We start from the raw sequence: 251,267 nt of genomic DNA, 5'->3' as shown, positions 1-251,267 counted from the left end.
AAAACACGCAGTTGCCTTATGTTTCATTTAGGTTTGCGATGCGCGTCACTTGGCCACTGCGAATCTCATTCCTGAATTTCCCCTCGATGTTCATGCACAAGTCTTAAAAGTGTCCTTTGTGTGTGTGTGTGTGTTTTTATCGTGTAGTCACCAAACTATGTCAACGCATGTGTGACTGGTATGGAAGCACGGCTACAAAAACAAATACTGCGGATATTGGAAATTTGCAATGGAAAATAGCGAAAAGCTCAACAGCTTTGAATAGTGGGGTTCTGTGTTCATGTTTCGGGTTAATTGACTTTCGGCAGAACTGGAAAAAGTTAAAGGCGCAACACGTTTTAAGCAAGGGCACACGCAAAGAGCGGGAGAGGAACAAGGAATAAAAGGAAAAGGTCTGCGACAGGATGCAAGACAAGAAAAAAAAATGAGGCTAATGCTGAAAGGCAAAAGTGGGCGATAATGGAAGGAGAGTGATAAAAGATGGTCCAAAAAAGCTATAAATGACAACAACAGAACCAACGTCAGCTTTGACAAAGAGTCATCAGACTCGAAACGTTAGCTCTTTTCTCTCCCTACAGATGCTGCCAGACTTGCTGAGATTTTCCCTTTCGTTTCAGATTCCAGCATCCGCAGTAATTTGCTTTTATCCAACGTCAGCTGTTACTGTCTGAAAAAACAGAAGTGGTTGGAAGAGAGTCATGCGGGTCGGAAGAAGCCCATCGAGTCTGCACCGACAAAACTACACTAAATCCACACTAATCACACTTTTTGGCACATAGCCTTGAATGTTATGTATGACATTTCAAGTGCTCATCCACATACTTCTTTAAAATTGTGAGGTTTCCCGTCTCTGCTATCCTCCCAAGCTGTGCATACCAAACTACCACCACCCTCTGGGTAACAATATTTTTCCTCAAATCCCCTCTAAATGACTGCCTCTCCCTCACCTTAAAATTATGCCCCCTCGTTTTTGACCCTTCATCTAAGGGGACCAGCTGCTTCCTATCCACCCTGCCCATACCCCTCATAATATTATACATCTCAATCAAGGTCCTCAGCCTCTCTGCTCCAAAGAAAACAACCCGAGCTTTGATGAACTCAATTTGGAGACCTGATGTGAATTTTTTTTGTATTTGTCCATGGATGCTAGACCAGCGTTTAATGCCTATCCCTGATTGCCCTTGAGAAGGTGAGTTGCCTTCTTGAACTGCTGCAGTCCTTGTCATGTTGGAACACCCACAGTGCTGTTTGGAAGTTCCAGTATTCTGACCTAATGACACTGAAGGAACAGTGATATAGTTCGAAGTCAGGATTGTGTGTGGCATGGAGGGGAACTTGGTTGTTTTCCCATGTATCTGCTGCCTTTCTCCTAGGTTGTAGAGCTTATGGGTTTGGAAGATGCTGCCAAAGGAGTCTTGGTGAGTTTCTGCAGTGCATTTGCCACTGTACTTCAGTGATGGCGGATGGGTGTAAAGTACCTAATTGAAAGACAAGGTGCTGTTTCTTGAGCTTCTGGAGAACTTTATTAGAAAAGTGTAAGAGTTGGTTTTGAATGTTGTTATAATTTCAGTTGAGAAATGCAAAGCATAAACTTGCATTTGTATGTTTTTTTCTAAATTTAGAATACCCAATTATTTATTTCCAATTAAGGGCAATTTAGTGTGGCCAATCCACCTAATCGGCACAACTTTGGGTTGTGAGGCTGAAACCCACGCAGACAAGAGGAGAATGTGCAAACTCCACACAGACAGTGACCCAGAGAGATCAAACACCCTTGTATTTGTATGTATTTAGAGTATGTTACAGAGTCATATTCAAGCAAAATAGCACTTGGGTGAACTGAAACAATTGTCCATTATGTCTGGTGCAACAATAAATGGGAAAGGTGGCCAAACCATAGCTTATAAGGGAAATCAGAGATGGTATTAGATCCACGGAAGAGGCACAGGCCAGAAAAAAAAGCAGACCCGAGGATTGGTCAGGTGTGGTCTCACCAATGCCCGGCACAACTGCTTCAAACCTTCCCTACTTTTATGTTACATTTTCCTGCAATGAAATACAGCATTCAATATCCCTTCCTAATCACTTGCTGTAACTGCATATTAACATTTTGTGATTCATGTACCAAGACACCCAGACCTCTCTGCACCTCAGAGTTCTGCAACCTTTCTCCATTTAAATAATATGTTGCTTCTCTATTCCCCCTGCCAAAGTGGACAAGTTCACATTTTCCCACATTATTCTCCATCTGCCAATTTTTGCCCACTCACTTAACCTATCTATATCATTTATCTTTCCACTTTGAAACTTTCTTTCCTAATTGTTGTCATCAGCAAACTTAACTCTAGTTTGGTCCCATCATCTAAGTCATGAATACAGATTGTAAATAGTCGTCGACCCAGCACTGATCCCTGTGACATTCCACTAATTACATCAATGATTAATTTAAAAAAAATATTTGTTCTTGGGATATGGGTGTTGCAGAGGGGCAATCTGTGAGGGTATTTAAAAGTCATTGCTGTGGGTGTGGAGTCACATGTAGGCCAGACCAGATAAGGACAGCAGATTTCATTCCCTAAAGAACCAGATGGGTTCTTACGACAAATCGACAATGGTTTCATGGTCATCATTAGACTTTAATTCCAGATTTTTTTATTGAATTCAAATTCCCTGGTGGTATTCCAACCCAGGTTCCCAGAGCATGACTCTGGGTCTCTGGACTACTAGTCCAGTCCCTTTATGCCTACTTTGTTTCCTGGTAGCCAACCACTCCTCTATCCATGGTAATATGTTACCCCCTACATCATGAGCTCTTATTTTGTGTTGTAACCTTTGATGTGGCACCTTATCAAATACCTTCTGGAAATCTAAGTACACTACATCCACAGGCTCCCCTTTATCCAGGTTGTTACTTTCTCAAGGTACTCTAAGAAATTAGTCGATCACAATTTCCCTTTAGAAAACCATGTTGACCAGGTGATTGTACTGAGGTTTTCTAAGTACCTGCAATCACTTCCTTAATATACACTTCAGCATTTCTTAATGACAGATGTTAGGCTTGTTTCTTGATTTTTGTGTCTCTCCTTTCATGAACAGAGAAGTTCAAACAAAATGTAGTGTTAGCATTCATCATGAGTCAGACAATGCACAGTAGTAGCACTCATAGAATCATTACAGTGCAGAAGGAAGCCATTCAGCCCATCGAGTCTGCACCAATCCTCTGAAAGAGTATCCTACCTAGGCTCGCAACCCCATCTAACGTTTGGACACTAAACGGCAATTTAGCATGGCCAAGCCACCTAACCTGTGCATCTTTGGACTGCAGGAGGAAACCAGAGGAAACACAGGTAGACACGGGGAGGAAGTGCAAACTCCACACACACTCACCCGAGGCTGGAAGTGTATTGAATCTCAAACTTTTTCTGCTTTAACAAAATGTTATTGGTCACTATCAACAACTTGGCTGAGGATCATAACAGTGAAACCAACCATGTATTTTCTTAACCAATGACATTTCAGGATTGAGAAAGAGAGAAATGACTGAGGAGGGTGAATTAGGTTTGCTGAATGAGTCATTTCAGGTATAAAAATAAATAATGGGGGAGCAAAAAAAATGGGTTAAGAGAAAAAAAAGAGATAAGGGAACCTAAAGAACATTTACAATTTGCCATTTTTTTAAATCTCCAAGAAAAAATTTCAAACTGAAGGAACAAGATTTCAGAGTTTAAAATGTTAATTTTCCAGGCCAGGGAGAATGATTAACATTGCATCAACAATTATAGTGTCATTAAAAAAAGCACTTGAGCAGCACGGTGGTACAGTGGATAGCACTGTAGCCTCACAGCGCAAAGGTCTCAGGTCCGATCCTGGCCTTGGGTCACTGTCCTTGTGGAGTTTACACATTCTCCCTGTGTTTGGGTGTGTTTTGCCCCCACAGCCCAAAGATGTGCAGGGTTGGTGGATTGGCCATGCTAAATTGCCCCTTAATTGGAAAAATTAATTGGGTACTCAATTTATTTTTATAAAAGCACTTGCACTCTTAATTACCAGACTGAATTTAATTGGCAATTAATGTGCAAACCAATGAGTACTTAAAAGTAACTGGAAGGCTAAGTGCAAGATGCCATTTGTGCAGAAACAATTAGTGAAGTGAAGCAATCCTAGGGATTCACAGGTCATGATGTAATTCTTAACCCACACATTTGTTGTATTTGCACACTAATAATGGTGGCATGGTAAGACAGTGGTTAGCACTGTTGCTTCACAGCGCCAGGAACCCGGATTCGATCCCCCGCTTGGATCACTGTCTGTGTGGAGGCTGCACGTTCTCCCTGTGTCTGCGTGGGTTTCCTCCGGCTGCTCCAGTTTACTCCCACAAGTTCCGAAAGACTTGCTTGTCAGGTAAATTGGACATTCTGAATTCTCCCTCAGTGTACCCAAACAGGAGCTGGAGTGGGCGACTCGGGGATTTTCACAGTAACTCCATTGCAGTGTTAATGTAAACCTACTTGTGACACTAATAAAGATTGTTATTAATGGTATTTATCAGTAGTGCGCTGTCCTATCAAAATGAACATATTGCCAAGATTCCTCTTCCTGTTCAGAACCATACCGATCTTCATCCCCAAGGCCTTCTTCCACAGCATAGATAAAATGATCATGCCGTTTGTGTGTGTGTGAGGAGGGGGGGCGGTTAAGAATCCAAGAATCCCCAAATCAACACTGCAAAGGAGGGATGTAATGGGCGGTCTGGCACTGCTGAATCTACATACTACCACTGGCAGAGAGAGTGAGGTGATAGATACATGAATCCACCATTGAATGGGTGAGGGTGGAGGAGTCTTCCTGCAAGGGACCGATGCTCCTGGCCCTTGCCATGGCAGCTTTCCTATCCCCCCTACAAAATATTCATCCTGCCCAGTGTTGGTAGCCACACTAAAGACATGGAACAGATGAGGCAACATTTCGGTCTAACTGAGATGGCCCCCATCTGCGGAAACAACAAATTTCTACCAGCCATGCTCAACACCGCTTTTTTAAAATGGAGACAGGATGGGGGGATGCTAACAGTTAGGATTTTTACATGGGGACAGACTAGCAATACTGAACAAACTTATGGAAGACCTGGAACTACTGACAGGAAAGGAACTTATGCAGCTACAGGTCAAGCTCTTTCTCGGCATGGAGACAGGAGGATATCCCAGGGCCCCTAGAAACAGTAAGGAAGGGAGAACAGTTACTGGATAGGGCGAGACTACCACTGGACAAAGCCAGATGAAAATGGGAGGATGAACTGAGGACGGAAGTGGGTTGGCGACTGGAGTGAAGAACTGAGCAGAGCCAACTCCATCTCCTCCTGTGCAAGGCTCAGCCTCATGCAGTTTAAAGGTGCTCAGAGCACACCTAACCAGAACCCGAATGAACAGGTTCTTTCTGGAGGTGAAAGATAAATGTGAACGGTGCGAGGAAGGCCCGGCCAACCATGCCCACATGTTCTGGATTTGCCCCAGACCTGTTGGGTTCTGGACAGCCTTTGAGGCAATGTCCAAGGTGAGGAAGGAGCTGTGCCCGAAAGTGGCAGTCTTCGGACCAGCCAGATCTACACAGGGGGAAGGGGGACAACGCCCCTGCTTTCGCTTCCCTAATTGCACGCCAGAGAATCCTGCTCGGCTGGCAACCAGCAATACCACCCAGAGCTGCAAACTGGCTGGCAGAATTTCTCCATCTGGAGAAGATCAAGTACATTATCTTAGGGTTGGAAGAGGGCTTCCACAAAGTGTGGGCACAATTTGCCTGTTCCAAGACCTGTTCGAGGCCAACAGCAACTAGGGAAAGAGGAGAGCAGACAAGAGCACACAAAACTAAGAGGTACAAAGGCGGGAGGGGGGGGGGGGGGGAGGACATGAGGAGGAAACCACAGGGAGAAGAAGCATTGTGGGGGAAGGGGCAGGAAGTCCCCCCCACCGAACCCACAAGGCCTGAAACAAAAAGTACAGAAGGAAGAGAAAAAGGGTAGGTGGGGTAGGGGGGAAGGAGAACAGGAGTTCAGTGATAGAACACCCAGGGCGGAATAGGGGGATACCAAGGGGGGGGGGGGGGGGGGAAGAGAGATATATCAAGAAAGATGTATGTACATAAGAAACTGTATAAATTGTAAATATCAGACACTCCGTAAAATTGAAAATGCCAATAAAAACATTTAAAAAAAAAAAAATTCACTGTCCTGAATCCAGTGAGCTACATTGCGATGCTCATTGGGCACATGCAGCTCATAACTTTGATTTAATTGAGGTTATGCCTTGAAATGACACTGACGTTCTCGTCCTCAAGCATGGATGGATTGTGACATACTCTAACAATCTGCCACTCCTAAATTAAAATTGATTCCCTTGCATCCTGACTGATTTCCAGATCAGTCAAACAACTCTTACCCTGCAGGCATAAACAGCAGAGAACTGCTGGGAATATCCCACAGGCCAGGTGGCATCTGTGGAGAGAAACCGAGTTTATGTTTCAGGTTGACATGATCTCTCATCAGAATTGAAGACAGAAAGTAAGAGTTTAAGCCAGTAGAAGTGGGGAGAGGTCTGTGATAGCCTGGAGGGCAGGGAGATTGAAATGACAAAAGATTTCATACTGCAACAGCTAAAGAGATGTAATGGGTATAGTAAAGAAAAATGTTATGTTCAAATGAGGTGCACATGGTGATATAACAACCATCTGAATGCCACATGAAGGGCAAAAGAGCAAACAAGACAAACCCAACAAAGCTTTGAAGATAATGAAAAATGGGCAATTTGTTTGATTGCCATAGCTGGTTGAAAAGGAAAATTACCAGAATATTTCTCCTGCAAAGATCAGTTTGTCTCTCCTCAACTAGCTCTCAAAACGCTTGGACGTGGTAAGAATTTTAAACTTGCCAAATCATTACCCAGTATAAGATCTATCCCTTTATAGGTAAACTAGGAACAATTCCATTTACTCAGTTCCTTGGTAAATTTACTTCACACGCGGAATTGTCCATAGGTTCTGCAAAGATTCCCTGTTCATATGTTCTATTTCATCAAACCATCTGGAACACAATTGTATCATTAGCCACCATCAATGACGGATTTGTCTCAGTAATTTTCAAGATACTGATTTGTTTTCTTGTTTTTTTGAAGGAAGAAATTAATAGTTCTCCCTGTGAGACAAAACCAGAATAAACTTCAACAAACTGCTTCACTTTAGCAGTATTCAAGATATAATCCCCTTGACTATCTTAAGCTGCATTCCCTGTTCTATGTTCTACTGCTTTTCAAACAGTATAGTAATATTCACCATTATGAATCTTAACTGATAAGTACCAATGCTCATAATGGTCTGTAGATTCAAAATCGTGCAAATGCCCTGAATATATGTTCTGATCCTTGACCAGACCCCTAAGCATTTGGTAAGATTCAGTCAGGGACAAATAACATTATTTTTAAACGTTGACAAAGTTTGAAATTTAAGAGTTTAAACTTTTTAAATCAGAAAGATAATTTACAATATCAGTTGTAAGGATCCTCCTATTTAAACTCGGTTTGATTCCTGTTTTCCCCTTTTTATGTTTTGCTGTTACAATTTGGACCTATGCTTGATTTATGGACGTGTGTCTTGAAGACAACCTGTATTTTTAACCCAAGCAGAAGCAGTAACCTGTCACTTTAAGAAAGCAGTCTGCATGAAGCAGCCTTATTTCAAACAAGCAGATTCCAGAACCATTTGATTGACATCAGTGATTACTCAGATTGATGGACTTGGCTGGCAGCCAATGAACTGGCACGAGATGCTAGGCTTTGTCGATAGCCTGTGGTGATTGGTTTTGATTTCTCTGAAATGTCTCTCTCCCCAGTAAGGCTGGGTTATAGTTTCACTTTCAGTTTAGAAGATGGAAGAAGCTTCTCTGATTTTCTCACTCTGATATAATGAAATATCTCTGCGAAATCCAACGTAAGAACTCTTCTTTCCCTGGTAAGGCTAGAGGCAATTTTAGTGAAACTGCAAAGGATTGAGATTAAAAACTCAGGCTGGAAGCTGGGTTTAATGTGAGACAAAGAGTCCTATGAGAGTAGTCTCAAAGGTGGACCTTTGAATTAAAGGCCCAATTTAATAAAGGCTCTCCAGCTGAAATCTTACTGCCTGTGAGTACTGAATGAGTGTTACTGCCAGAAGACCATCACCAACTCCACACCGGTGGCCTCCCCATGCTGGGGGGACAGCCTACTTCAAAGAATTAAACATCGAAAGATGTTGAAAATCTCATCCATTTTTACTTGAATCCCTCTTATTTTCACCCTTTCCATTCCTCTATGTTGTTTGTCAAATGTTGGTAGAGGGTGGACATTAAAGGGGTGGTATAAGGTTAGTTTGCTGTTTTTCATTGTAACTACTGCATATTTCATGTTTACTTATGTGATAAATAAACAACTATTGGGTCACAACCTACAAACCTGGTGACTATAAATTATTGGGCAGCCAAGGGCCAAAGGTTTCGGGAATTTTATACAAATTATCGGTTAATACACCGGGGCCGGGACCTGAGGTGCTGGAATTGGCTGCGCACAAGCACAGGGTGTTGTAAATATTATCTTGTGCTTGAACATTCAGCGTAAGTATGAGAGTCATGTGAATCATCAGGCCAACTGTGGTTGAACACACCACACTGCACAATGAATGACAGCTGTGACCAAGATAAAGTCCACAGATTACTTAACAGCCCACAGTCATCAGTAAACACGGTGAGTCAACTAATCCCACTGACATCCTGTCTCTCTCGAGTGATTCCAGTCTTTCAAGGATCTAACTTGGAAATACTCTCCTAAAGTTGCTCCAGCTCTTCTGAGCCGTCTTTGGTTAACGGGTTCCTTGAGCCCACTTCATTTAAAGTGTGCTAACTGCAGCCCTTTTCCTGTTTGGAGTCCATTTTTCTGCATCTTTCTTTGTTACCTTAATTCAACCGAGACCTGCCTCTGCCCCAGTCTCTGTTCTCTGCTTGGGAACTTATTTTGGGCCCTGTCCCTTCTCCCTATTGGGACCTGAAGTGCACTAATTTAAATAATTTAACTTCAAATATTAAAAGCTTTGAAATAGGCAATTGTAGTAATGAGCATTTACAGCTTTGAAATAAATTATTAGAGCCCTTTCTCAGCATGCTAGTGCTGGAAAGTAACAATCACAAACTTAATGACCTTCACGGGATGGGCAAACAAATGTATGACAAGAAGCACAGACTTCAACCTTCAATTAGGTGAAGACTGCTGCATCCTGTATAATTCTTTTTTTTAAACTATTTTAATTCATATTTTTCAAACGTTATACATGAACAACACAATAAAACAATTATCAAACCGCAGAAACTCTACCTCCCCCCACAATGCGGCACAACACTCAACAGAAACACCAACCCCAAGTTCCCCCCTCCCTCCCCCAATGACTAATGGTGACCAGTTCTTTAAAGTACAGAATAAACTGCTACCATCTCCAGTAGAACCTCTCAGTTGCCTTCCCCACAGTGTACTTAACTTTCTCGAGATATAAAAATTCCACATGATCCCCCAGCCATACTGAGGCACTGGGTGGAGAAGCTGACCTCCACCCCAGCAACACCCGCTTCAAGCAATCAGCGAAGCAAAGGCCATGACATCTGCCCCCGCCCCAGTCTGCAGCTCTGTCAGGTCCGATACCCCAAATATGACCCCTAAGGGACAGGGCTTTAGTTCAATTTGTAGATTTGCCAACATGGTGCGAAAGGAGACCCAGAACAGCATGAGTTTAGGATATGACCAGATATCCATTGTGCTAACTGACTATCCCTCACCATGTCAATGGAAGACATTTAAAGACGATGGCTGCAGGGGCTGCTACAGCTGCTGGCGCCATGAAGATGTGATGTCAAATAAAGTAATTCAGTGAGGGAGATCATAGCTGTAATGGTTGTTGGGTTATTAAACATTTCAGCATTGTCTGTCAATTATATCCACTTCAACTCATTGTGTGGACAATGGAACACATCGATACTGCCATCACATGACTAACTGGCTGGAGATGCCTCAAGCCCATCCCAGCAAGGGAGTTTAGGACCAACATGTCAGGGCACGATATCACCCAACAAATGGATGATACCTTGAAAAGACAGTCATCTCAGGGAATGAAAATAGGCCAATTCATTTCACCTGCAAAGATTATTTTTCTTCACCACAGAGGTTTGACCGGAATTTTGACTGAAAAGTCAGTAATTTCCAACCTCCACTTGTCCTCAAGGAATCAGGAGAGAATCCTTCAGGCCTGCGAAGTTTTCAACTGCTATGATTAAGAACTGTGTACATAAGTGAACAGTTCATTTTTATTTTCAGTAATCGAAGTGCTCAATACATCTCTAGATATCATCTTTTCTTTTGTCTGTGTGTTTGTTGCATTTACATATTGGGTGTGATGGAAATAAATGTTTATCCTTTCTTTTGATTAAAATTACAGGGACTGCTGTTTGTTCTTTAAACTCAGGGAGTTATAATACTCCTCCTTAAAAATACATCATGATGCGGTCAGCTGAGAAATGTGGCAAGGGGAAAAATATCCCACACCTCTCCCCATCTATAACATACTGTTATACTGAAGAGTCGGCTAAGTTTAGCTCACTTGGCTAGACAGCTGTTTCATGATGCAGAGCAAGGGCAGTAGTACAGGTTCAATTCCTGTACCGGCTAAGGTCACTCCCTACCTTCTCAACGTTGCCTTTGCCTGAGGCGTGGTGACCCGTAGGTTAAATCACCAGTCAGCGCTCCCCTCAAAGGGGAAAGTAGCCCATGGTCATCTGGGACTATGACAACTTTAACTGTTAGTCCTAGTTTACATTCTATGATTTTTTTACTTTCTTGATCAGTTTTCTCCCAGATGTCACCACGTTATTTACTTCTTAATTTGACTTCTTCTGAACATTATCTGTACTCATGTAAAATGATCTGATCACCAAAACTAAATTAGCAAATCAACTTTTATTTCAAAATATGAATTCACATCAACATGAATCTGCAGATTCATAATATTCAAATATTGTTTTTAACACATTGCGTGCAAGCCATCCTTTGGACTCAGTAACAAACAATATACTGTTGTACTGAATTAATTAATTGCATTCCCACTCACTACCGTTGTTATTAATGTATGTTTTCTTCACCAATTAGTTTGCTGGAATTTTGTGTATCCTTTTATGGTAGTTCTTCTTATGCCGTTCCCTGTGCTGCTATTGCAAGTGTCACTTTACGAAGTACTCCCTGATACTGTGGCCACTCCTCCTGGACACGAGCAATGATAGTGCTAATGGTGTGGATTCGACACTGTTGCTTCTGTGTTTCATTCCTCAGTGTCTGTTCAGATTTGCATAGTTGTATGTACTTTCCTTCTTTCACTGCCTGAAGATATTTGAGCCGTGTCTGGACAGTCACTATTTTGGCAAGATTCTGAAATAACAAGAAATAATAAATCTTTCATTTCTATATATGGTCTCATTTAACTTACTGTTTCATTATCTCTAGCCATTAATGCATCTTCACAACCTGCTGGTGCATTCCTTGGGCAGAGTGAGCCCAAGTGCATCATTTGATGCATGGATAGGAGACTATGTCAGAGTGCGATGTAGTGTGCGGGTGAGAATTTAGTTCAGTGGCAAGTTCTAGTAAGATTTTTCTCTAGTTTAAATTCATATCAAGGGTCAGGCTCTGACATAGAACAGGCTCTGACAGAACTTTCAACCTTCAAGTGAGTAGTGGCAGTCATATGTCATGCATCTGAAATCAGTTGGTTTAATTGGTATTAATTACTGTAGCAGGAATCTAAGCTTGATAGTGACTCAGAGACTCTACATAAGCAGATATTGGGCGAGATTTTCCGACCCACGCCGGTTGGGAGAATAGCAGGCCGCGCCGTTTTTTCCTGCGACGCCGGTCCGACGTGCTCCCGCTATGCTCCCAACCGGCCAAATTGTTGTAATCGTGTATCGCGTGCAAAACCACGGCGAATCACCCAACGCAGGCAAAAGGTCGCTTCCCCGGCACCCCCCGCTGTTCTCCGGGCCGGATGGGCCGAAGTCCCGACGTCGTGACGCATGGTCAGTACGTCGCCGTTCGCACCTTCTTTTTAAAGTCGGCAGCCAGTCGTGCTGGCTGACGAGGAGTGAGGAGGTGAGCGGACCGTCCCGGAGTCTCGGCAAGCTGGGGAAGGTATCCCCGAGAATGCAGCAGCCAGTGGTTGGGGGGGGGGGGGGGGGGGGGTGGCGGGGAAGAGGGAGAAGTGGGGTGGAGAGGGAGAAGGGAGAAGTTGGGGGGGGGGGGAGGGAGAAGGGGGGGAGAGGGAGAAGTGGGGGGGAGAGGGAGAAGTTGGGGGGGGGAGAGGGAGAAGTGGGGGGGGAGAGGGAGAAGTGGGGGGGAGAGGGAGAAGTGGGGGGGAGGGAGAAGTGGGGGGAGAGGGAGAAGTGGGGGGAGAGGGAGAAGTGGGGGGGGAGAGGGGAGGGTGGGAGAGGGAGTGAGTGGAGTGGAGTGGGTCGTCCACCCCCCGGATGCAACATGTCAGCCGCCCTGCCATGGCAGGACGGTCACGAGGACACGGCCACTGGTTCCCCTGTGGCTGATGGCCACAGCCCACTGACGCACCGGTGAGGAGGACGTGCTGTTAACTGCCCGTAGAAAGGACGCAGAAAGTGACCAGGGGTTAGGATGGCCGCGTGTCAGCAGCGCGACCAGGCCACCGGGACACACAGGTATCCCGTGGCAGGCAGCTGCCGAGGTGTCGAATAACCTCCGTCTAACATGTTGTTTCTCTGCCCCCCTCCACCCTTCTGTAGGTGAGCAAAATGTATTCAAACCGAACGGCTATGTTCAGCGCAGTGGTTGGGGCTGCTGCAGTGCAGCTGGAGATCGAGCAGCGTCCACAGCCACATCCCATAGTTGATGCAGGGCCAGCTGCAGCAGCAGAGGAAATGGCCGCGGAGTTGCCCGTCGTCAAGCAGCATGGAGGGGAGGAGCAGGAGGAGGAGGCAGTGATGGTGCAGCCAAGACGCCAACCGAGGCCTAGGGTGTACCGTGGCCGGATCTCTTTCGAGACAATGCTGAACATCACCTGCAGTAGGAGACTCCGGTTGAGCAGAGAGACGGTGACACATATCTATCACCTCTAGGCGCACCTTGCCCCACGTGGAACGGGAGGAGGACACGCGATCCCGGTTGCCGTCAAGGTGACGGTGGCATTTAACTTTTATGCGACCGGCTCCTTCCAGTCTCCGAGCGGGGACCTATCCGGGATCTCGCAGTCATCGGTGCACAGGTGCATCCGGGATGAGACCGACGCCCTCTATGCCATCGCCGATCGCTACATCACCTTTCCCGAGGACCGAGCAAGTCAAGACGCACGAGCACGTGCATTTGTCAACGTGGCCGGGATACCGATGGTCCAGGGGCTCGTTGATTGTGTTCACATCCCCATGCGCCCGCCTGCAGGCAACAGGGAGGTGTTCATAAACAGGAGGGGGACATACTCCATGAATATCCAGGTGATATGCGACCCCCACGTGAGGATCATGCACATGTGCACAAGGTTCCCTGGGAGTGTGCCTGATGCATACATTCTTGCGCAATCATTCAACCCTGATATGTTTGAGGGACGCCCCCCCTCGGGCTGAGGGGCTGGTTGCTGGGCGACAGGGGTTATCCACTGAGGTCTTGGCTGATGATGCCCATATGGAGGCCTCAGACCAACGCGGAGATCCTTTACAATGAGGCCCATGCAGCATCCAGGGATGTGGTGGAGCGCTGCTTCGGTATGCTGAAAATGCGATTCAGGTGCCTGGATCGCTCCGGAGGGGCCCTGCAGTACCAGCCCGACAGGGTCGCTCGCATTGTAGTGGTCTGCTGTGCGCTGCACAACATCGCGATGCAGAGGGGAGATGCCCTGGTGGAGGAGTCGGACGGAGAAGCCACTGGCAGTGGTGCCAACACGGAGACGGTGGAGGAGGTTGGTGGTGCGTTGGGCGCAGCACGCAGACACGACCCGGGTGCTGGTAATGCACAGGAGGCTGCACGACGGCTCCGGCGAGGACAGCGGGCACGCGACGCGTTGGTGGCAGCAAGATTCTCGCGCCGCGTGCGACGGCCCCGCTGATCACCAACACTACCATCTGGATCGCCAGTCGTGCAGATGGTCAGCACACAACTGCCACCACCACCACCCCCCGCACCTCCGCTCTGTGTACACTGCTCCAGTTCTAAATCACCCTTACCACTTCGACACAACGGTATGGCACGACATTCATGGCTGTGTCAGCGGGTGTGATCAGTGCCGTGTTGAATGATGACAACCCGCTCTGCGATGAGCTGTGAGTTCAGAATCGTTAGACAAAGTCTGACTCATGGTAGTAGCTGAACCATCCATCTCAGTGGTCGCTGAGTTAGTAAGGGACAATCCATCACGTGCCCGCGTGGGGTAGCTGTGGGAGGGGGTGGGGGGGAAGAGACTGCACACCCGGCACCGAAGTTTCACCACTCGCCAACCCCAGCAACACTCGGTCACCATCACGATCCCTGTGTCAACGGAAAAATCACACTTGCACGTTAGGTGCAACAGTGCGTTTAATGGTGAATATTACGTACAGATGCCCTAGCCCCTACAACTAAACTGTGCCCTTCACCCGTGCCAACTTACTATGTGTCCCTCTTCATTGCCTTACGGACCCTACTACTACGTCTAAGTGAATCCCCAGATGATACAGCAGGAGTGGAGGCGGACTGCTGAGAATCACCCCCTGCGACTTGTCTCCCCGTCGGCACTCGTTTCCTGGGGCGACCCGGCCTTGATGGGCCAGGCTGCTCCGCGGGCGTTTCAGATGACATGGTGCCACCCTGCTCAGCCCGCTGCCCACCCAATGCACCAGGGATGGGACCGGGGGAGGCCGAGCGTTCAGGGACGTCCCGTGATGGAGTTAATGGGACGGGCCCCAGAACCTCCTCCTCCCTCGGGGAGCCCGGTGGCCCCCGGGCCTCACTGTGGGACGGAGGTGCGAGCGGGGAGGTGCCCCGTCACCCCACCGACACCTGGAGCTGCCAATCCTGGAGGCCTGCAACGATATCGACCAGGGTCCGAAGATTCGCTGAGACGGAGTCCAGGGAGTGAGACATTCCCGCCGGGGACTGTGCGACCTCAACCTGTGAGTGCACGACGCCATCCAGCACGTGTGCCAGGCGGTTGATGCTCTCCGCGACTGACTGCTGGGACTGTGCCATGGCGTGCTGGGACTGTGCCATGGCGTGCTGGGACTGGGCCATGACCTGGTGAGACTCGACCATGACCTGGTGAGATTCGGCCAGGGCCCGTAGCGCGCCAGCAATGTCATGTTGGCTGTGGCGCATTGTTGCCTGTGAGAGGGCAGCCCTCTCCAGGGCCGTGGATGACACGTGCACGTGAAGCCCAACGTCTTGCAGAACCTGACCCATGGCCGAAACCGTGTCACCTATTGCCTCGACTGCGGACGCCACCCTTGCGGTGTCGGCCTCGGTGGCTGCCATGAGCGGCACCACTCCCTGCTCCTGGACGCGGTTTGACTCCTCTAACTGCATCTGCAGCTGCTGGAAGACAGCCCTCATCCCATCATTCTGTCCCTGGGTTTCGAAATGCATCGGCTGTCCACATGGGTCGAGTAAATCCAGGAACCCGGGAAACGTCTGGGAGCCAGCTGAATGCTGGACCAGGGCTGCCCTCCGACCGTCCAGCCCCTCGGCTGCTCCGACCTCCACCTGCTGTACCGGCTCAGCTGTGTGGTGCACACCAGACCATGATCCAGGAGACTCATCACTTAATTGCCCAACCGAAGTGAGTGTCTCTGGGATGGTGGATAGTCTGGGAGATAGCAGTGCCGCAAGCTCTAGGTCCTCGTCCATCATAAAATCAGCTGTGTCCTCGTTCCAGTCATATTCGAGCGCAGGCTGCACGCGGCCCACGTCTGGTTCTCCCTCAGGTGACTCTGTTGAGTGTGTCGCCGTCCTTTGTGCGTCCTGCACGCGAGTCCGGGGTTGGGAGGATGGCACTCCTGGCTGACCTGCCACGCTCCGGCGTGCGGCCCTGGTGGCAGATGGGCATATGTGTGTGGCATCAGACGGCCCTGGACGTTCGTGAGCACGCCCTAGGGAACAGAGTAATACGGGGTTAGTTAGACACACTCGGCCGGGCGTAGAATGGTCCAGTGGGTAGAGTGTGAGGGGACAGAGGATGGAGGGTCCAGTGGGTAGAGTGTGAGGGGACAGAGGATGGGGGGTCCAGTGGGTAGAGTGTGAGGGGACAGAGGATGGGGGGTCTAGTGGGTAGAATGTGAGGGGACAGAGGATGGGGGGGGTCCAGTGGGTAGAGTGTGAGGGGACAGAGGATGGGGGGTCTAGTGGGTAGAGTGTGAGGGGACAGAGGATGGGGGGTCAAGTGGGTGGAGTGTGAGGGGACAGAGGATGGGCTGGGGGGGGTGTTGTCATGCACTTGGTTCTGCACCTCCAACCTCGCATTGCACGACCTCCCAGGTGCCAGGTCCCCCAGCAAGGTCCAGTGCCCTCTCTTCAAAGACTGTCAGGGGGTGCATGATGGGTGAACACCCTCCGGTCCTGTTCCGCTCCCGGTTGTTGTGAGCAGTCTTGTCCTGTTTTTGGGGGGGGGGGGGGGGGGGGGGCATGGATAGATCATCACAATTCGGCAGGGAACATCAGGGCATTCAGATATTGGCACAGGTTGAGGGGACAGTCGCAGCTACACCATGGCATCTCTCCAGAGGGTCGCAGCGCTCATGTGACAACTTGGTTAACCACCCTCCACTCACTCTCGCCCCCCCTCCCCCTCCCCCTCGTGCCCGTGGGGGAGGTAGGTAATGAGGGACATGGGGGGGGGGGGGGTGGATTGTTGTGACCCGGGGCCACCCTCTTGGCACTTACCCTGGCAGCCCTGGTGAGGTCGTGGAGCTTCTTCCGGCACTGCTCCCCAGACCGAGGGGTCTGCCCCACAGCACTCACTGCCGTACCCACCTCACGCCAGTCCGGTCGCACAATGCTGGCAGGGTGGCGATGCCCTCTTCTAGGGCAGATGATGCCCCTCCTTTGCTCCACCTCATCGAGGAGGGTCTCGAGGTCAGTCTCCCCGAACCTCGGCGCGGCCCTCCGTGGCTCCGCCATTGTCAGGCCCTCACTGGTTTTGGTCGCTCGCGCCCTTTTACCATGTGGAGCGGCGTCACTCGGGGGCCGTGGGCTTTTGCCGTTATTCCCCACGTGGTTCCCGCGGCCCCGCTCCTAGCCCATTTCCAGGGCCAGAATCGTTCGGGAAACAGGCCGTGTAGAGCCGTCGTGAAACTCGGCCGAGTTCATGACGGCCTTCCCAATTTTTTGCGGGAGCGGAGAATTCCGCCCTTTTTTTTCAAACTGCACAGAGTAATGGGACACATTGATAGGAGGCCATGCCAGATTAAGACGGAGATAGACTGTATACTTGGGAATTTGGTTCAGGTGGGAATTCAGAGGGGCAAAGAGATGCTCCTTTTTCCAATTAATTTCAGTTTCCAGTGGTTGGTGAGTTTCTTCCTTCACATCCAAGCTAGGTGAGCAACATACTATTACTTTAACTGGGTAAATTATGAACTAATTGATAAATAAATATGGTTAGACATAAATGGCAGGGCTGGTGGTGTGCCATGATTACAACATATGGGAATCTGGAATGCACGGCGAACCTGGACAACCAGATCTGCAGCATAAGTAACTTCAGCTCAAAGTTGCTGAACTGGAATCTGAGTTGTAGACACTACAGGGCATCAGGGAGGGGGGAAAAGTTGCCCACAAACTTTATTGCAGGAGGCAGTCCCATCCCCTAGGTGGTGCAGAACCGTAAGTGTTGGTGGTGGTTCAGGTGGAGGGGGATAAAGAGAAGGGTCCAGTCATCAGAACAGTATAGCAAAGGGGGAAAAACAAGCAGAACGGGGAGGGATGAGACAGAAAGTTTAATTAAAATGGTAGATCAGTGAATTAAGTCATTGCAGGGAATACTTTTGTGACAGCACCTCTTCCCTTTCAGTTATAGGTACTTTCTTTTTTATTGTTTGGGGAAGAAATTGAGATCTGTTAATTTCCCAGCCTTTTGTTTCCCTAGCTAGATTATAATTGGCCAATTTGTTCCCGTCATTGTCTTTAATCACTCTCACCTTGGAGATCGGCCTGTACTTGAAGAAAACCTCTTCTAGGAATTTATTCTTATTAAATGAAAAGGTGCTCCTTAAAAGCCCACTCTCTCTGCTTTCCTCCTTATTAAACAGGGAGGTGTGTGTTCAAGTGATTTCACGTGGCTGAGGGGAGCAGCCAGCAGCAAATGTCAGTTTATAAACCAATCATTTTCATTCCGTAAAGCTGGCATTTATGGTAAAATGGCACTACGTATAAACAGGATTTGCCTGTATATGAATTCGAGGCGGTACAATAAAGATTCACTAAATTGGTCCCAGGAATGAGGGAATTGTCTTGTGGTGCAAGGCTAAGTAAATTGGGTGTATATTCTCTGGCGTTTAGACAAATGAGAGCTTATCACATTGAAATCTACAAAATTCGAAAGGGGCTGATCAGTTGGAAGCTGATAGCTTGGTTCTGCTGGTTGGGGAATGTAAAACGCGGGCACAATCTCAAGATCAGAAGCTGATCATTTAGGATTAAGATAAGGAGAAAATTCTTCACTCAAAGGCTTGTGAATCTTTCAAATTTTCTAACACAGAGGGTTGTGGATGTTCCATCGTTGATTATATTTAAAGCTGGGATAGACAGATTTTTTGTGTCTCAGCAAATTAAATTATAAGAGGAACTAGCAGAAAATGTTGAAACCCAAGATATACCATGATTGTACTGAATTGCAGAACAGACTTGATGGGCCATTTAGTCTATTCCTGCTCTTATTTCTTGTGATACTATACTGTACTACAGTATCACAGCCCAGTCCATCACACGAACCCGCCTCCCATCCAATGACTGTCTACACCTCTCGCTGCCTTGGAAAAGCGGGCAGCATAATCAAAGACCGCTCTCATCCGGGTTAGTCTTTCTTCCATCGGGAAGAAGATATAAAAGTCTGAGAACACGCACTAACAGATTCAAAAACATCTTTTTCCCCACGGTTACCAGACTCCTGAATGATCCTCTTATAGACTGAACTTATCTCTCCCTGCATCTTCTTTTCTGTATAGCACTACACTCCGTATGCTTCACCTGATGTCCATGTCTTTACATTGTGTATTTACCGTATGTCCTATATTTTTCATGTATGGAATGATCTGCCGGAACTGTACACAGAACAATAATTTTCACTGTACTTCAGTACACGTGACAATAAATCTTAATCTAATCTAAAATTTATGTATCAGAGTGATAGAATGCAATTGGTTGTATGTGATCCCTTCACAAGATGAGTTGCAGATCTTGAGTAGAGCATCAGAGGAACAAAGAAAGTGATAGATTTCCCAGGAAGACAGTAAGAAGTCTTACAACACCAGGTTAAAACCCAACAGGTTTGTTTCAAACACTAGCTTTCAGAGCACTGCTCCTTCCTCAGGCGAGGAAGTACATACATATATCAAAAGGTGGTAAGGGGCAAAATGGAAAGTTGCATTCATACACAGTGCTTGAAGGCAAATGTGGTTGGTTGGCAGCATTTGGAAAATGAATTGCTGGTCATAGAAGATCTGCTTAAATTGTCAGAGCTATTATTCAATATGCTATTTCACATCACACATTGCAATCTGAAAATATATGTACTATATGTACTTCACCTGAGGAAGGAGCAGTGCTCCGAAAGCTAGAGTTTGAAACAAACCTGTTGGACTTTAACCTGGTGTTGTAAGACTTCTTACTGTGCTCACCCCAGTCCAATGTCAGCATCTCCACATCATAGTTCCCAGGAAGAGGTTGAGATTGAAAAATCAAAGCAAAAAATGTTCTACTCTTCTTTACATTTGAATGGCTGAATTATATCGCAGCATTGAGAGGTCACAAAAGCAGAATGCCATTAAGGAGAAAGAGGGACTCTTCCCTCTTATACCATAGAGTTCTTATTCAGTCCATGATGCTTGCTAAGTTGTGAAATAGGGAATATCTTTCTGATTGCTTTTGTGATAGAAGCTAGTTGAAGATGTTGTCCAGAAGCCAGTTTAGAGTCTCTAACATGCAGACTGTTGAGCAGATTTGCTGCTTGACTGCCGATGCACCATCATATCTTTATGCATTTTGTTTAATAACCTACATATGAAGTGTGCAATAATGCTCCATTATTTCAACCATAACATTTTGTTGACATAAAATAAGAAGCCCAAATGTATTAAATGGAAAGAGGGAACATAATGCAGACAGCATACTCATTTGCTTTCTTCATAAATTGCAAATAATTTACTGAATATACTATTTTCATAGTCTAATGGATAAGTGCCTCAAAACTGAGCCATATTGACTAGAAACTTGGGTTGAAATTTAGCCAGAACTAGATAAGAGCCATCTATGATTTAACATATCTAACAAGCAGCCCACTAACATCTGATCTTGTGAAGTCTCACCATCGGTAAAGTAATGAAAGAATGCAAGTGTTTGTACAACAACAATCCAATCACGAGTGACTGCTTTCAAAAGGTGGTAAGGTTAGAAATGGAAAGTTGCATTCATACATAGTGCTTGAAGGCAAATGTGGTTGGTTGGCAGCATTTGGAAAATGAATATTTTCATATGTCATAGAAAATGTCATAGAAGATCTGCTTAAATTGTCAGAGCTATTATTCAATATGATATTTTATATCACAAATTGCAATCTGAAAATATATGTACTATTTTGCTGCATTTTATTAATCAGTGGATTCTTTACTTTTATAAATTTGCCTCTACATTGTTGGATATTTGTCCAGGATTGGAACGTGGTCGTAAGGCCTGTAGTTACTGACCGTTCCTAGTTGCCTAAAAACGTGGTGCTGGTCCTATTTGACCTACTGCAGTCTGTGGGGTAATGGTTCACCTTCAATGTTGTTAGATAGCAAGTTCTAGCATTTTGATATAGCAATGATGAAGGAACAATTGATACATGTCCAAGTCAGGATAGTGTGTGTCTTGGAAGTGATTATTTTCCTGTGCTCTTGTTGCCCCTCCTTGTGGTGAAGGATGTAGGTTTGGGAGGTGTTGCTGCTGACTTGTTGGTAATTTTCTACAGTACATTTAGTAAATATCTCCAAGATGGCATGCCAGTGATGGAAGGAGTGGATGTTTAGGCTAGTGATGAATGTTTGATTAACTCAATAAATATGTTCAATGTCAAGAGATATCTACGCAGATTGAATAACTGCTGTTTTGCTGCACATTACGTGGTCACTAAATTGTATAACAAATTCTATTTCCTGTTCTGGTTGTTCAGGACGAGCATGGATTCCTTCATCCATGCAACACCTTTTTCTTTACATTACATCTATGATTGCATCCTTTAAATTTGATGTTAGAGCAAGTGTCACTCCAGATGTCATCAGTCTTACTGGTGTGTGTGATGACCAAGAAGATGTTCCCATAATTTGACTCTTTGTATAATTGGATACAAACACAAATACAAGCACTCTGCCACTCTAAATCCCTGGAATTGTGTATATATTTGTGTCTCTGGTTTTGATCCTTCTGTGAGCAGGGCAGTAAGGTGTGTGTGCATGCTTGCGTGTTTCTTGATGGATTTTTCAGGATCACTTTTCTTCTCTTTTTGCAAATGGCTACTTCAGTACACAATTCCACCATGAAGAATCCCTTTTTGTTGCCTCTTCTGATCCTGCTGTGTTGCTTCATCTTGCTTTCTGTGTGAAACAGACTTCACTGCAGGCAATGGATGTCTCATTTTAAGGGAACTGGGCTTGAGAAATGTACTTAGATTTTGAAAATGCCGAACAAGTATTCTCTTCCATGTATTGCTAAAATCAAGCCAATGCCGTTTGATTAGCCTAATTAATTACACCCAATTATCATGTAAAACAGGCTAAAAGTTTCCAAATCAATTATCTGAATATCTGCCTGCCCACATACTTCAAACTTAAATACCCCCGTTCTCAAACCATTTTTACCGCTTGTTTCTTTTCCTGTTCAGATTCTATTCTTGCATCAAGTTCATCGATCATAGACTGCTGTTTCTGAATCTGACACTGCTTTTCTCCCAGCTCTTCACACACAATTTGCTGTGATTCCCTCATCTCTTCGATAGTTTTGTCACATTCTTCAATTTTCTAAGAAAAAAATGACGTGATCAGATTAAGTAACATCAACAACATCAATTAGCATTATGGAGAATGGAAGACGTCCGGTGTCAGTCATGGAGTGAGTTGTTGTAACACAGGGTGATTCCTGCTTGAAGGTGTTGTTTTTACCCCTATTACCAGAACTTTGGGGAATTTCGGCAGAAACTTTGTGTGGAGAGGGATTAGTTCTCCCCCAGGATGGGCATGATTGCAGGTTACCAAATTCGACAGAAGACAGTGAGAGCCCTGGCTAGGGAGTTGGTGAAGAGTTGTGGTGCAGCATCAATTGTGAAAGCTGCAAATTGAGCAGTTGATGAGCTTCATTAAGGACAGATTTCGGCAGTAGCGTAAAGAAATGCAGAGTGACCGGTCAAAAGCAATTGAGGGGTCAGTAGTGTTAAGCAATGGGTTAAGAGACATTCCAATTAGTTGTCTCATTTATGTTAAGTATCCAATAATTGACACTGATTATGTAAAGGGGCTTCAGGCGGCCTTTGTGTCAGTTGATGTAATGTTAGAGTTTTGTGCAGAGTCTGTTGAAGTAAATTAATGGTGCATGTGGAAAAAGAGCAGAACCTTTGACTCTTTATACAACAACAGCTAAACGTATAACAAATGGTAGCAGAGGATGGTTGCTGTGCAAATGTGAAGGGTTGAAAAATACAACTTTTCGAGACGAAACCAAGGAGTGAGTTAGAAGAAAAAAAACCAAAGATATATGGCTGAACCTAGGATAAAGATGGCTGGATATGACTAACCCCCTTATTTTCTGAAAGGGGATTCTACGACCAATGGAGAAGTGCAGTAGTTATGTGAAGTAAGGTAACTGCCTTTGGAAAGAGAAAACAAGGTATGGCATTGGCTCTTACTCGACCGTAAAATCTGGAGCAAAGTGTTTTCTGAGCTGGAAGTGGAAGAGTTAGACTCAGAAGAAGGTCTGCAGACTCTATTACGTTATATGGATAAGATTTATAAGAAGGATGACTTGTTAAGTGCGTATAAAGCATTGTCAGATTTTGAAAGGTTCCAGAAAATAGAGGATTTATCAAATGAAGACTATGTAATGGAATTTGGCAGACTATATAAAAGGCTGAAAAAACACAACTTGGAATTTCCACAGTCTGTGTTGGCCTTTAAATTACTTGACTGTGCTAGAGTGAGCAACATGGAAAGGCTCCTGGTTTTGACAGGAGTTCTGTTTGCGGATAAAGATACCTTATTCGATCAGATGACAGGAGCTTTAAAAAAGTTTCTGGGGAAACATTTGATTCTGATGGCTGTGATGACCAAATAGGTCAGCCTGCAATCAAACAGAATATGGGAGATACACTACTAACAGGAGGGCGAAATCGTACAGCTACAAACAGGTTCCACGACTATAGAAGGAGATCGTGACCCATAAATTATGAAGACAGAAACCCAGTTAGAACCTACAATAGGAAAATGAACCCCAGAAATGCACGGGACATGATAAATCGATGTTTTTGATGTGACTCTCAATATCATTATGCTTTCAACTGTCCAACACGTTATAATAGTGGTTGAAGCGACACATGACATGGAAAATGATATGAAAAATGAAATGAAAATCACTTATTGTCACAAGTAGGCTTCAAACGAAGTTACTGTGAAAAGCCCCGAGTCGCCACATTCCGGCGCCTGTTCGGGGAGGCTAGTTCAGAAATTGAACCATGCTGCTGGCCTGCCTAGGTCTGCTTTCAAAGCCAGCGATTTAGCCTTGTGCTAAACCAGCCCCAAGAGTCAGCAGAGGAAAAAGATAGTGACCAGAAAGAAGGCATTGTCCTATTAACAAGCAGTTTTACGCTGGTAATGAGGGTGTTGGTTGCAATTGTATTGGACAGTGGCTGCACATGTACTGTGTGTGGAATTGACTGGTTAAAATGTTACCTGGACTCCTTCAATGCTGAAAATCGTAACAAGGTTAAGGAATTTGCAAGTTCCACAAGTTTCAGGTTTGGGGATGATAATACTCTGATGTCGTTGAAAAGAGTGGTGATCCCTTGCAATATTGCCAGAGTGAATCATTTCATTAGCATGGATGTTGTATCAAATGAGATACCTTTGCTTTTGAGCAGACCGCTGATGAAGAAAGCACACATGAAACTGGATATGGAACAGGATAAGGCAACAGTTTTTGGAAAGACGGTGGACTTACAATTTATGCAATTGGGACACTATTGTATTCCATTACTGACAAATAATATTTCAATTACAGTTGTTAAGGATGTGTTAATGGCAGTTAAAAATGGGACTTTAGCTGATAAAAAGCTTGTTGCATTAAAACTGCATAGGCAATTTGCGCATCCGTCTCTTCGGAGGCTGAAAAATTTATTAAAGGATGCAGGGGTAAGGAAGACTATACCAAGTTAATAGAACAGGTTAGTGATCGCTGTGAAGTTTGTAGGAAGTACAGAAGGACACCAACACGACCAATAGTAACCCTACCTGTGGCCAGGGGTTTTAACGACATAGTGGCCATGGACCTTAAGATCTAGGTTAAAGCCAATAATATATTTATTTTGCATTTTGTAGATTTATCAACCAGATTTAGTCGATCAACGATTGTACAAAGAAAAGAGAATAATTCTGGATCAAATCGTGAAAAAATAGATAGGGACAGGAATGGGCCCACCGGCAAAATTCCTTACGGACAATGGGGGAGAATTTGCTAATGATGAGTTTTGGGATATGTGTGAAAACATGAATATCACAGTTCTGAATACGGCTGCAGAAAGCCCATTAAGTAATGTTGTGTGTGAAAGAAACAATGTGGTAATAGATGACATGCTCTGGAAAATTTTGGCAGATAGATCAAACTGCAAGCTAAATTCAGCTTTAGCATGGGCGGTACATGAAAAGAATTCATTGCAGATGGTTGGGGGCTGTAGTCCCTATCATTTAGTGTTTAGTAGAAATCCTAAAATTCCGTCCATTTTGGATGACCAGGCTTCAGCTTGGGAAGAGACTACAATTAGCTCTGCCTTTGCTGAGCATTTAAATGCATTACATAGCAGTCGAAAAGCTTTTTTGGAAGCAGAAGTCTCTGAAAGAATTCGCAGAGCTTTGAGGCATAATGTACGGTCATCAAATACCCAGGGAAGATCATAGGCATAGATGGCAAAACAATTATTTTGCAACATGGCAATCAAACTGTTAGGATACATTCAGCAAGGATAATGGGTACAGATTACAAATTTTCAAATTTAGAAAGAGCAGACACACATGAGGAGGAACCAGTTAACTGAAATAGACAGGGTTTCTGTAGAGGAACACAAAACTGATTTGGAACAGGCCATTTTTCCGAAAGGACAACTGCCAAAAGTTGGTACAAAAGTGACATACTTGCCTGAAGGGTCTAGTCAATGACAGGATGCAACTGTTATTAAAGCCACTGGAAAGTATAAACATTGGTTGAATGTACAGCATTCGGGGGGGGGGGGGGGGGGGGGGGTAGTCAAGACAATGGATTGGGAACACGAAGTTCAAAAATGGAGGGCACAGATACGCAGTGCCAGTTCAGATAGTAGATCGGACATTGAACAAGTCCGCAGGAAGAGGTCGGGAACTATTGAAAGGACATCCCACAGCAAAAGGGAAAGATCAAGCAATAGCAATGCAGAGCGAGATGCCAGGCAGGACAGAACACTTAGTTTATCAAGGACTCGGAACATGAGTAAGACTACAAATACTAATAGGAGTAGAAGCCCACATACACGTAAGATTTTGGTGGCTTCCAATAAGTTAGATGAAAAAGTTATCAAAGATGCCAAACAGCAAGAACTGCATAGTTGGAATGAATTTGGGGTATACACAGAAGTACCGGATAGGGGACAAAGAGCTCTATCCTACAGATGGATTGCACGGAAAAGGTTCTTCCGGGTGGAACTTATAAGGCAAAGGCCAGGCTTGTGGCGAAGGGATTTGAGGAAAACTTAGAAGATCAGGATTTAAGGGTAGATTCACCTACGGCAGGAAAGGTTATTTTAAAGATCTTCTTGGCTCTATTAGCCATAAAGTCATGGGAATAAAAATCTATAGATATAAAAGCTGCTTTCTTGCAGGATCAGCTCCAGAGAGGCATTTTTCTCCGTCCTCCTAAAGAGGCAGCTAACACAGATGGTGTACTCTGGAAGTTGAACAAATGTGTATATGGATTAAATGATGTGTCTACAGTCTGGTATTTTTCGGTAAGTCAGTTTTGTTAAAGTTAGGCTGTCGCCAGTTGAAAGCAGATCTGGCAATGTTTTACTGGCACTATAAAGGAAATCTTTCTGGCATCTTTATGATGCATGTCTATGATCTGTTGTGGGGTGGGACTAGTAATTTTGAAGCTATTGCAATCTCTGGTTTGAGGAAAGAATTCAGGGTTGGAAGTCAGGCTTCCGGTGCATTTAAATATATTGGACTGGAAATCGGACAGACTAAGTTAGGGGCAACCTTACATCAGCAATCTTATTTGGAAAGCATCAACCCAATAGCAATTAGCCGTGGCTGGGTTTCACAAAAAGACGCAATGGTTTCAAAGATGGAAAAAGAGCAACTGCAAAGTTTAATTGGGCAACTGAATTGGTTAGGTAGACAGACTAGACTGGACGTGAGTTTTGATATCTTAGAGTTGAGTACAAAAATGAATGATTCCAAAGTGGAGGACATAATAAGAGCAAATAAAGCGTTGGTCAAACTAAAAATGCAGGAGTGTGTTTTGAGGTTCCCGGTTATAGGTGACCTTAGGCACTTGAAACTCATAGTTTATAGTGATGTGTCCTATGCAAATTTATGTGATGATGGGGTTTCAAGCGCAGGAGGTTTTATAATTTTCCTTTTGGGGAACAATGGTATTTGTTGCACTCTTGTGCGGGAAACAAAGAAAATAAGGAGAGTGGTTAAAAGCACTTTGGCTGCTGAGGCGTTAAGCCTTGTCGAGGCGGTGGATATGGCCTTTATTTATCTCAGATATTGACAGAAATTTTGGGATCAGGGGATTTGGGCAATATACCTATTGCATGTCACATTGACAATAAATCCCTGTGGGAAAATGTGCACCCTACAAAAAAGTGTCAATGAAAAAAGGTTAAGAATAGACATCGCAAGTTTGAAGCAGATGTTGGACAGAGGGGAAATAGCAAAAATTAAATGGGTTGACAGTGGCTATCAATTGCCAGACTGTTTTACAAAAAGAGGGGCTAGCTCACAGAAACTTTTGGATATTGTTAATGAAGGGCGGCTGTTTCTGTGACTTTTTTTAATGAAAAATAAGGGGGGGGAAATTGCGTGCATGTTTTTGAGTTTCTTGTAATTTTGTTTTCACCTAGTTATTTTTTTCTCCAAGGAAGAGGAGACTGTTAAGTAATGGGATAAGAGACATTCCAATTAGTTGTCTCATTTATGTTAGTATCCAATAATTGACACTGATATGTAAAGAGGCTTCAGGTGGCCTTTGTATCAGGTGATGTGATGGTAGAGTTTTGTGCAGAGTCTGTTGAAGTAAATTAAAGGTGTTTGTAGAAAAGTAGCAGAACCTTTGACTCTTTATACAATAGCAGCTAAATGTATAACAAATGGCACCTCTTCACAGGACTTTAGAAGAGGTGGAGAAGAATGGGTGCAGGGGCGACGATTCAAGAGGTGGAGAAGGTGGTGTCTGACTAGAGTGACCAGATTGTGATGCTGGAATTGTGATGCTGGAAGCGGACATGGCGATCCTGGGGAACATGTGTAAGACCTGCAAGAAAAGGTGGAGGTCAGGCGGCTAAATTTGAGGATCGTGGGCTTACTGGAGGGAACGAGTGCAACGGGCTATGTTGTGAGGATGCTGACCAGGTTGGTAGATGAGAAGGTGCCTGACATGGCCCCGGAGGTGAATCGCACCGATAGGCAGAGGCCAAGAGCAGGGGAGCTGCCACGGGCGGTGATTGTGTGTATGCACAAGTTCCAGGTCAAGGAAAATATTCTGAGGTTGGCCGGGGCTCTGGCGGATTGTCATTGGGAAGGAAACCGAATCTGGAATAATCAGGACATTGGTGCATAGCTGGCCAAGGGATGTCGGCAGTGTTGTACCGGCACCAGATTCAGTTTGGGGTGCTAAACTCAACCAAACTTGAGGGCCGGGAATATTACTTTGGAACACCGGTGGAGGCGAATGACTTTATTAAGGAACATAGAGCTGGATTCTTCAGCCCACCCGCCGTAAGACCGCCACAGGTAGGACACAGACCACGTAAAGGTCCATTGACCTCGGGCAGGAATTTTGAGTCGCCAGGCAGCCGCGGCCGGAGATACCCGCCCACAAAGTGGCTTAAGGGGGAACATGAGTGGAAGTTCCGTTTCTGTTGAATTTTGTTATCCGTTTCTGTTTGCAGATTTGGAAAGGTTGTTATGGGGTGATTGCATCCCCCTTTTTTTGTATTTTAGTATCTTTGTATTGAAGTTAAATTGCTGCTTTTTTTGGAGGGGGGCCTTTCGGTATTGGGGGTATAGTGTTTAATTGTATTGCAATCTGTTGGTTATGTTCTGTGCAGCGTTTGAAGGGTTTGTTTTTTTTGGGCTGCACAGGGATATGAGGCAGGTGTGTCGCTGACCCCGCTATTGTTTGCGTTGGCGATTGAGCCCTTGGCGATGGCGCTTTGGGCCTCAGCTGAGAGACGGGGGTTTGAGAGGGAGTGCTAGGAGCACCGGGTGTCGTTGTACGTCGTGACCTGTTGCTGTTCGTGACAGACCCGTTGGAAAGCATGGGCAGAATCATGGTCTTATGTTAGAGATTTGGAGCTATAAATTGAATGTATGGAAAAGAGGTGTTCCCAGTGAATGCAGCAGAGCGTTGGGGAGGGGGAGAAAGAGGGTGTAGGGGCACTGCCATTTAAGGTGGCAAGGGAGCTGTTCCGGTACCTGGAGATTCATGTAATGCACGAGTGGGCCACGATGCATAGGTGGAATTTGACGGAGTTGGTGGAGGAGGTTAAGGGGGACCTTAAAAGGTGGGATGCGCTGCACCTGACATTGGCAGGGAGGGTGCAGGAGGTGAAGATGAACATATTACCAAGATTTCTGTTTGCGTTACAGTTCCTCCCAATTTTCCTCCCCGAGGCCTTATTTCAGAAGGTAGATGCGTTAATATCGGAATTTGTGTGAGTGGGTAAGGTGCCAAGGGTGAAGAGGGCTCCATTGCAAAGGCAGATGCGGGAATGCGGGCTGGTCCTCCCAAATTTGTTGTATTACTATTGGGCAGTGAATATGGAGACGGTGAGGCAATGACGGGAGGGGGAAGATTGGGTCAGGTTAATGGAGGAGTCTTGCAATGGTACGGGCACACTGTCGTTCACCCCGAGGGAGTATAGAAGAGGTCTGGTGTTGGAGTCGTCTATTTGGAACCAGCTGAGGAGGCACTTTAAATTGGGTAACATGTCGATGATGACTTTGTTGTGTGGGAATCATAGGTTTACGTCGGCGAGGGGATGGGATGTATAGGAGATGGAGGGAGGAGGGGTTAATGCCAGTCAGGGACATGTTTGCGACAGGGAGTTTGCTGGGGTTAGAGGAGCTGCGACTGAGGTTCGAGCTATCAAGGGGGAGTGAGTTTAGATATTGGCAGATGCGGTCTTTGCGCACAAGGAGCTGCATTCGTTCCCTCAGATGCCGGAGTATACGCTTTTGGAGAAAATGGTGCTCCCGGATGAGGAGATGGTAGGATTGGTGATATAGAACATAGAACAGTACAGCACAGAACAGGCCCTTCAGCCCTCGATGTTGTGCCGAGCAATGATCACCCTACTCAAACCCACGTATCCACCCTATACCCGTAACCCAACAAACCCCCCCCCCCCCAACCTTACTTTTATTAGGACACTACGGGCAATTTAGCATGGCCAATCCACCTAACCCGCACATCTTTGGACTGTGGGAGGAAACCGGAGCACCCGGAGGAAACCCACGCACACACGGGGAGGACGTGCAGACTCCGCACAGACAGTGACCCAGGAATCGAACCTGGGACCCTGGAGCTGTGAAGCATTTATGCTAACCACCATGCTACCGTGCTGCCCCAATATATATATGGGTGGTTGGGGAATCAGCCTTGGTGAAAAGGATCAAGCAGAAGAGAGATGGGATGGGGACTTTGATGCGAATAAGGCGCCGAGTGAACTCAACCTCCTCCTGCACAAGGATGAGTCTTATACAATTTAAGATGATGCACAGAGTCTACATGACTCAGGCCTGGTTGAGTGTTTTTTTTTGCAGAGGTAGTGGACGGGTGCGAGAGGGGGCCGGCGAACCATGCCTATATGTTCTGGGGATGTGAGGAGTTAGAGAACATTTGGGAGGCAGTGTTTGGGAGCTTATCGAGGATTAGAGGTTGAGATGAAGCCGGACCCTATGGTGGGGATCTTTGGGGTGTCGGAGGTGTCTGAGCTGCTGGAGGGGAAAAGGGCCGATGTCGTGGCCGTCGCCTCTCTGATTGCCCGGCGACGGATACTTTGGAATTGGAGGTTGGCTAAGCTGTTGGGGGTTGCGGCATGGTGGAGACTTGAATGAGTTTCTCAGGTTGGAGAAAATCAAATTTGCCTTAAGGGGGATCAGAGGTGGGCTTTGAGGTCGTTCATGAGTAGCTGTTTGTTGCCCCGGGGGAGGGGGGGTAAATAGGGAAAAAATGTACAAATTGTATACACTATTGGATGTTAATGTTGTGTTATTATGTTGAACATGTTTGAATTAAAATATCTATCATAAAAACATTACGGAGGATGGCATAGCTAGCTAAACAACATTTTTGCCGATCATTTAAGGTCTGAAGAACTGAATTTAACAGAAAATCCCACTCGCGGGCTAAATTTAACAATGGGTTTTAGCTTTGGTCTTTTAGCTCTGGGATTGAGTCAAACAGGTAGAAAACTATTGTGTGCATCTACAAGTATAACAAAATATGTTGAATAACCAGTACAGTAACAAGATGGAAAAAATGTTTTTCCTGCTGTTTAACAATAAAAATCATGGCAATTATGGGGACAAGCATTCTTTCTTAGAGACGAGGGGCTTTTCACAGTAACTTCATTGAAGCCTACTTGTGACAATAAGCAATTATTATTACCTTTGGGGCATTCTGCAGTATTACAAAAATAAACAAAGTGAATGTCTTACCACTTCAATTCTGCCACAACAAATGGCCAGACATTGCATGGGAAACCACCATTCATCATTACCAACAACTCTGGATCTCCCATTGCACGTGGACACAACCATGGTCAAGCTAGCCCCGGAATTTCCACTATAGTCCCGGAATTTCCACTAATGAGCAGTCACTGACACGTCATGCAATCTCTCCATTATAGATGTGGTGATAGGAGCTGTGCCATAGGATTGCTCTGGATACCACATACAGCAGACTACTGTTGAAAAACTGCTGGTCACAGACTGTTTGCTCAGTAAGGAGCGTGACCTTGTAAATAGCTGTTAAAAAGGATCAAAGCACTTAATTCTTATGCCACCACATCATTGCAAACGGCTTCAGGGAAATTCAATGATACAGAATAGTCAATGATGTACTATTGCATCAAGGAGGTCAGTGATTTATTCAGAAACTTCACAATTTAGTTCTTTCTTATTGGACCCAGACCCAGTCGAGCAGCAGAGAGTTTTTGATGAGGAGCTCAATTCCACAGGAACAGGGTGCAATCAATGGATTTCACAATACATTGAAGGGGTTGGATTTACTGAGCAATCCGCTCTGTGTTTTTCAGTGGCGGAGGCAGCCCGCCAGTGGGATTTTCTGGTCCTGCCGTTATAAGCAGGTTTTCCTGTTGAATGCACCCTACTGTCAGCATGAACAGCCGATAATTCTGCCCAAAGTCAACAGAAAGGGGTATTGTAGGTTAATGTGCAGTTAGTGAGCAATGACAATTGCAGGTGAAAGGCCATCACCCAATAAGCTGCAATTATGCATTTGTATTTGTACATGAACAGTCACAAAAATGCATGGTTGCAGGTCAAGACTGGGGTCAGTTTATTGAAAACCACACCCTGCTGCCCTGGTGGATAGCACTTCTGCAATCATCCTCCACAGCAGGGGACTAGTATAATGAGACCTTAGAATCTAGTCAAATAAATATAGAACTAGCAAATTGCATATTGAAATCCTGTTTCAGGTATCTTAATAATTCTGAAAGTCTGTAGGGAAGCCCAGTTAGGATTTCAAAAATAATCACACAGTTCTGAAACATCATCTCGTCCCTGCACACGTTGCCAGATCAGCTCAATAGTTCCCAAAGTTTCTATTGGAACAAGGAATGCTCTATCTCAATCTTTTGAGACAGATGCCATTGTTAATGTCTTAACAATTGTATCCTTTGACAATTACTTTGCTAAGCCAATTGAATTGCTAAAGATTGGTAATGAACATTGGATCAAGAGTATAAATAGAGACAGCTGCAACAGTGGAGGTGAGGTTGTAGCTTTACTGGACTGATTTAAGAATACACTTGCTTATGGTAAAATACAAGCTTCTGTATTATTCCTCCACCATATGCTATTCTTGAACTCAACAACCATAAGAATATTTAAAATATTAAAATTTAAAATAGGGGCTGGTTTAGCACAGGGCTAAATCGCTGGCTTTGAAAGCAGACCAAGGAAGGCCAGCAGCACGGTTCAATTCCCGTACCAGCCTCCCCGAACAGGCGCCGGAACGTGGCGACTAGGGGCTTTTCACAGTAATTTAATTTGAAGCCTACTTGTGACAATAAGCGATTTCCAAATGTAAAGAAAGAAATATTTGACAAGAAAGACAAATAGCAAAGAATTGGGATAAGACTTGATAGCTTCAGTTGAAGAAATAGGTAGGATTATCAAAGGCAAAATGGACCAAATGGCTTCCTACTGTGTTGTAATTTTACGTAATACTCAACAACGGCAATTTGAAAAATCAGTGCTAATCTTCTAAAAGTTATAATGTTAAAATGCATTACTAGCTGCGAGGACTCTCTATGAGTTGATCTGTGTAAACCTCCGTGTAAAGCTTTCACAAAATTGTTCCAGGGATCAATTTGCTAGTTTTAGCCAGATCACATAAAGGGGAGGAGAAATGATTGGGAGTGGCCCATTATTGTGCTGCCAAATGATTCTTCTCCAGGTGAATCATCAACTAATATCTGTCTGAATGAACTGGAGCTGTTTATCAGCTCCATTATTCAAGCCTTTTGATAAAAGCTAAAATGGGTGCAAGAGCTTTACTTGAGCTGGGAAAAAGGTATAGTACATATTAATTTAATTGCATAGATTATTAGGAACACAGGTACTCATCTCCTATATCTCACCTTTTGTGTATCTGCAATTTTCTTGCACAGGTCTTGTATCTTTTTATGACAATCTTGTTTAGTTATGTGGTTCCTGCTTACTTTGGCCTGTGCTTCCCCACGTGTCACAATTGTATCCCTGCGCGACACAACAGCCTCCATTTCACGAATCATTTGCTCCTGCTGTCTCATAAGCTGGTTGTGGCGTATCTTTGGATCAAAATACAGATCTTGCATAGTAATTTTACAACAAAATTATAGAACCTTTCAATGCAAGCAACTTTGTTTGAATTTGTACAATATAAATGGAATGCCTATTTTTGGATGACTAATGAGGATTAAGTGAAACAAATCTAGCTAATTTCCGTGACCAAAGGACAGGACACCAATTGCCGTGATCGCAAATACAATAGAGATAAAACTGTTGCAGGATTACTTAAAGAATAATCAACAGGGAGTATTTCACAATTACTGTCATGTCTTTTGAATAAAGTTATAGTTATGAATATTTCTCTATGCTGTCAATAAAAAAATAAAAGAAGTGTAATACTTAAAAATAATATTCAGAACTAAGCAGTGATTAGCCTTGAGATGAATATTATTTATAGCATTCATGTGATCTTCCATCACACTGCTGGTGTTAACTCATAGATGCACTGAAGAGAACGCAACTATACCATTTTAAATGCACAATTAATTATTGTGCTGTTGAGGCAGATTTATGTTGAATGGGGCCTGTCCCCTTCTGGTCACAGAGATACACAGGCACAACCTGGAGTCTATTAGAAGCAACCTGCTCCCCCTGATAGAAATTTCATAGTAGATTGGCAGCTAGTTTCTCCATCTCCTCTGCCAGAAGAAAACATATATATGTGAATGTAAAAGTTGCCACTTTTCATCTGTGCAACTGAGTTTATTCTGCTTTATGAATGCCATATTTGAATTGAATTATTACAGCACAGAATGAGGCCATTTGGTCCATCGTGGCTGTTCTGATTCTCTGCAAGGGCAATTCACATAATGCCACAACCCCGCCTTTTCCCTGTAACCCTGCAAATATTTCCTCTTCAAATAATGATATAATTCAAGCCACAATTGAATCGGCTAACATCACTTTCTCAGACACTGCATTCCAGATCCTAACCACTTGCTGCATTAAAAGCATTTCCTCGTATTGCCTTTGCTTCTTTTGTTAATCACATTAAACCAGTGTCCTCTGGTTCTCAACATTTCCACCAATGGGAAAAGACTCTCTCTCATTCTACTCAGTCCAGCCTCTCCATATGAAGTTCTTCATCCCTGGAAATATTACTGTGAATTATGAAGGCACAGTCTAATGCCTTCACATCCTTCCTAAAATGTAGTGCGCAGCACTCTAGTTGAGGCTGAATTACTGTTTTATACAGATTTATCACAACCTCCTTGCTTGTGTACTCCATGGCCTTATTTATAAATCACAGAATTCCATATGCTTTATTAATTGCTCCCTAAACTTGTCCTGTCACCTTCAATGAATTAGGTACATTATGACACAAACTTCTGATTATGTGACACTTTCAAGTATGGCATTTTCAAATATGATAGATATGCTAGACAAACAACATATATAATGTTCACGTACTGTAGGTGTGGGCCCGGAGCAGAGGCACCTGCAATGTATGTATGTGTATTGAATGCACAGCAATGCGAATATATAGATACACACTAATATGGATACAAATTAACAATGCACACAAACCAACTATATATATATATATAATCATCATACACACGTACTAAATATGTAGATATATAATCATAGACACACACTGATATATAATCCTAAATCCTGCTCCAAAGCGAAACATAGCAGTTTGAGGCAAAGGAAGAAATATTATTCTTTTGAAAATGCAGTATAGCACAATAAAGATATCAAATCTAGGTTAAAAGATTAAGTATGTTAAGGGGCACAATGGTTAGCACTGCTTCTCATGGTGCCAAGGCCACTGTCCGTGTGGAGTTTGCACATTCTCCGTGTGTCTCCCTGTGCCTGCGTGGGTCTCACCTCCAAAGATGTGCAGGGTAGGTGGACTGATCATGCTAAATTGCCCCTTAATTGGAAAAGTTAAAATTTGAAAGATGTTGGACTGTTTTCATTTGAAAATGTGATTTTGAATAATTTCTGTAACATTTTTACTATGATGAAGCAGATTCACAAACAAATTAATCACATCAATTCGGGATTTATAACTCGAGGATATAGTTTAAAAATAAGGGAAGGAACAGATAGAGCATTGAACTACAACTACTTTTACATATTTCTCCAGATTTATAAACAAATGCTAATATAACAGTAGTACTAAATTAGAACTATATTAGAATGGGTAAAGCCAGGCGTTTATTCTTCACTCACTGTTTTGCACCATCTTTGCAAATTAACTCACTTGCATCCTGTGTATCTCAGCTTTCATGGCTCGTATCTCAGTCTGTCCCACATCTGAGTCAACAGCTGATCGTGCCTCTTTTGCTAACTGTATCTTCTTCTCCCACAGCATAATCTGACGCCTATAAGTACAAGTACAAACAAGCACATTGGTAAATAATAAAGTTTTCAGATCAACTGTGGAACTACAGATGTGCAAAAATATAAAGAGGAAGCTTCGCCAACAGGATTCCTGTTTCAAAGTGAAAATATTGTTTAAAAATCCTTATTTATACGAGATAGCCACCTGGACCACACAAATGACCATTGCCATTTATGCCTCAATTACAAACATGCTGTTGAAACTATTAAACAGACTGCTATTTCAGATAGTTAAGCAGATGTTTGTGCTTTGTTAATGTGATTGCCTGTCATTAAATCTTTTAGGAAAACCCATCATGCTCAGCCCATCCCCCATCTCTGGCATGCAATTATTGTTTACAAAGTTAAAAGACCAGAAGCAAAACTGATCAGATCACAAAATACTTCAGACCCACTCAGCGATCAAACAATACGTATATTGTTCATCTTAGATAACCTTGTCTTTTGTAAGCCATGTACTAATTAAAAGCGACCACAATACAAACAGAATTAACACATAGAATCTACTGGATTCATTGTAGTTCATTCTGTCGTGTACAGGGATAGAAGGTCATAAAAAAACAGAATCAAATTTATCCAATGAAACAACCAGATTCATGGGGCGCGATCGAACGGAATATTTTTTAAGTGTGGTAGCGATGGGAATTGCTGGGTATTCCCCGACAGTGGACCCGGTGAGGCCATCAACTGTATTTAATGTTAATTAGGGCACTTAATGATTCCCCATGGGCTTCATGCCGGATGTGACAATCCCGTCAGCTGATTCACCTGAACTGCGCTCGGCAGCTCCCCACTAACGAGGGGGAGCAGCACTTAAAACCGATCCCGCAGAACAAGCCCCAGACAGCCATGCCACCGTGCAGACCAACGCCACATTTCAGTGATGCCTGACTTGGCTCGATTGTTCATTGTGGTGAATACCAGACAGGATATGCTGTTCCCCCGAGGGGTTTGGAGGGTCAGCCACAGGGCAGCCAGTGCCGCCTGGGAGGCAATGACAGCAGCCGTCAGTGCTGGGAATGTTAACAGGATTTCAGCCAGTGCTGCAAGAAGCACAATGACCTCCACCGGGCCACACAGGTGAGTTGGCATCGGCCCCCTGGCACTGTTCCCACCTACCAGTGCCAGCCCCCCCCCCCCCCCAATGGCCTTGTGGTTGGCACCACAACACCCGGTGGGCGAAAGTAGTGGACAGGCTTCTATGGCACAATCTGGTGAGCACCACACAATAGCTGATGCACATCAGGTGGAGGCAGGAACATCCAAGGGAGTCACAAGTCGGCAGTCTGCTGGATGCCAAGACCCAGCTTTGGGGAAACTCAGTCAGATGCTGTGCCCCTGAACCAGGTTATCCGGAGCTGATGCAGATGCTAGGGTGCGGCCGTGAGATTCAGAGGGGGATGTCAGCAACACTCTAGTGAGTCCAAAGCTGATTGACTGAGTCCCAGAGGCTACAGGCACAGGAGATGGCACCTGCAATACATGGCATCGAGGCCAACACCACTAGGGCGTGATCGCCATGGAGAGCCTGGAGTACGACTTCAGCAGCATGAATGGTGGTGTCCAAGGCATTGCTAGTCAGTGATGGCTATAGCTGAGGGCCTCAACAGCATGTCCCAGTTGCTGGGGACGTGTCCCAGATGCAGGTGAACCTTGCCTAGGCGCTGTGAAGCATGTCCCACTATCATGTGGGCATTGTCGAGGCGCTCCAGAGCATGTCCCAGTCACTGAGGAAAATGTTCCAGATGCAGGTAGACATTGCTGAGGCACTGCAGAGCATGGCCCGATCACGGCGGAGGGGTTGACACCATGGGTGCAGACAATGAGACAATGCCCAAGTCACCCCCTCATGACAACGGTGCGTTGCAGGGTCAGCGGGCAGAACGGTGATATAGAATAGAACAGTACAGCACAGAACAGGCCCTTCGGCCCTCAATGTTGTGCCGAGCAATGATCACCCTACTTAAACCCACGTAACCCGTATACCCGTAACCCAACAATCCCCCCATTAACCTTACAGTACGGGCAATTTAGCACGGCCAATCCACCTAACCCGCACATCTTTGGACTGTGGGAGGAAACCGGAGCACCCGGAGGAAACCCACGCACACACGGGGAGGACGTGCAGACTCCACACAGACAGTGACCCAGCCGGGAATCGAACCTGGGACCACTGGAGCTGTGAAGCATTGATGCTAACCACCATGCTACCGTGAGGCCCCATATGGCAAGGCATGTGCCACCGGCAAGTCAGCTGGGGACCTCCGCCCCCAGGCCTTTTAGAGGACGCCCACCAGGGGCATCAAAGGCCGCAGCAGTAGGCTGCCTCCACTCTGATGTGCATCCTGGGGACACACCTAGACATAGCAGCAGAGCACAGAAGGGTAAAAAGATTGAGGAACACTGAGCGTGCACTTGGAAGGAGAGCAGTCGGCACCATTGGCAGCTAGGGACAGTTATGCTAACGACTGTACACCGTGAAAGCACGTAAAACCCGAGACATGTGAAGCCTCTGTCACGTTATTCCACAATGCAGACCGGCCTGCACCCTCCTCCTCCTTATACCCTCTGCCTTCCCCTGGCCCCAGCCCCCCCAGGCATGTGTGGTCCTAGATCTGTCCCCCCCACCCCGCCAAGGCATACCATCTGCAGATGATGGGCGTGAGTGCACTATCTTATGATGACAAAGCTTGAGGAGCACCAGAGCTCAGCTCACAGCACGTTATCATCACTCTCCTGCCTTTTAGATTGATCCGCTGACAGTGCCGACATAGGCCCATCACCCTGGAGTGATGTAATACAGACCCAAGAGGGTGGAAGGGAGGGGAGTGGAAATGGCGAATCGGGGGAGGGAGGGGTGGTCTGGGGGGCGCGGTGGGTGGGAAGAGGCTGAGATGACGGATTAAGCCATGTCCTATACGAAACAAGCCAGGGTGAGGGCCTCCCTGTCTCTCTGGGCATGGCGGACCCTCGCCACCGCCTATCCTCCGGCTGCTCCCGCGGATCCTCCCAGCGCTCGTCCTCCAGTCCCTTCTGGTCCGGCTACTCCTTGTCCTCCTCCTCTGATGAGGCTGCATATTCCTCCTCTTCCACCTTCAGCACATCGCCTCGCTGCTGTGCCAGGCTGTGGAGGGTACAGCACACCACCATAAAATGAGCAACCATCTGGAGGCTGTACTGCAGTGCACAACCAGAGCGATCGAGGTATTGGAACCGCATTTTAAGCAGCCCAATGCACTGCTCAAGGACAGCCTAGGTGGCCACATGGGCCTTATATCGGGTCTCCAGACTGGTCACTGCCCGCTTCACATGTATCATTAGCCAGGACCTCAGCGGGTAGCCCTTATCTCCCAAGAGCCAACCGGTCATCCTGGGGTGTCCCTCGAAGGGGCCGGGGCTCTCCGACTGTCCCACCCTGAGAAACGTGCACACACGTGCACAATCTTGAGGTGGTAGTTGCGCACAAGTTGAACTTTCAGGGAGTGGAACCCCTTCGTGTTAACGAAGGGCGCTCCTGGACCGCCCAGCATGCAAGGCGACAGGCCATCTATTACCCCCTGGACTTGGGGTATCCCAGCAATGGCTGAGAATCCTGCTGCTCGGGCATCTTGATGGGCTTGGTCCAGGTCAAAGTTTATATAGTCAGCTGCCGGGCCATAGAGGGCTTCCGTGACTTCATGCGGGGTGTTGGCTGGGATATGCCACACAAGTCCCCACTCGATCCCGGAATGAACCCAAGGGCATAGGTTCAGGGCTGCAGTGACCTTGACGGCCACCGGGAGCAGGTATCCTCCTCCTCCACATGGTGCCAAGTCCGCAAGCACCAGCAGATCCTGTACACCTTGGGCTGTTGCTGGCCTCTCCCTCTGGGTCCCTCCCTGGCCTGATGGGTCGCCGGGTTCTCAGGATGTGCGGCGGTCCCCTTGAGGCTTCCGCCTCAAACCTTGGTCGATGCAGCTGCCACCGCCTTCTCCGGCGCCTGGACTGCCACTGCCAATACGAGGGCTGCTGCTGCGGGGTCCACAATATTATCCATAATGTGATATCTGGAATGAATTGGAGAGGGTCAGAGACCAACGACCAGCTATGTGTTTCACCCCATTACCCTCGAATCCCCTGAGCCTACCCCACCCTTGTAGTAACACTTGCCTGCGACATGGCATGCCTACTCTCGGGAATTCACTTGGGAGCTGTGAAGTGCTCACATTACTAACATTGCAAATTTCCTATTAGCAATAAATAGCCTGTAGGCAACCCTGTCCTGGGCCACCACCTGCACAGATAGCCCCAGGCCTTGGTCAGGCTGATCCATAGCCTTTAGCTGTTCAGCCTGTGGCCACCACGGTCAGTAGGAGTTAAAGTGACCTGCACCATATTACCACGAACAGGGCTCTGTCCTGGGGTGTTCAGTGGTACGGACAGGCTGAACCCCCCCCCCCCCCCCCCCCCCCCCCGGCCACTCAGAGACAACCCTCCACCGATGACGGCCAGCCCCGGTGACTGTGCCCACCCCCCCCGGGACTCCTCCACCCGCCCCAAGAACTGGGTCAGTGGCCCCAAAGCCCTGGGCTGATTGCCCAATTTCAAGGCGGCTACTTACCTCGTCCGATCCCCACAGCAGCCATTTCGCTAGCTTCATGTTTTTAAATAGGTGTGCTAAAGACCACTTGCTGAAGAGCTGGTTAGATCATGACATACTATATAATTCTACAAATAAGCTGGTAGCACAGTGGTTAGCACTGTTGTTTCACAGAGTGAGGGACCTGGGTTCGATTCTCGGCTTGGGTAACTGTCTGTATGGAGTCTGCGCGTTCTCAAAGTGTCTATATGGGTTTCCTCCGGGTGCTCCGGTTTCCTCCCACAATTCCTGAAAGATTTGCTTGTTAGGTGATTTGGACATTCTGAATTCTCTCTCTGCATACCCGAACAGGCGCCAGAGTGTGGCAACGAGGGGATTTTTCACAGTAACTTCATTGCAGTGTCGATGTAAGCCTACTTGGGACAATATTAAAGATTATTATTAGATAAAGGGTCCTTCCTGTTACTGGGTTGGAAATTGGCCTTAATTCGCGATTATTGGTATCTTGCCACGTTGTGGCGGGTCCAGATATCGCCAACAGGAGTGGGCTGGTTAGATCGGAAACCGATTGCCACCCGGCACAGTTCCCGATTTCGGAATCTCTTGCGATCTAACGGGCTTGCTCAGATTAGTGCCCGGTGCAACACTGTCATTTGATCGCGCCCAAGATGTGCATGGCCTCAAAGAAAAAACATTATTTTTGGTCAATATAAAGAAGGAACCCTGATGTGGGTCATTTGGGAAGGTTGGAAGCCCAATCACAAGATTGCACCTCTCCAGTCCTGGTTGAGCTGAAATTAAACAATGGGAGGAACAGAGCCATTCTTTTCATGCCCATCATAAATTTCTTCCTTTTCAATTGATTCCATTCCCTTCTCTGGCTATTTTGAGGCAGAGCCAAACTGTTAAGAATTTTATCTGAAGTGAGTTACCAACCCCGTATCCTTTCCATCACACTGCACACTTCTGCCTCTGTAACATCACCAGTCACCACCTCTGCCTCAGCCTATCTACAGCTGGAATCTTCATCCATGCCTTTTACTTCGAGATTCAACCAATCTACTGTTCTTATGGCCAGCCTCCCATCTTGTACCCTCCATAAACTTGAGCTATTTCAAAATTCTGTTCCCTGTATTCTAATCATCACTAAGTCTGGCTCGCTCATTATCCTTGAGAATGCTAACATAAATTAAGTTGTTGCTGGACCAGGAGTCAATTTTTAAATTTACATATTTGTGTTTAAATCCTCCCTGGTTTTGACCCTTTTTACCATTATGAAAATGATTTGGGGGATAATGTAACTGGTCTGATCAGTAAGTTTGTGGACGACACAAAGGTTGGTGGAATTGCGGATAGCGATGAGGACTGTCAGAGGATACATCAGGATTTAGATCGTTTGGAGACTTGGGCGGAGAGATGGCAGATGGAGTTTAATCCGGACAAATGTGAGGGAATGCATTTTGGAAGGTCTAATACAGGTAGGGAATATACAGTGAATGGTAGAACCCTCAAGAGTATCGACAGTCAGAGAGATCTAGGTGAACAGGTCCGCAGGTTACTGAAAGTGGCATCAGAGGTGGAGAAGGTAGTCAAGAAGGCATACAGCATGCTTGCCTTCATTGGCCGGGGAATTCAGTATAAAAATTAGCAAGTCATGTTGCAGCTGTGTAGAACCTTAGTTAGGCCACACTTGGAGCAGTGTGTTCAATTCTGGTAGCCACACTATCAGAAGGATGTGGCGGCTTTAGAGAGGGTGAAGAAGAGATTTACCAGGATGTTGCCTGGTATGGAGGACATTAGCTATGAGGAGAGGTTGAATAAACTTAGTTTGTTCTCACTGGAACGACGGGGGTTGAGGGGAGACCTGATAGAGGTCTACAAAATTATGAGGGGCATAGACAGAGTGGATAGTCAGAGACTTTTTCCCAGGGTAGGGAGCTCAATTACTAGGGGGCATAGGTTTAAGGTGCGAGGGGCAAGGTTCAGAGGAGATGTACAAGGCAAGTATTTTGTACACAGAGGGTAGTGGGTGCCTGGAACTCACTGCCGGAGGAGGTGGTAGAAGCAGAGACAATAGTGACGTTTAAGGGGCACCTTGACAAATACATGAATAGGATGGGAATAGAGGGCGATGGACCCTGAAGTGTAAAAGATTTTAGTTTAGACGGGCAGCATGGTCGGTGCAGACTTGGAGGGCCATAGGGCCTGTTCTGTGTTGTAATTTTCTTTGTTCTTTGTGACCTCCTCGGGTACCACAATCCTCAATGAACTGTGTTCTTCCAACTGTGGACCTTGTGCATAACCCAACTCCCTTTGTCCCACTGTTGTCAGCTCTATCTTTGGCCAGATGGCTGAAATCCTGGGATTCCCTCTCTAAACATCTCAGCCTTGTAACTCCTGTAAGACCTCCCTTACTATTTAGTTTGTTGTGGTTAGCATAGCTGCCTCATGGCGCCGAGGTCCTAGGTTCAATCCTGGCTCTGGGTCACTGGCCGTGTGGAGTTTGCACATTCTCCCAGTGTTTGCGTGGGTTTCGCCCCCACAACCCAAAGATGTGCAGGTTAGGTGGATTGGCCACACTAAATTGCCCCTTGGGTACTCTAAATTTATTTTTAAAAACTTAGTTCTTTGATCAAGCTATTAATCACCTGTTTCGATACATTTTTTGACTTGCCGCAGTTTATGTTCTATTATGCTCCTGTAAAAGACCTTGGGATACTTTATATCTTTAAAAAGCCATTTCAGATTAATATTATTGAATCACCATCTTGGTCCACTGAAGATCTGAAATCTGAACATAACACTGCAATAGTTACTTACTCAGCCTCCACAAGGCTGCTAAGCAGGCGTTCTTTTTCCTCTTTCAGCTGGTCTAGCTTTTGCTGCTTTACAATAGCTTCTCGCTCAGCATCCTGAAAAAAAATGAATAATCCTTGGATATGTGGCAAATTCAATTTAAGATTTTAACTCATGTTGGGCACCATTGTCTGCTGTGTAATTTGCTGACTGCCACTTACAATCAGGCATGTTTAGTTTTCAATGAAACTGTTGAGTTTCAACCATCAACTTCCTGATTGCAGACTGATAATTAAGATAACAGGTGTATTAGCTTTTAAGCAAATAAGTAGCGTTTGCCAGAATCAGTCTAAGTGGGATAAACTGCTTTACAAATGTTGCTAATTTATATTAATAGCTCTTTCTACGAGTTAGAAAAATATCCATCTAAGAACTCTGAAAAATAAACTTTGAAATAGAACGATGTCTCTTATGGGATACTGAAATGTAACCAATTTTTAATGTTTGCAGCACATGTATATTGCAAATGTATCTTTAGACAGAAGCCAATAAACATTTTTTAAAGGAAAATCAGAAATTATTTTAATAAAAGGAAAAGTGGATATTCTTTTATGAATTATCAAAAGGACATTGATATTAATACTTACTAAATTCTACCAGACAATGGCATCTTTCAGTCAAAGGTCCCTAATGCGGGGGCGGGGGGGGGGATATGGCAGGAGACCCAGAAACTGGTTTCACACCGGCATGAATTTACAGTGGGATTTTGCACCGGTGCCCGCCATGGTAGGTCGCAAAACCTCCAGAGGCCAGTGTGAACCTTATTTGCATCCCCTTATTCGGATGCAGGTGAAGGCTTGAGCCCCCATGCCAGATTTTCTGTAACGCCGGTGACACAACACGCCGGTATGAAACACGTTTGGAACAAGGTGGCATGCAGATGTCAGGACTCACTTGAACAATGCCTGGTGATGTCTCCAGAGTTCAGGATGGAGGCTGCTCGCAGTCCTGGACACTGGAACACAACTAGCAGCGGGGCGGGACTGCATCTGCAGGTGGGCCTTCAAAATTAGGTGTCCGAGAAGGGGGGGGGGGGGGGGGGGTCATTCTTCCAGCCTCAGAATATTCCTGGAGGTCCACCTTCTTTCTCCGAAGGTCCACACTCCGACCTCGGAGTGATTTGGGAGATCTTTCATCATTTTCAGACATTTCAAACTTTCTCCAATAGTGGGTCAGGGACGTTGGGTGCACTTTTCAATACACACCATCCAGGCCTGCCCCATCACTAAATAACGTGTAAAACATCTAGGCGCATAATTAATGAGGTCAGGGCTGGAAGCTTTGGTGTGTTTTCCTGCCAGCCTCCGCGGCGGGAAACACTCTACATTCCCATCTTTGCCACAGGACGTAATTCCAAAATGGAACAATTCCGCCCCTAGTTTCCGTTGGTCTGAAAAGTCTAATGGGGCCATCGTGGTTGCGTACAACTAACATTACAGAATCTGCATGAGAAAAGCACAGTTACTAGAGGAAAAGATCCACAGGACCTTTTGACATCATTTGAAAATACAAAAATGACAGGCCAGAAAAGACCAGCTGGAACATCAAGCCTACCTCTAATTCATAACATGTGAATCGAGATGACTCCCCCAACAGCCTTGTAATTTTGTGGGTGAGTGAGAAATAAAACAGGAAAAAAACAGGTTCAATAGTGGGGGGGGACACAAAAATTTGGAAAGCACTCTGACTCTGTTTCACAATTAAAATTGGTTGAACAAAGAACAAAGAAAAGTACTGCACAGGAACAGGCCCTTCGGCCCTCCAAGCCTATGCCGATCATGATGTCCTAACTAAATAAAAAACCTGCTCTTACTCGGTCCGTGTCCCCCTATCTCCTCCCTATACAGGTACTCATCCAGATGCCTCTTGAGGTGATTACATGGCAAGTTAACAGTTAACCATTTATATAATGCAATCATTGCTCCAGCCAAGTAGTCCAGCTCCCCTTTGAAGATGTGCAGAAAGGATGCAAAAAAACACATATTTCAGATACTCAGTGCTCTTCAGAACTACCTAACATCTGCTTCATTCCTACTATTATGCATGTTAAATGGGTGTCCTTTGGTCCTTCCCAATTTGTGAAACTAAAATAATTTATCAGCAGATAAGCAATACAGTCCTTTCAATATTTTATATACCTTTATCAGTTCACCTTTTAAGTTTACACTCCCCTAAAGTAACTGGATCCAGCTCTTCAAGCCTCCGAATGATAGGAATCATTCTTGCAGCTCTCCTCTGAACCCCCACAGCTACTCTGACACATACCATTTGAGGGGACCAAAATAGGGTGCGATACGCTGTATGCAATCTAACTAAGGACCTGTATAATGTCAAACAAACAACGATGATTTACCGACTTTTATGATGGAAGAATGTTGTGCATACTCTACTTATTTTAACTTGCTAATTATGTATTTTGCCTGGACTAACCTTCAAAGCGGTTACAAATTCATTTTCCATCAGTACATTAATCTGTTCAAGTGAATTCTTCATGGAGGTATTCTTTGTTAACAGCTCATTGAGTTTCACCATGTCATGAGACAGAGCATTTATATGACGCTCAATGTCTTTCTTGGCATTCAGTTCCTGCTGTATCATATCTACAAGAAGAAAAATGTTGGAGTTATGAAATACTGGTTGTAAAGCAGGTAATTGGAAATGGGCAGATGGGTGCATGGGATTTTGGGAGGGGCGGGGGGTAGGATGGGGATTAGTATAAAATGGAACATCTGATCTCTGTGCCAGAGACAACGTGACCGGACATGATCTTGGGGCGCATTTTCAACAACCAAGATGGGTATCTCAAATCGGGACTCGGCAGATTCTCCCTGTCCGATGCAATTTTTGCTCCTGGAATGCGAGGGCATGATTGGCCCTTGACTGCCCAATAATTACTGCCAGCAGGTTTGTAAGTGTTATCACAATTACAGTTTATTTATAACAAATATAATAAGATATGCAGTACATATAACTCGTTAACTATCATTTAACTCCTGACTCCCACTTCAACTGCCCCCACCTTCTACCCACACACACAAGACAGACAAACACAGAGCGGGGAAAGGGGGGAAAATAATTTGGATGAGAGTCAAAAGATTATAGTATTTGCTTCAGATGGTGTTTTTTTAGTAGCTTTGCTTTAATCCCTGCCTTCAGTTCAAGGCTTTTACTGTGGATTCATTCTTGTATTTGTGGTTTCAGAAATAAACACTAAGCCTCTCTGGAAAAAATCCTTGTCTATTTCTACAATCCATGATAACTTCCCTGTAGATTGATTCAGTCAGGTTTCCTGTGGTTTCAAGAATGCAGTACTCACAACTTTTAGTAGCTTTCTGGAGAGAGTTACATTGCTCACAGCAGCCTTCAGGCCTCTGTATTCTCAGGGAGAACAGCACCCAGAGGCTTTCTGGAGAGATTCAGCCCTCACAGTGGCCTTCTGGAGAGAGTTAGCTAGAATCCTTCAGCGGGGCTGCCAGAATCAAAACTGAAGCCAAACCCAAACCTCAGACTTTTCAAAGCATTCCAGTGGGATCAGATCCAATCACCAACTGTTGCCAAGCAGAGTACAGCCTTTTGGACCAATCCATTGGCCATCAGCAAATCAATCAGATTGAGTCCCAACCCATCTCTCTGTCACTGATGTCGGCCAGTCTGCAGCTTCTGTTTAAACCAACACAACCTTCCACGTTCTTTTACTAATAATATTCTTCTTGCTTGAATTTAAGATACAGACTTTTTGGCTTAAAGTGTCATGTCCATTAATCATCCATGGATCAGAAATGTAGGGGGAATATAGGGAGCTTGTAAGAAAGGTACGGCAATAATCATGGGTGATTTTAAAATGCATTTGGACTGGATTAGTCAAAGGCAAGGGTAGCCTCGAGGGAGAGTTCATACAGTGTATTAAAGATTGTTCCTTGAAACAATATGTTGTTGAACCAACCAGGGAGCAGTCTATTTTGGATTTAGTGTTGTGTGATGATATGGGATTAATTAATGATCTTGACCTAAAGGATGCTCTAGGGAAGAGTGATCATTTCATGCTTGAATTTTAAATTCAGTTTGAGCGCAATAAACTTGAGTCCCACACGAGTAATCTGGTGTTAATCAAGGTAATTACTTCAGCAGGAGGCAGATTTGGCCCCAGTAGGCTGGACCGAAAGACGAATAGGTAGGACAGTTGATGAATAGTGGCAGACATTTAAGGAGATATTCAATTTCTCCGAACTAAAATATGTTCCAAAGAGGAATTAAGATTGTAAGAGGGGGAAAATGCAGCTGTAGCTAAGCAAAGAAGTTGAAGATAACATAAAGGCAAAAGCTAAGGCATGCAAGGCAGGCTACAGGATTGGGAAACTTTTAAAGACCAACATAGGGTTACTAAAAAGTAATAAAAAGCAAAGGTAAATTATTAAAGAAATCCAGTGCAAAATATAAAATCGGATAGCAAAAGATTCTGTAGAGAGGAGCTAAAGTCAATGTTGGTCCCCTAGAGGACGAGACTGGGGAGTTAATAATAGGGAACACAAAAATGGAAATGACACAAAATCAATATTTTGCCAAGGATTTCACAGTGGAGGATCGTAGAACCATCCCAATAGTAACAGGTAATGCAAAGATTATTGAAAAGGAGGAACTTAAAACAATCGGCATCACTAGGGAAAAAGTACTGAGCAAACTATTAGGATTAAAGGCAGACATGCTATTGGGGCCTGATGGCCTTCAACCTAGTGTCTTAAAGAAAGTGGCAGCATTCATAGTGGAGGAATTGGTTTTAACATTCTAAAATTCCCTGGATTCTAGAAAAGTTCTAGTCGATTTGAAAAACGCTAATGTAACACACCTGTTCACAATGGGAGAAAGGCAGAATTGAAGGCAGCGGGTGGTGGTGGATGGAAAATTTTCAGACTGGAGACCAGTTACCAGCGGTGTACCACAGGAATCAGTGCTGGGACCTCTGGTATTTGTGATTTTATCAATGACTTGGAGGAGGGGGCTGAAGGGTGGGTCACTAAATTTGCTGATGACACCAAGATTGGTGGAGTAGTGGATGAGGTGGAGGGCTGTTGTAGGCTGCAAAGAGACATTGATAGGATGCAGAGCTGGGCCTAAAAATGGCAGATGGAGTTTAACCCTGATAATTGAGAGGTGATTGATTTTGGTAGAAAAAATTTGAATGCGGATTACAGGGTCAACGGCAGGGTTCTGAGGAATGTGGAGGAACAGAGAGATCTTGGGGTTCATGTCCACAGATCTCTGAAGGTTGCCATTCAAGTGGATAGAGCCGTGAAGAAGGCCTATAGTGTATTAGCATTTATTAACAGGGGGCTTGAGTTTAAGAGCCGCGGGGTTATGCTGCAACTGTACATGACCCTGGTGAGACCACATTTGGAGTATTGTGTGCACTTCTGGTCACCTCACTGTAAGAAGGTTGTGGAAGCATTGGAAAGGGTGCAAAGGAGATTTACCAGGATGCTGCCTGGTTTGCAGGATAGGTCTTATGAGGAAAGTTTGAGGGAGCTAGGGCTTTTCTCTTTGGAGCGGAGGTGGATGGGAGGCGACTTAATAGAGGTTTATAAGATGATGAGGGGGATAGATAGAATGGACGTTCAGAGACTTTTTCCACGGGTGGATGTAGCTGTTAAAAGGGCGCATAACTATAAGGTTCAGGGTAAGAGATATAGGAGGGATGTCTGAGGTAGGTTCTTTACTCAGAGAGTGGTTAGGGTGTGGAATGGACTGCCTGCTGTGATAGTGGAGTCGAACACTTTAGGAACTTTCAAGCGGTTATTGGAAAGGCACATGGAGCACACTAGAATGGCAGGGAGTGGGATAGCTTGATCTTGGTTTCGGACAAAGCCCGGCACAACATTGAGGGCCGAAGGGCCTGTTCTGTGCTGTACTGTTCTATGTTCTATGTTCTATACACGGGTTAGTTTAAAGTCTGTCGTTAGGAAGTTGTTGGAATCCATTATTAAGGAAGTAGTAACAGGACATTTGGAAATTCAGAAGACAATCCATCAGAGTCAGCATGGTTTTATGAAGGGTAAATTGTGTTTTACTAATTTGCTAGAGTTCTTCAAAGATTTAACAAGTAAAGTGGATAATGGAACTTCCAGGAGGCATTTGATAAGGTGCTGCACAAACGGTTAATACACAAGGTAAGATCACATCGAGTTGGGGGTAATATATCAGCTTGGATAGAGGATTGGCTAACCAACAAAAAGCAAAGAGTGGAGATAAATGGGTCTTTTTCTGGTTGGCAAGCTGTAACTAGCCGTGTGCCACAGGGTTCAGTCCTCGGGCCCCGACTAATTACAATCTATAATGACTTGGATACAGGGATAGAATGTACGATAGCCAAATTTGCAGATGACACTAAAATGAGTGGGAAAGCAAGTTGCAATGTGGAAATGAGAAATTTATAATTAGAGATATGTGAGGTTATTCATTTTGGTTGTAGGGATAAAAAGGCAACTTATTATTTCAATGGAGAGAAACTTCAAAATGTTTAAATACAGAGGAACTGAGTGTCCTCATGCGTGAATCTCAGAAAGGTAGTATTCAGCCACAACAGGTAATAAGGAAGGCAAATAGAATTTAGGCATTCATTTTTAATAGAATAGAGAATAAAAATAGAGAACTGCTGTTGTATATGGCATTGGTGAGACTGCATCTTGACTACTGTGCATTGGTCCCCTTACTTGAGGAAGAATGTAAATGCATTCGAGGCGGTTCAGAGAAAGTTCAGTAGATTAATTCTAGGGATGTAGGGCTCATCTTATGAAGAGAGATTGTGCAGTTTGGGACTATAGTTGCAAGAGTTTAGAAGAATGAGAGGAGATCTAATAGGTGCTAACACAAAAGTGAGGAGGAAGTACTTCACTGAAAGGGTCATGAAATTTTGGAATTCTCTACCCTAGAAAGTCTATCTTGTAATATATTTAAGGAGATAAACATACTTTAGCCTTTTAGGGAATCGTAGGTTATGAGGAGGAGGGCAGACAAATGGTCTTATGGCCAAGATTTGCTACTATCATATTCAATGGTAGAACAAATTTGAGGGGCTGTACGGTGTACACATAATAATAATAATAATCTTTATTGTCACAAGTAGGCTTACATTAATGCTGCAATGAAGTTACTGTGAAAATCCCCAAGTCGCCGTTCAGGCAATTTGTATATTGCTATAGTCTTATAGTAAATTACACATGTTCTAAGGAAGGAAAATACAAAGATTGTGAGTATAGTACAGGGTGATCAATGTACTCATTATCATTAGCTTACTCTCAGTGCGGATTTTCTTCTGTTCGAGAATAGTGACCTGTTTCCTCTGCAGTTCCACATCAGCTGTCTGCTTTTCCCTTTCTTGGGTCAGTCTAACCAGCTCCTGCTGTTGTTTTAGCCAGTACTGTTGTTGTGTTGAAATTTCTTTGCTGTGTTCCTCAATATTTTTTGTCAAAGTTTTGATCTTGAGCTCCAGAGGGCTCATTTCGCGTCCCTGATGAATAAAATTCAAATGTTACAACTCTCCCAATAATTTGAAAATATCCCATCTCAAGAAAAAAAATCTGACTTTACTTCCAACATGTAAGCATAGTTCACTATAGTGTTAATATTCAAGTGCAATGCACTGCTATTCATCAATATTATAAACCTTAAATCTAAATTTTGTTCCAGTCAACATTTGCGATTATGAATTTCCATATTCATAGAAGAGTCAAACCAAAATTTTTACGAATCAACATAATTAAACTCATTAATTGAATTGTCTTTTGCATTTATTTTATTTTTATTATTATGTCTTAGAGCCTTCATTTAAGATGGTTAATTTAAGTATCAGCCTTTGGTAGAAACTTGGGCTTAAAATTGATATTTTTACCCCGAGTGAATTTGCGTTGTACAGTCAAAGAATCTGCACTATATTTAACTTCTCAACATTCATCAATTTAGTCAGCTATGCTGAGAATAGTTTTTTCTCTGGGTACTAGCTCCGAATAGTTTTTTTCTCCAGGTACTCGCAATTGCTGGTCAAAGGTTTTCCAAAATTAATTGAAGGAAAAAATGCAAAAGCTGTAGTGATGTAATGATGTAAAATTCATATTTGCTTTAAAAAAAATAAGCTTGCGTGTATGAGTGCGAGAGAGAGAGAGACTAAAGTGAATATTCTCATTACCTGTTGTAGACTTTGTTTCTATCCCAAAAACGTTAGAAAGTGAGAGAAAGAGAAAATTTGACTCAAGGAGGTAAAAAGACTGGTGTCAGAAGGATAGAGAGGCAAAGGGGAAGAAAAGGTCAAATTATGACTTTTGGGTGGCCTCTCTGCAGAACACACTAGCAGCCTGCCTATTCCAGCTGTGTAGGAGCCATCTTCAGGCCGACACTTTATTTATAATTAGATTCCGACTTCCTGATGCAGCTCATTTGATTTAGGCGGATCCAATTATAAATGAGCAGGGGATTGCTTTACCTTACCCACCAAAAAATAATTTTAAATTTTAAATCTTCACCTGTATTGTCAGTAAAACTGGTTAGAGTGCAGAAACCAATTCTGTCATAAGCTAACAATCAGAGTGTTTGTCTATCACAGTACTATCTATCACAATTTACATACAGAAAGGTATTTATCACCCGAAAAAGACAGGCACTGTGGCCCCTCAAAGATTGGTCCCGCTAAATATGGCAGTTGGCAGAACAGCATCGTTAATGTTAACAAAGTATTAAATGTATTGACCCATTTTGAGGCCATTAGTACCTACTTTGACATAAAAATCAACTGCAGCATATCTATCTTGATTGCAGAATGCTATATAGTATTTATAGCATGTTATTTCAATTTAAAAATAAAGTGTTAGTTGGAATAAATAGATATTGAAAGATTACAACTGAAAAGGGAAAGAGAAAGGGAAAATAATAGATTAAATGACAGTTCTTCCCTCATTCTAATTAAATTCTGTATTTCCATAAAATACAATTTGAATCTTGAAAGCAAACAAAACCTCTTGTTCAAAAACCAGAAAAGGGATTAGGAGGGGATGGGAGGATACTTTTGGATGAGAAAAGTCTTTAGGACTATCTTAATACATCCATCCAGAGATAATAGTATGAAAGAGATCCTAACATTCCTTCAATGTCAACGTAATAAAGTTATAATGTTCCATTTTCAAAGGCTAAAAATATATAGTTTTATTGCTGGAAAATTTAATAAGTTACTATTTGCTCTCATAGTTCATAGTAACTAATAAATTAGACTTGGTTGTTAAACTTACTCCCATTTCTGCTATCAACTGTGCAATCTTCTTGTTATGCATGTTAAGCACTGACTGCTTATTTTGAATGGAAAGTAGTCGTTTAGCAATTTCTTTCTCACACAATGAGACAACTTGGTTTTTCTCATTCAATTCATGGTGCTGTTCTTGTAGAGTTTTCTGCAGGATGCTCAGTTCTCCATTCCTGTCATTCATATCCAAACTTATTTGAGCAAATTCATTTTCTGTTTTTGCATAATCGATTTCCTACAAAGAAGATCAGAAATGTTTTCAGTCGTGATTTACAAAGTAATTAAATAGTGGGAGCAAAATTGCACATCTGTCTCAAACTCTTTTTCAAGGCAGGTCAATCATGAGATAAAATACCATAAGCGGTTGGAAGGTGCCCTTAAGTGACCCTGAACTGGCCACTTCCACTCTTCAATTGGCCTAAGGTATGGCAGGCAGTTCGTCACCTACCCCACTGCTGGCAAAAGGAAGGCAATGACAAAGGTATTCCACTTCCTTTTAAGCTCACCACAGCCCCCTGGCACGCTCCCTCGTGCCCTGTAAATCCTGGCCAATGCTACAGAACGGAAGCTCCCTTTGCAGTGCCCCAGTGCAATGTATAATGTCACTTTTAAACTTATCTGACAGTGCAAGCTTTGCCTTTGTATTACTGTTGTTGCCACAGTTCTCATGGTGTTAACAATGTTAACATTTGAACCCCTTCTCCCACCTACCCAGACCCCAACATTTTCCAAATCTCAGAATACTTATGTGATACTGAGTGTATTGAGTCATGCATGTGTATATAGGTTGGTGATTTTGGTGATAATTCAATGCTTAAGAGAAACCAAAAAATGCAGGACATATAACAGATATTACCAGGTATACGCAAGTTATGATTGTTGAATTCCAGTCAGCAACACTGTTGTGTGGTACAATGGACAAAGCACTCTCGGACATAAGGTTGACTCCTCATGTTTGACGACAGCTAAAATTCTTAATTTGTTGTGTTATGATCATATTGTGATGGCCTTGCAATGAGCAAAACTATGAATGGTGATGTTGTGCCAATAGTCAATATTTAATTTTCGCTGTTGCATTTACAATCAGAGAAGGGAGACAACAAACCTGGGGGGACACAATATGAAAGGAGAACAGATAAAAGTGGGGAAACCGGCAGCAGACAGTCAGTGAGGGGAAAAAAGAATGAGCCTGAGAGAACAAGTGCAAGAGGCCAAATTCAGACCCAGATTCAGTCAGAGTTCGAGCAAAACGTGAAAATCAGAAAAGATTCAAAAGTGCCGTGGAGGGAGCAGATTTGTGGCAAACAAGTGAGTGCAGTTTGTTTTAGTAAAGCATTTTTCACAATTGAAATTCATTTGACGGTATTTTAGGTTTATGGACATAATTTGGAGAGCCTTTTGTTAACATTTTTCTACTTCGCATGTAAGCTTCATAGGGAGGCCGCGGCGAGGGAGACATTTTGGTTGCGGAACAAGACGGGGAGCTGGTGCTGGCTCCGGATCAGATTAATAAGATGTTTGAGGAGTTTTATAGGGACTTGTATAACTCGGAGCCACCAGAGGATGAGCAAGAAACAAGGGTTTCTAGGTGGGCTAGAGGGCCCGAGGTTGGGTGAAGTGGAGAGGGCAGGGCTGGAGGAGCCGATGGGAGTGGAGGAGGTGAAAGTGGCAATTGGGAAGATGCAGGCTGGGAAGGCGGCAGGGGCCAGATGGGTTTCCAGTCAAATTTTATAAAAGATTCAAGGATAGGCTGGCACCATTAATGGTGGGAATGTTTAAACACGTGATGGACAGGGGTGTCTTGCCCCAAACGATGGGGCAGGCCTCCATCTCGTTGTTGTAAGAAGGACAAGGATCCAGTGGTGTGTGAGTCGTACAGGCCCATATCTCTGCTGAATGTGGACGCCAAGATATTGGCAAAGGTGCTGGCGTTAAGGTTGGGGGGGGGATGCCTCCCAAAGATGATTGGGGAGGACTAAACTGGGTTCGTAAAGGGAAGACAATTGTTCACGAATGTGGGAACATTTCGAGTCTGGGTGACTCTTTATCAATGCACAAAGCACTCTGACAAAGTGTCATCCAAACTCAAAACATTAACTCCCTTCTCTCTCCACAAATGTGGTCAGACCTGCTGAGATTATCCAGTATTTTTTGTTTTTGTTGTTGTAGTAGGATTTATTAGATGGTTCTAGAGCAAAATCGATTTGGTTTCAGTTGCTGTAAATTTGGCTTGAGATACTGTAAATGTCTCTGAAGCTGAACACATCAATAAGCATAATTTTCTCTGACGCTGAATTTTTTCTGAAGCTGAATGTATCAATGAGCATAATTCAATTTTACAAGATTGTCCAAATAGCACTAAATTATGGTGCTTTGTTATCATAGTTTTGCATTCACTGGCTTCTAAAAGTAGTCTTCAGCTTAGCTACACTTAGAATTTTGGAGCTATTGAAGAGGAGTTCCATCTTGAATAGTCTTTTTAAATAAAGTTAAAAGCATACAGAATTCACACAGAACTATTACTTGTGCAGGTAGATCTACTAATATCAATCATAACCCTGCGGACCCAGCCTGAAGTTAACAGACTGTTTGGGAAAACCCTATTTCTTTTGCAAAAAACGTGCAACATTGTTTTGTTTTCCATTTTTGTATTATCTGTTGAAAGAACCAAGCATCTTGAAATATACCGCTGAGTACTTGCTGAAAGAAACAACTCAACCACTTATTGAAAAACCATTTTGATCAGCATCGCCACCAGGGGTAGCAGCTTGGTTGGGTGATCTGTACGACTTCCTACGATTAGAGAAGATAAAGAGAAGATAAAGTATGAGTTAAGGGGCTCTTCAGGGGGGTTTGCGGAAAGGTGGGGGATGTTTATGACCGTGTTTGAGGGGCTGTTCATCGTTGGGGGGGGGGGGGGGGGGGTGAAAAAGGGGAAAAATCTGTACAGACTGTATACTTGATTGTCGGGAAGTATGTTTCCCAGGGTGTTTACTCGCTGTAACCCATTTTGTAATAAAATACATTTAAAAGAAAAAACATTTCAAATTTGGTTTAATTTGAACCCCCATTGCAGTTCAAAATGGACTAGATTGTGGTCGTTAAAAACTACCTTGTTGGCTTTCATTAGTGTTTAGTCACATGCAATAATCACTAAGAAATGTGAAATAAGCTTTGCAGCTAGGGCTTGGCTTCACATGTATAAGTGAACTTTTAGTGTACAAACTATGCAGGCATTGCAAGTAAGATTTTTTTTCAGGTTAATGGTTACTCTGTATTTTTGCTTTGAGAAATGAGAGACATCAGTACATTGATGTAAACAAGGGACTTTGGTTGTGGCTGTGTGCCTTGTCTTCAATCACTTTTAAAAATCTGGGGCTGGATTCTCCAATCCCCGACGCCAAAACCGCATTTGTCAATCGGCGGAGAATCCCCGATGGTGCTGAAATCGGAGGTGGCGCTGCTTTCACGATGCTCCGCCCCCTGAAAAGCGGCATATTTGCAGAGTATGCCGCATGCCATATAAACGGAATCCGTACGTTGGTTGAGGCCCGTCCCGCGATGCTCAGTCCCCGACCAGCCGAGTTCCCGACAGCGTTGGTCTCTCATGGTCTCACCCGTTGGGAACTCAGCGTGGTGGCTGCGGACTCAGTCCAGCGGTGATACAGTCGGGGGAGGGCCGATCTGCGGGCGGGAGGGGGGACATATTCGGGGCTGGGGTCACTGCGGTGGGGCGGTGAGCCGGCCAAAGGTGGGGACTATTTTGTGGGCCGGGACCATGAGCGGCATCTGCCGTTGCAGGCCGTCGCCATGCGCATGGATGGCCACGGACCTGGCAATTCTCCAGGCTGTATCGGCAGCTAGAGCTGGTGCTCTATGCTGCCTCCCTGCTAGCCCCCAGCTAAATGGGGAATCGGTGTCCGCTTTGTGCCAGTTTTCCTGGTGTAAAGTGCCACCGTTCCCATGCTGGCGTGGGGACGTAGACTCCAAATCGGAGAAACCAGTCCCTGGTATTATCTAGCAGAAATATCCCACAAAATACTTGAAAAATTGATAAATAAAATACTGGGCTGGATTCTCCGCAACCCGATACCAAAATCGCGGCCAGCATGAGGCGGAGAATCCATGTTCCTGCAAGAAATCGGGACTGGCGCCGGTTCACCGATTCTGCACCACCTGTGACCTACCTGGGGCCATTGCCAGAGGCCCGCTCAGCCATTCTCCGCCGTCCCAACGGCTTGGAACTAATGTTTTCCAGCTGGTCGGGATACTCGCGTGGCGGCTGCGAACTCAGTCCGCGGCCGCCCTGGTCGGGGCGGGCAGATCGGAGGCCGGGGGGGGCCTTAAGTCGGCCGGGGAAGGTCTGTGCAGGGGTTGAGGGTTGGGAAGGGGGGGGGGGGGTCTCTTTTATGGGTCTAGCTCCCGGGTCCGAGTCCACCACGGAGCACAGTGCGGCCGCTGAAGGCTGCCGCCATGCGCATGCGCGGCCTCTGACCCGGAAGTGTGGGAGCCGTATCTGCAGCAAAAGCTGCGAGATCTATTCCGGGTCCCGGCTAGCCCCCTGCAGGGCTGGGAATTCGTGTCCCTTTGATGACAGGTTTTCTGGCATAAAACTCTACCGTTTTGACGCCGGCGTGGGGACACAGTCCCAATAATGGAGAATCCAGCCCACTCTCTTTATACTCTTAAGTAACAGCTAGGTTGCCACCACAATTAGTTCCTTTTTGAGAATAACTTCGCTGGACGGTTGCTTACAATTCATTTGTCCACAATTGGACTTTAAAATCAAAATTTTGTTTAAGGATGATTTTGGTTTTTTTTAAATCTCATTAATGTGAAATAAGTATATTTTGATATAATGTAAAAGGTACACTGATAAAACATAAGGGTTAAGTTCATAGGCAAGGTATGACACTGTTTAAGGGTTGATAGAAAACAGGGATGAAAATACAACATTTATAGCAAACAAGGTGCACACATACCGGGCTGGATTTTCCATTCCTGAGGCTAAGTGCCGACACCAAAAGAGGATTTGTGCTGTTTCGCAACGGGAAAATTGGCATGAACCCCTCACCAATTCCGGTACCGGTGAGGGGCTAGTACCGGCACTGAGTGAAAAACCCGCGGATCGTGTAGAAAATGGCTGGAGAATCACCGGATGACAAGCTGCAACCCTACACCTCCACTGGTTGCGCCGGAAAACATGGCTTGGACCGTGCTGGACTGTGTACTTGCCCGCCCCGACCCCACAGCGCATGTCATGGTCACCCCCACCACTCTCCCCAACCCTAGCAGAAGGCCTCCGGCCAGCGTCATGGATTGTGGCCGAATGTGGTGGCGCCGGACACTGTTCGCAGCCGGCACGCCAGGCTCCTGACTGCTGGGATCACACTCGACCATCAGAGGTGGAGCATTGCGGGTGGGCCGGTTGATGACGCACCAATGGGGCTGCAACTGCACGTGGCGCGCATCCTGATGATGCCGATTTGGAGGGGGGGGAGGGAGCATCGCAAACCAGCGTCAGACCATTGCCTGCCCCGATTCCGGAGTCGGAAGCCATTCTCCGCCCTATCGCAATTCTCGATTTTGGCATCAGGCTACAGAGAATTCCGCTCCTCATGTATATTCAGCCCACACTTAAAACGAAAAGAAGTTTTATGGCATTAAAATATTTTAATTGTAGTCACTATTGTAATGTGGGAAATATGGCAACAATTTAGAAAGCAAAATCCCACAAATAGCAATGGGACTGATAATAAAATAATATTTTATTTAGTAACGTTGCTTGAGGAATAGATACTAATGATGATAGTGGGAGAACTTCCCTTAAAAGATCCCATGGTACAATTTGATGTCTACCTGACCGGCAGATGGAGCCTTGGTTTACCATGTCATTTACAAGATGGTACCTTCAGCGATGGAATACTGGAGTGTCAGTGTGACTATGTACTCATGTATCTGGACTAGGATTTGAACTCGCAACCTTCTGTCTTGGGTTCAAAATGCTCCACCTAAGTCAAGGGTGATGCATGTTCATAAGCAGGAGATAAATTTCAAAAATAATTTGAAAACTAAATGAGTATTGTGACTTTATGTGCAATGTCTGGCACATTAAGAGTTAATGTAATACCATATTCTCCCACCAGATGGAGCTGGGAAGCAGACGTATAAAAGGGATTGCCTCGGAGAAGTCTGGGAGAAGGTGTGAGTAGGAGTAAGGAGAAGCTTAGAGTAGGTGTACGGTGAGATAGATCAGTAGTATAGAGTTCTGTAGCATAGATATAGTATAGTCTTATTTATGAGTTAATACATTGTAACATGTTCAAATCATAATTTGTGTCAATAAACTAGCTTTGGTTGATAACATACAAACTAGGGGCTGGTTTAGCACACTGGGCTAAATCGCTGGCTTTTAAAGCAGACCAAGGCAGGCCAGCAGCACGGTTCAATTCCCGTACCAGCCTCCACGAACAGGCGCCGGAATGTGGCGACTAGGGGCTTTTCACAGTAACTTCATTGAAGCCTACTCGTGATAAGCGATTTTCATTTTTTTCAACCACACTACAACTTTAATCTATCCTGAGAACATTACAAGTATGAGCTGGAAGGGGAAAACTAGTGAGTAACATGATGTAAGGTATTAGATTAAGCAAATGAACAGGTTTTCACGATTTGCCAACATGTGTTTCACAATTGCTGACTCCAGCCGATTCAAAAGTCAACTTAAAAAGGCAAAATGATACTTCATTAAGAAAAGTAATTTCATAAGCAGACAAGGGGCAGGGTTCTCCGGTCGCTGACGCCAAAAATGCATTCGGCGATCTGCGGGAGAATACCCATTTGCGAAGAAATCGAGGGTGGCGCTGCTTTCGCGATGCTCCGCCCCTCCAAAGCGGCGTACTCTAGGTGTACGCCGCACTGACAGCCTCAGTTGGCCGAAGTCCCAGTCAGTCTCGTGTGCTATCACCGGTCGGGCACTCGGTGTGGCGGCTGCGGACTCAGTAGTGCTGCCATAGTCAGGGGAGGACCAATCCACAAGCAGTGGGGACTTTGCTAGTGGCTGGGGCACTGTTGGATGGTGGTCTGGGGCTCGCAAGCCAGCCAAAGGCGGGGCACTATTTTTCAGGCTGGGTCTGCACGTATGCACGGCCACGGACCCGGCAATTCTCTGGGCCGTATCAGCAGCTAGAGCTGGGTGCTCTACGCTGCTCGGCTACGAGACCACAGCCAAACGGAGGATCGTTGGCCGTTTTGTGCTGAATGTTCGGTCGTAAAACACCATTCTTCCCCTGAAAGCCCCAGGAGATAGCCTCAACATTGGAAATCCAGCTCAAGATCTTTTTTGCAGCAATTTGAACATAATGGATGTATAAAGTATGGCTATCAAGCTTTTCATAAAGCAATATTTTGTGAGTTTTACATGTTTATTTTGGGAACTGGCATTGCCATATTTGGAAAAATGTTAGGTTGACAACATTGTATACATTTAAAATAAATATATTTTTATTGTTCTCCTTTTTCACATTTATCATATTTACAACAACAAATAATTAACAATAACAACAATTACAATGGCAACCCCCAGCCAACAATCCCTTCATCCTACCCATCCTCAAACAACTCACAACAATTTGAATACAAAACATCAATGAAAAAGAACCATCATTAATTTATACATTCCAACCCCCCCCCCCCCCCCCACCCCCCACTAATGTTCGATGTCATCCAATTCATGAAAATGCATGATGAACAAGGCCCATGAGTTGTAAAACCCTTCCACATCCCCCTCAACTCGAACTTTACTTTCTCGAACGTTAAGAACTCCAGCAGATCCCCTTGCCACTCCGAGGCACAGGACGGAGTAGCTAACCTCTGCCCAACAGATAAAAGCAAATTACTGCGGATGCTGGAATCTCAGAATCCTGACCTTCCTGTTGCTTGCCATTTTAACAAAAGACCCTGCTCCCATGCCCACATGTCTGTTCTTGGCCTGCTGCAATGTTCCAGTGAAGCGCAACGCAAACTGGAGGAACAACATCTCATCTTCCGGTTAAGCACGCCACAGCCTTCCGGCCTCAACATCGAATTCAACAACTTCAGATGATCAGCCCCACCTCACCTCAACCCATTTGTTTTCATTTCATTTTAACTGTCTTTTACCATTTCATTTTTCCTGCACCTTTCTCCTCTTTGCTTCCCCCTTCCCCTCCCCCCACACCTACAGTTCATCCTCTGATGTTAGTTTCCCTGCTGTTTGACCTTTCACATCTTTTGTCCTCTCTGGGGACTGCCATTAGCACTCTTTCCCCTTGGTTTCTGTGGCCATTAGCACCCGGTTTCCCTGGGTTTCTGTGGCTATGACTCATCTTTCATTCTCACTCCACAGTATAAATATTTCCCACTCTCTCTGTCTGTTAGCTTTGACAAAGAGTCGTCGGACTCGAAACGTTAGCTCTTTTCTCTCCCTACAGATGCTGCCAGACTTGCTGAGATTTTCCAGCATTTTCCCTTTAGTCTCTGCCCAACAGAATCCGCCTTCGGGCAATCAGCGAAGAGAAGGCTAAGACATCTGCCTCCGCACCCGCTTCCAACTCCGACCGATCTGACACCCCGAATATGGCTTCTAGGGGAACTGATTCATATGCACCACCTTTGAGATTACCCTGAAGACCTCCCTCCAATATCCCACTAGTTTTGGGCAGGACCAAAACATATGAATATGTTTTGCGTTCACAAATATCCTCCAGCCCCTCAAAAAAAAATCAACATTATACATATTTCAGAATATTTAAATATACGTCTTTCCTTACCAACTGTCGTTTTCGGATTCGAAGCTTGTCACACAAGCGTTTCAAGTAATTTGTTGCCTGATTCATGGTCATGTTACTCTCCCATTTTGCCATAATTTCATCTTCCAGTTTAACCTTTGTTCCATATTCCCTTTCTATTTGTAGTTGTAGTACTTTGATCTCACTTTGACGTGTGTTCTTGTCCTAGGTGTGAAATACAGTGAAGATCTTAGATTCATTATAATCAAAAAAATCAAAAGAACAATCAAGATAGGTTAAAAGAATGTTTTGTATTTAGTCTTTCTATACAGAGTTACCAATGTTATATTTGTTTCTTTGTATTTTTGAGATTGTGTTGCCTCTTTCCTCTATCCTGAACCTCTCAACAAACCTGGATTTGGAAGCCAGCTTTCTGATCATACTGCGAGATGCTTTTACTTAAGGAAGTGGAGCTAACGGTAACCTGTCTCTGATTATCCATGTCTCCTTCTCCAAGAGCAAGTGGCCTTTGCTGAGCACCACTTCACAGGAACAATAATTTATATGGGAAACTCAAAAGATGAACTCCTCACCATATCCTACGGATGCAAATATGCAATGTAATGAGGGTCAAAGCACTGAACAGGGGAATAATACTCCCAAATTAGCACTGAGTTTGAAGTTACGTTGTTCATTTTTAGTTGAAAATGGTTTCAAAAAAGTTTGAATTTTACAAAGTTCCATTCGGTGTGAAATAAATTCCGAAGTATATAATATATATATATATATATTCTGGTGTGAGGTGCTCCGGAGAGTTAATGCCTCCACCTCGTGTGCAAGGTTGGGGCTGATACAGCTGAAGGTGGTGTACAGGGCGCACCTCGTGAGAGCGAGGGTGAGCCGATTCTTTGAAGGGGTAGAAGATGTGTGTGAGCGTTAGGGGGGTGGGGGGGGGGGGGGGCGCTAATCACTTTCATATGTTTTGGTCCTGTCCAAAGCTTGGGGAGTACTGGAAGGAGGTGTTTAGGGTAATTTCCAAGGTGGTGCATGTGAAGCTGGACCCGGGTCGCCGGGAGGCCATATTCGGGGTGTCAGACCAGCCAGGGTTAGAAACAGGTGCGGAGGCAGATACCATAGCCTTCGCCTCGTTGATCGCGCGAAGGTGGATCCTGCTGGGATGGAGAGTGGCCTCTCCACCCTGTGCCCTGGCGGTGCCCTGGCATGGCGGGGGGACCTGTTGGAATACTTGAAGGTTAAGTTTGAACTGAGGGGAAGCTCGGAGGGGTTCTACAAGTCATGGGCACTATTTACAATGCACTTTCAAGAACTGGATAACATTGAACATTAGTTGCGGGGGGGGGGGTAATGTATGTTAAAGATGGCTATGGGTAATCCCTGATCCCTGTCATTTGTTTATGTTAACATGCGGGGTGATGTTTGGGGTTGGTGGGCGGATGGGATTGTTGTTATTGTTATGGGGTTTGAGATATTTGTTGTTGGTTATTGGTTGTTGTTGGTGGGTGTGAATGTGGGAGAAAAATTGTGAAAAAGGAGAATAAAAATATTTTAAAATATAAATAAAATATATATATATATATTCAAAGCATTCTGACACTGCTGGGGTAACTGCCATACAAAGTGCTGAGAGCATGCTGATTCATTTCTTCTACCTCTGTGTTCATATAATTTTCAGAAACACTTGGCAGGTCCTCCTAATTGCATGATGAAGGTCAGAAAATAAGGGGCTTTATGGGCGGCACAGTGGCACAGTGCTTAGCACTGCTGCCTCACAGTGCTGAGGACCCAGATTCAATCCAGCTCCCCGGTCACTGACTGTGTGGAGTTTGCACATTCTCCCAGTGTCTGCGTGGGTCTCATCCCCACAAAACAAAAGATGTGCAGGGTAGGTAAATTGACCACTCGTTTGAGGTCAACTAACAAAACAGAAGAAAGGAAACAAACATAGGGGTAAAGCGAAAAAAGGCCGCTCTTGTTAGGGGAACTGCCCGAACATAACAAAGATCAATAGTACTTATAAACATCAAATAAGAGTGCAGTTAAAGGGGTCAATAAAGTACCCCAACCCCTGCGGTGCCCACCAGGCACGGAAGGCCTCGATGGTATCCATGGACATCGCAAGCTCTTTTTCCAGGGACACCCAACCGCAAATGTAGCCACGGAAGAGGGGCAGATAGTCTGGCCGGACGACCCCCTCGGTCGCCCGTTGCCTGAACCTATAAATGGCACGCTTTAGGTGAATTGGGCATGCTAAATTACCCCTTAATTGGAAAAAAAAACAATTGGGCACTCTAAATTAAAAAAAATAAAGTATGGGGCTTTTTAAAGTCCCAGGACAGGCAGAGGAGGTTGTTAAATACTTAAATATGAAAATCCATACCCTAAATACGCCCAAACCTGGTGTAACCAGGCAGGTTGAGGAATAGACAAGTAATCTTTTCTCAAAAGGCAGGTCAATTGTCTTAATATGGTTAATCAGGAAACTCAGCTGATTAAGGGAGATGAGAACGGTAGGGAAGTGCTTTTCTGACACTGCTGGAGGGTCAGATGGTGCTGAAGTGTTTTGCCCAACAATGCCAAGCTAACCCGGCGCAATTTCCCTTCCTGCAAATAATACCGATCCCCTTGTGATCTGATGCCAACTACTACCTGTCCCCACAGTTGATCCCTTCCCTCTACATTTCCTCCCCTCCAGTCCCTCGCTACAGCCTTCTACTGCAGGCTTCCTAACAAACAGTCTTCCAGCATTTCTACCTGGCTAGCTGCTAGGCAGGAAACAGAAAAAAATTCAAATGACGTCCTGCTCTTAAATTCTGCAGGACCTCCACATTCCCCATTCTTCTTTGTCTTTATTTTAATCTTGTGTAACATTAGTAGGCTTACCGGTGACTAAATGTTATTAGGTAATAATATTATGACATTAACAGCTAAAAATAAGTAATTTCAGTTTGTTTACAGGTTGTTGTGATGAAGTACTCTAGCTCTTGAAGACCCAACTGGGATGTTTGGAAACTGACAACGCTGGAACCAAAGTTCAGCTCGGATTAGATATTTCCAATCCATTGAATACACATAGATGACTAGAGGATGATTTTTATTTAGTCTGGTTAAACTGTGAACAGTGTTCATGATGTCAATGCGCTTACTAATGAAGCTTTGTTCAGCAAACGTTCTGTTTCATGTAGTGTCCGAGTGTAGGTGCTATACTCATGCTTTAATCCTTCCTGTTTTGCCAGGTTCTGCATGATCATTTTTTGGGTCATATTAACATCATTCGTCAGTCTGTTCAGTGTAACTGTTAGAAATTCATTCTTCTCCTCTTGTTTCATAATAAAACTTTTATAGGCATGCATTTCAGTCCTCAATGTATCCAACTGGTGCTTTGATTGTCTGGATAAAAGAAGAAGCATAATTAGCATCGGCCATAAATTGATACAATAGAGAATTGTCAGCTATTAAATAATCTTTTATAGTTTATATGCAAATATTTGAGGAAAAATTAGAGGAAAAACACTGAAAAATTAAGTAAGTTTTCAAAGAGAGGAACTGAAATGATCTTATCAACAATATATGCAATACCAATTGTAGTGCTGATTATGAGATGATGTGCATGAGATTTCAAAATGTATAAGTCAGAAGCATATGATAAGTTAGAAAATTTAGCATACATGATATAAGGAAAATGTAGATGGGTAAACTGGTATCTTAAATATCCTCTTCAAAATATTGTACATAGGTACAAAAATGCTTTTTTGCTAAGCAAACACTGACATGAATCAAATAGAGAAATATCTCTGTCCTCGTTAGTATAGGTCACCAACCTCTTTATCATCTTTGTTTACTCTGGTGAGTGGAAGCTGAAACAGATCTGCATACAGCCAAAATGTGCAGTCTATCTGACAATGTATTACACATGCCAAATAAGTACTAATAAGTTAGTATCCTTATGTATTTATATGTGTTTGACATTAATGCAAACATAAACTTTTAGACATGCAGGTCAGAAATTGAAAGTGAACACTTTATTGGAAGGAAGTACTTCCTGTGTAGAGACTTGTGTTTTTGGGGCTTACATTGAGAAAACAAGTTACTGAGCTGATGTCAGTTGTGGCTCTGCCAACAAACGGTTTCAGTGGAATTTATAAAAAATTACCACCTTTTCAATCAGATACTTAGTTTTCAATCAAGAGCTATAAATTTTTGAAATGCAAAACTAGAGGAGCAGAGCTGAACATTATCAATAACAAAACAAATTACGTGAATATCTATGGCAAATTAATACAACATTCTTATAGATATTCTGCTGAACCAATATCACTTTATTTATATTCTGAACAGTACCCGACAGCTTTCTGCATCGCAGAATATGCCTCATCACGCCGTTGCATCCCAATGACGCTAGTGTTCCACTGTTCTAATAATTGTTTCTTCTCGTAGCCAATAGCATCAATCTCTGTGGAGGCCTGAGAAAGGATTTGGGAGATTTAATGAAAGGAAAAGAAAGCTGCAAATAATTATGAAAGCACTGAAACAAAGTAATGGATACCACAATGGCAGGCTGTTTGTGAAAGTGCCAATTTTTTTTCATACAGCAGTGACTTTCACACATGGTAAAACACATCCGAATTGTGGATGTTACAGGTGTAATAAGGATTATCTCACCTCTGCGACTGTTTTCCTTGCCGCTTTTGTTTCTTCTGCTTGTGCAATATACTGGGCTTCATACATTGCAATTTGTTCTCGCAGTGCATCTATTTGTGATACTAAACGGTCTACAAACATGTCCTAGAGCACAAGAGAATTATTTGCAGCTTACTGCTAAAACAGAGCAAAGTTTCACAACAATAAGGAGCAACTATTATATTTTGCTTCTAAAAAGAAACTTGCATTTATTTATATACCACCTTCCAGTTTCTCAGGCTGTCCCAAAGACATCTTATCAATCATTTAGGTATTTCTTCTGTGTAATCAGTGTGTGTGTAATCAGTGTGTGTTATAGGTAAATGTGGTAGCCAATTTGTGTACGTTAAGTGTAGGTAAGGGTCTGGCACATATTTGGTTAATGTGGGACTGAGTCTGATACCATCCACAATGATGCAAGAGAACACATGACCTCCACAATATGGTATTGGACAAAGCCACATGCAGACCGAAGCATGGAGACAGCTGGTACCCTTCCCTATATTTGTAAATTATTCCAAGAATCAATAAACAGTTACAATTAACCTATTTCAGTCCATTATAATTTCACTGAAACCTACTCTAAAACGGTACTAATCTGCTCCAACAAATAGCAAAAACCAGGTTATGTGTGCTTATTTAGTGGTATTAGTTGAGAGAAAATGTTAGTCAGAACACCAAGAAAACTCCTCTGGTCTTTTTCAAATACTATCACAGAATCTTTCACATATTGATCAGGCAGCTGGATTCTGGGTATATGGGGCGAGATTCTCAGTTTCCCGACGCCGATTTTGTAATCGTCAATCAAGCGGAGAATCCATTTTTACGGCCGAATCGGGGGCGGCGCCTGTTTTACGCAGGTTGCGCATGCTCCGCCTCCTCCAAAACGGCATAATCATGGTTGGGACGGCCTCAGTACGTCACCTGAAGGCCCTCCCCCAATGCTCTGCCCCCGATGGGCTGAGTTCACGACAGCGCGGGGGACGTGTGGTCCCAGCCGTGCATGCAACAGGAGTGCTGGTTGCGGATTGTGTCCTGCGCCGCCACAATCAGGCAGGAGCAGTGTTGCTGGTCGGGGGGGGGGGGGGGTCTTCCGCGAGGGCTGGAGGGACTGGTGAGGGTGACCAGTGGGTGTCCAGGGGGGCAATATCTGGCAGGTCGGGTCCGTGCACGGCCGGCCATGTTGTACAGCGCGACCGCTGCAGGTCGTCTCCGTGCACATGCGCAGCCACGGACCCAGCAATTCCTTGGCTGTTTATTTTGTGGAGGCCGGGCATTTTAAATGGCACGGCTGCTACCCCTCACCAGTCGGAGGATTGGTGTGGGAGCGGCACCAATTTTTCCAGCATAAAATGCCACAGATCCTCCGAACGTAGCCTCAAAATCGGAGAAGCCAGCCCATGGTCTTTTCTGAAACGCGAGAGCTTTAACGATACAAAACCCTCTCGCGATGTCTCTGAAGCAGAACTTGCACCAACAACTGTCTAACTCAGAGGTGTCTATGATGACACGGAAATTATATTTTTAAATGCAAATCAACCAGAGAATTGACATATTTGATTCTCCAACAGGTGAGTTCCTTTAATTTTTAATAAATTTAGAAAACCCAATTATTTTTTCCAATTAAGGGGCAATTTAGCATGGCCAATCCACGCATCCTGCACATCTTTGGGTTGTGGGGGTGAAACCCACCCAAACACGGGGAGAATGTGCAAACTCCACACTGACAATGACCTGGGAACTGGCGAGTTTCTAATTGTAATATTCTTTTGAGGAAGAGGTTGTCCAGGACACTTCTCCAAAAGAGGATGGTCAATTCTAAGCTGCAGTGGCATAGTTCTCAGTGATCAGTTTATATACATCATCAGATGGAGATCCAAAGGGAAGATTATCTGCCAGTTCTCTTGACTGGCAGTGCTATAAAGCATAGATGCAGATACAGGTCAATGCAACTGCCAAACAAGTATCAGTAACAGGTAAAGACAATTTTATGTAAAACATACTATTCTGATCATTCTACGTCAGGGTTTTTCAAACTTCGGGTTGCAACCTGTGGGTGGGTCAGAGGCGGGTGTCGGGAGGGTCGCGGAGCGATAGGTCATGGCGTTCCCAATCACAGGATATGCACCCAACGGCCGCAACCGGCTTTTTGGTTTAGAATGCTGGCCACCTCTGCCAGCAGCCACAGCATTTTGCCATGCTCCAGCTGATTGGCACCCAGATTATTCAATGGATCATTAGCTTTCCTAACATCACATCCGGCGCCCCCTTGTTCTGCTGACCATTAGGAGGCGGGGGTGGTATTTCCGGTGCAGGGACTATTGGAGCTCAGGGTCTGTGAAGGACACGGAGAATGGCCAAGTGAAGTTTGTGTGAGAGGTGAGAATGGTGGGTCACAATGCTGGCAGTCAGCACCAGTTCACTGTCTTCCACAAGTACTTCAATACCTACACCATCACAGGAAGGAGGAATTATATGATAGCTATATATACATGGATTGCAGCAATTTGTTTGTTCTTCAAATTGGGGTCCAAGAAGAAAGCACCAGCAGCAATCACAGAAAAGAAATAAAGTGTGCTTCTCCTCTGCGGCAGAACAAGTGGAATTTAAGGAGGGGCATGTGAATTCTGTGTGAATGTTTGAAATCTCTGCAATTGTGTCACTATAACGGTGTATTATAAGTTATCAGTCTTCACAAATAAAACTCATCGGCCTCCATGTACTGTTTTTAAAAAAGAGAATGCTGTCCGCATGTATGCACCCTCAGGCAGATCCAGCAGTGCACAGGCTTGGTGCCCAGGAGCACACTGCCACCTCCTGACTTCAGCGCGCTGTCCCAGGACCAAATTTCTTTTTTAAAACGCCAGAGTCTTCCCACCAAAAGTGGCGGCAGAGAGCAGGTCATGCGCCCGGCACGTACACTGATGTCACGTGATCTCTACTTTGGCCTCAAAAGGAGTGATTCCTCCATTTTGTAGCTGCCAGCAAGCAAACAGGGGTGTGTGAAGAACTGAAGATGGATAAGTTTGTGATAAGGAGGGGAAAACAGGCCAGGATCTCACAATTGTATCTGCTGGAGAGAGCTTCTTAAGAGTGTCCATGGCAGGACAAAGCAGTGCTGGGGTGAGCTCTAGGGCTCTGATGAACAATCTATTAAGAAGAAGCTGAAATTGGGAACAAAGCAGTATAAAGATGATTTCTTGAGGTATGGTTTTATTAATTATGCCAATGCAAATCAGGATGCAAAGCCCATGTGTGTTATGTGCAGGGAACTATTGGCAGATGAAAGATTAATGCTCTCAAAACTTCAAAGGCATTTGAAGACTAAGCATGGCTAGCTGGAGGACAGACCTCTTTATTTTTTTTTCAAAGAAGGCAGCGAGAATGTAAAACATCAGCTGAAGTCCTTAGAGATGGTAGATGGGATGAATCAAGAATAAACTTCTGTTTAACAGGAACATAACACAGCATGTTGCAAAAAAGGACCATAACACAGCATGTTGCAGAAAAGATAAGCAAAACTTGGATTGTTCACACTGCACACCTACAGGATTGGAAAGGAGACCTGGGAAGGATGCCCTACACTGGGGGTTTCATTTTTACCAGTGGGTCCAGCTTCGAGGCTGGACTGAGCAGAGTTCTCCCAAGGAGGAATAGGATAACTTGTCCAACCAAGGAGGCATGGATGGAAATGGTTGAGGAAGTGAACAGCTAGAGTGTGCTCCCTTCAACCTGCAGTCAATGCACCAAAAATCAAGGACCTCAGGAGGACATGACAGGTGAGTGTCATTACACTTTCAGGTGGCAAACTACACATTCTGATTTGCCCAGTATTCTCCTGCACAGCAATCCTCAGGTTAATACATCTTGCAGCTCCAGTGATTACTCTGTGTGTGGACATCTCATATCCTCTACTGAGTGGCCAACCTCTACTTATACTCACCCTCTTGCACCCATGCCTGTCACGCACCACGAATGGTGGGTGACAGGCATGGGTGTCACCCTTCCTCTGCACACAAACCATTCCCACCAGAAGAGGAAGCAATTGGTGACTGGGGATGGGAGTAAACAACAGGTGGGAAAGAGGGGAGGGGGTCACCAGTGACAGGCATCTTGTCAGCCATTAGCATCACATGTCCATCTGATCTACTAGGATGAAAACGTGTTCCATGAAGTTGCAGGTGTCAGTGGTGAACTGCTGTAAGAAACAAAGTATCCTGAAGCACAGTTACTTAGACATGTCGATGGAGCTGATCATCTGACTGTAGATCATTTTGAGGGTCTTGCTATCTTCCAGCCTGATCTCTCGCCATCCCCTTTGCCCTGTGTAGGAGTATGAGACAGAAGAGAAGTTGGTGCTTCTCTTGGGGTTGTTCCTGCTGTTGTTGAAACAGTTACTCTGGCGCTGCTTTGAAGGCTGGCAGTTGGAAAGTACAACTAAAGGTGGGTGACATACTGGACAGGTGAAATTCCTTCTATGCAGTTGGCAATCACAAGAAATGATAGCACTCCCTAAAGGAAGTATTTTGAACAGCAGCCAATCACCTAGCTATTCACTGAAGAAGCACTTCCCACTGTGCACTTGCCTTTTCCAATCTGCCCAGTTACAGTCACAATATGAATCACCTGCGCTATTGGGAAAAGGCAATCCATCTGCATATTTACTCCTAATTGTCTTAAGTACTTCGATTGGCTTTGCACCTCTGCCGTGGGGTTCCCCCACCGCCCCCAACATTGCCACACTGCCAAGCCAACCCCAGAAAGGTCAAAAGGTGGGGGGGGTAATCGTTAACATGACCCAACTTCACTTTTTGCAACTCTTGCCAGACCATGCATGCCCCAAATCAGCTTCCACTGGTCTGGGAAACTTTCCTGCATTGTTATAAAGAACTTGTAGTCAGTTATTGAGATAAATTTGTCATTCACTGTACCTGCTTCTGTTTCTGCTTTGCTGCTTGTACTTTTTCAATCTCTAATTTTTCTGTTGCACGCTTCATCACCATGATGTCAGAACACACATCATGCTTTAAGTTCTCCATGTAGAAATGTCGCAGTGCAATATTTTCAACTTCTGTTTGTAGTTGTGAAACTAGGATGAGATTGCATGATAACAATGCCACATCAATGTCAAAAGGGAGAGTCTTCACTGGAGTTCTATCTTCTGTTGACTGAGACCACGGGTGGGTTTCTCCATCCCGCCTGGTGCGGCACACCGTCAGGATTCTCCGTTTCGCTGGCTGATCAATGGGGTTTCCCACTGTGGGACAGCCACACGCCGTCAGGAAACCTCCGGACTGCCGGCTAAACGGAGAATCCCGATGGTGGAGAATTCAGCCCCACTTGGAAGACATCAGAATATTTCAAAATTGCAAAGTATTTAAAAATTAACTTTTGGATAAATAAATATTTTTGCAAACTCATGATCAGTAGGGAAAATAGAGAATACGTTTAAAAAGGTAAAACGGAATACGGAAAATTAGCATTTTCCCAATTAACTTTAATTGTATTCATGCTGTTTTTAAAAAATATTTACAACATATAAAAGATTTTTTTTTAAGTTGGCCCTGGCAGTCATTAAGAGTAAATTAAATCTTATGAATTATTTTGATGTTATTTCCTCAGTGTTCAGTTTTACAGTTGGTGTATTGTCAATCAGCTTGAGAAATATTTCAGTTGGTGAAACATGTTTCAGGAGTAAAGTTTTTTTCCAAATTGAAAAGCAAAAATAAACAACGAAGAATCTATCTGGAGGGTTGGGAGACCCTGCACATTATTATAACAAAGCTGTGTGAGCAATATATGAGCTTTGGGCAGCTCGGCAGCACAAGTGGATAGCACTGTGGCTTCACAGCGCCAGGTTCCTAGTTCGATTCCCCACTGTGTCACTGTCTGTGCGCAGTCTGCACGTTGTGCGGAGTCTGCACATTATCCCAGTGTCTGCGTGGGTTTACTCCGGGTGCTCCGGTTTCCTCCCACAGTCGAAAGACGTGCAGGTTAGGTGGATTGCCCACGATACATTGCAATTAGTGACCAATAAGGTTAGGAGGGGTTATTGGGTTACGGGGATAGGGTGGAAGTGAGGGCTTAAGTGGGTCGGTGCAGACTCGATGGGCCGAATAGCCTCCTTCTGCACTGTATGTTCTATGATTTGCTTCGCACACCACAATATGAACTATTGTGAGACTCTGGCTATCAAATCTCAGTTTCTTTAAACTGTCCTGCCTGCCATTCAAACTCGATCTATCTGGCAAACACATCACTAACACCAGGAGTGTTAAATAAAATGGCACGGTTTTAATTGTTAAATATTGATCATGGAATCAGAGAAACTTGCATCACAAAGGAGGCTATTTTGCCCTTTTTGTTTGTGCTAACTAGCTTTTTGAAAGAGCAGTTTGCGCTTCGTTTCACATCTTGGGGTTGTTTTGTCTGTAAAACCATAGTTCTTTATCTTCCTCAATCTTCCCCCCCCCCCCAACAATCTACTAACATAAGATTATAGTAACAAAATTACTATTTGCCGATTAATATTGTTGACTTTGTTCTTGGTCCCCTTCTTCTCCTCATCTAAATACTGCCCCATGGTTTCTACATGTATGCTGACGATATCCAGCTTCATGTCTACACCATCTCTCTTGACACTGTCACCACATCTATGTTGTCAGACTCCTAATCTAAATGCAGTCTTGGGCGAGCTACAATTTCCTTCCATTAATTGTCCTTGGTCTCTGCCACAACTCCATATCCTCATCAGCCCCTCTTCACTGCACCCCCCACCAATATTTACTTCTCATTCTATCGTCCGAGTCAACAAATTGAACTTCTGACCCTATATCTTCTCCATCAAAAAGATCACTTGCTCACCTTTCCATAATAATATGTGTTTACTCCTGCCTCAACCATCTCTTGCTAAAACTACCATCCATGTTTTTGTCAACTTTAGGCATGACCATTACAGTGCTCTCCCTTCTGGCCTCTTGTCCTCCACACTCTGTAAACTTCAGCTCATCTAAAGTTTTATGGCCTATATTCACTCGTACTTCCTTGTTCTTCCTGATTACATTGGCTTCTCACCCTCCCAAGCCCGAAATTTAAAATACTTATCCTCTTGTTTAAAACTCTTCATTGCCTCACCTCTTATTGGCCATCTAACCTGCTCTGGCCTTACACATACCTCTGACCTCTGTTCCTCTGACCCTGCCTTTGTGAACTTGTTTACTCTGCCTGAGTACTGTGCAATTTCCACCCTGAACAAGCTTTTGATTGAAGTTGTCTTGCGTAGTTGCATGCAAAAGATAAATTGCAGTAACAAGTCTAATAATGTGGTTTCACCTAATTTGGGTCCAGCATGAACATTTTCCTTTCTACACATCCAGCACACACTAACACATTTAAGCATCTAGAACATAGAACATAGAACAGTACAGCACAGAACAGGCCCTTCGGCCCTCGATGTTGTGCCGAGCCATGATCACCCTACTCAAACCCACATATCCACCCTATACCCGTAACCCAACAACCCCCCCCCCCCCCCCTTAACCTTACTTTTTAGGACACTACGGGCAATTTAGCATGGCCAATCCACCTAACCAGCACATCTTTGGACTGTGGGAGGAAACCGGAGCACCCGGAGGAAACCCACGCACACACGGGGAGGACGTGCAGACTCCGCACAGACAGTGACCCAGCCGGGAATCGAACCTGGGACCCTGGAGCTGTGAAGCATTTATGCTAACCACCATGCTACTGTGCTGCCCTAAAATGGAGACTTCTGTTAACTTAAAATCATTGGCTTCAATGAGAATTTTGTTTTAATTTTATAACAGCAGCAAACAATTAACTAAATTCTAAAGATCACCTTTTGAACGCTCACTATTTGTTGTGGTTTGTGACACTTGGTAAAGATTCCTAATATGTGCCAAATCTTCCTCTGTCTTTTGTCGTTTTGCTGAAGCTGCTGAGCAATAGTCATGTAATTTTTCAAGTTCCATTTGGATTTGGGCGAGAGACTGTTGTGCTCCATAAAGAATCACTCCTGTATCTTCACGCTCAGTTGTTTGCTTTTTCATTCTCCATATCTTGAAAACAGAAGTCATTAAGTACTAACATCAATTTGTTTTTAATCTGTAAAGAAAATTATTTGGAGCACTGAATTGTAGTACGCTGATTTATGTAACTACTCTTCACTTGTGAGCTGCAGTGATCACAATAGTGAAAATATAACATGGTCTAATAAAAGGTACAGAAACATGTTGAAGTTAGAAATAATCATTTATCCACACACTGCAGTGATCAAAAGAGATGGCCCTATTTTAAAAGCAATTTTAAAAAACATAAAGTTTCAACAGTGATTTTTCTCAATGTTTGATATCGTGCTTGCTGACACTTCTCTTTCAAGATGCCAAGTGTTTGGATTGCAACTAATAGCTAAACCAAAAATCCTGTCGACAAGGGCTATAATTAAAAAAATTATTTTCTGAAAAATAAGTTCCCATTACTGCCATTCGTAGCTGTTCTTCTTGAAGAGCTGCAATTTATATGTTGCTGAATGCCAAATCACTGCATTAAACTTTACATTATTCGATTACCTCAAATGCTTTAATAGCTGTTACTGCACTTACCAAATCCCTGATCTCCAGGGTTAACTTGTTCAATTGCTTCGAAAGATGGCTCTTCAGAGCTTCCTGGAAACGCTTCATTAGAGGCTATATTATAAAAAAGTGAAATATGTAAAATGTAGGTAACTATCCTTTTATTTTGGTGACCCTGCACTCATCCAACTAATGACCCAAAAGCTGAGAATGAAGCATTTTTCAAGTTTCTGTGTGAAGTACACTGCTTGCTGATATAGGGAAGGAAATTTGTCTCTGCAGAAACTTAAAATGTAAGTATATTGAATTTAATTGTTCATAATTGGTCAGATATTATAGGAATTATCTGCACATAACTGTTATCCCTGATTAAATGGTTTATGCTAAACAGCTGCTGGTTAAAGACGGACAGGTATTTTATTCAGAAACTTCTTCCCTGACGTGACATCACAAAATAATTCTTTAAATGAGAAGTGCATCCCATTATTGCATTTAATATGTTGCTACCAATTTTACTATTCGGGATATTACTGGAACAATACCTTAAGATTTCAGATCTGGAAAAGTTTTACGTCATTTTCTGTTGTCTCCAACATGGTGAAAAAAGGGCAACCGAGAGAACTAGTAACTGGAAAGATATTCTCCTTATAATGCAATTGTGTGGAATATACTTCCTCTTTAACAGGTATATGAAATGTACGTAATCGTGAATGTTATAATCAATTGAATGTTTTAATTTGTGAATCAATAATATGACAAAGATTTTGCTAGAAATTAATATTAAGTCTGCAAAACTGATGTCACAATCAATAATCTTCATCATTACTCTTCTCGGATGTAAAGTGTGCTGACACATAATATTCAGTGACAGCTGCCAGGGGCAGTAAAACAGGATAAATCTTCAACCACAAAAATGACTAACAATACTGAAGATGAAATGTAAATGTCGCCACAATCCCAGAGGACCACAGGCTGCTCTCCCCTTTTGAGAGAGAGCTGACTGGTGGTGATTTAACCTGAGGGTCATCACACATGGCAATTTAAAGTCCTAACCTATTATAGAGTACAGATGACCATTCCAAACAGCTTAGAATTTTTTTGTGTTGAAATTCCTTGTATAATATACTGCTTCAGATTTATAGCCACGTATTTATTACCTTATAATTTATTCAGTCGTACAACCCTAATACGAACAACTGGAAACATTTTATTTATAAAGGTCATTATTTTTGACTAAAATATATATTAGATTTTATTTTAGATACTAACAACATAACACATATTGATTTTGAGCGTGTCGCGTCTTTTCGTCCGACGTCACTTCGTCCAACGACACTTCGTCCACGTCTTTTGGTCCAACGTCTTTTTGTCCGCCCGTCTTTTGGTCCAACGTCACTTCGTCCAATTATCCAATTACAAATTAACTCCGTATAAAACCATTTAATTGATAAAATGCAAGTACAATACAGCAAGTGAATTTAATTGCTAAATTGCAAGTAATTGATAAAATGCAAGTAAAATGCAAGTTGAAAAATGCAGTTAAAAAGTTAAAAAATCTAAAAATGCAGTTAAAAAATCTAAAAGTTTACTAATTACTTAAAATTCCCGAAATTACTTAAAATTGATGTAAATTGTAAATTCCCGAAATTACTTAAAATTGATGTAAATTGTAAATCCGCACTGAACATAGCCTTCTTTTCTCACATCTCCAGTATTCTTTTCCTAGGTTTGCACTGCTCGATTTGTTGAGGAATGTTGCTTACAATTTACATCAATTTTAAGTAATTTCGGGAATTTACAATTTACATCAATTTTAAGTAATTTCGGGAATTTTAAGTAATTAGTAAACTTTTAGATTTTTTAACTGCATTTTTAGATTTTTTAACTTTTTAACTGCATTTTTCAACTTGCATTTTACTTGCATTTTATCAATTACTTGCATTTTAGCAATTAAATTCACTTGCTGTATTGTACTTGCATTTTATCAATTAAATGGTTTTATACGGAGTTAATTTGTAATTGGATAATTGGACGAAGTGACGTTGGACCAAAAGACGGGCGGACAAAAAGACGTTGGACCAAAAGACGTGGACGAAGTGTCGTTGGACGAAATGACGTCGGACGAAAAGACATAGCACCGATTTTGAGAATAATGACCTTCAAGCTTTGATAAAGATCTAATACTAAGACATTTCTTACATGATCTGGGTCAAGCACAACCAATTCTGCCTGCTCGTCATCCATATCTGATTCATTATCTGAGTCACACACAAGGGGGACATTACTAGGACATTGTAGTTGCAAGCCTAAGGAAAAAGAGAAAGTTATTTTAATTTCTCCTGCAGGACAGAAAACAATGAAAATTACAAACTAATTCTAGCATAACTAGACTGGCAGGGGGTAGGATCCTCAGCAGCACAGAAGCAAATGAGGGGCTGGAAGGCTATGCAGTACTCAGCAAATGCAAGCTGGATAGACATGATAGGCAAGAGCACGACAGGGAGCAGGAAAAACCTATTGGATTAAATTACATCTATTTCAATGCAAGAGGGCTGACAGGTAAGGCTGATGAACTCAGGGCATGGATAGGTACATGGGACTGGGATATTATAGCCATCACTGAAACATGGCTAATGGAGGGACAGAACTGGCAGCTTAATGTTCCAGGGTACAGGTGCTTTAGGTGGTGAAGAAAGGGGAGGGGGGGGAAGAGAGTTGCATTTTTGATTGAGGGGAGCATCACGGCATAGTCAGGGATGAAATAACGAAGGGGATCATCCACTGAGGCTTTGGGGGTGGAACTAAGAAATAAGATGGGGATGGTGACTTTATTGGGGTTGTACTATAGGTCCCCAAATAGTCAATGGGAATTAGAAGAACAAATATGCAGGAAGATTGGGGAGATTTGCAGGAGTAATAGGGTTGTCATAGTAGGGGATTTGAATTTTCTTAACATAGAATGGGACTGCCTTAGTGTTAAGGGCTTGGATGGGGTGGAATTTTTTAAGTGTTCAGGAAAGTTTCCTCAGGCATTATGTGGAGGATCCTACTTGGGAAAAGGCAAAACTTGACCGACTCTTGGGAAATAGGGCAGGGCAAGTGACTGAAGTGACGGTGGGGGATCACTTTGGGACCAGTGACCATAATTCAATTAATTTTAAAATAGTTATGGATAGGGGCAAAATTGGTCCACAGGTTCAAGTTCTGAATTGGGGCAAAACGATTTAAAAAAAAAAATTTTTTTTTAAATCAACAATTTTATTGAGGTAGTTTTTGGCTTTGTAAACAGTTACAGACATCCACAGAGAGAAAGCAAAAAAGGCAAAAATGTGCAAACATCCATGTACTTTCGGATTGGATTGGATTGGATTGGATTTGTTTATTGTCACGTGTACCGAGGTACAGTGAAAAGTATTTTTCTGCAAGCAGCTCAACAGATCATTCAGTACATTGGAAGAAAGGGGATTGAACAGAATTCAAGAAAGTACATGAGAATACATAATAGGGCTACACAATAAATACAATGTAACTACATAAGCATTGGCATCGGATGAAGCAGACAGGGTGTAGTATTAATGAGGACAGTCCATAAAAGGGTCAATACTTCAATCGTAACATACTGCACAAGCCCGCTCCTCTCCCACCGGTACTACCCGCCATTTTATCCCTCCTACTCTACACCCCCCCCCCCCCCAACCCCCAACCCCCTGCTGACGCTCACTCTCCCGCAAAGAAGTCAATAAATGGTTGCCACCTCCGGGCGAACCCCTGTAAAGATCCCCTCAAGGCGAACTTAATTTTTTCCATACCCAGGAAACTTGACATGTCCGCAAGCCACAACTCAGTTTTCGGGGGCTTTGAGTCCCTCCACGCCAATAGTATTCGTCGCCGGGCTATCAGGGAAGCAAAGGCCAAAACATCGGCCTCTTTCTCCCCCTGAGCTCCCGGGTCTTCCGAAACCCCAAAAATTGCCACCCCTGGACCCATCGCCACCCTTGTTTTTAGCACCCGGGACATGACACCTGCAAATTCCTCCCAGTACCCCCTAAGCTTAAGGCATGCCCAAAACATGTGAACGTGGTTCGCTGGTCCTCCCGCGCACCTAGCGCATTTGTCCTCTATCCCAAAGAATTTGCTCATCTGAGCCACCGTCATATGGGCCCGAGGCTGGCACATGTCGCGGTCGCATTTACCCTACTCAGGGCCTTTGCCCACAGCCCGTCCTCCATTTCCCCGCCTAGCTCCTCCTCCCATTTAAGTTTCAGTTCCTCCATCTGGGACCCTTCCTCCCTCATTAGCACCTTATAAATACCAGAGACTCTACCCTCCCCTTCTTCCCCCCTAGAGACTATTCTGTCTTGGATCCCCATTGGCGAGAGGCGTGGGAAAGATGGGACCTGTCTACGAACAAAATCCCGCAACTGTAGGTACCTAAAATCATTTCCCCATACCAGCCCAAATTTCTCCTCCAAACTCCTCAAACTCGCAAAGCTCCCTTCCAGGAACATATCGCCCACCCTTCCCACCCCCGCCCGCCGCCATACTCTAAACCACCCCATCCATACTCCCGGGGGCAAACCGATGGTTGTCGCAGATTGGCGCCCAAACCGACGCCCCCGTCTCCCCTACATGCCTCCTCCACTGGCCCCATATCCGCAGGGTCGCCATCACTACCGGGCTGGTGGAGTACTTAACCAGCGGCAGCGGTAGAGGAGCCGTGACCAGGGCTGCCAAGCTGGAGCCCCTGCACGAAGCCGCCTCCACCCGCTCCCAGATAGACCCCGTACCCACCATCCACTTCCTTATCATAGCGATGTTGGCCGCCCAGTAATAATTAATCAGACTCGGCAAAGCCAGCCCTCCCTCGCTGCGGTTCCTCTCCAGCATCGCCTTCTTCACCCGCGGGGATTTTCCCGCCCAGACAAAGCTCATGATCAGCCCGTTAACTCTTTTGAAGAAGGACTGTGGGACAAAGATCGGGAGGCACCGAAAAACAAACAGAAATCTAGGGAGGATTGTCATCTTTACAGTCTGCACCCTCCCTGCCAGCGACAGCGGGAGTGCATCCCATCTCCGAAACTCTCCCTTCATTTGCTCCACCACCCTGGCCAAATTTAACTTATGCAGCCTGCCCCAGTCCCGTGCCACCTGGATTCCCAAATACCGGACATTTTCCTCAACCAGCCTAAACGGTAGCCCTCTCAATCTGTTCTCCTGGCCCTTTGCCTGTACCACAAACATTTCACGCTTGGCCGTATTTAATTTGTACCCTGAAAACTGGCCGAACTTCCTCAAAATTCCCAGTATACTTCCCATCCCGGCCACTGGGTCCGACACGTACAGGAACAGGTCGTCTGCGTCAAGAGAGACCCTATGTTCTACCCTGCCCCTCACCATCCCCTTCCATCCCTCTGCGGCTCTCAGCGCAATCGCCAGCGGCTCTATGGCCAGCGCAAACAGCAGCGGGGAGAGCGAGCAGCGGGGAGAGCGGGCAGCCCGGTCTGGTCCCTCGGTACAGCCTAAAGTACTCCGACACTTCTCTGTTAATCCTGACGCTGGCACTCGGGGCCTGATATAATAATTTGATCCAATCCACCAGTCCCTCCCCAAACCCAAACCGTCCGAGCTCCTCCCATAGATAGTCCCACTCCACCCGGTCAAAGGCCTTCTCGGCGTCCATCGCCACCACTACCTCAACCTCCATGCCCGCCGGGGGTATCATCATCACATTAAGTAATCTTCTCAGGTTGGCCGCCAGCTGCCTACCTTTCACGAACCCAGTTTGGTCCTCTCCAATCACCTCCGGTACGCAGTCCTCCGTTGTAACCGCCATTACCTTTGCCAGGAGCTTGGCGTCAATATTAATCAGGGAGATTGGCCTGTAGGACCCGCACGCCTCCAGGTCTTTACCCCGCTTCAATATCAGTGATATAGTGGCTTGCGACATTGTCGGCGGCAGGGTCCCTCTGTCCCTTGCCTCATTGAAAACCCTCGCCAAGATCGGGCCCCCCTAGCTCAGAAAACTTCCTATAGAACTCTACTGGGTATCCATCCGGCCCCGGGGCTTTTCCCGACTGCATGGCCTTTAGGCCCCCCAATAACTCCTCTACTCTAATCAGGGCCCCGGGGCAAAACGAATTTTGACAGAATTAGACAGGAGCTTGCAAGGGTTCATTGGAGTAGCTGGTTTGGGGGCAAAGGGACCTCTGGTAAGTGGGAGGCCTTTTAAGTGAAATAGCTAGAGCTCAGGGTCTATATGTTCCTTTTAGGGTTAAGGGCAAGGATGACAGGATTAGGGAACCCTGGATGATAAAACATAGAGGTTTTGGCCAGGAGGGGCGGGTTTAGCACAGGGCTAAATCGCTAGCTTTTAACGCAGATCAAGGCAGGCCAGCAGCATGGTTCAATTCCCATACCAGCCTCCCCGAACAGGCGCCGGAATGTGGCGACTAGGGGCTTTTCACAGTAACTTCATTTGAAGCCTACTTGTGACAATAACACAGATTTTCATTTCATTTTATTTCAAACGAAAGAAGCATGGCTCAGGTACAAGCAGCTGGAATCAAGGGATTCCCTGAAGGTGTATAGGGTTTGCAGGAGTATACTCAAGAAGGAAATTAGGAGGGCAAAAAGGGGGCATGAGGTAGATTTGGCTGAGAGGATTAAGGTGAATCCAAAGGGATTCTTTAAGTATATTAAAGGGAAAATAATAACTATAGAGAGAATAGGACCCCTCAAGGACCACATATATGAGGAACCTCAGGAGATGGGCGATGTTCTCAATGAATATTTCTCTTCTGTGTTTACCATGCAGAAAGACATGGAGACTTGGGAACCTGGGAAGGTTGGTGGCGATATATTGGGGACAGTTCATAATACTTTAGAGGAGGTGATGGGTGTAGTAAAGTGTATGCAGGTGGATAAATCTCCTGGCCCTGACCAGGATATCCAAGAACACTGTGTGAGGCTACAGAAGAAGTTGCAGGAGCCCGGCTGAGATATTTGCATTATCGTTAGCCACGGGTAAGGTACCAGAAGACTGGAGGGTAGCAAATGTTGTGCTCTTATTTAAGAAAGGTTGCAAAGAAAAATCTGGAAATTATAGATTGGTAAGCCTAATATCTGTGGTGGGTAAGTTACTGGAAAGGATTCTGAGGGATGAGATATACAGGTATTTGGAAAGACAGGATTATTAGTAGTCAGCAGGCCTTGTGCATAGGAGATCATGCCTTACAAATTTGTAAGAGTTCTTTGACGAAGTGACCAGGAAGTTTGATGAGGGCATGGCGGTGGACATATAGACTTCAATAAGGCCTTTGTTAAAGTTCCACATGGTCGACTACTCTGGAAGGTTAGATCACAAGGAATCCAGGGAGAGATGGCAAATTGGATTTACAATTGGCTTGATGGTAGGAAGCAGAGGGTAATGGTAGAAGGATGCTTGTCGGACTGAGGCCTGTGACTAGTGGTGTGCCTCAGGGGTCAGTGCTGGGCCCATTGCTGTTTTTTATCTATATCAATGAATTGGATGAGAATGTACAAGGAATGATCAGTAAGTTTGCAGATCACACTAAAAAGGTGGCATTAGTGAGGAGGGTTATCAAAAATTGCAGCAGGATCTTGATCAGCTGGGGAAGTGGGCCTAGAAATGGAAAATGGAGTTCAATAGAGACAAGTGTGAGGTGCTGCATTTTGGAAAGTCAAAATCAAGATGGGACTTTCACGGTGAATAGTAGGACCTTAGGGAGTATCATGGAACAGAAGGGCCTTGAAGTTTAGGTGCACAGTTCTCTAAAGGTGGAGTCACATGTAGATAGGCAGTGAAGAAGGCTTTTGGCATGTTGGCCTTCATCAGTCAGGGTATTGAGTATAGAAGTTGGGAAGTTATGTTGCAGTTCTACAGGACATTAGTGAGGCCGCACCTGTTGCAGTGTGTTTAGTTTTGGTCGCCTTGCTATAGGAAATATGTTATTAAACTGGGGAGAGTGCAGAAGAGATTTACAAGGATGTTGGCAGAACTCAAGGGACTGAGTTATAGGGAGCGATTGGACAGGTTAGGACATTTTTCTTTGACGCGTAGGAGACTGAGGGGTGATCTTATAGAAGTGTACAAGATCATGGATCATGCACTCAGTCTTTTTCCCAATCGAGACTTAAGAGGGCATCGGTTTAAGTTAAGAGGGGAAAGAATTAATGGGAACCTGAGGAGCAACATGTTTACATAGAGGGTGGTACATATATGGAACGAGCTGCTGGAGGAAGTGGTTGAGGCAGTGACACTGAAAAAATTTAAAAGGCATTTGGACAGATACATAGCTAGGAAAGATTTAAAGGGATATGGGCCAAATGCAGGCAAATGGGATTGGCTTAGATGGGCTTTTTAGTTGGCATGGACCAGTTTTGGCAGAAGGGCCTTTCTCCATGCCACAGATTCTATGATAAGGAGCTTTAAAGTTAAAATTCAAAAAAAACTACCAGATACCAGATATCCATCACATATGTTCCTGGTAACATGTTGAGAATGTGCTATTACAACTCTAGGTACATTATATTATGTTACTCCTTCCTCCACTGGAAGGTGTTCATAGTTCCATAAGTATCTGCAATATCTTTGCCCCTGTCTCAGATGACCTTTGTCACTTCCAGACTCTATAATTTTAATGTTCTACTATCTGACCTCCCTCCTCTACATTCTGTAAACGTTGGCCCATGCAATAGTTCTGCTGCCAGTATCTTATCCTGCACTGTTATCCTCACCCATCCTACTTCCCTCGCTGACCTATGTTGGCTCCTGATACTTCTATGCCATCAATTTAATATCCTTATTCCTATGTTTAAATCTTTTAAGGCACAATCCTTTCCTATCTCTGCAATCTCCTCAAGCCACACAACCAACCTCCCACTGTTCTCAGAACCCTCAGTTCCTGACTCTGACCACTATGTATCTTGCTCTCCCATCACTTCACTACTAACGTGTCATGCCTTCAGCCAACCAGGTCACCTGGAGTGCTATTTAAGAGAATTCACTCCTCAAACCCACTGCCTCTCCTCTTTTAAAAACTTTAAACCCACCGCGTCGACCAAGCTTTCTAACTAATATTTCTATCTTATTGGTGTCCATTTTTGTGTGATTACACAGCTGCAAAACACTTCTGAGTCTTTTTCTACATTAAATGCACTATATGAATGCAAGATGTTATTGAAACACAAAATAAATTAATTAAACACAACTATTAGTGTAGTATTCTAACTATGTATTATCAAAATAAGCTTTGCAATAGAGATAAAATATTCTGCAGGCAATGTACAAACATTTCAATATGTTTCTATTATATTTACAAGAACAGTTCCAGGGATGAGGGACTTCAGTTGGAGAAGCTGGAGTTGTTCTTAGAGAAGAGAAAATTGAGAGTAAATTTGATAGAATTTTTCAAAATCATGTGGGGTTGACAAAGAGCAGAGAGAGAGAGAGTGAAACTATTCCCATTGACAACAGGGTTAAGAACCAAAGACCACTGATTGAAGGTGACAGGCAAATGAAGCAACAACAAAATTAGGAAAAGCCTTTTTTGCAGGGTGATTAGGATCTGGCATGCACTGGAATGGCTGATTCAATTGGACCTTTTAAAAGAAGATTGGATAAGCTTCTGAAGAGAAAAGAAAATTGATCAGTTATGGGGAACGGGTGGGGAGTTGGACTGACTCACTTGGAGAGAGCTAGCATGGATGTGACAAACTGAGTAGCGTCCTGTGTTGTAGCCATTTTATAGATTTATTAAAAAGGAGTGAGGATTGATTTGAATAGCAACAAACTTATGTTTCTGCAAATAATTATAGCAAAATACTGATTCATTCTAATCTGGTACTTATATTTTGTAAAATTCCGTCCAACTCTCCTGAAAAGTTATCTTATAACAGCCTTTTGGTTTAATCCCCAGGCAAAGGTTACAGGGTTGCACTTCTGATTTTTAGGTATGAATGATCTAGCTTTGTAGGTCCAACATTCAGAACTCATCTGGTAAATCAAATCATTAGTGGTATTACTGAGGGACTTACTCAGATTCGGCAGTCCGACTAGAGACATATCTTGAATACTGCTTTGTGAGGATGCTCTGCTCCTTTCAGTTTTCCGATCTTGAGCATCACTTATCTCATCAAGTGAGGATATTATCATCCCTGATGTAATCTCATCCGAGTGTGTCTGTGATCAATGTTACATGGTTAAAATAAATATAAAATTAGCTTAATTTCCAACAATTAAATGATCGGTAAGAATTAAGAATAACGTTATAATGGATTGCATTTTTGCCTGCAGTATAATTAATAAGTCAAAAAAAGTTAGTGATAGTCAGCTGTTCCCATTATTTTAACAGTAGTGCTAATCCATGAGGAAGAACTTGAAAAATAATTCTTCATTTTTCAGAAAACACTGCCCTAAAATGTAATATTACAATGGATCATAAAATAACCCAGAAAGCGATTTTTGTTTAAGACTGGAAAATATAATAAATATTGATGAGTGCTCCCTCTGGAACAGGTTCAACAAATTCTCAAGTTTGATTGTCAGCCCACAATCTATCTTTCCTCATCAGGGAATTGTGGCATAGTCAATAGAATTTCAATCTTAGTCTGCACTGAGATTTATGGTCTGGTTTTCTCTAGGTGAACAACTTTTCAGATCTCAAGAAGATAGGAAAACTACTCAAAGGAGAAGGAGGAAAGAGTCCTTTCCAAGCAATTCTTTCTAGTGGACTATGTGCAATAAAAGTTGAGTGTGATCCTAATCTGATGTCCACAAACAGGAACTATGCAGGATACAGGAGCCTATATTGTAGTTTGCTTTGGAAAATTAAATTATAAATATTACAAATTACAAGAACTGCCCATGGAACAGAATATCATTTGCATTACTGCTTCTGTGTTTTCTGGTGGAGTTGGAACTCCACTTCCTCAAATGGACCTTCAGTAGCTGCCTCCTTATAAAAATACAACAAATACCAAATTATTTAATACAGATAATTTATTAGTTAATAACTGGCAATCAGGTCTTGTGGCATAGTGGTAGTGTCCCTATCTCTGTTCCAGAAGGATTCAAGTCCAATTGACAAGACTTGTTGACCAGAGCAGGAACGTTCATAACGTGGTTCAAATGGGTTGATGATCAGTTTGGGAATCCTTCCAGTATTCCCCAAAAGGAAAAAACGATATGTGTGTAAAGATGAGCTTTAAAAAAAAACTCGATTTGTGGACTTGTTGTAATTATGACAATTTCTTTGAAGTTATTTTCAATCCTTTCTCTTGAGATTGTGTTTTTTTTTATCACCCATGAATGAGATGAAGGATCACAACTTGCTGCCACTGCTTCATCAATGCAAAATACTCTGTTGGCGATGAACATAATTAGCCACAACTTTCCCTACCGTCAGAAAGTATTCAAGGCATCACCTACCACGTTGGGATTCGAACCCAGGTCCCCAGATCATTATTCTGGGTCTCGGGTCCATCGACATTACTAGTCCATCGACAATACCACTATGCCACCACCTCCCCCTGGACTGTTTGTGAGTGCGACGTTGATTTCGAAAGACTAGTCCATGATGGACTAAGAGATGGACTACAGCGATATTTTAAATGGTTATTGATGTTGCGCCTACAGACACTGTGGGGTGTGTGGATCCCATATTTTCTTTTGAATGATATGCCTGATTGAATCGGTACTATATAAATTCTTGGGCGACAGCTTCCCGGGCGTTCGGTAGGCGGTTATTTTCCACTTTCTTACTGTGTGCTGAGGCAAGTATTTTTGGGGTGTAGTTTTGGGCATTGTCTGATGATCACATCCCCCCCACCCCCTCAAAACCTGGTCCCCTTGTGGCTGAAAGTTACATGGTGCTGATAAGGCATTGGGTCGATGGGTCAGACGCTATGGTGCGCATGTCCCCAGGCTCGACCGTTAGCGGCTTTGCCTTTTGTGTGGGAGTCTTGGACGGGATGTAATGTTCAGCAGGATGTTCGCCGGTCTGTCCTGTTTCCCGTTTTTAAGGCGCCTTGTTGGGCCCAAAACGCTTTTTTTTTGTTGTTATCTGGCCATTGTGGTTTTGTTGTACTGATTTTTTGTTCTCTTGTTCACCTCAATTGTTTTTTAGTCCCTCCTCAATGGTCATTTTTGGACTTTGGAGGGGGGCGGGTGGGGGGGGGGGGGGGGGCTATAACCCTGCATGGCACTCTTCCAGCTGGGGATGATTGTTCCCTTATGCTGATTGGGTTGTGAGTTAACCAGCACTAGTATAACAGGTCAGCTGCTCGAAAGGAGTGAGGACCCCGAGATACCGGGTCCTGTGTAAATACCACTGTTTTGCTGAATAAAAGTCTTTCTTATGAACTCTTTGAGCTCCCCTTTGCCATTTACTTCACCTTCACAAAACCATGTGAATTCTGATGGATTGCGTTTTGACTTTCCAAATGTCCCGTTACTACTTCCTCCATAATGGGTTCCCACAATTTCCCAGCGACAGATGTTAAATTAACTGGTCTATAGTTTCCTACTTTCTGCCTTTTTGAACAGGTGTTTTACATTAGCCTTTTTCCAATCCACTACAACCTTTCCTGCATCCAGGGAATTTTGAAATATTACAACCAATGGATCCACCATCTCCGCTGCAACTTCATTTAAGACCCTAGGATATAGGCCATCAAGCCATGGGACTTGTCTGCCTTCAATCCCAATAGCTTGTTGAGTAGTATTTCCCTATTTATTATGATCGTTCTAAGTTCTTCCCTTTCTATTACCTCTGCATTACCTGTTACAATTGGAATGGTACGAAGGTCCTCCACTGTGAAAACTGAGGCAAAATACTGATTTAGCATCTTCACCATTTCTGTGTTCCCCATTATTAACTCCCCGATCTCCTCCAAACGGGACCAACATTCACTTAAGCTACTTTCTTTCCTTTTATATACTTATAGAAACATTTGCTATCCTTTTTTATATTTTGCACTGGTTTTCTTTCATAATTTAGCTTTGCGCTTTTTATTACTTTTTTAGTAAGCCTTTGTTGATCTTTGAAATTTTCCCAATCTTCCAGCCTACCACTGGCCTTTGCAATATGGGATGTCTTAGCATTTGTCACTTGGATGCAGGCCATCAGGCCCTGGGGACTTGTCCGCCTTCAATCCTGATTTGCTCAGTACTTTTTCCCCAGAAATGGCGATTGTTTTAAGTTCCTCTTTTTCAACAATCGCTGCATTACCTGTTACTATTGGGTTGGTCCAGTATCCTCCATTGTAAAAGCCAAGGACAGTGAGCTTTGCATATGAGCAGTAAGAGAGACCACATCCAGAGTCAGACACAGCCAGAGTGTGTTTGAAACTCGGGAATTTGAAACAGAGTGGGAATTGAATTGTTAAATCTTTCCTTCTTTCCTCTTTTATAAGTTTACTACTCCAGTTAAAAGATTAATAAGGAGCTGCCCCACCCAGATAGCTGAGGCAGTTATCTGTCAATCTCTGAAGTCTGCTTAGGAGGTAAGGGCTGTTAATGTCATACTTTTTAAGTTTAACTGGTGTGCCAGCATCTGAGCCCAGTTCAGCACTATTTATGAAAGGGTCTTCAAAGTGCACTCACAATGAGCTTTGCACAGGAGCACATCGCGCGCAAGAGAGACCACATCCTGAGTGAGACAGTGCCAGAGTGAGTTTGAAACTCAGGAATTTCAAACAGAGCGGGAATTTGGTGCAGAGTGGGAAGAGGTGCTTTTTCTCCTTGCTTTGTAACTTTTAAATCTTCAGAGAGTGTTCTTGCCCTGCTGCAGCATTGTTCCAGAAATATCCTGAATAGTAAAATTGGAATGCAATAAAGTAGCATGTGGGCAGGAAGTGTCTTCTCGACTGTATCTGGAAGCCTGGGTTTCGGAGCTGGAGCGGCGTCTGGGGACACTGTGGAGCATCCGCGATACGGAGTGTCGTGGATAGCACCTATACAGGGATGGTCACAGCGCAGACTCAGACTCCACAGGCAGGAAGGGAATAGGTGACCACCAGGCAGAGCAAGGTAGCTAGGCAGGCAGTTTAGGAATCTCCTGTGGCCATTGCCCTGCAAAGCAGATATACCATTTGGATACCGTTGAGGGGAATGACCTCCAAGGAGAAAGCAGCATCAGCCAAATTCATTGCACCATGGTTGGTTTTGCTGCAGAGGAGAGGAGTAAAACGTGTGGGAATGCAATTGTTATAGGATATTCAATTGTAAGGGGAATAGATAGACATTTCCATGGCCAGAAACGAGAATCCAATATAATGCTGTCTCCCTGGTGTTAGGGTGAAATATGTCTCGGAGTTGTTTAGGGACACTCTGGAGGGGGAGGCTGAACAGTCAGTAGTCATGGTACACATCGGTACCAACGACAGAGGTAGAAAGGGATGAGGTCCCAAAAGCAGAATATAGGTAGTTAGGAAGAAAGTTGAGAAGGTGGACATCAAAGGTAGTGATCTCAAGATTACTACCAGTGCCACACACTAGTCAGAGTATAAATAGCAGCATATATCGGATGAATACTTGGCTGAAGAGAGGTTGTGAAGTGGAGGGTTTCAGATTCCTTGAGTATTGGGTGCGGATTCTAGGGGAGGTGGGACCTGGGGTACTTGCTAGAGAGGTTGGGGAGGATTTAAACTAATATGGCAGGGGGGTGGGAACCTATATAAGGTTCAGAGCAGGGGGAAAAAAAGAGAAAAAGACAGCAAGGAGAATAAGAAAAGTGATAGGCAGTGAAATCAAGGGCCTGTATCAGATAATGACACTGCAAAAAATAGTAGGGATGGGTCAAGTAACGTTAAGAGGAATCTTATGGTTTTATACCTGAATGTGCGGAGCATTCAAAATAAAAAGGATAAATTAGTTGTCCAGATAGATGTAAAGGAGTATGATATAGTTAGGATTACAGAGACATGGCTCTAGGGTGACCAAGAATGGGAACTAAACATTGAGGGCTATTCAGGTTTTAGGAAGGGCCGCCAGAAAGGAAAAGGTGGTGGAGTTGCATTGTTGATTAAAGGAGATATTGATACAAAATTGAGGAAAGATATTAGCACAGACGATGTGGAATCTGTCTGGGTCAAGTTAAGAAATACCCAAGATGCAAAGAACATTCGTAGAGGTGGTATGTCGACCACCAAACTGCAGTGATAATGTGGAAATAGCATCAGACAGGAAATCAGCAATGCATGTGATAAAGGAACAGCTGTGATTATGAGTGACTTTAACCTGCACATAGATTGGGTGAATCAAATTAGTCATAGTACAATAGAAGAGGAATTTCAGGAGTGTACACTGGTTGGTTTTTTGGATAAATACATTGAGGAACCAACAAGGGAACAGGTCATCTTGGACTGGGTGATGTGCAATGAGAAAGGATTCGTTGGCAATCTAGTTGTGAGAGAACCCTTGGGGATGAGTGACCATAATATGGTGAATTCTTTATCAAGGTCCATGATTCGGAGACCAGAGGAGGTTCACAAGAATGATCCCTGGAATGAAGAGCTTGTCATATGAGGAACGGTTGAAGACTCTGTGTCTGTACTCATTGGAGTTTAGAAGGATGAGGGGGGATCTTATTGAAACTTACAGGATACTGCGAGGCCTGGATAGAGTGGAAGTGAAGAGGATGTTTCCATTAGTAGGAAAAACTAGAACCAGAGGGCACAATCTCCAACTAAAGGGACAATCCTTTAAAACACAGATGAGGAGGAATTTCTTCAGCCAGAGGGTGATGAATCTGTGGAACTCTGCCGCAGAAGGCTGTGGAGGCCAAATCACGGAGTGTCTTTAAGACAGAGTTATATAGGTTCTTGATTAATAAGGAGATCAGGGGTTATGGGAAAAAGGCAGGAGAATGTGGATGAGAAAAATATCAGCCATGATTGAATGGCGGAGTAGAGTCAATGGGCCGATTGACCTAATTCTGATCCTATGTCATATGGTTTTATGAACCTCAATAAAGGGAACTATAATGGTATGAGTCAGGAGTTGGCTATGATGGAATGGGATACATTCCTGAAAGGAAGGACAGTGACAGGCAATTGCATTCATTCAAGGAACGAATAGATGAACTCCAAAAATTGTTTATTCGTATTTGGCGCAAGAGTAGAAAGGGAAGTGTGGCCAAACCATGGTTTATAAGGGAAATTAGAGAGAGTATTAGATTGAAAGAAGAAGCATACAAATTAGCAGGAAAAGGCAGGAGACCTGAGGATTGGGAACAGTTTAAACTTCAGCAAAGGCGGACCAAGGAATTAATTAAGAAGGGGTAAATACGATAACGGCACTCCACAAGCCCGGTGGTAGTGGTGGCCCTGAGAGTCTGGGGACAGTGGAGGAAACATATAAGAGTGGAGGAAGCATCGGTGTGGGTCCCGATTTACAACCATCTGTTTGTGCCGGGAAGACTGGTTTTCGGAGATGGTAGAGAGTGGGCATTGAGAGGATGGGAGATCTATTTATAGGCGGGAACTTCCCTAGCTTGAAGGACTTGGAGGAGAAATTTGAACTGCCAGCTTAGAATAGGTTTAGATATCTGCAGGTACGGCATTTTATGAGAAGGCAGGTTCCGACCTTTCCGCTCCTGCCACCACGGGTGATACAGGACAGGGTAGTGGGAGAGGGGAAGGTATCACATATCTACAAATAACTTATGGAGTCGGAGGAAACTCAGATAGAGGAACTAAAGGGCAAGTGGGAAGATGAGCTAGAGGGAGAGATAGAGGCAGAGATAGAGGCAGGTCTGTGGACGGATGTCTTTTTTTTTTTAAATTTAGATTACCCAATTATTTTTTCCAATTAAGGGGCAATTTAGCGTGGCCAATCCACCTACTCTGCACATTTTTGGGTTGTGGGGGCGAAACCCACGCAGACACGGGGAGAATGTGCAAACTCTACACGGACAGTGACCCAGAGCCGGGATCGAACCTGGGACATCAGCGCCGTGAGGCAGTTGTGCTAACCACTAGGCCACCATGCTGCCCTCGTGGACGGATGTCTTAAGCAGGGTTAACACTTCCTCATCATGTGCCAGGCTTAGCCTGATACAATTTAAGGTAATCCAACGGGCACACACGACAGTGGCCCGAATTAGCAAGTTTTTTGGGGTAGAGGACAGGTGTGCAAGGTGCGCGGGTGGTCCAGCAAATCATGTCCACATGTTTTGGGCATGCCCGAAGCTTAGAGAGTTTTGGTAGGGTTTTGCTAAGGCAATGTCCACGGTACTTAAAACACGGGTGGTGCTGAGTCCAGCGGTGGCGATCTTTGGAGTGTCGGAAAAGCCGGGAGTCCAGGGAGCAAGAGAGGCTGACATTTTGGCCTTTGCCTCCCTGGTAGCCCGGAAATGGATTCTGTTAATGTGGAGGGACTCGATGCCCCCAAAATTAGAGACCTGAGTTTCTCGGTCTCGAGAAAATAAAGTTTGCCCTAAGAGGGTCAATGTTAGGGTTCGTCCGGAGGTGGCAGCCGTTCGTCGACTTTCTCGGAGAAAATTAAAATGACAGAGGCAGAAATCTAGGGGGGGGGGGGGGGGGGGGGGGGGTTAGGCTATTGTTTCATTGTTGGGGGTGCGAAGAATGTGATAGGGATGGAAATGTTTTATGTGCCATGTTTATGTTGCTGTTATCATTATTATTATAAAAACTATAAATACCCAAATATTTTTTTTTTTTTAAAAAGGGGTAAATACAATATGAAAGTAAGCTAGTGGGGAACATAAAAACTGTAAAAGTTTCTATCGGTATGTAAAGAGAAAAAGATTGATAAAAACTAATGTATGCCCCTTACAGTTAGACACAGGGGAATTTACAACGGGGGACAAAGAAATGGTTGAGGAACTAAATTCGTACTTTGCTTCTGTCTTCACAAAGGAAGACACAAATAATATACTGGAAGTTCTGAGAAACACAAGTTTTAGTGAGGAGCTGAAGGATATTAGTATTAGTAAAGAAATGGTTTTGGGGAAATTAATGGGATTGATAGTAGATAAATCTACAAGACCTGATAATTTTCATCCTCGAGTACTTACAAAAGTGGTCCATAAGAAATAGTCGATCCATTGGTGATCATTTTCCAAAACTCTTTGGCCTCATGAATGGTTCCTAAAGATTGGAGGGCAGCTAATATAATCCTGCTATTCAAAAAGGCAGGTAGAGAGAAAACAGGGAACGAGAGATCAACGAGCCTAACATCAGTAGTAGGGAAGCTGTTAGAGTCCATTATCAAGGATTTCATAATCAGACAAAGTCAGCATGGATTTATGAATGGAAAATAATGCTCGACAAATCTACTATAATTCTTTGAAGATGTAACTAGTAGAGTTGACGAGGGAGAATCGGTGAATGCGGTTTATTTAGACTTTCAGAAGGCTTTTGACAAGGTCTCACACAGCAAATACTTACCAAACTGTAAAGTTAAAACGTGGGAATGCGGGGAGTGTCTTCAGATGAAAGTTGGTTAGCAGACAGTAAGCAAAAAGTTGGAATAAATGGGTCTTTTTCGGATTGGCAGGCAGTGACTAGTGGTGTACCTCAGGGATTTATGCTAGGACCCCAACTGTTCACATTATATATTAATGATTTGAACGAGGGAACTAAATGTATTATCTCCAGATTTGCAGATGATTCAAAGTTGAGTGGGAGGGTGAATTGTGAGGACAAAGCAGAGATATTTTAGTGGGATTTGGACAGGCTGAGTGAGTGGGCATATGGATAAATATGAGGTTATCCACTTTGGCAGAAAAAATAGGAAGGCAGATTATTATTTGAATGGTGTAAATTGAAAGAGGTGGATACTCAGCAGTGTGACCTTGGTGTCGTCGTGCATCAGTCGCTGAAAGTAAACGTGCAGATAAAGCAGGCGCTAAAGAAGCACTGCTGCGAGATCCATGTGTACCAGGACCTGGGTGCAGAGCTGGCAAAGAGGAGGGCGAGCTTTAACAAGGTCAAGTCCGCCCTCTACAAAAAGGGCGTACGGTTCGGGCTACTGTATCCTGCTCGCCTATGGGTGACCTATGGAAGCCAGGAGTTATACTTTGGCTGGGCGGAGGAGGTAGTGGACTTTATGACAGAAAATGGACTAGCAGGAGAAGGAGGACTTTGATGGAGGAGATGTGGAGTTACTGTGCTGTAGTGTGAAAAACTTTTCTTTGTGTTCGTTCCTTTTCGCTGTTTCATTTTTGACTTCAGACTTGTTTACCGTTCTTTGTTAAGGGATGGGGGGTGGGTCTCTGTGTTCAGGCCTTGGGAGGGATTGTTTGTTTGCTTTTACTTCTTGCCTTTTTCTTGATTGCTTGCACTAATGTTCGAGTGGGGCGGGAGGGAGTTGAATAGTTGAATCCTTGGGGGGTAGGATGCTAGGCACCAGGGGCAGGGGCTACCAGGCTAGTTGGGCGGGCTAGTTCACGCAAGCGCTGAAGATCAATGAGGGGGGGGTTGAAGGGGGAGCGGGTGGATCGTGTGCCGGGGGGGGGGGGGGGGGGGGGAACAGTGTTGCTTACAGGGAAGGGACTTTTAAAGTGGAGGAGGAAGCGGGTTGATGACGGTGGATAACCGAGGGCGGGCCAGGGGAGGTTCGGGCCATGGGCTGAAGACTGGCCTAGGAGAGGTTATGGCTGATCAGCAGACCCTGACCAGACTGGTCATTTGGAACATTCGGGACTGAATGGGCCAGTCAAAAGGGCTTGTGTGTACACGCACTTGAGGCAACTGAAGGCGGATGTGGCCATGCTGCAGGAAATGCATTTAAAGGTGGGGGACCAGATTAGGCTAAGGAAGAGATGAGTTGGGCGTTCGAGGTGGGGAATATAGAGGCGGACCCGGGGGGGGCTGTGGTGTTGGTGAATATGTATGTCCCGAACTGGGACAACCTGGAATTTATGAGACGGGTGCTGGGGAAGATTCTGGACCTCGATTCGCATCGACTGATTATGTGAGGGGATTTTAATACTGTTCTCAATCCAAGGCTGGGCTGAGTTCTAGGTCTGGGAAGGTATCAGTTATGGCGAAGGAGCTCCGTGGGTTCATGGAGCACTTGGGGTGGTTCGATCTGTGGCGATTCGGGAGGTCGAGGGGGAAGGAATTTTCTTTCTACTCCCATGTGCATAAGGTGTATACCCAGATTGACTTCTTTCTGATGGACATAACGCTGCTGGCAGAAGTGGTAGATGCTGAACATTCAGCAATAGTGGTGTCAGACCATGCCCCGCACTGGTTGGACCTGCTAATGAGTAAAGGAAAAGCTCAGCACTCGTAATGGAGGTTGGATGTGGGGCTATTAGCAGAGCAGGAAGTGCGTGAGCTGAGGAAGGCCACTCGGGGATACATAAGGATCAATGATACTGGTGAGGTGTCGGCGGGGATAGTCTGGGAGGCATTGAAGGCGGTTATCAGGGGAGATTTTATTCATTTCGGGCCCATTAGGAGAAGACGGAGTGGGTGGAGTTTGACAGACTGGTGGGAGAAATCCTACAGATGGACAGGAGATATGCGGAGACTCCGGAAGATGGGCTTTTGAAAGAACCTCAGAGGCTGCAGCTAGAATTTGGGCTCCTGCCCACAGGTAAGGCGGTGGGACAGCTGAGGAGGATAAGGGGGGGGGCAATCTATGAATATTGGGAGAAAGCTAGTAGGATGCTGGCGCATCAGTTGAGGAAGCAGGAGGTGGCGAGAGAGATAGGGAAAGTGAGTTACACAGGGGGGGGAAGGTGGTTCTGGACCCGGCAGGGGGGTGAATGATGTGTTTTGAGAGTTTTACGGTAAGTTGCACAAATCGGAACCCCCATCCGGGGAGAAGAGGATGAGATAATCTTTGGGGGTGCTGAAGTTCCCGAGGGTAGATGAGGAGTTGGTGGAGGATGTGGGTGCCCCATTCAGGCTCAGGGAGGTAATAGAGGGGTTAGGAGCAATGCAATCGAGCAAAGCCCCGGGATCGGTCGGATGCCCGGTGGAGTTTTATAAGAGGTTTCCGGGTTGCTGGGGCTGCTTTTAGCAAAGACTTTCAATGAGTCAAAGGAGTTGGGAGTGCTCCCCCCGACGTTATCACAGGCATCATAGAACGGAGAACATACAGTGCAGAAGGAGGCCATTCGGCCCATCGAGTCTGCACCGACCCACTTCAGCCCTCACTTCCACCCTATCCCAATAACCCCTCGATTTCTCTTATCTTGAAACAAGATAAATATCCGAAAGCTGTGGGTCATACAGACCAATCTCTTTGCTAAATGTGGATGCTAAATTGTTGGCAAAGATCCTGGCCACACGGATAGTGGACTGTGTCCCGGGAGTGATAGGGGAGGACCAGACGGGATTTGTTAAGAGGCGACACCTGGCGGCCAATATCAGGCGGCTCCTAAATGTAATAATGATGCCTGCGGAGGGGCGCACGGTCGAGGTGGTGGTGGCCATGGATGTAGAGAAGGCCTTTGACCGGGTGGAGTGGAAATATTTGTGGGAGGTCCTGGGAAGGTTTGGGTTCAGGCAGGGATTTATGGATTGGGTCCGGTTGCTTTGTCAGGCATCGGTGGCAAATGTAAGGACGAATCGAGTACAGTTGGAATATTTTAGCCTGTGTCGGGGGACTCTTCCCCACTACTGTTTGCCCTGGCTATTGAGCCTTTGGCAATGGTGCTGCGAACATTGAACGTTTGGCGGGGGATAGTGCAAGGCGGGGGTGGAACACAGGGTCTCGCTCTATGCGGACGATCTAGTGCTTTATGTAATGGACCAGTTGGGGGTGTATTGCAGGGATTATGGGGATATAGGAGGAATTTGGACGGTTCTCAGGTTATAAATTCAATATGGGCAAAAGTGAGGGTATTGCGGTCCAGGCAAGAGGGCAGGAGAGAGATTGGGGGAGATGCCGTTCAAGGTGATGGGAGGAAGCTTTAGGTACCTGGGTATTCAAGTGGCACAGGACTGGGGTCAGCTTCACAAATTGAATTTGGGTAGAGCAGATGAAAGGGGACTTCTGAAGGTGGGACATGCTCCGGCTGTCATTGGCGGGGGCCCCCCGGGGCAGTCGAGGCTGGCTCTTCCAAACTTTATCAATTATCACTGGGCGGCTAACATATCGATGGTTAGAAAGTGGGGTAGTGGTCGGCGTGGGAGCGGGTAGAGGCAGCATCTTGCAAGGGCACCAGCCTGAGGGCTTTGTTGGCGGCAACTCTGCAGTTCTCGCCGGCTTGCTACTCCACAAGCCTGATGGTAGTGGCGGCCCTGAGGCTGTGGGGACAATGGAGGCACATATGGGGTTGGAGGGGGCGTCAGTGTGGTCACTGATCTGTGACAACCACCGGTTCGCTCCGGCGGGTGCTGGACGGGGCTTTAGGAGGTGGCAGCGGGCAGTGTGTGGTGGTATGATTAACATAGCTGCCTGCCATTGGTGCAGAACACCGGCTTACCATTGGCCCTGGTCAATCATGTGCCTCTCGACCGATTGGTTGAGACCAGTCATGTGACGGCTCCCCGATTGGTCGAGAGGCTGAGTTAACCCCGCCTCCAGGGCAGGGTATAAATACCCAGTACTCCCAGCGGTCGTCCATAGAGTGTAATCGACCGCAGGGCTAACATCTAGCTGATTAAAGCCATACTTTTGTACAGCAACTCGTCTCGCGTTCAGTTGATGGTACATCAATTTAATCAGCTAGAATTTTGAAGATGGAGCTCCGGATCAAGCCCGAATGCCTCCGCATCAGCCGGCAAACTCAGAACGCATCGGAAATCTTCAAACATTGGCTGGCATGTTTCGATGGTTACCTGGCATCCGCAAGCAGCCCCCCCACCATGGCACAGAAGCTTCATATTCTCCATTCCAGCGTGGACATGGCGGCCTACGCGATGATAGGGGAAGAAAAAGATTACGAAGCTGCCATGGATAAGCTGAAAGGACAATTTGTTGTAAACCAAGTGTTCGCCCGACATCTGCTGGCTACCAGACAACAGCTCCCTGGTGAGTCATTAGACGATTTTTACCAGGCCCTCGCTGTCCTGGGGAGGAATTACACCTGCCTCCAAGTTTCAGCCACTGAGCACATGGAACTTTTGATTAGAGATGCTTACGTGGCTGGGATGCAGTCTGATACTATCCGCCAGCGGATGCTGAAAAAAGACGACCTCAGTCTAACTGAGGCACGGACTCTCTCCACCTCCCTGGAGGTCGCCGACTGAAACGCCCGTGCCTATGTCCCCAGCCGCGCTGCAGCGCCCTGGGCCTCCTGGCACGCTTCCCCACAGCCATCCGCCGCTCCCGACCCCCCCTCAGGCCTGCGCCGCGGGACGCCCCCAAAAGTCCGCGGGGCCCCGCTGCCACTTTTGTGGGTTCGCCAAACACCCTCGCCCGCGCTGCCCGGCCCGCTCCGCCCTTTGTAAGAGCTGCAGGGAGAAGGGCCATTTTTAGTCGGTCTGTCAGGCCAAATCGGTCGCTGCTGTGCAACGCAGCAACTGGGGATCCCCCCCCTCCAGGCCGTTCCGGGCCCTTCCCGCGCATGCGCCAATCTCCACACACCCCCAACCCCCCCCCCCCCAACCCCCCCCCCCCCCCCCACCCCACCCCCCCCGCGCGCCTCTCTGCTCCCGCTCTCAGCCGCTCCGATCGGCCCGCCGGCACCGCTAACCCCGCCCCCAGCAACCACGAGGGTCCCGCGGGCGCCGCCATCTTGGGCCCCGGACACCACGTTTGAGCCCTGGGCGCCGCCATCTTGGACTGGCACACAAGGTCCTGCCAGCACCTACTCGGCCGACGACGACGATGGATCTTCTCCATGGCACGCGGCCATTCAGCTCGACCAGTCACGTCCACGCACACTCGCCAAAACGACAACGCTAATCCACCTCAACGGCCACGAGACGAGCTGCCTGCTGGACTCCGGGAGCACGGAAAGCTTCATACACCCTGACACGGTAAGACGCTGCGCGCTCCCTGTCCACCCTGTAAAACATAAAATCGGGTTAGCCTCAGGTTTGCACTCCGTCCGCATCACCGGGTGCTGCATCGCGGACCTCACGGTCCAAGGGAAGGTTTTTAAAAATTATAAACTCCTTGTCCTCCCCGACCTTTGCGCACCGGCACTCCTAGGATTGGACTTCCAGTGCAACCTGCAGAGCTTGACCTTCCAATTTGGCGGCCCTATACGCCCCCTCACTGTCTGCAGCCTCGCGTCACTCAAAGAGGACCCCCCTCCTTGTTTGCTAATCTCACCCCCGATTGCAAACCCGTCGCAACCCGGAGCAGACGGTACATCGTCCAGGACCGGACCTTCATCAGGTCCGAGGTCCAGAGGTTGCTGAAGGAAGGGGTCATCGAGGGCAGCAACAGTCCCTGGCGAGCCCAAGTGCTGGTGGTCCGGACTGGGGAGAAAAACCGGATGGTCATCGACTACAGCCAGACCATCAACCCGTTTACGCAACTGGACGCGTATCCTCTCCCCCGTATTTCCGCCATGGTAAACGATATCGCGAAATACAAAGTCTTCTCCACTGTGGACCTCAAGTCCGCCTATCACCAGCTCCCCATCCGCGCGAGTGACCGCAAGTACACCGCGTTCGAGGCAGATGGGCGCCTCTACCACTTCCTCAGGGTTCCATTCGGTGTCACAAATGGGGTCTCGGTGTTCCAACGGGAGATGGACCGAATGGTCGACAAGTACGGATTGCAGGCTACTTTCCCGTATCTCGATAATGTCACCATCTGCGGCCATGACCAGCAGGACCATGACACCAACCTCCGAAAATTCCTCCAAACCGCAAAACTCCTTAACCTAACTTACAATAAGGATAAGTGCGTGTTTAGCACCGACCGTCTAGCCATCCTCGGCTACGTAGTGCGTAACGGAGTGATAGGCCCCGACCCTGAACGCATGCGCCCCCTGATGGAACTCCCTCTCCCCAATACCCTCAAATCCCTCAAACGCTGCCTGGGTTTCTTCGCTTACTACGCCCAATGGGTTCCCAATTACGCCGACAAGGCCCGTCCCCTCATTCAGTCCACGACCTTCCCGCCGTCGTCAGAGGCCTGCCAGGCCTTTAGCCGCATCAAAGCGGACATCACAAAGGCCACGATGTGCGCCATCGACGAGTCCCTCCCCTTCCAGATCGAGAGCGACGCATCAGAAGTAGCTCTGGCGGCCACCCTGAACCAAGCGGGCAGACCCGTGGCCTTCTTCTCCAGAACCCTCCAGGCTTCCGAACTCCGCCACTCCTCAGTGGAAAAGGAAGCCCAGGCCATAGTCGAAGCTGTGCGACATTGGAGACACTATTTGGCCGGCAGGAAGTTTACCCTTCTCACAGACCAACAGTTAGTGGCCTTCATGTTCGTTAATGCACTGAGGGGCAAGATTAAGAACGACAAGATCTTACGGTGGCGGATCGAGTTGTCCACGTACAACTACGATATCTTGTATCGTCCTGGGAAGCTCAATGAACCTCCTGATGCCCTGTCTCGCGGTACCTGCGCCAGCGCGCAGATAGACCGCCTCCGCTCCCTCCACGCGCACCTCTGCCATCCAGGGGTGACCCGTTTCTACCATTTCATAAAGGCCCGCAACCTGCCCTTCTCCATCGAGGAAGTCAGGACAGTAACCAGTGACTGCCACATCTGCACAGAGTGCAAACCGCACTTGTACCGCCCCGAGCGCGCGCATCTGATCAAAGCATCCCGCCCCTTCGAACGTCTCAGCATTGACTTCAAGGGGCCCCTTCCCTCTAGCAACTGCAACATTTACTTCCTGACGGTAATCGATGAATACTCCCGCTTCCCCTTCGCCATTCCCTGCACCTACTTGACCACATCGACCGTCATTAAGGCCCTCCTCTCCATCTTCTCCCTGTTCGGCTACCCCTCGTACATACATAACGATCGGGGGTCCTCATTTATGAGCGACGAGCTGCGTCAATTCCTGCTCAACAGGGGCATTGCCTCTAGCAGGACGACCAGCTATAACCCTCGGGGTAACGGACAGGCCGAGCGGGAGAATGGTACCATCTGGAAGACCATACTACTGGCCCTCCGGTCCAGAGATCTCCCTATTTCGCGATGGCAAGAGGTTATCCCAATGCCCTACATTCTATCCGCTCACTCCTCTGTACCGCAACAAATCAGACACCTCATGAACGTCTTCTTGTTTTCCCCAGGAAGTCGTCCTCCGGATCCCCTCTCCCGACGTGGCTGGCCGCCCCCGGACCCATCTTGCTCCGGAAGCACGTGCGGGTGCACAAGTCCGACCCGTTGGTGGAACAAGTCCAGTTACTCCACGCTAACCCGCAGTATGCGTACGTGGAGTACCCCGACGGTCGGCAGGACACGGTCTCCCTCCGGGACCTGGCACCCGCCGCCGTGCACCCCCCCCCCCCCCCCCCCCCCCCCCCCCCCGTTCTTTATCCCCCAGTACCAGCCTCCTCGGACAGGCGCTGGAATGTGGCGACTAGGGGCTTTTCACAGTAACTTCATTGAAGCCTACTCATGACAATAAGCGGTTTCATTCATTTCATTTCATTAAGTGCCCCACCCAGGCCACCCCACCCCCATCCATGGCATCTCCACCACCAGCCCGGGTTACGGAGACAGTTCAAGGACCATCGCTCCCGGAGTCCTGGACATCAGCGGAACCACCACCATCGGCTGAACCAACATCACCAACTCCACTGCGGCGGTCTGCCAGGTCATCGCGGGCAACAAAAAGGCTGATCGAGTCCATTTAACTTTCAACGCCACCATGGACCTTGTATGGGCAGTATGTACTGTTGTTAAATGTCTGGGCTAGTGGGAAGCCAAGGATACATTTTTTTTTCCTTCTCTCACTACTACTCATACCACCAGTTTACTGAACCCCCCCCCCCAGCTTCTTTCTCCGCAAGGGGTAAATGTGGAGGTATGATTAGCATAGCTGCCCGCCATTGGTGCAGAACACCGGCTTACCATTGGCCCTGATCGATCATGTGCCTCTCGACCGCTTGGTTGAGACCAGTCATGTGACGGCTCCCCGATTGGTCGAGAGGTTGAGTTAACCCCGCCTCCAGGGCAGGGTATAAATACCCAGTACTCCCGGCGGTCGTCCATATACTGTAATCGACCGCAGGGCTAACATCATACTTTTGTACAGCAACTCGTCTCGCGTTCAATTGATGGTGCATCACAGGGATTGAGAGATTTGGAGATCTTTTTATGGATGAGGGCTTTCCGAGTTTGGAGGAGCTAGAGGACGAGTTTGAGTTGCCAGGTGGAAATGGGTTGCGGTATTTGCAACTGCAGGACTTTGTTCGGGGGAAAGTGCCGAGCTTCCCGCGCCTCCCACTAAGGGGGTTACAGGATAAGGTGATGTCAAAAAGAGGAGTTGGGGAGGGGAAGGCCTCGGAAATATCTAAGGAGCTGATGGAGTGGGAAGGTGTTCCAATAGGGGAGGTGAAGAGGAAGTGGGAAAAAGAGTTGGAAGGTGGGTTATGGGAGGAGACCCTGCGGAGAGTGAACGCGCCCTCGTCGTGTGTCAGGCTCAGCCTGATCCAATTCAAGATGGTCCACAAGGCTCGTATGACTGTGGCCCATATGAGCAGGTTTTTTGAGGAAGGTGAGGACAGGTGTGGACGCCTTGGGGGAGGTCCTGCGAATCATGTACACATCGGGCATGTCTGAGGCTGAGGGGCTTTTGGCAGGGATTGGCTGATGTCATGTCTGAGGTGCGAGATTCTCCGCAAATGCGGAGAATCGTAAAGGCTGCCATGGGACAGGCCGTGACACACGGCAACTTTCACGCCCACTTCTGGGGCTGATTCCCCCCCCCCCCCCCCGGGCGGGGCTAGGAGCGCAGCCCCGTGCGTCACGGCGGCGCGGCCTTGACGATGGTCGTCAAAGCCGCACGTCAAGCATCACGCCGGCTGATGCGGCCGATGTCATGCGCAGGTTGGACAACGCCAACCCACGCATGCGCAGTTAGCATCTTTTCCCTCAGCCGCCCCGCAAGACGTGGCGGCTTGATCTTGCGGTGCGGCGGAGGGAAAAGAGTGCGTGCCTATGCCCCCCTTGGCACGGCCGTGGTACTGCCATGCCAATCGGGCCCCCAGATGCCCCAAACGGGCATCTGGCGCCGTTTCACGATGGCAGCAAGCAGGTGTGTTTTCTGCCGTGTTGGGGGGGGGGGGAGAGAAAGCGGGAGGGCGTGAAAAATGTCGGGAGGCCCTCCCGCTATTCTCCCACCCGGCGTGGGGGGGCGGAGAATCACATCCGAGGTCCTAGAAAGGAGGATGACTCCGAGTCCAGAGGTGGCAAGATCCGGGAGCCCAGGAAAAGAGAGAGGCCGACGTCCTGCCTTTTGCTTACTTGGTGGCCCGGAGACGGATTCTGCTGGGATGGAGAGACTCGGAGCCCCCGAAGTTGGGGTTTGGGTTTGCGACATGGTGGGGTTTCTCAGGTTGGAGAAAATCAAATTTGCCTCAAAGGGTTTTGTACAAGGGTTCGCTCGGAGGTGGCAGCTGTTCATCGACTTCTTCAAGGAAAATTAGTCTGTCAGCAAGGGGGGGGTGTGTGGGGGGAATAGAGTGCGGTGGGGGGAGCCATGGAAGTGATGAATAAGGGTAGGAAAACCAATGAATGGAAGATAGAGTGGTTACGTGGACCGTGATAGTTAGGGTTCGGTTTTTTGTGTGTGTTGGGGGGGGGATCTTTCTGTTTAAAAGTGTTAAAATTACAATTGCTTTCACAAAATATTTTCTAAAAATAAAAAAGTTTTTTGCCTTTATGTTATCTTTAACCTCCTTGCGTAGCCACAGATGCATTTCCCCCCCCCTTACAACCTTTCATTCTCTCAAAAATATATTTAAATTTGGAGTAATGAATATCTCCTTAAATGTCTGCCACCTTTTAGTCTTTCTGCCAGTCCATTAGTGCCAAATCTGCTCTCATGTCTTTGTAATTACTTTGGTTTAACACCAGACCACTAGTGTGGGACTCATATTTATTGCCTTCAAGCTAAATTCAAAATTCAAGCATGCAATGATTACTCTTCCCTCGAGGATCCTTTACTACAAGATCATTCATTAATCACATCTCATTACACAATACTAAATCCAAAATACTTGGCCCATAGCCTTGTATGCCCTGGGATCGCAAGTGCACATCAGGGACGGGGTACATGCACACTACAATCCCTCTGATCCTCGGGGCTTCCCAGTGACCTGCCATTTATCATGCATTCCCTTGCCTTGTTTGTCCTGCCCAAATACATCACCTCACACTTATCCGGATTGAAATCAATTTGCCATTGATCAGCCCATTTGACCAGCCTGTCTAATCAAAGGCTATCTTCCTCACTATATACCACCCCGCCAATTTTCGTATCATCCACAATTCAATCAGGTTAGTCAGACATGACCTCCCCTTAACAAAAGCTGACTGTTCTTGATTAATTCCTGCCTCTCCAAATGCTGATTAATTCTGTCTCTCAGAATTGCTTCCAATAGTTTCCTCACCCGAAGTTAGACTGACTGGCTGAAGTTTCCTGGTTTATCCCATCATCTCCCAATAAACAGGATATATGACAATAAAAAATCAGACATAAAATAATATGATACGAAGAAAGTCCAAATTTTAAATTTCAATGAGCTGCAGATTGTCAGTCCAAGTCCTCGCCTTCGATGGAGGCCAAGGCATTCATCGGATTATCGATTACAGAGTTGTTGAATACCATTCTCAGGGTCATAGGATAAAGCAGGGTGTAATACATTCCAGCTGCTTTGAGCTGTTTTCCAACTTTATTGAAGCCTCGACACTTCAGCTGTGTCACTGCTGAGAAGTACTGGGGGAACAAAAAGAGATCTTCGCCCCCTCATGGGGCCAGGTCCTGGCGCACCTCACCACCTCCAGATTCCAGGGTAGAATCTGGCTTGATAGATCTTAACTTCTATTTTTTGTTTAGATAGGTAGAAGGCAGCTACTGAACAGGGTCATAGGAGTCAGCTGATGAACTTTTAACAAAGTAATAAAACCTTTATTAAACAAGACAATATTAAATGTTTTACACTACTCCTTCATCACACTGTACTGTGCTGTACTGTTCTATGTTTACAGATATATACAGATTTGTAAAAATAACACAAGTTACAAAATCTATTTTCTATTTTAACATTGTAATTAAGTACACAGTCCATGTAAACCAATAGGCAACCTGTGGACAGATACCCCAAACCCTGAAACCAAGTGGCAGATGCCACACAAAGCAACTTCTACGGATTATCATCGATTTTCCCCAATGTATCACACGATGAGCCAAGATTTACCATATTTCTTTCTGAATCTTCGAGAATATCTTCATATGGTGACGATAGAGGTTCTGAAGTGGGTGACAGATCTCCTTGCACAACATCAGCTTCTCCCTAATTTACATGAAGTGGAAAACAATAGTCAGAATTAACTGGAGCTGTCCGAAAAAGTAAATCTTTATACTGTGACCCCTCGCACTGACCAGATAAATGTCAGGAACAGGAGCAACATTTGCTGTAGGCAAGCATAAAGTTTGTTGGTTGGGGTGCGGGGGGGGGGGCACACTGGCGCAGTGGTTAGCACTGCTGCCAACAGCACTAAGGAGAGGATCCTTAAGATCCCGGGTCACTGTCCGTGTGGAGTTTGCACATTCTCCCTGTGTCTGGTTAGGTTTTACCCCCACAACCCAAAGATCTGCAAGTTAAGTGGATTGGCCATGCTAAATTACCCCTTAATTGAAAAAAAAATTGGGGTTTTTAAAAAATTTATTTTTAAAAATAAAGCTTGTTAGGGAAGGACACTGATGTTGGGAGTAAAGATTTTAAATAACTGAGTGAAAGGTAAGCAGGGAATGCATAATCCACACATGATACTTCCATTAGAAGGTGTTAATGATTATCATATCTGATTAGACCATAAGACATAGGATTGTAGGTTCATTTCCCACAATCCTGATGACACAAAACCTATACCATTGCTTGCTTGCATGAACCGACACAGCCACAGAGCTGATCAAAATGAAGCAACACAATGCAGCATAGTTCCTCAAGCACTCATTATTTAATTGCCTCATCAGGGCAGCACAGTGGCACAGTAGTTAGCACTGCTGCCTCATAGCTCCAGGGACCCAGGTTAAATTCCGGCCTCGGATGACTGTCTGTGTGGAGTTTGCACTTTAGAACATAGAACATTACAGGCCCTTCGGCCCATGATGTTGCGCCGACCATTTATCCGAATCTAAGATCAACCTAACCTGTCCGCTTCAATTTGCTGCTGTACATGTGCCTGTCCAAGAGCCGCTTAAATGTCCCTCATGACACTGACTCCACCACCTCTGCTGGCAGTGCATTCCACGCACCCACCATTCTCTGTGTAAAGAACCCACCTCTGACATCTCCCCTATACCTTCCTCTAATCACCTTAAAATTATGTCCCCTCGGGACAGCCATTTCCGCCCTGGGGAAAAGTCTCTGGCTATCCACTTTATCCATGCCTCTCATCCCTTGTATACCTCTGTCAAGTCACCTCTCTTCCTTCTTCGCTCCAGTGAGAAAAGCCCTAGCTCCCTCAACCTTTCTTCATAAGACATTCCCTCCAGTCCAGGCAGCATCCTGGTCAATCCCTCTGCACCCCCTCCAAAGCATCCACATCCTTCCTATAATGAGGCGATCAGAACTGGACATAATATTCCAAGTGTGGGCTAACCAGGGTTCTATAAAGCTGCAGCAAAATATCGCGACTCTTAAATTCAATCCCCATTAATAAAAGCAAACACACCATACGTCTTCTTAACAACCCTATCGACCTGGGTGGCAACTTTGAGGGATCTATGTACGTGGACCCCAAGACCCTTCTATTCCTCCACGCTGATCAGTCATTTATAAAACCCACAAAGAGCAGAGGTCCCAGAACAGATCCCTGCGGGTCCACCACTGATCACCGACCTTCAGGCGGAATACTTTCCATCCACTACCACTCGCCGTCTTCTTTCGGCCAGCCAATTCTGTAACCAGACAGCCAAATGTCCCTGTATCCCATGCCCCCTGACTTTCTGAATGAACCTACCATGGGGAACCTTATCAAATGCCATACTGAAATCCATATACACCACATCCACTGCCCGACTTTCATCAATGTGTCTCGTCACATCCTCAAAGAATTCAATGAGGCTTGTGAGCCATGACCTGCCCTTCACAAAGCCATGCTGACTATCTTTCATCAAACTATTCTACATAATCATCAATCCTATCTCTCAGAATCCTTTCCAGCATTTTGCTCACCACAGACGTAAGACTGACTGATCTGTAGTTCCCAGGGATTTCCCTACTTGCTTTCTTGAACAGGGGAAACATTCGCCTCCCCCCAATCATCCGGTACTAGTCCAGTGGAGAGTGAGGATGCAAAGATCATCGGCAATGGCGCAGCAATCTCCTCCTTCGCTTCCGTAGGAACCTTGGGTATAACTTGTCTGGCCAAAGGGAGTTATCTATCCTCATGCTTTTCAAAATTTCCAGCACATCCTCCTTCTTAATATCAACCTGTTCGAGCCTATTAACCTGGTTTACATTGGTCTCACGAGCAACAAGGTCACTAGTGAATAATGGGCCTCCCCTATGACCTCAGACTCGAGGCACAAGTTCCCTCTACTATCCCTGATCAGCCCTACTCTCATTCTGATCATCCTCTTATTTCTCACATAAATGTAGAACGCCTTAGGGTTTTCCCTAATCCTTCCCGACAGGGCTTTTTCATGCGCCATTCTAGCTCCCCTAAGTCCATTTTTAAGTTCTTCCTGGCTACCTTGTAACCCTCTACAGCCATGTCAGATCCTTGCTTCCTCAACCCTACATAAGTTTCCTTCTTCCTCTTGACTAGAAACTCCACTACTCTGGTCATCCAAGGCTCCTTCACTTTACCATTCCTTCCTTATCTCAGTGGGACAAAACTATCCAGCCCTCGCAGAAAGTGTTCCTTAAACAACCCCCAAATCACTGTACATTTTCTGGAGAACATCTGTTCCCAGTTTATGCTCCTCAGCTCCCGACTAATAGCAGTATAGTTTTCCCTCCCCAATTAAATACCTTCCCATACTGTCTGTTCCTAACCCTGATTTAATTTATTTTCACATGTACCAAAGTACAGTGAAAAGTATTTTTCTGCGGCCGAGGGAACGAACACAGTACATACATGATAGACAAAAAGAAAACATTGACAAATGGTACATTGACAAACAGTGATTGGTTACAGTGCGGAACAAGGGGCCAAACAAAGCAAATATATGAGCAAGCAAATCCATGAGCCCTCTCCATGACTATGGTAAAGGTCAGGAGTTGTGGTCACTGTCACCGAAATGCTCTCCTACCAAGATATCTGACACCTGGCCTGGTTTGTTGCCAAGCACCAAATCCAATAATCCCCCCCCCCCCCCAGTCAGCCTATCTACATATTGAGTCAGGAATCCTTCCTGGACACATCTGACAAAATCTGCTCCATCCAAACCATTTGCAATAACGAGGTTCCAGTCAATATTAGGGAAGTTGAAGTCACCCATGACAACAATTCTGCTGCTTCTGCAATTTTCCAGGATCTGTAGCTCAATCTGTTCCTCCATCTCCCTGCTGCTATTGGGGAATCTATAGAAAACTCCCAATAAAGTATCTGCTCCTTTCTTGTTTCTGACTTCCACCCATACTGACTCAGTAGACAGACCCTCCTCGACTACCTCCTTTTCTGCAGCTGTGATGCACTCCCTAATTAACGGTGCCACTCGACCTCCTCTTTTATCACTCTCCCTATTCTTCTTAAAACATCTAAACCCCAGAACATCTAACAACCATTCCTGCCCCTGTGAAATCCATGTCTTCGTAATGGCCACAACATTGTCATTCCAAATACTGATCCATGCTCTTTAAGTTCATCTCCCTTATTCCTGATACTCATTGCATTGAAACACACACTTTAACCCATCCCACTGAGTGCAACTTTGCCCTATCAACTGTCTATCCTTCCTCACAGACTCACTGCATACTATTTCTGCCCATTCAACAGCTACCATATTCTCTGTAGCCCTGGTTCCCATCCCCCTTCCAAACTAGTTTAAACCCTCTCAAAGAACCCTAGTAAACCACACGCCCAGGATATTGATGCCCCTCCAGTTTAGGTGCAACTTGCACTTCATGTACAGGTCCCACCTTCCCCAGAAGGTATCCCAATGATCTAAATATTTGAAGCCTTCCCTCCTGCACCAGCCCTGTAGCCACGTGTTGAACTGCACTCGCTCTTTGTTCTCTGCCTCATTAGCACATGGCACCGGTAGCAATCCTGAGATTACTACTCTGCTCGTTCTGCTCTTTAGCTTCCAACCTAACTCCACTTTTAGATCGTCATCTCTTTTCTTAGCTATGTCATTGGTGCCAATGTGCACCACGACTTCTGGTTTCTCCCCCTCCCCCTTAAGAATCCTGTAGACTCGACTTCCGGTTGCGGCGATGCGGAGCTAAGCCGCACGTTTGGCAGCTCCTGCTTTTAAAGGACTTTCGGGCCTATTTTAGGGCCCCAAACGGCGCTGTTTCGACGATTCCCGGTAGGGGAAGGTGTTTGGAGGAACATTCCCCGAAATTAATGGTGCTTACCCGGAGTGGGGCAAGGAAAAGGCTGCAGCAGCTCCCCAGGAAAAGCGGGGGAACGAGGACAAAAAGGCGGCCGGCGGAGCACCCGAGGGCTGGTGGAAGTGGGCGCAGGAGCAGCAAGCTGCTCTTCTGCGCTGTTTTGTGGAGCTGAAGGCTGAGTTGCTGGACTCCCTGAATGCGACTACCAACAAGCTGCTTGAGACCCAGACGGCCCAGGGGGTGGCCATTCGGGAGTTGCAGCAGCAGGCCGCTGAGCGGGAGGAGGAGGTCGTGGTCCTCGTGGGGAAAGTGGAGTTGCACGAGGCACTTCACAAAAAGTGGCAAGACCGCTTGGAGGAGCTGGACGTTCGCACGAGGCGAAATAATTTGAGGATCCTGGGCCTGGCGGAGGGGCTGGAGGGGTTGGATCTCCCGTCTTATGTGACCACAATGCTGAGCTCGTTGATGGGAGCGGGGTCCTTCCATTTGCCCCGGGAGCTTGAGGGAGCCCACAGAGTGCTGGGCAGGAGGCCCAAGACAAATGAACACCCGCGGGCAGTGCTGGTGCGGTTCCATCGATTCAGCGACCGGGCGTGTGTGCTGCGCTGGGCCAAGAAAGAGAGGAGCAGCAAGTGTGAGAATTCGGTAGTGCGAATCAACCAGGACTGGAGTGCGGAGGTGGCTAAGCGGCGGGCCGGGTTTAACCGGACGAAAGCGGTGCTACATGCCAAGCAGGTCAAATTTGGAATGCTGCAGCCTGCGCGTCTGTGGGTGACATATAAGGACCGGCACCACTACTTCGAGTCCCCGGAGGAGGCGTGGGCCTTTGTACAGGCGGAGAAGCTGGACTCGAACTAGGGTCTGGGGGCTGCGGGGTCCGGTGCACTATGGTCGTTGCTGTTTTTGCTGTTGCTGTTTTTGTAACTTTGACATGTTTTTCATGCTGGTTTTTTGCTCTGTTTCCGGGTGGGTCTGTTGGGTATGGTTTTGGGTTATGTGGGGAATGTTGGGGATTTGTTTTTTGTTTTTTTTATTTTCTCTTCTGTACGGGGCTGGGGGATGGGTGGAGTTGGAATTTGGGGAGCTGCGTCAGAAGGGTGGGGTGGGGCAGTGTGAAAGCGCGGGCTTTCCTCGGGTTTCCCGCGCCGTGGGACAGGGGGGGTGGAGATGGCGGTGGGGGTGTGGCCTCTACTGTTTTTTTCCCGCGCTGAAGCGGTGCCAAGGAGGTGTGGCAGGAGGGGGATGACCTAATGTCGGGAGGGGCCGGGTTTTGGCACGAGCTGCCGGGGTCAGCAGAAGTCAGCTGACACACGGAAGTACCATGGAGGGTGCGTCGCGGCTAGGAGGGGTCCTAGCCTTGGGGGGGGGGGGGGGGGGTGGATATACTGGGTTGCTGCTGGAATGGTCAAGAAGGAGCTGGTGTGGGCCGGGGGGGTTAGAGGAGAGGCGTTATCGTCATGGGGAACGGGTCGGTCGGTGTGCTGGCCTGGGGCGAGCAGTCGATGAGCTATGGCTCGTCGGCGGGGGAGGGGGACGGGGTGCCCTCTGATCCGGCTGATTACCTGGAACGTGAGGGGGCTGAATAGGCAGGTTAAGAGAACTAGGGTATTTTCTCATCTGAAGGGGCTGAAGGCGGACGTGGCTATGCTCCAGGAGACCCACTTGAAGGTGGCAGACCACGTTTGTCTGAGGAAGGGGTGGGTGGGTGGGGCAGGTTTTCCACTCAGGATTAGACACGAAGAACCGGGGGGTGGCGATTCCGGTGGGGAAGAGGGTGGCGTTCGAGGCGTCTGAGGTGGTGTCGGACAGGGAGGGCAGATATATTATGGTGATGGGTAAGCTGCAGGGAGAGAAGGTGGTGCTGGTTAATGTATATGCCCCGAACTGGGATGATGCTGGCTTTATGAGGCGCATGTTGGGCCCCATTCCGGACCTGGAGGCAGGGGGCCTGATCATGGGGGGAGACTTTAACACAGCGCTGGCTCCCCCACTGGACCGGTCCAGTTCAAGGACGGGTAGGAGACCGGCGGCGGCCAAGGTGCTGAGGGCGTTTATGGACCAGATGGGAGGGGTGGATCCCTGGAGGTTTGGGAGGCCGAGGGCGCGGGAGTATTCCTTTTTCTCCCATGTCCATAGGGTTTACTCCCGAATAGATTTTTTCGTCCTGAGCAGGGGATTGATCCCGAATGTGCAGGATGCCGAGTATTCGGCCATAGCAATTTCAGACACTGGGTCGATCTGGAGATGGGGGAGGCGCAGGACCAGCGCCCGCTGTGGCGCCTGGATATGGGGATGCTGGCTGATGATGAGGTGTGTAGGAGGGTCCAGGGAAGTATTGAGGGGTATCTTGAGACCAACGACACGGGGGAGGTCCGGGTGGGGATGGTCTGGGAGGCTCTAAAAGCAGTGATCCGGGGGGAGTTGATTTCCATCCGGGCCCATAGGGAAAGGAGGGAGAGGAGGGAGAGGGAGAGACTGGTGGGGGAGCTCCTGGATGTGGATAGGAAGTACGCGCAGGCACCGGAGGAGGGGTTGCTGGGGATCAGCGTAGTTTGCAGGCCAAGTTCGACTTGTTGACCACCAGAAAGGCGGAGGCACAGTGGAGGAAGGCGCAAGGCGCGGTATACAAGTATGGGGAGAAGGCGAGCAGGATGTTGGCGCATCAGCTCCGTAGGCGAGATGTGGCTAGGGAAATTGGTGGTGTGACGGATAAGGGTGGGAATGTGGTGCAGAAGGGGGCAGAGGTGAACGGGGTCTTTAGGGACTTCTACGAGGAACTGTACCGGTTGGAGCCACCGATTGGGGGGGGATGGAGAGCTTCATGAACAAGCTACGTTTCCCAAAGGTGCAAGAGGAGCTGGTGGAGGGGCTGGGGGCGCCGATAGAGTTGGAGGAGCTAGTCAGGGGGCTTGGTCAAATGCAGTCAGGTAAAGCGCCGGGGCCGGATGGGTTCCCGGTGGAATTTTATAAAAAGTATGCGGATCTGGTGGGCCCCCTGTTGGTGCGAGCCTTCAATGAGGCATGGGAGGGGGGGGCTTTGCCCCCGGCGATGTCACGGGGCTGATCTATCTGATCCTGAAGCGGGATAAGGACCCCTTGCAGTGTGGATCATACGGGCCAATCTCGCTCCTCAATGTTGACGCTAAATTGCTGGCGAAGATCCTGGCCACCAGGATAGAGGACTGTGTTCCAGGGGTGATAGACGAGGATCAGACAGGATTTGTCAAGGGAAGGCAGCTCAACACGGATGTGCGGAGATTGTTAAATGTGATTATGATGCCGGCGGTGGAGGGGGAGGCGGAGATAGTGGTGGCGCTGGATGCAGAGAAGGCGTTTGATGGAGTTGAGTGGGGGAACCTGTGGGAGGTGCTGGAGCAGTTCGGATTCGGGGAGGGCTTCATCAAATGGGTGAGGTTGCTGTATGAGGCCCCGATGGCGAGTGTAGTTACCAATGGAAGGAGGTCAGAGTACTTCAGGCTCTACCGTGGGACCAGGCAGGGGTGCCCCCTATCCCCCTTGCTTTTTGTACTAGCGATAGAACCTTTGGCTTTGGCGCTGAGGGAGTCGGGGAGGTGGAGGGGCCTGGTGCGGGGTGGGGAGGAACATCGGGTATCGCTGTATGCGGACGACCTGCTGTTGTATGTGGCAGACCCAGAGGGGGGGAATGCCGGGGGTGGTGGAGCTGTTGGCTGAGTTTGGGAGCTTCTCGGGCTATAAGTTAAATCTAGGCAAGAGTGAGGTATTTGTAGTACACCCGGGTGATCAGGAGAAGGGAATTGGGAGGCTCCTGTTTAAGAGGGCGGTGAAGAGTTTCAGATACCTGGGGGTGCAGGTGGCCAGGAGTTGGGGGACTCTCCATAAGCTTAATTTTACCAGGAGGAGCAAATGGAGGAGGAATTCAAAAGGTGGGAGATGGTGCCGCTATCGCTGGCGGGTAAGAACATAAGAACATAAGAACTAGGAGCAGGAGTAGGCCATCTGGCCCCTCGAGCCTGCTCCGCCATTCAATGAGATCATGGCTGATCTTTTGTGGACTCAGCTCCACTTTCCGGCCCGAACACCATAACCCTTAATCCCTTTATTCTTCAAAAAACTATCTATCTTTACCTTAAAAACATGTAATGAAGGAGCCTCAACTGCTTCACTGGGCAAGGAATTCCATAGATTCACAACCCTTTGGGTGGAGAAGTTCCTCCTAAACTCAGTTCTAAATCTACTTCCCCTTATTTTGAGGCTATGCCCCCTAGTTCTGCTGTCACCCGCCAGTGGAAACAACCTTCCCGCATCTATCCTATCTATTCCCTTCATAATTTTAAATGTTTCTATAAGATCCCCCCTCATCCTTCTAAATTCCAACGAGTACAGTCCCAGTCTACTCAACCTCTCCTCATAATCCAACCCCTTCAACTCTGGGATTAACCTAGTGAATCTCCTCTGCACACCCTCCAGCGCCAGTACGTCCTTTCTCAAGTAAGGAGACCAAAACTGAACACAATACTCCAGGTGTGGCCGCACTAACACCTTATACAATTGCAACATAACCTCCCTAGTCTTAAACTCCATCCCTCTAGCAATGAAGGACAAAATTCCATTTGCCTTCTTAATCACCTGTTGCACTTGTAAACCAACCTTCTGTGACTCATGCACTAGCACACCCAAGTCTCTCTGAACAGCGGCATGCTTTAATATTTTATCGTTTAAATAATAATCCCGTTTGCTGTTATTCCTACCAAAATGGATAACCTCACATTTGTCAACATTGTATTCCATCTGCCAGACCCGAGCCCATTCACTTAACCTATCCAAATCCCTCTGCAGACTTCCAGTATCCTCTGCACTTTTCGCTTTACCACTCATCTTAGTGTCATCTGCAAACTTGGACACATTGCCCTTGGTCCCCAACTCCAAATCATCAATGTAAATTGTGAACAATTGTGGGCCCAACACAGATCCCTGAGGGACACCACTAGCTACTGATTGCCAACCAGAGAAACACCCATTTATCCCAACTCTTTGCTTTCTATTAATTAACCAATCCTCTATCCATGCTACTACTTTACCCTTAATGCCATGCATCTTTATCTTATGCAGCAACCTTTTGTGTGGCACCTTGTCAAAGGCTTTCTGGAAATCCAGATATACCACATCCATCGGCTCCCCATTATCTACTGCACTGGTAATGTCCTCAAAAAATTCCACTAAATTAGTTAGGCACGACCTGCCTTTTACGAACCCATGCTGCGTCTGCCCAATGGGACAATGTCTATCCAGATGCCTCGCAATTTCTTCCTTGATGATAGATTCCAGCATCTTCCCTATAACCGAAGTTAAACTCACTGGCCTATAATTTCCTGCTTTCTGCCTACCTCCTTTTTTAAACAGTGGCGTCACGTTTGCTAATTTCCAATCCACCGGGACCACCCCAGAGTCTAGTGAATTTCGGTAAATTATCACTAGTGCATCTGCAATTTCCCTAGCCATCTCTTTTAGCACTCTGGGATGCATTCCATCAGGGCCAGGAGACTTGTCTACCTTTAGCCCCATTAGCTTGCCCATCACTCCCTCCTTAGTGATAACAATCCTCTCAAGGTCCTCACCTGTCATAGCCTCATTTCTATCAGTCGCTGGCATGTTATTTGTGTCTTCCACTGTGAAGACCGACCCAAAAAACCTGTTCAGTTCCTCAGCCATTTCCTCATTTCCCATTATTAAAACTCCCTTCTCATCCTCTAAAGGACCAATATTTACCTTAGCCACTCTTTTTTGTCTTATATATTTGTAAAAACTTTTACTGTCTGTTTTTATATTCTGAGCAAGTTTACTCTCATACTCTATCTTACTCTTCTTTATAGCTTTTTTAGTAGCTTTCTGTTGCCCCCTAAAGATTTCCCAGTCCTCTAATCTCCCAGCAATCTTTGCCACTTTATATGCTTTTTCCTTCAATTTGATACTCTCCCTTATTTCCTTAGATATCCACGGTCGATTTTCCCTCTTTCTTCCGTCCTTCCTTTTTGTTGGTATAAACCTTTGCTGAGCACTGTGAAAAATCGCTTGGAAGGTTCTCCACTGTTCCTCAACTGTTCCACCATAAAGTCTTAGCTCCCAGTCTACCTTAGCTAGTTCTTCTCTCATCCCCTTGTAATCTCCTTTGTTTAAACACAAAATACTAGTATTTGATTTTACTTTCTCACCCTCCATCTGTATTTTAAATTCCACCATATTGTGATCGCTCCTTCCAAGAGGATCCCTAACTATGAGATCATGAATCAATCCTGTCTCATTACACAGGACAAGATCTAGGACCGCTTGTTCCCTTGTAGGTTCCATTACATACTGTTCTAGGAAACTATCGCGGATACATTCTATAAACTCCTCCTCACGGTTGCCTTGACCGACCTGGTTAAACCAATCGACATGTAGATTAAAATCCCCCATGATAACTGCTGTACCATTTCTACATGCATCAGTTATTTCTTTGTTTATTGCCTGCCCCACCATCTCGTTACTATTTGGTGGCCGATAGACTACTCCTATCAGTGACTTTTTCGCCTTACTATTCCTGATTTCCACCCAAATGGATTCAACCTTATCCTCCATAGCACCGATGTCATCCCTTACTATTGCCCGGATGTCATCCTTAAATAACAGAGCAACACCTCCCTTACCATCCACTCTGTCCTTCCGAATAGTTTGATACCCTCAGATATTTAACTCCCAGTCGTGACCATCCTTTAACCATGTTTCAGTAATGGCCACTAAATCATAGTCATTTACAATGATTTGTGCAACCAACTCATTTACTTTATTCCGAATACTACGAGCATTCAGGTAAAGTACACTTATGTTGGTTTTTTTACCTCTGTTTTGAATCTTAACATCTCCAGTTTTATTCCTTTTGTTATTACTGGGCCTATTCACTGTGCTCCCCTCAGTCACTGTATCTTGTACTGTCGCCCTTATGGATTTCTGACTATGTCTTCTCTGCCTTGCACTTTTCCCCTTACTTCCTTTTGTTTCTGTCCCTGTTTTACTACCTTCCAACTTCCAGCATTGGTTCCCATCCCCCTGCCACATTAGTTTAAACCCTCCCCAACAGCTCTAGAAAACACCCCCCCTAGGACATCGGTTCCAGTCCTGCCCAAGTGCAGACCGTCCGGTTTGTACTGGTCCCACCTCCCCCAGAACCGGTCCCAATGCCCTATGAATTTGAATCCCTCCCTCTTGCACCATCTCTCGAGCCACGCATTCATCCTATCTGGGCCTCACGGTAGCATGGTGGTTAGCATCAATGCTTCACAGCTCCAGGGTCCCAGGTTCGATTCCCGGCTGGGTCACTGTCTGTGTGGAGTCTGCACGTCCTCCCCGTGTGTGCGTGGGTTTCCTCCGGGTGCTCCGGTTTCCTCCCACAGTCCAAAGATGTGCGGGTTAGGTGGATTGGCCATGCTAAATTGCCCGTAGTGTCCTAATAAAAGGAAGGTTAATGGGGGGATTGTTGGGTTACGGGTATACGGGTTATGTGGGTTTAAGTAGGGTGATCATTGCTCGGCACAACATCGAGGGCCGAAGGGCCTGTTCTGTGCTGTACTGTTCTATGTTCTATGTTCTATCTATCCTGACATTCCTACTCTGACTAGCTCGTGGCACTGGTAGCAATCCTGAGATTACTACCTTTGAGGTCCTACTTTTTAGTTTAACTCCTAACTCCCTGAATTCTGCTTGTAGGACCTCATCCCGTTTTTTACCTATATCGTTGGTGCCTATGTGCACCACGACAGCTGGCTGTTCACCCTCCCCCCCCAGAATGTCCTGCAGCCGCTCCGAGACATCCTTGACCCTTGCACCAGGGAGGCAACATACCATCCTGGAGTCTCGATTGCGTCCACAGAAAGTGTGGTAGAGTGCAGTTCGTCACAATGACGGTTCTCCCGAGGTTCTTGTTCCTCTTTCTGTGTTTGCCCATCTTTATCCCTAGGGCCTTTTTTAGGAGGGTGACTAGCAGCATCATGAGCTTTGTTTGGGCGCATAGGACCCCGAGGGTGAAGAGGGTCTTCTTGGAGCAGGGTAGAGATGGTGGGGGGCTGGCGTTACCCAATCTCTCGGGGTATTATTGGGCGGCCAATGTGTCGATGGTGCGCAAGTGGGTGATGGAGGGGGAGGGGGCAGCATGGAAACAGATGGAGAGGGCGTCCTGTGGAGATACAAGCCTGGGGGCCCTGGTAACGGCGCAGTGGCCGCTCCCTCCTACGAGGTATACCACGAGTTCGGTGGTGGCGGCTACCCTCAAGATTTGGGGGCAGTGAAGGCGACATAAGGGGGAAGTGGGGGGCTCGATGGAGGCTCCATTAAGGGGGAACCATCGGTTTGTCCCGGGGAACATTGATGGGGGGTTCCAGGGTTGGCACAGAGCGGGCACCAGACAGCTGAGGGACCTGTTCATTGATGGGAGGTATGCGAGCCTGGGGGATTTGGAGGAGAAATTTGGGCTCCCCCCGGGAACATGTTCAGATATCTGCAGGTAAAGGCGTTTGCTAGGCGGCAGGTGGAGGGATTCCCTTCGCTTCCCGCGAGGGGGGTGAGTAACAGGGTGCTTTCGGGGGTCTGGGAGGGGAAGATATCTGATATTTACAAGGTAATGCAGGAGGTGGAGGAGGCGTCAGTAGAGGAGCTGAAAGCTAAGAGGGAGGGGGAACTGGGGGAACAGATCGAAGATGGGACATGGGCTGATGCCCTGGAGAGGGTTAACTCTTCCTCCTCATGTGCGCGGCTTAGCCTCATCCAATTCAAGGTGCTTCACCGGGCCCACATGTCCGGGTCTAGGATGAGTAAAGTTCTGTGGGGGCGAAGACAAGTGTGTCAGGTGTTCGGGGAGTCCAGCGAACCATGCCCATATGTTCTGGGCATGCCCGGCACTGGAGGAGTTCTGGAAGGGGGTGGCGAGGGCGGTGTCGAGGGTGGTAGGATCCAGGGTCAAGCCAGGCTGGGGACTTGCGATTTTTGGGGTTGGGGTAGAGCCGGGAGTGCAGGAGGCGAAAGAGGCCGGTGTGCTGGCCTTTGCGTCCCTAGTAGCCCGGCGGAGGATCTTGCTACAGTGGAAGGATGCGAGGCCCCCAAGCGTGAAGACCTGGATCAATGACATGGCGGGTTTTATTAAGCTAGAGAAGGTCAAATTCACCCTGAGAGGATCGGTACAAGGGTTCTTTAGGCGGTGGCAGCCCTTCCTCGGCTTTCTGGATCAACGATAGGGTACTGGGTCAGCAGCAGCCGCAACCCGGGGGGAGGGGAGGGGACTTGACTATGTTTGCTTATTTAATTTTAATTTATTTTCAAGTTCTCTTGTTGTTTACTGGGTTTGGAGGGGTGGGGGGGGGGGGGGGGGGGGTGATACATGCGTTGATACGGTCTTGGGGGTGTTACAGTTATTAGGGTGTTTCATTGTTGCTTTTTATTGTTTGTTGTTATATTTTCTGTAAAAAATTCCAATAAAAATTATTTAAAAAAAAAAGAATCCTGTAGACTCGATCCAAGCCATCCCTGACGCTGGCACCCGGGAGGCAACATACCTTCCGGGAATCTCGTTCGCGACCACAGAACTCCTATCCATTCCCCTAACTATTGAGTGTCCTATCACTATCACTTTTCTATTCTCCCCCCTTCCCTTCTGAGCCACAGAGCCAGGGACCTGGCCGCTATGGCCTTCCCCTGGTAGGTCCCCCCCTGGATGTCTCAGATCGGCTGCAGGACATACTGAAAGGGGAGGGTGAACAGCTAGTTGTTGTGGTGCATATAGGCACCAACGATATAGGTAAAAAACGGGATGAGGTCCTACAATCAGAATTTAGGGAGTTAGGAGATAAGTTAAAAAGTCAAACCTCAAAGGTAGTAATCTCAGGATTGCTACCAGTGCCACGAAACAGTCAGAGTAGAAATTTAAGAATAGTCAGAATGAATACGTGGCTAGAGAGATGGTGCAGGAGGGAGGGGTTCAGATTTTTGGGACATTGGAACCGGTTCTGGGGGCGGTGGAACCATTACAAATCGGATGGTCTACACCTGGGCAGGACTGGAACCAATGTCCTCGGGGGTGCTTTTGCTAACACTGTTGGGGAGGTTTTAAACTAATGTGGCAGGGGGATGGGAACCAGATTAGGAAGTTAGAGGTCAGTAAAGAGGCAGCAACTAAAGCCAGTAAGGTACTGGATAATAAACTCAATGTGACTAAGGGGAAGAGTAGACAGGGAAGAGATGATGATCGCAAAGGGACAGGTGGTCTGAGGTGCATTTGTTTTAATGCGAGAAGTGTAGCAGGTAAGGCAGGTGAATTTAGGGCTTGGATTAGTACCTGGGAATATGATGTTATTGGTATTACTGAGACTTGGTTGAGGGATGGGCAAGACTGGCAACTAAATATCCCAGGGTATAGATGCTTCAGGAGGGATAGAGAGGGAGGTAAAAGGGGTGGAGGAGTTGCATTACTGGTCAGAAATGATATCACAGCTCTGATTAAGGAGGGTACGATGGAGGATTTGAGCACTGAGGCAATATGGATAGAGCTAAGAAACAGGAAGGGTGCAGTAACATTGTTGGGATTTTACTATAGGCCTCCCAAAAGCAAGCATGAAGTAGAGGTACAAATATGTAGACAGATTATAGAACAATGTAGGAGCAATAGGGTGGCTGTGATGGGAGATTTTAACTTACCCAACATTGAATGGGACTCATGTAGTGTTGGAGGCGTAGATGGAGCAGAATTTGTAAGGAGCATCCAGGAGAGTTTTCTAGAGCAGTATGTAAATAGTCCAACTTGGGAAGGGGCCATACTGGACCTGGTATTGGGGAATGATCTCGGCCAGGTGGTTGACGTTTCAGTCGGTGATTACTTTGGGAATAGCGATCACAATTCCATAAGTTTTAGGATGCTCATGGACAAAGTCGAGAGTGGTCCTAAAGGAAGAGTGCTAAATTGGAGAACGGCCAACTATAACAAAATTCGGCAGAAGCTCGGGAATGTGGATTGGGAGCAGCTGTTTAAGGGTAAATCCACATTTGAAATGTGGGAGTCTTTTAAGGAAAGCTTGATTAGAGTGCAGGACAGACATGTTCCTGTGAAAATGAGAGATAGAAATGGCAAGATTAGGGAACCATGGATGACAGGGAATTGTGAGACTAGCTAAAATGAAAAAGGAAGCATACATAAGATCTAGGCGACTCAAAACTGATGAAGCTTTGGAGAAATATCGGGAAAGTAGGACAAATCTCAAACACGCAATAAAGAGGGCTAAAAGGGGTCATGAAATATTTTTGGTTAACAGTGTTAAGGAAAATCTCAAAGCCTTTTATTCGTATATAAGGAGCAAGAGGGTATCTAGAGAAAGGATTGGCCCACTCAAAGACTAAAGAGGGAATTTATGCGTGGAGTCAGAGGAAATGGGTGAGATTCTTAATGAGTACTTTGCATCGGTATTCACCAAGGAGAGGGACATGATGGATGTTGAGACTAGGGATGGATGTTTAAATACTCTAGGTCATGTCGGCATAAGGAAGCGGGAGGTGTTGGGTATTCTAAAAGGCATTAAGGTGGACAAGTCCCCAGGACCGGATGGGATCTATCCCAGGTTACTGAGGGAAGCGAGGGACGAAATAGCTGGGGCCTTAACAGATATCTTTGCAGCATCCTTGAGCACGGGTGAAGTCCTGGAGGACTGGAGAATTGCTAATGTTGTCTCTTTGTTTAAGACGGGTAGCAGGGATAATCCAGGGAATTATAGACCTGTGAGCTTGACGTCAGTGGTAGGCAAACTGTTGGAGAAGATACCGAGGGATAGGATCCATTCACATTTGGGAAAAAATAGACTTATCAGTGATAGGCAGCATGGTTTTGTGCAGGGACGGTCATGCCTTACAAACCTAATAGAATTCTTTGAGGAAGTGACAAAGTTAATTGATGAGGGAAGAGCTGTAGATGTCATATACATGGACTTCAGTACAGCATTTGATAAAGATTCCCATGGTAGGTTGATGGAAAATGTGAAGTCGTATGGGGTTCAGGGTGTACTAGCTAGATGGATAAAGAACTGGCTGGGCAACAGGAGACAGAGTAGTGGTGGAAGGGAGTGTCTCAAAATGGAGAAAGGTGACTAGTGGTGTTCCACAGGGATCCGTGCTCGGACCACTGTTGTTTGTGATATACATAAATGATCTGGACGAAGGTATAAGTGGTCTGATGAGCAAGTTTGCAGATGATACTAAGATTGGTGGAGTTGCAGATAGCGAGGCGGACAGTCAGAGAATACAGCAAAATATAGATAGATTGGAGAGTTGGGCAGAGAAATGGCAGATGGAGTTCAATCCAGGCAAATGCGAGGTGATGAATTTTGGAAGATCTAACTCAAGAGCAGACTATATGGTCAATGGAAGGGTCCTGGGGAAAATTGATGTACAGAGAGATCTGGGAGTTCAGGTCCATTGTACCCTGAAGGTGGCAACACAGGTCGATAGAGTGGTCAAGAAGGCATACAGCATGCTTGCCTTCATCGGACGGTGTATTGAGTACAAGAGTCGGCAGGTCATGTTACAGTTGTATCAGACTTTGGTTAGGCCACATTTGGAATACTGCGTGCAGTTCTGGTCGCCACATTACCAGAAGGATGTGGATGCTTTAGAGAGGGTGAAGAGGAGGTTCACCAGGATGTTGCCTGGTATGGAGGGTGCTAGCTATGAAGAAAGGTTGAGTAGATTAGGATTGTTTTCGTTGGAAAGACGGAGGTTGAGGGGAGACCTGATTGAGGTATACAAAATTATGAGAGGTATTGACAGGGTGGATAGAAACAAGCTTTTTCCAAGAGTGGGGGTGTCAATTACAAGGGGTCATGATTTCAAGGTGAGAGGGAAAAAGTTTAAGGGAGATGTGCGTGGAAAGATTTTTACGCAGAGGGTGGTGGGTGCCTGGAATGCTTTGCCAGCGGATGTGGTAGAGGCGGGCACGATAGCATCATTTAAGATGCATCTGGACAGATATATGAACGGGTGGGGAACAGAGAGAAGTAGACCTTGGAAAATAGGCAACAGGTTTAGATAAAGGATCTGGATCAGCGCAAGCTAGGAGGGCCGAAGTGCCTGTTCCTGGGCTGTAATTTTCTTTGTTCTTTGTTGTACAACAGCATCCAAAACAGTATACTACTTTTGAAGGGGAATGGCCACAGGGGATCTCTGCACTGTCTGCCTGTTCCCTGTTGCTGTAGGTCATCAGTGCTAATCACTGTGCCACCCAACTCCTTCCAACACACTAATGGCAGTTGGTAAGAATGGGAGGTACACCTGGTGAGCTATGTTCCATGTAGAGTGATGCCCTCAAGTTCAAAGCCTCTGGTCACAGGCTAGCAACGTGTTCCAGGAAAGAATTTGCTATGGAAAAAGATTGGAAGTCTGCTTTGTGCGCCACAAGGCAGTGAAACAACCACAACAATAGTTCTGAAGGAGACAGTTACAATACACTAATTTGTAAAACATACATAATTCAGAGACATAAAGCAGTATTGCACTTAAAAGTATCTCCAACTTCAAACAGTCATAGACTAACACTGACACTGCATGTGCAGAAAGTGCTCCTCCCATGGCATTGTGGCAGGAATAAATGCAGCAAGATTTTGATGCTAAATTTGTTTTGCTGTAAATCTACACAAAGATTTCATAAGGATAATAAAAACAGACCTTGTTAGGTATGATGACTAAAGGCAAAGCCGAAGAGATAGGTTTTAAGGGTGCAATTAAAGGAAGGAAGAGAAATAGCAAGATATAGAGATTAGAGAGGATGTTTCAGGTCTCAGGTTTTCAAGTTTCATGTCATATACACAAAAAGCAGACAAATCCAATCTGGCCAATTGCCGCCCCATTAGTCTACAATGCTATCAATTAGTAATTGCTTCACGATAATCTGCTCAATAGTGCTCAGTTTGGGTCATGTCAGGATAACAGATCCTATGACCACATTGCAATCTTACATTAAACATGAAAAGAAAAGAGCTGAGCTCCAGAGGGGAGGTGAGAATTTCAGTCCTTGACATCAAGGCAGCCTTTTGCAAAACTGGATTCAGTTGGAATCAGGAGGAAAACTCTCCTCTGGCTGTAATCATACCTAGCACAAAGGAAGATGGTTGTAGTCACTGCAGGAGGTCATCAGGATAGTGTCCTAGGCCCAAACAACTTCAGCTGCTTCATCAATGACCTTCCTTTCTGCAGAAGGTCAGGAGTGGGAATGTTCGCCGATGATTACACAATGTTTAGTACCATTCACAATTCCTCAGACACTGAAGCAGTCCATGTTCAAATGCATTAAGACCCGGACAATGTCCAGACTGGCAGTGAAGTGGTAAGTAACATTTGCACCATGTAAGTGCCAGGCAAAGACCGTCTTCAACAAGTGAGAATCTAACCGTCACCCATTGACATTCAATGGCATTACCATCACTGAATCCCCCACTAGCAACATCCTGGGGATTACCACTGACCAGAAACTGAGTTGAACTAGCCACATAAATACTGTGACTACCAGAGCAGGACAAGACTAGGAATCTTGCAGCATGTAACTAACCTCCTCACTCTCAAAGCCTGGCCACCATCTACAAGGTACAAGCCAGAGGTGGTGGAAAACTCTCTACCTGCCTAGATATGTACACCTCCAACAACACTCAAGAAGCTTGACACCTTCCAGGACAAAGCAACCCGCTTGGTTGGCACCCGATCCATAAACATTCACTCCCTCCACCACAAGCACAGAGTGGCAGCAGTACGTACCATCTACAAGATACACTGCAGGAACTCACCACGGCTCCTTAGACAGCACCTTCCCAATTCACAACATCTATATCAAGAAGGACCCGGCAGCAGACACGGGAACACCATAATCTGCAAGTTCCCCTCCAAGTCAGTCACTATCCTGACATGGAAATATATCCCGTTCCTTCACCGTCGCTGGGTCAAAATCTTGGAACTCGCTCCTTAGAAGCACTGTCGTATACTTACATCATGTGTACTGTAGCAGTTCAAAAGGTTGGCTCACAACCACCTTCTGAAGGGCAATTTGGGGTGGGCAATAAATGCGGGCCTGACCAGTGACATCCACATCACATAAATGAAGAATAAAAAAAGTTTGGGATCACAAAGGTTAAAATGTTCTGCCGTTACTTGTTAGTCAAAGGGAAGAGGATGCAAAGGAGGCTAAAATAAGTTGAAAAGCTACACAGTGGCAATGCCATAAGGCACTTGTAAACATGGACAACAAGTATCAAACTGATGAGTTTGGATATGGGAAAATTTAAAATAAAGTAATGATAGAAAACTGCTAGTTTTGCTGTTTATGGAAACAATTCCACCAGGGAAATAAAGATAAATTACCAGAACCACAGATGTGATCAGCTGCTAAGACTGCTCTGTATGGCACAATATCACACCCACATTTCCACTTACCAACTGCCCCATGGAGGATCGGGTTATTTAATAATTGGCATGTCTTTAGTTTAAATCAAACTTTCCATCATGAGTAAAGCTCCAAAATAAGTTCTATAACTATTGTAAAGTAGACAATTATGAGACATCAATTTACAAAAATATGCACAATTCAGTGACAGAAAGAAGAGTTGCACAAGCATTCTCAAATTAAACAGATATGCACTGACACTGATAGGAGCCACTTTTTAAAAAAAAATAATTTCAAACTTTATAAATTAGAAACACAGGATCATTTAGCCCTTCTGCCCTCTTCCATTGCCCTTCAGAAAGAACATAGCTGAACTACAACCTAACTCAATTTTGCCATTGCCCCACAACTCTTAATATTTTTGTTAAGTTAATAAAAATATATAAATATCGTATTTAAAATAAACTATTGATGTAGCATATTTAAAAAAATTAATTGCACCTTTATCTATATTTTAGTTTCACTTTATTTTAAATATTCAATTTGTTTCAGAAATAAAGTTTCTTCTGCACTGTGTTTTTTATTAATACTTTACCATGCATCACATTTATCAAATGATGAAGGTAGCTTACCAATGTCTAGCAAGACATGTCTTTCACACTCACAACCCGTTGCATTTACAGTGGATTCTGTGGCTACAATGTTTTTATAACATTTCGATTTGAGGAAATAAGTTTCAAATTTCGACCAAGCTTTGTGTGCAGCAATGGTTCCTAATTTCACTCATGAAAGATCTGGCTCTAAAGTTTACACCATGTCCCTTAATCCTAGATTCCCCCCGATCAGCAGAAATAGTTTCCTTCTCTCTGCTTCCTCAAATATCTTGATCAAATCACCCGTACCCTTCTAAATGCCAAGGAATAAAACAATAGTTCTTTCAACGTTTACAATCCAAGTATCATTCTAGTAAATCAATGTTGCACTTCCTCCAAGGCCAATATACATTCATACTGTGGGGTGCCTAGAATTTTACACAGTACTCCAAATGTGGTCTAATCAGGTCTTTGTACAGCAGAAACCTGGGGTAGGATTCTTCCCTACCCGGCGGGGCGGGGGGTCCCGGCGTAGCGGAGTGGCGCCAACCACGCCGGCGTCGGGCCTCCCCAAAGGTGCGGAAAGGTCGGGCCTCCCCATAGGTGCCCACGCCAGAGTGGTTGGCGCCTCGCCGACTGCCGCCAAAACCGGCGCCAACGGCCTTTGACGCCCACCGCCTGGCGTCGGGGCTGGCCGAAAGGCCTTCGCCAGTTCGCGCATGCGCCGGTGCGTCAGCGGCCGCTGACGTCACCACCGGTGCATGCGCGGTAGGGGGGGGTCTCTTTCGCCTCCGCCATGGTGGACCCGCTCGCGCCGCTAATCCCGCCACTACCAGAGGTGGTTGAAACGACGTCGGTGGGATTGGCCTCTCAGCGGTGCGATTTCGGTCCATCGCGGGCCGGAGAATCGCCGCAGGGGGCACGCCGATCGGCGCGGCGCGTTTCCCGCCCCCGCCAATTCCCAGGTGGCGGAAAATTCCGGCCACAGCGGGGGCGGGATTTACGCCAGCCCCTGGCGATTCTCCGACCCTGCGGGGGGTCGGAGAATTTCGCCCCTGATTTCTATCACCTTGTTCTCTTATCCTCTAGATATAAAGTCAGTATGCTGCATTTACCTTTCTGTACTGTTCACGGCATTTTAATGATCTTCGCACCTGGATGCATAAAGCTTTTTGTTCTTCCACTGTTTATAGCTATTCACCATTTAAAAAGTGCCCTTTTCAGGCTCATCTATTTGAAATCCTTTTGCCACAGTTCTGCCAATTTATTTTATATCTTTGTATCTAGTATATCTTTTTAATTTAGGGCAGCACGGTAGCATTGTGGATAGCATAATTGCTTCACAGCTCCAGGGTCCTAGGTTCGATTCCGGCTTGGGTCACTGTCTGTGCGGAGTCTGCACATCCTCCCCATGTGTGTGTGGGTTTCCTCCGGGTGCTCCGGTTTCCTCCCACAGTCCAAAGATGTGCAGGTTAGGTGGATTGGCCATGATAAATTGCCCTTAGTGTCCAAAATTGCCCTTAGTGTTGGGTGGGGTTATTGGGTTATGGTGATAGGGTGGAAGTGTTGACCTTGGGTAGAGTGCTCTTTCCAAGAGCCGGTGCAGACTCGATGGGCCGAATGGCCTCCTTCTGCACTGTAAAGTCTATGGTAAAAAATTCTATGGTAATTTCCTGCTTCCATCCACACTGTGTAAATTGCCTTAAATTACATTTCACAGAATAACAATGCATTCAAAGAATGCATTAACCATATTTGTTTCTACATTCCCATCAACAACTCCAAGTGATTCTGGTAATGTGGGAGTTCCTGAAGTGGGTGTCCAATCTCCTTGCTGGGCTACTTTAGCTTCTCCCTGATTTGCAAGAAAATGCAAACAACGGGTCAGATGTTTATGCTAGGGTTACCCAAACAAGTAAAACCTTAATGCTGGATTTCTTTTGTTGTGAGATTCCACTTATCAAACAAATTTATCAAACACTTTCACAGCACCTCAAACAGAATAAAACTCTGCAAAAAATTTCACAAAGTGAAAATAACTGGCGAGCAAGCAATGTTAGGAATGGTGGCCACAGCAATTTTAAATATTTGGTTTTCAATTCCATCACCTAAATAATTAATAATTATAGTTAAAGCTCTGATGCAGATTGTCGCAGGACACCATTGGTCATGGTCTGTCAATTACATGTTCCTTATCCTGATACCTCTGCCACACAACCAAGTTCTTAATTAGATACATAATTTGCTTTCAATTGCATGACCTTTCAAGGACAATCCACAGAATAATAAATATATTTTAAATTATTTTTAAAAATCAACTTTTACCATGTTTGCATGTATATCCTCTGAAAATTCTCCAACAATACTTGGTGATGGAGGAGGTTCTGCAGTGGGTGTCTGATCTCTTTCCTCAGCAACATCTTCAGTAGGTTCTCCCTGATTTGCATGAAAATGTAACCAATTATAAAATGCTTTCAAAAGAGATGCCTTAACAGTTAAAACTTTAATGCTGGATAATTTTGTTATAAGTGAGATATTCTGAGGGAGAAATTATTTTGTGCAGTGCACAGCTTTACATCAATTCTCCAGGGCAGGCAGTATCCTGGGCAGCTACTTGCACCGCCGATGCAAGTCACGTGAAATGTGCTGCACCCCTCTTTCCCGAGCAACGTGTTACATTTTTGTGGCACTAATTTTTGTGGCACTAATATTACTAGTGATTTGGCAGCCAAAGCCGGAATGTGCTCCAGGTCTTGCTGCATGTGGATGCAGATTGCTCCATTATCTAAGGAGTTGTGAATGGGACTGAACACTGTGCAAACACCAGTGAACATCTCTATTTCTGACCTTATGGTGGCGAGAAAGTCATTGGTGGAAGTAGTTAAAGGTGGTTGGGCTAGGATACTTCCCTGAGGAACTCCTGCAGTGTACTGTGTACAATTCCAATCACCCCACCATTGGAATATATATTGGCCTTGGAGGAAGTGCAACAAAGACTTACAAGAATGATACTTGGATTGCAAAAGTTAAAAGAACTGTGGTTGTATTCTTTGGCATTTAGAAGAGTATGGGTGATAGACATAGAACAGTACAGCACAGAACAGGCCCTTCGGCCCTCGATGTTGTGCCGAGCAATGATCACCCTACTCAAACCCACGTATCCATCCGATACCCGTAACCCAACAACCCCCCCTTAACCTTACTTTTAAGGACACTACGGGCAATTTAGCATGGCCAATCCACCTAACCCGCACATCTTTGGACTGTGGGAGGAAACCGGAGCACCCGGAGGAAACCCACGCACACACGGGGAGGACGTTCAGACTCCGCACAAACAGTGACCCAGCCGGGAACCGAACCTGGGACCCTGGAGCTGTGAAGCATTTATGCTAACCACCATGCTATCGTGCTGCCAATATGATATTTGATATGCCAATTTGATATGATCAAAATTCCTAAAATATTAGGAGCAGAGAGAAATAAACTATTTCCGGTGGTTGGGGAGTCTGTAACTAAGGGACATGTTGCAAAATTTAGAGGCAGATCTTTCATGAGTGAAATTAGGAAACATTGCTGCACACAAGGATTGGCAGAAATTTGAAACTTTTTCCCTCAAATAGAAATGTATGTGTGATGAATGGTATCAGTGTGGTGAATGTGATTCACACCGGATTGTAATCTGTATATACATGTGTCTGTATATCCATTCCAACCCCCAGTACGCATTCGTGGAGTTCCCGGACGGTCGCCAGGACACAGTATCCCTTCGCGACCTGGCACCCGCTGGATCCAGCCCCCCCCCTACCACCGCTGAGGAACCCCTTACCCCGTTCCCTATGCTGCCGCCCCCTCGCGCCCCCAATTCCGCAAGCTCACCCCACCGGTTCCATGCGCCAGAACCAGCCCGCCCCCAGCGCCCCCAGTCTCCGGTCGAGCCAGACGTGTATGAAGTTCGGACGAGACCCACCCCGGAGTCTGCCATCGTACCCCAGCTCTCAACACCCACACAGCCACCGCAAGAGGCTGCAACCCCGGTGCTCCGCAGATCGAAAAGAACAATTCATCCACCGGACAGACTAAGTCTGTGAGCCACCACCCCCGCTGGACTCGATTTTTTCACAGGGGGTGAATGTGGTGAACGTGATTCACACCGGATTGTAATCTGTATATACATGTGTCTGTATTGTAAGTGCAGTTGCACTACCTGTCCTCCAGGGGGAGTAGCTCTGGGAATGCTCGAGTTGTATGGGGCTTCTCCCTTGGCTCTGCCCAGGATTCCTCCCCCGGAAGCTGCTGTATAAAAGATCAGTGCCACATGGTCAGCCGGCCAGTTCACCGAAAGTTCAATGGCTAATAGGCTGGCTCTGTTGTGAGTATATTAAAACCGCTATTCTAATCCTACAAGCACATGTCCGTAGAATTGTTGGTTCCAACAATCAGTAGCTGCTGTAACGGTACCTTACCTTTAATGCATTGGCCCTTTAAGACCGGGCTTGGAACCCTGGGGGACTCCGCCTCTGCTCCGCCCCCAGGAAACGGTATATAAGATGAGGCTCACTCGGCAGCATGTGATGAGCATACTTCTCGGCTGCTGTTCAGTTCTCAGATGATTAAAGCCTTTGAATTACCTATCTTCTCTCATGTGCCGTAATTGAGGGTATCTCAATATGCTACATCAGTGGTTAATTTAATATTCTACCACCACTCCTTCATTGTTGTTGGCTCATAATCTGGAACTTCCTCCCTAGTATAACTGTGAACATATCCACACCTTATGCACCACCATAGTTCAAGAACACAGCTCACCATGACCTTCCCAAGGACAATTGGGAATATACAGTAAGTGCTGGCTTTGATAGCTATGTCCACATCTCCTGAGCAATTAAAATAATAAATTCCATCAGTTTTCTGTCCTCCAGCTGAAAGGTGTTGATCCAGGCTGGAATTAAATTCCAGAGAAGACAGCAACACTCTACCACTTTGGTCAAGTGGCACATCTCTTGATGTATGAGAAATCAGCCTAGAAATTGTAACCCACAGAATAATTATAATTAGAGATAGGATAAAATATTGATGTTTACCATATTTGTTTCTGTATCTTCTGGAACAGCTTCAGCAATATCTGGTGATGCAGCAGGTTCTGAAAGAAGTATCTGAATTTGTCCCTCAGCATCATCGTCAATAGTTTCCCCCTAATTTGCAAGAAAATGCAAACAAGCGTCAGATGCGCAAACAGGATGTGCCCTAACAGTTTAAACTTTAATCTTGGATACTATTTTCCATCAGCGAGGCTCTCTTTTTCAAACATATCGCATGTTGTACCTTAACAAAAGAGAACATCCTAAAGGAGGTCACAGAGATGAAAAATAACTGAATAGCAATCTGTGGTACGGAATGTGTTAGGGGCAAGAATTGTGGGCAAGATCCAGGTAGCACATTTTAAGGAGGGTAATGAAGGAAGTTTGAAAGAGGTTGTAAAGGTATGGGCTGGCAAAACCATGAGGCACACATGCAGCCGAATGGCTGTTGGTGCTTTTTGAATGCATGGCTGTAGTAGTCTGCAGGTGGAAAAGAGCAGCCAGTTCCTAGCACAAAGGAAGAATGTTATGGTGGTTGGAGGTCAATCATCTCAATTGCAGGACATCACTGCAGAAGTTCCTCAGGCTAGTGCCTTAGGACCAAACACTTTTATCTGCTTCATCAATGTCCTTCCTTCCATCATAAAGTCAGAAATGGAGATGTTTGCTGATGACAGCACAATGTTCAGCACAATCCACGACTCCGCAGATACTGAAGCAATGACCAGAAACTAAACTATCTATACAAATACTGGGGCTACAAAAGCAGGTCAGGGGCTAGGAATCCTTTGGCAAGTAACTCACTTCTTGACTCCCCAAAATGTGTCCACCACCTACAAGGCACATCAGGAGTGTTATGGAATACTCTCCACCTGCCTGAATGAGATCAACTCCAAGAACACTCAAGAAGCTTGACACCATCCAGGACAAAACAGCCCACTTGATTGGTAGCACTTGCACAAACATATATTCCCTTCACCACTGAAGGCAGCACCTTCCAAACCCACCGCTACCATCTAGAAGGACAAGAGCAGCAGATACCTAGGAACACCACCTGGACGTTCCCCTCCAAGTTATTGAACTGGAAATATATCACCCCTCCTTCACTGTCACTGGGTCAAAATCCTGGAGCTCCCTCCCTAACAGCACTGTGGGTGGACCCACACCGCAGGCACTGCTGCGGTTCAAGAAGACTATCAGCTTCTCAGGGGGAACAAAGGATGGGCAATAAATGCTGGCTTAGCCAGTGATGCCCACATCCTGTAAATAAATTTTTAATAGACGCCTATGGACCACCACAAAATCAAGCTGGTCTTTAAGCTTGAAAAGTTGTAGATCCAGGGAGGTGCATGGCCTGTATTTTTAGGCAGGCCAAGTATAGTAACCAGTTTGGTAGTGACACAGGTATTTTTAAATCGACACCAGACTTTACAGTATCCAGTGTCTATAACTGTTCTTGTCTTGAAGTGGAGTGTATCAAATTGCCTGAAGACTGTCATTTATGATGATGAGTGCCTGACATGCTGGGCTTCCCTATGACTGATAATGTGGATGTTTTGGTGCCTTCTTCTCCAGTTAAATGTTTGATTATCCATTACCCTTTATGGCTGAATGGACATGACTCAATGTGGCAGGACTGTAGAGTTTTGAGCTGATCGTCTGGTTGTAACATCGCTTCACTCGGTCTCGAGTATTCAGCTTGGCATGCATATCCTGAGATGTAGCTTCACCAGGTTGGCACCTTGTTTTTAGGTATGCCTCTTGTTGCTCCTGGTATTATTTTGTACTCTCCTCATTGAACCAGGACTGGTCACTTCACTAATGGTAATGGCAGAATGAGGGACATCCTGGGTCATGAGATAACAGATAATGGCTGAATATAATTCTTCTCCTGTTGATGGCCAAAGGACCTCATGGATGCCCAGTGTTGAGCTGCTAGTCAACAAATCTATAGCATATCTAGGTGAAATCTTCTTCAGTAAAACAAATGAATTAATGACATTTTGGAGCAATTTTACAGTAATAATAACCTTTTATTGTCACAAGTATGAAGTTACTGTGAAAAGCCCCTAGTCGGCACATTCCGACGCATGTTCAGGTAACCTGGTACGGGAATTGAACACGCGCTGCTGGCCTTGTTCTGCATTACAAACCAGCTGTCTCGCCAACTGAGCTAAACCAGCTTTAGTACCGTGAAACTTGCCCACTGAAGTAACCAAATCAAGAAACATCTATTTCAGATGTGGAATAAAAATCAAAATGCTAAAAAATATGTTTACCGTCTGTGCAGTATCTGGTGCTTCTTCATCCTGATCAGGCTTGGGACTATGAAGAGATAAACAAGTGAATTAAACAATCACAGCAAATAAATGTTCCAAGACTATACTTTAGAAATGTACCTAAATTGCTGTTATGGTTCCTTTCAAATCACTCCAAGTGTACTGTGGTTGAAAGTTTATGATTTGGCTCACTTTCCATTATCTCAGGTCTGCCCACTCTGTCATTGTTCTCGATTTTCATATTAATCCCTTCCTTCATTCATTATTCAACCCCATTTGCTGTTGGCTCCACTGTCAAGTGACGGGGGGAGGGGGACAGGATTATGCTATCAAGTTGCATGATCAGCCATGATCATAAAGAATAGCGGAGCATGCTTGAAGGGCCAAATGGAATCCTCCTGCTCCTATTTTCCATGTTCCTATTCCTATACCTTCTGAGCACACAAACACAATTCTTCTCGTTGTGCAACAATCACTACAAATGGGTCTCCTCTACTTTCTTCAACAAATAATATTTTTATAAATTCTTAAAAATCATATTGGGGTGCATTTTTAACACATCACCTGACTGGGAAATTGCCCAGTGGCACATCCGCCTATTATAAAACGCACACCGTTTTAATAACCTTGGAAACATGAACACAGAACCCCTCTTCACATATATTGCAGACCTGTTGAGCTTTTCGCTATTCTCTTGTAAATTTCCAATATCCGCAGTATTTGTTTTTGTAGAGGGCTTAAGTGGGTCGGTGCAGACCCGATGGGCCGAATGACCTCCTTCTGCACTGTTCTATGTTCTAGCCATGCTTCTATACCAGTCACACATGCGTTTACACTGTTTGGTGACTACACGATAAAAAAAAACACACACAACACAAAGTACTTGTGAATGAACATCGAGGGGAAATTCAGGAATGAGATTCGCAGTGGTCAAGTGACGCGCATCGCAAACCTAAATGAAACATAAGGCAACTGCGTGTTTTCCAAGTTAGGATCCACCTGAGACGCGGCTCCATTTTCAAACGATCACATCGAAGACCTTCCTCGTCAATGAGCCTCGACGGGTCTGGCAATGCTTAAACCGCAAACATTAAACGAAATTTCGCAACACACTTTCAATTTCCTGACATCGCGAACAATTAGTTGGCAGCAGCATCATTGTTTTATTTTAAACGCGCGAAAGGAAAGCGTTGCGGGTTTGGCTGGGAATGGTGATGTCCAGTTACCTCTCCTCGTCCGCCATGTTCCTTCCCTCGTTGCTAAGAAACGGCGACAACAGCAGCAGCCCCGGCCACAGCCCGAGTCACGTGCCCGACCGCTGGGGGAGGGATGGGGGTTTAGAGATTGAGATGGGGGGGCGTCAATAATTGGAGCCGAGAGGGAGAGATGTTGAACCCCTCCCCCTCGACGCTGTGAACCGGACCTGAGGGAAGGCGGAGCCGCCATGTTCAGCTCTTGGCGGTCGGCCTCTCTCATAAATGCGCACAATGTGACTTGGAACTTGTTCCTGTTTTCCAGGGGCGACCGGATCCCGGAATAGCTGGGCAGACGGTGGGAGTACGCCTGAGCTGCAGAAAGTTTCCTGCACTTGCAATCCAAACCCCATAATCAGCAGCTCAGAGACGACTCAGCGGAACAGGAGGAGTCCACTCCGCCCCTCCAGCCTGTTCCGCAGTTCAGCACCTGACTCCCTTTCCCGGCCTTTGATCCCAGTAACTAACAAGAATCTCTCTCGGCGTTTAGTTTTAAGAGGGTAAGCACGTCCACTTCTTGATTCAAAGTTGTTAGATTTTAATTTTGAAGGTACTTCGCATCCTGTCAGGGCATTAGACGGTGTTTCCCAGCAGCACGAATCAGAAGAGAATTTATGCGGCCATCGATCTGGGGAGAGAGCTTGGTGCACATTTGAAGCACGAACACACAAATTAGGAGTAGGCCACCGGGCTGTTCAAGCCTGCCCCCCGCCAACCCCCAATATGATCATGACTAATCTACATCGGCCTCAACTCCTTTTCTGTGCCATTTCCCCATAGCACTCTATTCCTCGATCTATCAAATATTTATCCACCTCCACTTTAAATACTTGTAATGATCCAGCTCCCACCACCCTCTGGTGCAGAGAGTTCCAGAAATTCACCACCCTCTGGGAGCCGAAATTCCTGCACATCTCAGTTTTAAACAATCTTGTTCGAGACCCTCCCATTCGTGAAAACATCTCGTCATCTGCTCTGTCAAACCCCCCTCAGGATCTTGTATGTTTGAATACGGTCATCCCTCACTCTTCTAGGAACTCAAAGGAATACAGACCCAGACTGTTTTGTCTCTTTTGATAGGGAAACCAGGGATCAAATCTCCTTTGGACTGCCTTCAATGTTACTAGATCCTTTTCTGGGTAAGGGGACCAGACCTGTACACAGTATTCGAGATGAGGACTCAACACCCTGTACAATTGAAACAAAACATACCTATTTTTAAACTCCATCACCTTTGCAATCAAGGTCAAAATATCTTAACTACTTGTTGTACCTGCCTCCTACCTTTTAGCGATTTATGCATAAGAACACCTAGATACATCTGAACTTCATTTACCTGCAGTCTCTCTCCATTTAGATAATCTGTCTTTTGATTCCTCCTGAAGTAAATGACCTCACACTTGCCCACATGAAACTCCATTTGCCAGTTTTCCACCCAGTCATCCAATCTATCTATATCCCAATACAGAATCATAACATTCTCATCAAAGCATACTCTTCCACCTCTTTTTGTATCATTGGCAAATTTGGAAACTTTACACTCCATTCCTTCCTCCAGGTCATTAATGTAAATAGTGAACAACTTCAAACAATGAAAACCGTGGTAATGACTGACAGATTGGCAGATCTATGTTTGCTACATTTTCTCCTGTGAATGTTTTTTAAAAAACTAATTTTGTAACCTTGAAGAGATGGTGTAGGAGGAAGTGCTTTAGATTCCTGGAACACTGGGTCCATTTATGTGGAAGGTGGGAACTGTACAAGTTGGACTGATTGTACCTGAACTGGAACAGGATTAAGATCTTTATAGGGAGTTTTATTTGTGCTGAGCTTGGGGGGGGGGGGGGGGGGGGGTTTAAAATACTTTGGGGTGGGGGGTTTAAAATACTTTGGCGGGGGGGGTTTAAAATACTTTGGGGGGGGGTTTAAAATACTTTGGCGGGGGGGGTTTAAAATACTTTGGCGGGGGGGGTTTAAAATACTTTGGCAAGGGGGTGGGATATGGAGTAAAGTAGAGTAAGGGGGTGGTGCACAGCCAAATATGGAAGAAAAACCAAGTCGGACTGGAAGGCAGTGATTACAGACAAGTTAAGGCACAAGGGAGTAGTATGGCAAGACTGGATAACATTTATTTTGATGCAAGGAGTCTTGTGAGTAAGGCAGATGAGTTGAGAGGGTTGATGAACACTTGGGAATATGATATTGCTATCACAGAAATGGTTGATGGAGGGGCAGGACTGGCAGTTCAATATTGTGGGGTATTGAATCGAGTCGACATTTTGAAAGGGTGCCCCAATCGCTGAGCTTGAGGGTTCCCCATTCCTCCCAACCATGGACAATGCAACCCCTACTGACATGGGCATCACCACCCCCCTCACTCCCCCACATTTAGGGCCCACATTTGTTAGGCCTTTCAGCAGTCCCCCTTCATCCCCCTACGTTCATGACATCCCTTCATACCCCCTTCACGCTGCCAACCCTTCATACCCAACCTTTCACTGGCATAGCCCCCAGTCTTTGACAGTGCTAACCTGGCACCTGGGCACTGCCCCAGCACAGGCAGTACTGCCTCCTTCTGTACTGCAGGGATTTTATTTTATTTTTTAAATTTTGAATACCTAATTCATTTTTTTCAATTGAGAAACTCCCCACGTCCAGAAAAATTACTTAAGTGTGGGTGACGACTGGTCTGGATCTCACCCAAAATGCTGGCGGGGAACATCCCGCCAAACTCATCCAAAATGACACTTGATAATTTTTTTGGGAGAATCGCACCCCTTTCTGCTTGTTTTAAAATGGACTTTACTGGACCGAAAACATGGCAACTACAGGTCCCATGATTTGCAAGTTGCCTCCAGTTCTGGAAAATTCCAGCAGTAATAATAGGACAAAGCTCGCCCCTCATCCTTATATAATCTCACACCTATCATTGTGTGAACCCACTACAATCAAGGAAACAAAGGAGCAGAGGATAGTCTGTCTCTCCAACCTAGATTTACAACCAAGAATGAGCCATTGAGTTTGTTATGCCTGGGGCGGCATGGTGGCGCAGTGGTTAGCGCTGCTGCCTCACGGCGCTGAGGACCCGGGTTCGATCCTAACCTCGGGTCACTGTCCGTGTGGAGCTTGCACGTGCTCCCCATGTTTGCATGGGTCTCATCCCCACAAACCCAAAGATGTGCAGCGTAGGTGGATTGGCCAAGCTAAATTGCCCCTTAATTGGGAAAAAAAGAGAATTGGGTACTCTTAAGTTTATCAACAAAAAATAATTTTTTATACCTGCGGAGATGCTAGGACTTCAGGTGGCGGCATGTAGAGGGGAAGGTGCATGTTTGGCGGCTCCTGCTTGAGGCGTGCTTTTAGGAGTTTTAAAGTCCGGTCCTGGGGTCAATTTGCAAATGATTGATTGAAAGAATATACAAGGAAGGCAAAGGATGTCAAAAGGATTAAGAAAAACAGCCGGGAAGAAGGGAGGGAGTGAGTGTTCACCGACTAATGAAAGGGTCAGCCAGGGAACTGGCAAGGTGGCGGAGGTTGGGCTGCCGGGTGGGGCCGCACTGTTCACAGCAGAGAGGATGATCGAGGTGATGTCTTTGGACCTGGAGAAGCAGTTCGCGAAGCACATAGAGGTGGTGAGGAAGGAGATGGCGGGAGAAGGTTGAAGGCGTTGGTGGAGTGGCAGTCGCCCTGGTGAGAGTAGCTGTGGCGAAGACATCGGCTGAGGTGAGGGAACAGAGCGAGAGGATGAACGGAGTGGAGTTTTCAAGAAGGCCATGTTGCAGCACAGCGATCGGCTCACCTTGATGGGGGATGAGCTGCGGAGGTGGTTAAGGCCGATAAGGGACTTTGAGCAAAGCTGGAGGACCTGGAGAACCACTCGAGGTGGCAAAATGTGAGGATTGTGGGCTTGCCCGAAGGAGTAGAGGGCTCGAGGCCGATGGAGTATTTCTTCAAGATGTTAGTGGAATTGATGGGGGAGGGGGAGGAGCCCCCCTGGTATGAACTGGACCGAGCTCATCGGTCGCTGAGGCAGAACCCAAAGTTAAATGATCCGCCAAGGGCAGTGATCATCTGCTTTCACAAGCACCATTATATTCTCGCAGTCTCTTTCTGCAGTCTGCTTTCACAAGTACCATTATATTCTGCAGTCTCTACATTATATTCTGCAGTCTCTCCTTCCTTCCCTGTGTACGATATACATTGTTTGTACAGCATTCAAGAAACAATACTTTTCACTGTATACTAATACATGTGACAATAATAAAAGAAATCCAATCAAATCAAGTACCACATGAAGGAGAACGTGTTGAACTGGGCGAAGCAGAAGTGTGAGGTGCAGTGGCTGGTGCTGGAGTTCGCACATACCAGGACTTGACGGTGGAGCTGGCAAAGAGGCGAGCGTCTTTTGGCCAAGTTAAGACGGCATTATACAACAGCGGAGTAGGATTTGATGTGGTATATACAGTGAAGCTGAGGGTGACCTACAATGCCAAAGATTTCTATTTTGAGGCGGTGGATGTGGCAGAGACGTGAAGGGGGGGGTAGGGGATCGATACTGGGTGTGGGTTTTTTGAGAGGAAGTGCAGGGGGGATTCTGGGAGGGGGGGGAAGGGGGTCTGATGTTAACAATGGATATGGGCGTGTCAGGCTTAGAACATAGAACATAGAACGATACAGCGCAGTACAGGCCCTTCGGCCCTCGATGTTGCACCGACATGGAAAAAATCTAAAGGCCATCTAACCTACACTATGCCCTTATCATCCATATGCTTATCCAATAAATTTTTAAATGCCCTCAATGTTGGCGAGTTCACTACTGTTGCAGGTAGGGCATTCCACGGCCTCACCACTCTTTGCGTAAAAAACCCACCTCTGACCTCTGTCCTATATCTATTACCCCGCAATTTAAGGCTATGTCCCCTCGTGCTAGCCACCTCCATCCGCGGGAGAAGGCTCTCGCTGTCCACCCTATCTAACCCTCTGATCATTTTGTATGCCTCTATTAAGTCACCTCTTAACCTTCTTCTCTCTAACGAAAACAACCTCAAGTCCATCAGCCTTTCCTCATAAGATTTTCCCTCCATACCAGGCAACATCCTGGTAAATCTCCTCTGCACCCGTTCCAAAGCTTCCACGTCCTTCCTATAATGAGGCGACCAGAACTGTACGCAATACTCCAAATGCGGCCGTACTAGAGTTTTGTACAACTGCAACATGACCTCATGGCTCCGGAACTCAATCCCTCTACCAATAAAGGCCAAAACACCATAGGCCTTCTTCACAACCCTATCAACCTGGGTGGCAACTTTCAGGGATCTATGTACATAGACACCGAGATCCCTCTGCTCATCCACACTACCAAGAATTTTACCATTAGCCAAATATTCCGCATTTCTGTTATTCTTTCCAAAGTGAATCACCTCACACTTCTCCACATTAAACTCCATTTGCCACCTCTCAGCCCAGCTCTGCAGCTTATCTATGTCCCTCTGTAACCTGCAACATCCTTCCGCACTGTCTACAACTCCACCGACTTTAGTGTCGTCTGCAAATTTACTCACCCATCCTTCTGCGCCCTCCTCTAGGTCATTTATAAAAATGACAAACAGCAACGGCCCCAGAACAGATCCTTGTGGTATGCCACTCGTAACTGAACTCCATTCTGAACATTTCCCATCAACTACCACTCTCTGTCTTCTTTCAACTAGCCAATTTCTGATCCACATCTCTAAATCACCCTCAATCCCCAGCCTCCGTATTTTCTGCAATAGCCGACCGTGGGGAACCTTATCAAACGCTTTACTGAAATCCATATACACCACATCAACTGCTCTACCCTCGTCTACCTGTTCAGTCACCTTCTCAAAGAACTCGATAAGGTTTGTGAGGCATGACCTACCCTTCACAAAACCATGCTGACTGTCCCTGATCATATTATTCCTATCTAGATGATTATAAATCGTATCTTTTATAATCCTCTCCAAGACTTTACCCACCACAGACGTTAGGCTCACCGGCCTATAGTTACCGGGGTTATCTCTACTCCCCTTCTTGAACAAAGGGACCACATTTGCTATCCTCCCGTCCTCTGGCACTATTCCTGTAGCCAATGATGACCTAAAAATCAAAGCCAAAGGCTCAGCAATCTCTTCCCTGGCTTCCCAGAGAATCCTAGGATAAATCCCATCCGGCCCCGGGGACTTATCTATTTTCACCTTGTCCAGAATTGCCAACACTTCTTCCCTACGCACCTCAATGCCATCTATTCTAATAGCCTGGGTCTCAGCATTCTCCTCCACAATATTATCTTTTTCTTGAGTGAATACTGACGAAAAGTATTCATTTAGTATCTCGCTTATCTCCTCAGCCTCCACACACAACTTCCCACCACTGTCCTTGACTGGCCCTACTCTTACCCTAGTCATTCTTTTATTCCTGACATACCTATAGAAAGCTTTTGGGTTTTCCTTGATCCTACCTGCCAAAGACTTCTCATGTCCCCTCCTTGCTCGTCTCAGCTCTCTCTTAAGATCCTTCCTCGCTTCCTTGTAACTATCAAGCGCCCCAACTGAAACTTCACGCCTCATCTTCACATAGGCCTCCTTCTTCCTCTTAACAAGAGATTCCACTTCTTTGGTAAACCACGGTTCCCTCGCTCGACCCCTTCCTCCCTGCCTGACTGGTACGTACTTATCAAGAACATGCAATAGCTGTTCCTTGAACAAGCTCCACATATCCAGTGTGCCCAACCCTTGCAGCCTACTTCTCCAACCAACACATCCTAAGTCATGTCTAATGGCATCATAATTGCCCTTCCCCCAGCTATAACTCTTGCCCTGCGGGGTATACTTATCCCTTTCCATCACTAATATAAAGGTCACCGAATTGTGGTCACTGTTTCCAAAGTGCTCACCTACCTCCAGATCTAACACCTGGCCTGGTTCATTACCCAAAACCAAATCCAATGTGGCCTCGCCTCTTGTTGGCCTGTCAACATATTGTGTCAGGAAACCCTCCTGCACACATTGTACAAAGAATGACCCATCTAATGTACTCGAACTATATCTTTTCCAGTCAATATTTGGAAAGTTAAAGTCTCCCATAACAACTACCCTGTTACTTTCGCTCTTTTCCAGAATCATCTTCGCCATCCTTTCCTCTACATCCCTGGAACTATTAGGTGGCCTATAGAAAACTCCCAACAGGGTGACCTCTCCTTTCCTGTTTCTAACCTCAGCCCATACTACCTCAGAAGAAGAGTCCCCATCTAGCATCCTTTCCGCCACCGTAATACTGTCCTTGACTAGCAGCGCCACACCTCCCCCTCTTTTGCCCCCTTCTCTGAGCTTACTAAAACACCTAAACCCCGGAACCTGCAACAACCATTCCTGTCCCTGCTCTATCCATGTCTCTGAAATGGCCACAACATCGAAGTCCCAGGTACCAACCCATGCTGCCAGTTCCCCTACCTTATTTCGTATACTCCTGGCATTGAAGTAGACACACTTCAAACCACCTACCTGAACACTGGCACCCTCCTGCGAAGTCAAATCTGTGCTCCTGACCTCTATACTCTCAATCTCCCGTACCCCAAATCTACAATCCAGGTTCCCATGCCCCTGCTGAATTAGTTTAAACCCCCCCCAAAGAGCACTAACAAATCTCCCCCCCAGGATATTGGTGCCCCTCAGGTTCAGATGTAGACCATCCTGTCTGTAGAGGTCCCACCTTCCCCAGAAAGAGCCCCAGTTATCCAGAAATCTGAATCCCTCCCGCCTGCACCATCCCTGTAGCCACGTGTTTAATTGCTCTCTCTCCCTATTCCTCATCTCACTATCACGTGGCACGGGCAACAACCCAGAGATAACAACTCTGTTTGTTCTCGCTCTGAGCTTCCATCCTAGCTCCCTAAAGGCCTGCCTGACATCCTTGTCCCCTTTCCTACCTATGTCGTTAGTGCCAATGTGGACTACGACTTGGGGCTGCTCCCCCTCCCCCTTAAGGACCCGGAAAACACGATCCGAGACATCACGTACCCTTGCACCTGGGAGGCAACATACCAAACGTGAGTCTCTCTCGCTCCCACAAAATCTCCTATCTGTGCCCCTGACTATTGAGTCCCCAATTACTAATGTTCTACTCCTTTCCCCCCTTCCCTTCTGAGCAACAGGGACAGACTCCGTGCCAGAGGCCCGTACCCCACGGCTTACCCCTGGTAAGTCGTCCCCCCCACAAGTATCCAAAACGGTATACTTGTTACTCAGGGGAACGACCGCAGGGGGTCCCTGCACTGACTGCGTCTTCCCAGTCCCTCTTACAGTTACCCATCTATCTCCAGTCTTTGGTGTAACTACTTCCCTGAAGCTCCTATCTATGACCCCCTCTGCCTCCCGAATGATCCGAAGTTCATCCAGCTCAAGCTCCAGGTCCCTAACACGGTTTTTGAGGAGCTGGAGTTTGGTGCACTTCCCACAGATGAAATCAGCAAGGACGCTGACGGCGTCCCTCACCTCAAACATTCTGCAGGAGGAGCATTGTACTGCCTTCCCTGACATCACCTCTAGATTTTAAAAAAAAAATCAAGAAAAAGAAAAAGAAAGGAAGAGCTTACCTGATATTACCTCAAACCCTGCTCCCGCTGAAAGGTAAGCAAATTTAAAGGCACTCACTCACCTTCACGACAGGCCCCTGCTCCCGCTTCCCAACCACCGTGGGGTGGGGGGGTTGGTTAGAGGAGGAGGTAGGGTGGGAAACACTCACGAAGTGTTTCAGGTTTAACTGTCACTTGCCAACAGCCCCTCCACAAACCACCTTCAACTTAGGCTGACCGCACTGCACGTATGCAAATTTCCCCAGAACAGCTGATCAGTAGCTCTGCTCTGCTGCCCTCTGCTGGATGATTGCCTTCACTCAAACTCCTCGGGTCTCCTTCGCAGATTCACCTTCAACTTAGGCTGACCGCACTGCACGTATGCAAATTTCCCCAGAACAGCTGATCAGTAGCTCTGCTCTGCTGCCCTCTGCTGGATGATTGCCTTCACTCAAACTCCTCGGGTCTCCTTCGCAGATTCACCTTCAACTTAGGCTGACCGCACTGCACGTATGCAAATTTCCCCAGAACAGCTGATCAGTAGCTCTGCTGCCCTCTGCTGGATGATTGCCTTCACTCAAACTCCTCGGGTCTCCTTCGCAGATTCACCTTCAACTTAGGCTGACCGCACTGCACGTATGCAAATTTCCCCAGAACAGCTGATCAGTAGCTCTGCTCTGCTGCCCTCTGCTGGATGATTGCCTTCACTCAAACTCCTCGGGTCTCCTTCGCAGATTCACCTTCAAGTTAGGCTGACCGCACTGCACGTATGCAAATTTCCCCAGAACAGCTGATCAGTAGCTCTGCTGCCCTCTGCTGGATGATTGCCTTCACTCAAACTCCTCGGGTCTCCTTCGCAGATTCACCTTCAACTTAGGCTGACCGCACTGCACGTATGCAAATTTCCCCAGAACAGCTGATCAGTAGCTCTGCTCTGCTGCCCTCTGCTGGATGATTGCCTTCACTCAAACTCCTCGGGTCTCCTTCGCAGATTCACCTTCAACTTAGGCTGACCGCACTGCACGTATGCAAATTTCCCCAGAACAACTGATCAGTAGCTCTGCTCTGCTGCCCTCTGCTGGATGATTGCCTTCACTCAAACTCCTCGGGTCTCCTTCGCAGATTCACCTTCAACTTAGGCTGACCGCACTGCACGTATGCAAATTTCCCCAGAACAGCTGATCAGTAGCTCTGCTCTGCTGCCCTCTGCTGGATGATTGCCTTCACTCAAACTCCTCGGGTCTCCTTCGCAGATTCACCTTCAACTTAGGCTGACCGCACTGCACGTATGCAAATTTCCCCAGAACAGCTGATCAGTAGCTCTGCTCTGCTGCCCTCTGCTGGATGATTGCCTTCACTCAAACTCCTCGGGTCTCCTTCGCAGATTCACCTTCAACTTAGGCTGACCGCACTGCACGTATGCAAATTTCCCCAGAACAGCTGATCAGTAGCTCTGCTCTGCTGCCCTCTGCTGGATCTTATGGGACAGGGCCCGGTGTTACGATGATGGTGGATAAGAGAGGGGGAGGGGGGGGGGGGGGGAGACCCCAGATAGGATACTTATGTGGAACGTGAGGGGGTTCGTTGGCCCAGTCAAGGGATCAAGGATATTGCCGCATCTGAAAGGTTTGATGGCCGATGTGGCGATGCTGCAGGAGACTCACTTGAGGGTGAAGGACCAGGTGAGGCTTAGGAAGGGCCGGATCAGCCAGGTGTTTCATTCGGGATTTGATGGTAGGGTTCAAAGGGTAGCAAAGAGTTGTAAAAATGTTTAGAGAATTACCCTTTCAGTATAGGTATGCTGCAAAACATAGGTTAGCAAAAGAGCACGGTTCCAGATGGAGAAAGTGGTTGCAGACCAGGGAGGCAGATATCTGATAGCGACCGGGGCATTGGAGGGGCTGTTGGGGACTCTGGGTTCTGTGATAAGATTGGGAAAGTAATCGAGGAATATGTGGGGTTCAATTGTTCTGGGGAGGTTACTGGTTTTTGAAGCTCTAAAGGCGGTGGTGAGGGGGGAGGTGATCTCATTTAAGGCAAAGGTGGATAAGGAGAAGAGGGTGGAGCGCCAAAGGGTAATAGATGAGATGCTGGAGGTAGACAGGAATTCAAACAGCTCTGCTGATGGACAGATGGTGAAAAAATTAAAGGAGTTCAGTTTGCGCCTCTCCCCTCTCCATAACGTTATATTGAATTTTACTTGCCATTAGTCCACCCATTCTGCAAACCTGTTTTATGTCTTCCTGTATTCTGTAAGCAGTAATTTGCTTTTATCTTCTGTTCTTTTACATGTTTTGTTTGTTAACATTCTGATGCATTCGGTGCACAAACTGCCATGATTTATTTTTCACCTGTATTTTTTCTCCTTTATCATCCAGGGGCAGAAACTAAACACAGCTTCAAGACCATCTGTCTTTTTGTCATGGTTTCACAACATTTTGAAGCAGATGAGTGGGCTCTTGTTTCAGGAAATGAAGGAACTGGGCCCACTAGACTTTCATTTGTGGCTACACCAAGAATGTATGCAATTGCTGCTTTCAAGTATGGGGCCATTCTGCTTTCCGTCATTCTAGGCGCTGTGATTACTTACAATAATTGTTCTGCACCAGATTCTCTGGTAATATCTCGATCTATCAACCTGGGCGCAACTAAACTACGTCAATTGTGGCAATCTCCAAATTACAGGAACAGAACAGCAACCTCTGAAACACTGAGCAAGCTATCATTCAATAGGAGTTATCACAGTGCCTCTCAGTGTGATATTGATCCTAATGATAGGTTTGACTGTGGTTTTAATGAGCTGATTTATATGAAGAAATGTCAGGCTCGTGGCTGCTGCTGGAATCCAGAGGTCAATGCATTGTCCCCACTTTGTTTTTTACCATCAAACTACCCTTCTTACAACATGGATTACCTTACGCCAACCAGCACTGGTTTCACAGGTACTCTGAGCCGCACTGAGAAGACATTGTTCCTGAATGATATAATGACTCTTCAGTTGAATGTAATTTACGAGACAGCAGGCAGACTCCATTTCACCGTAAGTAGTGGCAAGTGAAAAGCTAATTTTAATGAAATCATGGAGGAAGCTGTCGATTGACGATGTGATAACAATACAGCCGTAGAATCATAGAAAAGTAACGGCACAGAACAAAACCATTCAATCCACCGGGTCTGCACCGGTTAAAAAATCGAGCCATCCATTCTAATCCCACTTTGCAAGTTCCAGCATTTCAGTTGTTGATCCTGGTACCTTTTTAAATTATAAAAACAGAAAATACTGGGAAAACACGGTAGGTCTGGCTGCATCTTGGGAGAGAGTACATACTACATAGAACATACAGTGCAGAAGGAGGCCATTCGGCCCCATCGAGTCTGCACCGACCCACTTAAGCCCTCACTTCCACCCTATCCCCGTAACCCAATAACCCCTCCTAAACTTTTTTGGTCACTTAAGGGTACTTTTATCATGGCCAATTCACCTAACCTTTTGGACTGTGGGAGGAAACCGGAGCACCCGGAGGAAACCTACGCAGACACGGAGAGAATGTGCAGACTCCGCACAGACAGTGACCCAGCAGGGAATCAAGCCTGGGACCCTGGCGCTGTGAAGCCACAGTGCTAATCACTTGTGCTACCGTGCAGCCTGAGTTACAGTTAACGTTTCAAGTCCACCCAGCCTTGACATGTTAATTCTATTTTCTCCCTCTACAGATGAGCCTACTTGTGACAATAATAAAGAGGATTAGATTATGCAGCTAGACCTGCTGGGTTTTTCCAGCATTTTCTCTTTTTTGTTTCCGATTCCAATATCCACCATGTTTTGCTTTTACCTTTTTAAATGAGTTGAGGGTTTCTGCTTCAACCACCAATCCAGGCAGTGAATTCCAGACACCTACCCACCCCGTCCATGAAAAGGTTTTCCTAACATTCCCAATAAGGGCAACACAATGGTTAGCACTGCAGCCTTTAAGCTCCAGGGACCCGGGTTCAATTCTGGTCTTGGGTCACTATCTGTGTGGAGTTTGTACGTTCTCCCTGTGTCTACGTGGGTTTCCTCTGGTGTCATGTGAGAGTGCCTTTAAGAATTAGATGTTTAAGAAATGTACCTTTAAGAAATGAAGCTGATCATATTACTAAAGTGATGTCACAGGGGAGCTGAGCTCACTTCTGCTTTTTGGGAGTTTTAGTTTCAGTTTGAAGAAACTTGGGTGTGGCTGTGAGCTGCACTGCTGTTGATCTCTGCCATGAAGGACTATCTCTTAATCCTTTGGTGAAATCGGAATTGTAAAAAGGTCTCAGTATTGAATATAAATCTAAAGTGCTTCTGTTTGAAGGATTTGTTAAGTCTTTTGGATGTGTAAAGGAACAGTTTGCAGGATTGGGTAGTGTTGTATTATTTTAAGGGTTATCTTTGAAGTAAGGGGTGTTAAGAGATCCAATGTTTATTTAAAAGGTTAATTTGAGTTAATGGAATAAATATTCTTTTGTTTTAAAAACCACTTGTCCATAATTGTAATACTACACCTGGGGAACAAGCCGTGTGCTTCAAAAGCAACAATCCATTAAAGGTGGGGTATGGTTGAACTCCATGATACATTTTGGGGTTCTGAAAACACCTCTCCCAGAACACTGGTTTCTTCCCACAGACCAAAGATGTGGAAGTTAGGTGGATTAACCATGCTAAATTGCCCCTTAGTGTCCAGGGAGGTGCAAGTTACGTGGATAGGGGGGCTGGGCATGAGTAGTAGTGCTTTTTCATAGGGCCGGTGCAGACCCAATGGTCCGGATAGCCTCCTGCAGTGTAGGGATTCTATGATAATATCCCATCTAAACCTTCTACCAGTCACCGGAAACCTGTACCCTCTGAGAATTAACCTCACTACTGGGAGAAACAAGCCTTCCCTGTCCACTCTATCCAGTCCCCTCATAATTTTGTACACCTTTATTAACCTTTGTAAATTTCCAGTTAATGTTGGCAGTATTTATATTTGACCAGTCTCTTGATATATTGAAGTAGTACAAATAAAGTGGATTCAGATTTTGTTAAAGTCAAAGGTATTTTTTAATATATCTTCTGGACCACCCAGTTTTCTGGTAGTCACTTTCCAGTTTTACATGACAAGGGCCCAGAATTATACCTTTCTGAGCATAGTATACTCAAGAGCCACCTTGATACAACTGGATTATTTGCATTTTCCTGGTCAGGAACTAAGCTGCTTAAATTTGTAGATTTATATAAGCAAATATCTTTCAAAAATCAGGTTTAGTTGCTATTCATCACATTGGGTGAGGAATGCCACTCATTGGATAAAATCTTGCTCAATAATATCTTTCTGATACTTTTATACTGTTTGCAAGAAGGTGAAACTTTTGGCATCATTTTGCGGACATATCTGTCACAACTTTTCAGCCATTATAATTAATAAACAGCAGAGTTAATTTTTACAGGCTCACGGTAGCATGGTGGTTAGCATCAATGCTTCACAGCTCCAGGGTCCCAGGTTCGATTCCCGGCTGGGTCACTGTCTGTGTGGAGTCTGCACGTCCTCCCCGTGTGTGCGTGGGTTTCCTCCGGGTGCTCCGGTTTCCTCCCACAGTCCAAAGATGTGCGGGTTAGGTGGATTGGCCATGCTAAATTGCCCGTAGTGTAAGGTTAATGGGGGGATTGTTGGGTTACGGGTATACGGGTTACGTGGGTTTAGGTAGGGTGATCATTGCTCGGCACAACATCGAGGGCCGAAGGGCCTGTTCTGTGCTGTACTGTTCTATGTTCTATGCTTGGAATTAGTTTGTTCTTTGAGATTTTGGAATCTGGACCTCTTGCACAGGAACGCTGGTCAACTGTATTTTACTCTAGATTCTTTTCCAAATTTCTCAAATTCGTTTGGTGTTATTTCACCTGCCTCATCTGTTCTCCATTCAAGATAGTTAACTCTCAGGCTTTATGGCTGTGACAATAAGCAGGCATATAGCCTTGAATGTTTACTCAATAAAGTTGCAGTAGTTTAATTTTATTCCTGTGCACCCACCCATTGTCACCCTTTTGCACATCTCTGAACACTGCTGTATTGTCTTTATCTAGATTTTAAAATGGTATAATTGATGGCTGCAATGATGTTCATGGGCCGGGATTCTCCGAAATCCCGGCCAAGTGTTGACGCAGGCGTAAACGGACCTCCTGGCCCAGCATTTCAGCGGTCTTCAGGGGGCTAGCACGTCGCTGGAGTGCTGCACGCTACTCCGGCACCGAAAGGCAGCCCTTCACGGCCATCTGCGCGCCGGCGCTGAGCAACATGTTGGAGACCTACAACGCGGAAAGAGGAAGGCCCCCTCCAGATCGCGTGCGCCTGCCGATCGGAAGCCCCCGATCGCGGGCCCGGAGTCAGATCACCCCCCTCCCCCCCCAAACCAGGACGTCCACTGCGGCCGCAGGTCCGAGCTCCTACCGGGTGGCTCCAGGTTGGAACCACACTGGCGGGACTCGGCGGGTTGCCCGCGGAGAATCGGCAACTGGCGCTGCGGCATCTGCGTGAGCGCGATTGGTGGCGATTCTCAGGTCGCCGGCGAATTGTGCCCCAGCGGCGTGGCGGGAATTTCCTGCATCCCCAGCGAATCTCCAACCTGGCACGGGCTCAGAGAATCCCGCCCATGCTCTTTTCTTGAGATTTGCTTTTATGTACTGCTCCCCAGTGTATAATTTACTGAAGTAGTAAATTCTTTAAAAACATTCTGGTGTCTGCACACCCACACGAGGGCACAAACTAGTTTCAAATTGTTCAGCTTTACTTTGAGACTAGCCAGGATCCTATTTAGCTATGTGTGTGAAGTGTGCATTGCTGATGGTTGCTTCTTTTGATTTGAGTAATATTCTCTCTCAAATAAAACTGATTGGTAATTTGCAGCCAATTGATTTTGTAAAACAATGCTTAGACATTCAATAAATATGCTGAAATGAATGGTTCACGGTGATTACTAAGTTTGAGTCCTTCCCCCTGAGCTAAGATTTTATTCTCCTTCAATATGCCCATGGCCTCCAATCCTTCATATTGTATAAATTTCAGCTTCTCCAAATGCTGTCGTTATCGTACCCCACACCATATCCAGCTCGCCCACCCTGTTGTGTCCAATTCATTCTCTGGCTGTACAAGCCCTCCCGAGAACGTTCCATTCTTCTAATTTTAGCCTCTTAATCATTTCCATTCTTCCCAGTATTGATGGACATGATTTTAGCAGTCTAGATCCCATATTCTCAAATTTTCTCACTAAAGATTTTCATCTCCCTATTTTTGAACACCATCCTTAAAACTCACTTTTTTGATCAAGCTTTTGGTCTCAATGCCTCTTTTCTCCACGTGCCCAATTTTTTTCTTTGCAAAGTACTTTGGGATGTTTTTCTACAGTAAAGGCACAAAATAACTGAACCAGGATTGAACCTGGGACCTTGGTGCTGTGAGGCAGCAATGCTAACCACTGTGCCACCATGCTGCCTGCCAATGCAAAAAATAAGGCGGAATCAGTTGCAACAATCTTCAGCCAGAAGGGCTAAGGGGATGATCTATCTTGGCCTCCTCCAGAAATCCCCAGCATCACAGATGCCAGTCTCCAGCCATTTCAGTTCACTCCACATGATATCAGGAAACGGCTCAAGGCACTGGATACTGCAAAGGCTGTGGGCTCTGAAATTCTGGCAATAGTACTGAAAGCTTGTGCTCCAGAACTTGCCGCACCTCTAGCCAAGCTGTTCCAATATAGCTACAACACTGGTATCTACCCGGCATTGTGGGAAATTGCCCAGGTATATCCTGCACACACAAAGCAGGACAAATCCAGCCTGGCCAATTACCATGCCATCAGTCTGCACTCGATCGTGAGTGAAATGACAGAAGGTGTCATGAACAGTGCTATCAAATGGTACATGCTTAGCAATAACTTGTTCACTGATGCTCAGTTTTAGTTCCACCAGGACCACTCAGCTTTTGACCTCATTACAGCCTTGGTTCAAACATGGATAAAAGAGCTAAGCTCCAAAGGTGAAATGAGAGCAATTGTCTTTGACATCTTGGCAGCATTTGTGGCGCCAAGGAGTCCTAGCAAAACTGAAGTCAATGGGAATCAGGGGAAAAACTGCCTGCTGGTTAGAGTCATACCTGGCACAAAGAAAGATAGTTGTGGTGTTTGGAAGTCAATCATCTCAGTTCTAGGACATCACTGCATGAGTACCTCAACATAGTGCCCTAGGCCCAACCATCAGCTACTTCATCAATGAATTTCCTTCAATCATAAGGTCATAAGTGTTCTCTTATTGCACAATTTTCAGCAGCGATTCCTCAGATACTGAAGCAGTCCATATTTAAATTTGCAAGACTTGGACAATATCGAGGCTTGGGCTGACAAGTGGCAAGTAATATTCGTGCACACAAATGCCAAGTATTGACCATCTCCAACAGGAAAGGATCAAACCACCATCCCTTGACAATCAATGGCATTACCATTGCTAAATTCCCCATTATCACATCCTGGGCTTTACCACTGACCAGAAACTGAACTGAACTAGCCATATAAATACTGTGGCTACAAAAGCAGATTAGTGGCTAGGAGACTTGTGGTGAGTAACTCGCCTCCTGACTCCCCAAAGCCTGTCTACCATCCACAAGTGTGATGGAATACCCCACATTTGCTTGGATGAGTGCAACTCCAGCAACATTGCAGAAGCTTGACACCATCCAGGACAAAGCAACCCACTTGATTAGCACCCCATTCACAAACATTCACTCCCTCCACCACCGACACACAGTGGTAGCAGTGTGTACCATCTACAAGATGCACTGTAGGAACTCACCAAGGCTCCTTCGACACCACCTCCCCGTCCCACGACCACTTTAATCTGGAAGGATAATTCTGGCATGCTCAATAAATTAATTTTCAATCATAATGTATTTTTGCTGCTTCCAAGATTCAACTGCTTATTCTTATATAGTTAAAACTTATCTATTAATAGGCATCAAAGAAATTCAAGCTTAATAATAATTACAGTAGATATGCTTAATGAACTTTTGTGACTGAAAGTTACATTTGGACGTGATCATTTTTTTCTACAGTATTGTAAACCTTATGTTTTTGGCTTGCAGCTTAAGGACCCAAGGAGCAAACGGTATGAGGTTCCTATTGATGTTCCTAAGGTCACTAAGAGAGCTTCAACCCAACTCTACACAGTGAAATTTTCATTCAGACCATTTGGTATAATTGTACAGAGGAAATCAAATGGCCTCGTTCTGTAAGTTTGATTAGCCTTGTTGTTTCATTTGATGTTATTTTTAACTTGGAGAATGTACCTCACTCGGAAAGTATATTAACAAAATGGTGAGTAAAAAGATCAGTATTGGCCCACTCATAATTTGAATTAAAAATGAAAATCCTAGGCAGCACGGTGGCGCACTGGTTAGCACTGCTGCCTGACGGCGCTGAGGACCCGAGTTCGATCCCGGCCCCGGGTCACTGTCCATTTGGAGTTTGCACATACTCCCTGTGTCTGCGTGGGTCTCACCTCCACAAACCCAAAGATGTGCAGGGTAGGTAGATTGGCCATGCTAAATTGCCCCTTAATTGTAAAAAAGAAGTGGGTTTCCTAAATTTATTAGAACAAATGAAAATCCTGAAAATACTTAGCAATTCAGGCATGCAGCATCTATGGAGAATAAAACAGAGTTAAATCTTCAGCATTGTTGGGGACAACTTGCGATGGACAATTCCCCTGCTCCATGGGATGCGCAGTGAATGTCTCCGAGAACGAATGTGCTCCAGAACTACTGCATCCTTAGCCCAATAGTTCAAATTGCCCAGTATGTTCTGCCACAAAAAGGACAAATCCAACCCAGCCAGATACAGCCCCATCAGTCTATTCTTTGTAAGTCAGTAAATTGATGGAAAGAGTCGTAGACAGTGCTACCAAGCAGCACTTGCTCAAACAAACAACCTGCTCACTGATCTTCAGTTTTAGCTCCGCCAGAGGCACTCCACTCCTGACCTCATTATCGTCTTAGTTCAAACATGGACATCAGTGGCCTTCCCTCCATCATGTGATCAGAAGTGGGGATGTTCACTGCTGATTGTGCAGTGTCCACCGCCATTCCTCAGATATCGAAGCAGTCGGTGCCTATTTTCAGCAAACCTGGACAACATGCAGGCTTAGGCTGGGAAGTGGCAATTAACATTTGCGCCACACAAAAGCCAGGAAATGACCATTTTCAACATGAGAGAATCCAACCACATCCCCTTGATTTGCAATGGTATTACCAACATCAAATCTCTGACAATCATCACCTTGGGTGTTGCAATACATCCACAGGATGAGTGCAGCTCCATCAACACTCAAGAAGCTCAACATCATTCAGAACAAAGCAGCCCCTTGACTGGTATCCCATCCACTATCTATAACATCCACCCCTCCACCACTGGCACACGGTGGGCATCAGCGTGTACCATAGAAACATAGAAGATTAGTGCAGGAGTAGGCCAATCGGCCCTTCGAGCCTGCACCACTATTCAATATAATCATGGCTGATCATGCAAATTCCCACCCCTGCTTTCTCAACATACCCCTTGATTCTTTTAGTGCAAGGGCCATGTCCAGCTCCTTCTTGAATTTATCCAACAAACTGGCCCCAATGACTTTCTGTGGTAGAGAATCCCACAAGTTCACAACTCTCTGAGAGAAGAAGTTCTTCCTCATCTTAGTCTTGAAAGGCTTACCCCTTATTCTTAGGAAGAAGTCAATAAATGGATGCCACCTTCGGGCGAACCTCTCAAAGCGAACTTGACTTTCTCTAGGCCAAATAAGCTCGCCATGTCCGATAGCCATACCTCAGCCCTCGGGAGGCTTTGAGTCCCTCCATGCTAACGGTATTCGTCGCCGGGCTGCCAGGGAAGCAAAGACCAGAACGTCGGCCTCTCTCTCTTCCTGGACTCGCGGGTCCTCCGAAACCCCGAAGATTGCCACCACTGGGCTCATTACCACCCCAGTTTTCAATACCCGGGGCATGACATCTGCGAATCCCTGCCAATACCCCCTGATTTAGGGCACGACGAGAACATGTGTACAAGGTTAGCCGGCCCTCCGGCGCACCCCCCCCCCCCCCCCCCCCCCCCCCCCCCCCCCCCCCGAGCTCCTCCTCCCACTTAAGCTTCAGGTCCTCGGTCTGCGTATCCTCAGCTCCCATTAGTTCTTTGTCGACGTCTGAAACTCTACCCTCTCCCACCTCTCCCCTTGAAACTACCCTGTCCTGCCTCCCCTTCAGCGGGAGACGTGGGAAGGACGGCACCAGTCTGCGTACAAAATCCTTCACCTGCAAGTATCTAAAGTCGTTCCCTCTCGCCAGCCCAAACTTCTCCTCTAGCGCCCTCATGCTCGGAAAGCTCCCTTCCAGAAACAGATCCCCCATCCTCACAATCCCTGCCCTCCTCCACAGTCGATACCCCCATCCATGTTCCCTGAGGCAAATCGGTGGTTGCCGCAGATTGGGGTCCACACCAATGCTCTTACCTCCCCTACAGCCTCCTCCACTGGCCCCAGGTCCGAAGAGCCGCCACCACTGTCGGGCTGGTGGAGTACCGTGCCGGCAGAAGCGGCAGAGGCGCCGTGACCAGGGCTGCTAAGCTAGTGCCCCTGCACGAAGCAGCCTCCATCCGCTCCCAAACCGACCACGCACCCACCATCCATTTCCTTATCATCGCTATGTTGGCCGCCCAGTAATAGTTGCTGAAGTTCGGCAACATCAGCCCCCCTTCTCCTCTGCTCCTTTCAAGCATCACCCTCTTCACCCGCGGGGACTTCCCTACCCATACAAATCCCAGAATAATTTTATTCAGCCTCTTAAAGAAGGACCGCGGGATAAAGATGGGGAGACACTGAAAAACAAACAAGAACCGTGGGAGAATCGTCATCTTAACAGTCTGCACCCTCCCCGCCAATGACAGCGGGAGCGCATCCCACCTCCGGATCTCCTCCCTCACTAGTTCCAGCAGTCGCAACAGGTTGCGCTTATGCAACCTGCCCTAGTCCCGTGCCACCTGAATCCCCAAATATTGGAAACTGTCCCCCACTAGCCTGAACGGCAACCCCTTCAGTCTACTCTCCTGCCCCCTCGCCTGAATTACCAACAACTCGCTCTTAGCCATGTTCAGTTTGTATCCCGAGAACAGGCCAAATTCCCTCAGGGTTGCCATAATACCGTCCATCCCCACCATTGGGTCCGATACATATAACAGCAGATCATCCGCGTATAACGAGACTCTCGCTCTCGGTGCAATTGCCAGCGGCTCTATTGCCAGCGCAAACAGCAGTGGGGAGAGAGGGCAGCCCTGTCTTGTCCCACGGTGCAGTCTAAAGTAGTCCGAAGTCATCCTGTTCGTCCTTACACTTGCCTCAGGGGCCTGATACAATAGCCTAACCCAGTCGATGAACCCCGCCCCGAACCCAACCGTCCTAGTACCTCCCACAAATAATCCCACTCGACCCGGTCAAGAGCCTTTTCAGCATCGATGGCTACCACTATCTCTACCTCCCTACTCTCCGGGGGCATCATAATCACGTTGAGCAGCCTTCTTATGTTGGCCACCAGCTGCCTCCCCTTTCCAAACCCGGTTTGGTCCTCCACAATTATATCCGGTACACAGTCCTCAATTCTGGTCGCCAAAATCTTGGTCAGTAACTTGACGTCTACGTTGATCAAGGAGATCAGCCTGTATGACCCACAGGCCTCCGGGTCCTTACCCCGAATTAGAATGAGCGAGATGGTGGCCTGCGACATCGTCGGGGATAAACTCCCTCTGTCACTTGCCTCGTTAAAGGCCCTGACCAGCACCGGCCCCACTATCCCAGCAAATGTTTTGTAAAACTCCACCGGATACCCATCCGGCCCCGGGGCTTTACCCGACTGCATGATCTACAGGCCCCCCAATACCTCTTCGATCCTGACCAGGGCCCCCAGTCTGTCCGCCAACCCCCTCCCCACTCTTGGGAAGGTCAGTCCGTCCAAGAATCGCCTCATTTCCCCCCCCCACTCCGGTCCCCTGGGTGGTTCCGAAGTGTACAGCTTCTTTAAAAAGTCCCTAAAGACCTTGTTCAGCCCTGCTGGATCACCCATTAGAGAACCTTCCCCATCCACTACCCTCCGTATTTCCCTAGCTGCTTCCCTCTTCCTCAGTTGCTGCGCAAGCATTCTACTGGCCTTCTCCCCATGCTCATGAATCGCGCCTTTTACCTTTCTAAGCTGCTCTACAGCCTTGCCTGTAGTCAGCACCCCAAACTCGGCCTACAGCCTCTGTCGTTTCCTGAGTAACTCCTGTCCGTCTGTAGAATTTCCTTAATCAGTCGGTCCGTCTCTGCCCTATCCGTCCTGTCCCTGTACGCCCGGAGTGAAATCAGCTCCCCTCTCACCATTGCCTTCAGTGCCTCCCAGAGCACCGCTGCCGAGACTTCTCCAGTATCGTTCACCTGCAGGTAATTCTGCATGCATTTCCTCAGCCTCTCACACACCGCCTTGTCCGCGAGTCGTCCAACTTCCAGCCTCCATGGTGGGCGCTGAAAGCTGTCCTTACAAAACTGCAGGTCTAACCAGTGCGGAGCATGGTCCGATATGACAATTGCCGAATATTCTGCCCCCACCATTCCGGCCAGCAGGTCCCTACACACCACAAAGTAGTCAATTCGGGAATACACCTTGTTGACGTGGGAGTAATACGAGAACTCCCTCGCCGTCGGCCAGCTAAATCTCCATGGATCTGCTCCCCCCATTTGCTCCATGAACCCTCCGTTCCTTTGCCATCGCTGGCAACCTGCCCGTTCTTTAACATGACCAGTCCAGGCTCGGGTCCAGGACTGTATTAAAGTCCCCGCCCATGATCAACTTACGCGAGTCCAAGTCGGGGATCTTCCCTAGTATCCTCCTAATAAAGTCCACATCGTCCCAATTAGGGGCATACACACTGACCAGGACTACACTCACCCCTTCAAGCTTATCCCTCACCATAACGAACCTGCCACCCCCATCCACGACTGTGCCCTCCACATCAATTGTACCCTTTTATTAATCAGGATCGCAACCCCCCACGTCTTAGAATCAAGCCCCGAATGACAGACCTGACTAACCCACCCCTTCCTTAACCTAACCTGATCTGCCACTTTCAAGGGGCGTCTCCTGCAACAAGACTATGTCCGCCTTCAGAACCCGCAGATGCACAAACACACGTGCCCTCACTGGCCCGTTTAACCCTCCAACATTCCAGATGATCAGCCTGGTTGGGGGGAACTTTGCCCGCCCCCCCTTTGCCGATCAGCCATCCCCTTTCCTTGGCCTACCCCGTGTGTCACGCTTCCTCTGGCCTGCCTCCTGGCCGGCTCCACCCATGACCTCCTCATTGTTACCATGCCCAGTTTCCATCCCCATCAGCAGAACAGCTCCCCCCCTCCTCCAGCATCACCATCCTATCACCTAACCCTTGTCCTAATCTAACTATATGGACACCCCCCACCTTGGCTTCCGTTGACTAGCTGCACTCAGCTAGCCTGGGGCTCCAGCCTCGGCACCAGCCGGTCTCCCATCCATTGTTCCCAGTCACCCCTCCCCCCGACCCCTCCACACCACTTCCCCAGATCAGCCCTACTTAAGCAAATACTCTATACAAGTCATAAACAACCCCCACAATAGCACAATTCAAGTTGAACAAGAAAAAAAAGAGATCAGAAATAACAAGCATTCTTCAGTCCGAGCCATGCAGACACAGAAAAAGATTGCACAAAGTTCCCCTGAAGCATCCATTTTAACCCAACCCTTTTAACTGTTTTCTTTATTAATTCCCCCCCAGCCAAACTCCAACTAAGCAAAGAGCCCAAAAAGGAAACATTCAGGAAAACCACACAAAAAGCACGCAAAAACAAGAAAATAAAAGATACATCCCAAAACGGGAGAGACACCACATATACTTAAAAACTCTAACATGAGTCCAAAAGTCCTCCGCTCAGGGCCAGCCCTTGCTTCTTAACGAAGTCCATCGCCTCTTCGGATTCCTCAAAATAGTGGTGCTGACCCTTATACGTAACCCACAGTCGCGCTGGAAAAAGCAGCCCGAATTTCACCTTGTTTTTATACAGTATCTCCTTCACCTGCCTGTAGCCTCCCCTCCTCCAGGCCACCTCCCCGCTCAAATCTTGGTACACGCGCAGGGTGGTATTGTCCCAAATACAGCTTTGTGTTCTCTTTGCCCATTGCAGCACCCGTTCCTTGTCCAGGTATCTGTGAAAGCGTACCACCATCGCTCGTGGGGGACCCCCTTGTCGTGGCTGCCTCACCTGCACTCTGTGTGCCCTGTCCACCACCGGCAGTCGCGGGAACACCTCGTTCCCCAGCAACTTCTGAAACATACCCTCCACAAATGCGGCAGCGTCTAGCCCCTCTGCCCCCTCTGGGAGGCCCACAATTCTCACGTTCTGCCGGCGAGATCTATTGTCCAGGTCTGCCAGCCTTTCCAGAAGTACTTTTTGCTGGTCCCTCAGCCTCCGAATCTCCACATCCGCTGCCGTTTGAAAGTCAGTCTGCTTCTCCACTGACTTCTCCAACTGCTGGAGCTTCTCAGCCTGATCATCCAGCCTTTTTCGCATCCGATCAATCGACTTCTGAAGCAGCTCCAAGTTGTCACGCTTCAAAGCCAAAAAACCCTCCTGCATAGTCTGCAGCATCTGCTCCATTGTGGGCTGGGCTGTCGGCTCCTTGCTGTGTCTCTCTCACAGCCTCCACTGTGCCCTTAGTCGACCACTTCTTCTGCTGTTTACAGTCCCTCTAGCTTCTTAGGTCCATACAATTTTGTATGGGTCCTATGCCCGATTACTATTGCTTTCCAGTTTTGCGCTCAAAAGCGCACAAAAGCCAGGGGAAAAAGTCCATAAGTCCGACCGAAACGGGAGCCACCAAATGTGCGACCTACTCCCTCATAGCCACCACCGGAAGTCCCAACAGGTTTGTTTTGAATCACTAGCTTTCGGAGCACAGCTCCTTCCTCAGGAGCCTGAGTCTCAGACCTGAGGAAGGAACAGTCCACATCATGGCCCTTATTCTTAGGCTATGACCCCTAATTCTGCACGTCCCCAACATCGGGAACATTCTTCCGGCATCTAGCCTGTCTAGCCCCATCAGGATTTTATATGTTTCTCTGAGATCCCATCTACAAGATGCACTGCAGGAACTTACGAATTCTCCTTAAATAGCACCTTCCCATCTGACAACCACCACTGTCAAGAAGGACAAGGACAGCAGACACATAGGAACACCAGCACCTGCAAATTCCCCTCCAACTAACTCACCACCCTGACTTGGAAATATGTCACTAATCCTTCACTATCATTGGGTCAAAATCCTGGAACTCCCTCCCAAATAGCACTGTAGGTGTACCTACACCACATGGACTCACCATCACAGAATTTTACAGCGCAGAAGGAGGCCATTAGGAGGCATCTGCAATGGCTCTCCAAACGAGCATCCTGTCTTAGTGCCACTCCCCTGCCTTCTCCTTGTACACTCGCACATTGTTTCTATTCAAATAATTATCTGATGCCCTCTTGAACGCCTCGATTGATCCTGTGCCCACCACACATGCAGGCAGTGCATTCCTGATCTAAACCACTTGTGTGAAAAAGTTTTTGCTCATATCACAGTTGGGCAGCACGGTAGCATTGTGGATAGCACAATCGCTTCACAGCTCCAGGGTCCCAGGTTCGATTCCGGCTTGGGTCACTGTCTGTGCGGAGTCTGCACATCCTTCCCGTGTGTGCGTGGGTTTCCTCCGGGTGCTCCGGTTTCCTCCCACAGTCCAAAGATGTGTAAGTTAGGTGGATTGGACATGATAAATTGGCCTTAGTGTCCAAAATTGCCCTTAGTGTTGGGTGGGGTTACTGGGTTATGGGGATAGGGTGGAGGTGTTAAGCTTGGGTAGGGTGCTCTTTCCAGGAGCCGGTGCAGACTCGATGGGCCGAATGGCCTCCTTCTGCACTGCACATTCTATGATCTAATCACTTTAAATCTATGCCCGTTCGTTCTTGATCCTTTTATGAGTGGAAACGGTATCTTCCTATTCACTGTGCCCAGCCCCCTTATGATTTTGAACATCTTTATTAAATCTCCTCTTTCTCTACCGAGAACAGTCCCAACCTCTCCAATCTATCCTCATAACTGAAGTTTCCCATCCCTGGAACTATTCTTGTAAATCTTCTCAAAGGCAATCCGAGATGGGAAATAAAAATACTGGCCCAGCGAGCAATGCCCACATTCCATAAAGTATTAAAAAGCTTAAATTAGAGTCAGTCTTCAAACAGTTCCATGGGACTTAACTGGGAAGTTACCCTGGAAATGTTAGATTAAAAGCTAGTCTAACATCTGGGTAACTACATAACCAACCACCCCTCGACCACTGACTACTTCACTACTCCCCCAACCAAACTTCATAACCTGACTACTGCTCCAATGAGACCCAACCATCCCCAACCCAACTATCCACCAAAGACCTAACTGCCCTCCTGACTACCCTCACCGACCTGACTACTCATGACCACCTGACAGCCCCCCTTGACCTAATACAACTTTTATTTTTATTCATTCAGGGGATGTGGGCATTGCCGTCTGACCCAGTATTTGTTGCCCATCTCCCTAATTGCCCTTCAATGGGCAGTTAGAGTCATCCACATTTTTAAAAAAATTTAGAGTACCCAATTATTTTTTGCCAATTAAGGGGCAATTTAGCATGGTCAATCCACCCTAACCAGGGTTGTGGGGGTGAAACCCACGCAGACACGGCGAGAATGTGCAAACTCCACAAGGACAGTGCCAGGATTCGAACCCGGGTCCTCAGCGGCGTAATCCCCAGTGCTAACCACTGCACCACCGTGCTGCCCTTTCTGTGGCTCACATGTAGGCCAGACCAGGTAAGAATAGCAAATGTCCTTCCCTAAAGGATATTAGTGAACCAAATGGGTTTTTACAACAGTCGACAATGGTTTCATGGTCATCCTTAGACATTTACCTCCAGATTTTTACTGAATTCAAATCCTGTTATCTGCCATTATGGGATTTGAACCTGGGTCCCCAGAGCTTTTACCCTGGGTCTCTGGATTACTAGTGCAGTGACAATACCACTACACCACTGCCTCCCATCCTACCAGACTACCCACCAGCCTGACTGCGCTCATCCACTTCACCTACCCAGCTCATCTACCTACACACATACCCATCTCACCCACCTTTCTGCCTCACCACCTACCCACCTCGCACATCTACTCCCCTACCCACTTAACCTACCTCACTCACCTATTCATTTACTCAACCATTCACTAATTTATTCACAAACATTAATTCACTAGCATTCAAACCTCACTGTTAAACTTTCCATGTGGTAGCTCAGCCACACAGAGAGAGCGTAACCTGTCTTTCTCCGACTCTACTCCACTCCGGTGGAGTTCCCTGATGGTTGCTGCACTGCACTGCGCATTTCTGGGGAAGCTCAGCTTGGAAGACCCGGTTGAAAGTCATGGCAATAGGAAGCCAGGAATTTTTGATTGCAGTGACAATCCGACGATCATTGTCACTGCTCAGAAGGTCCAGGCCAATTTTTCAAGCCGATGGCTTTTCATCAGAACTGGAAAAAAATTAGGGATGTAATAGGTTTTAACCAAATACAGAGTATAGGAGAAAAGAATAAAGTAAAATATCTGTGTTTGGGTGGAAGTGATTAAACAACAAAAGTGTTGGTGGTGCAAGACAACAGGTTATGGTTGTGGTTTCAGCCTGGAGAAAAACATGGGCCTAGAAGGGGTGTATATGGTAAACGCAGAAGCATTAACAATTGTTGCTGTCGGAAAAAATGGAATGAACAATTATGATCTGAAATTGTTGAGTTCACTGGTTTTGCAAGACTGTGAAGAGCCTAACTGAAAGATGAGATGCTTTTATTTAAGGTTTAGTCAATCTTATTAGAGCAGTGAAGGGGACCGAAGACAGAGCAATCAAAGTGGAGTTGGACAGAAAATTAAAATGCCATGTGTGTGAACTGAATGGAATTGTTCCGCAATGCGGTCATGTATTCTGTGTCTTCCCTTCCCAATGTAGAGGACACCACATTGTGAGCAGTGAATGCAGCATACCAAGTTGAAAGCAAGACAAGGTAATCTCTTTCCCCGGGGAGGAGCGTTTAAGGCCCTGGGCAAGGTTATGGTAGCAGTTAAAAAGACACCTGTTGTATCTCCTATGCTCAAAGGAAAGAATTGGGGGTGTTGGGATGATGGAAGAGTGGACTAGGGTGTCAGGTAATGCTGAAAGGGGAGGAGTAGATGGGTTTGGTGGTTGCATTTTGCTGCAGGTGGTAGAGGATTATCTGTTGAATGTGGAGGTTGGTGGGAGGGTAGAAAGTAAAGACAAGAGGAACTCGATTACGGGTCCAAAAGGGAGAGGAAAGGGTGAGACCAAGAATGCAAGAAACAGGCTGGACAGGGTTAAGGGCCCCATTGTCCTTGGTGAAAGGGAATTGTCCACTGAGGAAAAGAAAATATCAGGACTGCTATAGAAGATGGCATAAACAGAACAGATGCAACAGAGAAACTGCCTTTATATCAGGAGCTTCTGGCTCAGGCAGCAGTGCTATCTACTGATCCACAAGACCTCCTTGTTGATGAATGACAGTAAGGAAACACCTGGACAATGTTGTGCATTTTCATGTTGATCCCAATTTTGTAGCTGCATTGGAATAGCTTGACTAGAGGCTCATTACCCTTCAGCATTGCAGCCAAGATTAAGAACATCAGAATACAAATAGGAGCAGGAATAGACCATTGAGTCTGCTTTGCCATTCAATAGGCTCTTGGGTGATCTTGATCCTCAACTCCACTTTTCTGTCCACTCCCCATATCCTTTGATTCCCTGAAGACCAAAAACCTGTCTATCCCAGCCTTAAATGTATTCAATGATGGAGCATCCATAATCCTCTGGGGTAGAGAATTCTAAAGACTCATCTCCCTTTGAGTGAACTAATTTCACTTAAGCTGAGTCCTAAATGATTGACCCCTTATCATGAGATCGTGCCTACATATTTTAGATTCCCCAACCAGTGGAAACAATCTCACAGTGTCGAGCCTATCAAGCCCTGTAATGTTCTTGTCGGATGGCCTGATTTATTTTACAAGAGCCCTTGTAGTAAAGCTATAAACGATTTATTAAAAACATTCTCCCCGTGTCTGCGTGGGTTTCACCCCCACAACCCAAAAATGTGCAGTTTAGGTGGGTTGGCCACGCTAAATGCCCCTCAATTGGAAAAATAAATAATTGGGTCCTCTAAATTTAAAAAAAAATAAACAATTTATTAACAGTATCTGTGGGTCAAATATATACAAAACAACAGATGAATAACAGTATTAACATGCACAAGCAACTTCTCTCTTCCAGCCCCCTAGTCCGTCTGAGGCCATCTGACTCTAACATTCACTTATATACTAACGAGACCCCTAGTGGTCAGTCGATGTATTACAACACAACCATGATGTCACTGCAAGCCCTTCATAATTTTGTCAGTTTCAATGAAATTGCCTCTCATTCTTTTAAAGTTTTAAATATATAAACCCAATTTATCAGCCTCTCATCATTGGACAACCCCCTCATATCAGAGACCAATTTCGTGAAACTTCACTGTACCCCCTCCAATGCAAGTGTATATTTTCTCAAATGTGGAGATCAATATTCCACAGTATTTCAGGTGTGGTCTCACTAAATTCTTGTACAATTGAAGCAAAACATCCTTATTCTTATACTCCAATCTCCTTGCAGTAAAGACCAACATGCCATTTGCCTTCTTAATTGCTTGATGCATTTCAGTGCTAACTTTTTCCATTCCTTGTACACACACACATACACACACACACCCTCTTCTTGAGGCCTATAGCTTTTGCTGTCTAGTGCAATATTTTTCAAACTATTTTGCCTGGGGCCCATTTTTACCACCTGGCCATCCTTCAGGACCCACGTCGGCTGACCTTTGCGATCCAAGCCGACCGGCCTTTGCAATCCAAGCCGGCCGACCTTTGCGATCCAAGCCGGCCAACCTTTGCGATCCACACCGGCCACCCTTCATGACCCACGCTGCCCGAACTTCACGACCCACCATTTTGACTTACCTTTAATGTGACGGCTTGAGCCTGCTTGGTCCTCACGATCTCACCTGCTTTGTCATTCAATGTTACATGTCTGCTAAGGGCTTCAGTTAATGATTTAAGATCTCACTGCATCCGTTGAAAAAAATCAAGAGGTTTGACCTCGAGCTTGCCATGCATAGTCTTGAAATGCCTTGGCAGTTTTGAGGGTTTTAATCTTTCATTTGCCTACATATAACACACACAAACCTTACATTCTGATTTGCAGTAGCACAATTAATAAACCCATGCCTCAAGAAGTCATCTTTAAACTACTTTGTTCCTGTTTTCAGCTTCTTCTTCATGGGTTGTTCACCAGAGCTCACACCAGCACTGCTGACAGCTACAAAATGGAGGAAGCTCTCTCACGCCCAGTGTACATGACGTCAGTGTACGGGCGAGTGACTTCTCTGCTGCTGCTTCTGGACAGAAGACTCTATCGATTTAAAAAAAATAAAGAATCTGGTCCTAGGTCAACGTGCTGATTTCAGGAGGAGATATCCTGTGTCGCTGGGCTCCTGGCCTGCGCAGTGCTGCGGGGGCATATGTGTGCGGGATGGCCGGCATTCATAAAGCCGGTCGTGATGCTTGGGTACTTCTTCCTGCAATCGGGAACGCTGTGATCAATGGCACCGTGACACTCCCGACACACGCCCGCGACCCACCCGCATGTCACGACCCTAGCTTTGAAAATGACTGGTCTTGTGCACTTAGTAATTTCTTATCATGTGGAATAAATGGCTGAAGACATGCTTGCTGGTCCACAAGAGGGCAGTTAAGAGTCAGATGTAAGGATGGCAGGTTTCTTTCCTGAAGGATGTTGGTGAACCAGTTAATTTTTATGCAACTTCATTAATACTTGGTCTTAATTTCAGATTTTATTTATTTTAACTCAGTTCAAATTTTTGAATTCACATTCTCTATTATGAATCCAACACTAGTGCAAGGTAGACCATAAATAAACTTTCAAAATCCATTCGAACTTGGTTGGCTAGGTATTTAAATGGAGGAAAGGGAGCATTACAGTTTTTATAATGTGCAAGTAATTAGGACTTCCGGTTGAGGTGATGCGGAGCTAAGCCGCACGTTCGGAGGCTCCCGCTATTTTCGGACTTTTGGGCTCTTTTGAGGGCCCGTAACGGCACTGGTCGGACTTTTCCCGGTGTGGGAAGACATCAGCTGCGCCTCTCTGCTGGTGGATGGACTGGACCAGGAGCGGGGCGGTCAGAAAATCGGCTTTGGAGCAGAGAAAGGTGTGAGGGAGGAAAACCGAGATGGAGGCGGGCGGGGAATCGGCAGCGTGGGCGCAGGAGGCAGCAGGAGCTGCTCCATCGATGCTTCAGGGAGCTGAAAGCTGAGCTGCTGGAACCGCTAAAGGCCTCACTTGACAAGCTCACGGCGACTCAGACGGCCCAGGGGGCAGTGATCCGCGAGGTCCGGCAAAAGGCCTCGGAGAATGAGGACGAAATCCTAGGCCTGGCAGTGAAGGTGGAGTCGCACAAGGCGCTCCACAAAAAATGGCAGGCGAGGCTGGAGGAAATAGAGAACCGTTTGCGGCGGATAATTTGCAGATCCTGGGCCTCCTGGAGGGACTGGAGGGATCGGACTTGGGGGCCTACGTGGTCACGATGCTGAACTCGCTAATGGGAGCTGGGTCCTTCCAAGGGCCCTTGGAGCTGGAGGGGGCCCATTGAGTGTTGGTGAGAAGGCCCAAGCCGAACGAGCCGCCAAGGGCGGTGCTGGTGCGGTTTCACCGCTTCGTCGACCGAGAATGTGTGCTGAGGTGGGCTAAGAAGGAGAAGGGAGAATGCAGAGGTCCGAATTTACAAGACTGAAGTGCGGAGGTGGCGAAAAAGAGGGTTGGTTATAACCGGTCGAAAGCAGTGCTGCACAAGAGAGGGGTGAAGTTTGGCCTGTTACAGCCGGCACACCTCTGGGTCACGTATAAAGACCGCCAGTAGTACTTTGATTCCCCGGAAGAGGCCTGGGCCTTTGTCCAGGCAGAGAAGCTGGACTCGGACTGAGGATTGAGGGGGGGTTGGGGACTGATGTATAGGGTTCGGAGGCTCTGTTCTCCCTTGCTCTTTTCTGTTGGTTATAGAACATAGAACATAGAACGATACAGCGCAGTACAGGCCCTTCGGCCCTCGATGTTGCACCGACATGGAAAAAAAAAACTAAAGGCCATCTAACCTACACTATGCCCTTATCATCCATATGCTTATCCAATAAATTTTTAAATGCCCTCAATGTTGGCGAGTTCACTACTGTTGCAGGTAGGGCATTCCACGGCCTCACCACTCTTTGCTTTTTTCTTTCTTGTGGGAAAGCTTGTGGGATGTTTTGTAGACCCGTTGTGGCGCGGGCCTTCTCTTCCCGCGTTTTGGGTCGAGGGGCGGGATTTAAGCTGGAGGCACGGACTTTTTCCCGTGCTGGAGTCGGAATGGGAGGGGACTGTGCCGGTCGGGGGGGGAATGGTGGTTGGGTTACACCGGGGGGGTCGTTGGGGTGGCGGAACAGCCGGGGTCAGCAGGACATAGAACAGTACAGCACAGAACAGGCCCTTCAGCCCTCGATGTTGTGCCGAGCAATGATCACCCTACTTAAACCCACGTAACCCGTATACCCGTAACCCAACAATCCCCCCATTAACCTTACACTACGGGCAATTTAGCATGGCCAATCCACCTAACCCGCACATCTTTGGACTGTGGGAGGAAACCGGAGCACCCGGAGGAAACCCACGCACACACGGGGAGGACGTGCAGACTCCGCACAGACAGTGACCCAGCCGGGAATCGAACCTGGGACCCTGGAGCTGTGAAGCATTGATGCTAACCACCATGCTACCGTGAGGCCCCCTGCGCCAAAACGAGTTGGCTGACTTACGGAAGTACAAAGAGAGGGGCAACGCAGCTGGGGGAGGGGGGGGGGGGTGTGTGTGTGTGTTTGGGGGGGGGAGACCGGGTTGCTGCTGCAAGGGCCGAAGGGGAACTGATGGTATTAGGAGGGGTCGGGATGAGGATCTGCCACTGTGGGGAACGGGCCGTGCGGGGACTGCGGGCACGTGGTTGGCCAAGGAGGAGTTATGGCTGACCGGAGGAGAGGGAGGGTGAATAGCCCCCCAATCCGGCTGGTCAGATGGAATGTAAGGGGGCTGAATGGGCCGGTCAAGCGGGCCCGGGTTGTTGCGCATTTGAAGGGGCTGGGGGCGGATATGGCTATGCTCCAGGAGGCTCACCTTAGGGTGGCGGATCGGGTAAGGTTGAGAAAGGGGTGGGTTGGGCAAGTGTTCCATTCGGGGCTGGATGCGAGGAACCGGGGGGTGGCGATCTTGGTGGGGAAGAGTCGTTTGTGGCGTCGAGTGTGGTGGCGGATAGTTGTGGCAGATATGTGATGGTGAGCGGTAGGCTCCAGGGGGAGCGGGTGGTGCTGGTTAATGTGTACGCCCCAAATTGGGACGATGCAGGCTTTATGCTGGGCTGGATTCCAGACCTTGAGACGGGGGGGCTTGATAATGGGAGGAGATTTCAATACAGTGCTGGACCCAGCACTGGATCGCGCCAGGTCCAGGACGGGTAAGAGGCCGGCGGCGGACACAGTGCTGAGGGGGTTCATGGACCAGATGGGAGGGGTGGATCCTTGGAGGTTTTTGAGTCTGGGGGTAGGGAATTCTCGTTCTTCTCCCATGTCCATAAGGCTTACTCCCGGATTGACTTTTTTGTCTTTAGCAGGGCGTTGATTCCGAGGGTGGCAGGGGTGGAATATTCGGCAATAGCCATCTCGGATCACGCCCCACACTGGGTGGACCTAGAGCTGGGGGAGGGGACGGACCAACGCCGGCTGTGAAGGTTAGAGGTGGGGCTGCTGTCGGACGAGGAGGTATGCGGGCGGGTCCGGAGGTGCATAGAGAGGTATTTAGAAACAAATGATAATGGGGAGGTGCAGGTGGGGGTGGTCTGGGAGGCGGTGGTTAGTGGGGAGCTGATTTCCATCAGGGCACATAGAGAGAGGGGCGAGGAGAGGGAGAGGCTGGTGGAAGAGATGGTATGGGTGGACAGGAGGTACGCAGAGGTCCCGGAAGAAGGGCTATTGAGGGAGCGGCGTAGTCTCCAAGTGGAGTTTGATATACTGACCACCAGAACAGCGGAGGCGCAGTGGAGGAGGGCGCAAGGGGCGGTATACGAATACGGGGAGAAGGCGAGTCGGATGCTAGCGCACCAGCTCCGGACGCGGGAGACGGCGAGGGAGATAGGGGGAGTCTGGTGCGGTGTGCGAGGGGCATTAAAATGTGCAAGTGCACGTAAAGAGGTTGATGAAGAAAGGGAATGTTTAGTTGTCCAGATGTTGCCGTTATTCAGACCTTATGACATTCGCAAATTTCACATGAGTAGGCCTTGTTATTTCTGTATGTATTGTGCAAATTATTCATTTATCCAGCATGATGTTTTTAGGTTTGCGACTAAACTCTTCATTGCCGCAGGGATGGGAACATCAGAGAAAATCAGAATTTAAAACAAAACAGTGGTACATGTCATCACAGCATAAAAATGCACAACATCGGTATATTTTACTATGTTTCTTTAAATAAATGAGTAAATTATTCAGGTTGTTTTGTAATTGAGCCAGAAGTCTTTCTCTGCTTATATTTTTCAAGCTTGTGTTTGAACTTTCAAATATAGGAAATTGTCCAACTATGTTGCCAATGTTGCAAACACTTGTGATGCAAGGAGCATTCTCCCTGATTTCTAAAAATGAACAAAATCTTTTCCCCAGATCTCCCTGTGGTATCCTCAGCTGAAAGGAATAGTGAACTGTTTTGAGATTTCTAAAATACTGTGCTGGAACAATTCAGTTCGAAATAGCTCTACCTTCTGAGGTTTTTATCATTGGATAAGAGAAACAGGTTTGAAAGAGAAATCCCTGGAATTTCCTCAGATAAATAGCCTGTGAATTTTCATTGCCAAATTCACAGATGAAAATTAGCCACTCAGTAAGAAACGAGAAAGGACCTGATCTGCAGCAGCAACCATGTTTCCATTATGAGCTATTGAAAGCAAAGGAAAATTGGAAAGAAAGAATACTTTTCACTCAATGCTTATGCATATATTTGAGAACTGAATTCAGGGATTCATTTAACAGTATTTCTAAAGCAATTTAATTAATATTCAGCTGAAATGAAGATGATCAGGCAATTTCAAGAATCAATCTTAACTCCGTGCAGTGTATAGCACCCATTACAAACTAAATAGGACGGGACCTTTTGCTCTGGGACCAAAAGTGGTAATATCCATTTCTCTTTATTTTGACAAGCCAGCAGATATGCGATTTTAGTGTTTTCTGTTTGACTTTTAATGCAAAATTGGAAGCAAGTCTGAAAGAAAGAAATTTCAAAGTCTATATTTCAGCTTAATTATTAAACTTATATTTTGAGAATGCGCAAAATACAATAACCAAGCAGCTGAAATTATTCAAAGCCAGGCAGGAAGCCAAGTTGCCTGTATTACCTTATACACATTTGTTATTCTTGCTTCACTGTGCCAGGGTCCCACGTTCGATTCTGGGCTTGGGTCACTGTCTGTGCGGAGTCTGCATGTTCTCCCTGTGTCTTCATGGGTCTGCTCCTGCTTCCTCCCACAAGCCCCCAACGACGCGCTGTTAGGTAATTTAGACATTCTAAATTCTTCCTCAGTGTACCCGAACAGGCGCTGTAGTATTGCGACTAGGGGATTTTCACAGTAACTTCATTGCAGTGTTAATGTAAGCCATACTTGCGACAATAATAAAGATTATTATTATTAATTGTATGGACATATGAAACTTTGCACAAAAGCAATTCAATGCAACAATCTCATGGATTAGTATTTTCTAACTTATTGCAGCAGCCATTTAGTTGTATAATATGTCCTATTTATTTTTTTACTTAGCCTGAACACGACAGTGGGGCCGTTGTTTTATGCGGATCAATTTCTGCAGATTTCCACCTCCCTGGCCTCAAAGCACATTTCAGGTTTGGGGGAGCACATGACAAATCTGGTCCTCAATGTCAACTGGACTCGATTAACTCACTGGAACAGAGATCAAGCACCTCGTGTAAGTTAATTAACTTGTTTGTTTCTTTCCCACTGTTGAGACTTTCAAAATGTCAATTCTGGCCTGAGAACACTGTTGTAGGGTGGAATCCTGATGAAATATATGTTTCAAACTCTTATTTTTTTGTTTACTCCATTTACGGATGTGGGTGTCGATGGTTAGGCCAGCATTTATTGCCCATCCCTCGTTGTCCTTCAAAAGGTGGTGGTGAGTTGCCATCTTGAACCATTGCAGTCCCCAAATTGTAGGTACACCCACAGTGCTGTGAGAGAGGGAGTTCCAGGATTTTGACCCAACAACAGTGATGGAACAGCAAAATATTTCCAAGTCGGGGTGATGAGTGACTTGGAGGGGACCTCCAAGTTACAGGGTTCCCAGGTATCTGCTGCCCATGTCCTTCTAGATGGCAGTGGTTGTGAGTTTGGAAGATGCTGCATAAGGAACCTTGGTGAGTTCCTGCACTGCATCTTGTAGATGGTACACACAGCTGCCAGTGTTCATCAGTTGTGGAGGGATTGAATGTTTGTGGAAGGGGTAGCAATCAAATGGACTGCTTTGTCCTGGATAGTGTCGAGCTTCTTGAGTGTTGTTGGAGCTGCACTCATCCAATCAAGTGGAGAGTATTCCATTACACTCCTGACTTGTGCCTTGTGGACAGGTTTTTGGGGGGGGGGTTTGTCAGGAGGTGAGTTATTCGCTATAGGATGCCTAGCCTTTGACCTGCTCTGGTAGCCAGAGTATTTTATTTACAAATAAGCATGCATGCATACCATTGTTGGTTATATTTCTTAACTTGGTCCTTAGATCACATGGATGAGTGTAGCTTTCCGTTTCTTTCTCTTTCTCTCAAAAATGTTTAATTCCGGTGTTTGATTATCGTTGAATTCCCATTCTGGGGCATTTCATAAAACAGTGTGAAAAAATATAGATGTATTTATTACTGTGCTTAAGGTATTTGGGGGCCACGTGAGGACGACCCAGAACAATGTGTTAATGCTCTATGGATCTCAAACTGGTGCCTTTGTGTCTCTAATATAATAGCATTTAATAAGCTAGAATTTTGAAGATGGTGCTCCGGATCAAGCCCAAATGTCTCCGCATCAGCCCGCAAACTCAGAACGCTTCAGAAATCTTTCAACATTGGCTGGCATGTCTCAAGGGATACCTGGCGTCCGCAAACAGCCCCCCCATCATGGCACAGAAGCTTCACATCCTCCACTCCAGCGTGGCCACGGCAGCCTACGCGATGATCAGGGAGGAAAAAGATTACGATGCGGCCATGCTTAAGCTGAATGGACAGTTTCTTAAACCGGTCAACAGAGTATTGGCCCGACATCTGCTGGCTACCAGACAACAGCTCCCCGGTGAGTCATTAGACCAATTTTACCAGGCCCTCGCTGTCCTGGGGAGGAATTGCTCCTGCCTCCAAGTTTCAGCCACGGAGCACATGGAACTTCTGATTAGAGATGCTTACGTGGCTGGGATGCAGTCTGCCGCTATCTGCCAGCGGATGCTGGAGAAAGACGACCTCAGCCTAACTTTTGAACAGCAACTCGTCTCGCGTTCGATTGATGGTTCATCAATGATGAACCAGTTAGCCCTGCGGTCGACTACAGTAAATGGACGACCGCCGGGCGTTCTGGTTATTTATACCTCGCTCTGGAGGCGGAGTTAACTCAGCCTCTCGACCAATCGGAGAGCCGTCACATGACTGGTCTCAACGAATCGGTCGAGAGGCACATAACCAACCAGGGTCAATGGTAAGCCAGTGTTCTGCACCAATGGCAGACAGCTATGCAAATCATACCACCACATTCACCCCTTGCAGAGAAAGAAGCGGGGGGGGAGGGGGGGCGGGGAGAGAACTGGTGGTATGAGTAGCAGCCAGAGAAGGGAGAAAAAACATTCTTGGCTTCCCACTGGCCTAGACAATTAACGTCCCAAAATGTCCCAACTAGGTCCATGGAGTTGTTGTAAATTAAATAGACTCGATCAGTCTTTTCATGGCCCGTGACGTCCTGGCAGACCGCCGCAGTGGAGTTGGTGACGTTGGTTCAGCCGATGGTGGTGGTTCCGCTGACGTCCTGGAGTCCGGGAGCGATGGTCCTTGAACTGTCTCCGTAACCCGGGCTGGTGGTGGAGACGCCATGGATGGGGAAGGGGTGGCCAGGGTGGGGCGCTGGGGGAACAAAAACAGGGGGGGGATCTGTGATGAAGGGGGGGGAAGGCCGCACGCCGGCGGGTGCCAGGTCCCGGAGGGAGACCGTGTCCTGTCGACCGTCGGGGTACTCCACATACGCATACTGCGGGTTAGCGTGGAGCAACTGGACTTGTTCCACCAACGGGTCGGACTTGTGCACCCGCACATGCTTCCGGAACAAGATGGGTCCGGGGGCGGCCAGCCACATCGGGAGAGGGGATCCGGAGGACGACTTCCTGGGGAAAACAAGAAGACGTTCATGAGGTGTCTGATTTGTTGCGGTACAGAGGAGTGAGCGGATAGAATGTAGGGCATCGGGGATAACCTCTTGCCATCGGGAAATAGGGAGATCTCTGGACCGGAGGGCCAGTAGTATGGTCTTCCAGATGGTACCATTCTCCCGCTCGACCTGTCTGTTACCTCGAGGGTTATAGCTGGTTGTCCTGCTAGAGGCAATGCCCCTGTTGAGCAGGAATTGACGCAGCTCGTCGCTCATAAATGAGGACCCCCAATCGCTATGTATGTATGCGGGGTAGCCAAACAGGGAGAAGATGGAGAGGAGGGCCTGAACGACGGTCGATGTGGTCATGCCGGGCAGGGAATGGCGAAGGGGAAGCGGGAGTATTCGTCGATTACCGCCAGGAAGTAAATGTTGCGGTTTTTAGAGGGAAGGGGCCCCTTGAAGTCAATGCTGAGACGTTCGAAGGGGCGGGATGCTTTGATCAGATGTACGCGCTCGGGGCGGTAGAAGTGCGGTTTGCACTCTGCGCAGATGTGGCAGTCACGGGTTACTGTCCTGACTTCCTCGATGGAGAAAGGCAGGTTGCGGGCCTTAATGAAATGGTAGAAACGGGTCACCCCTGGATGGCAGAGGTCAGCGTGGAGGGAGCGGAGGCGGTCTATCTGCGCGCTGGCGCAGGTACCGCGGGACAGGGCATCAGGAGGCTCATTGAGCTTCCCAGGACGATACAAGATCTCATAAGTTGTGCGTGGACAACTCGATCCGCCACCGTAAAATCTTGTCATTCTTAATCTTGCCCCTTTGTGCATTATCAAACATGAAGGCTACTGACCGTTGGTCTGTGAGGAGGGTAAATATCCTGCCGGCCAAATAGTGCCTCCAATGTCGCACAGCTTCGACTATGGCCTGGGCTTCCTTTTCCACAGAGGGGTGGCGGAGTTCGGAAGGCCACGGGTCTGCCCGCTTGGTTCAGGGTGGCCGCCAGAGCTACTTCTGATGCGTCGCTCTCGACCTGGAAGGGGAGGGACTCGTCAATGGCGCGCATCATGGCCTTTGCGATGTCCGCTTTGATGCGGCTAAAGGCCTTGCAGGCCTCTGTCGACGGCGGGAAGGTCATGGACTGAATGAGGGGACGGGCCTTGTCGGCGTAATTGGGAACCCATTGGGCGTAGTAAGCGAAGAAACCCAGGCAGCATTTGAGGAATTTGAGGGTATTGGGGAGAGGGAGTTCCATCAGGGGGCGCATGCGTTCGGGGTCGGGGCCTATCACTCCGTTACGCACTAAGTAGCCGAGGATGGCTAGACGGTCGGTGCTAAACTCGCACTTATCCTTATTGTATGTGAGGTTAAGGAGTTTTGCGGTTTGGAGGAATTTCCGGAGGTTGGCATCATGGTCCTGCTGGTCGTGCCCGCAGATGGTGACATTATCGAGATACGGGAAGGTAGCCCGTAATCCGTACTTGTCGACCATTCGGTCCATCTCCCGTTGGAAGACCGAGACCCCATTTGTGACACCAAATGGAAACCTAAGAAAGTGGTACAGGCGCCCATCAGCCTCGAACGCGGTGTACTTGCGGTCACTCGTGCGGATGGGGAGCTGGTGATAAGCGGACTTGAGGTCCACAGTGGAGAAGACTTTGTATTTTGCGATATCGTTTACCATGGCGGAACTACGGGGGAGAGGATACGCGTCCAGTTGCGTAAACCGGTTGATGGTCTGGCTATAGTTGATGACCATCCGGTTTTTCTCCCCAGTCCGGACCACCAGCACTTGGGCTCGCCAGGGACTGTTGCTGCCCTCGATGACTCCTTCCTTCAGCAACCTCTGGACCTCGGACCTGATGAAGGTCCGGTCCTGGGCGCTGTACCGTCTGCTCCGTGCCGCGATGGGTTTGCAATCGGGGGTGAGATTAGCAAACAAGGAGGGGGGGTCTACTTTGAGGGACACGAGGCTGCAGACAGGGAGGGGGGTATAGGGCCGCCGAATTGGAAGGTCAGGCTCTGCAGGTTGCACTGGAAGTCCAGTCCTAGGAGTGCCGGTGCGCAAAGGTCAGGGAGGACAAGGAGTTTGTAATTTTTAAAAACCTTCCCTTGGACCGTGTGGTCCGCGATGCAGCAGCCGGTGATGCAGACGGAGTGCGAACCTGAGGCTAACCCGATTTTGTGTTTTACAGGATGGACAGGGAACGCGCAGCGTCTTACCGTGGCAGGGTGAACAAAGCTTTCCGTGCTCCCGGAGTCCAGCAGGCAGCACGTCTCGTGGCCGTTGAGGAGGATCAGCATCGTTGTTTTGGCGAGCGTGCGTGGCTGTGACTGGTCGAGTTGAATGGCCGCAAGCCGTGGAGAAGAACCATCGTCGCAGTCGTCGTTGGCCGAGTAGTAGCTGGCAGAACCTTGTGTGCCAGTCCAGGAAGGTGGTGCCCAGGATCCGCACGCGGAGTCGGGGTCACAAGATGGCGGCGCCCAGGACCCGCACGTGGAGTAGGCGCCCCAAGATGGCGGCGCTCGTGGTTGCGGGGGGCCGGGTTAGCGGTGCCTGCGGGCCGACTGGAGCGGCTGAGAGCGGGGGCAGAGAGGCGCGCAGGCCAGGCGCAGGGGCCCCGGGGGCGGCGAGGAGAGAGTTGCGCGGTGCGCTGGGAGGGCCCGAAAGGGCCCGGAGGAGAGGGGGAGGCGCGCAGGCCGGACGCAGAGGCCCGGGGGTGGGGGGAGAGATTAGCGCGGCATACTCGAAGGGCCAGCAAGGGCCCGGAGGGGGGGGATCCCCGGTCGCTGCGCGGTACAGCTGCGACCGATTTGGCCTGGCAGACGGATGAAAAGTGGCCCTTCTTCCCGCAGCTCTTACAGAGGGCGGAGCGGACTGGGCAGCGCAGGCGAGGGTGTTTCGCGAACCCACAGAAATAGCAGCGGGGCCCCGAGGACTTGTCGGGGCGTCCCGCGGCGCAGGCCTGAGGGAGGTCGGGAGCGGCGGTGGGGAAGCATGCCAGAAGGTCCAGGGTGCTGCAGCGCGGCTGGGGACATTGGCGCGGGCGTTTAAATTGGCGACCTCCAGGGAGGTGGAGAGAGTCCGTGCCTCGGTTAGGTTGAGGTCGTCTTTCTCCAGCATCCGCTGGCGGATAGCTGCAGACTGCATCCCAGCCATGTAAACATCTCTAATCAGAAGTTCCGTGGCTGAAACTTGGAGGCAGGAGCAATTCCTCCCCAAGACAGCGAGGGTCTGGTAAAATTGGTCTAATGACTCACCGGGGAGCTGTTGTCTGGTAGCCAGCAGATGTCGGGCCAATACTCTGTTGACCGGTTTAAGAAACTGTCCATTCAGCTTAAGCATGGCCGCATCGTAATCTTTTTCCTCCCTGATCATCGCGTAGGCTGCCGTGGCCATGCTGGAGTGGAGGATGTGAAGCTTCTGTGCCATGATGGGGGGGCTGTTTGCGGACGCCAGGTATCCCTTGAGACATGCCAGCCAATGTTGAAAGATTTCTGAAGCGTTCTGAGTTTGCGGGCTGATGCGGAGGCATTCGGGCTTGATCCGGAGCTCCATCTTCAAAATTCTAGCTTATTAAATTGATGAACCATCAATCGAATGCGAGACGAGTTGCTGTACAAAAGTTAGGCTTTAATAAGCTAGAAGTTAGCCCTGCGGTCGACTACAGTAAATGGACGACCGCCGGGCATTCTGGTTATTTATACCTCGCTCTGGAGGCGGGGTTAACTCAGCCTCTCGACCAGTCGGAGAGCCGTCACCTGACTGGTCTCAACCAATCAGTCGAGAGGCACATGACCGACCAGGGCCAATGGTAAGCCAGTGTTCTGCACCAATGGCAGACAGCTATGCAAATCATACCACCACATTATTGTCTTGCGAAAGTTATTCCGTATGTGAAGAGAAAACATTCTCACTGTGATAAGGAATATTATGATCAATTCCCCCAATGTTTCCCCCAATCTTGTCATCATGCTTTGGAATTGTGCATAGCGAGACTGTCACCATAACAGCCCCTCCTATTTGTTTTATCTTTCTTTTTATTTTCATCTACAGTACTGTCTCTTAGTTTCTTTTTTTTCCTCCATGGAAATACCTAACATTCTGTTTACCGTTTTCTTAATGATAATCTCAAGATGAAGAATTAACTGTAAGGAGAATTGCAAGCAAAATATCTGTTTCCTATTGTTCTGTGTCTTAAGCTGAACATTAAAAAATGCGCAAGAGTAGACCATTTGGCCCTTTGAACCTGCTCCGCCATTCACTACTAATCTTTTCCCTCAACTCCATGTTCCTGCAGACCTTTTAATCCATAGTGTTCAAAAATATATTGATCTCTGTGTTGAAGAGACAGAACAACAAACAGCCACAGTACTTTGGGGTGGAAAACTCAAAAATCCAAAACTCTTTGAAGAACTTTCTCCTTGTCTCGGTTTTAAATTTGATTTGCGTGATATCAAGAAAAGGTTGAGTGCACTGGCATCATCAAAGGCTTTGGACGCTGACAACTCTCCAGCTGAAGTGCTGAAGATTTGTGCTCCAGAACTAGCTGTACCATTAGACAAGCTGTCCTAGTACAGCTACTACACTGGCATCTACCCAGCAATGTGGAATATTTCCAAGTATGCCCTGTACACCAAAAGCAGGAGAAATATAACAAATCTACTTTTAATTTACTTTCATTCGTCTACTTTCAATCATCACCAAAGAAATTCAGGATGTCTCCGACATTGCTATTACGCAATTACTAAGCAATAAGCTGCTGACTGATGTTTATTTGGTTTCTGCCAGGGCCGCTCTAGTCCAGACCTCATTGCGGCCTTGGTTCGAACATGATAAAGAATTGAGTCCCAGAGATGAGGCGAGAGTGAATAGGGGCTGGTTTAGCACTGCGCTAAAGACCTGGCTTTTAAAACAGACCAAGGCAGGCCAGCAGCACGGTTCAATTCCCGTACCAGCCTCCCTGAACAGGCGCCGAAATGTGGCGACTAGGGGCTTTTCACAGTAACTTCATTTGAAGCCTACTTGTGACAATAAGTGATTTTCATTTCATTTGATTAAGTATGACATCAAGGATCCCTAGCAAAATCGAAGTCAACAGGAATCGAAGGGAAACATCTTCACTTGTTGGAATCGTAGTGAGCGCAACGGAAGATCGTTGTGGTTCTTGAGGTCAATCATTTTAGCCCCCGGATATTGTTGCAGGAGTTCCTCAGGATAGTATTCTAGGCCCAGCTTCATCAATTTACCTACCTTCCATCATATGGTCAGAAGTGGGGATGCTCAAAATGTTCAGTCCCATTCGCAGCTCCTGGACAATGAAACAGTTCATGCGTATTTGCAGCAAGACGTGGATAATATTCAGGCTTGGGCTCATAAGCGGCAAGCCACATGTGCGCCCTGCAAATACCAGGCATTGACCCATCTCCAATAATAGAGAATCTAACCATCTCTCCATGATTTTGAACGGCATTGCATCACTGAATCCTCCACCATTAACATCTTCAGTTTTACCATTGATTAGTAACTTAACTGGACAAGCCATTTACATAATGTGGCTACATGAGATCAAAGGATGGAAATTCTGCAGCAAGGACCTCGCTTCCTGATTTTCCACCATCTGCAAGGCACAAGTCAGGATTGTGATGGAATATCTCCCACAACACTGAAGTAGCTCAACACCATCCAAAAGAAAGCTGCCTACTTGATCAGCACCCCATCCACCCCCTTGAATAGTGACTCCCTCCACACTGGTCACAGCGGCAACTGTATGTACCAACTACAAGACAAGCAGATCCGACCTCTCACCCGGAGTTACGGCCAGAAAACTGGACGATGCTTGGGGCTGGGCATTCAGGGCATAACTTGTCAAAGCTCCTTTGAAATCACCTTTTCAAATCTGCATCCTCTACCAACTAGAAGGACAAGGGCAGCAGACACATAAGGAAACACCACCACAGCCAGAGGAGTCCTTTTCTGAGCTAGCATCTGCCCAATCAAGCCCATAAATATTTTCTATATTTCAGTGGCATGCCCTTCTCAATTTAAGAAATTTAATTTTCAGTTAACTAATTTGATTTTCATAACTTAATTGGGAAATATAGAACACCATATTTAATATTGAAAAACAAATTAGTTTGTACCATTGTACCAATGAGATTGCACCAAGAAATTTGAAATGGTAATTTCCAGATGCCAGCCTAATTGGGAAATATAGAACACCATATTACGTTCCCCAATTAGGTTGGCATCTAGAAATTACTGTTTCAAATTGTTTGGTGCAATTTTATTTCCAGGTGCCAGTAAAAGAATACTTGAGGTGGCCAGTGCTAAATGAGCCTCGATCCTAGCTGATACACATTGGAAATAAATGGTTGGAATGAAATAACTTCTGATCATTATTCAACCACCCTGCTCCAAAATGTATCTGTGTGAACATCAGGTGAAGAAAGGAACATGTTCAGTGGTGAATGCCCCTTCCTTGAATTGACTGATACCATTCAGTTAGCAAAGGTACAAGGGACATGCAGGTGCCCGCTGAACAAAATTCCTACCTCCCAGTGAGGAGGGGAGAACATTGGAAAAGGGGAGCTGAAAAGTTTACCACTCAATAAGTCTACAAAAATATTCAGGGAATCAGTTGTGAATCCAAATGAGAATTTTGTTCATGTACTTGTACTGACACTGGCCTGTTCGTTGCAGCCAAACGCCAATTTATATGGCTCACACCCTTTCTATTTGGTGATGGAAGAGGATGGATCAGCTCATGGTGTTTTCCTATTAAACAGTAATGCCAAGGGTAAGAAATTGACTTAGCCTTTCTGATATACAAATGCAACTCTGATTAAAATTAGAGATCTGCTCGACCTATTCAATACTAAATCACCTCGGTCAAGTAATGCACTGTAGACTTTTTGCCATGTTGATATGTTGTAAATTTGTTTTGGCCTTTCACTCTTTCTGTTTTTAGGTCCGTGTTCTTTGACGGCACATTTTGCAATAAGAGGCCTACTTGCAAATGCAGAATATATATTAATTTTATCTATAAAGTAATTTGAAAAATTTCCTCCCTGTCTTTCTTACGGGATTTTGCTGGTCATTTTCCAATTCCGTTAGTACAGCAAAATAATGCTGGAAATACGGTCATACTCAGAAGGTCAGTTGGCACCTGTAGAGATAGAAACATTTTTTACATTTTAGGTTGATGACATTTCATCAGATCAGGCTTCTGCCATGTGTCGAAAAAACAATCTTTATCCAAGGACTGTTACTTCTTTGCACTTTTCCATGTGTCACTAAGTTAACAATCCTGTTTATATTATCCATGTGATACTGATATTTAAGAATATGCTGTCATGGAAATTAACACAATTATGTTTTATCCAGACATATTACTTCAGCCAACCCCTGCTCTAACCTGGAGGACGATTGGGGGAATCCTTGATTTTTATATGTTCTTGGGTCCAGACCCAAAAACAGTGATAAGACAGTACATGGATGTTATCGGTAAGATTGAAACCACTACTTGCTACTTATCCATCACCGAATACGTTAAAGGCTGGGAAAACAAACTTTTCAGGGAATCAAGGGCATGGGGAATGTGTGAAAAAATGAACATAGAACATAGAACAGTACAGCACAGAACAGGCCCTTCGGCCCTCGATGTTGTGCCGAGCCGTGATCACCCTACTCAAACCCACGTATCCACCCTATACCCGTAACCCAATAACCCCCCCTTAACCTTACTTTTTAGGACACTACGGGCAATTTAGCATGGCCAATCCACCTAACCCGCACATCTTTGGACTGTGGGAGGAAACCGGAGCACCCGGAGGAAACCCACGCACACACGGGGAGGATGTGCAGACTCCGCACAGACAGTGATCCAGCCGGGAATCGAACCTGGGACCCTGGAGCTGTGAAGCATTTATGCTAACCACCATGCTACCGTGCTGCCCACAAAAGTTGAAACCCAAGATCCGCAATGATCTTATTGATTGGCGGAGTAGGCTTGATGGGCTGTATGGTCTTCTCTTGCTCCTAATTATTATGTCCTTATGCCGAATAATCAGCAGGAATTCGCACACAACATAAAAATTAAATACTTTAATCTGTTATGGTGCATAGCTATTTTTAACGTGGTGATTCAGAAATTTTCTGTGGTTGTGTACAATACTCTGTGCTATGTTTTAATAACTGTGTAGGTTATCCAATAATGCCTCCATACTGGAGTCTAGGATTCCATCTGTGTCGATGGGGTTACTGGAGCACCAACATCACCCGGCAGGTTGTGGAGAACATGACCAGAGCCAACATGCCACAGGTGAGGGAGAGGTTAAAGGTCATTTCACTTAACGAAAATCTTGTTTCCCAAATAAACTGACCTCAAAGGGTATTCCATGGAACTGCTATAGGATCTAAGCACTGGCCTTTAGCAACGTATCAGAAAAAACTTTCTTTTGTAATAAAATCTTCAATAATTGAGCTTGTTTGTAGAATTATATAGTATGTTGTGATACTTTTAGAGCCGAATAACTTAATTTCCCAGCAACCAACAGTAATTACTGAAGAACAACATTTGTGTCTCTGCATGGTGATCTCCTTTCCCACACTATCTCTCTCCCCTTTTTGCGGTAACAAACAAACTAAAATCTACATACAATAGGTCCTCGCTTAAAGTTGTGGATGCGTTCCTGAAAATCACAACGGTAAGGAAAACAACTTTAGGTGAATTATGGGATCCCATAGGAATCAATGTTAAAGCAGGACTGAATTTCCTCCGGCGTTTCTTGCCTGGAAAAAGCAATGTATGAATTGAAATACTGTATTGCACCTGTGAAGCACTGTGCCATTCCTAACTGGGTTAACTTGCAAACTACAAGAAATCACTGAATGTAACAGAAATACTGTATGAATTCAAATTGGATAACCCTAAATCGCCCAAACAAGCCACGAGTAGCAACACTTCTCTGTCTTACATACTACCTCCTAAAACTCAGCTCAACTTTTTGCTTGCTTTACTTTCCCATACTTTCTCTCCCCCTCTTTTCCCACTGTCTCTCTATCTCTCTGCTTTCTTACTCTGTCTTTTTCTCTCTCTGCTTTCCCATTCTGTCTATCTCTCTCTGAGGCTGCACCTAGGGAACGGAGCCTTGACCCCTTCCTGATAGTTGAGCCCCTGTTCTGGACTGTCAATTGAGTGTGGAATGGGCACAGATTGAGACAGAGAACTCGCATGCTCCAGCGCCCCCCCAAATCCCTGATGAATGTAGCTCCAAAACACTCACCGACACCGTCCAGGACAAAAGCAGCCAGCTTGATTGACACCTATCCACCACCTTAAACATTCACTATTTCCACTACTGACACACAAGTGGTAGCTGTATATCATCTCAAGATGCAACAACTCGCTAAGCCTCCTTCAAAACCCACAACCTGTACCAAGGATAATAGACACTTGGGAACACCACCGCCTGCAGGTTCCCTTCCAAGTCACCATCCTGACTTGGAACTGAATCACCATTCCATGGGTATCTCTGGGTCAAAATCCCTTCCAAACAGCACAGTGGGTGTACCTATACAGCACATGGAATGTGGCTTACCATCACCTTCTCAAAGGCAATTAGAAATAGGCAATAAATGCTGGCCCAGTCAATGATGCCCACATCCTGCGAACAAATTAAAAATAAATAGTGTTGCTATATAGGCAATATTCCCTAGCAGGCAATAATCGTCTTAACTGTGTGGATCTTTTAGTATTTCAATTAGGAAACTTGCATGTGGGGATAGATTGGTGCAGATATCCAGCAGTTTTTGTCCATAACTAAAATGAATCTGCACAAGTTCATAGAATCCCTACAGTGCAGAAGGAGGCCATTCGGCCCACTGAGTCTGCACCGACACTTGGAAAGAGCACCCCACCTAGTCCCATGCCCTCATCTTATCCCAGTAACCCCACCTAACGTTTTGGATACTAACATGGCCAATCCACCTAACGTGCACATCTTATTGGGGGGAAAAAATCACTCTTACCTATGCTCATTTAATTCTCATTTTCTTGTAAGAGAGATGCTTTTACATTGTGTATATATAGACTGAACACCCAAGAATAGATTTTGCAATACAAAAAAATGAAATTTTAATATATGGATTTTGCAAAATCTGCATGATTGATTACCAGCAGGATACAGAATTTTCTTTTCGTTAATGATTTTCCCTTCTGTAGGATGTGCAGTGGAATGACATAGATTACATGGACCAGAGAAAGGACTTCACTTACAACTTGCAGTACTTTGGAGACTATGCACAGATGGTGAAAGAGTTTCACCAGAGGGGATTGAAGTACGTCATGATCGTGGTGAGGAGAAAATAAATTCAAATTATCCAAGATCAATAAGTATTTTGATAATTAATTTGATTCCCATATTAAAAGTTTAAATTTAATGTTTATTGTAAAGTTCACCAACATTTTAAAATATGTAGAAATGCTGAAGTTCTTCCAAAGCTACTTTTCTATTTCCTTTCATTTTCCACATCAATATAGTTCTTAAGTTGTATGTACTATAGATTTCTCCACGGTACGAGATTGTTTTGGCAGTAGTGGACTGATTACATTTTATTGGTCTGAAGGTAGTACAAATTCCAATCCAGAGTCGAACACAAGTGTTTCTTACAGTGTTGGAAAGGGAGGAGAAATTGTTGTCCATGATTACAGAAACTTATGGAGTTGAAAATAGATAATCGTAAAAGTAGCTCATGATTCACAAAGGCATTCATGGAGCTCATCAATGCCATCAAATAGATATGGCACACAATACCATGAAGGGGCAGACAAGAAGTAGTGCAACAGTCCCAAGCAGACTTAAACAGCTTTGTCTGCTCCTTGGCAAAACATTCTTAATTTCTGGCCAAGGACAGCACTGTAATACAATGGTTAGCACATTTTTTTCGCAGCTCCAGGGTCACTGTCTGTGCAGAGTCTGCATGTTCTCCCTGTGTCTGTGGGGGTTTCCTCCGGGTGCTCCGGTTTCCTCCCACAACCCAAAGATGTGTGCAGGTTAGGTGGAATGGCCATGATAAATTGCCCTTAGTAACCAAAAAGGTTAGGTGGGGTTACTGGGTTACGGGGATAGGGTGGAGGCTTAAGTTGGGTGCTCTTTCCAAGAGCCGGTGCAGACTCGTTGGGCCGAATGGCCTCCTTCACTGTAAATTCTATGATTCTAGTTGGGATGGCAGCCTCTAACTAAGTTCCGATGATGTACTTAGGAAATTCCCTTAGGCTGCCTCTCTACAAATAGAATATTTTGCTGCAGCATTTTTCCAATTTTGGTATTTCTTTTTATTGATCTAATGCACTAGTTGAAAAATTTAGTCTGTAAAATATTATTGATTTACTTCAGAAGAGCCAAAGACTTCATGGTGCCACCTTTGTAATCCCTGAGCCGATATTGTGAACTTGAGCTGTCAACATCAGTACTACACCAACCAAGTGGTCAGTCTTGGTTTGTTAAGCGTTTTAAAAAGCTTTTTAGAGTACCCAATTCATTTTTTCCAATTAAGGGGCAATTTAGCATGACCAATCCACCTAGCTTGCACATTTTTGGGTTGTGGGGGCGAAACCCACGCAAACACAGGGAGAATGTGCAAAATCTACACGGACAGTGACCCAGAGCCGGGATCGAACCTGGGACCTCGGCGCCGTGAGACCGCAGTGCTAACCCACTGTGCCACCGTGCTGTCCTGGTTTGTTAAGCGTTGGCATGTTATTCAAACATATTGCAGTTGGAGGGTGAACGTCTCCATCTCGTGTGCGAGGTTGGGGCTGTTACAGCTGAAGGTGGTGTATAGAGCACACCTTACAAGGGCGAGGATGAGCCGTCTCTTTGAGGGGGTAGAAGTTGTGTGTGAATGTTGCGGGGGCGGGGGGGCAAACCACATTGATATGTTTTGCTCCTGCCCAAAGATTGAGGATTGCTGGAAGGAGGTGTTTAGTGATGCACGTGAAACTGGACCCAGGCCCTCAGGAGGCCATATTCAGGGTGTTGGATCAGCCAGGGTTGGAAACGGGCGCAGAGGCAGATGTTGTCGCTTTCGCCTCGTTGATCGCCCGAAGGCGGATCCTGTTAGGATGGAGATCAACCGCCACCCTGTGCCCTGGCGTGGCGGGGGGTGGGGGGGCTTGCTGGAATCTTTGACACTTGAAAAGGTCAAATTTGAACTGAGGGGAAGAATGGAGGGGGTTCTACAATTCATGGGCGTTATTCATTATGCACTTTCAAGAATTGGATCACATCGAACATTGGGGGGGCTGGGAGGGTTTGGATGGGGGGGCAGAAAGGGACTGTATGTGTGAATGGTGACTATGGGTGATTCCTGATTCCTTTTTGTCATTTGTTTATGTGAACATGCGGGCTAATATTTGGGGTTTGGTGGGAGGAAAGGATCGTTGTTATTGATATGGTGATTGACGTTACATTCATTACTGATTATTGTTTACTGTTGGGTGTAATTTTGGGAGAAAATGTGAAAAAGGAGAATAAAAATATATTTTTTAAAACATTGCAGCCGATCTTACCCTTGTCCAAAATAGATGCATTTTCAATGAGCTCTTGATATGCCACGCTAAATTGTTTTGTCAACCTTGTTTTGAAGTCCGGTTGTGCATCTGTAGTGAGTCTCTCCAGTTCAATTTTCTTTAAGAATTCTTAACACTGAAGCTCTTTGATTTGTCCTGTAGGATCCAGGTATCAGTAGTACACAGAGAGCAGGGAAATACAAACCATATGATGACGGTGTGAAGAGAGGTGTTTTTATCAAAAATGAAACTGGTCAACCGTTGATAGGAAAGGTCAGTGCATCAACGAGAAGTTCTAATTTTATATTTAACCGGTTTATGCAACTTCTGTAAATGTCAGCTGCAAGCTCATATGTTAGATACCTTTCAGAACAGATGAAAACATTCATTTATTCATTATGAAAAAACTATCACATTTCAAACTCAGCTACCTGTGCATTTGTGCAATTAACCACTATTGTAATTTTCCTGATTATGCAGTCAGTTTCTGCGATGATATTTTCAATACGTATCTCCCTGGAACAGAGAATTAGTTTCTCTGGTCCCATACAGGACAATGGACAACAAGACTTTGCAACTGGTCCTGGTCTATCTCAATCTCCTTCGCTTCAGCCCAGATGGTGTCCTGCTCTTGGAAGACCTCCTTAAATGTACTTCAAGTATTCTTTAGCTGGCCACATCTTTTTCCATCTGGCAGTGTCCATTCTATTCCCAATCTGGCAGTCTGGACATCTCGGAGGATCATTATGTGTCTTCCCAGCCATATTATTCTCTCTGTCATGATGTCTTGTGGGTACCTCTGACCAGTTCTCTGCAGTACTTCTCATTGATGATGCTGTCTCTCCTATGTGATGCCCAGATCTTACATGGCAGCCCTGGTGAAAGACGTCCAACATATTTTTCACTTTTGCTGTTCTCTTCCATGTCTTTCTGGCATAAATTGTGGTTGGTACTATTACAATTTCATGATATTTTTTTTTTAATTTGAAGTACCCAATTATTTTCTAATTAAGGGGCAATTTAGCATGGCCAATCCACCTAACCTGCACATTTTTTGGGTTGTGGGGATGAAGCCCACGCAGACATGAGGAGAATGTGCCAACTCCACACGGACAGTGACCCAGCGCCAGGAATTCGAACCCCCGGATACTCAGCGCCGTAGAGAGCAGTGTTAACCACTGTGCCACGTGCAGCCCAACTTCATGACAATGTTAATAGTGTTGGATGCCCTGCCTGCATGGAACCATTGGAAAACCAATGTTGCTTTGCCAATTCATGTGCGGATGTTGACAGAAATGTTGCTTCCTTGGTAGGCAAAGTGATCGATATCCTTGATGTTGCCTGATGGTGATGAGCAGTCCTTGTTAACGTCCAGCTGTCATTGTTTTGGTCTTCTCGCAGTCGACCAACCTTGGTGCCGCCACCCAAGACTGGTGGTTATGCCTAGGAGAATGCATGATTCTTTGGCCAGCAAGGCGATGTTGTCTGAGAAATCCAGGTCCATCATCTGATTGTGTTTCCACAGGATGCGAAAGTCTGCATCCATTGTTACCTTCTTTATGATGAAATCAATAACCACGAGGAAAAGGAATGGGAAGAGTATGCAGCTTAGCCGTACTCCTATAATGATGTTGAAGGAGTCGTTGGTGCCCGTGCTGATGTATCAGCTGGACTAGCGATACAAGACTTTGAGGATGTTAATGTACCACACTGGGATGTCATACTGTCTTGCGATATACCAGAATAGTTGTCATTAGATCTATTGAAAGCCTCCTAGAAATAAATCAAATTTCCCTCGTATGATTGCTCTCAAATAATATTATACAGCAGACAGCATCATCACAAAGCATATCTCTGAGTCTTAAAACCTTACCTATTTAAACTTTATTAAGAGACGTAAAAACAAATATTGGAGTTGCACAAATACACCAGTGTGTGCAGTTAAATATAAAAACGAATTAATTGTGACTCCCTATGATGAGAGTCAGGAATAAGAAAGCTGAAGTTTAATTTCAGTTAAAATAAAACGATTTCAGAATACAATTCTCCTTTTGAGCATCTGCTGCCATCAAAAATTCAGAGGTATCTAAAGGTTTGGAGCTGTGTAAATCTACAATGTCACGGCAATGTCAAGGCCAGCATTTGTTGCCCATCCCTAATTACCCTTGGAAGGTGTTGGTGAGCCATTTTCTTAAACCACTGCAATCCATCCGGTATGACTTTTCTGTAATGGTTTGATATAATTGAGTGGCTTGCCCATCAGACTAGACTGGATTCAAAGGCACACTTAAATTGTGTTTTGGTCTATTTTGTTTAGGTTTGGCCTGGCCCAACTGCCTTCCCAGATTTTACAAATCCCGAGACCTTGGCCTGGTGGTACGAGAATATTAAGGAATTTCATGATAAAGTGTCCTTTGATGGGATGTGGATTGTAAGTATATAATTCTGTCCTGTAGTGAAAGGATTATTAAAGCTGTGAACAGTAAATCCAATATGTATTAGATAGCTACTTTATTTCTCATATCAAAATGCATTCTTAATTTGAAGTTGCATTATTCAAGATGTATGGTGATTCAGATCGTTTTTGTGCTAATTGTCCACTTTTGCTGTGTAACTTAGTGCTTCAAATTATTGTTTAATAGATAGACTTTAACATATAGAAAGACTTCAAATTATTGGGCTGGACTGAATATACGCAGTAAAATCCAAGGGTTTGTATAAGCAGTACTAGGGAACTGGGAATGTGTAACTGTTCCTGCCCTTCAGGTGACTGGGTACTGCCCCATTATCTGTATAACCACAGACCGGTTCATTAATGCTATTGAAAGGATACCATTGAAATACTGAAGATGTTTTGTTTTGAGAAAACAAGTTATGCTTTTGTATTTAAAATGGCATTGCGTTCAACACTTGTAATTGTGCAGCATGAGTGTCATCCTTACTACAAGGTCATTCCAGGTGTTTTCAGCAGCGCATGGGTGAGTGAAAAATCATTTGGAACAAGAGAGTATGCTGAACTGCATTATTTTATATATTTAAAATGAAAAGTCTTTAACACTGATGATCATAATGTGCCATTTAGGAGCAGTTGGTAGAGGTGGTTTTAAAGATGCAGAGGAAGATGCATCTATGTGACCTGACTGAGATGAACCTGTTTTTAAAAGTTGGCAATGCTGCAAAACTAAAACCAGTTTTGTTCCACAGGATATGAATGAACCATCTGACTTTATTTCTGGAGGGATATATGGCTGTCCAGACAACAATTTAGAAAACCCTCCTTATGTACCAGGTAAAAATCTAATTAATCAGTGAAAGCAAGAAATGTCTTCCAATCTCCTTCTACCAAGCCCTCTGCACCATTTCTTTGCAGTATTGTTAAGGTTCTTTTGCTTTAGTACACGCTGATTTATCTGATTTGTTCTTGCATGTTTCTTGGCCATCTGGTTTTTGTGGGAAAGACTTCAATTAACTCATTACTATTTTGTGTTTGCAGGTGTGACTGGAGGGCATTTGAGGTCTGCCACAATATGTATGTCTGGAAAACAATATCTGTCATCACATTATAACCTGCACAGCCTTTATGGCTTGACTGAGGCCATCGCTTCCCATAAGTTAGTGACAATTGAAACAGCAATGCATTTTTACGGTTTTTACTGGACATAATGTTGTAATCTGTGAAGCAGGACAAGGCTTTTTGAACACTGTGCTGAATATCTTCAAAATTTGCAAAAGCAAATCTTTGAACTCCGCTGCTAGTTGCTCTCCAGTATGTTGAGCAAATGGATATTGAAGTGTGAGCTTTAGATGAATGTTGTCAAGACTATCCACCAAAGCTTCATCCTGCCTTCACTAGATGTGAACATCCAGTTTACATCACTGAATGGCAATCAAAAGAAGAAACCTTGGCATTATTTCCCTCCCTAAACCAAAGCACTGGTATCAATTGTCGCACTTCTACAATTGCTCAGGCCAGTAACCAAACTGGGACCTTCTTCATCTCAATGCTTCTGGTTCAGGTACTCATTAAACAAATTCATGAGTCACTGTGGGGAGCTCCTGATTTGAAATTCCCAACGTGCTGGCTACTGCCTAAAAGCCGAAGGGAATAGGCTGCCCCAGAATCCATTTTGGGCCACAGATTCTATTGCTGTTCTACTTGCTCTCAGGCGCATATATGACACCTCTGTTTGACACTTATCAGATCCTAATGCAGTGTAGTTTGACCTGTGAATGCCCAGCAAGTTTGGAACAAAACACAGCATGGACTGCTTGGGCAAAATGGTCTGTTTCTGTACCGTAAATACCATGCAATAATCTAAACAATGATATTGCTCTGACAGTCGGGTTAAGAAGTCCTTCAGGGATCAAGTGACTACATTTTTTTGGCAGCAAGGTCAGGGTACTGGAGGGATGCTGACCGGTACATTGGGTGTGTGCTTCCATTAATCTTAAGACTATTATTGAAATAGCTTATGCAACATATTTTGAAATGAGGTTGATACATCAATGACAACAGGTGCACAAGTAGTGATTTTGAAAACTCACCACTATTCTTAGAATTCCCCCTATACCAAAAAGCGCCGACATTCTAAATAGTGAACAGGGATTCTCACTCCCTGACTCCAATGCAGGCTTCAGTGGATGCTATTCAGGTCAAACTATATTTTCAAGTTATCCCCCTGGTATAACCCATACCTTCACCGAAGATTTTATCTACTTACCACTTAGTAGCATCAATGTCCTGGATCCTGCATTGCTAAGTAAGTAAAGTAGACTTTAGGAATAACCACTTTTTCAGGTTAAGTTAAGTTATTTTATTATTATATTTTTTCTTTTAAAAGCTGCAAACACTTTCTTTACAGAAAGGTAAAAAGGTCTTGCTTCTGGATCCTGCTGGTTGGTTGAAGGGACCTTCAGGCCCACCTTGACAATCAATCTTCTTTAAAGTCTGGTCTTCTTGAGATGTGTTCGCTGGTTAGCTCTGTTGCTGTGTCTTGTCGATCCCATGTATTGAGCTATAAGAGCTGGCTCTGCTAGCTATCTCTCAGCTGACTGACTCCTGTTTAAATTCTAGTCTCCCTTAGATGTATAGCTGTTTAAGCTCGGCTACTTGTCTTGTCTTTCCCATGACCGAGCTGTGAGAGCTGAATATGCTTCTCTCTCTCAGTTCTCTGAGTTCTGATCTGCTTCTGCTTCTGCTCCCTGGGTTTATATTCTCTTTCTAACAGTTATTAAGTTTTTATTACCTTATTGTAAATTACCTTATTTCACTTTGATTGTTAAAAAGTATCTTTGATCTAAACATTCTAATACAACTACTTATTCATTTTGGGCATGATCTGATTACATTGTACTTTGTGATGTTCAAAGTTCCTTTGTGATATTCAAAAAATGCTTTCGTTTCAAGAGGTGTTACTTTTAATTTCTGTCATTTGAATAGTTTAATTTTCCAATTGTCCCCAGCTTATAACTTTGCCTTTGATTTTGACTTTAAATTATGTTTCTCATAGACAGGTTGTCTCCAATTTTCTTTAATTTACTTGATGTTAGTAGAATTTCACACTTGGAATTGACACCAAATTCAACTGAACATCATCCATCCTTCCCAGCTGTTTACTAAGAGAGTTAATTTCAATGAAGGTGTGAAACCTTTGCTTTTAACTGTATGCTAAAATTTCACTTGGTTATGACTTGAAAGATCTGCCTGTTTTAAACATTCGTCACTTAATTCAATTGAAACTCTCATCCATGCTTTTCCAGATGCTTCCTCAGATAGTTACATTCAATGAAGGTGTGAGCCATTGTTTTAGCTTAATACATGAATCCTGTGTGTTTGCTAAACCTGCTTGTGAGAAAGAATCTGCATTTTAAAATCCTGCTCTTTGCAGCTGCTTTTAACCTTATGTGGGATCTTTCCCTGTATCCTCTCATGTTTCTCTCAGACCAGATATTGCCAGACTTCCATGTTTCAAATGACACATTTTTCTGTATTTTCAAGAACAGTAGTTTCAGTATATATCTATAATTTGAAAAAGTTGAATGGTTATTGGCAGTAGTCAATGTTTGGATATTTTCAACCACTGTTTGTTTTAGCATTGTCTCTTGTCTTGTGTCTAGTGCTTTGATCAAGGTGATAGGAAAACGTCCATTTGTGATTTCACGGTCCACATTCCCCAGTCATGGTCGTTATGCTGGACATTGGACTGGGGACATCCTGAGTGACTGGAATGACATGTATTATACCATCCCAGGTATGGAAATTAAAGTGGACTTTTGCCAATAAACCTACTTGTTTTTCTCCAAGGAGGTTACCTGATGTGCTGGAGTGTTTCCAAGGATATTGATCTTATTTGTGGAGGCTTATGTGCTTTCCACAATGTCTAACTGCTTGACTTTACATTTACGCTCCAGTGGTTGTGTTTCTAGTGTGTGCCATAGCTCAGTTGGTAGCATGCAGTTTCACCTCTGAGTCAGAAGGCTGTGGGTTCAAATACCATTCCTGGTGTTGATCTTATTTTTTATAAATGTATTTTATTACAAACATGTATGAAAGCAGGTTACAGCGAATAAACACCCCGGGAAACATACTTCCCAATCATCAACAATACATTCTGTTTTCTTCACGGTCACAAACATTCCCCATCTTTCCGCAAACCCCTCTGAAGAGCCCCTTAACTCAGATCTTATCTTCTCTAATTGCAAGAAGTCATACAGATCACCCAACCAAGCCGCCAACCCCGGTGGCGATGCCGTCCGCCTCTCCAGCAAAATTCTCCGCCGTGCAACCAGAGGCGAAGGCCAAGACATCGGCCTTCCTCTTCTCCATGAGCTCCGGCTTCTCTGAAACCCCAAATATCGCCACCAAAGGGTCAGGGATCCGCCTCCCCCTCCACGATCCTGGCTAAGACCGCAAACACTCTCGCCCAGAATCGTCCCAATTTTTCGCAACCCCAAAACATGTGCGCATGATTCACTGGCCCCTGTCCACACCTCTCCTGGTGTTGATCTTAAAAGTGAAAACTGACACTCCTGTGCAGTAGTGAGGGAGTCCTGCAGGTGATGTCAAAGGTGCTTTCTTTCACTTGTGATTAAAAAACCAATGCCCTCTCGGGTGATGAGAAACAATCCCAGTTATCCTCAGTGTCTTGACCAACATCACAAAAACAGGGGGCTGGATTCTCCGATTTTCAGGCTATGTCCTGACGCCGGCATGCGAACGGTGGCATTTTACAACCAGAAATTTGGCACATAACAGCCACCAATCCACCATTTGGAGAGGGGCTAGCAGGCAGGCAGCGTAGAGCACCCGGCTCTAGCTGCCAAAGTGGCCGGAGAATTGCTGGGTCCGTGGCCGCGCATGTGCACTGCAGCGGGCTGACCCCCGGACCACCTCCCCCAACAGTGCCCCCTGCCAAAGTCCCCCTGCCTGCAGATGGGCTCACCCCCGACTGTGAGTCCACAGCCGCCACGCTGAGTTCCCGACAAATAATAGAATGAGAGACCCACGTCGTCGGGTACACGGCCAGTCGGGGGCAGAGCATCGGGGGGGGGGCTTCAGGTAACCTCCTGAGGCTGTCGATACCGTGCGCGGCCTACTCCTAGAGTACGCTGCTTTGGAGGGGGTGGAGCATTGCAAAGCCGCCCCTGATTTCGGCACGAATGTTGATTCTCCGGCCGATTGCCGAACGCGGTTTCGGCATTGGCAGACTGGAGCATCCCGCCCAGGTTATCTGCTCGTTGTCACAATGCTGTTTGTGGGAACTTACTGTATGTCACCTTGTGCCATATTTCCTCCATTTAAACAGTATCTGAACTTCAAAGATACTTAATTGTCTCTAAAATACTTTCGATATCCTTTGGTCATGAAAGACACCATATCAATGTAAGTCTTTCTTTCAGTCAGTTAACATAAACCGTTAATAGTAAAATGCCGTTCTGGAGAGCATAGTAGTAACTTGCATAAAATTAGCAGAGCATGGCAGAAGGGGACAGAGCTAAAGGTAACAGGGCATTAGTGACTAAGATGATAGGAAAATAAAAATATTAAGTCTAAAGGCACTATCTGTGCACAATGCATTTGCATCAAAAATGGTGAATAAATAGTTTGGATTGAAATAAATAGGTTTGATCTAACAGCCATTACGGAGACTCGGTTGCAAGTTGACCAAGGTTGGGATGGTCCAGCAGATATAAATCAGAAAATTAGAGGTGCATTTAACAAAGATAATATAGTAATCATGGGGCTTGAATCTTCATATAGACTGGTTGAAGAGTCAATAGTTGGAATCGGGGGATGGTGGTCACTGTATCGGAATAAGGGGGTCACCATTTTGGATTGAAATGAGGAAAAATCTTTACTCAAAGGATTGTGGATCTTTAGAAATCTCTATCCTTGAGGCTGTGAATGCCCAAGTATTGAGTATATTCAAGACTGAGAGTGATACATGTTTAAACACTAGGAGCATCAAGGAATATGGGTTAATGTGGGGAAAATGGATTTGAAGGAGAGGATCAGCCATGAGTTTATTGAATAGAACATAGAACAGTACAGCACAGAACAGGCCCTTCGGCCCTCGATGTTGTGCCGAGCAATGATCACCCTACTCAAACCCACGTATCCACCCTATACCCGTAACCCAATGATGAAGCAGTCTTGAAAGAATGGATGGCTTGCTTCTGCTCCCCTTTCCTATGTCCTTAAGCTACCATGATTATGTTAGTGGTGTGATTGATCAACCAACATTCGCCTTTAACTCTAATAAATGAAAAGCTCTGAAGCATTTGGAAGGAAATCATTTAGTCATTCTTAAAGTTTTTTGTTTACTGACCTTTAGCTGGAATATTTAAATATATCTTCTGATGTCTATAGTATCAAAACACGTCACAGTAAAATGAATACTATTGTGAACCACAAAGATTTACAGCCATTAGAGAGATTTCAAGGGAATACTTGTGAACAAAGTCGCCTGTCTAATTGTACAAGGAATCTGTTGACTAAAGTATGTCGAAAATTACAAAAACGATTGGTGGCAAGAAGGCTACAGGTGTTAATCCTTCGGCGAAACCAGAGTTTGCGTGGATCATTGGGAGGGAAGATGGCGTAGACAGCCCTGGCGGGTGTGGCTGCGCTTATTACAGTGGAAACGCTGATTGGGGTATTGGCGTAAGAGTTTGAAAGCAATTCGAGAAACACTTTGATAAGCAAGGAAAGGTGACGATGGTAACCCTCAAAAAGACAATTGAGGAGGTGCTTGACCCAATTTGGGAGAAGCTGGGGAAAACCTCAAAGGCTGTGAAGGAATATGGAGAGGTGCTGAAGGGGGTGGAGATGGCCTTGTCACGGCATAGTTTCCTCAGATGTTTGCCAAGCTGGTAGGGAGGGATGGGTGAATGTCCCCTCCAGAATTGGGTAGGGCCCACCGAACTCTCCAGCAGAAGCCCCGGGCAAACGTGCCACCATGTGCAGTGGTTGTTAGATTCCACAGCTACGAGGAGAAGGAGCGGGTCCTGAAATGGGCCAAAGAGAATCGGGATTTAAGGTGGGAAGGAAGCGCCATCCAGACGTTGGAGCAGAGTTGGCGAAGAGGTGAGCAGTTTTAATGTGACAAAGTCAGCGCTATACAAGAACGTAGTGGGGTATGGAGTGGTGTACCGGCGAAGCTGAGAGTTATTTTGGGTCGAAAGACTACTTTTTCAATACATCAGAGTTATCAAAGAGCGGGAACTTGGATTTAATTGAAAAGGTTTGATTGGTACTTTAAAAAGGGGCGACGGGGTAGGGTTTGTTTGAGATGTTTTGTATTTTGTATATGTTGCATGGTGGGGGATGAGGAGGCCAAGGTTATTGGGGGTTATGGCTAAGTTAAGAGTATGGAAAATACATCGCCCTCGATGGGAAGTTAAGCATCGCAAGGGTGTTAGATTTTGTTATCCATTTGCAGCGGAGGCTGGTTGGGTAGCTTTCACTTTCCACACAGGCAATGACCTAAGCAGGAATTGAACCTGGGACTCTGGCGCTGTGAAGCAACAGTGCTAACCACTGTGTGGTGAAGTGAAGCCCTTCACAGGATGAACTCCACGTCTTCACGCGGTAGGCTGTTTTTGATCCAGCTTTTTTTTTTTAAATTTAGATTAGCCAATTATGTTTTCCAATTAAGGGGCAATTTAGCGTGGCCAATCCACCTACTCTGCACATTTTTGGGTTGTGGGGGCGAAACCCACACAGACACGGGGAGAATGTGCAAACTCCACACGGACAGTGACCCAGAGCCGGGATCGAACCTGGGACCTCAGCGCCGTGAGGCGGTTGTGCTAACCACTAGGCCACCGTGCTGCCCTTGATCCAGCTTTAAGTGGTGCTTGACCAGACCAAGCCCAGGATGAGTTGTTTCTTCTTGGCGGTGAACAATAGGTGCGAGAGCTGTTCCGGGGGTCCAGCCAACCAGGCCCACAGGTTCTGGTTTTGTCCCAAGCTTGTGAACTTTAGGGTCACATTCTTCAGCACCAGGAATGTGGAACTGGTGCCCTGTCTCTTTTTTTTGCCATATTTGTGCAGTTGAACTCGCCCAGGACTGCAGACAGGTGTTGGGGCAGATGTTCTTGCCTTCGCCTCGTTGATTGTCCAGAGGGGGGGGGGGTTCTGCTGGAAGGGGGTCCGCATGTCCATACAGCACCTCTGTATGATTGATGGAATTTGTGCACCTCGAGAAGATCAAGTACATCATGAAGGGGTCAGTCAAGGGATTCTATTGCAGGTGGCAACCTTTTATAGTACTTTAAGGAACTGAACACCGTCAGTTTTTGGAGGGAGGGGGGATGAAGGGGTTGTGTTGGTGTTGCTTTTAATGTCTTTCTTCTGCAAATTGTATTTGGTTTGTTTGTATAGATTTGTCTATTTTGTAATTTAGAAAATGAAAAACTTTAATAAAAACATTTTAAAAAGGAAAGAAACACTGACTCTCTTACGAGGGATTCTCGTCTTCACCTTCAAAGGCCTCGTCTCAGAATCCTTATCGAAGGTTACTCTAAATCGGACTGGTTCAACGACAGGCCACCTCACAGAGTTACAGCCTCGTCTCTCAAGACTATGTTCCCCTAGATTCCTGAGAATGCATTCAAGCGTCAACTAACAAGCACAACTTCAGCTTTGCGGCCAGTCCAAGCAGAATGCTACCTTCAACCCAACATCCCACAGTACGGAGTCGCCAACCTACTGCTGCCTTGATCATTAGGGCTTCTCCTGAGCCCTCTTTGATCGCCAGGACCTTTCTTGAGACCTCACCACTTAAAATCTGCCACTTGCAGCCTTTTTCCTGCTGGGAGTGTCTTTCTCTGCTCCCCTTTCTCCTTAACTGGGACCTCACTCTGTCTTTGTCCCCATTCAGTTCTCCTCTCTTGGAAACTCTCCCTGTTGCCTGCCTGAGACACTTGTCTGCAATGCTGCTCTTCCTGGTCACATGGCCCAGTTTTTAAACACCCTTTTTGCACAGGTGCTTTCAACGCACCCTCAGACCAAAGTACGTAAAATGTTAAATTGCGCACGCACGGCCCATTCCCGGTCCACACATGCAGGGAAAACTCTGAAGTATGTCTGAACTTCGAGATCTCGACCTCTGCTCTCGACAAGAAGGTAAGTTTGCTTTCATAACACTCTGCATATGTGACTGTACATTGGCCCCTAGGATGTGCACGACAGAAGTGAACAATGAATTGCCTTATTTTTTTCCCTTAATTCCTGCTGCTTTTTGATATCCCCACTGTACAGAGACTAAAGATACACCACTTTGTGATTGAACACCTTGTAAACCTGTGAGCATGATATCACCACAGCAAAGCCTTTATATTAAAGCCTATGATTTTTTTTAAAATGCGTCTTTAGGATGGTCACAGTATTAATTGGTAATCTATTGTGCAGTTGAAATTTTAAATATGAATTGTGGAAGATCACAAATCTAACACTGTGCATTATCTTGTCTGTTTCACAGCAATAATGCTGTTTAACATGTTTGGGATTCCTCTTGTTGGAGCGGATGTCTGTGGTTTCCGGTCAAGGACTACTGAAGAACTCTGTGTGCGCTGGACACAACTCGGTTCATTCTACCCCTTCATGCGGAACCACAATGACTTTAAACAGCCGGTTAGTCCATGATACAAGTATATATTGAAATTGACAATTTTAATTAATTATTTTAAAACATTAGAATGCAGAGAGTGAAATTAAAACATTAATTGTTGGACTTCTGTCTGATAATAGAGCATGTACAAATGATTTCAAATATTTATCTGTGGCATTTCTAAATGGAAAAGTACATTAACCGTGAAAAAAAAGTTTGCCTTGTATTGTGCTTGAATTTATAATATATTTGATCCAACATTCATTGCTTTTCCATAAAATGAGAACACTACCAGTGTTCATCTCTTGTTTGATGTGTGCAAATAGTGTGTGCTATTTGAGGGTGAGATGTTCAGCCACAAATCTACAATCTGGATTATAAGCATCATGGCTGGAGGCATTGCTTATTGTAAGGCAAACAAAAACACTGCAAAGTTTCCTCCTCTGAGATGAGGATGTGAATGGCAGGATCCCATGATGCATGGAACAAGAAAAGTGGATGCTAGGAGCTAAATTTTGGACGAGTTATCTGCTTATTAAATTTTAACGTATTACCAACCTGAAGATTTCAATTCGCTAAAGCAGAACAGCATGTGTGATCAAAGTCATATTGGTGTAAGCAAAAGATTGATCTCCCTCTCTCTCCCTGTAGCCTGAAGACCCCTGCCAACAATTCAGCACCTCAAACCTCAAAGTCTTTTCTTTGATTAATTATTCCTGGATGCCCATGATCCACATTGGTCCTGTTCACTCGAGATTCCAGTGAACCTGCTTTTGATGCAAATAAATATTTTACCCATAGATGTGAATACCATTTGTAAAAAGAATGCATTTTTGTTTTTCAGTCTCAAGAACCATATGTCTTCAGTGAGTCAGCACAATCAGCAATGCGGAAAGCTCTCTTGATGAGATACACGCTGCTCCCTTTCCTTTACACACTTTTCCACAAAGCCCACTCTGCTGGAGAGACGGTTGTCCGGCCACTCTCATTTGAGTATGTAATCTTTCAGTACTGTGTGTATTTTAAAAACTGCAATTTAATGAGGTTGGAAATTAGTAGTAGCCATATTCAAGAGCAGGGTGAAACTAGTTCCTGACTTATTTTGCCAGTTGGTTTGTTTTAGATCAGGCTTTCCAGCTGGTGGCCCACAGGCCACATTGTGGCCCCAAAGGCGGCTGAACTCGGCTTGCCATGTTACTTGGACATTCTTCAACTGATGTTGTATTTTAGGGCCAATTGACTAAACAGAAGAACAGAAATTAACTGAGGGATAAATTATAAAAGGGGCCACTCCTAAAAAGCAAATGGCGCACAGCCCAAAAAGAACAAAGAGGAACGGAAACTTAAAAACATTAAATCAAAGTGTGAAAAGTATGGTTGATGAAGCAGTCCAAACCCTGCGGTGTCCACCGAGCACAGACGTCCTCAACAATCAGCTTGGATGACCCCCTCAGTCGCCGGCTGCCTGGACCTGTTTATGGCCACCTTTGCCAGACCCAGGAGCAGGTTTTCGAGGCAGTTCTCCGCCTTCCCTCCGCAATGCATGCCAGTGGATCAAGAGCATGGAGCTGAAATGCAAACAAAACTTTAACAAGAACGTTGTTAAGCAACTAAAAAGGGAGTGCAGATTAGGACATTCAACATAGATGTGGCTCACGGACTCGACAAGGCCGCAAAAATGGCAAGGCTCTTTGCTGTCTACAAACCGGTGCAAATAGTCACCAACAATATACACAGTCCAACCCCACCACCCCAATGTTCGATGTCATCCAATATTTGAAAGTGCATAATAAACAAAGCTCATGAATTGTAGAATCCTTCCATTCTTCACCTCAACTCAAACTTCACCTTCTTGAGTGTTTAAAAACTCCAACAGATCCCCCTGCCACGCCAGACACAGGGTGGATAAACTGACCTCCACCCCAGCAGGATCCGCCTTTGGGCGATCAGCGAGGCAAAGGCTAAAACTTCTGCCTCCACACCCGCTTCCAACCCCGGCCAATCCGATACCCCGAATTTGGCCTCCAGAGGACCTGGTTCAAGTCTCAAAATGTACCACCTTCGAAATTACCCTGAACACCTTCCTCCAATACCCCTCCAGCTTTGGACAGGACCAAAACATGAACGTGGTTTGCGGGTCCCCCAACCCCCAACTTTTACAAAGATCCTATACCCCCCTCAAAGAGTCGGCTAACCCTTGCCTTTGTGAGGTGCGCCCTATACACCACTTTCAGCTGTATCAGCCCCAACCTCGCGCACAAAGTTGAGGCATTTACCCTCCGGAGCACCTCACACCACAAACCCTCCTCCATGCTCTCTCCTAAGTCCTCCTCCCACTTTGTCTTAATCCCCTCCAGCGGTGCATTCTATTCTCCCAGAATTGCCACATAAATTGCCGACACCACCTCCTTCTCCATTCCAACAGTGTGGAGGCCGGCGCCACCGGAAAGCTCTGCGTCTCCTTCTTAGCGAAATCTCAGATCTGCATATACCTAAACATTTCCCCCTGCCCCAACCCATATTTCGCCCCTAGCTCCTCCAGTCCTGCAAACCGGCCCCCTAGAAACAAATCCTTTAATGTCCTGACTCCCTATTCCTCCCATCTCCGAAAACTCCCATTCCACTTCCCTGGCTCAAATCTGTGATTCTCTCAAATTGGCATTTCCCTTGACCCCGCCCCCAGCCTAAAGTGCTGGCGCAACTGTCTCCAGATTTTCCAAGTCGCTACAACTACCAGACCCCCGGGGCCATCGGGAGCAGCGATGTTGCCAACGCCCACAGCCCCCACCCCCTACACAGACTCTCCTCCATTCTAACCCACTGGGAGTCCTCCCTTCTAACCCAGCTCCTCATCTTCTCCACGTTCGCCGCCCAGTAATAAAATATAAATTTGGAAGACCCAAACCCCTGACTGCCGTTCTCCCTGCAACAGCACCTTCCTAATCCTAGCCACCCCCCCATATAAACGAGGTAATCATCTTTTCGACCTCCTTTAAAAAATGCCTTTGGCAGGAAGATCGACAGACTCAGAAAAATAAACAAGAATCGCGGCAACACGTTCATTTTAATTGCCTGTACCCGACTTGTCAGCGACAGAGGGAGACCATCCCACCTTGTCAGATCAGCTTTCACCCTCCCCACCAAACTAGTAACATACCTACAGAGCCCACCCCCAGTCCCATGCCACCTGCATCTGCTCTTTGTATAACTTTACCCCACAATTTTTGATGTGCCAATTACAAGAGATTACTCAAATGTTTATAAACATTTATATGACTGTCATAGCCATTGGATGGTTCTTTGTCAGGAATAATTAAAACATTAATTTGATGATCTAAAAAAGCAATATTTAAATAACTTCAATCTGATCTTTTCTTATGTTGGAGTTACTCCAGATATGTAAATGCTGCTCTTTCTCGGCTTTAGATTTCGTCAAGATCCAAACACGCCAAGTATTGATCGTCAGTTCATGTGGGGGGAGGCACTTCTCATCACTCCAGTATTGCAACCTAAAACAGTGGAGGTGTCTGGTTATTTCCCCCCAACAAAATGGTACAATCTACATGATGTAAGTCTTATATTATTCTCATTCTTGATCCTGACCTTGCATTCAATATAGGCCCATAACTTCCTGGTTCCCAAGCATCACATTTAGGGGGAGGTTCCCCAATGATGCACTGGGGAATCCTCTGGGAAGTTCCTGCATAGGCCAGAAGTGCTAACTTCCTCTGGATAATTGCGCTGAGCTGGGAACCATCCGACAGAAACTACTTCTATCACTAACTTTAGATGGTCCTGCCAGTTTTACCCTAATAGTTACCCTGAAAGAGTTAAAGGAAAATCACTTCCAACTCCAGAGTAACTATTTTAAAAAACCCAGACCTAGCCTCGCACGGGACACCCTAGACATATACACGACCCCCCAAGGGACCCACTGCACCACCTCCACCCACGACCTGAGCCAACCACCCCCCCCAAAACCTGGTACGAGTGGGTCCAACCCCCCTACTGGAGTGACCAAAACTGTACCCCCCACCCCATATTAGTTGTCTGATCGGCCAGTTCCATAGAAAGGGGACATGTCTTGCCTCTCTGCACCCGAGTTCCCCCACGCCAATGCAGCCTGGGGCACACTTTGTTACTCCTGTTTCACCCAGCCTGAGCACGAACGGTTGGGTGAGACAAGGGCTTTGGAATCTGCCAGAGATTGCCACTCTAAGGAAATTACGGGGCATAGTCCTGGATAGTGTACTACGTTTGTGCATTCTATGTTCACTGCATCTACATATGTGCCACTGCCTGATCTGAAATACTATTCAAATCAGATCATATAGTCTGTGCAACTGTCCTGCTCATCACTTCAGTTTGTGTGCTCAGTAATATTACTTTATCAATCTAGACTTTAGGCAGTTTTGTTTTGCTTGTGTGGAATCCGAGGAGTGCCACAAAAAGTTTTACTCCAGTGTTAGTCTTGTGAAGCACAAAACAGTTCATCTGCAGTCTCCAGTGATGTTTTTACCACAACCTAAAATATCTACACCACTTCAATCTGGCAATATTGCACCGGTCAGCTAAAGTCAAACAAGTTATTCTCAGTGCATAATGTAGTATTTATGTGTGTGTGTCTCATTATAGATTTGTCCTTATTTTAGTACCTCTTCATCTGATCTTATACTTTTCATTTTTTAGGGTTCTGCTGTACATAGTAAAGGCCAGTACATTTTACTGCAGGCACCCTTGGATACAATAAATGTTCACGTACGAGGAGGCTGTATTTTGCCTACACAGGTAAGGGTATCCAAGCTACTTCAGTGGAGGTGAAATTTAATTTGGGAAGCAGTGCAAAGCAGGTTTCGCGCATCTCAAGGGCAGCGGGCAGAACACGGTGGCACGGCGATGCCAGTGACACCAGTAAGTTGGCTGTGGCCGTCCAACTCCAGGCCTTCCAGAGGACATCCGCCAAGGGCATCAAAGGCAACAGGGCACAAAAAGCATCAGGCTGCCTCTGATGTGCATCCTGGGGACACACCTAGACACAGTAGTAAACACCTTAAGATCATGAAGTTTAACTTCACTGGGAGGGGCTGTCACAATCTGTAGCTAGGGGGAATGAAAATGTCAAATGTTCACTATTAAACACGTTGCACCTGATACATGTGAAGCTTCTGTCACGTTAATCTTCACAGGGGGCCTGCCTGCAACCCCATCACCTGCTGCCCTCTGCTTCCTCCACCCCTCTGACACCGTGGTCCAAGATCAAACGCCCCCAATGCAGACCCCGTTCAGAGGATGGGAGTCAGACTTTGGCATAAACTCACGGCGAGTGATCATCACACTCCTGCCTTGTTTGACCCGCTAACAGTGCAGATACAGGCCCATCACCCTGAGATGATGTTACCCAAACCCTAGTGGCGGCATGAAGGTAGTGGGGGAGGGGGGGCATGGTGGTTGGGGGGGAGTAAGGAAGGGATGGAGGGGAGAAAGGAGAGGAATGGGGGGGTGTGAGCTGATGGACACAACCTCATCCTAGGAGAAGAGGATGAGGATGAGAGCCTCCCTGGTCCTCGTGGCATGCCAAACCTCCAGCCTCTGGCTGCTCCTGCTGCTCCTTCCCGGACTCATCACCATCCACTCCTGTTCGTCCTCAGATGAGGTTGCATGTCCCTCCTCCTCCTAAAGCATGTCACCCTGCTGCTGTGCTAGGTTGTGGGGGCACAGCAGACCACTGCAAAGTGGGAGACCCTCTGTGGGGTGTACTGCAGTGCACTGCTCTCCAGGCATCAGAACCACATTTTGAGCCGTCCAATGCACCACTCAACAACAGCACGGATGGCAACATGGGCCTCGTTATATTGGGTCTCCGCCTCGATCTCCGGCCTCCGCACTGACATCATCAGCCAGGACCTCAGTGGGTACCCGTTATCCCCCAAGAGTCAACCTGCCCACCTGGGATGGTCCTCAAAGGTGCCGGGGATCCTTGAGTGTCCCAAGATGTAGCTGTCATGCACACTGCCTGGAAAGGGTGCACAAAAGTGCATGATCAGGAGGTGGTGGTCACACACGAGTTGAACATTCGGGGAGTGGAACCCCTTCTTGTTAATGAAGGGAACTCCCTGATGTCCTGGGACGTACAAGGCAACATGCGTGCCATCAACTACCTATGGCATCCCAGTGTTGGTGGGTCATCCCAGTGTTGTTGGAGATTCCTGGTGCCCGGGCATCTTGGTGGACTTGATCCAATGCAAAGTTAATATAGTCTGCTGCCCGGGCATGCAGGGCATCTGTGACCTCACTGATGCACTTGTGGGCTGTAGCTTGTGAAATGCTGTACACATCCCCGCTCGAGCCCTGGAATGAACCAGTTGCACAAACGTTCAGAGCTGTGGTGACCTTCACGGCCGCCAGGAACGGGTGTCCTTCTCCACGAGTGCCAAGTCCGCAAGGACATGGCACAGGTGCCGCACCCTCTCTTGGTTGAGACAGAGTCTCCTGGGGCGCATAGTGTCCGTTATCTACTTGAAAGACCAACAACGCCAGCACTTCTTGGGCCGTCACTGTCGCCGCCTTTTGGGTTCCTCCTCAGTCTGATGGACAGCCGGGACCTCGGTGTGTGGCGGTCCCCTGGACATGAGGTGTCACCTCCAGCCTGCATCGGCACTGCTGCCCCCTTATCCTGCGCCTGTGCTGCCACCCAGCACCGTGAGGGCAGGACCGACACCGCCATCCGTATTGGCATCTGTAAGAAATTGGAGAAGGAGCTAGACCGATGATCAGTTGGGGCTTCCACCCCGGGACCTTCGAACCCTTACATTCCCCGTCTTCTCTCACACTCTCCCACTGGGCCAGTTGTGCTGGAGAACCTCGCTCTGCACATTCACCCCTGGTCACAGCAGGGGCCTCTAGAAGCCTTCTGGAACATTTGGAGATCGTGCTCAGGTGCCCTCCCCGATCCACTCATGCACCCTTGGGCCATGAGGATATCCCCAGTGCTGAAGCTCAGCTCTCGACTGTTTGATCGTTGGCTGCTCCTCTATGATGCTGACGCTTCTGGATTTTAAGCAAAGTGTTCAGGCTTCAAAGTTTGATTGAAATGTGATGCAGTAATCATCGTCTGAGACATAGCACGAGAAGCCCCTTGAGAAGCCCCAAAGTCAACTTTGGAACGTTCCACATATCAGACTAGCCATTATACAACAAGGAAACCTCACTGTTCCAAATCGGTACCAATACAAAGCTATATCAGATAAAAGTAAATTACTGCGGATGCTGAAATCTGAAACAAAAACAGAAAATATTGGACATTCTCAGCAGGTTTGACAGCATCTGTGGAGAGAAAAAAACAAACGTTTTGACTCTGGATGACAAAGAGCCATCCAGACTCAAAATATTAGCTCCCTTTTCTCTCCATAGATGCTGTCAGACCTGCTGAGATTGTCAAAGATATTTTAGCTCGTTTTCACACAAGAAAACAAACACACAGTATCACTCCTCGCAGGTTCTTCAACAGAAATGCAGGAAAAGACGAAGAATGTGTTATCATGTCCAGACTTTTGTGATAAAAATTATCTGTCCAATGCGTAGCTTGTTCCATGTATCAGTGTAGGAGCCGCAGCTGTTCAGTCCCTCCCACGTGGTCCAATCTCACTGGAATCAAATCCTGGCATCCACACATTCCACTGGCACTCGAGGCGCAGTTGAACATCCTTGACTCCCAGCGGGTTTAACCCGCGGTGACGTGCCAGTTTCAAGCAGCACTCACCACACCAGCAACATAAGCATCAGCAATCTGTGAAAGCCTTTCTTCAACAGTGACATCTGGTGGCCCATTTGGATCAATGTCGCACACCAGGTCCCGCAGCCTCTTGCTTCAAACCGAATTGCCTTCTGGATGTATACGTCCCCCTGAGCCTGGCGTTCCAGGTCCCCGGTATCCTGGAAAGAATTGTCCTTTCCTGCTACGGAAAAGGAAGGAAACAGCAACAGCAGCCTCCAGGAATTTGCAACCACCAGCAGGCGCAAGCAGCAAACACAACCTGCAGCTGTGAAGTGCTCTCTCAATTAACAAGGCCAATTATTTATTACCAATAGTCTTCAGCTGCAAAGCTTGAGGCTGTTTGCAGTCAAAGGCAGTTAAAGTGACTGTCAGCATATAATCAAGTACAGGGCTCTGTTCTGAAGGTTTTTGGTAGGACAGTCAGGCAGCAGCTGTAGTTCCCCCTGGGTATCAACAATATTTAACAGTGACTTGAAGGCTGCACGGATGAGAAGCCCCTCACTCCCCACGGCCCAGGAGCAACCCCCGACCAGAAACACTTCAGCTCCCTGACCAGGCTCAACCCCCTGATGAGTGACCCCCCCACCTTCCCGAGCACTGGGCAGCAGCTCTAGTGCCCTTGAGCTGCATGTCTAAAACGGAAATGGCTACACACCTCCTCAGTTACCCTAAGCAGCCATTGCACCAGCTTCACCTTTTTAAAATGTATTTTTACACAGGGTGGTGAGTGCCTGGAATGCATTGCCAGGGGAGGTTGTGGAAGCAGATGCATTAATGGCATTCAAAAGGCATCTTGACAAATACATGGATAGGATGGGTATAGAGGGATATGGCACAAGGAAGTGCTGAGGGTTTTGGCCACGGTTAATATCATGACCGGTACTGGCTTGGAGGGCCGAAGGGTCTGTTCCTGTGCTGTATTGTTCTTTGTTCCACTAAACGAAGCACGTGTGATTTCTCACTAGGGTGCTGGTTAATTTGCAGAAGCTTGTTACATTCAACTTCAATCTCGCTAATGAGATGGAAATTAATGCAAATTGGGGTTCATGATATTCTCGCCATATTTGAGCATGGTGATGGTGGTAGAACTCACCATCGGGAGCGAGCCAGTTAGAAGCAAACTGATTTACCCCCGGTGCAAATCTCGATTTTGGCCTTTCCTGCTGTTTAACCAGCATGCCCAGATCCTCGCCGAGCGCAATGCGGTGGTTAAATCGTACCCTATATTTCCATACTTTCCAGGACCAGATTTATTTTAGTTATGAGACCATGTGTGAGTACTTGTGTCATCAAAAGCACATTATCAGTATAAAATACCTTGAGAAGTGACAACTTGTACTGATGTAAATGTGTTTGCTTAATTATCACAACTTGTACTGATGTAAATGTGTTTGCTTAATTATCATAATATGGTTTCAACCAATGGTGATTATATTTAAACCTGCTTTCAATCAAGGAGCCCAACACCACTACTGCTGCCTCTCGTGGAAACCCATTTGGGCTGATTGTCGCACTATCTGATCAGGGAATTGCGAGAGGAGAATTCTTCTGGGATGATGGTGAGAGCCTGCTGACTTATGAAAATGGGGATTATACTGAAATTATCTTCATAGCAAAGAATGTAAGTATGACTGATTTCAAACATTTCATGATTAGTATTGATTGTGTAGAACATAAGGTTGAAACAATTTGTCTCTGAATACCAAAAATGACAACATATGAGTTTATGATAATCACTCTTTATCAAAGTGTTTCAAATGCTTTGTTTACCCTGAAATTTTAAATCCATAAGAAAGATTGTCAATGTAAACCACAAATGTGGCAACCAGTAGAAACAGGATTAGCTAATCCTATCAGTAGCTCTGCGCCTCGTGTAATCATACAGGAATACCAACAGAAGCCAGAGAAACATGCTTGACTCACAGCCAAGCCCGTCAACAACAAGAGGAATACTGATAGGAGCCAAAGAGAGAATGCTGGAAAATCTTAGCAGGTCTGGCAGCATCTGTAGGGAGAGAAAAGAGCTAAAGTTTCGAGTCCAGGTGACCCTCTGTTGAAGCTGGTGATAGGAGATTCATTATGGAATCCTAAAGTGGAAACTAGGTTTAAATAAATGTAAAGCTTTAAGTTAAAGGCAACCGTACAGACTTCATTGACCCTAACTTGTAATTAAACAGGTAAATTCTAGATATTTCCTTTTAGGATTGTGTATTTAAATTCATTTTGGATAGGAAATGTTACAGAATGATGAACTTTATATTAAGATGCAAATCTGTCCCAAAGCGGTATTTGTTTATGTACCTTTATTGGACTGCAATGTGTACTATTTATACAGTAGCTTGAGAAATTGACATGTGCTATGAGGACATTTGATTGTATGCCGTACTTTTTCTGTCTGTCTTTACCCCTCACAGAATGTGCTGTTCAGTGAGATAATCCATTTGAACAGTCAGATAGATGGCCTTAAACTGGGTAGCGTCTTTGTGTTTGGAGTTCCATTTGCCCCACAGAAAGTTTCTGTTAATGGATTCTGGATCTCCGACTTCTCTTACAGAACAGACACAGAGGTGAGGACGTGGGTTCTGTCTAAATAGCATTTTAAACATCTAGTTAAACACAAATAAAGTACAATTTCAGATATGAAAATGTTTTGGATGAATTCCTCATTCTATTAAATTTGCTATCGCCTGAAGAAGTTTAAACCTTGATGTGTTGTATAGATTCATAGGTAGTGCGGATTTAATGGTATCTTACACAAGTTCTCATTCTTCTATGGTGAGCTGAGACAATGAATTTTGATAGGCAATATAAGAACATAACTGTTGGGATTGATCTCCCCCTTCATGCATGCAAGCAAGGATCATTGGATAATGATCCAGATTGAGAATCATCGTCAGTGTCCTCTTCCTAACCTTGTGTCGCAGCCCTGCTTCTGCATTGCCTGGAATAAACAGACTCAGCTTAAGAAAGGCGGAGGGTGCAGGCAGTAAATCTGCATCATTCATCTTCAATGCTTTAACTGAAGGAAGTTCAACTCAGTTTTATAATGTCAAGTACGAAATCTACAAAAAACATATCTTTTTTTCAACAACTTTGCTTTATTTTATTTAAACATTTATTTTTTACCAATTTAGTGTACCCAATTCATTTTTTCCAATTCAGGGGCAATTTAGCATGGCCAATCCACCTACCCTGCACATCTTTGGGTTGTGGGAGCGAAACCCTCACCAACACGGGGAGAATGTGCAAACTCCACACAGACAGTGACCCTGAGCCGGGATCGAACCTGGGACCTCGGCGCGTGAGGCAGCAATGCTAGCCACTGCGCCACCGTGCTGCCCCACAACTTTGTTTTATAAGCAAGAACACAAACAAATTTGGTGGTTCTGTTCATGACATGTATCTGACTTTCTTTTTTTCTTTCAGGTGCTGACTTTGCAGAATCTGTCCGTTTTAATGGGAGAACAGTTCACAATTACTTGGTTCTGAAGAAAGTAAAGCAGAACCTGCTCCTCCCATGAAAGTCTCCACAACAGAATAGGTGTTAATTGTAAACCAATGATGAAGTCTGGCAAAAGTTTTTTTTAAAAAGGATATTTATGACTGGATTGTGATTATTGCTTTCACCAGATTACTGCACACCATTTGAAATTGAATTTAATAAGAAGGATACAGAGCGACAATTTTGTGTTCGAGCAGAGTTCCAATTTTTAAAATGAATTTACGGGATGTGGGTGTCACTGATTAGGCCAGCATTTATTGCCCATCCCTAGTTGCCCTTCAGAAGGTGATGGTGAGTTGCCTTCTTGAACTGCTGCAGTCCCTGAGGTACAGGTATATCCACAGTGCTGTTAGGGAGGGAGTTCCAGGATTTTGACCCAGCAAGTGAAGGAACGGCAATATATTTCCAAGCTGGGGAGGTGAGTGACTTGGTATTCTAGATGGTAGTGGTCTTGGGTTGGGAAGGTGCTGCCTATGGAACCTTGGTAAGTTCCTGCAGTGCATCTTGTAGATGGTACCCACAGCTACCACTGTTCGTCGGCGGTGGTGAGAGTCAATGTTTGTGGAAGGGGTAGAAATCAAGCGGGCTACTTTGTCCTGGATGGTGTCCAGCTTCTTGGGTGTTTTTGGAGCTGCATTCATCCAGGCAAATAGAGAGTAATCCATTACACTCCTGATTTGTGTCTTGTAGATGGCAGACAGGCTTTAGCAGGTCAGGAGGTGAGTTACTCGCCTTAGGATTCCTAGCTTTTGACCTGCTTTGGTAGCCACTGTATTAATGTGGCTTGTCCAGTTCAGTTTCTGATCAGTGGTAACTCCCAGGCTGTTGATTATGAGGGATTCAGGGATGGTAATGCCACTGAATATCCAGGGGCGATGGTTAGATTCTCTCTTGTAGGAGATTGTCATTTTCTGGCACTTGTGTGGTGTGAATTTAACTTGTCATTTGTCAGCCCAAGCCTGGATATTGTCCAGGTCTTTCTGCATTTGGACATGGACTGCTTCATTATCTGAGGAGTCCCGAATGGTGCTGAACATTGTGCAATCATCTGCAAACATCCCCACTTCTGACCTTATGATGGGAGGTCATTGATGAAGTAACTGAAGATGGTTGGGCCGAGGGCATTATCCTGAGAAACTCCAGTGATGTCCTGGAGCTGAGATGATTGGTCTCCAACCACCACAAGCATCTTTCCTTTATGCTAGGTATGACTCCAACCAGCAGAGAGGTTTCCCCCTGACGCCTATTGACTCCAATTTGCTAGAGCTCCTTGATGCCATATTCGGATAAATGCTGCCTTGATGTCAAGGGCAGTCACTCTCACCTCACCTCTGGCATTCAGCTCTTTTATCCATGTTTGAATCAAGGCTGTAGTGAGGTCAGGAGCTGAGTAACCCTGGCAGAACCCAAACTGAGCGTCCATGAGCAGGTTATTGCTGAGCAAGTGCCGCTTGATAGCACTGTTCCCTCACTTTGCTAATGATGGAGAGTAGACTGATAGGGCGGTAATTGGCTGGGTTGAATTTGTTCCGTTTCATGTGGGCAGTTATCCACATTGCTAGGCAGATGTCAGTGTAGTAGCTGTACTGGAACAGCTTGGCTACGGGTGTGGCACGGTCTGGGGCATATGCAACTGTAGCAGGCGTGTTGGTGAGGATGAGGTCTAGTATGTTTTTCCCTCTTGTTGGTTCCCTCACTACCTGCTGCAGTCCCAGTCTAGCAGTTATGCCGTTTAGGACCTGACCAGTTCTGTCTGTGTGGTACTATCGAGCCACTCTTGGTGATGGACAGTGAAGTCCCCTACCCAGAGTATATTGTGTGTCCTTGCCACATTCAGTGCTTCCTCCAAGTGGTGTTCAACATACTGATTCATCAGTTGATGGTGGATACAACAGAGGGAAGTTTCCTTGCCCATGTTTAACCTGAAGCCGTGAGACTTCATTGGGTCCAGAGTCGATGTTGAGGGCAACTCCCTCCTGACTGTATTCTGCCACTTCTGCTGGGTTTGTCTTGAAAGTAAGACAGGAAGTGGTGTCTCGGACATTGTCTGTAAGTTATTGTTCTGTGAGTATGACTATGTCAGGCTGTTGCTTGACTAGTTTGTGAAACAGTTCTTCCAACTTTGTCACAAGCCCCCAGATGTTAGTAAGGAGGATTTGTCGTTGTTGTTTTAGGTGCATGGATCGATGCTGGGCGATCCATCATTTTTCGTGTTTTGTAGTGGCTTGCTTGGCCATTTAAGATTCAACCAAATTGCTGAGTCTGGAGTCCCATCTAGGCCAGACCAGGTAAGAAGAGCAGATTTACGTTCCGTTCCAGTGAACGAGATGGGATTTTTTTTACGACAATGGTAATCATTAGACTTTTAATTCCAGATAGTTTATTTAGTTTAAATTCCACCATCTGTGGGGGGATTCGTACTCGGATCCCCACATCCTTACCCTGGGTCTCTGGATTACTAGTCCACCGTCAATGCCACTAATGCCACAGCCTCCCCTTTGAGTCTTGTTATTTGAGTATTGGGGGGCAATGGCTAACAGGGGAAACGATCCTTCTTTGAGATCTGTGACAGCCATAAACCTAGAGAATTATCACAAATATGTGGAAACACCAACGCGATGGTTAGTACTGTTGCTTCACAGTGCCAGGGTCCCAGGTTCGATTCCCGGTTTGGGTCACTGTCTGTGCGGAGTCTGGATATTCTTCCCATGTCTGCGTGGGTTTCCACCGGGTGCTCCGGTTTCCTCCTTCAAGTCCCGAAAGACGTGCTGTTAGGTAATTTGGACATTCTGAATTCTCCCCCTGTGTACCCGAATAGGCGCCGGACTGTGGCGACTATGGGATTTTTGCAGTAACTTCATTGCAGTATTAATGTGAGACTACTTGTGACAATAAAGATTATTATTTTCTCATTGTTTACTTTATCCTGTGCTACAATTTTCACTTTTTCTGTTGCACAGTCAAAAGGCTTTCCTTTTTCATCCATTCACTGATGTTTGCCAGAATGGCTTGGGAAAATGTGATTTTGTTGTATTTATTGATTTTCTTTTGATTAATGTATTCGCTCGTTGCAATTTTACTAACTACTGCTATTTACCTTTTGCTTTTTCTGAACCTGAAAAATATCGCATGACATGACAGGAGGAGACAAGGATTAACAGGAATTGAACTTCAACATATAATTGGCTTAGTGTTTCTTATAACAAGCAGATCAATAACAATGAATCATATTGCTTTCCTTATCTTTTAATTAAATGACAACTTCTGCTACAGAACAATAACGTTCACTAAGTAATTGTAGTATCTACTCTTCAAAGTAACTTGTGTGCTAAATTTGGGATATTTTTGGGAGGCGGAATGAAGTGTTATTTAAATTCTTTTTATTCCCTTTTTTTTAACTTTTCCAATTAAGGGGAAATTTAGTGTGGCCAATCCACCTACCCTGCTCATTTTTGTGTTGAGAAAGAGACCGATGCAAGGACGGGTGAATGTAGTCTTATTTAAATTCAATTCATTCTATATGACATTTTCTCAAAAATAAAGCTGGCCAATAACTAGAGGTCAGAAGTTTTAGATAATTTAGCTGAGAAGCTTTGGAGAAGGTGAGAATGTCTTTACTCAACTAATTATGGTCTGGAATCTGTTGCCTGAAAGATGGGAGAAGCCACTCAACGAATTGGATCTCTACTGTAGTTAAAGAAATATTTGCAGGCATATGGGGAAAGAACTGGCAAAATGGAGAAATTTGTCTCCTTTTCCGAGAGAAAAGCAGCACAGACACAAGAGGTTGAAGGTTCTCCTTCTGCACCTAATGATTCTATGTTGACAGGAAAACCTGCTAATTATTTTGACATGGACACAATTACTCATTTGGTTCTGATTGAAAGAGCAATCTGTATCTCATAATGTGTCTACTATTGTGACCACTGAATTATTGTTAATTGTCTTTCCTTTGAGAGCAGAATATATTAATTTATTGGTGTATGCAAAAGAATACATTAGCACATTTAGGGAAGTGATGTTGTTGCATGTTTGGGAACAGCACATCAGTTGTGGGGGATTGGAAAATTCAGTGAATTCCATGAGTTTGGCAAAGCCAGGGTGTCATTTGCATCTCAACCTAATTCATTGCACTAAACAAGGCTTCAAAAGAAAAGAAGAATATCTCCTCTATTTTACTGGGGAGGGAGGAACCATTACTATAGCTTTTGAAACTTGATCAGCTCCCAGGTTTGAAAAGGATAGTTGTCTACATTTGCGGTATAAACTGGTTTCCTTCAAGAGTTCATGAGTGGATTCCAAACTAAATAGGTAATCATGAGGTGGATAGTAAAGTATTGTTTTCTTTAGTCCAAACTACATTGTGGGGAGGGTGAATATTTTACATTCTTGGGGTGGCATGGTGGCAGAGTGGTTAGCACTGCCACCTCAATGTCAGGGACCCAGGTTCAATTCCGGCCTTGGGTCACTGTGTGGAGTTTGTCCGTTCTCCCCGTGCTTGCATGGATTTCCTCCGGGTGCTCTGGTCTCCTTCCACAATCCAAAAATGTGCAGATTAGGTTGATTGGCCATGCAAAAATGGCCCTTAGTGTTCAGGGACATGCAGGTTAGGTTATGGAGTTACGGGCATAGGCGGAGTAGGCATCGATAAACTGCTCATTCGAAGGGTCGGTGCAGACTCGATGGGCCGAATGGTCTCCTGCACTGTCGTGATTCCAAGATTCTTATAATCACTATATACATGAAAGTTGTTGCAAGCTTTAATGGCAAAGCAAAAACTCCCATCGTTGTTTCACATTAAGTGATAGTTTATATCTTTGAGTAATACAATGGTTTTTAAGACTTTTTTATTGGCACAGTCTGACAATTGCCCATTGAAAAAATAATAATGTATCTTCGGGAGATGCTGAAGATTGAAAAGATTGCATTTAATGGTATATTTTTTTGTATTTTAAAATAAAGTTGCAATACAATGCTGGTTTTGTTCTTTCGATCATGAAGCACTCAATGTAAGATGCTGTGTACCCTCTTTTAACAACTGTTGGGCTGCTTTTTCTCAGTCTACATTCAGTCTATCTATCCTTGCTCTTTTGTACAATAGACAGAGGTCTGTTGTTGCATTGTGGTATTTTTGAAACATGAGAAGACATTTTATTCTGATTTGCTACCTATTCACTGTTACTATTTATTACATTGCATTTGGTGCAGCCCAGTTGAGTGATAGCATCTGTATTCTTTATTTTAAGTAATAATAATCCTCTAACAAAGAAACTGTTTAGGGTTTTGCCTCCCTACTGTAGGCTAATGATAAATGAGGCCCTGGTCAGCTCACCAAACTGTCTTAGAACATAGAACATTACAGCGCAGTACAGGCCCTTCGGCCCACGATGTTGCGCCGTCCTGTGAAACCCCTCTAAAGTCCCTCTACACTATTCCCTTATCGTCCATATGCCTATCCAATGACCATTTGAATGCGTTTAGTGTTGGCGAGTCCACTACTGTTGCAGGCAGGACATTCCACGCCCTTACTACTCTCTGAGTAAAGAACCTACCTCTGACATCTGTCCTATATCTATCTCCCCTCAATTTAAAGCTATGTCCCCTCGTGCTGGACATCACCATCCGAGGAAAAAGGCTCTCACTGTCCACCCTATCTAATCCTCTGATCATCTTGTATGCCTCAATTAAGTTACCTCTTAACCTTCTTCTCTCTAACGAAAACAGCCTCAAGTCCTTCAGCCTTTCCTCATATGATCTTCCCTCCATACCAGACAACATTCTTGTAAATCTCCTCTGAACCCTTTCCCATGCTTCCACATCCTTCCTATAATGTGGCGACCATAACGGCACACAATACTCCAAATGCGGCCGCACCAGAGTTTTGTACAACTGCAACATGACCTCATGGTTCCGAAACTCAATTCCTCTAGCAATAAAAGCTAACACACCGTACGCCTTCTTAACAACCCTCTCAACCTGGGTGGCAACTTTCAGGGATCTATGGACATGGACACCGAGATCTCCCTGCTCGTCCACACTACCAAGAATCTTACCATTAGCCCAGTACTCTGCCTTTCTGTTATTCCTTCCAAAATGAATCACCTCACACTTTTCTGCATTAAACTCCATTTGCCACCTGTCAGCCCAGCTCTGCAGCTTATCTATGTCCCTCTGTAACTTGTAACATCCTTCTGCACTGTCCACAACTCCACTGACTTTAGTGTCATCTGCAAATTTACTCACCCATCCTTCTACGCCCTCCTCCAGGTCATTTATAAAAATGACAAACAGCAACGGCCCCAAAACAGATCCTTGTGGCACACCACTAGAAACTGGACACCAGTCAGAGCATTTCCCATCAACTACCACTCTTTGTCTTCTATCAGCTAGCCAATTTCTGATCCAAACTGCTAAATCACCCTGAATCCCATGCCTCTGTATTTTCTGCTATAGCCTACCGTGGGGAACCTTATCAAACGCTTTACTGAAATCCATATACACCACATCAACTGCTTTACCCTCATCCACCTGTTTGGTCACCTTCTCGAAGAACTCAATGAGGTTTGTGAGGCACGACCTACCCTTCACAAAACCATGTTGACTATCTCTAATCAAATTATTCCTTTCCAGATGATTATACATCCTATCTCTTATAAACCTTTCCAAGTCACTTCCCACAACAGAAGTAAGGCTTATACTAATCAGTTTCAATCAAAATGAATTTTAATTTACTAACATTTAATTAGGTTACCCTCAACAAGTGGATGAGAATTAACTTGTTTGTGCCAAGAAAGAAAAGGTTTTTGCTCCAAATCACAACTTAAAATTGGGCACATGATCGTTTATTAAATATGCACAAAAGTAGTAATAGTAAGTCATGAATGGACAGTGTTACTTAAAACAAGTGTCAAAATTTACATAGGCAATTGAGTGCATCATTGCAAAACAACATTTGGTCACAGAACAGAGTACATGGCAACAGAGTAAAATTTTGTGCAAGTGGAGTCTTCGGGTAGACAGCAGTGGCTTTGTCGTGTGAAACTGAAATTCAATTGAACTTTTCAAATTTGACTTGGAACTTTTAAAATTGTAAAAGAAACCGCAATTTTATCAACACTCAACATAAATTTGTACCCATAGCCATTAACTTAATCAACTGTAAGTCATTGCCTGAATAGATGCTAATTACTGTGAGCACTTGTAGTTTGGATTTGGTTTAAAATTCTGCATAAAAGTAAACTACTGATGTCAAGTGGTCGTAGAACAGTGTAATTTTTTTAGATCAGCTATAAGTAAAGTTGATTGAGGCATTGAATGCAGCAAGTTATGGGCCAACATCCCAGCAGTTGTACTGAAAACTTGTGCTCCAGAACTACCTTCACCCTTAGCCAAGCTGTTCCAGGAAAGTTACAATGCTGATGTTCATCAGACAATGTGGAGAATTGTCCAGGCACATCCTGTTCACAAAAAGCAGGACAAATCCACTGCAGTCAATTATTGCTCCACCAGTCTACTCTTTATCTTCAGCAAAGTGATGGAAGGTGTTGTCAACAGCGCTATCAAGCAGAATTACATGGTAATTACTTGCTTACCAATGCTCAGTATTCGTTCTGCCAAGGCTACTCTGCTCCAGACCTTATTACAACCTTGGTGCAAACATCGACAAAATAGCTGAGTTTGAGATTAAATGAGAGTGACTGCCTTTGACATCAAGGCACCACATAAAAGCTGTACTGCAGCAACTCACCACTCCTTTGACAGCACCTTTCAAACCCACAACCTCTACCCCCGAGAAGGACGAGGCCAGCAGATGCATAGGAACACCACCAGCTGCAGGCCCAAGGTACAGACATTGCAGGCATTAGAGAGCGGGAGTGTTATCTGGATACTTAGATCTGGGATGCAGTCACACATGACAAAGTGGTTCAAGCCACTTGGGACAGAAGCATATGACTGAGTTAGACAGTTAAGGGCATCCCAGATGCCGTGCTGGAGCAGCCTCAGCCTTTACTTTTATCCAGTGGACATAAGATTACTGAGTAAAGAGAACACCGCACTATGGAAATGGATAGCATTCAGATGGGCAAGTGAAAGGGGCACTATGGGTAATACTGCTTGCTGCAGTCTCAGCCAAGGGTTGCGATCCCTGCCTGGAAGCAGGATGGTGGCAGCAGTAACCAATAAAAGATGACATACTGACTGTAGTTAGAAAGGATCAATCACCCCGCCCTAATTATTCTGCCCCATAACCCTCTGAGATAGGTGGGCTCCTCTAATTCTGGTGTATTGGCAATCCCTGATTTTATCGCTCCGGCATTGGTGACTGTGCCTTCAGATGTCTGGGACCTCGAGCCTTTTCACCACTTCCAAGGAGTGCAACGGAAGTAACTGCAGCAGTTAAAGAAATTGGTTCATTTCCTTCTCAGGACCCACTAGGAACAGGCGATAAGTGCTGGCTTTGCCAGCAACACCCAAATTCCATGGATGGGAAAGCAATAAATAAAGGTGGGTATACTGATATCTGTCTTGTAGAACAGTGGGTAGTCTCCCTACCTCTGGACCTGAAACTCGGGTTCAAGTCCCACTAGGATTTGATGGTCATGGAAGTTGCATTTATAATTTGGCCAAGCAAGTTGATTATCAGCCTGTAAATCTTTCCAATATGGCAGTAGGAGAGTTTCCTGGTCAGCCATACTGCACAAGGTGGTGCCAAACTACTACAGGACCTGTTTTTATTTCAGTGCTTGCCCATCTTCCTCCCTAGGGCCTTCTTCAAAAAGGTGACGAGTAGCATTATGAGCTACGTGTGGGCGCACGGCACCCCAAGGGTGAGGAGGGTCTTTTTGGAGCGGAGTAGGGACAGTGGAGGGCTGGCACTACCCAATCTCTCGGGGTATTACTGGGCAGCAAATGTGTCAATGGTGCGCAAGTGGATGATGGAAGGGGAGGGGGCAGCTTGGAAACGAATGGAGAGGGCGTCCTGTGGCAACACAAGCCTGGGGGCCCTAGTAACGGCACCATGGCCGCTCCCCCCCACGAGGTACACCACGAGCCCGGTGGTGGCGGCCACCCTCAAGATATGGGGGCAGTGGAGGCGACACAGGGGGGAAATGGGAGGTCTGTTGGCGGCGCCAATAAGAGGGAACCATAGATTCATCCCGGGGAACATCGACGGGGGATTTCAGAGCTGGTACAGGGTGGGCATACGGCAGCTGAAGGACCTGTTTATAGAGGGGAGGTTTGCGAGCCTGGGAGGGCTGGAGGAGAAGTTTGAGCTCCCCCCGGGAAACATGTTCAGATATTTACAAGTGAAGGCATTTGCTAGACGGCAGGTGGAGGGGTTCCCCCTGCTCCCCAGTAAGGGGGGCGAGTGATAGGGTGCTCTCGGGGGTCTGGGTCGGAGGGGGGAAGATATCAGACATCTACAAGATAATGCAGGAGGCGGAAGAAGCATCGGGGGAGGAGCTGAAAGCCAAGTGGGTCGGGGAGCTGGGAGAGCAGATAGAAGACGGGACGTGGGCGGATGCACTGGAGAAGGTCAATTCTTCCTCATCGTGTGCGAGGTTGAGCCTCATTCAATTTAAGGTGCTGCATAGAGCTCACATGACGGGGACAAGGATGAGCCGGTTCTTTGGGGGTGAGGACAGGTGTGTCAGATGTCTGGGAAGCCCAGCGAACCATGTGCATATGTTCTGGGCATGTCCGGTGCTGGAAGGGTTCTGGAAGGGGGTGGCAAGGACGGTGTCGAAGGTGGTGGGGTCCAGGGTCAAACCAGGATGGGGGCTTGCGATCTTTGGGGTCGGGGTAGAACCGGGGGTACAGGAGGCTAGGGAGGCCGGAATACTGGCCTTTGCGTCCCTAGTGGCTCGACGAAGGATATTAATTCAATGGAAGGACGCGAGGCCTCCAAGCGTTGAAACTTGGATTAACGATATGGCTAGCTATATTCAGCTAGAAAGGATCAAATTTGCCCTGAGAGGGTCGGTACAGGGATTCTCCAGGCGGTGGCAACCTTTCCTTGACTTTTTAGATCAGAGATAGACGTTCGGGGTCGTGGCAGCAGCAACCCGGGGGGGGTGGGGGGAGGGGGGGGGGAGGGGGGGGGGGGGGGAGGGGGGGGGAGGGGGGGGGGGGCGAGGGGGGAGGGGGGGGGGAGGGGGGGGGGGGGGGGAGGGGGGGGGGAGGGGGGGGGCGAGGGGGGGAGGGGGGGGGAGGGGGGGGGGGAGGGGGAGGGGGGGGGAGGGGGGGGAGGGGGGGGGAGGGGGGGGGAGGGGGGAGGGGGGGAGGGGAGGGGAGGGGGGGGGGGGGGAGGGGGGGGGAGGGGGGGGGAGGGGAGGGGGAGGGGGGGAGGGGGAGGGGGGGAGGGGGAGGGGGAGGGAGGGGAGGGGGGGGGGAGGGGGGGGGAGGGGAGGGGAGGGGAGGGGGGGGAGGGGAGGGGGGGGGAGGGGAGGGGAGGGGGGGAGGGGAGGGGGGAGGGGAGGGGGGGGGAGGGGAGGGGGGGAGGGGAGGGGGAGGGGGGGAGGGGAGGGGGAGGGGAGGGGGGGGAGGGGGAGGGGGGGAGGGGAGGGGGAGGGGAGGGGGGGGGAGGGAGGGGAGGGGAGGGGGGGGAGGGGGGGGAGGGGGGGGGAGGGGGGGAGGGGAAGGGGGGGAGGGGGGGGAGGGGGAGGGGGGGAGGGGGGGGAGGGGGGAGGGGGGGAGGGGGGGGAGGGGAGGGGGGGGGAGGGGGGGGAGGGGAGGGGGGGGAGGGGGGGGGGGAGGGGAGGGGGGGGGGAGGGGGGGGGAGGGGGGGAGGAGGGGGGGAAGGGGAGGGGGGGAGGGGAGGGGGGGGGAGGGGGGAGGAGGGGGGAAGGGGAGGGGAGGGGGGGGAGGGGGGAGGAGGGGGGAAGGGGAGGGGAGGGGGGGGGAGGGGGGGGAGGGGGGGGAGGGGGGAGGAGGGGGGGAAGGGGAGGGGGGAGGGGAGGGGGGGGGAGGGGGGGAGGGGGGAGGAGGGGGGAAGGGGGAGGGGGAGGGGAGGGGGGAGGGGGTGGGAGGGGAGGGGGGGAGGGGAGGGAGGGGGGGAGGGGAGGGAGGGAGGGGGGGAGGGGAGGGAGGGGGGAGGGGAGGGGGGGAGGGGAGGGAGGGGGGGAGGGGGGGGGAGGGGGAGGGGAGGGAGGGGGGGGGAGGGGGGGGGAGGGGGGGAGGGGAGGGAGGGGAGGGGAGGGAGGGGGGGGAGGGGAGGGAGGGGGGGAGGGGAGGGAGGGGGGGAGGGGAGGGGGAGGGGAGGGAGGGGGGAGGGGAGGGAGGGGGGGAGGGAGGGGGGGGAGGGAGGGGGGGAGGGAGGGGGGGGAGGGAGGGGGGGCAGCAATGGTCGTGGGGGGACATGCACGACTGTAACGCGGGCAAGTCTGCTCGCTGCTCATGTCTGAAACTGTAGGCTGCCTTGTTTGTTAAGTTGTTGCTTGGGGGGGGGGAGGACTGGGTGCGCGCGAGAGGGCGGGCGAGGGGAGGGATATTTGCCTAGAGGGATTGTGTTGTATATAATTTAAAAAATAGTAGGGGTAAATGTTTGTATGGAAAAACTCTTTCAATAAAAATTATTTAAAAAAAAAAAACTACTACAGGACTTTGCCAAGTATAATCACGGGCTCAACAAACTGTATAGTCCAATGGAAGTTCATGGTCATCAGCTAATGGTACCAGCACATGGTACCCCAAAGGAGGAGGAGGAGATATCTGTCATACTTGGTACCTCCATTTGATATGAATTCATGTCATCTGTTCTACTCTAAGGTTCTTTGCCATGGAATGATTGCATTGATCCAAAATTGAAGCAAAATCCAAGCCCATACTCCGACCCCTCGCTGGCAGTGTGAACGAGTTCCTTGCCATGCCAGTGGCAGCATGGAAATAAATGCAAATAGTTTGTAATGACCAATTTCCATCTAGTTAGCTGGCCCGGTGTCCTGTGCTCCACCCTCCCATGATTCTCCAGTCCCCACTGCCAGGAATCATATGGATGAGGCTCACTTGTGGTATCAGCATTCGTGAACCTGACATGGTGGATCCTGCAATGGGCCAAGGGGGCAATATTTGCCCCTTGGGCCAACGTGAGGTCCACCATGCCAGGGCCAAGATGAATTCCTATAATAGGGAGACCCCCATAGGGTTCCTTGTAATATGGAGACCCCCCCCCCCCCCCCCCCCCCCCCCCCCCCCCCCCCCCCCCCCCCCCAACACACACACACAAAGAGATGGTTTCCCATGGAGTTTTATAAAATAATGCCTGGAAGCTAGAGAGCAGTCCAGACAGGACCCTGGGAGGCATTATAGCTGTAATACCTACGGTGCAGACTTCCGGTGGCAGCTATGAAGGAGTAAGTAGCAGATTTGGTGGCTCCGCTCAGGTTGGACTTTTGGACTTTTTCCCCCGATTTTGTACCGGTCTTGATTTGAAAAATTGAGGAATAGAAGTGCTCGCAAAGGCAGAAACAGAAGGATAGAGAAGGCTTGGGCTGAAGCTGCACCGGGAGGAAGCACGGCGGAGGACCGGACCTCTGGCTTGTCGACCCAGTGGTCAACAGAGCAGCTGATGCAAGTTATCCAGGAGGGTTTTGCCAAGCAGAAGCAGGACTGCTTGGACCCGATTAAAGAGGCAATTTCGTGGCTGGAGCTAAGATTGGATGCCCAAGATCGGGCGATCCAGAAAGTAGAGAAGATGCTGGCTGACCAGGAGGAACATCAAACAGCGGTGGAGTTAGAGGTGGGGATGCTGAGAGACCAACAGTAAAGGCTTCTGGAGACGGTGGAGGACCTAGAGAACAGGTCCCGCCGGCAGAGCCTGAGGATCGTTGCGCTCCCGGGGGGAACTGAAGGAGCGGACGCTGGGGCATACATAGCAGGCATGTTTGAGAAGCTGCTGGGGGATGGGGCATTCCCCCGATCCTTGGAGGTGGACAGGGCTCACAGAGCACTTGCGAGGAAGCCGCAAATGGGAGACCCCATAAGGACAATGGTGGTGAGATTCCACAGGTATCTAGATAAGGAGCGCGTTTTACAGTGTGCCAAGCAGACACGGAGCTGCAAATGGGACAACAGTATCCAGCGGATCTATCAAAACTGAGTGCGGAGGTGGCCAGGAGAAGAGCGGGGTTTAACCAGATCAGATCAACCCTTTTCAAGAAAAAGGTGAAGTTCGGGCTGTTGTATCCGGCCTGCCTCTGGGTCACATACGATGAGCAAGATTTCTATTTCGAGTCGCATGAGGAAGCGTTGGACTTCGCAAAAAGGAAAGGACAGGTGTCGGACTGAGAACTTTGAACTTTTAATTTTGCTGTAACGTTTATGTTTTTAAAAAAACGTTTTCTGTTTTTTGTTTTTTTCGGACGTTATTTGTAATGCCTGCTGTACGGATCTGGGGCCAGTTGCAGAGCTGAGTGAGGTATGTAGCCACCTGGGTTGGCCACTTCCCGACTTTAAAATGGAGATCCGCTAAGAATGCAGGGAGAAATGGCCAAACGCAGGAAAACAAGCAGGTGCAAAATCTCCTGTATATTAGAACTTGCAGAAACCCAGACAGCACTGAGACTAATAACCATCTACATATTGATGAGCGATCCCGGGAACAATTGGAAACATTTAAGATAATCGAGGCCAAGCCAGACTCCTTGGCGCCAGCAGGAGCCAAGACAAAGGAAGGCCAACGGACATATAGGAACCGCCCAGCGATCAGGGAATACTGATTTTCCCCAGTATTGGGGAAATCAAATCAATTGATTGGAACATGATCCAATCAATTGGAACCAGGTACGGGGTCCGCCCACAAGGGCGCGAAGCCCCTGGGGACTATAAAATAGAGTCCCCAAGTTCAGTTTGGTGTTCTTGGCAGGTCTTGGCAGCTCTCAAAGAACTCTTGACCGTGACTCTCAACTCGGAGAGACTTGCCTAGCAGCTGCACCAACCAAGTAAGTGTGCAGTCAACGCACGCTACGAGATAGTTATTGATCAGCACTTGAACTTGAACCTCATGGTGGTATCATAAAGATACCTGGCGACTCTAGAGTAAAGGTTATAAAACAGAGCAATTAAGTGTAAAGCACACTTTGCAATTTATCAACAGGTTTAGTTTGCATTTGCACTGTTGGGGGATGGAGGTGTGTTTGTTTAGATGCTGGATCTTTTGCTTGATTTTTTTTTTGTGAGTTCAACTTGTTTTGTTTTCTCTGTCGGGCAATTGTGTTGGGATTGTTTTTCATTTGAATATGTATGTATGAGTGGGGGGGGAGGATGGGGAGTGAACAATAGGTGGGAGAATGTCTGGCGCCAGGGGTGAGGGCCACCAAGCTAGCTGGGCGGGCTAGTTTACGGAAGCATAGTGGGGGGTGAGCAGATGTTAGGCTTATCAAAGGGGTTGATTTATTTTGTGCTGTTACTGGGGGGGGGGAGGAAATGTTCTGCTGATGAGGGAGGGACTTTTGCTGAATGACAGAGGAGGTTGTGGGCGGAGGCTGCCTGGGGGTGGGCCGGTGGGGGCCGGCTGGCGACTGGCCCAAGAGAGGGGATGGCTAATCACCGAAGAGGGGGGGGGCAATGAACCCCACAACTAGACTGATCACCTGGAATGTAAGAGGGCTCAATGGGCTGGTCAAGAGGTGCGTGTTCATGCACTTGTGAGGACTGAAGAGAGACGTGGTAATGCTGCAGGAGACGCACCAGATTAGATTAAGGGAAGGTTGGGTCGGACAGGTTTTTCACTTGGGACTGGACTCGAAGACCAGAGAGGTCGCGATCCTGGTCAACAAGCGAGTGGTGTTTGCGGCGGGATGAATAGTCTCGGATGGGGGAGGCCAGTACATTATGGGTCAGTGGGAAATTGGAGGGGCTGCAGGTGGTACTGGTAAATATATACGTGCCAAATTGGGATGATGTGGAGTTTATAAAGAGGATGCTGGGGAAGATACCGGACCTGGATTCGCATAAGCTGGTCATGGGAGGGGATTTCAACAGTTATTGACCCTGGTTTAGACCGGCCAAGCTCAAAAACAGGCAGGGTGCCAGCAATGGCTCTGGGGCTAAAAGGATTCATGGAGCAGATGGGGGTTGGATCCATGGAGATTTGGGCAGCCAAGAGTGAAGGAGTTCTACTCACACGTGCATAAAGTGTACTCCCGGATTGATTTCTTTATTCTGAGCAGGGTTCTACTGACGGGGGTGGTGGACACGGGGGTACTCAGCGATCACAATCTCAGACCATGCCCCGCACTGGGTTGACCTACAGGTTAATAAAGACAGTAACCAGCACCCACACTGGAGGTTAGACGTGGGTCTTTTAGCTGATGAGGAGGTGTGCGCGCGGTTGAGGAAATGTATTCAGAACTACCTGGAGGTCAATGACACAGGGGAAATTTCAGCAGCGGTGGTCAGGGACGCATTGAAGGTGGTGGTTAGAGGGGAGCTGATCTAGATACAGGCCCACAGGGAGAAGTTAGACAGGGCAGAGACGGACCGACTGGTAAAGGAGATACTCTAGGTTAACAGGAGGTATGCGGAGACCCCAGAGGCAGGGCTTCTAAGGGAACAGCGGAGGCTACAGGCGGAGTTCGGCTTGTTAACCACAGGAAAGGCAGCAAAGAAAGGCAAGGGGAGCGATTCATGAGCATGGAGAGAAGGCCAGAAGAATGCTTGCACAGCAGCTTAGAAAGAGGGAGGCAGCCAGGGAGATAGGGAAAGTAAAGGATGGAGACGGGAACCTGGTGGGACACTCAGCAGGGGGTGAATAAGGCATTTAAGGAGTTTTATAGTCGGTTGTATGGGTCGGAACCCCCAACGGGGCCGGAGGGGATGAGGCACTTCCTCGGGGGGCTGAATTTCCCGAAGGTGGACGGGGAGCTGGTAGAAGGGCTGGGGGCTCCGATCGGGATCGAAGAGATAGCGGAGGGGCTGAATGCCATGCAGTCGGGTAAAGCCTGGGGTACCCAGTGGAGTTCTATAAAATGTTCTCTGGGATATTGGGGCCGCTGTTGATGAGGACATTCAATGAGGCAAGGGAGAGAGGGGTGCTTCCCCCAATGATCTCGCTGGTCCTGAAGCGGGACAAGGATCTAGAGCTGTGTGGGTTCTGCAGGCCTATATCCCTATTGAATGTGGACAGCAAACTGCTGGCTAAACGTTTGTCCACTATGATTGAAGACCGTGTTCCGGACGTGATTGAGGAGGACCAGACGGGGTTCGTTAAGGGAAGGCAGTTGGTGTCCAATGTAAGATGGTTGCTAAATGCGATCATGATGCCCCCAGAAGATAGTGGAGGTAGTGGTCGCATCGGACGCAGAGAAGGCTTTTGATTGAGTATAATGGGAATGTCTGTGGGAGGTACTGGGACGGTTCGGATTTGGGGCTTTATTGACTGAATCAGGTTGCCGTATCCGGCTCCTGTGGCGAGCGTACGGACAAATAGGAGGACATTGTACTATTTTAGGCTACAGCAGCGGACGAGATAGGGATGCCCCCTCTCCCCACTGTTGTTCGCGCTCGCTATAGAGCCACTGGCAATTGCACTAAGAGCCTCAAGGGGCTGGAAGTGGTTGGTCCAGGGGGAGTTGAACACAGAGTCTCGCTTTATGCAGAAGACCTGCTCCTCTATGTATCGGACCCAGTGGAGGGGATGGAAGAAATCATGAGGATTCTGGGGGAATTTGGCCGGTTTTCGGGGGGGGGTACAAACTAAATATGGGGAAAAGCGAGATGTTTGCGATCCAGGCAAGGGGACAGGAGAGGCGACTGGGGGAACTGCCATTTAGAGTGGTAGGGGGAAGCTCTAGGTATCTAGGTATCCAAGTGGCGCAGGAATGGGAACGGTTGCTCAAACGTAATCTCGCCCGTCTGGTAGACCAAATGAAGGACAATTTTCGGAGGTGGGACGTGCTCCCGTTGTCACTAGCTGGGAGGGCAGAGACGGTGAAGATGACGGCCCTTCTGAGATTCCTGTTTGTGTACCAGTGTCTCCCCATCTTTATTCCGCGGACCATTTTTAAATGGGTTAAGAAAGTTATCACTGGCTTTGTATGGGCGGGCAAGACCCCGCGAGTAAAAAAGGGATGATTGAGTGGAGCCGGGCAGAGAGCGGGCTGGCGCTGCCAAACTTTAGTAACTATTATTGAGCGGCGAATATAGCCATGATCAGGAAGTGGGTGATGGGGGGAGGCGGCCTCAAGTAAGGGCACCAGTCTGGGGGAGTTGATAACGCCACCTCTGCCGTTCCCGCCGGCACGGTACTCCACCAGCCCCGTGGTGGTGGCGGCCCTGAGAGTCTGGGGGCAATGGAGGAGACATGTGGGAGGAGAGGGAGCATCAGTCTGGACCCCAATCTGTAATAATCACCGGTTTGCCCCGGGAAGGATGGACGGGGGGGTTTCGGAGATGGCAGAGAGCAGGGATTGAGAGGATGGGGGATATGTTTATAGAGGGGAGCTTTCCTAGCTTGAGTGAGCTGGAGGAGAAATTATGATTGGCGAGGGGAAACAAATTCAGGTACCTGCAGGTGTGGGACTTCCTACGGAGACAGGTCTCAACCTTCCCGTTCCTACCACCAAGGGGAATACAGGATAGGGTAGTTTCCAGAGTGTGGGTGGGAGAAGGGAAAGTCTCCGACATCTATAAGGAGCTCATGGGGTCAGAGGACACGCAGACTGAGGAGCTGAAGCGCAAGTGGGAGGAGGAGCTGGGAGGAGAGATAGAGGACGGTCTATGGGCGGATGCGTTGAGTAGAGTCAATGCATCCACAACATGCGCCAGGCTCAGACTGATACAATTTAAGGTCGTTCACCGGGCTCACATGACAGTGGCCCGGATGAGCAGGTTCTTTGGTGTAGAAGATAGGTGTCCAAGGTATGCGGGGGAGCCAGCGAACCATGTCCACATGTTTTGGACATGTCCAAGGCTCAGGGGATTCTGGCAGGGGTTTGCAGACGTCATGTCCACGGTGTTAAAAACAAGGGTGGCACCGAGTCTGGAGGTGGTGATTTTCGGGGTGTCAGAAGATCCGGGAATCCAGGAGGAGAAAGAGGCAGACGTTCTGGTCTTTGCTTCCCTGGTAGCCCGGAGATGGATACTATTAGCTTGGAGGGATTCAAAGCCCCCAAAGTCGGAGACCTGGCTATCGGACATGGCTAGCTTTCTCTGTTTGGAGAAAATCAAGTTCGTCTTGAGAGGGTCACTGTTAGGGTTCGCCCGGAGGTGGCAACTGTTCTTTGACTTTGCAGAAAATTAATCGTCAGCAGAAGGGGGGAGGGGTTAGTTTAGTTTAGAGTAGGGAGTTAATAACGGTGGGACCTGTAAGGGAGGAAGCAGGCTTTTTGCACTATGTTTATAGACTCATGCATATTGTTTATTTTGTCATTGTAAAACCAGAAATACCTCAATAAAATGTTTATTAAAAAAAAAATACCTACCTTGCATCTCCACATGTCCATTCTTCAAAGTAGAGCAGCTGTGATTGAATCTGGTTTCCAGTGATCCACTATCTGCCATCCATTCATGGCTTTGGAGTAATGGTTTGTGATTGACAACTCCTAAAAACCATCTGCAGCTTTGGTCCAATCATATCCCTTCAGCTTCAGTTGCCGGAGTGGTGAAACCCCAATGTTTTCAACATTGCCCACATCAAAGAGATGGTTTCTGATAGAAATCTACTTTTCTTATAGGTAATAAAGTTTAAAGGAAAAAATGATTTAGTGACATTATACTGTTAAAAATCATATATTAGCCGTGACAGCAAAAAAGGTTGAGAGCATGGGAAAAGATCTGATAAGGAAGTCAGTTTGAAAACTGACCATGCACTACAAGGCCACGTTGCAGAATAAACTCACTCTTATCATTACTGGGCAAACATCCCAGTTCTAGAAAACATAGTGGGAAACAGGTGGTTTGATGACACCATATTATCGAAACATATAGAAATACTCACATGCCACATTATCTCTTAAAACTTGATAGACAGACATTTCGGTCAAATTAGATGAATTATAATTATTTTAACCCAATCACAATCAGAAAGGATACTGGACGTTAAAGATTATGTTTTCCTTATGAGACCGGGAGAGAAACTTTTCCTCTCTCTCCGAAATCATCTCCCTCTCTCTCTCTCTGAAATCACCTTTAACCTAACCTTTGAAACCTATTCTTTACTTTGCAAACAGCTATTTCCTTTCGTTTCATTTTTGTATTCTGCATTTTGATCTGAAGAAATTACCACAAAACTGAATTGTATTTTGAATTCAACTCAACCATCTGTATTTGCGTTGGACAAACAAACATTCTCGATTCTGTATTCGCATAAATTTTGACTTGATCAGTAGACTTTAAAACTGACACAAATAAAGTTATACTTTACTTCACCCAAGAAGCTCAGTCTCAAGTTCTGTCGATTAATATATAGTGCGGCGACACATAAATATATTAACAAAATACAGATCCAACAGTTTCCCAGTGGAGTTTTATAAAATAATTTCTGGATGGGTTGGTGCTGCTGATGGTGGAGATGTTTGAAGATGCAGTGGTTAAGGGGCCACGTCCAGAGACAATGCGGCAGGCATCCATTTCATGCTGGTAAAAAAGGATAAGGACCCAGTGGAGCGTGGGCCATAGAGGCCAATATCTCTGCTAAATTTGGCTAAGGTGTTGGTGCGTAGGTTGGAGGAGTGCCTCCCGAAGGTGATTGGGGAAGATCAGACAGGGTTCGTAAAGGGCGGGCAGTTGTCGCTGAACATGCACCGTGTGTTGAATGTGGTTCTTTCTCTGGCAGAAGGGGGGTGGGGGGGAGGGGGGGGGGTGGTAGCACTGGATATGGAGAAGATATTTGATCATGTGAGTGGAGTCATTTGTTTGCAATGTTGGAGAGGTTAGAGATTGGGCCCAAGTTCACAGCGTGGTTAAATTGCTGTATAGGGAACCGAAGGCCAGTGTGCGCATGAATGAGGTGCGTTTGGGGTATTTTCCATTACATAGGGGAATGAGGCAGAGGTGCCCCATGTCCCTCCTCCTGGCGATAGAGCCCTTGGCCATAGATCAGATAAATGGAAGGGGATAATGAGGAGGTGGTGGGGGGGGGGGGGGGGGGGGGGGGGGGAGGTGGAGCATAGGGTGTCTCTGTATGCCAATGATCTGTTGTTGTATAACCCCAATCTGGGTTCTTCGGTGGGGTATATAATTGGACAGTCTCGGAGATTTAGGACCTTTTCACATTATAAATTGAATCTGGAAAAGAGTGATTTGTGGTGCCTTCTCCGGGAGCAGGAGCTGGTTTGGTGGGGTTGCCGTTTCAGGGGCAACTATCCACTTTAGGTACTTGGGAGTTCAGGTGGCTCGGGACTGGGCGCTGCTCCGTAAATTGAATTTCATGAGTCTGGTGGGTAGGGTCAAGGCAAACTTATTGAGATGGGACAGTCTTCCCCTGTCGTTGGCAGGATGGGTGCAGTCTGTTAAGATGAATATATTTCAGGCTCTTGTAAGGGTTGCGGACGCTGGCAATGGGCTATCTGCGGAGGATTTTAGAGGAGGATAGGACATCTTTGGAGTGGCTTAAGGCCAAGTAGGAGAAGGAGCTGGGGTTGGCGCTGGAGGAGGAGCCGTAATGTGAGGTGCTACGGAGGGTGAATGCATCAACCTCAAGTGAGAGGCTGGGGTTGATACAGCTAAAGGTGGTACATAGAACGCATCTGACAAAGTTGAGGATAAGCCGGTTGTTTGAGGGGATGGAGGACATTTGTGAACGGTGTGGAAGGCGCCCAACCAATCAGCTACATATCTGGGCGGCACGGTAGCACAGTGGTTAGCAATGTTGCTTCACAGCGGCAGAGTGCCAGGTTCAAATCCTGACTTGGGTCACTGTGCAGAGTCTGCACGTTTTCTCCGTGGGTTTCCTCCGGGAGCTCCGGTTTCCTCCCATAAGTCCCGAAAGACGTGCTGTTAGGTAGTTTGGACATTCTGAATTCTCCCTCCGTGGACCCGAACAGGCGCCTGAATGTGGCGACTCGGGGTTTTTCACAGTAATTTCATTGCTGTGTTACTGTAAGCCTACATGTGACAATAATAAAGATTATTATTCTGGTCCTGCCCAAAGTTGGGGAAATTTTGGAGGTCGTTCTTCAGCACCATGTCGGCCATCTTGCACCTGGATGCGGAGCCCTATAACCTGAGGGCTGTATTTTGGGTATTGAACTTGCTGGAGCTGCAGACGGGAATGGGAGCAGGTGTTTTAGCATTCGCCTTGGTGATTGCTCGCAGGCGGGTCATGTTAGGGTGGAGGTCAGTCTCTCCACCCTGTGCCTCGGTATCGTTGGGGGATCTATTGGAGTTCCTGTATTTGGGGAAGACAAAATTTGTTTTAACGGGGCAGGTGAGGGGTTCCACAAGAGATGGGGTTTGTTTGTATTACATTTTAAAGAGCTGTTAAGGGGGGGGGGGGGGTTGTTCTAGGTTATTGTGGCTGGGTTTAGGGTTTGTGTTGTTTTGTTTTGTTATGATGAGTATTTAAAATGTTAAAATATTAAAATCTTGAATAAAAATATTTTCCAAAGAAAATCAGAGACCAAGACAGTTGGGTTTGGCATTATAGTCCTCAGAAGATTTCATTATTTAGTGGTTTATTTTGTACAGCTTGACTCACAAGCAGAGCTGAGGCAGATAGGTGAAGATGTTTGGGAATGACTCATCTGAGAGCACAGGGACTAGTCAAGATTTGTTTGCAAGTAGGTTAGGAGAGAGTCAAAGAGTCATTTCACTTACATAAAGTGTATGACTAGTAAGCACAATAGGAAACATTCACTACTGAGAACAATTCTCAAATCACCTTGATGCTGGCAAGAAGAGATACAAAAATGGAATTGAAAGATGCAAGAGGTGACCTAGCTAGAGTAAGAGACCTTGGCTACTACAAGCTGTCATTCATTCTGCATTTAAGACAAGTATTGATCATTTTTTAAATTGTCAGCTTGGGAACTATTTTCTAAGAGTTAGTTAAATATGTTTTTGGTCGCTGAAATTACTTTAAATACAAACGCTTGTGACATTATTGTTATCTGTGCAATATCTGTGAACTGCCAATTTGAATTCAAATCTGATCCTTTTAACCCTAAATCATTTTCATTTTTTCCCCAATCATGTAATATTTTAGCATGTCTCCCGGTAATTACCGCAGAAAACTCACATGTGCATCCTGTAGAGCTCCTGGAACATTTCAGAGGAGAGCTTCAATCCTGTTCCCTAGCAACTTAATCAATCTGCAACCATAGCAATAGAACACTTCAGCAGAATGTACAGCCAAACCCATTTCTGTGCAAGTCTCTGCAATGTATAAGACTTCTCTGTGTTTTTCCCCAATTAATTTTGCTTTGATACAAATCTATTATTTACAAATGCTATTTGTATTGCAAACGGCATTGGTAAGACTTGTGTACAGCAACATCAGCACATTGACAACATCATGAAGATCTTAAGTAAATGCATTTTCAGAATGATGCTCTGCTTTCTTTTAAAAGTGCAACCCAGAATACGACGGTACAAGTAGCATGTCAGTGAGAAACTATCACAGTGATAATGTCCATGGAACTGTGAAAGGAATGGTGGCAGTGGAGGGGGAGGTCATTTGTTTCTTTTTCTGACCCTTGTCCTGTGAATTACACTTGTACACGTGGTGTTTTATTGCAAGTTCTTGAGAATCTCAAGAAATGTCCATTCTTCTTTATTGGTGAATATGTTACCGAGTTCCCAATTTTGTGTGTCTGCTATAGTCTATTACATAAAGCTGACATTACCTGCCTGACTAGGTGAACAATCACGTTTTTATGTACTTCAGTTCTTCTATTTTTCAAGATATAGACCTGGATTTTCCTGTCCTGTTCACGGCGGGTGGGTTTGGCGATGGGAACGGAAAAAAGCACAAAAAGACCGAAATTGCATTTCACTACGAAGTAAAAGGAAATGATTGCCATGGAGTCATCATAGAATTTACAGTGCAGAAGGAGGCCACCCGGTCCATCGAGTCTGCATCGGCCCCTGCAAAGAGCACCCACACAAGCCCACATCCCCACCCTATCCCCGTGACCCGGCAACCCCCACCCAACCCCTTTGTTTTGGACACTAAGGGCAATTTAGGATTGCCAATCCACCTAACCCGCACATCTTTGGACTGTGGGAGGAAACTGGAGCACCCGGAGGAAACCCACGCAGACATAGGGAGAACGTGCAGACTCCACACAGACAGTGACCCAAGCCGGGAATCGAACCTCGGACCCTGGCGCTGTGAAGCCATAGTGCTAACCACTATGCTACCATGCTGCCTCGGTTGCTGGGTTACTGGGATAGGGCCAGCTAATCTGTTCTGTTGACCGCAAAATGAAGCATTGTTAAGGATCTTTTACATCTACCTAAACAGATAGCTGAGGCTTTGGGTTACTATCATATCTAAAAGATATGTGATTGATAGTATCATCTCTGGCAGTGCAATAGTCCCTCAGTACTGGGACATTACTTTATATCAGGCTTGTCCAATTTTTTCATGGAAAGTAATTCAGAAAGTTAAGGCTTGGCACAACATTAAACATGAATTTTAATAAATGTTTAGCTATGAAGAAAAGAAACAACTTGCGAAGCAAAAATAAAGCAATTTCAAAAAAATGACCATTGGAGTGTGAGAGGGTCAAATTGTGTTTGTCTGGTTCACTATCAGTCTTGGGTGCTTACCCATTCTCAACCACTGTGTAAGTTGGTGTGAGTGTGTGGGTGTGTGGGAGTGAGGGTGAGTGCGAACCCTGAGACTGGAAGTGAGCCGGACCATGCACACAACTCGTTGACTCACTCACTCTCTCACACACATGCACTCGCACACACAGACACTCTCACTCAGACACATTCTCTCACACACAGTCTCACTCTGTCACACAACACACTTACTCTCACTCACCAGCAGCCACTCTCCAGGCCCTGCACCACTAGCCACCCACTGTGCCCCACATCAGCAGCCACTCTCTCCCCACCCCACAATAGCAGCCACGCTCTCCCCGCCTCAGCAGCAGCCACTCTCTCCCCGCCCACCAGCAGCCACTCTCTACCCGCCCACCAGCAGCCACTCTCTCCCCGCCCACCAGCAGCCACTCTCTCCCCGCCCACCACCAGCCACCCTCTCCCTGCCCCACCAGTAACCGCTCTCCCCAACCTGCAGCCATTTTACCTCCATCAATAACCACTCTCTTCCCCAGCAGCCGTGCCCTCCCCCACCAATAGCCATTCCCTCCCACCAGCTGACACTCTCTCTCCTCCACTTGTAAAACACTCATTCTACCTGTTCAGTAGTCACTCTCTCTCCCCGGTGGTCACTCTTCCCTCCTTCCCACCCCCCAGTTGGTAGTCACTGTCTTTCCCTCACTCTTTGCAGAATCTTCTACTTCACTTACCAGCGTTTTGAACACCGGATCCATGGACCAGGTACTGGCCCATGGGCTGCACGTTAGACAAGCCTCTTTTATCTACCCACAAACCTCTACCTCAGGCAAAAGATGCTGCTACTGTGCCAAGCTGACGGCTTCATTGTTGTACAAAGGCATTTTACCATCTCAAATTGCTGCCACTGCTCCTTCTAGATCTGTAACCATAAACACTTTATCCTAATTTTATACAACTTCTAAACTCTCTTCATGTGTGAGACAGGTTGAGGAGATAACAGATTCTAAGCTGCAATGCCACCATGCCATTGCTAATAGGAGAGCACGATTATAGCATGATTCTAAATGTAAACACAAACATTTATGGTGGAAAAAGCGTGACAAAAACATAATTGAAAATAAGGTCGTGGTTAGAAAGTGTGCAAAACAACATTTTTTTAAACTCATGTTCACGTTAGGAAGTGATTAATCATATGATACTGCAATTGATTTTTTTTTCAATATGTTTACAGGATGTACTGCCCAAGTCAACATTTATTTTTCATCCCTAATTGCTCTTGAGATATGTTTGTCAACTATGATTAAATGAGTTCCTGGAGATTTCATCACATGACTTGTCTGAAATTCATCGGCTAACATAGAGTCATCGAGGTTTACAGCATGGAAACAAACCTTTGGCCCAACTTGCCCATGTCGCCCAGATTTTACCACTAAGCTAGTCCTGATTGCCCACATTTGGCCCATATTCCGCTATACCCATCTTACTCATATAACTGTCTAAATGCTTGTTGAAAGACAAAATTGTAGCCACCTCTATTACTGCCTCTGGCAGCTCGTTCCAGACACACACCCTCTGTGTGAAGAAAATGCCCCCCTGGACCCTTTTGTATCTCTCCCCTCTTACCGTAAACCAATGTTTTAGACTCCCCAACCTTTGGGAAAAAATGTTGACTATCTACCATATATGCCCCTCATTACTTTAGAGACCTCGATAAGCCTCCTTTAGTCCAGAGAAAAAGTCCCAATCTATCCAGCCCCTCCTTATAATTCAAACCATCAAGTAGCATCCTAGCAAATATGGATATGAAACATATTCAACCTTGTGACACAGTTTCCCAACGTTAATTGGAAAACAAAAAGACTCATTACCCAATTGGGCTATCTTTGGCTGTTGGCCAAAGAGCCATTTCCCCCCCATTTTCAACATTCTTATGTTTGGAAAGAGAAATGTTCAAAGAAAATGGCAAAAAAAAAATGTAATGTCCCAATGATTTTTCTCAAGGGTTGCAGCAAAGATGAGGTTACAGCAGTGTTTTTCAAACTTTTTTTCCGGGGACCCATTTTTACCAATCGGCCAACCTTCGGGACCCATGCCGGCCGACCTTCGCAACCCACACCGGCCGACCTTTGCGACCCATGCAGATTGCCTTCGCGACTCACGCGGCCGACCTTCTCGACTCAAGCCAGCCAATATTCTCGACCCACCATTTTCTTTACCTTTAACGCAAGAAGTGAGCCTGCTTGGTACTTATTTATTTGTTTGTTGCTGACAAAATGGAGGATTCGCAATCACGGCCAAAGCACGTGATGTCAGCATTTGGGACACGTGACCTGCTCTCTGCCTCGCTTCAGGCAGGAAGATTACAATTAATTTTTTTTTAAATCTTCTCCTGCGTCAGCGTGCTGATGTCAGGGGGAGGCAGTGCTTAGCGGTGGTTCTACGCATGTGCACCGATGAGCGGGCACGCATGCGCAATGTGCCCGCATTTTTTTACATGGTCGCAACCGTCATTTTCAAAGCCTCTCACAGTCGGCATTGTTAAAAGCTGGCGGCTGTTGCGCACAAATTTGCGTGATCGATAACACTGTGACAGGCGGCTCTGCGACCTTCCCGACACCCACCCGCGACCCACCCGCAGGTCGCGACCCCCACTTTGAAAATGCCTGGGTTAGAGAGAGTGATCTGGATGTTGATCTTCAACAAGTGGACAATCTCAGCAGGTCTGGCAGCATCTATGGAGAGAGAACAGAGCTAAGGTTTCAAGTCTGGATGATTCTTCAGCGATTCCAGCATCCACAGTCAGTTGCTTTTATCTTAGTATTGACCTTCAATTCCTGGAGACTCCGGGCTAACATTGGAGGGTTGGCAAAGCTACTTTGAGGAGTTGGTGGTGAGCAGCATTCTTGAAACTCTGTAATTTTTGTGATGGAAGTGCCCACTGTATTGTCAGGTAAAGAATTCCAGGAGTTGAACCAAGCATTGATGAAGTAACGGCGATTATATTTCCAAGTCAGGATAGTGTACGATTTGGATGGAAACATGCACATATTGGTGGTCCCATGTGTCTGCTGCCGTTATTCTTCATGATTTCTCTTAATAATTACATCCTTATGTTATCTGTGTTCAGTAGCTTTCCAATTGTAGCTGATCCCACTAGCTGGTTGACTGTTCCTTTGATTAATGTAACTAATGTGAAAAGTAACAAAGAGGAAGAGAGGAAATGGGGAACTGGAGACTAATATCAGTTGTATGGAAAAAGCTAGAGTCAAAACAGTACGATCACTAACTACTGACCTCAACTTGTTTTAATCTGTAAACTATTTGGGGCACAGAATTACAGTGTTTTTGTATGTGTAACTTCCCTTCAACACTTATACATTGTAATAATCACAATTATAAACACACAGCATGGTTACTAAAAGGTACAGAATCCTGCTGAAGTTGAAAATAATTACAATGCTGAAAAGAGATGGGCCCATTTTAAAAGCAGTATAAAATATAGAAGTAATTTTTATTTGCGTGTTTCTCAGCTTGGGATGTCCTGCTTTCTAACACTTCCTATCTCCATCTGGAATATGTTGTGTTTGGACTGCAAATAATAGACAAGCCAAAAGATCTGTCGTCAAGGATTATATCTAAACAATAGTTTTCTGCTGAATAAGTTTCCATTACTGCTGTATGGAACTATTATTGTCGGAAAGCTGTAATCTGAATGCTGCTGAATGCCAAATCACTGCATTAAAATTTATATTATTTGATTACATGTATTGCATTAAAAGCTCTTTCACTGCACTTACTAATTCCCTGGGCTGCAGGATTAGCTTGTCCAATGGCTTTGAAAGATGGTTTTTCAGAGTTACTGGAAGTACTTCATTACAGGTCATGTTAATAAAAAACATTTTAAGGTAAATTGCTTTTTCATTTCAGTGAACATGTACGTATCAAACTGCTGACAGAAGATAAGAATGAAGATTTCTGAAGTTTTGATGTGAAATGCTCTGGCTGCGAGCATCATGAGGGAAATGTGTTTCCTCCACAGAATATTAAAATGTAAGTGCATTTTGTTAAATTTCTCATAATTGACCAGTATTAAGGGAATTATCTGCACACAACTGTTACCCCTCCTAAATGTTTTACACTATGCAGCTGCTGAATAAAGACAGGCGGAGATATTGTACAGAGGCCTTCTCCCTTGACATGGCATTACAAAGTGTTTTTTTAATGAGAAGTGCAAATGACAGTCTCCATTATTATTCTTAATATCTCTGGAACAAGACTTCATGATTTTACATCTGGAGAAATAGCAACTGGAAAGGTATTCTCCTCCATAACGCAACTTCCTCACTCAGTCAATCATTTACAAAGACAATTCTAGAAATTAGTATTAAGTCTGCAAAAAAAATAATGTCACCATCAATAATCATTATGCATCTCAGATATGGAGTGCGCTGACGGGTAATATCACCACGGCAGCTGCTACTGTCATAGAAACAAAATTAATTCTCTCCTAAATAAGTTACTTACAATAACTGATGACAGAGAGTGAGTAAAGGTTCTAATCTTATTTCAGAGTTGAGATGACCAGGACAAACTGTTTACTTATTCCTTCTGGGTGGGAACTCCTTGATTAATATGCTACCTTCAAACAAGGGGCCAGATATAATACAAAATGATTCATTTTTGGTGGCACCCATTGATATATTGGATTGGATTTGTTCATTGTCATGTGCACCGAGGTACAGTGAAAAGTATTTTTCTGCGAGCAGCTCAAACAGATCATTAAGTACATGAAGATAAAATAAAATAAAAAGAAAATACATAATAGGGCAACACAAGGTACACAATGTAAATACATAGACCTAATACATTTACCTGATCTCTTTTCAATGTTGATGGCATCATGTAGGACAGGGCAGCAGCTGGTTGTAGGGCAGCACAGTAGCACAGTGGTTAGCACAGTTGATTCACAGTTCCAGGGTCCCAGGTTCGATTCCCAGCTCGGGTCACTGTCTGTGCAGAGTCTGCACGTTCTCCCCGTGTCTGCGTGGGTTTCCTCCGGGTGCTCCGGTTTCCTCCCACAGTCCAAAGATGTGGAGGTTCGGTGGATTGGCCCTGATAGATTGCCCTTAGTGTCCAAAATGGTTAGTTAGGGTTATTGGGTAATAGGGTTAGGGTGGAGGTGTGGGCTTAAGTGGGGTGCTCTTTCCAAGGACCAGTGCAGACTTGATGGGCCGAATGGCCTCCTTCTGCACTGTAAATTCTATGATTCTATGCTTCTACCCCTGGTTCCTTGACTCTTCATCTTAGTTTCCTCAAAACAAATGCTATAAAATGTTTTGTTTAGGTATTTTCCTGGGACAACTCCAGTTTGCATTCTGCATTCAAAACAAGTTGTCATCACTCATGCCTAACACATGGCGATCGAGTTTCCTCTGAAATCACTCCAAAGGCACAGTCATTGAAGACATTAATTTTCTCGTGACTGCCCTCTCAATCAGTGTGACTCCCTTTTCATATTAATATCTTCCTTCATTCGTCATCCATACCTTATATATAAATTTGCTGGAGGCTCCACTTTAATTAATTTAACATCAATTACCTACCATCAGCGCACACAACCATGATTCTTCTCACTCTCTGACAGGAGAATCACCCCTTAGAATCCTTGCAGTGCAGAAGGAGACCATCCGGCCCATCAAATCTGCACCAATCCTCCGAAAGACCACTCTACCTAGGTCCACTCCACCGCCCTATCCCCGTAACCCCATCTAACCTTTGGACACTAAGGCATGTGACATGGCCAATCCCCTTAACTTGAACATCCTTGGACTGTGGGAGGAAACCAGAGCACCCGGAGGAAACCCATGCAGACACGGGGAGAATGTGCAAATTCCACACAGTCACCAAGGTCGGAATTGACCTCGGATACCTGGTGCTGTGAGGCATCTGTGCTAACCATTGAGCCACCCATGGTGCTCTCTGAGGGAATTGAGTCTGTAGTTATTTGGGGGTCGATATTTAATTACCGCCTGGGTGTCAAAGTGGTGTTGTAGATTGGTCACTTATTATAGAAAGGGTCTAATTTTTATATGCCTTTGTTTATTTAAGTTAGAATACACATCAGGTAAGATTGAAGTTGATCACTTGAAGAAAATGGACCTCACTCATTAAAGATGACATAACATCCACATCACAGTAGCAAGCCATTTAGCTCATTTGGTGTGTGCTGGTGTCCATACTCGACTCGTGTTCTCTCACTCTACTTTTCCAAGGCTACTCATTGCTCCCTAACCAAAAAGAAAATGCTGGAAAATCTCAGCAGGTCTGGCAACATCTGTAGGGAGAGAAAAGAGCTAATGTTTCAAGTCCAGATGACGCTTTGTCATTTCTCCCTATTCCTTCCTCCTTAGTTACACTTCAGTCTACCTCTTAAATACACCAGCATTATGCAGATATAGAGCTGCACCCTCTATATCTCAGTAACGTCATTGTAAATCTTTTATGTATTTTCCCTCGTGCTTCAATAATCTTTTAACTGTTTAGAGAACTACAGGCACAATAGTTCCAATTGTGGCCCAACCAAGGTTCCGTATAATTTTAACATTTCCTCACAACCTTCGTATTGTATTCCCCGAGAAATGAATCCCAGAAACATATGACCTGATCAACTTGCCTTGCTACTTTCAGAGCTTTGAGTTTCTGCATCTCAGATCTCTTTGCCTTATTGAGTTTCTTATCTCCCAAGGTTAAATCATGCTTTTCTGTGCAGACATTTATCTGTCCTTTGTACCCCCACTCTGCAAGCCTGTTAATGACTTCCTGTCCTTTAAGCATTCTATTTTAATGTGAAGTGGCTTGTTTGCTAACATTCTGCTGCATTAGTACCAAAAATTATTGCCTCCACTTTTTTTTAAAGCAATACTTTTTCTCCTCTATACTACAAGCAGACAAACTAACCCATAGCTTCAAGATCATCTGCCTTTTTGTCATGTTTCCACCACATAATGATGAAAATAAATGAGCTCTTGCTTCAGGAAATGAAGGAATGGAGTTTGTCTCTGGCTAAACCAAGGATATATGCAATTACTGTTCTTAAATATGGAGCAATCCTCCTTACTGTTATTCTAGTTGGTGTGATTACTTACCATAGTATTCTACACCAGAGTCTCTGGCAATTTCTACATTGTTCACATGGGGAAACCCAAACTAGATCTATTGTGGCAATCTCCGAATTATAAAAACAGAACAGAGACCTTAGGAACTCTGAGTAAGCTATCATTCAATAAGAATCGTCTCCGTGCCTCTCAGTGGGATATTGATACTAATGGTAGGTTTGACTGTGCTTTTAATGAGCTGATCGACGTGAAGAAATGCCAGGCTCGTGGCTGCTGCTGGAATCCAGAGATCAATGCGTTGTCCCCACTTTGGATTTTGCCATCAAACTACCCTTCTTACAACATTGATGATCTTTCTCCAACCAGTACTGGCTACACAGCTACACTGAGGAGACATTGTTCCTGAATGGCATAATGGTGCTTCAGTTGAATGTAATGCACGAGACAGCAGGCAGACTTCATTTCACCGTAAGTAATAGCAATTGAAAAGCTAATTTTAGTGAAATCATCAAGACGGTTTTAGACTGTCAATGTGATGACAACAGAGCTGATACAGCAATCTCTGTAAATTTGCCGTTAATATGAGAAGTAATTATATTTTACCTTCATAGCGTCTTTATACATTAAAGTGATACAAATAAAATTGATTCGTTTTTTTTCACTCAGAACAAATTTTAGAATTTCCCTAAATGCTAAATGTCTTCCCTAAATGAAATGTTTTGCTTCCACAGACTGGGAGCTTGTGGATCACCCATGTTTCTGGGAGCTATACTTGCAGAGAGCTTCAGAGTTAAAACATTCCAGACATAGTGGGCGGTATTCTCCGCTCCCGGGACTAAGTGCCCGCGCCATCGTGAAAGCCGTCGCGTTTCACGACGGCGCGAACAGGTCCCGGGCACGACCTATTCTGGCCCCCACAAAGGGCCAGCCCGGCACTGGAGTCTTTCACGCCACTCCAGCGTCCCTACACGGCCCCAAATGGGCACCATGCCAACCCGCACATGCGCAGTTGGGGCAGCTCAATCCTGCGCATGCGCAGTTGGGCCGCGCCATCCTGCGCATGCGCGGGGAACTTCTTACACGCGCCAGCCCCTCACCAACATGGCGCCGGTGTTCTGGGGCTGGCCGCGGAAGGTGGTAGGCCTGGGGGAGGGGGGAGAGGCCGGCCCGCCGATCGGTGGGCCCCGATCGTGGGCCAGACACCATTGGAGGTCCCCCCGCCCGGTGAAGGAGCCCCCCTCCCCATTCACAGGCCACCCCCCCCCTAGCATTCCCGCACAGTTCCCGCCGGCAGTGACCAGGGGTGGATGGCGACAGAGTGAAGCGGTCGTTTGGCCCATGCGGGCCGGAGAATCGCCACTCGCCGTTTGCGGCGATTCTCCGTGTGGCCCGGTGCGATTTGCGCGACGCTGGTTTCGGTGGGGGGTGGGAGAATCGCATGCGAAGGTCGGGGCTGGCATGGCGTGATTCGCGTGGTGCCCCGGCAATTCTCCCACACTTTGGGGGAGGAAACCGGAGTTTGTGACCATGGGCTAAACTGTGTAAATTTTAGAATTATGATGGCAAGTGAAGAGGATATGTCTTTGAATAAGATTTATGTTGCTATTCATCGCAAAGGGTGAGGAATGTGGCTAAATAGATAAATCTTATCTACTCATATATTTTTGTTCTGTTGACTAGAAACTGAAACCTTTGACTGCAATTTTCATTAGCACCTCTCAAAATTGGATGTTATTGATAGAATGGTGGAATTAATTTTGCATCGGTAAATTTGCTTTCCTCATCCTTCTCGACCCGAGTGCAGTTTTTGATACAGTTGAACACAATGTCCCCCTCCAGCACTTCTACACTATTGCCCAGCTGGATGGGTCTGTTCTCACTTGGTTCCATTCTTACCTATCTAATTGTAATCAGAGAATCAATTGCAATAACTTTTCTCCCAACTCCTGTTACGTCTCGTTTCCTACAAGGATCTGTCCTTGGCCTTCTCTTATTTCTCATCTACATGTTGATGCTAATTCACATCACCTGTGCGCTGATGATACCCAGCTCGACCTTATTAGCATCTCTCTCAATTCCTCCGCTGTTGCTAAATTATCAGACTCTTTCATCAGCTATCCACTACTGGATGAGAAGAAATTTCCTTCGATTAAACGTCAGGAAGTGGTCTCTGCTCTCAAGTCCATTCCGTAGCAACTGACTTCATCTCGCTCCCTAGCAGCCGTTCAGGATTAAGCCAATACGTTCGCAACCTTGGTGTCACATTCAACCCCATGTTGAGCTGCAGCATCATTTGTGCAATTGTCTATGGGTCGTCAGCAACATCAACTACCCTCAACCCTGTCTTAGTTAATTGGCTGCTGAAACCTTTGTTCTTGCTCTTGGTACCTTTAGACCTGACGATTCTACGCACTCTACCCTCCATAAACTGAAGGTCATCCAAAGCTTAGTTATTGGTGTCTTAAAACATGCCAAGTTCCATTTCCTTATTACTCCTGTGCTTACTCACCTCCATTGGCTCCAGTTAGCCAATCCTCTATCCATGCTAATATATTACTCCCAACACCGAGGGCCCTTATTTATCACGTTGTAATGTTATGTGTCTTAAATGTTAATACGTTAAAAATACTTCGAAAAAAGTTTCACTTTTTCTCTCGTACTTTTTCTCTAGTGCTAGTTATTGTATTTATTTCCTTTGCCGCTTAATTATTTAGCATTTCTGGAATATTATTAGTGTCTTCCATTTGCAAAATATTCATTAACTTCCCTGGTTCCCCATTATCATTCTCTAAGGGGCTTTTGGCCTCTCTCTTGTTAGATATTTAAAGAAGCTCTTACTCTCTTTTTACATTATTTGGTACTTTACCCTCATACTTTATCTTGAATGAAATGAATGAAAATCGCTTATTGTCACAAGTAGGCCTCAAATGAAGTTACTGTGAAAAGCTCCTAGTCACCACATTCCGGCACCTGTTCGGGGAGGCTGGTACGGGAATTGAACCGTGCTGCTGGCCTGCCTTGGTCTGCTTTAAAAGTCACCTATTTAGCCCAGTGCGCTAAACCAGACCCAGACTTTATCTTCTCCCTCTTCTATGGTACATCTATAGAAATTGCTAAGAGTCGTTGTGGCCATGCCAAATTTCCTGAGGAAGTATAGGCGCTGTTGTGCTTTCTTGGTCGTAGCGTCGATGTGGGTGGACCAGGACAGATTGTTGGTGATGTTTACACCTAGGAATTTGAAGCTGTCAACCATCTCCACCTCAGACAAGGGCATGGATAACACTACACTTCCTAAAGCCGATGACCAGCTCCTTTGTTTTGTAGGCATTGAGGGTGAGATTGTTGTCATTGTACCATGCCACTAAGTTCTCCATCTTCCTCCTGTACTCTGACTCATCATTGTTTGAGATCCTACCCATTAGAGTTGTGTCATTAGCAAACTTGTAGATAGAGTTGGGACAAAAGTTTGCCACACAGTTTGTGTGTATAGGGAGTATAGTAGGGGGCTCATCATGCAGCCTTGCAGGACCCCGGTATTGAGGATTATTGTACGGGAGGTATTGTTGTTTATCCTTACTGATTGCGGTCTGTGGGTCAGGAGGCTGAGGATCTAGTTGCAGAGGGAAGAGCCGAGTCATAAGTTTTGGAGTTTGGATATGAGCTTGGCTGGGGTTATGGTGTTGAAGGCAGGCCTGTACTCAATGAGCAGGAGTCTGACGTAGGTGTCCTTGTTGTCAAGATGCTCCAGTGATGAGTGTAGGGCCAGGGAGATTGCATCTTCTGTGGACAGGCTGTGGCGGTATGCGAATTGCAGTGAAACAAGGCAATCTGGAAGGTTGGAGTTGATGTGTCTTTTGTCTAACCTCTTGAAGTACTTCATACTAATAAATGGCAGGACCACCAGTCAGTAGTCGTCGAGGCATGTTGCGTGATTCTTCTTTGGCACCACTGTGATATTAGTCTTCTTGAAGCAGGCAGGAATCTCGGAATGGAGAAGGGAGAGGTTAAAGATGTCTGCAAACACATTTGCCAGTTGGTCCACGGAGGATCTGAGTGCACGACCAGGGACTCCGTCAGAATCCATTGTTTCCATGGGTTCCCTTTCGAGAAGGCTGAGAGACGGTGATGGTGATGTGTCCGAGGCTATTGGAGCAGGCGACATTGGTTCGTTGGCTTCCTACTCAAAATGAGCATTGAGTTCATTGGCAAGGCATGCTCTGTTACCAGAGATTCTACTCGGCTTTGCTTTGTAACCCGTTATATTGTTTAAGCCTTGTCACAACTGACGAGAGATCGTGTCATTAGTCTGGGATTCTAACTTAGTCTGGTATTTTCTATTGGTGTCCCTGATGGCTTTGCGGAGGTCATACCTGGATTTCTTGTATAGGTCAGGGTCACCCGTTTTGAGCGGCTCAGACCTGGACTTCAGTAGGGGGTGAATCTCCCAGCTAAACCACGTACTACTTCTTTGGCACGCAGTCCTCGACACACTGAGGAAGTCTGTGGCGGTAGTGGCATACTCGTCTAGGTTGGCTGTTGAGTTCTTGAATATGGACCAGTCCGCTGATACTAAGCCGTCGCATAGGAGATTTTCCGTTGCCTCGGACCAGCATTGCACAACCTTAACCGGATCCATAAGGCCATAAGACTAAAGGACACAGGAGCAGAATTAGGCCACGCGGCCTATCGAGTCTGCTCCGCCATTCAATCATGGCTGATACTTTTCTCATCCCCTTTCTCCTGCTTTCTCCCCATAACCCCTGATCCCCTTATTAATCAAGAATCTACCTATCTCTGTCTCAAAGACACTCAGTGATTTGGCCTCCACAGCCTTCTGTGGCAAAGAGATTCACCACCGTCTGGCTGAAGAAATTCCTCCTCATCTCTGTTTTAAAGGGTCGTCCCTTTAGTCTGAGATTGTGTACTCTGCTTCTAGTTTTTCCTACAAGTGGAAACACCCTCTCCATGTCCACTCTATCCAGGCCTCGCAATATCCTGTAAGTTTCAATAAGATACCACCTCGTCCTTCTAAACTCCAACGAGTATAGACCCAGAGTCCTCAACCGTTCTCCATACGACAAGCTCTTCATTCCAAGGATCATTCTTGTGAACCGCCTCTGGATCCTTTCCAAGGCCAGCACATCCTTCCTTAGATACGGCACCCAAAACTGCTCACAATACCCCAAATGGGGTCTGACCAGAGCCTTATACATCCTCAGAAGTACATCCCTGGTCTTGTATTTTAGCCCTCTCGACATGATTGCTAACATTGCACTGGCTTTCCTAACTGCCGACTAAACCTGCACGTTAACCTTAAGAGAATTGTGAACAAGGACTCCCAAGTCCCTTTGTGCTTCTGATTTCCTAAGCATCATCCCATTTAGAAAATAGTCTATGCCTCCATTTCTCCTTCAAAAGTGCATAACCTCATACTTTTCCACATTGTATTCCATCTGCCACTTCTTTGCCCACTCACCTAGCCTGTCCAAGCCCTTCTACAGCCCACCTGCTTCCTCAATACTCCCTCTTAAGTTTCTGCTTGTATTCCGGGGGAAGGAGTACAATCTTGTGGTCTGGTTTTCTGAAATGTGTTCAGGGGATGGAGCAGTAGGCTCCCTTGATGGTTGTGTAGCAGTAGCCAAGGATGTTAGGGCCCCTGGTACGACAGGAGGTGTGTTGTTGAAATTTTGGCAAGATACTTTTGAGGTTGGCCCAGTTGCCGACCATGATGAACAAGGCCTCTGAGTATTCCGTTTCCAGGTTGCTTACAGCGGTGCACAATTCAGCAAGCGCCTTCTTCATATCCGCCTGGGATGGAATGAAAACCGCTGTGAAGATGGCAGAAGTGAACACCCGTGGAAGGCAGTATGGGCGGCTCTTCACAGTCAGGTATTCTAGGTCCGGGGATCAGTAGTTCACCAGGGTCACCACGTGCGAGCACCTGGAGGAGTTGATGAGGAGGCAAACCCCTCCACCCTTCACTTTGTCTGACTACACCATGCAGTCCATCCAGTGAATTGAGAAGCCCTCAGGTTGTATGGCACAGTCTGGTGAGGCAGGATTCAGCCATGTCTCTGTGAAAGAAAGCACACATAAGTCCCTCACTTCCCTCTGAGAGGTAATCTAGCATTAAGCTCGTCCAGCTTGTTTTCGATTGTTTGGACATTTGCTAGGAGTATGCTGGAGAGAGGAGACTTGAAACCGTGTTGTTTTAGTCTTACCTGCAGACCGTCACAATTCCCTTGTTTCCGAGGTGGATGACTGCTTCTGGGTGGTCCCGGAATCTGATGAGAGAAGTCTGACCTTTGTAGAAGATAGCTGGTTGCATCTGGAAGGGTCCTGGGCACTGATTACAATTATGGGGTTGCCGGGAGGGCATGTTCGCAATCTAGTTGGGTCCCGGGGTTCTGCGAGGTTGGGTCTTCCTTCCTGCATGTTCAGGGCCACATGTGGGGTCTTCTCTGCTTTGGGGTGTTTACAGTAAGAAGTTTTACAACACCAGGTTAAAGTCCAACAGGTTTGTTTCAAATCACTAGCTTTTGGAACACTGCTCCTTCCTCAGGTGAATGAAGAGGTAGGTTCCAGAAACATATATATAGACAAAGTCAAAGATGGAAGACAATACTTTGAATGCGAGCATTTGCAGGTAATTAAGTCTTTACAGATCCAGAGAGAGGGGTCAACCGGGACCTTGGATTCATGTCGCATTACATTCACCCCCCCCCCCCCCCCCCCCCCCCCCCCAATCTGGCCTGGGCTTGCAAAATCCTAACAACTGTCCTGGTTTGGAGACAATTCACACCTCTTTAACCTGGGCGCAATTCTGGTCAACTGGAATGACACTGCTGAAACCGCCCGCCACTGGACTTAATAAATAATCTTTATTGTCACAAGTAGGCTTACATTAACACTGCAATGAAGTTACTGTGAAAAGCCCCCTAGTCGCCACACTCCGGCACCTGTTCAGGTACACAGTGTTAATGTAAGCCTACTTGTGACAATAATAAAGATTATTATGATTATAAGATGTTGACTCCTTATTGAGATATAGTGGCATGGGTTCTGGAATTTCATGGTATATTACTCAAGTTCTCATCTTCCAAAATTGGCAGACCATATGCTCATGGGGGAAATCACTGTTGGGCTTGAGATCACCCTACAAAAGGGATCATTGCATAGTGATCCAGAGTGAGAATCAAGGTTAATTTCAATTTTCCAATCTTGGGTTGCAGCTCTAACCTGCACTGGCTGAAATAAGCTAATTTGACCAAAGGAGAGGAGGATGGTGGTAAATCTAAGATCTGCATTGATTAAATGTTTGTTTTGTCTAGTTTGATGCTTTCAGGCGAGTTGAATTCAATTTTCTATTGCATCATACTAAATCTACAAAAATATTCTTTTCAAATTTTCATAATAAGCCAGAATACAGAAACAAGTTTATGGGTCTGTTCCTGTCATGTATCTGATTTTCCTTTTTTTTTCCAGGTGCCGACTTTGCAAAATCTGTCTATTCTAATGCTTCTGAAGAAAGTGAAGCAAAATCTACTTCTACAAAGAAAGTCTCCACAACAGAATAAATGGTGTTTGTAAAACCAGTGGTGAAGTCTAGCAGAAGGTGAAAGAAAGTTTATTTATGATTGGATTCTGATTACTTCTTTGGCAAAAAACTGATGTCCTCCATTTGAAATGGAATTGATGAGAATAATACAGAGAGAATCCTTTGCACTTAAACAGAATTCTGATTGAATCTGTTGTTGAAATACTTTGGTTGGTGTGTGTGGAGGGGGTGGGAGCGGTGAAAGGCCAGATCTCCTTTGAGATCAATGACAACCATAAGGTACTTAGTGAACTATTAAAAACATGTGGCAAGATGTTTGCTGTCATCAATAAACTAATTGTTCAGTCTATCTTGTGTCACAGCTGTTTTCACTGTTGCCTGTTGCACAGTCAGAAGGATTTCTGTTTTTACCAACTCAGTGATGATTTCCTAAATGACATGGGAAAACATCAATAGATTTGTGGTATTCGATTTTTTAAATGTTATTTATTGCAGCATTATAATTTTGCGAACTACTGCCACGTATTTACCTTTTGATTTTTGGACCTCAGGAATATTCCACAACAGTGTTTGTGCAAGAGAATTGACAGGAGTTGAACTTGTGGTTTAATTGGCTCGATTTTACTGAAAGCAGGGAGTTTGGTGACAGCTTTACATTCACACTTACCAATGTTTTTTGCCAGGTATTTTGGAGGTTCTATTTATTAAAATTACTTGTGTTTTTCAATTCAAATTGTGGGCTGCTTTAAGCTTTTTATATTCCCGATTGACTGGAGGAACCTTTTTGTTTTAGATTATTTACCTTTTTAAGAAATGGTGTTTTGGGGTTAATTATAATCAGTCATAACCTACAAACCAATCGTTCTACATAAATTATTTATAAGTGGCTGCTGTTGTTATATGCTAATTTGGGATACTTCTGGGAAACGGCATGGCATGTTATAAAACTGAAAATTGCTTCTGTCGGTAATTTTTGAGAAATAAATCATAGTTGATAAGCAGAGGTGGCAGATTTTTTTTTAAATAGCAAAAAACCATGGAGGGAATGAGAATTATTTTACTTTGTAAGCTGTGATGATGTGGAGGTGGTGGAAGCCGTTTCAATGGTAAATGTTGAAAGATAATTGGATCTCTGCTTAAAAAGGACATATTTTCAAGGGGAGGGATTAATTGGTAGCTCTTTCAGAAATCCAGCACAGTTCGATGGGCTAAATGGTCTCCTATGGTTTATCATTCTGCATGTGCAGTAACACCTAATTATTTTTATGAGGACACAACCACTCATTTCAGTTCTGAATAAAGGAGCAATATGTGTCCCTTAATGCATTTCTATTGAATTATTGTTATCTTTGAAAGCAGAATGCATGCATTTATTGGTGCATATAAGAGAAAGACTTTAGCACATTTAGGAACTGCACATAATTTGGAGGGTTCAGATACTTCAGCGAATTCCATGGGTTTGACAGAGCCAGGGTGTTTGCATCTCAGCACCATACACTGCATGAAACAGGGCTTCAAAGGAAAAGGAAGACTATCTCCCTTATGTTACAGGGGAGGTAGGAAGCATGATAACAGTTTTTGAAACCTCTTGACCAGCATCTTGGTTTGAAAAAGATCTTTTTAATAGTACGGAGCAGTTTCCTGACTGAGTTCCAAACTAGAATAGCAGAAGGGCATAAGGTGAATGGCAGAGCAGTATTTTTCTTTACCCCAACCTATATTGTGGAGAGGAAAGTATTTTACAATGAAATAACTTATTGTACAATCCTTTCCCATAAATCGCCATATGAAAGCAGTTGTAAATTTTTGATGGCAAAACTAAAACTCCTAAAGTACTTTTACAACAAGTGTTTGTTAAAAACTTCACGTAAATGCAATGGACTTTGGTGAATTCTGAGCATTACAGTATGAAAATAAACAGGTATAATATTGGAGCAGATGTTCAAGATTACATAAATTGTGTTCAATTATTTTTTTTCTGTATTTTGTTTTGAAATAAATTTGAATACAAAGCTGGCTCAATTCTTTCATTCAGCAAAATTCCACAAATCAGTCAATGTCAGATGCTATGTTACTTTTTTATTAGCAGCTGTTTGGCTGCACCACCTCATTCTACAATCTGTCTGTAGTAATCCACGGGAGGCAGGAATTCCATCACCACACCAATGTTTATTTACAATAACGATATTACAGGAGCAGCTACAAACAGTGCTGCTAGCAGTCCAGTCAACTTAAATCTCACAAAGCCTACACAGGTGATTATATGGGCCCCCTCAATGAGCTATCATTGAGGGAGCTCATACTCCAATTGGCCAACCAATAAAGCCAATTGGAGTTCATTACACTGTCTATCCCTCCAAACCTTGTTTGACCTGCCTGTAGCCTTTGACACTGTTGATCATATCATTCTCCTCGAAAGCATCTCCATCATCCAGGTGCATGGCACCCCACTCACCTGGTTATGTTCTTTTTGGTCATGGGTAGAGCATCACCTGTCATACTTTCTCTTACTGCTTCCAAAGCATTACCTCTGATGGTTCCCAAGGATCTATCCTTGACTCCCTACTACTTTCATCTACATGCTACCCCTCAGTGACAGCATCCAAAAGCACAGTATTAGTTTCCACGTATATGCTGGCAACATCTAGCTCTCCCTTACCACCGCCTCTCTCTTACCATCACCTCTCTCAGCCCCTCCTCTGAATCTGGCAGCAGAGTAGCATAGTGGTTAGCACTATGGCTTCACAGCACCAGGGTCCCAGGTTCAATTCCTGGTTTGGGTCACTGTCTGTGTGGAGTCTGCACGTTCTCCCTGTGTCTGTGTGAGTTTCCTCCGGGTGCTCCGGTTTCCTCCCACAAGTCCCGAAAGACGTGCTATCAAGTAATTTGGACATTCTGAATTCTTCCTCTATACACCCAAACAGGCGCTGGAATGTAGACACTAGGGGCTTTTCACAGTAACTTCATTGCAGTGTTAATGTAAGCCTACTTGTGACAATAAATATTCTTTTTAATCAGACTGCGTTCAACGTCCAGTACTGGGTGAACAGACATTTCCTCCAATTAGTTATTGAGAAGACCAAAGCTATTGTCTGTAATCTCCAAGGCAAACTCCAGTCCCTGGCCACTTAGTCCATCCCTCTCCCTGTTAATCCCCTCAGGCTGAACCAGAGCATTCACAAACTTGCTGTCACCACCATGACTACCTAACTCCACATCCATAACATGGTCCAAATTTGTTGCTGTCTCAGCTCATCTGCCAATTAAGCCCTCATCTTGCCTTTGTTACCACTGGACTTGACTATTCCAATGCACACTTGACCAGCCTCCCTTATTCTATTCTCTGTAAACATGGTCATCTAAATCTCTGCTGCCCATCTTCAAACTCGCACTGTCCCTTTTCACCTACCAACTGAGATTCTGTACTTAATTATGTGGTTTGGTGTCAAATTTTATTTTTTAACGTTGCCGCGAGGCACATTGAGATGTTATATTCCATTAAAGGTTATATATAAATACAAGTTGTTACTATCAACCCTTGTTCCTAAATTGAATACACAGAGAGGCCAGTTGTTGACTTGTAGAATTCGGAAACGTGAGAAGGATTTTTATTGTGCCTTGGCATTGTGCAAACTTTTCACTGATTCGATTTATTGCCCAACTGAATGATAGTATCAGTCAATATTTTATGTAGAGTACAGCCAACCTCCAATTTAGTTTATTTCTCTCAAATTCTGATAACTGGGCTTTGCAGCATGTTCTTCTGAGAGATGACTCGACCACTTTATCTGAGACCACCAGCAGTAATGGTCTTTGACTCAGTAATGGAAACTGTGCAAGAGTAGCCTTGTGACAACTCAATTTCATGTGAATTATTCCTGCCATCACAAGTAGAACAAAGAACAATTCAGCACAGGAACAGGCTCTTCGGCCCTCCAAGCCTGTACAGGTATTGATACCGCCCTTGGCCAATACCCTCAGCACTTCCTTGTGCCGTATCCTCCTGTACACATCCTATTCATGTATTTGTCGAGATGCCTTTTGAACGCCGTTAATGTATCTGCTTCCACAAACTCCCTTGGCAGCGCGCGCATTCCAGGCACTCACCACCCGCTGTGTAAAAAAGCCTGCTATTGCACATTTCCTCTAAACTGACCTTAAACTAGGCCTCCTAGTGACTGACCCTTCCTCCCTGGGAAAGAATACCTACCCATCCACTCTATCCATGCCCCTCATAATCTTGTAGACCTCTATCAGGCCACCCCTCAACCTATGTCATTCTAATGAAAACAGTCCAAGTCTATTCAACCTCTCCACATAGCTAACACCCTCAAGACCAGGCAACATCCTGGTAAACCTCTTCTGCACCCGCTCCAAAGCCTCCACATCCTTCTGGTAGTGTGGCGACCATAATTGTGCACAATATTCCAATTGCGGCCTTACCAA

General features: G+C 46.2%; 2 protein-coding genes across 6 annotated transcripts; one reads left to right on the top strand and one right to left on the bottom strand.

Annotated features, from left to right (window-relative positions):
- Positions 1-11,223: 11,223 nt before the first annotated feature.
- On the bottom strand, positions 11,224-134,306 carry ccdc40 (coiled-coil domain containing 40). 3 transcript variants are annotated; one of them, XM_038777198.1, is made up of 22 exons: positions 134,144-134,306; positions 132,918-132,963; positions 130,642-130,752; positions 127,886-127,996; positions 105,245-105,340; positions 85,010-85,154; positions 77,153-77,259; positions 74,984-75,067; positions 74,221-74,440; positions 71,294-71,451; positions 66,345-66,467; positions 66,024-66,145; positions 64,829-65,072; positions 61,707-61,889; positions 52,886-53,131; positions 50,904-51,117; positions 46,047-46,216; positions 43,581-43,672; positions 36,042-36,162; positions 33,640-33,828; positions 22,145-22,303; positions 11,224-11,480 (listed from the first exon to the last, which is right to left on the bottom strand). In XM_038777198.1, the coding sequence occupies exons 1-22, from the start codon at positions 134,158-134,160 to the stop codon at positions 11,244-11,246; spliced, it is 3,195 nt and encodes a 1,064-aa protein (XP_038633126.1). In that variant the 5' UTR covers positions 134,161-134,306; the 3' UTR covers positions 11,224-11,243. The 3 variants fall into 3 exon arrangements, with proteins under 3 accessions (XP_038633126.1, XP_038633127.1, XP_038633128.1); XM_038777199.1 differs by lacking the exon at positions 134,144-134,306 and adding an exon at positions 133,917-134,049; XM_038777200.1 differs by lacking the exon at positions 127,886-127,996.
- Positions 134,307-134,375: 69 nt separating this feature from the next.
- Positions 134,376-213,430, top strand: gaa (alpha glucosidase). 3 transcript variants are annotated; one of them, XM_038777201.1, is made up of 20 exons: positions 134,379-134,670; positions 145,139-145,800; positions 151,892-152,037; positions 169,908-170,073; positions 179,197-179,293; positions 179,881-180,000; positions 180,699-180,817; positions 182,720-182,851; positions 185,231-185,341; positions 187,386-187,499; positions 188,273-188,357; positions 188,562-188,679; positions 191,186-191,319; positions 197,053-197,204; positions 198,026-198,174; positions 200,608-200,749; positions 201,871-201,969; positions 206,412-206,576; positions 207,370-207,522; positions 208,382-208,555. In XM_038777201.1, exons 2-20 carry the CDS (start codon positions 145,183-145,185, stop codon positions 208,442-208,444), a joined length of 2,883 nt encoding a protein of 960 aa, XP_038633129.1. In that variant the 5' UTR covers positions 134,379-134,670; positions 145,139-145,182; the 3' UTR covers positions 208,445-208,555. The 3 variants fall into 3 exon arrangements, with proteins under 3 accessions (XP_038633131.1, XP_038633129.1, XP_038633130.1); XM_038777202.1 differs by lacking the exon at positions 134,379-134,670 and adding an exon at positions 142,755-142,815; XM_038777203.1 differs by lacking the exons at positions 207,370-207,522; positions 208,382-208,555 and adding an exon at positions 211,599-213,430 and having other exon boundaries at positions 134,376-134,670.
- The last annotated feature ends 37,837 nt before the right edge of the window (positions 213,431-251,267 follow it).

This window comes from Scyliorhinus canicula, chromosome 18 (genome assembly GCF_902713615.1).
Source record: "Scyliorhinus canicula chromosome 18, sScyCan1.1, whole genome shotgun sequence".
NCBI classification, from domain to species: Eukaryota; Metazoa; Chordata; class Chondrichthyes; order Carcharhiniformes; family Scyliorhinidae; genus Scyliorhinus; species Scyliorhinus canicula.
Note: the sequence above shows the minus strand (reverse complement) of the source record. Positions and strands in the feature narration are given on the sequence as shown.

What these genes read in the sequence shown, in the direction of transcription:
- gaa (XM_038777201.1), top strand. Translation starts at nt 145,183, where the DNA reads ATGGTTTCACAACATTTTGAAGCAGATGAGTGGGCTCTTGTTTCAGGA. An exon ending in CCAGAGCCAACATGCCACAG is followed by an intron (nt 180,818 to 182,719) that starts GTGAGGGAGAGG and finishes TCCCTTCTGTAG; the next exon opens with GATGTGCAGTGGAATGACAT. An exon ending in ACAATGACTTTAAACAGCCG is followed by an intron (nt 197,205 to 198,025) that starts GTTAGTCCATGA and finishes TTTGTTTTTCAG; the next exon opens with TCTCAAGAACCATATGTCTT.
- ccdc40 (XM_038777198.1), bottom strand. An exon ending in TTGTGCTTGACCCAGATCAT is followed by an intron (nt 75,068 to 77,152) that starts GTAAGAAATGTC and finishes TTTATAATATAG; the next exon opens with CCTCTAATGAAGCGTTTCCA. An exon ending in AATTTGTAACCGCTTTGAAG is followed by an intron (nt 43,673 to 46,046) that starts GTTAGTCCAGGC and finishes ATTTTTTTTCAG; the next exon opens with GATGCTGAGCGAGAAGCTAT.